General features: G+C 39.4%; 3 protein-coding genes across 13 annotated transcripts; 2 read left to right on the top strand and 1 right to left on the bottom strand.

Moving 5' to 3' along the window:
- Positions 1 to 22,378: 22,378 nt before the first annotated feature.
- Positions 22,379 to 27,487, top strand: CD8A (CD8 subunit alpha). Of its 2 annotated transcripts, none has more exons than XR_008289451.1 (6): positions 22,379 to 22,561; positions 22,650 to 23,015; positions 23,625 to 23,735; positions 23,956 to 24,196; positions 24,708 to 24,738; positions 27,373 to 27,487. XR_008289451.1 is itself a non-coding variant. In XM_027052660.2 (6 exons), exons 1-6 carry the CDS (start codon positions 22,513 to 22,515, stop codon positions 27,422 to 27,424), a joined length of 720 nt encoding a protein of 239 aa, XP_026908461.1. In that variant the 5' UTR covers positions 22,379 to 22,512; the 3' UTR covers positions 27,425 to 27,487. The 2 variants fall into 2 exon arrangements, 1 of the variants encoding a protein (XP_026908461.1); XM_027052660.2 differs by having other exon boundaries at positions 23,956 to 24,066.
- A 2,262-nt stretch (positions 27,488 to 29,749) lies between these two features.
- RMND5A (required for meiotic nuclear division 5 homolog A) lies at positions 29,750 to 97,460 on the bottom strand. Of its 6 annotated transcripts, none has more exons than XM_027052671.2 (11): positions 97,143 to 97,456; positions 77,652 to 77,794; positions 69,296 to 69,400; positions 61,693 to 61,827; positions 59,812 to 59,912; positions 47,683 to 47,849; positions 46,859 to 47,024; positions 43,707 to 43,809; positions 41,616 to 41,770; positions 40,240 to 40,327; positions 29,750 to 29,979 (listed from the first exon to the last, which is right to left on the bottom strand). In XM_027052671.2, exons 1-10 carry the CDS (start codon positions 97,282 to 97,284, stop codon positions 40,264 to 40,266), a joined length of 1,281 nt encoding a protein of 426 aa, XP_026908472.1. In that variant the 5' UTR covers positions 97,285 to 97,456; the 3' UTR covers positions 29,750 to 29,979; positions 40,240 to 40,263. The 6 variants fall into 6 exon arrangements, with proteins under 6 accessions (XP_026908472.1, XP_026908470.1, XP_026908471.1 ...); XM_027052669.2 differs by lacking the exon at positions 29,750 to 29,979 and adding an exon at positions 35,839 to 39,760; XM_027052670.2 differs by lacking the exon at positions 29,750 to 29,979 and adding an exon at positions 35,839 to 39,756.
- An 81,517-nt stretch (positions 97,461 to 178,977) lies between these two features.
- Positions 178,978 to 287,342, top strand: LOC106978136 (E3 ubiquitin-protein ligase RNF103). Of its 5 annotated transcripts, XM_015075780.3 has the most exons (7): positions 179,666 to 180,196; positions 182,386 to 182,525; positions 254,817 to 254,877; positions 271,945 to 272,124; positions 281,988 to 282,109; positions 285,251 to 285,365; positions 286,744 to 287,342. In XM_015075780.3, exons 1-7 carry the CDS (start codon positions 179,971 to 179,973, stop codon positions 286,884 to 286,886), a joined length of 987 nt encoding a protein of 328 aa, XP_014931266.1. In that variant the 5' UTR covers positions 179,666 to 179,970; the 3' UTR covers positions 286,887 to 287,342. The 5 variants fall into 5 exon arrangements, 4 of the variants coding, with proteins under 4 accessions (XP_014931265.1, XP_014931263.1, XP_014931266.1 ...); XM_015075778.3 differs by lacking the exons at positions 179,666 to 180,196; positions 182,386 to 182,525 and adding an exon at positions 231,443 to 231,622; XR_008289450.1 differs by lacking the exons at positions 254,817 to 254,877; positions 271,945 to 272,124; positions 281,988 to 282,109; positions 285,251 to 285,365; positions 286,744 to 287,342 and adding exons at positions 189,886 to 189,993; positions 192,664 to 192,779 and having other exon boundaries at positions 178,978 to 180,196.
- The last annotated feature ends 1,016 nt before the right edge of the window (positions 287,343 to 288,358 follow it).

The following is a 288,358-nucleotide window of genomic DNA, read 5'->3' as shown; positions in this document are numbered from 1 at the left end:
AGGTGTGTGGTGGTATGTCATTTTATTATTTTTTGTAATATGAAATTTATTGTCAAATTGGTTTCCATACAACATCCAGTGTTCCTCCCAACAGGTGCCCTCCTCAATGCCCATCACCCACTTTCCCTCCCTCCGACCCCCTATCAACCCTCAGTTTATTCTCAGTTTTTAAGAGTCTCTTCTGGTTTGCTTCCCTCCCTCTCTCTTTTTTTTTTCCTCTTCTCTCCCCCCCCCCCCCCCCCGCCCATGGTCTTCTGTTAAGTTTCTCAGGATCCACATAAGAGTGAAAACATATGGTATCTGTCTTTCTCTGTATGGGTGATATGTCATTTTAATATGCGTATGTCCCGGATGACATATTAGATGGAATAACGTTTCTTTTTTTTTAAGTTTGTTTGTTTGTTTGTTTGTTTGTTTGTTTGTTTTTGAGAGACAGAGAGAGCATGTGCAGGAAGGGCAAGAGAGAGAGGGAGAGATAGAGAAGCTCAAGCACAGAGCCGGACACAGGACTTGAACCCACGAACCATGGAATCATGACCTGAGCCAAAATCAAGAGGCAGACGCCTAACCAACTGAGCCACCCAGGTGCCCCTGGAGTATTGTTTTGTATGCTTATTTGCCATCTGTATATGTTTGTTGGTGAGATGTTAGCTAAGATATTTTGGACCATTTTTTAACTGAGTTCTTTGTTTTCTTATTGTTGCATTTTAGGAGTGCCTTGTATGTTTCAGAGAACAGCCTTTTATCAGATATATCTTTTGCAAATAATTTCTCCCAGACCGTGGCTTGTCTTACCACTCTCTCTTGACATTGTCTCAGCAAAGCAGAAGTGTTTACTTTTAATGAAATCCAGCTTATCAATTCTTTCTTTCATGGATCATGCCTTGGAAGAATGTAGCATTTTAAAATTCTGTGTTTCCCAAGTGGAACATCTTCCCTTGTGGTACACAGACCTGCCTGTTGGGCTGTGGAAGCTGAAGTATAGAGTGTATGCTGTTCACATGGCAGGAACTCAAAACCCTAGATAGGGTACCTGGTTCATTTCTGCCACATGCCTGGGGGCACACCACGGCGGGCTTGTTCAGAAGCAGTAATCTAAGCACAGTGTTACGCGGAGTTGTGCGGAGACACAGCACGAGACTGCACTGAGGCTGCTGGGGAGAGGATCCCCGCCAAGGCTGCGGCAGACAGACCATCCGGGACCTGCCAGCAATGCCAAGGCTCCGTCAGCCCTCCAAAGTGAGAGAGGAGCAGGGCTGGAAAAGGCAAAAGAATAAAGAAGGCAGGACAGGATGGAGCCAAGGAATTAAGCAGCGGGAAGGCAAGAGTGCAGTTAGCAGGGGGCACGAAACAAACACAGCCCCTCCAAGAGGAACCCCCCCCCCCCACCGCCCCGCTTTGGAGAGGACTGGTTACTGTGGGGGGCTTCCCCACACTGTGGCAGGGTCTTGCTAAAAGTGAAACCATAATTTTTCAAGCGTTCTAAAGGGGTTTGCCCTGGGAGGGAAGATGTTCCACTTGAGGGTCTGCACTGGCTTAAAAACAATCCCTCCCTCCACCTGCTTTCTGTATTCAAGGCTCGTCTGCAGTGGGCCCAGCACATCTGGCATCCCAGCATGGGCCGGGGCGTAAAAGAGCTCGTGTGTCTTAAGTGTGCCCGACAGCACGAGACCCCATCTGCTTCCTCAGCACAAGACAAATAAGGATAATAAGACTCCCCTCTGCTCCCAGGCTCCAGCACTGTGCCTGGAGAAGTACGTTCTTTCTCACCTCCTTTCTTGACAGGCTAACAGGGTGGGTGGTCTAGTAACCAACTCTTTTAACTTCTTAGGAAATTGAGGCCCAGAGAGGCTCTGCAGCATGATCAGAATCACACAGCGTTTACTAAATCCGAGAGCGAGGATTCAACCCCAGGCAGCTTGACTCCAATGCCTTACCTACTCCCCACACTTGCCAGGCACAGCCAAGCTATTTCTCTAGATTTTGAGGAAGTGCAAGCCTAGGAGTTTGGAGAAAAACTTGGGAGAAAACGTGTGTAACCTGATTTAAAGGTCTGAGTTTTGGGGTTATCTGAGAGAAAAAAAGTTAAGTTGGCTTTCAAATCAGGTAAACCCAGCAATACAGAATGTTTCAGGAGAAGAGGTAAGGCTGGAGGAGGGTGAATCCAGAGCTCGAGCGACAGACAGGAAGGCTCCATGTTTAAGGCAAAGGCTGGCATCCAGAAAACCTGGGCCGCTTATGTGATCCCAGCCAAGTGACCGTGGCTGTTTTCCCCCAGTTTTCTTGAGATATAATTGACATATAACATTATGTTAATTTCAGGTGTACAATGTAATGATTTGATATTTGTGTGTATTATGAAATGACCACCATAAGTCTAGTTAACACCCATCATCTCACATAATTATAAATTGTTTTCTGGTGATGAGAACTTTTAAGCTCTATTCTCTTAGCAACTTTCAAACATACACTACAGTATTGTTAACTATAGCTGCCATGGTGTACATTATGCTCCCAGAACTTATTTATCTTACAACTGGAAGTTTGTACCTGTTAATATATGGGTTCATACCTTTTGGGAATAAATATATAGAAAGAACATCTCAGGGCACATGGGTGGCTCAGTCGGTTAAGCCTCTGACTCTTGATTTCCACTCAGGTCATGATCTCACGGTTTGTAAGTTTGAGCCCTGAGGCGGGCTCTGTGCTGACAGCGGGGAGCCTGCTTGGGATTGTCTCTTTCCCTCCTTCTGCCCCTCCCCTACTCGCATCTGCGCTTTCTCTCTCAAAATAAATAAACTTTATATATACATATATATATACACATATATATACACATATATATACATATATACGTATATGTATATATATATACACGTATATATGTATGTATATACATATATATGTGTGTGTATATATATATATATATGTAGAATATCTCTAATCCATTTCACCCCTCATACAGTATTTGTCTTTCTCCACTTGACTTATTTCCCTTAGCATAATGCCTTTAAGGTTCATCCATGTCACAATGGCAGGATTTCCTTCTTTTAAGTGGCTGAATATTTCATTGTAACATATATATCCATTCATCCATTGACATTTGGGTTGTTTCCATATCTTGGCTATTGTAAGCAATGCCGCAATGAACATGGGGATGCAGATTCCATTTTGAGATAGTGATTTCATTTCCTTTGGTAAATATATATACACACAGAAGTGGGATTGCTGGATCATTTGGTAGTTCTTCTTAATATTACTGTTTAGAGAGAGAGCACAAGCAGGAGAGGGGCAGAGAGAGAGGGAGAGAGAATCCCAAGCAGGCTCCATGCCCAGCATAGAGGCGGGGGTGGGGAGGCTCAGTCTCACAACCCTGAGATCATGACTTGAGCCAAAATCGAGACTCAGGTGCTTAACCAACTGAGCCATCCAGGCGCCCCTATGGTAGTTCTATTTTTACTTTTCTGAGGAATCATTATATTGTTTACCCATAATGGCTTCACCAATTTACATTCCTACCAACAATACACAAGGGTTCCCTTTTCTCCACATCCTCATTAGCATTTTTATCTTTTGTCTTTTTGATGATAGCCATTCTAACAGGTATGAGGGGATATTTCATTGTTTTTGATTTGCATTTCCCTAATTATTAGTGATGTCGAGCACCTTTTCATGTGATTATTGGCCATCCGAATGTATTCTTTGGGAAAATGTCTATTCAGTTTCTCTGCCCATTTAAAAAAAATTTTTTTTTAACGTTTGTTTATTTTTGAGACAGAGAGAGAGACAGAGCATGAACAGGGGAGGGGCAGAGAGAGAGAGAGACACAGAACCTGAAACAGGCTCCAGGCTCTGAGCGGTCAGCACAGAGCCAGACACGGGGCTCGAACTCACAGACCGTGAGATCATGACCTGAGCCAAAGTCGGATGCTTAACCGACGGAGCCACCCAGGCGCCCCCCTCTGCCCATTTTTAAATAAGATTGTTTGGGTTTTTTTTTTTTTTTTACTATTGAGTTGTGTGAGTTCTTTATATTTTTGGATGTTAGCCCCTTCTCAGATGATTTGCCTGGCTATTTTTGAATAGCTTAAAGTTTGTCCTCTGACAAAAGCCACAAAGCCTGTTTCCTTGGAAATTCAAGTACTTTACACAGTGCCCAGAACCCAGCAGATACTCATTATATGATTAGTCTATTAACCTTCTAAAAAGGACAGAGTTTTTAAATTTTTGTTTTAAATTATTAAATATTTCACATATAAAGAAAAGCACTGGAAGTCTTATAATAGATGCCCAGACACCCACTGTCAGATTTATACAATTTAACATTTTCCCAAATTTTCTTCAGTTTTTTATTTCAAGATATAAAATGGTAACACTTACTTCATTCCCATTCCATCCTCCAGTACCACTCACCGCCAAAGTAATCCCCATCCTGAAGTTTGTGGATTCTACCTGGTTCTAGTCAGGCTTTTACATTTTTATACTTATATTTTATATGTATGTATTTATAAATAATGGTAATAAAAAATAATACAGAACATTATGGTCCATGTGTTTTTCTTTTTTATAAATGGTGTCAGGTTGAGAGTACACTTTAGAAATTTTCGTATTTCATTAAATGGCATATTTTTGAGGTTTATCTGTGTTGATGCCTGTGAATCTGGTTTGCTCACTGCGTTATTTATCAACATTTATTTATCCATTCCTTTATTATTCAATATTTAAGTTGTTTCCAATTTTTGTTATTACAGATTTCCAGTTTCTGTTCTTGTTACCTCTGTGAGCACTCATACTTCAAAGTTTCTCTGAATGACGAACCTAGAAGTGGAAGGGCGGGGGCGTGGGGGGCAGTTCGGAAAGCAGGGGGTGGGAATGGTGATGAGCACATTCCTTTTTGCTAGATATCGCCAAATTGTCTCCAAAGTGGATGCACCCATTCACATTCCGATCAACACTGCATAAAATTCATTGGCCATTTTCTCATGCTTGATATTATTAGTCTTGTTAATTTTTGCTAATCTGAGTATAAAGTAATATCAGTTGTTTTAATTTGCATTTCCCTTACTCATTTAAGGCTTACTGTCTTTTTATATGGATATTGGTTGGTTCATGAGCTGTTCATTTTCAATTGAGTTATTTGCCTTTATCTTTTTAATTTGTAATAGTCTTATACATTATGGATCATGCTGCTTCTATGCACTGAAAGTATCTTTTTTTAATCTGAGATCTGTTCTTAAACTTTGCACTTACTGGTTTTTGTACCACATTCTTTTTTAAAAATTCAATATGGTAATATTTTGTCAGACCTTTATGGTTTGTGTTTTTAAGGTCTTGATCAAGAAATCTTGCCCTTATCCTATGTCATAAATTTTTTTTTCCCAAAAGTTTTAAAGCATTTATTTTCACACTTAGTCTCCACTCCATCTGGGTCCATCTGGGATATACTTTTGTAAATGGTTGGACATATAAGTCAGATTTTACATTTTTCCCATGGAAAGCCAATGGTCACAGCCCATGACTAGATCTTTTACCCACTGATGTGTACAGCCATCTCCAATATTTTCATATGTATCTTTGCTAAGCCCTCTACTTTCTTCTTTGATTTATTACTATTAAAATTACTACATTTTATGAATCCTGATATTTGGAAAAGTAGGTTCTCCCCTTACCCTTCAGCAAACTTATCTTAGCCCTTTTTGGTTGGTCCTTTATACTTTCCCATGAATTTTTATAATCAGTTTGTGAAGAAGGTCTAGTTCACATTTAGAGTACACTGATCTGTAATATTAACTGGGGAACACAGACGTCTTGAAGTTGAGCCTTCTTGTCCAATATGGTGTACCTCTCGGAAGACACTTCTGTCAGAACAAGCTCACTGACATTTGGGACAGACTGGCTTGTCTTCCAACCTGAGATGACAATACCGACCCACTTCACAACTCTGCTGGGAGAAATTTTAAGAGCATGAGGATTGTCTCTTTCACCTACAGACCTTTCTACCCTTGACCCCAAATGTCAGGGAACTCATTTGCAAGTCACACACTACTGAAATTCACCTTGATTAACCACGGTGATAAAACCCAAGGTGATGGCCGGGAGAGAAGGGTGGGACCCTCACTTTACTTTCCCAAATGAAATGAACTTGCTTACCTTGGGGGCACAATTACCTTAAGTGGTTCTGTGTGATTTCCTCCTTCTGAGGAGAATTCAGAAGAAACAGAATCAGAGGTTTCTGGCTTCAGGTCTTAAATTAAATGGGGGGGGGGGGGTCCTCTTGTGCCCTTAGGCCTGTGGGGTGCTACAATCCTGGTTCCTTCTATTTAAGTTGACATACCATTGGACTGGTGAGCTAAATCATCCATCATCCTTAGCAAGTAACCAACAGATTGTCACCACCTTGGTGCGACCCTGCCTTTTGCAGGGCCTCAAGGGGAAGGCATCTCAATAATCCCTGTCTCATGGTGCCTGCCTAGGAAGTACAGCCGTGCTGTGACCTCACCAAAGCTGCTTGGCCGCAGGATCATGAGACTCAGAGGCAAGAAGTGCAGGGTCCACATGGGTGGATCTTTCACATTTTCACCAGATTCCCTCGCCCTCCCATAAGGGTGTTCCAGCACCCTACTCCCAGCCCAAATCCTAGGAGATTCTAGTTCTGCCCTGGTGAGCCCTGTAGACAGGGGTCACCCTGTATGATCTACAGAGTGTCCACCTTTAATAAATTTGCCCAAAGTCCTAGAGAATGGGGAAAGGGCAGCACTGGAATCAGCAAGCACTTGGGAACCTCTCTGTTCCTGCATCTCTGGCAGGGGATCACCATGGATATGATTCCCTTACTTCCGATGAGCAGCAAATCTGAGGTTAGAGAAAGTTGCTTATGTCAGGTGACCTCCTTCTGAGGAAAAGCACTTTTAATCTCCTTTCATTTTTTAAAGCTTCATACAAATCTTACGAATACAATTGTGTCAGAAAAACTAATAGTTTGCCATTAGTAACTAATAATTCTTTGTTTCCCAAATCCACCGTCACCACATTAGTTGACATAATACCACAGCACTTTCTGTGCATTTATACACATACACACACATCATAATTTTTATATAAAAGAGTCCTAATTTATACATTGTTCTGCAACTCATTTGTCACTTAATAGATGTTAGAATTTGTTTTATTCCAGGACATACAAATTTATTGGCTTACTTTTTAAAAAATATTTATTTATTTTTGAGAGATTGCAAGTAGGGGAGGGGCAGAGAGAGAGAGGGACAGAGGATCCAAAGCCGGTTCTGTGTTGACAGCAGCGAGCTCAATACGGGGCTCAACCTCATGAACTGTGAGATCATGACCTGAGCCAAAGTCGGACACTCAACCAACTGAGCCACCCAGATGCCCCTATACTGACTTGCTTTTAACTGCTAGATGGTATCCCTTGAGGTCAGTGAACCATAATTTAAGTTCCCACTGCCCCATTGATGAACACTGGGTTTTCTCCAAAAATTCACTTTATAGGCCGTGCTGCATGAACTTTTTTGGACCTGCCTCCTTATGGATGGCTGTGAGGAAGCACATTCTGCTGCACCCATAGGTAGGCATGATGTTGTTCAGGCACATGCCGGGAAAACACTGAGAAATAACTATTTATATGGATGCCACAGAGGCAAAAATAAAATAAAAACAGTTACAAATATGATAGGTATTTATCCCATCACATCAATAATCACTTCAAATGGGAATGGTCTAAATACACCAACCAAAAGACAGATTTTCAGAGTATAAAAAGCAAGTCCCAACCATACGTTGTCTATAAGCAGCCTACTTCTTTTTTAAAAAAATGTTCATTTATTTCTTTTGAGAGAAAGAGAAAGAGAGAGAGAGAGAGAGAAAGAGAGAATCCCAAGCAGGATCTACACTCAGCACGGAGCCCAGTGCAGAACTCAGTCCCACAAACTGTGAGATCATTACCTGAGCTGAAATCAAAAGTCAGACACTTAATGGACTGAGTCACCCCCGTGCCCCATACACGGAGCCTACTTTAAAGGAAAGACTCATATGGGCTGCAAAAGGATGGGGAAAGCTGCATCATGTTAATACTTATCAAAAGAAAGCACTTTATTTTGTAGTCATTTTAATTTCAGATGGGGCAGACTTCAGAACAAGGAAAATTATCAGGATTAAAAAGAGGCATTACATCATGTTGAAGAGCTCAGTTCTCCAAGAGGACTTAACAATTCCACGTGTATGCACCTAACAACAGAGCGCCAAAATATGTGAGATAAAAAATGTCCTGACTGCAAAGAGAAAGAGACAAATCCACTATAATTGTTGGATATTTCAACACCCTTCTCTAAGCAGCAGGCAGAAAATCAGTAATGAGTTAATTGACTTGAATAGCATTTTTAACCAACTTGATTTAGTTGACATTTATAGAACACTCCATCAAACAAGAGCAGAAGACACACTCTTCCCAAGCTCACACGGAATATTTACCAAAACAGACCACCTTCTGGCCCATAACACATACTTTAACAAATTTACAAAAATAGAAACCGTACAAAGTATGGTCTCAGACTACAATGAAATTAAACTAGAAATCAATAACAGAAAGATATCTGGGTAATCCCCAAATATTTGGAGATGAAACAACATACTTCTTTTTCTAGTTTTTTAAGTTTATTGATTTTGAGAGAGAGGGTGTGTATGTGCACATGTGTGCTAGCAGGGTAGCAGCAGAAAGAGAGGGAGAAAGAGAATCCCAAGCAGGCTCTTGGGCTGACAGGGCTCGAACCCATGAACCGTGGGATGATGACCTGAGCCGAAACGAAGAATCGGACGCATAACCAACTGAGCTACCCAGGAGTCCCTAAACAACATACTTCTTAATAACACATGCGTCAAAGAACAAGTCTCAAGAGAAATTTAAAAATATTTTGAACTAGGCAAAAACGAAAATACAACTTATCAAAATGGGTGGGATACAGCCAAAGCAGTGCCTGTAAGGAAATTTATAGCACTAAATGCCTATATTAAAAAGAAAGGAAGATCTAAAATCAATAACCTAAGCTTCCACCTTGAGAAATGAAAGAAAGAAAAGCAATTTAAACCTAAAGCAAAGCAGAAGGAAAGAAATAAAAATGAGAGCAGAGGTCAATGATATGGAAAACAAGGAAACAATAGAGAAAATCAATAAAGCTAAAAGCTGGTTCTTAGGAAAGATCAATTAAATTAATAAATTGCTAGCCAGGCTAACCAAGAAAGAAAGGGAGAAGACACTAATTACTAATATCAGAAATGAAAGAAGGGTCATCTCTACTGATCACTTGGACAGGATAAATGGATGGGGCCACTTGCGTATGACAGGCTGGGCTATTCCTCATCTTCTTAGTCCTGGAAAAAAAGCATAAGACTCAGCTTCCCACACTTTTTTTTTTTTAATTTTTTTTCTTAATGTTTATTTTGTTTTTGAAAGAGAGAGCGTGAGCAGGGGAGGGGCAGAGAGAGAGAAGGAGACACAGAATCTGAAGCAGGCTCCAGGCTCCAAGCTGTCAGCAAGCACAGAGTACGAAACGACACGGGGCTCAAACTCACACACCATGAGATCATGACCTGAGCTGAAGCTGACGCTTCAACTGACTGAGCCACCCAGGTGGCTTCCCACATCTTACTTTCTCCTCCCTCTCCACCAAACTCCCTTTACCTTAGGGACAATGAAACAGGAATGTATCAATACCAGGAAAATCATGTAATCTCAGTGGGCATCACTTTCCTCCATATTTCAGCCCAGTTACCCTAAAATCTCACCACTTTAAAAAAAAATCTTAAAAAGCACCCTCCCCCTTAATTGTATAAACTTTAGGCTCCACAGTACCCCTACCTGCTTTGTGTGCTACACTGAAAGGTCTGCTCAGGTCCAGGGGTAGCAGGGTGGGAGGCAGTCAGGGAGAATTTGTGGTATCTGACTTGATCACTGGATTTTTTTCTTTTTCAATAAGGTGTTTGGCAGTCAAATAAATACAAACATAACTCTTAGAATGTACGACTTGAAAGAGATTAACCTTCTCAAGTTACAAGTTAGAAAACAGAAACACAAAAGGACACGAACAAACAATCCACACACAGCAAAGAAAATTCAACTGATTATCAGACTTGCAGGGGGAAAAAAGTCAACTTCAATAAATATCAAAGCAAATCTTTTAAAATATCCCATATCCTACCTCAAAAATAATAATGTCCTGCTTTTGTTTTTGTTCTTTGTTCTTTTTTTCTTTTGTTTTTGTTGTTCTTTTTGTTTTCTGGGTTTTTGTTTTTTTTTACCTGCTGCCGACCGGAGTTAGTAAAGCAAGCCAACTGTGGCAGCCTACAGTGTGCATTTGTCAAATCCTCAGGATTTGTCAAATCCCAGTTCGGCTTTCAACACCCTTTCCTTCCAAAAATCCAGACTGAGAAAATAATTCAAAATCCATAAAAAAGATATATAAGCCAATTTGTTTATTTGTTCTTTTTTTAAGTTTACTTATTCTGAGAGGGAGGAGGGGCAGCGGGGGGCGGGGGTGGGGTGGGGAAAGAGAGCATTCCAAGTGTCCCTGAAGTAATTCATGAACCAGTAAGATAACGACCCCAACCAAAACCCACTAAGGCACTCAGATGGTCCCAATTTGTTTATCATCGTAACATGGAAATAAAATGGCCAAAGGGTACAAAGTCCAGTTATAAGATGAATACATTTTCGGGATGTAATGTACAGCATGATGACTACAATTAACAATACTGTATCGTATCTTTGAAAGTTGCTAAGAGTAAATCTTAAATGTTCTCAACTCACACACACATGGGAAAAAATGTAATTATGTGAGGTGATGGATGTGTTAACTGACCTTATTGTGATAATCATTTTCACAATATATACATATATTAAATCATTATATTGTACACCTTGAACTTACACAATGTTACATGTCAACTGCACCTCAATGAAGCTGGAAAACATCTTAATAAATAAAATATGTAAGGCACAAACTGTTAGAAAGAACTATAAAAAGGAAATGGTAAATCCACAAACATAGTTTGAAAACTTACAGTTCTTTCAGAAATTAGCAGATCAAGTAGATAAAAATAAAGGACAGAGTAGGAATGGATAATGTATTTTACTAAGCTTGATCTAATATACAGAATTTCGTGCTCAATCATTCATTCAACATTATGCCTAAAGTTATTGACAAAATCAACCATCAATCAAAAGCTGAAAAAATTTCAGAAAGCTTCAACATGGACCACATTCTCAGACTAGAGGGCAATAAAATGCAAAACAAATGGGGAAAATCTACCCACTTAGAAAATTGTTAACACCTTTTAAGAACTCTTGAGGTAATTAAGTAAAAATTGAAATTGTATACTATTTAGAAAAAAAAGAAAAAATATTAAAAATTACATACTATTTAGAAATCACTATGTCATAATGAAAAAGTAGGCACGACCTACATGTCCAGCTAACTGGGGACTGACTGGGCAAAATATGAGCAGAATATTATGCTGATATCAGGTGAGATTCATGACGCACCTGTTATCAAAGAAATGTGTATGATATAGGAATTTTAAAAAGCAGGCTGGAAACCTGAAGAGGAAATATGATGACAATGATGGAAAAAAAAATAAAAAATACATCAGTATAGGATCAGAACAAAAAAGGACAAAAAATGATACCAAAACAACTGTTGACACCATGAGTGATTATGTTTCTCTTTCTTTTCCATTTTATATTTTCCAAAATATTTTTAGTCTAAGAAAGAAGGCAAAACTTTTTTAGGGTAAATACCGATTGTGTACATCTGAGGCAGGGAGGGATTTAGAGGTCTGAGCGAAGCACTGTCCACCCCTTACCCCTGCTCCCCCCCCCCCCCCATTGCTGGGTCTAATCAGCTCAGAATCCACGTGAATAACCAAAACCGAGGATTCACGCCAGCAGAAGAAACTGACGGGGCCTAAAGACTTGTCAGTGGCTGACAGCATGACGCATTTTGACCGAAGGGCCCTGGCTCCAAGCACCGCCAGGGCCAGCTCAGGGCCGGGCCCTCCAGTAGACTGAAACCAAACGCGGAATGAAATCGGTGAACAGGTCGCGGGAGCCTCAGAGAGGCACGGCTCCTGTCACCACCCACCTTAGCGCTCCAAGACTTCCCCACTCTCGCAGACCCAACCCGAGTCCGGGGCGCGCGAGCCTGCACCCGCCGCCCGGACCCATCCCAGAACAGCTACCTCCAAGCCCCGACTGGGTGGGAGGCCGGAGACCGGATGCTCCGCCTGCCCCAAGGACAACCCCGAGCCCCTTCTCCCCCCCCCCCCTCCCGCCGCCGACAGACCCCAACCACTTCCTGCCCGACGCTCCCCTTCTCCTACGGCCCCGCCCCCGCCCCTGGCCTAGGGCCCCCTCTCGGGGCTCCGGGTCCGGAGGACCAAGCCTGGGGACCTCTGCCCGCGTTCCCTCCGTACCTCGGCCGAGCCGTCCCCACCTGGGGAGCCCCAGACAGCGACCAGGTCACGCCCCAGTCGGGCCTCCCGGCTCCCGGGACGGCGCGGGATCTCCGATCTCCAGTCGGTCCCTTTTCGGGATGTTGAATTGGGAGAAATCGCAGCCTGGCCCAAACAAGAGGGGTTCTCAAAGTGGGGATTCCTACCTACCATTAAAGCGTTCACATTCTAGCTATTTCTAGGGACAAGGCATTGCGCAGATGGCTTAAGACTAATGGTAGCTATTCAGACATTGGGGGCAATTAAGAGTCTACCTGAAATCTCTCCCCCACCCCCAATACTGGGCCAGAAATTCCATCTTTAACTCGTCATTTGATCCCCTGTTAAAACGCAAACCCACCCTCCACCCACCCCACCCCCCTCCCAATACTAATCCCCGTTGCCAAAGAAAAATAGGGCTCTAAGGAGCCTGGAAAAGGATTAGGGAGTCAGAGTGGGGATCTTGAGAAAGGCAGAGGGGGGAGCTACAGCCGGGGAAGACTGAGGCAATGTGGGGAGGTTGAACGAGGCTGGGCACCCGGTGGGAACTCGCACCTGCTTCCGTTTTGCTTGTGGTCAAGCGCGGACTGAATCGGATTACCCACCCCCCGCCACCCCTCACCCCTCATCCCCACTCCCCACCAGAGGGGGGTAAAAACCAGAGCAACATCGCCCCCTGCTGGACGGAGCGGCGCGTTAGCTTTCATCCACGGTGGGCACCGGGCGCGCGTGGTGGGGAGCGTCCTGGGCTGCTAGACCCAGTTTAGGGAGGCCCTCCTGAGTTACTTGTAGTAAAATGCTCACCCTCCTGGGACTCCGTTTTTCTTCCTCTATAATGTAATGTTTGTAATGTAATGTAATGTAATGTAATGTAATGTAATGTAATGTTTTCTTCCTCTGGGGGGGGGGGGGGGCAGGGGCAGAAGGCCAAGCCCCGACTTTCTTTAGGGGCCACTGTCTCCTGGGGTAAGAGTGGGAAATGTGCTGGCTGCTTCTGTTCGGGAGCTTGCTACGCACAGAAAAATAAATTCTGTGCGAAATGGTGGGAGGGATCCCGGCCCTGGATCAAGCAGGGTGGATACCTTAGACATCTGCCCAGGCTGGCCCAGAGAATGGTGCAGCATGAGCAACTGAGAAGGGAAGGGGGTGCAAACCCCTTACAATGGCCCCACCTCCTGTCCATCAACTCTGCCTCAAGCGACCTGGCTGGTGCGGATTCCCCAAACCCTCCGCTTCGCCTAGGCCGCCGTGCCTATGCAGCGGCGTGCGCCTTCAGCCTGGCTCCCCAGCGCTGCACGTCTCCGCCTCGGTGAAGACTGGGTTCAGGTGCAGCTGCGCTGGTCGCCCTGGTGGCCTTCCCCCAGCTTCCCTCCGCCCCCCTGCTAAGGGTGGCGACTTTGGCTGGGCTCCTGTCCTCGCTGCACCCACCACATCCTGGCACCCCCCATCTGGTATCACGTGTTTCCTTGCCTGTCCCCTTTGGCTTGGGGACCTGCAGCACTGGAAGCGGTGCGGTGAAGCAGGACACCAGCTGCAGGCCCCACCCGCACGCCGGCTCCACGTAGCTCCCCTCCACTGCACAGCCGCCTGGGGGGGGTGGGGGGGGGCATGGGAACACATTCTCCACAGTCCAAGTTAGAAGCTGACTGTGGGGCCTAGGGAGTCCTCTTGCACCGCTCTGCGCTAGGAATGTTCCTGATGGACAGTTCGCCTCAATGTCAGGTGCGGAGAGGAGGCTCATTTCTCCCATTCCTGCTAACCTGAGAAATTGCAAACCTTCCTGGGAAACCCTCTCACCCCTTTCACCCCGCTCCCAGAAAAACGGAAAGAGGAGGGAGGAGCTGGAGGACTACAGGAGGAGGGAGGGAGGATGGGGAGAGCCCTCGGGTTTCCAGGTCTTTTCTCTCCTTCTCAAGCTTCGCCTTCTACCTTCCTCTTCACTCTCCTGTCTTCCTGTTCGCAGAGGAGGAAACTGTAATTAATGGGTCAGTGGGCTGTAGGACGAGTTGGAACCTTTTCCGCCTGCCCCAGGCGAGGGTGGTTAGCTGTGGAAACAATCGCCTCCCACCCCCGCCCTTGCAATTTTCCATTGCTGCGCCCTCCAGCTTCCACAGCTCACCCAGCAGGTATCTGAAGAGAACCGCGAAGATGCCCTCAGAAAGTAGCACGGGGGCTTCCCACGGGCAAGGTCACAGTTTGTAAAACATGAGAGTGAAAGCTTCATGGTTGCGTTGAGCTTACTTCATGGATCCTCCACCAGCGCCCAAGTAAAGAAGTAACCATCTTATGTACAAAGAAACATTTCCACTGACTTTTCAAGTTTCTATCTTGGATACACTGGGTCAAGACAACAAATTGTCTCAAGAAAGAGAAAGAGAAAGAGAAAGAGAAAGGAAAGGAAAGGAAAGGAAAGGAAAGGAAAGGAAAGGAAAGGAAAGGAAAGGAAAGGAAAGGAGAAAGAAAAAACAAAGGAAGAAAGGAAGAAAAAGGAAGGAAAGAAGGAGGAAAGGAAGGAGAGAAGAAAGGAAGTGAGCCTTTTTTGTAAGTTTATTTTGCACCTGGGTGTTTGTTTGTTTGTTTGTTTGTTTTTGCCAGAGCCTTAACCATGAGTGCAGCAGGACTCAGCACAGCCAGAAAGAAAAAGGAGAGCTGAAGCCTCCTTTATTATGGAATCAATACTGCACAACTGGTTAGAAAGAAATCGGGTTCTCTAAGCACCAACAAAATTTGTCTTTTAAATGTTCAACAGACCTGTAGGCAAAGAATGCAGACAGGCATTTGGCGGAAGAGGTCAGCTGAATGGCTGCATGGGAAGGACACACTGTCTCTCAACCTTAGTCAGGGAGATGCAAGTTTAAACAACAAGATACCAACTCATCTATCAGAGTGACAGAATTGAAAAGACTGACCAAACTAAGAATTATAAAGCGCGTGGGTAAATGGAAACTCATCCACAGCTGGTGTGAGGATAAACTGGTATCATCACTTTGGAGAGAAACTTGCCAATGGCTAGGGAGGTTGAAGAGAAGCCCATGTTCCAGGTCAGTTGGCATCCTCTTGAAGCCCTTCCTCTCCCAAGCTGACACCCTAGAGAAAATCTTGTACATAGACTGTAGGAAATATTCACAAGGATACTCACCGTAGCATTGTTTATAACGGCAAAAACTAGAAACAGCCTAAAGATCCATTAAGAAAGGAACAGAGAGGGGTGCCTGGGTGGCTCAGTTGGTTGAGCATCTGACTGTGGCTCAGGTCTTGATCTTGCGTTCGTGAGTTCACGCCCCACGTTGGGCTCTGTGCTGACATCCTGGAGCCTGCTTCGGATTCTGTGTCCCCCTCTCTCTCCACCCCACACCTGCTTGTGCTATGTTTCTCTCTGTTTTTCAAAAATGAATAAACATAAAATTTTTTTAAATAAAAAAACACAAAGGAATGGATAAATAAAGAGTGGCGGTTGTTATCAGATTTTACTGCTCTTGTATCCCACCCCAAAGACGAAAGACTCTGTGCTCCTTTACTTGGTTTTTTTTTTTTTTTTAAGTTTTTATTGTGGTAAAATACGTATAATATTTACCATCTTAACCATTTCTCAGTGTCAAGTTCAGTGGTATTAAGCACATTCACATTATGGTACAGACATCACTACCATCCATCTCCACCCATCTCCAGAACTCCTATTTTGTACTCATCAAATAATAACTCCCCAACCTTCTGCCCCCCAGCTCATGGCAACTGCCAATCTACTTTCTGTCTCTATGGTTCTGAGCACAGTGTTTGTCCCTTTGTGACTGGCTTATTTCACTCATCATAAGGTTCTCAGGGTTTAGCCACGTTGTAGTATATGTCAAAATTTCCTTCCTTTTTAAAAGTTGAATAATATTCCATTGTGGGGACATCCCACATTTGCTTATCTTTCATCTATCGGGGGACACCTGGGTTGCCTCCACATCGTAGCTCTTGTGAATGATGCTGCTATGAATGTAGGTATATTCCTTCACTCCATTTTAACTTGACATCAAGCATTTTTCATCATAGATGTAAAATATATAATTCCAATGTGTTGTAAATATTAATGTTTTAAGATAAAACCTTTACATCACTTTTTAACTTTTTCTGATAGAATATGAATAAATAATGTATCAATTTTATTTCCACCCTCACTGTTTGTTTTTTTTTTTAATGTTTATTTATTTTTGAGAGAGTCAGAGAGAGACACAGCATGAGCAGGGGAAGGAGCAGAAAGAGAGGGAGACACAGAATCCGAAGCAGACTCCAGGCTCTGAGCTGTCAGCATAGAGCTCGATGAGGGGCTCGAACTCACTAACCGTGAGATCATGACCTGAGACGGAGGCTTAACCAACTGAGCCACCCAGGCGCCCCAACCCTCACCTGTTTTTAAAAGCAAGAACATGTTCTTTAACTTTTGAAAATTTTTCATCATTCCTTTTTTCCCTCTAATTTATGAATTCTACCCATCTTCCTGCATAGAAGTTTATCCTAATGTAGTATGTTTTTATGCTTGAAGAGCTTTTATTGATCAGACTTCTCTGCCAGAAAAGCATATAAAATGAAATTTTAATTTCCTATAACCATGAATTTCCAAGTATTAAAAATGTATTTAGATTATGCCATCATTACAGCTATTGGCAGTGCAGACTGCTCAAAAACAACAGAAGTTATATTGAAAATGAAATGTTAAACATAAAAAGTAGCCTTTGGTAATACTGTACTATAGTTACAAAATGTTACCATTGGGAGACACTGGGTAAAGAGTATATGAGAGCTCTGTATTGTTTCTTATAATGCAGTGTCAAAATAAGAATTTTTATAAAAAAATAACTTTTAGTGGAAATTCAGCTCTTAAAGAGATGGATAGGCCCAATTAGTTAATGAACCCATAAGAAATTATTACCTATTGCTAAAATGAGACAGGGTTCAACATCAATAATTTTCCTACCTTCTTTTCATCCAGTGTAAGCACTGAGAAATCTTGTTCTTATAAATGGTTTGGTTGTAGCAGAGACGCTAAGTCTTTTAACTTTTTCAAAAAAAAAAGAACATCACAGGGCGCCTAGGTGGCTCAGTCAGTTAAGCATCCACCTTCAGCTCAGGTCATGATCTTGCAGTTCATGGGTGGGTTCGAGTTCCACATTGGGCTCCGTGCTGACAGTTCAGAGCCTGGAGCCTGCTTCAGATTCTGTGTCTCCCTCTCTCTCTCTCTCTGCCCCTCCCCTGTTCACACTGTCTCTCTCTCAAAAAATAAAGCATTAAAAAAAATTAAAAAAAAAAAAAACACAATAGTGAGCTACCAACAAAAAGCCATTTTAATGATCTAGTTGTTACTCTGTTACTTTGCAAGGGCTGCTGTAAACAAAGTACCACAAACCAGGCGGCTCCACAACAGCAATGTATAGTCTCACAGTTTCTGGAAGCTACAAGTCCAAGATCAGGGGTGAGTTTGTTCCCTTTCAGGGCTGTAAGAAAGATCTGCTTTCCCTCTCCCCTACTTTCTGGTGCATTTCCCACCATCTTTGGGTTTCTTGGCTTGTAGAATCATCACCGTGATCTCTGCCTTTATTTTCACATGCCATTCTCCCAGGGTATGTGTCTGTATCCAAATGTACCCTCTTTAGAAGGACACCAATTATATTGGATTAGGACCCACCCTAATGACCTCATTTTAATTTGACTTTACCTTTAATAAAACCCTATCTCCAATAAGGTTATATTCTGAGGTACTGGGGGTTAGGATTTCAAAATAGGATTTTCAGGGGACATATACACTTCAGCCCCTAACAGTTGGCAAATCTAGTAGGTCTTCTTTCAATTGTGTTGAAAGCAAAGACTTGGGAACCACTGAACTGCAAGTGGCTTGATTACTATCTTTAGAGTTACTCACTTCTCAGTTTCTGGAAGCCGACTAAGACAGGCTTTACCAATACCTATTTACTCATACCTATGAACTGTACCATTCTTTTTTTTTTTTTTAATTTTTTTTTTAACGTTTATTTATTTTTGGGACAGAGAGAGACAGAGCATGAACGGGGGAGGGGCAGAGAGAGAGGGAGACACAGAATCGGAAGCAGGCTCCAGGCTCTGAGCCATCAGCCCAGAGCCCGACGCGGGGCTCGAACTCACGGAGTGCAAGATCGTGATCTGAGCCGAAGTCGGACCCTTAACCAACTGCGCCACCCAGGCGCCCCTGAACTGTACCATTCTTATCTCACCTAGAAGCAACTGCCTTCACTGATGGACTTAGAAGGGGTTGGGGAAATATAAATATTTTTAATTTCAATACAGATTTGACAAAACTATATTTTAATTAAATGTTTTTATTTTATCATAGACTTTAAACTTTGTTTTCATCAAAACTTTGGAGCTGAGGATTTTTACCTCATTTGATTCGTTGCAAATAAAAATGCTGCCAACTAATGTCATTGGCAAAGCCAGTCTTCAATGTCAAACCAAGTAGCAAATCAGACTGTGTGTTGAAAAGGAAGTCTGGGGGCACCTGGGTGGCTCTGTCGGTCAAGTATACAACTTTGGCTCAGGTCATGATCTCACGGTTTGGGAGTTCGAGCCCCACATTGGGTTTCGCGCTGACAGAGCGGGCCTGCTTGGGATTCTCTCTCTATCCATCTCTCTCTGCTCCTCCCCTGCTCTCTCTCTCTTTCAAAAGAAATAAACTTAAAAAAAAAAAAAGAAAGAAAGAAAGAAAAGGAAGCCTGGTTCCCTTTGCAATGCAATGCTAATGAACACGTTAGGAATGAGCGCACCTCCTATAGTAACTGTGTGGCTTTGCATTGTAGCTCTCCAAAAGAGAGGTGAGTAAAGTGATGGGGCCAAGGAGTTGGCCATAAAGTGCTCCGCTTCCAGCATTTCTCCCAGACACCCTCTTTGCCAGGATCTCAGGGACTCTCCTCAGGAGAAATGCTTATTCCTAAAGGAATGGGCATGGAATGAAAAATATCTGGGTGTTTCCCCTTGTTGCCCACAGAGGGTTTCGAACCTCCTGGGCATTGCCCCACAGTAACGTACGGGATGGTAGCAGGTCTGCCTTTTTGTTTTAAAGCAAGCAAACGGCAATTATGAAAAAGAAGGCAGGGAAAGAGAATCAACAGGAAGACAAGACACAGACATCTGCTCCTGGGCAGATCCGTCTTAGGAAAGAGAACCAATGGCAGTTGAGGATCTGGAAAATGAGCCCCTTCAAATATCGTGCATCCCCGCAGACAGCCTCCTTGTCCCCCAGGGGTATGAATACTCTGGTTTGAGGACCCCCGAACTGTCGTGTATTCACAAGATAATGTTACTACACACCATTTTAAATGAATGAACTAAATCTATATGTAACAACACAATGCAAACTCAAAGACATACAATATGACAATGTGTCTGTAGATTGAAACATTCTCCAGAAAAAGTGGGAGTGACGTTGACAGGTATTTGTCACTGAGATAAAGCAAAGCCCTGTCAACTCTAGAACCCAAAGGCCTTTCTAGGCCCAAACAAGCTAACTCCTTCCAAGGAGACAGTATTGTCCCCACAGAGCTGGATTGGCAAGAGGAGGCAGCAGGGCCACTGATTTCAAGTTGTCCGTGTAGTCAGTGTCTTAGGAGCTGTGGCACGGAGCCCTGATTAATTTCGTACCCCTGCCCTGCCCGTGTATGCCTTCTGAGTGTCTTCGTGTCATGTCAGTTAAGATGATTTTATTTCCACGTTTTAAGAACGAACACCTCCAGAAAAACAAAGACTTGCTTCAATTCAGCACAGAAACTGGTGACTCTCCTACCTTGTCTCTCTCTGGATGTTTTTAAAAAGAAGGGGCTCGCCTGGCAGAGTGTAGTTGTCGTGTCTTCACGCCACCCCGCTGGAGTGCCGTGGCTTGGGGTAGGGGACGCACCTGGCAGGGGAGGGCAGGCCCCGCTCAGCCCTCTGCACACCTGGCCCTATTGCATGCAAGTATCCCCTGAATTTGCGCGCGGATTGCATCTGCTCTCCTGCTTGCTGCGGAGCGGATGTCCTCGTGGTTGCATCGAGAATCCGCCACATTCTGTAAAAAAAAATATCACAAAGCCTCCTTTGTTTCACACGTTGCCTTGGCATCCCCCTCCCCTCAACCCTCTGTAGTGCTCTGTACAAAGGGGCTGCCACCCTCGTGGCTGACACTTTTCTTAGCTGCAAGGCTGGAAGGCCTCCAAGCCAGCTGCAGCTCTCTTTCAGGAGACAGACATGGCCTGTCTGGTCTTGGCTCTTTCTCCATCACCCTCATTCATGTGAGTTAAGGCACAGCACTGTGTATACACAGCCAGGGACACACACGCACATGTATACATCTATATGCCAGGGGATGATGCCCTACTGTGAGCCACAGTCATAACCATCATTACAAAAGGTTTTCCTTCCCCAGCTTCCCTCATCTTCCATTTGAAAATGTAACAGGTAGGGGCGCCTGGGTGGCTCAGTAAGTTGAGCATCCCGATTTTGGCTCAGATCATGATCTCATGGTCCATGAGTTCGAGCCCCGCATCAGAGCCTGGAGCCTGCTTTGGATTCTGTGTCTCCCTCTCCCTCTGCCCCTCCCCTGCTCATGCTCTGTCTCTCTCTCTCTGAGATAAACATTAAAAAAAAATTTTTTTTTTATAGCCCATTCAACACTTAAAGTTTTGCAAGCACAGCTCACCCCAAGCTATGATGTGACATGGTGGGGAGGGGTGTCTGAGACACAGTCTTCGCCAGGCAAAACTCACAGGTGGGGCAGACACATGGCACAGATAATGCCACGTGGCTCGACTCTAGAATGAAGTAGCAACAGTGTGAGGTACATTCATTATGGGATTCAAAGCAGAAAGGCTCAAGCAACCGTAAGGAAAGGGAGGAGGGGCATCCACTGGAGCCGGAAGCTTTCAGGACCGCAATCTGCAAAAAGGAAGGGGACACGGTGTGCAGGAGCCTGGGAAGAAAACTGTCTCCCCCCAGGCATTCACCCAGGCTACACACATGTCCCTGCCAAGCACCTAAAGTCAGGTACACAGAGGAATGAGGTCTAAATCCCACAGCACTGGAGCCGGCCCCAGGGCTTAAACAGAATGGTATTTCCCACAAAGGGAACAACGAAGGCAAGAGGAGTTTCAACGACCTCAAGTCCCCGTGAGAATGCAGGGCCAGGGGACTGGGCAGAGGTTGGGAGCAGCCAACCCATGTTTCAGTCTCCATTCAGTCCCGGATTTCGTAGGCGCCTCCAGGAGTGACACTCTCAGATCCCCTTTATGAGAAGAATGATCATGGCAGGGTGACTGAAGGTCTAGCCAAGAGAGGCACTGGTGTAGAGGCCCCACTGTTTGCAGTGGCTACACCATACAAGAAAGAAAAAAAAAAAAAAAAAAAAAACCTGTGAGGTGAAGTTTAGCAGCAGGGAGAAATCTCCACGGGTGTGGTCAGCAGTTGACTGCCAGTACCACACAAGGCGTGAGTGGCCCCTGCCCCATGGTAGTCTCCTTCCGGCGGAACACCCAGAGTCCCCTGGCCAGAGAAGCTTGCAAATCATCAACGCCTCTCCGTCCTCAACCCTCAGTGCCCATCTTGCTAGAGACACTCTGAGTGACTACAGAGGAAGGGGACGTGTGTGCTCTGCTTTCCTGCTCACCCTCACCCTCACCTCTTGTAAACCTCTGTCTCCGTCACCCCCACAAGAGAGCCTTTCCCAAGGGTCATTTGCAAGCCTTTTTCTTCATCCACAAACCCGCAGTATTCCACTGACCCCAGCTGTCCTGTAAAGCCTACTTCGACGGCCCATCTAGATCATGGACCACCACCCCCCTCCCAGCCCCCTCACCGGGCTGGAAGGTGGCAACCGCGGAAAAACAGGGCCACTCTCCTCGTCGGGGCTTCGGGTGACATCACATCCTCCGAACGCGAAATCTGGCTCCTCGGCCGGCCGGCGAAGGGCGCAACTTCCCCCCTCGGGGTCCCACCTGCGCGTGTCCGCTCGTGTCGCTCAGCGCCGAGTGCGCCATGGCCTCTCCGGTGACTGCCCAGCTCCTGCCGCTGGCCTTGCTGTTTCGTGAGTTGGCGACCCTCGGGGAGGGCGGGGGCGGGGCAGACGCGGGGCGCCGGGCTCCCGGCTCAGTCTGGACACCTGCCACCCGCAGATGCCGTCGCAGCCGCCGGGCCGAGCCCGTTCCGCTTATCGCCCGGGAAGGTGGAGGGCAGGCTCGGCCAGCGGGTGGAGCTGCAGTGCGAGGTGCTGCTGTCCAGCGCGGCGCCGGGCTGCACCTGGCTCTTCCAGAAGAACGAACCTGCCGCCCGCCCCATCTTCCTGGTGTACCTCTCCAGAAGCCGGACCAAGTTGGCCGAGGAGCTGGACCCCAAACAGATCTCGGGCCAGAGGATTCAGGACACCGTCTACAGTCTCACCCTGCACAGATTCCGCAAGGAGGAAGAAGGCTACTATTTCTGCTCGGTCGTGAGCAACTCCGTTCTGTACTTCAGCTCCTTCGTCCCGGTCTTCCTGCCAGGTCCGAGCGCCCAGGGCGCGGCACCTCTCGGTGTGCGGTTTAGGACTCCTCTCTGAACCCGTGTTCACACGAACCCCCCGCTTTCGAGCCTCTTAGAGACCTTGTGTGTGTGGGGGGGGGGGCTCCTTAATACTGCTCCCATTTCACAGACGAGGAAGCTGAGGCTAAGGTGCGGCTGGGTCGAGGCTGAAGATGGCTTCTTAGGTCCGGCCGATTTGGGCTCGAGTTCGGGTGCTCGTCTACTCCTGGGCAGTTACTTAAATTCTGTGAGCCAGCGTTTGCTCGTCAGTGACCGGCGGATATCAACCCAAGCCCGCAAGCTTGCGGGTTGAGCCATGGAGAGAGGCTGGGTGACCGGGAGCGGGCTCCTGCGTTCCGGTCCGAGGCGCCGGGTGCGCTTGGCGGAGCCGGGGACTCGGCAGGGTACCGCGCTCGCCGCAAAGGGGTGAGCGCGAATCCTCGAAGTCCCTAATCCGTCTCCCCGCCTTGAGTGCAGAGATCCGCGAGCGCGGAGGAGGCGCCCCCTGGGGCAGAGGCGCGTGGGGCAGTGGGGAGGGTTAAGGTAGATGTCCCCGGTCCGACTCCAACTAGGCTGTGTTTTTCCCGCAGTCAAGCCCACCACTACGCCCGCGCCGCGACCGCCCACGCAGGCGCCCATCACCACGTCGCAGCGGGTGTCTCTGCGCCCGGGGACCTGCCAGCCTTCAGCGGGCGGCACAGGTGAGACAGGCACAAGGTCCCGGGGCGGGAACCGGCCAGGGGCCGTGCGGACCGCAGGGAGAGCCCCTGCTAGGGCCAGCCCTGATCCTGGAGGTAGAGGCGAAAGCTGTCCACGTGCTGGGAAAACAGACCCGGACCCAAGAGACAGGCCCAAGCTGGTGGTATGGGGTGGGAGGCTCGCCGGCCGGCTCCTAAATGTCGGCGTTTTCGGTGTCTTCAGTGGAAGCAAGTGGGCTGGACTTGTCCTGTGACATCTACATCTGGGCACCCCTGGCTGGGACCTGCGCCTTCCTTCTCCTGTCGCTGGTCATCACCGTCATCTGCAACCACAGTAAGTCCTAGGGAAGCGCGGAGTTACGGGAAGCGGTCTGCTCCACTGGCTCCGATTCCGCGGCTTGCTCCAGGCAGCCGTTGCCCGCAGACAGGATGGAGATTTCTGGGACTCCGAGCTGCACTGAAGGGTAAGGCAGAGCCCATTTTTTCCCTGGAGACAGAACTCGAGAAAGTCCCTTGTCCCTCTGCTTTCCACTCTCCGGGACATTTTCCCGACGACAGAGCCCTTATCCCAGGGGCCGTAGCTGTGGTGAGTCCATTGGCTAAGGACAAGGCAGCGCACAGATCCTGGCTTATCACAAACGGCCGCGGGGGGGGCTGCCGCTGTGGCCCTGGGACCAGTGCCCAGAAAGGCTGGTCAAAACCATGAGGAGTTGAGACTGACCCTTAGCCGCCTCTTCGCGAATCCCCTACTACTTTGGGTCCCACCGTGGGTGACTGTACTAACCCATCTTAACCCACGTCTGTATTTTCAATGCTTTTTAAAATTGATGAGAAGAGGGAAGGAAAACTCCCTTACCTGGCTCTCAAAAGTTAAAATCCTAAAGAAATAGGAAAAGGGAGGGAGAAACTCTATCTGGGGACTATTGGTGGGGGGGGGGGGGGTCAGTCACTTTACCCCTTCTTTTTCTTATCCAGGGAACCGAAGACGTGTTTGCAAATGTCCGAGGTGAGTGTTTTGTAATCCCTGGGCCTAACACTGGGCAGCCCTGGGCAGAGGCCGGGCTTCCCAAACAGCAGGAGGTGGGAACCCTTCCCAGAGAGAGGCCACAGCAGTGGAATTCTGGGAGCAGGGAATCAGCATAGTTCTTGAGCAAAGAGAGGCACAAGGCAGGCACTGTGGGGAAAATGGGGGCACAGGTTGGGCTAACGGGAAGAGCAGTGTGACTATAGTAAATCTCCCTCTTATTTGGCTTAGCACCAAAAATCCCATCTGAAGCATTCGCCCAAAGAATCCGAGCTCCTCAAAGACCTGAGTTCTCTTCATCTGGATGATTCCAGCTGGCTTTTATTGTTTTCTTAAGAAAACTTTTTCCTTCCCACTTGCTTGTTCTAGATTTTTGAGAGTCTAGTGTTTTGAGAGAGAGCCAATCTTCTATCAGGGAACCAAATAAACAATGGTCTAGGTTCCTAATTTCCCTGTGTCAGTGCAGGGCCTGGATTTATGACCAAGGACTGGACTGGAAGAAAAGGGAACCAGAGGCAGGGGCAGTTAACTATCTGGCAGCTCAAGTGACTCCCTGATCCAATTCCAGGCTGTGATCATTCTGAAATGATCAGGAAAAAAACAAAAACAAAAACCAGTGTCTGGAAGAGAGGTCTCCGTCTCCACTGTCCTTTGAACTTAGGCTGAGGCAGCCCTGCCCTAACATCTCACTGGCACCACTGGAGCCCTGCACTGTGGTGGGGCTACACTCAGGATCTCTCTTATCCACACAGCAACCCCATGTGAGAGATACCACAGTCCCATCTCACAGATTAGCAGCTCAGCTCAAGAAACCCACCAAAGACAGCAGAGACATGACACCCAGATTATTGATAATAATAAACCACTTGATAAAAGCCTGCAGAGTCCCAGCTACTAGCCATATATATACATATATATATTAATTTCAAGTTTCATAACAATTTTACAAATAGTTACCATGACCACCATTTTTCAGATGAGGAAACTAATGGGTAGGACATTTAGTGACTTGTCCAAGGCCATACAATCAGCAGGTAGCAGAGCTGCGACTTCTATCCCAAACTCAGGCTGCTTCCTACGAGTGGGGGGTTGGGGGATGGGGTTGTTTAAGGATAACATATAAGAATTATATTCACTGGTTTCTTTCAGTAGATAAAAATATTTCAAGGTTTGTTTTTTAAGTTTGAGAGAGAGATAGCATGGGCGTGCGCGCACACACACATATACACACAAGCAGGGGAGGGGCAGAGAGAAGGGAGAGACAGAATCCCAAGCAGGCTTTGCACCATCAGTGCAGAGCCCGATGTGGGGCTTGAACTCACCAACTGTGAGATTATGACCTAAGCTGAAATCAAGACTCTGACACTTAACTGAGTCATTAATTTTTGAGGCGCCCCCAAATTATTTCAAGTTTCATTCCTAGGGTTTGCATTTCCCACTTCTTGATATTTCCCTGCAGGAAGCCAACTTCACTATCTCATATATCTTTATATATATATACAAATATGTAACAATGGAAATGTAATGAATTTCCAATGCCTGTTTTAAATGCTATAACAAGGGGATAAAGACCCTTTCAAAACAGAGAAAGATTTTTAGCATTTTCAAGTACTTGGGGTGCAGTTGGGAGCTTTTGGAGGAGGATCATCCCTTATCTGTATCTTTTCTGAAAATTCTCATTTTGAAATGAACTGAGAGGGGCACCTGGATGGCTCAGTTGTTTCAATGTCTGACTCTTGATCTTGGCTCAGGTCATGATCTCACGGTTTGTGAGTCTGAGCCCCACATCAGGCTGTGCACTGACAGTGCAGACCCTACTTGGGATCCTCTCTCTCTCTCTCTCTCTCTCTGCCCCTCCCATGCACTCTTTCTCTCAAAATAAATAAACTTAAAAAAAAAAAAAGGAACTGAGAACACAACTCTGCCCTAGAATGCAAAGCTATACTGAGTAAGCATATCTCAGGGATCCACATGCATGAGTTAACATATCTAGTGATGACTGAGGGCAGCTCAGCTTCCACAGAGACGTTTGGGAGGATGGTGTGCGTAGACATGACACTCATGATGCATTAGCCCATTTAGGAGGCACTAGCCCAGTACTGAATTAACACACATTTTTAGTGTGACATCAAATGTGGGTTGTTTGTGTGAGATAAAGTAGCTCTTCGTGGCTGATGGTGGTGGTTTGCTCACATCCTCCCCTATCCCTGTGATCCTCCCAGGGGCTGAGAATCAGGTCAACTGATGATGTTGGTTATCAGCCTCTTTTTGTCACCTCCATGGGTACCCTGACAAAGGCTCCAAGAAGCTAGACAAACTGGGTTCAGACCCTGGCTCCACCACCTCCTAGATATGTGACCTTGGGCAAGTTCTCCAGTCTCTCATTCCCAGTGCCCCTCACTCTTCAGGTAGCTGTGACCACGAGACGACAGACACGTGATGCTTGACAGGGTTGCTGACATCACTCACCCAGCCCCATGCTGGTGTTCCAGGGACAAGTCCTCAGGCCCTGTAGGGGCCGGGAGGCTGGAGAGGGTGGGGAGACATGCATGGATGTTGCATCACACCGTGGGGGCTCTTGCTGCAGTAACAGTTGGTCGCCTGTCTCTCTTTCAGGCCCGTGGTCAGAGCAGGAGGCAAGCCTAGCCCGTCAGAGAGATACGTCTAACATGGAGATGGGCCCCATGCACCAGCCACTACAAGACCAAATAAAACTCTCTTTATGAGGACAGTAACAGTCCTTCCCTTTCAGTTTTTCCAGCTTCCTTCTTAATGTATCTGTTCTCATTATTTTCATGGGGGTGGGGTGGGGAAGCGACTTTTTCTTTACGTGTTTTCCTCAGTTGACACAAAACAAGACTGTATATCTACAGTACACCACAAGGGTTACGAGACCATTGTGTGCACGCACTGGGGTAAAGGGTGGGCAGGCCAGAGCTACTGTGAGCCATGTTCTCGGAATCTGGCAGTTAGAGCTGGTGGGGGAGGAGGGAGCCTTGACATAGCTTAGCCCAAACCTCTTCAGTGGACATCCAGGGATGGGGGGCAGCTTGATCAGAGTCACAGCAAGGTTCAGGGCTCTTCCTCCAGCCATTCAGATCTTTCTTCTGGAGACCTCTGTTTCAGCGTGGGGTGTTGTGTCTCAAACCTCAAGGGCACAAATTATTTCTTGAGCACCAGTGATAGAGCCATAGCCCCAAAGAGGTAAGGGAATAAGAGAACTTCTGCCTTTCAGAGTTCGATAATGTAGTTGAATAGTATCAGACTTTTTAAATTATGAAGTGTGAAACTGTATGGAATAGGAATGCCTCCAAATGGAAAGGGTTAACTGAATCCTGGCACATGAAGAAAATCTCTGTGAAATCTGCAGGGGAAGGGGACAAAACTGCTCGCCCAGCCCTTGCATTGCAGAGGGGCCCCTGAAGGAGGGGAGACCACTCCTTTCCGAGTGTGATTTGCGTGTCAGTCTGGTAAGAAAGCTGAGAGCCAAGCATGCTGCCCTACATGCACACTTCCTCTCTTATGGACTTGTGGAAGCAGTGAGTGCTGCTTGGAAGAAAAAAACGTAGACAAGGAAATAAGAATCACCTGTAATTCTTTGTCTCGGGTATAGTCCATTGTTAATATTACGGCGTACATTCTCTATTTTCTATGCATGTATGTGAAGTACATACTTCCGTTTTTTAAAAGTGGGATTGCACTGTGTGTTTATAAATGGCTTTAAAAAACAAACATTTATGGCATGCTTTTTAAGGACAAGATAGCACTCCGTTTTTGATTGTGGCATCTTTTATCTATTTAACTATTACTCAGGATTGAAGTTTCCAGTTTTTCACTACTGTAATAACGCTGACAAAACTTTGCACACAGCTTTGTTTCTTTAGGCTAAAAACCTAAAAGTAAAATGACTGGGTTGGTCCCTAGTTTCACTGTGCACTCCCCTATTTTCACATCAGTTAAAACTGGTTAGCCTTGGGGCCCCTGAGTGGCTCAGTCGGTTGAGCATCTGGCTTTGGCTCGGGTCATAATCTCAGGGTTTGTGGGTTTGGGCCCCGAACTGGGTTCTGTGCTGACAGCTCGGGCAGAGCCTGGATCCTGTTTTGGATTCTGTGTCTCCCTCCCTCCCTCTCCCCTGCTTGTGCTTTTTCTCTCAAAAATCGATAAATAAACCTAAAAAGAAAAACTGATCAGCGTCTTCTCGCAACATCTTGTCTTTTGTTCTTTCGTGGTAACAGATGAGCTGATACCTCTAATAAGGAAGCATAAAATCTTCAGGCTGTGGTTGAGGTCAAATATACATACTGAAAAGTGCCCATATCCTAAGTATACGGCAGCTCCAAGACATCATTACGTGAAAACACTCAATATAGCCAGCACCAGGTCCACAGAGAACTTTCCCTGCCTTCCTAAAACTGCCTTCTGCAACCTTAATTTTCAAAAACCAAAACAGTTTTAAGCAACAGAAATCAAGAGGAAAAAGTGTCGCAGATGTGAAAAGGCAGTTGTGAAAGCTAAGAAACTTCCCGTAAGACAAAGTCTTGCCCCTGCCCCCCTCCTCCCCGAACATAATCAGCTGACCAGAACCAGACGCCAGTCCAGGGACTGAGACTCAGCTCAGAGCTGGCTCCAGGCTCAGAGCTGCCTGTGGAAGCTGTCCCTGGGTCCCTGAAAAGGGTGACAAGGAGCATCCGGCCTCCTCATGGCGCTGGCTGTGGAGGGCCAATGTCAAAGAACCAGGGCCAGGGTGAAGGCAGGAAAAGGGCCTTCCTTTCCTCCGCTTTCAGCTCAGGTGATGAGCAGCGGGGAAGCCACACTGGGGAGGCTCTGGAGAGGGTTCAAGACTTACTGATTTTTTCATACTCCCTAACTTACCACACCATACTTACCACAACTAAGATGGTAAACACTACTTTGGGGATTCAAAGTATCAACATAGGAAAAGGTATGCATTAGAGTTGGCGCTCAGGACCAGGGAGAAAATAGAAAAACAATGTGCAGGCTGAGGCCTAAAGCATGTTCAAGGTGGGCTGTGAATTTAGGCTCAGGGCTTGCTGGCGACCACAAGCACCTCGCCATTCATCCTGCACAGGCACAAGGAGCACCTCATGGTTCAAAGTTGGCAGCCTCAGGTCCAGGTCATGGTTCACTTGCAAGTTCTAGCCTGAAGCATTGGTTCTACAAACTCCCCCTGGGGGATGATGCCGACAACACATTCTTTGGACCCTGAAAAACAGGAAGTAGAGAAATGAGTTCTCCATTATGCAGTTAACTTGGTCACAGTTGGCTGGAAACAGCTCCAAGGCAGTTCACTTAACATTCATTCATTCAACAAAACATACCCCATTGGCGGAAGAAAAAAAGTCAGAGAACTTTGTCGTTTCTTTCTCCAGTTGTGACACTGCTCTTCAGAGATCCCCACCCTACACTTGAACATCCCGCATGACTCCACAACCACTGAGACGGGGAGAAGTCTCTCTTTTTCACCAGCAAGAAGCCACCCCTTCCTCCAGCCCCGGGGGCAGATTCTTCCCTGCACACAGTTTTGTGACCACCAGGGTTAGGTACCACCTAACCTGCCCCTAAAAGCGGCTTGAGTTATGTTTCTCCACCAAAGGGAACTGAAGGAGGCCACGATTGCCTTAGATTAAGTTAAATGCAGAGGCTGTGAACGTAGCTTCCTGGCTCTGCTACTTTGTGTGTTTTCTAGCAAGCGCTTAAGGCCTCAAAACTTGTCTCCCCACTTGTAAAATGGGGGTAATGATAGTCCCTACCTCAAAGGTTGTTGGGAAGGATATGAATTCAAATGTATTTTTAAGCTCCTGGAACAGCTCCTGGAACATAGTAACAAGATGTATACGAAAAAAGTACTAAATTTTTCAAAACTGGTGTAGTACCTATTACACTCTGAATGCAGTCACCTGATTCTCCCAATTCCTATTCTCAGAAATGGGCACACAGTAACCATTTCCAACAGATACACATTTATGTATGTACCCAGGGATCTCAGCATCCCAGTGCTAGGGAGGACAGCCCTTCCTGTGCAGCTCACCTCAGGAGAGCTCACTCCCAGATGCACACAGCCTTCACACTGTCATTGAAGCTCCCCTCAGCCTCACCTTCTGAGTGCCACCCCTTACGCCCCCCACCGCCCTGCTGCAAGAGAGCTCCACCATGCTTACAGCCGTCGAATAAAGTTGGCAGAGCAGAAAAAGCCTGTGTGTTCTACCATTTTGTCACCTCACCACCTACTGAAGCCCCCACCACTTTGGGAAACCTCACTTTTGCAGGCCAGTTACTAATTCCCCTTTTCTGCTCTCCTTTAGGTGGTTGTGATCTGCAGATGTCATTTGTTCTTATGTTTTAGCGACTGAAATAAAATAATAGCTACCAGTTATTTAGCACTCGGCATGGGCCCGCTCTCTCATTTGGGCCTCATCAGAACGATGAAGTAGGAACTAGTACCATTCTTCTTACAGATGAGAAAACTAAGGCATAGGAAGTTTTGGTCATTTGCCCAAGATCACACTAGAACCTGGTGGGATCAAGGTTTGAACTCAGGTCCAATCCTGTAGCCCAAACTCTCAGCTGCTACGCTATTACTGAGTATCTTATCTGCCCTTTTTTTTTTTTTTTTAATATTTATTTTTGAGAGACAGAGCAAGCGAGTGCATGAGCTGGGGAGGGAGAGAAAGGGAGACACAGAATCCAAAGCAGGCTCCAGGCTCTGAGCAGTCTGCACAGAGTCCAACGCGGGGCTCGAACTCATGAGCTGTGAGATCATGACCTGAGCCGAAGTCAGATGCTTAACCGACTGAGCCACCCAGGCGCCCCCCGCCCCCCCGCCACCTTTTTTTAATTGAAGTATAGTTAAGACACGATGTTAGTTTCAGGTGTACAACATAGTGATTCAACAACTCTATACACTATGCTATGCCACCACAAGTGTAGCTACCATCTGTCACCATATAATGTTTTAATAATACCATTGACTATATTCCCTACATTGTTTTTAATTTTAAAATTTAGAAGTTCTCTAAACTCTCTGTAAGCACCTCAAACCAAAAGTATTTTTTTTTCACCTATGCTGCCCAAGGTAGAAAACGAAGGTTACCACCTGCTCTGAAATCAAACAAATGGGAAAGAGTATGTTCTAGAACAAGAGTAGAGTAGGGATCCTGTCTGAAGTTAGGGTGAGGGCTCTGCTTCTAAAACAAATACCAAGAGGGGCCAAGAAATGCAGCTCATGGAGATGGTTCAGGGATAACTAACTCATTTGTCTAATATCTCAGGGCAGGTGGAAGGCTGCACTGACCGCTGGTGCTGATGGTTTATTCCTTTATGTGAATGAAATGTCACCTGTTTCCTGGCTGAGATGCACAGTGCAGGGGGGTAGAATTCGCAGGTTGCTTGCCTACCAACCATTCTCCCCTTTTCCCTTACCAGCAGAACCCTTGTTGTATTACAGGGGGTGACGTGCCCAGACATTTCCCAGACTTGCCCCCAGCCAAGTGTGGCTAATAAGTCATTGGCTGGAGCTTCCAGGAGACTCTTCAAAGGGGCTAATTCAACTGCAAGCTCCTTTTCCCACCCCTTTCCTCCTCTTTTTGCCTAACACAGTTATATGTCTGACAAAGAGGTGAAACTGAAGCCACACCTTAAGGTTGTGGAGAACAGGAGCCTGGGCCCCTGACGGCAAAAACCCTAGACTGCCTACTCCTCACATGCCACTGGTACACACTAGTCAAGTCAAAGGCTATTTGCCCAAATTTCCTGTACTACTTCTCAAAGCTTTCATGACAATTTAATAATGTCCTGTACAATTCCTCTTTAGGACTAATTGATGAGCTCACTAATCTAAAATCACTAGAAGCAACAGGGTCTTAAGAATGAAAGGAAACCTAAAATGCATGTTCAGAAACTCCCAAAATGATTAGTCTTGAACACTGACAAATAACAGGTTTCCTTTTAAAGAACACTTTTCTTCTAGAGGGGAAACAACATCAAAGTCCTTACCTTAAACGGCGGCCCTTGCACAGTGGCTGAATGCAGCCTTCAAACGGAGTTAAAAAGATCCCTCCTGACTAGAAATTGGCAGAAAATCATACAACCCATGTAGTGTAGAGACCAACATATAGAGTCTGAAGTGAGAAATTCACCCTTCTAGAAAATGTAGATGACAGAAAGAATGGAGACTGTATTTTAGAACACCAGGGCAAGGAAGCCCATCATTTAAGAGACCTCACCATAAATTGGTTCTCTGAAATTATAAAAACGTTCAGAGCACTGACATTTTATGATAAAACATCTTGCTGGGTTTTCTTCATTGGATTTCTCACTCTCACAGTATCTGGGTCTCCACTGAGTAGACACCAAGTTTGTCTTGTTCACCATTCCATTCTCAGGACATACAATGCTCAATACTCACTTTAACTGCTTACTGTACTGGCCTCCCATGCTCTAACCTCATCCCCTCCGCAACCATCTTTCATCCTACTGTAGCCAGAGTGGGCCTTAAAAATACACAACTTATGGGGTGCACGGATGGCTGTCGATTAAGCATCCAACCCTTGAATCCAGCTCAGGTCATGATCTCATGGTCTGAGATCGAGCCCCTCATAAGGCTCCATGCTGAACGCAGAGCCTGCTTGGGATTCTCTCCCTCTCTGCCCCTCCCCCACGTGTGCACACTCTTTCAAAATAAGTAAACATTAAAAAAATACACAACTTATTACATCTCTCCCTTCTCATCCCTCCCATTGTCCTCCAGTAGTTAGGTCACTGGTGGGAATTAACCTCACCAGAAGGGTCTCGGTGCTCTACTTTTCTCTACCTCCCAGCAGTCCTAAGCTGCAGGAGGCCCAGGGCCCTGTTCTCTCTCAATGCCTTAAAAAAAACCCATGTCAAATGACTGAAGGTGCCATATCATTGTATGTAAGATGTTTTCTGCATTTAACATACACACATCTGGGGCGCTTGGGTGGCTCAGTCAGTTAAGCATCCGCCTTTGGCTCAGGTCATGATCTCATGGTTTGTGGGCTCAAGCCCTGCATTGGGCTCTGTGCTGACAGCTCGGAGCCTGGAGCCTGCTTCGGATTCTGTGTCTCCCTCACTCTCTGCCCCTCCCCCACTTGTGCTCTGTCTCTCAAAAATAAATAAAAATGTTAAAAAAATTTTTTAATGACTTTTAAAAAAAGCAAAAAAAACCATACACACATCTGTCTGTTATTAAACGAAAGGATTCTAATGCACAAGCCAGTATTTAGAATGAAACACTTGCTTTTCCAAGGAAACTCAAAATTCTCTGTCACATAGCGCTTTCCTAGGCACTACTTACAATGTTGAGGTATGTTACGTTAGCATAGAAGATTCATAGGAGTGTTAAGAACACCCCACTACAAGGAAAAGTTTTGGGAAAAAAATTAAAAAAAAATGAGTATAATACTTTCTGTCATACATATACTGACAGATTTCAAAGTAGCTTTGTGAATGGATCATTCTCTTGTCCTTTAATGCAAAGTTTTTAAAACTGGATCTCGACCCATTAGCAGGTCATAAAATCAACTTAGAGACTTGGTGAACATTAACAAATAAATCTAAAGTATCAGTGTTATCACACTTTAGAAGCATTCATTTTGTAAAACTTGTCTCAGAACTACAAACTTTATGTGTACACAGGGTTATGAGATTTTCTTACTGGCTGCCACAAAACAGTGTGTCCTCTGTGAGAGGGTGAGGGGCACCAAGCTACTGTTTAGTTTGGTCTAAGGGTGCGTTTCCAGGCTTTCTCTTGCCATTACAAAAAATCCAGTTTTCCATCTTTGGTGATCATCATTGCCCATTTTAGTGGGTAGGGGATGGGAAATGCATTTTGCCATGCTGTAAATACAACACTCCTTCAACTGCCTGGGTGCTTAAAGAAATACACTCATTTTTAAAGTGTACTCAAACTGAATTCAAAGCACACTAAATTTAACTTTTCTTGAGGACTCAAGTCTTAATCATCAAGAAAAGGGTAAATTTTGCCCAGTGAGCGTGATCCTTACCTCAGAAAATAGGGAGCATCCGAGAGGCTCCTCGTAAGGGAAGCCAGTTCTCTCACAAGCGTGCAGATTCTGATTCAGATCTGGGTTGAGGCCTGAGATTCTGCCTTTCTCACAAGCTCTCGGGTGATGCCGACGCTGCTGGAAACTCCACTTTTGAGTCCTAGAGAGCCCCACACGTTGCAGGGATAGGTGGCGAGCTCTTTGGCCGGGCTGGCCAGACCTCACCTATATACCACCTGAGCCACTAGCTCCAAATGCAACGGGGTGGGACCCAAGCGAGGACCCACTTGTTCCCAAGTAGGAAACATTCTGAAATCTCCCGTAAGAATGAGTCTTAAAAAATACACAAAAGCAGCACACAAGGATCCTTGGTCTCTACCACCTTAGCTCATCACTGAACAGGATAGACAACTGAGCCTGCTTCTTCTCCCTGGCAATGCCGACCGTGCGTGCCCCACTCTACCGACAGCCCGAGTACAGCTGTCTCAGGGCTCCTCTTCCAGGTGACACGCAATCGATCACTCCCGTCAAAGGGTCCCGGCTATGCACAGGGTGTAGGAGCCTGCAAACACTGATGTGAGCCTGCCCTAGGAATTGGGATGGTGACCGGCCACCTCCTCTTCTTACACTGCTATGGCACAGAACAGGATGGGATGGAGACAAAGAGATTCTCTTAAATTCTTGGCATGCAGGCCCTTCACAAACACAGGCAGCAGTGTCCTCTTCTTACAACTGACGCCTCCATGCTCCCCTGCCCTCGTACCTCTGTCAGCTGTCACATTTATACAGACGGGTTCCACAAAACACTTTTTAAATGTGCATTTCTTTAATTTTTAAAAATATACACAGGAGAAGCCATGTGTTTTACATAGGAATACACACATTAACAAAGCATTTGTTATAGTTTTCCAAAATTCTATTATATCAGTCTGAAATTTATAAATTAAGTATAGCAGAACTTTTAAAGTCAAAATGAAATCCCTGAAACTACTGGATGCAGTGGACTTTTTTCCAAAATCAAATGAACAGAGAATATGAATATGGTTTGTGTTAAATAAGGTTTATTGTTAGCTTTATTGCCTATAGTCTATAAGATGCAACTTTATTGTGCCTTTGCAAACAGGATACATTTCTTAAAAAACTGATCAAAATTTTCCATACATATAGCTCTATATGATAGATTACAGTGCAACACTATTTTTGTTACATAATTATAGAAATACTATAGAACCCAAGAGCACAGCGTAAGCAAAAGAAATACAATCCTGAGCCATCTGAACAAGATGATTTAATGAATCCTTTTAGTGTAAGTTTAGAAAACACGGAGGAGAAAAAAAAAGATACATGCACACTGCAGTCATGAGCAAAATACATTAAATACCTGTTCCTTGCTAGACACAGGTGGGGGACTATGGTGAATTTCAGACACATGCACACGCACTCACACTCCCATCTACTCCTGCTTCCCTCCCATCCCCAATACATTCACTCCCACCCCTTCCCCAAAGAAAAGATCAGGCACTAAATCCTAGTGAACCCCACATCTGCCTTGCTGGAGAACGTGAAGGGACTGCTAAAATAAGAGTAGAAATCCTCACCCACAACATGAAACAAAGCATGTGCCGTAAGCCAATTCCAGCTGCTTTTGCCTCTTTGGAAGTAAACGAAGCATATGCTCACTACAGTTTACAACTGTAGAGGGAAAGGTCTTGAAAACAAAACTGTTTTCCCTCCCTATCCCCTGAAGTAAAATCAACAGCGGAAAACTCACCCTAAAACTAATTGCCTCATCTGCTATTAAAATACATGTGTCATTCTATTTTTGGTATCTATTCAATCATAGTTCAGTAAGAACAGTTCATGAAGTCTGTACCTGCTTATAGTAAACACTACTGTACCACATAAAACCCACCCCGGCTGGACAGGCTTATGAAGCACCAAACCTTCTACGTGTGTGTTCCTTGCTAACATTCGCTCAAGACCACAGCATCCTAGTGTTACCAAGGATAATGTACGTAGAGTTAAGTAACGAAAGGTATTTGGTTTGTGTCTTCACCTTACACATCCTGGTGATGAAATTAACCAAACCATGCCTTCCCTGAAAATAACCTGAGTCTGCTGACTATGCAAACTGACCAGCTCGACTGTCAGTCCACTAATCAGAGGTTGAGCTGGAAAACCAGAGGGCTAATGTCTACCAGCAGCTTGTCTTGTGCGGATAACCAAGAGTTCTTGGTTTTTGCAGTATCTATTGTCCCAAAGGCTGAACCACTGAGGTGGAAAGAACTCACAGCATCAAGAATACTGAACGAACTACACAGCCTGTGGGACTGCCTGGAGAGAAAAGAGGATCCTCATTCCCCACAGGACGTGCTGTGGGTTTTAGTGTCTCTGTGTACATCAGCTGCTACAGAAAGAAAAAAAAAAGATTAACTCCATAACTTTCTTATTTTCAATTAAATGCTCATACACTCACAAAATAGTCACACACCCTATGAATATGAGGTGGCTCTTCTCTTCAACATTTTTAAAATCAAGAGGCACCAATACCCGTTCATTTATGTATTAGAAGTCTCACAGAATCACCACCAAAACGACAGAAATGGCATTTGTGATGATCACACAAAGGAGAAAAAGATCGAAAGATAAACTTAGCCGCCGTATTTCAGACTGTACTTGAAAGCACAGACGCTCTGGCTAAATTAGAATCTAAGGTTCTAATAAGGTTTTCTTGGTTTCGCATAGTCCCATGGCCTTTGTCCGTGACTGATAAATGGAATGGTTCCTAAGGTAATTGAGGAAACCACTCTGCAATTCTGTTTTCGATGTATATTATTATAATTAGTCTGCCTAGAAAAAAAACCCTTGGCTCTGTCATGGCCTTCTGCAAACAGAGGAAGAGCATGGCGAAGAGCATCCTCCTGCACTGTTGACTACACGGCCTCGACGATAAGGTCCTGACGCCACTGGTGAAGGGGGTTCCAGAGCAGAAAGGACCACATGTTGTATTTCAGCATCTTTGGTTAAGGTCTGGCCTTGTCAAATCCACCTCTCCTTCCCATTTGTCACCAATGTTTTAAGCCCATGCCTTTAGTTAAAGGTCACAAGACATAGTTTTCATGTCAAATCAAGAGTTTCAAATTTCTGGCCCTACCCTGCCCAGTAGGACTGTAAGGACCTTACACAGGAAACTGTAAAATCCAATGCTTCAGTGAAAAGCATGCTCTTTTTAAAGTTTCATGAGCTGCATAGAAAACTGTCAATAGGATTCCCAACACTGGGAGAGGGACAGAGCACTTTGTCCTTAAAAGTGGCCTGAGCCAATTATATGAAGTGTGTGGCCCCCCAAAATATTTACCACCAGCCTCTAGAGCAACATCTATATTGTACAAATCTTATGTGAAGCCTAAATGTTTTATACGTTTTTCAGGTGGAAAGGTGAGAATAAGAGTTGTGAGTAAAGCTAAATCTGGCCTAGTGAGAAAAAAGAAGTAAACAAACAAACAAACAAACAACCTCTGGATTTTAATTCAAAGGAAAATATAGGTCATAAACCTGTTTTACATCCTCAGCCAGAGTTGCCTGGAATTCTCTACCTTCTGTTATGGAGTCCAACGAGCTTCTCTCTGCTCTCTTCCTTCACTGCTTAACCGGATAGAGGGGAAACTTTAGGGAGGGTTCCAACAGGAAAGCAGAAACATGGCTAAAGTCCCGGTGGGGCCAAGACTGAGGTCGGACAGAGCAAGCGTCGTGCCTGGATAGCCTAACGCTGCCCAAAGCGGTCACCCGGAAGCCTGACCACACACAGCAGTCAAGCAGCGTTCTGCTGCAGGTACTCCTTTCCTTTAGACGTACCCCCGCTCTCCCAGACAAACATTTCAGGACAAACCACCTGGTCTGGTATGGGCTGGTACGCTACTGCAAATGCTGACACTTTCCAGTGAACTCAGCACCAAACCTGTTTTCTCCCTCCCTGCGGAAGAAACCAATCTGCAGTTTAAAACACAAAGTGTCCCAGTCCTCTTTACTTCTGTGTTTTCTTCTTTCTCCATTTTCTCATCAAAGTTTTCCTATATTGACGTTCAGTTCCACGTCAGATGAAATAAAGTTGCAAAATATTTGGTGATTTCCACAGAACATTCTTCTCGTAATGAACTGACTTAACGCGCTTAAGTCAAACTGACTTAACGTGCTTAAGTCAGAAGTATGTCCAAAGAAGTCCTTTCCATGTAGTTCGTTCATCATATAGAGAAAGACTCTTACACATGGCTATTTCTGGACAGTGCATTAAACGAAGATACCTCACAAGAGAAAAGATCATTATCTGTATCCATTAGAATAATATACAGATTCACAGTCAATGAGATGATACACTTTGCAGAAGAGAGGCATTGAACGGTATACTATTCAAATACAAAAACAGCAATAAACATATTCTGCACTACAGAAAATATGCTAACTTCTAACTTTAAGGATTTAAAGTAATGAGTCTGGTAACTGCATTTTAGGACTGGAACATGCTTCTTCCCTTCCAGGGACACAATGTTTGATGCCGGTGCACATATATATATACATACACACACAACACTGTGTCTGCAATGATATACAAAGAGACAGACAGCCGAGTCCTGAAGGCAGATTTCAGAGAATAGGGCTACCAAGACCAAGAGAGCAAATATTAACTTAAGAACACCTCTAACTTCAGAATTTCATTTTATTGAACACACCTTTTAAAACAAGCACCTCTTGGCAATAAAAGCAAAGAAACACGAGTACTCCTTCCACTCTGTTCTAGTGGAAGACTTCTCACACCGACCTGCTAAATTCATGATGGAATCAGAAACAGGCAGCCCACTAGGGCTACAAGCAGAGCTCAAATGCAGGTCTGCTAACTTCTCGGGGAGAGCTGGAGCAGAGGAAAACACCAAAAAGCAAACTGGGCATCTATCACAGCTTTCTTCCTTAAGCAAAACAAATGCAAATTAGTTTTATAACCACAATTCAGTTTTTCAAACTTTTTCTGAAGAATTTTCATTTAATTTTGTATACATAACAGGAAGTAAAACTTTTTCACAAACATTCTCAAACCTTACAATTATCAAGAAATGACTAAAGTAAAAGCAGGAGAAATATTAAACACATGGCAGGGAGGTTGATTTCTGTTTCTGCTCTTAAAAAGTAAAAAAATCACCATATAATTAAGTACAAAAACCTGCATTGAATGACAACTGCTGGTGTATTTACTTGATCAAAAATGAAGACCAAGAATATAATAAAGCCCTATGATAATATTCGTCTGGAGCACTCCCCTCAGTGTGTGTACACTAAAATGTTGGCAAAGTTTCTGGAGCATTAGCTTATATAAACACGGGAGTCCTCAGTTAGCTGCATTAAATGGAACGTTCTCTTCTGAAATGCGCCACAATTCAGTTTCACTTACAAATCGCAAATTAAAGTTATCTCTTCAGAAAAATATCTGTTTGGCATCTCCTGGACTTTGTTCCATTGGACAATATGGACATTTTAATCTAAAGACAAGAAAGAAAACATTGAATCAAGGAACAGGATCAGTACTGAGCATTCAATTTCCTCTACGGAATGTCAATGTCTTTAACAGTCACACACTCTCCACACACTCACGTCTGTATTTTGTTTTGAGGGTTAACTGTGCTTTCCCTTATTATACCAGCCAAGCTCTGAAGGGTCACAAATAAATACCAATCAAGCCAGATGCTAAACTGAAGGCTTTCCTTCAGTGGAAATGAGTGAAAACTGTTTTGTAAACAAAACAAAGACAACGGTTTTGAAAATTGCTCTTGCAGTTTCAAAAGTAAGCCCAATTTTCCTCCTCCAAAGTTTAGGCTGTGCCTGTCTTTGAACAAGCTTCGAATGGACTGGTCACACAATCCATTCAAGTGCAGCAAATCTGATGCCAGCGGCTGAGCCTAGAAGGCTTGCTGCCTACCAAGAACGACGCCCAGAACCAGCACGGTCTAGTCACCACCCACCGGCACCACCAGGGTTGCTGCATGGTCTGGGAAGGGCACAGATAGCTTCATTACATGCGAAGACTTTCTTTTAAAAGAAAGACTTTACCATAACAGGTCTCAAGTGAACTCCAATGAAAAATGTTCTAACTGCCTAAGCTAGAAATAGGCTTTTGTGCCTTTTTTCCTTTTATTATAAGTTGGGCCCAGTATGAGTATAAAAATTATAAATGTATATACCCTGAGAATTAGCAATTCCAAGTCTACAATTTATATATCACATGTAGATAAAGTAATTCTCTTTACAACAACAAAACGTTTAAATGTTCATTGATAGGGAATTGGTTAAATAAATTATCACATTTCCATATGGTAGAATACTCTGCAGCTCTAAAAAAAGAATGAGGGCTCTTTCTGTAGCATATAAAAGACCTTCAAAATACATCATTAAGTAAAAAAAGCAAACTTGAGTACCATATAGGGTATGTTACCATTTGTGTAAAGGCAGGGGGGAAATGACAATATACTGCCTACCCAAAAGTTAAGAGTTAAAGATCATGCTCATAAATCTAATCATCAAATTCATGAACAAATAAAAAGACTGACAAGAAAAGAAAAGAAAAGAAAAGGAAAGGAAAGGAAAGGAAAGGAAAGGAAAGGAAAGGAAAGGAAAGGAAAGGAAAGGAAAGGAAAGGAAAGAAAAGAAAAGAAAAGAAAAGAAAAGAAAAGAAAAGAAAAGAAAAGAAAAGAAAAGAAAAAACATCAGATACCACCTTCCCACTAAGTTTCAAAAGAAAATTTTTTTACCAACATTTAAAAAATCACTTACTTGCTACCATTAAACATTTTATTCAGGGCATCTCTTGATATAATATGACCACAGACCAATTTCATGGGTGGATTGTTATCTGTTGTTTGCTGACGAAGAATGGGACAGGCAAATATAGAGTGATACCAGCACTTTTTACCAAGGTCCACTTCAATCTTCAAAAAACAGTAAAAAGGCTCAAGTTACGTCTCGGAAAACCATCTACATGTCAATATGCACTGGGAAGCAAAAACATTTATCAGTCTACTCATCCAAATGTATCTTTTTACAGCACTCTTACCTCAAAGACAGGCAGTCTTAGGGATTCAAGCCTTACTTCATAATTCTAATTAACCTTCAAGATTATTTATAACACTACTTTTCAAACTAAATTCTGATGTCTGAGGAGTCAAAGGAAGGCAACGCTCTAGATGTCGAACACTCCTGAAAATCTGTCAGAATAGATATACGCTAAGAGCAAAGCCCACCAGAAACCCTGTTTTGCAGCACACTCAGGTAGGTGGTAAAATTCAGTGTAATAATTCCTTTAAAGACAGAATAAATAAGGCTTACTTTTATGCAAGGTTCAGATCTGAGTTTCCCATGTTCTGTGAATAATGGTCCAGAGAAACTACCTGAAACAAGGACTTTAAGCTCAAGTTCAGCAAGACCTCTCACAATCTGTACATCAGAGCCATGGTAGGTGTACCAGTCATTTCTCTTCACAGGGAACGAAACAAACAGAAGCTATGAAATCACCTAGCACAATGGTTGGCACACGACAGTGGGCTCCACAAACGTCAGTTCTTTCTGTTTTCTTTCCTTCCAAAATGGTTATCAATATAAAGTCTATTACCCAGACTCTTTCAAGAATGTTGACCAAGTGTAACAGAACAATCCTGAGAAATAATGGTCCGATCATCACCTCCCATTGCTTTACTACCCCAACACACAGATGTCAGGTGAATTCAGACTTCAGCGTGCTCTGTGCTCATGCACAAATGTCAGAGATGCACATAGCACAGCTGGGAAGCTGCCAGATTCTTGCAGGCACCTTCCTCAGCAAAGCAAGTGAAGGCTCAAGTTCTTTTCACTTGTTCAAATAAGCAGCAGTCAAGGAGGGGTGCTGCCTGTGTCCTGACCACACTCAGACTGGGAATGCACCTGTGTCTTTAATCAAAACAGATCTCTGAGGAGGAGCTGGGGCAGCCAACCGACAGTTACCAGCTGGAAGGTGACTGTGGATAAACCTGTGCACAGGCGTGGCAGACAAAAAGCAAAAGCCAAATGCGTATTTAGCCTTTTAGGGTCCGTGACACAACCGTGACAGGCATGATAACTGCAGTACAAGTTTTAGTGCTTACTGTCAAAGGTCACATACAATGACCTTTGCCACTCCATGTCATAACTCCTATGGCAGCAAAGCTGGAGTCCCTACTATGTGTCCCATGTTATTCTAAGCATACCAATGTTATCTCTAGTCTTTAACAGCCCCAGAAAGGGAAGGAAGGTACCACAAACTACTGCTTAGAGAAGTAATAGGGTTGGCAAGTGACTAGAGGTGATGTTTAAAATCATGGCCTGGAGAGCAGTGGACATGCAGCACTGAAGGGCCGCTGAGGACTGCACATGTACCAGGGACAACCTTTATTTTAGCAGCTCTGTGCTTATTTTGATTCAGCACAAACCCATGATTTCATAAATATCGATGCTTAACACAAAACTAAATTCAGCCAGTTGACTCACCGCTCTTCTATTTTAAAAAACCGTAGTCCGAGTGGTTTCTCCAGGGCCCTGCAGAACACACTGCATGCCACAGTACAGACACCACACACACCTGTGATGTCTTCCTTCACTAGCTCTCTACGTCAAAATTGTATTCGTTTTTTTCTACGTCAAAATTAAAAACGAGAAACTCCAGCGCCTCCAAAATGTACTAGCTCCCCATTTCTATTGTTTTTAATCATGTCTACACACGACATACAAGAATCCTGGCTGAACGGCTACAACGGTGTTCTCTCGTTAAAAGGCAAAACAGGGATTTTAAACTCTTAGCATCCATGTTCTTCTCATGGCAGGAAAAAACAGAGAACGGTAGAAAGTGGAACTCACAGGCAATTCATCTTTCTGGTTCCAAACTCCTGTGCACTGCCTCTGTTCTATCACGGCTTTGATATTAATTAACGCTGGCAGTGCCACACAACCTGCTGAGAAACTGGGAGAGAAGAGGAAATGTCAGTGCCAGGCCAGGTGTCAGACAGCTTGGTCCCAGGAAACATCAATCCCTCCAGACTCCATGTGCACAGGGTCCTGGCCATTGGACAGGGCACAGTGCCCTCTGCTTTGTTAAATCAGTGCCAAGAAAAAAAAAAAAAAACACCTTCACATTTTACAAAACCACCAAATTCAATGGGCTCTGCTTATCAGTCATTAACGATATCCTGAAACAGTTTCTTGCTCAGCCTCCTTCTAGACCCTAGACCAGGATGCCCCTGTCCAGGGCAGAAGTGCTCATTTCTCAGACCCAGAAATGCTCACAGTCGTCTCTCAGCCGAGTCCCTCTTCAGGACTGCCCTCAGTTGAAGCAAGTCACCTGACCAGGGTCACATCTGATGACTGCTCTGGGTGAAGATACAGAAGCCCAGCTTGTCGCCCTAATTTGGAACAGCTTCACAGGCCCACCATGGCGCCAGAGCTCCTCAGGGATGTGCTGAGGCCTCTGATAAGACTACTCTGCAGTCCAACTTACCCTAATCCTGCTGCTTTCATTCTGCCACGGGGGCTCATCCTAACAAACCTCCCTCGTGTCATCTCCACCATTTCACACTCTGTTCCCCCAGAGAACCTGACCTGCAGCCTGCTCATGCATTATAACAAACTGCCTCATTGTCTCCTATGCTCAGCTGGAACACCCCACGGAAGGCAGAAGGTACCTTGTTCACCTTTGTAGCTCATACAATGCCTGGCACATAGCAGGGATCTAAAACACTTGAGGCATTAAATAAATAGGAGAGCTAAAGAAGTTATTTTCTTAAACAGGTTCATTGACTTCTTGTTTTCAAGACCCACTTACATGCTTAGATATTAAGAATCTCAAAGGCATTTGTTTCTGTGGGTTATATTATTGTACTAGAAATTAAAACTGACACATTTAAAAAATATCAATTTGTTTAAAATAATAAATATATCACGTTATAAATAACATTCTTACCAAAAAACAAAACAAAACTCCGTATTTTCCAATCCAAAAATTGTGACAAGACTGGCACTGTTTTACATTTTTACAAATCTCTTTATGCCTAGCTTTATAGAAGACAGATTCTTATATCTTCTGCTGCATTCAATTTGTTGCAATGTGTTCTTTTGATTTAAATAAATGGGGAAAAAATCTGGCTTTAAACAGATAGGCAGTAATTTAATTGCCTTTTCAGATAATTGTGATATTCCTTTAATGTCACACCAAAACTCAACAAGTAGTAGATTCTTAAAGGTTAGTTGCAGAGTGGAGTGAATCCTTGCCACTGAATTTTTTTGTTTCCTGCTACATTAAAATCCAATTGTCTGTCTCACACTGTGAATGAATCTTTTACTCATGCACGATTTTATAAGATCACAGTGAGTTAAGATCTTCTAAGTGTTAACACATTTCATTACACAATCTCAAAAAAATCAAATTCATTAATATCACCAATCTCATCAGAAAAGTATTGGGAAGGGACCCCTGGGCAGTTCAGTCAGTTAAGCATCTGACTTTGGCTCAACTCAGGTCATGATCTCACAGTTCATGAGTTCCAAATCTACACTGGGTGAGCTCAAGCCCCACTGTAGGAGCACTGTCAGCACAAAGCCTGCATGGGATTCTCTCTCTCTGCCCCTCACTCACCTGTGCACTCGCTTGCATGCTCTCTCTCAGATAAATAAGGGAAGGAAGGAAAAGAAGGAGGCAAGGAGAAAGAACAGTATTGGGAAGCTGGATGCCCACAGTGGCAGATACAAGTTTTCCAAAATTGCTATCTTAGCTTAAACTCATGAATTTAAAAGATACAAAAAGATATAGTCAGTTGCTTTCCTTGACAGGCTCACTTCATACATGTGAAAAAACAGCTGCCAAAAATCTAAGTGTAATTAACTGTAGTGATTCTAATTTTTTTTTTTTAATGTTTATTTATTTTTGAGAGTGAGAGAGACAGCACAAGCAGGGGAGGGGCAGAAAGAGAGGGAGACACAGAATCCTAAGCAGGTTCCAGGCTCTGAACCATCAGCACAGAGCCCGATGCAGGGCTTGAATCCACGAGCTGTGAGATTAGGAACTGAGCCAAAGTCAGACACTTAACCAACTGAGCCACCCAGGGGCCCCAGCTGTAGTGATTTTTTTCAAGTAAGAACTATTTCGTGAAAAAAACAACTAGTGGGGGCACTTGGATGGCTCAGTTGGTTGAGCGTCCCGACTCTGGCTCAGCTCATGATCTCATGGTCCCGTGAGTTCAAGCCCCACATCAGGCTCTGTGCTGACAGCTCAGAGCCTGGAGCCTGCTTCAGATTCTGTGTGTCCCTCTCTCTGACCCTCCCCCACTTGCACGCACGCGCGCACTTGCACGCACGTGCGCACGTGCGCGCACACACACACACACACTCTCTCAAAAATAAACAGTTAAAAAAATTAAAAAACAACAACTAGTGTATTGGCTCATAAAAATCAAGCAACATACACAGGTGTTTTCTGAGACAAGAGGATACTTTGGCTTGAAGTTGAAGTGCTTTACGAAAACTTCCCACTTTGTCACACAGAATATTAAAAAGGTGTGTACTCAAAGGTGAAGATGTAATAAAACTAATAATTTTAAATGTTTTGTCATGAGCAATCTTTTTTTTTTTTTTTTTTTTAAGAACAGTCTTAAGTAAAACTAGTGTGTCTTAAACTGCAAGTGTGTGGTGAAATATTATGTGTGGGGAATATGCCAAGTCCTTTAGGAGTCTGGGACCGCTCTGCTGATCTGCGAGCTAAGGCTCAAGCAGTTTAATACACCACTGTTGCTGCACCATCTGTGGAAATATCGGCACAGTGAAAAAGGCTCTGGGGGACCCCCAGAGGTTCACAGATGACACTGCTCTAAGACTGTTTCATCACCAATTGTGATGATCTCCTGAAATACCAACCGTACTCTTCTTCAGAAAGACAAACGTTCTCTTCAAAAGCGAGACAGGAAATTAAGAAAAACTAAAGCAAGCAGTGCATATTTCAATAGCAGGACCCATTTCCATACCTGACGCTGAGAGGGGACTCCACTGAGAGCCCCAGGAGGGCACAGGCGTCCCGAGTAAAGATGTCACAGATGTCAGCCCACTGGTTTGCATCAAGTAGGTGAACGTATGGTGAGTTCTCAATCCCTTGTCTCAGGTACACAAGGCTTCCCATCAAAACCTGAATGTCTAAACAAAACCAGTGACAATTTGGAGGTATGAATGAGCACTCCTGAAACAGGGGCTGACGTGGGGGTGGGAAGCTGAGAAAGGCAAAAATTCCCCCAACTGACATAGCCTAAGTTATTAACAATGTCTTTTAAAATTCTGGTCCTTAAGCTTGGTTTATCCCTTCACTGTAAATCAAAGAAACAGCATTGAGAGAAAGGGGAAGAAAAGGAAAACACTGAATACGAACTTCAAGTTACTTTACTCTTATACACAGCATAGTGTAACTACCATTATCTAGATGAGTAATGATAACGTCGTAAATGGGGCCACCAAACATTTCTGGCTGTAGAACTGGCCAGGACTCCCACACTGACATTTGGTGTCACTGCTGCCACCTTGGACACTTTGTGGTGGCATGCCTGCCTGCTCTTTCTCCTATCTGTTACATACAGAATCCCCAAAATGCAATGTCTCTTTCTGACTTTGAATCCAAGAGGCTTCAATGTTTTACTTTTGTTCTAGGTCCACTCAGCGATCTAATAATAATCTAAGCGATTAGCATCTACAATTATTTTAGTTCCTTAGCAAATTGGTATTAGATCTCCTTAAGATAAACCTAAATCCCAGTGGTGGCTATAGGTCTGTTCCAATTAAAAACATGTGACTCTAAACTCACCTTTTTGATGATTTAGGGCAAATGGCTGAAAATTTTTAGCATATTGTAATGCTTCTCGCTGATTCGTAGTTCCGCCCATTAACAAGCTAATAAAATACAGTCTGTGTAGTTTAAATTCCAAGGAACTGTTTTGGGCTATGAGCATTTCTCGGTTTGATACTGCCCATCTAAAGGAAAAGCAGAAAAGATTTTAACAGTAATTAAGAGCCGGCAAAGAGTGTCAAAAATTCTTTGAAACCTAACAACACACAAAAAAGGGTCTGGTCTGCCATCTTGTGGAAATCAGTGGTAACATCAATCCCTTGGCCCAGAGACTTTTGTAAAGAAAATAAACATAACTACACCCAAAGAGTGTAGTTTCAGCTAGTGAAAGTAAGATAAAAATAGTAAGTCAGATGACAATTAAATATTTAGTAAGGTTTTATACAAGACAAGATGGACTCTGATGAGTCACAGGATATATTTGGAACTTGTACAAGGCCCACTTTGAAGCAGGTGTCAGCCATGAGATTCACTACTCAATTGCCCGTATCCACTACTCTTTTCCTGTTAAACTGACATGGCATATTTATAAATGAATCATAAGATTCTGAATGGGAACCATCTATTTTTAGACTTTTTGGGGGCACAAGATTTTGTGCTGCACACTTTGAGATTAAAAACAGCAAACAAGGTTATTTGTGCCTCAAGGTGTTTTCAGTCTAATCCGGCAGATAAAACTACATACATATCACATTTATATCACACTGTGCCATAATGATTTGTACAAACATACTGCTAATGAAGGAAAGAATATCCAATTCTGAAAGATCCAAAGTACAGGGACTCAGGACTCTCCGGTACACACAGTTGGGATAACCAATGTTGAGCTGGGTCTACCACTCCAGGTGGGCACTAGGCAGAAAAGTGTACCAACCAGCTGTTAAAATCAATTTTGCAATCAAATGGTAAGGAAGCATTACTTTATCTCTTTAAACAGATTAAGATGTAGGAGCCATATCGTATTTTTCATCTGACTTTCAGTTGGACAAATATTCTAACCCATTTCACCAAGAACCAATGGAACGTGAACTGGGTATGATTATAAACCCGGAGCAGCTCTGCAAACTACAAAAGTAAAATGTTTCAGGTTCCTCATAATGATCAGTTGAATGGGATTAGACTTCACAGAACTCTACTGTTACAGGATCCTACCCTAAGGGTTCCACATGCACATGGGTATTCTAATCAACCTGTTGATGCATCCACATCTTAGAGTCCAAACATGAAGCTTCTGTGACTTCAAAATCAGGGTTCTTGCTAAAAATATTTTAAAACTATATTCATCACTTAGACTTTGGCAATATTTACTTAAATTTAAGTAAGCTTTGAAACCTTGCCTGGTCGCAACACCAAGTCTGAGATAAATCCTGCTGACACCAGCAACGTACTTTTGGCAGCGATCTTTCATGAATGCCCAACGCCAACCACCAGTACCAAAAGTATTGAGCGTCTGGCAATATCTAGCTTGTCAGGGACCTTCATGATTTCCAGTTCCAAGGAGTACATTTATTTTTATTTTTATTCCAGTATAGTTAATATACAGTGTTGTATCAGTTTCAGGTATACAATCTAATGATTCCACACTTCCATACATGACCCAGTGATCAACATAACAACTACCCTCCTTAACCCCCTCACCTATTTCACATATCCCCCTACCCACCTCCCCTCTGGAAACCATCAGTTTGTCCTCTACAGTTGAAAGTCTGTTTCTGGGTTTGCTTCTCTTTTTTCCTTTGCTTGTCTGTTTTCTTAAATTCCACATGAGTGAAATCGCATGGTATTTGTCTATTTGGCTTTGCAGCTCCATCCACATGGTTGCTAATGGCAAGATTTCATTCTTTTTTATGGCTGAGTAATATCTCATTATGTGTATACACCACATCTTCTTTATCCATCTATCTACAGACACTTGGCCAAGCAGTACATTTAAATCATGTTGCTTACCAAAAGTTTATCCTACACCCCTCACTCATAAAATCATGAGTGTGTTTTCCTACTAACAAGGAAGGAGAGGCAGCAAGCTACTTGTTTTCTGTTTCTGATATGAGGTACATGTGTAAGAGTCTACAGAGTCCAAGAAGGGAACTAATAGAGAGTAACTACAAATTTTAATAAACAATGAAAGTCAACAGAGAGGGCAAAGTCCTTACGTAGGCAATTCACAAAGGAAAAAATCTATTTCATTTTCACAGGCAGATTTTCAGGATATAATATTAAAGGTGGGGAAAATTGTCCTGTCTAGGAAAAAATAACTCCCAGTTATAAGAATCTTTAATGGTAATGATTCCAGGGAAGCTGGACTGCATGCATTGTTCACCAACTGTTATGGTGCATGGGCTACAACAACCCAGACCAGGGCATCAACTCTCAGAGCAGCACCAGGAGGCCAGAAATAATGGGAGGACATAACGGTGGTCCAGAGGACAGTGACTAACACAGTCTATGCTGTCCTACGTTTTACAAAATTACTTTCAGTTAAGAAGGCAGTAACTTTTTAAGCAAATGCAAAAGTAAACGAAATTCTTAACTTCTTTTTTAATCAAAAAAGCTAACAGTAATTGCAAATTACATTTCCTAAAAGTAATCCAAGCCATGAATTATGATTTTAAGCTCTGCAAACTATATATATATGTAACCCATTTAACTTGGAGAGGTATTTAAATACTGGACAATGTAGTTCCTAATTTATCACTTATTTTTACTCACTTTCAAATTTAGCTATAAACAAGGCTACAAAATAATCAGAAAAAAAGCTAACATTGCTAGTTCCTAACCCCCAGGCCCACCAAGAAATTTTCAGGAAAAGTAAATAGCTATTTCATTACAAAAAGGAGCTGGAGAAATGTGGGGGAAATGCAAACTCCAAATTCACAGAATACAAGTTGTCATGTATTTCTTAAATTACATTTCTTGACCTTCTGTCTTGAAACAATGTATTATCTTCACTTAACTTTTGAATATTATATTAAGCCTAAATCTCACAAAGCAAAGCATTAGATTAACCATTTCTAAGCTTCTCCCTTCCTGGCAAAATGTCATTTTCTACACTAAGGATCTCTGCTCTCAAACGTGTAAACATATGTAAGTAAGCATTAAGGTGAAAACCTTGCCTTATAGCACCTCTCCCTCATACCTCCAGCACCCACATTTGTATTGTCCTGACCCCAATTCCTTGGCCACAGTTGACTGGCCAGGTAAACATGGGTTTTAAAGTCACACTCTTGTGGTGTCTCATATAAATGAATTCATCTATCCCTTATCTCCTTCATGATCACTTCATGATCCTGTATCTTTTGTGCTTGAAGTTCTTAATGATTGCCTTCCTTGACAATCAGAACATCTGCCTTAACTAATCTCTGGAATCTGGGTACAAATTTCACAGCAGCATTTTTATCTACACTAGCAGCCTCCCCAGAGAGCTAAACGTTAGCCAGTTCATGATGACTTCTGAATTGATGAAACCATCTTTGGCAGTAAAGTTCTTCTTCAATCTCCTTATAATTACTGTTTTCTTTCAATATGGCCAACTGCCACATGGCCAAACTAACCTTTTTAAAAAAAAAAAAAAAAATTGCAATCCAAAGTAGAAGTAAACATTCCTTTTAAACCATAAGCAGCTTTCCGTTCCTAGTGCAATTTAAATGAAAGAATGTCAAAGTGGCTCTACCTTGATTTTTCACATTCATAGTGCTTTTTTCAGTACGGCTTCTATCATGACTTTGTTCAGGCCTGCATCTCATCCTGGCTCCGCTCTGTCGATGGCATTTTCAACTTTTTTTTTGTTTTTTAATGTTTATTTATTTTTGAGAGAAAGAGAGAGTGTGTGTGAGTGGGGGGCAGGGGGCAGTGGGGAGAGAGAGAGGGAGACACAGAATCCGAAGCAGGCTCCAGGCTCTGAACCATCAGCACAGAGCCTGATGTGGGGCTCAAACTCACGAATTGTGAGATCATGACTTGAACCGAAGTTGAACTCTTAACCGACTGAGACACCCAGGTGCCCCTCAACTCTTTCTAATCACGTGCAATTTCACTTCTAGCAATTCACCTTTGTTGACCAAGCTCCTCTTTCAAAAATCCATTTCTGTAATATGTTGCACGTGTTTATCTCTGGGGGATGAGGAGGCAAGACAACTACACGCTTGCTGAGGGGTAACGAATGTGTGGTGACCAATCACTGACAGACTTGGAAGAAGTGATGTGGTTGGCTGTGATCAAGATGCACATCTGTTATTTATGTGGTGATTTGTTATTTATGTGGTGATTTGGGAGTAAGGTTTGTAGCTTATGCAATTACTTACAGTTTACACAGAACTCGAAGCAGGATCCAGGCTCTGAGCGGTCAGCACAGAGCCTGATGCAGGGCTCGAACTCACAATGGCAAGTCATGACCTGAACTGCAGTCAGAAGGTTAACCAACTGAGCCACTGAGGCACCCCAACTTTATAAAAGCCAAGAAGGTCCAGAGTGGCACAAAGGAGAAAGATGCAATGTTTGAAGAACTAATAAGCAAGTCCACGTGTCTATGGCACAACTCTTTTTAAAGTAGGCTTCATGCCCAATGTGGGGCTTGAACTCACGACCCTGAGATCAAGAGCCGCATGCTCCACCAACTGAGCCAGCCAGGCGCCCTCACTACGGCACAACTCTTAAAGAAAGAAAATTAGGTTAGTTTTCTTTTTCTCACCAAGATCCCTGCCCCTCCACTTTTCTTAAGCAGCACAGGGGTGGGTGTCGGCAGGAGCAAGAAGTGGTTGGCCAATAGGAGAAATTAGCGGTGTTTGTCATGTGGTGTGACAAATTAAAGGAGGAAAATAATGAGACTAGAATGGAGACAGAGGTTCAGGCCAAGAACCTGACATCTGAACCTAACACATTCAGATAACCTGATCTAGCAAACTTCATTACCATCAAGAGTGATGTGTCCAAGTGAATGAAAGCTGGTCTAGGTGGAAGACCTGTTTGCTTTGTGCAGTGAGAAGCCATGATCCTACCTCCCAGTGGAGGTGCTGGTTAATTTTTTGCAAACAAACAATCAAACACAAAGTGAGTAGCTGAGAATAGAGCAGAAAAACTCAAGGGCCAGGCTCAATTGCCACATTTTCTACAACTTTCCTAAATAATCTCTGCAGCCACAGAACTCTTGATGTCCCTTGTATCTGAACCTCTCACATGGCTCATCTCACATTTGTAGGATAGTTTCTGGTCTTTTATAAGGCAGGGACTCTGTCTTGCTCATCTTGGCACACCCTGCCTACTCTGAATGGGTTATACTGATAAAGAATACAGGTTAGTAGAGTCAACTATGCGTGGACTTTAATCTTAGCTCTGCAGTGTGAATTTGGGCAACTGTTACTCAATTCTCTAAAATCTGTTTCCTTACTGTAAAATGGGGGTACCTCAAAGGGTTGTGGGCATCGAACAAGGGGGCTAGTTAAAGCGCTGAGCACAGAGATGGGCACAAATAGATACTCAATAATAAGCAACTTAATTTGTATTTACTGAATGAATGAACTCTAATGGTTCTTCAAAGTCATTACTTTTAATAAGAAAATTATACTTAAAAGACAAGAATTATTTGGGCGCTTCCATGTAATACTCAGTGCTGCTTTGGTTTTTATAGTCTCAACTGTGTGGGAATATGATGATATCCATGTATCAGTTAATCCTCTTCAAAACATTCAAGTTTTTGTAGCTAGAAGTTCACATTGAATATTCACTTGGGTATTTGCTTCTCTGAGCAGGAATAAGAGGTAGAAGACCGTCAGAGCCTTAATTAACCTGGTAATAACCAAATCCAAAGCACGGGAAACTACAAAAGCACGAAATATAATTGGCCCCCAAAACTTAATCCACTGCCTATAAAGCAATACAAGACACATACAAAAAAATAGTTGAGATGTTAAGAAATAGAATGCTATTTTCTAGATAATGGCATTTCCAGCAGAAAACTTTTTTTAATTTTTAAAAGAAAACAACTAGTACGATACACAACCAAAAAGCCAACTAAACATTCAATTGTAACTTCACTGTGATTTGTTAAAAAAAAATTCTGATCCCAAATCTCCTATGTGGATTATTGAGAGCACCATGAGCTTTAGAACTATTCCTAATTTAAAGAGACACTGTAGGGGCACCTGGGTGGCTCAGTGGGTTAAGTGTCTAACTTTGGCTCAGGTCATGATCTCACGGCTTGTGGGTTCGACCCCCACGTCAGGCTCTGTGCTGACAGCTCAGAGCCTGGAGCCTACTTTGGATTCTGTGTCTCCTGTTCTGTCCTCCCCCGCCCCCCAAAAATAAACATTTTAAAAAATTTAAAAAAAAGACACTGTAGACAACCCCCCCAAAAGGGCTAAAAGGCACCCAGTAAGGTCACTGATATCACAATTATCTCTGTTCACTGCCACTCCGTTCCCTAATAAAGAGACCCTTTGTGCCTCTTCCATAAAAAGACCCCAAAACAATACTACTGACTTAGGTGACTAAGTTAGAAGCAACCCACTCCACACAATTATCCCACAAAGCATTAAGCATTAATTATCCTAACTGTCAGGCCTCTGAAAAGACTTGGCACATTGTTAGCTCCATATTTAGAATTTCCATGTTATTCCAAAAATAATTAAAACAAGATCCCACCTTCACAGTTAGCTGCTGTCCCCCAGGAACCTAACTGACAGCCTCATCTATTTACCTCACTCCTCTTATAATTTTGCCAATCTGGGTTGGTGTCTATTTCTGGTAATAATGAAAAATATCTCTTGCCAATTCCCACAGACACTCCACTACAACCTTTCAGAACATTTTTAAAAGGCTTACAAATATATTCTTTTTCTGTTCTCCTCTAGGGCTATATTCTTGGGCGGGAGGGGTGGGGATGGTGTACAAGCTTAAGTTCAGTGAAATGAATGACGTTTATTTACTCCACAGATGTGGACTTGGCTCAATGTTATTGGTGACCAAATCAAGTGCTTAAAAAATTCAGAGAATGGCAAAAATGACAAAAATCAAAGTTCAGCCAAAAAAAGGTTAAGAATCCTATAACTTTGCTTTAGAGACCAAAAAGAATAGCTTAACATTTCTTTTCTGAAATATTTGCAAATGGCAGTTTCTCAGATATGGACTGAGTTCATCACTGGAACTACTAACATTTTACTCATCTCAGACTGGTGTGAATCTTTGTCCTTCTTACATGCTATTTTAAAAAATAATACAGGGGCGCCTGGGTGGCTTGGTTAAGCATCTGACTTCAGCTCAGGTCATTATCTCCTGGTTTGTGAGTTCGAGCCCTGGGTCGGGTTCTGTGCTGACAGCTCAGAGCCTGGACCCTGCTTTGGATTCTGTGTCTCCCCCTTCTCTGCCCTTCCCATGCTCATGTTCTGTCTCTGTCTCGCAATAATAAATAAACGTTAAAAACAAAATTTGTTTTTAAATACAAACTATAGTGTTACGCATTTAATTTACTTCAAACAAAACAAAACAAAACAAAACAAACAACACGCACACTTTTAATTTGAGCCTCTCCATAATGCAGTGCCTGGTAAGAGTCCCAAAAGCAATGTGAGGCAAGTGGCCACCATGCTGGATGACACAGTTCTACCAATTAGCGATTTTTTTTAAATAAAGTTCTTAAATATGACATGCTTTTTATTTACTGCTAATAAATAAACCCACAAACCATGAAATCATGACCTGAGCCGAAGCCAGACACTCAGCCCACTGAGCCACCCAGGCGCACCTCAATTGGTTTCTTTTTAATAGAATAGCTCCGTCTCCACCAGACTTAGCGCATGGGCACAGTGAGTTAAAAATGTATCCCTTAACTCACCTTTTCTGCCTTTTCAGAATTAAGAACCATCCTGAACAACAACAACAACAAAAAACCCAAAAAGAACAAAAATAAAAACAAAAAACTCAAGCTCTGGAAAAAAAAAAAATCCAACTTGAATTCCTTTTCTCCAATGGTATATCTATCAGAGCCTTCTTTCTTCTGTGGTTCTATGTGGCTATTAAAAAATGTCTGAGTCAGCAAGACTGCCCACCTACAGGAAGCCAAAACTAAAAACAAGAAAACAAATACCAGAAACTGCCTAATCATTGTCACCCTCATTGCCAGTGGTAGTCAAGGCTCTGTGATCAGGTACTTCAGCTTGCTGCCTTCATTTTCATTTTCTAAAAACTTTCTCCGCTTATAACTGGTGTTTTATTCACAGATACTATAATTTCTCTAAGTCTGGCAAACACTTCCTTCTCCTTAGATCCACTGTTCATAGCACAAAGAAACTACAATGGTTAAGCTCATCATAATCCCTCTGTGGTTTTTATTTCTAGCCCCACCTAATCACTAGGCTTAGAGATGGAGTCCTTTCATTTTTCAACAGGCTGCCTCATACTGTTCATGGCCTGTCCAATCTAAAATTCTTCTGTGGTCTAAACTAACAGAATATTTTTCTCTCTTCTGTGAAAAATTCTTTTAATTTCTCTCTCTCTGTCTCCTTCTCATAACCATTCAGTTATTGTCTGTTCCCTCACAGTGTTCTACTGAGGCTTTGCAAACTCTTTTAAACTGCAAATTCTTCTAAACAAGTGCTGGGGGCCCCTGGGCCTACTCCTCGGTGTTGAAAAACCAGGTTTCCAAGTCTGCAAGGTTGTAAGCCAGACCATAGACTGTGGCAAATCCACGAAGGTGGTATTACTCTTTGAAACACCTTTAAGGCAGGCAACCAACTGACTTCCCCTGAAGACAGCACTTAAAATGTCAGTAACTGGCTCATACCTATAACAACAGTTTCTGTTTCTCTAGTATTTCTCCATCCCTTTGTGTTAAGTTGCTATTACTCTCTTGTTGACATGAGTTACTTTTGGCTTGACCTCTATCTCCCCCATGAAGGAAGAGGTCTCACGTTTGCTCAAAGTTCTCCTTCTAACTATTCCATCATTTACTGAAGTATGCCATACGCTTATGAAGTAAAGCACCATGCCAGGTGCCAAGAAGAACTTAAAAAATAGATAAGGCAATCTGGAGGAGAAGAAAAATCCATATACAAAGTCAGAAATATAAGGGGGCAGGAACAAAAGAGTAGGCAGTGTCCTAACCAGCTCTGTGTGTATAATTAGCTGTTGTTCTGCCACTTCTGCCATATCAACATTCTTTTCTTCCTTCTTTCCATTGTCTCTTATCATTTGCAACTGATAGCTAATGCTCTCCAAAGTTCCTTTCATGGCCTCTATCCATAGTAATCTGTTTGGTTGGCTTCTGCCTCCCCAAATGTCTAGACTGCCTGGAGGAAGTGCTGCAGCCCCTCGTGGATGGTTCCATGCTGCTGCCTCTCCCAGCGTGGACAAATAGAAAGTGCCACAATGACTGAAAGATACTGTCTTGTACCTGAACCAGAATTCTTCAAACTGATGTCCCATATTCGTCAACTTTTGCCATGAGCTGAATAAAGTGAATTCTCTGTACCTTGGACGTTAAAGATGCTGAGGAAATAAGGGCTTTGTAGCCACCAGTAACAGGCAAGAATTGGAAAAGTCGGAGTTGTTGTAACAGACATTTCTATTAAACTATCATTTTCAAAGCTTCTGTTCGGTAGGTCTCCAATTTTGTGGGTTTTAGCGTTTTTGGGGGGGGTTGGGGACAAGAACAAGGATTCTGTGGTCAGATATGCATGGGGAACATGGAATTTGGCAACATTAAATGTTTCTTTAGGACTGCTGATGGCCCCTGTAATGTGCTAAAGTAATAAGTCTCTTAGAGAAGAGTATTCACAGGACATCATGTGAAGTGCTTTTCATGTGACCTTTTGATTCCATATCCTGTTCTTCCACAAAGCACCTGCCAGGCCTCGATTCGTCCTCTATAAAATGAGTATTTATTTCATAGGGTTATGATGAGAATTTAATAAGTTAATACACGTAAAATGCTTAGAACAATGCTCGGTATATAAGCACTCAAGAAAAGTTAACTATAATTGCCACCACATCCCCCTATACTGATAATATTTAATATGGCAACCTTCCCAGAAAAGTGAAGTAACAGAATTTTTACTGTGTAGTAATTTCCACTATTACAACCAAGGGGATAGAATGAACCCTGCCTTTGCCTGAGAGGCACTGCTTGAGGCTACCAGTTAACAGAAAACATTGATAGAAATAATTGATACATATGATATAGTTATCAGTAAGAATCTTAGATCTTACAGAAAAAGCACAAAGTTAAAAGGGTGTTATCAATTTTCTTCACTCCAAAAGGGAAACGCCTTGAGTACTTTGAGAGCTGAGGTGGTCTAAATACTCAGCACAGTCTGTGGCACATGGTAAGCACTCAACAAAAATTTGATGAAAAAAATCCTGAGAAATTAACGGATAAATGACTATCAGTTGAATAACCCAAATATTATTTCCAAATCGTTATGAAACAACTGGAAAACCCATACATTTCTATATTTAGGCTCCCTCACTCTTCTCTATAGATGTTTAATCATATGGGTAAAACATGAAAGTAGATGGGAGAGTGGCTATTTAAGAGTTATGACTGGTACTTGACAGAATTTAATCTCCCAGGTGTGTCAAAATCTAATATCTGCTAAAAAACAAAACCCAAAAAAACTGTAAAGGTAATGTATGCCATACACAGTGGTACAATTTGATGTCTATCTTTAAAGATACAGGACCTAGGGGTGCCTGGGTGGCTCAGTCGGTTGAGCATCTGACTTCAGCTCAGGTCATGATCTCGCGGTCCGTGGGTTTGAGCCCTGTGTCGGGCTCTGTGCTGACAGCTCAGAGACTGGAGCCTGTTTCAGATTTTGTGTCTCCCTCTTTCTCTGACCCTCCCCTGTTCATGCTCTCTCTCTGTCTCAAAAATAAATAAATGTTAAAAAAAAAAATTAAAAAAAAAAATAAAATAAAGATACAGGACCTACCTACCTCATATTTACAATGTATACAGGAATTTATCATTTATAAATGTACACAGGAATCTATCTCTATCTACATGTTCATCTGAGCTGGTTTCAAAACTTTGCAAATCTTTTAAGAATTGATAAATGATCAGAAACAGAAAACTAAATATGCAGAATTAAATAGGTTAGTGGAATTTTACAAAAAAAAAAAAAAAAATCAAGAATCTCCCCACCTACTTTTTTTTCTGAAAACAATAATCTCAAATACTTCCAATTTTAAAATACCAGAATTCTATGCCTAGAACTCCATAACAGTATCACTGTTTCTATCATCCAGTTTCTTCCTTTTATTTTATGAGTTTTTGTTTTTTTTTAAACCACCTGGTAATCCTCACATTAAAAAATTCTAGGACAGGGGTCAGCAAATTATGGCTAAGGTTCAAATATGGCTTGCTGCCCATTTTATATACCAGATGGCCAAGATGGTTTTGTGGGTTTTTTTGTTTTGTTTTTTTACATTTTTAAAGGGTTGTAAAATAAAGCAAAGAAGAATATGTGACAGAGACCTTATGTGGCTTGCAAAACTTAAAATATTTACTGTCTTGCCTTTGACAAAAAACCTTTCTTGATCCTGCTCTAGGGTATTACTTATCATAGCTTACTCAGTAATTTAAGATAATTCATATCAATGACAAGTTCACAGTGAATCATTACATTTTATAATGTAGTAATGAGCACAGAACTCCTTCAAAACAATATCTGCAGTCTTCCTGCATACCACTTAGTTCCAATAGCCAATTAAGTTGTTTTTTTAGAATGCTAGCACAGAACCCCGCACATTATGGAGGTTCAAATATCAAACTGAGACCACTTGAACAATAGTACTTCAGTTATAATGCTAGTCTAAAGCAGTAGAATAGCCTGGATATAGGAAACCCTTTTTCTCTTCTGGGAATTCAGATCAACTGATAAGAAGGCTCTAACCATTTTCTCATATTTGTCCATCCCCCATTCTCACTTTGCTAAAAGAAAGAAAATAATTCTTCCTCACTTTCTCTGAAGTCTACCCCAGGTGAGATATATAGAGGGGTACAGATATATGTCAAAATCTCTAATGTGTTTTCTAATTAAGTTTCCTTACAGAGAGTTCTCCCCAAGTATTCAAAAGAAAACAAACATAGGAACTCACTCCAGAGCAGGTCTCAGAACTCTGACTTTTAATGCTTCTAAAATTCTATTTAACTCCACAAACGGTTCTTTCTGACTTGGGTCTACAGAAAGACCAGATTCCTGAAAAAACAGAAAGAACTTTTGTTAGCAGTAATCAGACAAAGAAATATATTAAAAGCATATTCTAAATTATAAAATATGAGGCAAGACATTAAAAATAATTTTTAACATGTGTTTCTATGGTACAGACTGATGACTGAGTCCTACTAACATTCCTTCTTCTTTCCCAAAGTAGCAGAGCCCCCAGATTTTAGCCGAGTACATAACTGTATGGAATAAAGCTGTACTCCATAACTGTATGGAGTAAGACTTTGCGAGATGGAAGTTCTGGCCAGTGAAATACAAACATGTACTCTTTTCCCTTTCTTGGAATACCAAAAGGTGTACCTAGAGTTCTGGTTGCTATCCTGGACCATAAGGACAGGGGACACCTTAGTAACAGCAGAGCTACACGGAGGCTAGGTCCCCAAAAGCCTCATGGAGCATAGCTACTATAGATGCTGTGGATGGCTTACTACTTCCTATTTCTGTGCAAGAGAAATATAACCCATTATTTTTAAGCCAGTGGTATTTTGGGTCTTTGTTACTTATAAATAAGCTTAACGCTAAAAGACACAATTCACTTTAGGAAATTTACATGGACACACACAAAATTCCCATAAAGGTACAGAGAAAGACTTGAATTATTGGCTTTCCGAATTATTTAAAATAGAAGGGGTGCCTGGCTGGCTAAGTCAGTAGAGCATGCAACTCTTGATCCTGGCGTAAGTTCAAGCCATATGCTGGGTGTAGAGATTACTTAACAATAAAATCTTAAAAAAAAAAAAGAAAAAAGAAAAGGCTTAGATTAGAGGTCTAGCTTACATACTGACATTAAACTATTTAATTTTCATAGTCCTTCACTTTTCTAAACAGAAAATACAGTAACATATGGTGGACTAAAAGGGAGTTTGAAGACACATGAATTTGGAACTGAATCCTAGTTTCTTCACGAAGAACCCATATGGCCTTGGGCAAGCTACTTCTCCAGACCTCGGGTTCCTTATCTGTAGAATGGAAGCAATTTCTACCTCACAGGATTGCAGTAAGGAATAAAGGCAGGGCTTGGCCTGTGGCTCTAAATACATGGCAGCTGCCATTATTAAACTAGGTAGAATGGATGAACTATTCTGAGATCCTTAAGCTCATATTCTACTAGCAATAAAAGGCAAAGCTGCTCACTGAAGTAAATTTTAGCTTGAAACTTATTTGATAAACAAAATGCTGCAAGTTGGGCCAGATCAGCAGAACATACGTAAACTTCTTTATTCTCTTCTTCTCTGCTATACTACCTTCCCTAACAAAAGAGGAAATGGAGAAAGTAGTATCACTTTTGACCCCTTGGTTGATTACCTGGGACCGCTGTGATGAGGCAGGAATAAGGAAAAAAAACTCCTCAAATAAGAAGTTCTAGAACTGTGGGGCATGTGGGTGGCTCAGTCAGTTAAGCATCTGCCTTCAGCTCAGGTCATGATCTCACAGTTCATGAGTTCCAGTCCCACACTGAACTCTACACTGACAGTGCAGAGCCTGCTTCGGATCCTCTGTATCCCTCTCTTTCAGCCCCTCCCCTGCTCGCGCTCTCACACACTCTCTCTCAAAAATAAACACAAAAAAAATTCTTCAAAAAAAAAAAAACAAGAAAAGAAAAAAGGACTTTCTAGTAAAATGAGGTCAGCCCTGGTACTTAAAATATTAAAAATCTGTCTGTGGCCAAAAGAAAACTCAAAACTCCCCTGAGTTCCCTCATTTTGTATCATGTTCTCACCCACCGGCACACTGTTAGCAGGCACACCGTTACCTGGCAGAGCTCCTCAGCTACATCCAGCATCCCTTGTCGAAAGAAGTGCTCCACCATCACCTCATTGAGAAGCCTCTGACTGTCTGCCTGCCAGCAGCCATCTATTCCCACACTGCTAATGTCAGAATCAAAATTCTGAAAAAAAAGAAAACAAATCATGAGTTGACTAGGATATACCATTTTATATGATCTTCACCCTACCTAACAGAAAGAGTACCCTTCGTTTCACTCAGATATCCACAGTAAGTACCCAATTCAAATTATCTGCAGCCTACCACAAGAAGTAGTTTTTCCACTGCTTTCCAAAACTTGTCACCCTCACTGATTATTGCTGGAAGAGTAAATGGGTACATTTTCAGAGGGGATTTGGGAAAATACATACATTTAGTCATTTCTGTGGATAAACTGATTTCTAGTGAATTCAGCAATATTTTCAGGTATACAGTGCTAACTATACAAACATGTTCAATACAGCACTGTCTAACTGGAAAAGAGAGAAAACCCATACGTCCAACACAGGATTAAATAATCATGGCAAGGCCCAACAACTGCCGTGCCAAGGTAGGGGTTGGGGGGAGGGAAAATGGCCAAGTAATTAAGACAGCAGACTCTGAGGCTAATCTACCTGGGTTTGAATCCTCATTCTCTCTCTTACTAGCTGTGTGATCTTCGCCAAATTAGTCAAAGTCTTTGAGCCTCAGCTTCCTTAAGTGGAGAAAATAAAAGTACCTTTCTATTATGGGCTGAACTTCATCTTCTCAAAATTCCCATGTTGAAGTCCCAATTCTCAGTACCTCACTAAATTAAAATGAGGTTATTACAGTGAGCCCTAATCCAACAGGACTGGTATCCTTATAAAAAGAGGAAATTAGGACACAGACAGGTACAGAGGAAAAGCCATGTGTTATTAACTGAATATCTAGATGTCCCCATCTCCACCCCTCCCGAATTCCTACATTGAAGCCCCAACCACCAACGTAACTGTATTTAGAGACATCTGTGAGGAAGTGATAATAGTTAAATGATGCCACAAGGGTGGGGCCTTAATCTGATAGGGCTAGGGCTCTTATCAGACAACAGGAGAAACACCAGAGTGTTCTCTGTCTCTCTACACTGTGAGGACAGTGTGAGAAGGCAATCATCTATAAGCCAGGAAGGAGGCTGTCTGCCCTCAATAGGAAATGAATTGGCCAGCACCTTGATCTTAGACTTCCTAGTCCTCAGAACTGTGAGAAAAATAAATTTCTGTTGTTTAAATAACCTAGTCTATGGTATTTTGTTTTGGCAGTTCAAATGGACTAAGACACCATGTGAAGACACCGGGAGAAGATGGCTATCTACCAGCCATGAAGACCGGTCTCAGAAGAAACCAACCCTGCCAGCATCTTGATCTTGAACTTCCAATCTCCAGAGCTGTGGAAAAATAGAGGTCTGTTTAAGCCACCCAGTCTGTGTCATTTTGTTACAGCAGCCCTGGCAAATTAATACACTCCCTTATTGGTTAAATGAAATGGTAGTTGCTATTATTCCAGTATTACCATTCACAATGAAAAAGTGAGGTTCATTACTCTACATCTACTAACACAGAAAAATGCCCAGGACACCTTAAGGGGGAAAAAAAGCAAGCTTTACAAAATTATGACCCCATTTTTGTTTAAAAAAAAAAGAAAGAAACAAATTCTTGTAAAAGCTTAGGAAAAAGCCTGAAAGAATATACATTAAAGTTTTAGCAGAGATTATCACTGGAGATTACCACTCTCCACACAAAGAACAAACGTTCCTTTTATAAGAAAATAAAGGATTTTTTCAAAACACATGTTAAGAGTTCCAGTTCTGGGTAAGATCATGTAAACACATTCCACTCTATCCCACTGAATACAGTTATAAAATCAGGACAGAATGAATGCAGCAGCCATTTAAGGACATTAAAAAGTAACTACAAGGGCACTTGGGTGGCTCAGTCAGTTAAGCTTCCGACTTCAGCTCAGGTCATGATCTCACAGTTTGTGAGTTCAAGCCCCAGATCAGGCTCGCTGCTGTCAGCACAGAGCCTGCTTTGGATCATCTGTCCCCCACTCTCTCTGCCCCTCTCCTGCTTGTTCTCTCAATTAATTAATTAATTTTTTAAAAAGTAATTACATATGTTCCTCCACTTATGATTACATCCTGATAAACTCATAAGTTGAAAATAAGGTAAATTGAAAATGCATTTAATACACCTAAGTTACTAAACATCATAACTTGGCCTAGCCTATCTTAAACATGCTTAGAATGCTTACGTTAGCCTATAGTTGGGCAAAATCATGTAACACAAAGCCTATTTTATAATAAAGTATAGAATATCTCATGTAATTTATTGAATACTGTAATGCAGATCATACTGCAAAGTATCACTAGCCCAGGAAAAGATCAAAATTCAAAATTCCAAGTACAGTTTCTACTGAATGCCTATCACTTTCACACCATCATAAAGTCAAAAAATTTTAAGTCAAATCATCGCAAGTCAGGGACCATTAACAGTAGTAAGTGGATTGAGAAGAGGGTCACAGAACTAGTAGTGAGTTTACTATTTTTCTCCCACCACTACCTCTCAGCCTGGATGCAATACAGCCAAAACACAGAACGAGGCACCCAGAATATGGACACAGAACTCCAGGAGAAGCCCTCTAGTTCTGGCATGAGAAACAGGAATGGGTTTCTCCTACCGTTCAGAAAGACGGGAAGGGAAATCACATGTTTTTCCCCTCCATTTTCTTGCAACTCTAGCTCAAGGCAGTCTGTAGGTACACTAGTTTTGGACTGTTAATTTAAATCAATTTTATTATCTCACAGCTTGATAGATCAGAAGTCCAACATGCTCCAGCAGTTTCTCTGTTCCAGGCCCCACGAAGCTGAAATCAAGGTGTCAGTGACTTAGGCTCTTGTTTTGAGAATATGGAACGAATCTGCTTCCAGATTCATTCAGGTTCTTGCAGAATGCAGTTCCATGCAGTTTTAAGACCAGGGTCCTTGTTTCCTAACTGGCATAGGGAGTGTTTTCAGCTTATAGAAGCCACTCACATTCCCTAGCTCATGGCCCCCTCTATCTTCAAAGCCAACAACAAAGGTGACATCCCTCACACTTTGAATTTCTTTCTACCAACCTCTACTGCCTTTAAGAACTCATGTGAATTATACCAGGCTCACCTAGATAATCTCCCTATTTTAAGGTCGACTGCTTAGTAACCTTAATTATACCTGTAAAGTCCCTTCACAGCGGTAACTAGATTAATGTCTGAATAACCAGGGGACAAGAATCTTGGGAGGATATCTTTAGAAATCTACCTCCACAGCGAGAAACCTAAAACTCTGAGAGGGGGGATCCTTTCTCTCTAATCAGAGGAGCTGTGGTCCCAAGAAGGAGGGGCAAAAACCTCTACTGCATCTGCTCTCTGTCCTTCTACCACCCACCCCCAGGTACAGGCATAATCTCCGTAAATGCACAGAGCAGGGTAAAAAAAGCCCCAGCTTTCAGGCTGAATGACCAAAACAGCAGCCCCAGAGAACTATAAAGTCATAGGGAGATCCCAGAGAGGGAAGAATTAAACAACATGACCCTTTAAAGTTGTTTCTGAACCCTTAGGTTCACTCTCAAGTTTCACGTGCATGGGTCTGACCCTAAGGAATATGCCAGACTTTGAAAACTAAACTAGGGGACAGAACTAGATTCCAGGTCCCAGAATGGCTGTTGGTTGGCATACAAAAAGGACACATTAAAATAGCTCAGACACTGAAATTACAACTCAGAGAAGACTGATCAGAACTTACAGCCTGAACCCAACCAGGTTGACTGTCTGCTAAAACAAAAACATTAACATTCGCCATAGAATTTACACAAGACCCAGAATCTCGTAACATAATATGGGTGACCCTTGAACAACATGGGTTTGAACTACAAAGATCCACTTATATGTGAATTCTTTTTCTGATAAATACAGTAAGATAAATGTATGTTCTCTTCCTTACGATTTTCTCAGTAACATTTTCTTTTCTCTAGCTTACTTTACTGTAAGAATATAGTATATAACACATGCAACATACAAAATGTGTGTTAGGGCACCTGGGTGGCTCCGTCGGTTAAGCGTCCTACTTCGGCTCAGGACATGATCTCACAGTTTGTGGGTTCGAGCCCCGTGTCAGGCAGGCTCTGTGCTGACAGCTTGGAGCCTGGAGCCCACTTCAGATTCTGTGTCTCTCTCTCTCTCTCTGCCCCTCCCCTGCTTGCTCTCTCTCTCAAAAATAAAATAAAAACATTTTAAAAAATGTGTGTTAACTGTTTATGTTATCAGTATGGCTTCTGGTCACAGTAAGTTATCAGTTTCGGGGGAGTCAAAAGTTATATGCAGAATTTCAATTGTGCAGGATATTGTTCAAGGGTCAACTGTATTTAATTTTTTTTTTTTAACGTTTATTTATTTTTGAGACAGAGAGAGACAAAGCATGAACGGGGGAGGGTCAGAGAGAGGGAGACACAGGATCTGAAACAGGCTCCAGGCTCTGAGCTGTCAGCATAGAGCCCGACGCGGGGCTCGAACTCACGGACCGCGAGATCATGACCTGGGCCGAAGTCGGCCGCTTAACCGACTGAGCCACCCAGGCGCCCCTAGGGTCAACTGTATTTAAAAATGCCCAGGATACAATCCAGAATTACTTGGCATACAAAGAACTAAGAAAATCTAAACTCACATGGGAATAAATGTTCAGCAGACATCAATGCCAAGAGAACAAAGACACTGAAATCATCAAAGACTTTAGATATCAAGTTATAAAACTGCTCTAATAAGGAAGAACAAACACTTTCAAACAAAAGACAGAAGGTCTTAGCAAAGAAACAGAAGATACGGTAATCAAAATAAACTCATTGGATGGACTCAATAATAGAATGAAGGTGATAACACAAAAAGTCAGTGAAAATCAATACAAACGATCTAAACAACAATAAAAAGGGGTGCCTGGGTGGTTTAGTCAGTTAGTGTCTGACTTCGGCTCAGGTCATGATCTTGCAGCCTGGAGCCTGCTTCAGATTCTGTGTCTCCCTCTCTCTTTGCTCCTCCTCTGCTCGTGCTCTCTCTCTCAAAAATAAATAAACATTAAGAAAATAATGAAAATAAACAAAAAAAACCTGGAAAACATGAAGAGAGCGTCAGAGACCTGTGGGACAAAAAACACCTGACATGCACTTCATCAGAGTATCAGAAGGAGAGAAGAGTGTAATGTAGAAAAAAATATTCCCCAGTCTTAGCAAAAGACATAAACCTACAGACTCAAGAAGCTCAGCAAACTTGTAAAAGGATACACTCAAAGAAATTCAAACCCAGACACCTCACAATCAAACTGCTGAAAACTGAAGACAAAGAAAAAATCTTGAAAGTTGCTAGAGAAAAGTGATGCACTGCTTATAGAATTCTCCACAGAAACCATGGAGACTAGAAAGAAGTGGCATGTTTTTCAAGTACTGAAAGAAAAGAACAGTCATCCCAGAATTTTATGTCAAGTAAAAATATCCTCTACAAATGAAGATGAAATAAAAACATTCCCAGATAAAGGAAAGCTGAATTTGTTGCCAGAAGACCTGCTCTGAAACAATTGTTATAATAAGTTCTCTAGATAGAAAATGATACCGTAAGAAAACTCTGAACATCAAGAGTAAAGGAAGAAAAGTCTACTTTGTGGTCTAAAAGCTTTCCCTGACCAATTTTATTTCCATTCCCTAAATCTTTCATAGGCATTACCCCCTAATAACCTTCTTGCATTTTTTAAGTACATAAACTTAATTAGATAAGATCATTTAGATTTAACTGAAATTATAATCCTAGGAAATCACTGCTTAAATCAGACCAAGAAACACAGGATTATTTTATAGCACATACAACAACAGGCAGAACTACTAATCACCTACCATTTACAATTACCACAATGAAGGAGTTGTCCTCTCCCAAACTGAGCATCTCTTTCTTTAAAGAGCTGTCTACCCTATTTTTAGATGTCAACACATACATTAAGACTAAGACTTATTCAGACAAAAACCAAAATGAACAATCCAAAATTACTGTCAGAGTCTAAATTTTTATTTACTTGTTTTTTATAAACATCTTTCTTGGTCTAGTACTTAACGTAAAGAATACTAATAATACAAAGCACCGAGATGCTAAAGCAATAGCTTCCACACGCATACTAAATCTAGGTTGCCCCTAGCACTGAAGAAAAGGCCACAAATGCTTGGATAAGGCTCTCTAATTTCAAATCAGCTTATGAGATTCTGTCTGTTGAGAGATGCCTTCATAACAGTTTACCAATGCTTTTGAGTAGATTATTGTAGCTTTATGCCGTCTATGACCACTAGAATGCTAGAAGTAGAGATGGTGCTAATTCTGTTCCTCTTCTAATACTGTCCAGTATCTGTGGGTACACAAAGCCCCAGGCAAATGGTCATTCAAATGAATAAAGGAATGGGTATCTGAAGATGATTTCATTTATATATTTGATTTATATATATTTACATATTCATTTATACATATTTCATTTATTTATATATTTCATATATATTTATATTATATATTTATATATTTCATTTATAACAAACTCAGGAATCTGCCACTATTTCTCTAAATGTCTAAGTGTAACCTATAAGCAAGAATTATTGAGACTAAATAAGAAAGATTCCTCACTGATCTGTCGACCTCATTCAATCCAAACATAGTCTTCAGACTTCCAAATATTCATTTAATAATTATTCTCCAATCCCATCAATCTCCAACAAATTTATAAGGTATCTGTTCTGTAGGAAAGAAATGGAACAACTTTGGAAGACATACTCATCAGCTCAAAGGACAGGACATGTTAAAAGAAACTATTTCATTTGGTAGTATATATTAAGTCCAAATTTTAATAGCTACCATCAGATAGTAACTGCTCAAGAATTCCTTTGTGGCACCTGGGTGGCTGAGTCAAGCCTCTAACTCTTGATTTCAGCTCAGGTCATGATCTCATAGTTCATGGTATCAAGACCCGAGTCGGGATCCACAATGAGTCTGGTGGGATTCTCTCCCTCCCTCCCCAACTCTCTCTCAAAATAAACATTAAAAAAAAAAAAATCCTTCAAATCTTCTAATATACATAAAAAAGTAAAATTCGACCATTTGGAAATGTTAAAATTTAATATTTAAACAAATTTGAACAATTTTACTATGCCCCTCACATACCTTTATTTCCGTAAGGTATGCCATGGTCCCTGTTATACGGGTAAGAAAAAAATCAAACACTCATGCTCAGGATGTCTTTTTACTACATTCAAGTTCTTGAATATCTTGAATATTCAAATATCTTGAATATTGATAGGTTCGGAAAATATAACTAAGCATGAATAAGCAATGCACTAGATGAAATGTTCTGAGCTTCCTTCTGCCATTCTGACTTTCCAGTATAGACTACTAAGAAAATAAAATACTTTCATAGCTTATTTTCTGTTCACCTATAGTAAAAATTACAGCTAAAATTATAAAAAGAGGTTGAGGAAATGCAACACAGTGTTAGAACTCCTTTTGTTATAACTGCACGTTCTTACTGTTGCATCAGTGCTAGGATCAGTTCCAGCTTCTGTTGCTAGGTGACCAAATTCGTTTGCATGGCTGCAGGAAATCAGTAGCATTGCACAGAAGCCAAGAAGTGGCTAATAAAAAGAAATATCTATTATTAGTACTTCTGTTTTACTGTACTTTTCCCTCTCATATTTTTAAAGAAAAAAGGATGTGAGAAGAGGTTCTTAAAAGGTGAAAGCAGGATTCAAACATGAATCAAAAGCAAAAGAGCACACATTCAAGGGTGTGTCTGTCTGAAGAGGATGTTATGGCTTAGAAAGAAACTCAAGGATACACGAATTCATATACTACCTCATATATGTACTTCATGTCATTCATATTTTTGATGAATTTAAGTTTTAAAATCTGGAAGCTGAGACAGAGAAGGAATAAATAGCTTTAATAAAACATTATGAAGGGTGCCTGGGTGGCTCAGTCAGTTAGGCAGCCGACTCTTGATTCCAGGTCAGGTCATGATCTCAGGTTCTTAAGTTTGAGCCCCTCATCGGGCTCTGAACTGACAGTGAGGAGCCTGCTTGGGATTCTCTCTTTTTCTCTCTCCACTCTTCCCCAACTTGTGCTCCCTCTCTCTACTTCAAAATAGGTGAATAAACTTAAAAGAAAAATTACAAAACTATGAAATCTAAACAGATCATCCTCTTTGGCCACATCACAAACATGCTTACACACTGGTTAAACTTTAAGGACTGTTTTTGACTGTTCACCATCCAAAACCAATACACTTCCGAAATACAGTTCATGAGATTATAATTATTGAGAAAGTGGTAACAATACATGATAAAACTCAGTACGTGTTTCAATTCTTAAGTACAAATTCTTTAATACTATTAATATTTTTAAAAACTACCTACTTTTGAAGAAAAATTGGTGTTATAAACCTAACAATGTGCTATTGTTGCACATACCAGGAATCAATTTCCCTTCTAAGCATCCAGTCAATCTGGTTTAGCAGTGAGAGACAGAGATAAACTGCAAAAAATGCTTAATAGGGAATAAAAAGACCTGAATTCTGGTTACACACAGTCTAGAGAAAGAAATCTTAACATATGTACATATTTTACATACATCCAAAAGAGGTGTTTTTTTAAAATTCCTCCCAAAATGAGAACAATCAAAATCCCCCCATCGATAATAAAGACAAACAACCTAACTGAAAAAAATGGACAAACAATGAATAAGAAATTCACAAAAGAGAGACATTCTGACAGTCAAACACATGAATCGATGTTCAACCCCGAAGATGATGATGGAAATGCAAATTGATACAACTAGATAATATTTCACATCTGATTAATTTAAGAAATCTTAAATCCGATAATACCAAGTATAGGTGAGAAGTGAGAAAACAGGGCTGCTACCGTACATGTTTGGTAGGACTGGAATTTGGTATAAGCTTTTCAGGGAAAAATGCAGCAAACCTAGTAAAGCTGATGATGAGGCACAACGCCTCAGATGAAAATAACCCATATTTGGGCATATACCAGCCAGCAGTGCCTTGCAAACTATGGCTGGAAAATAAACTCAGTAGTGTGTCATAATCAGCATTTGTAGATGAATTTTTAGATGTAGATACTACCTTCTTAGACATTCCATTCTGTCCTCTGTAGGATATTCATACCTCTATTTTTATTTTTAAAATAGAGAAGTAGGTTGTGCCAAATCAAGGAAGGAGGAGGGGAAAGTCACACTAGTAACTTCTTACCTTGTAAACGAAGGGGAGAGTAATGTGGTGTGGTCAGAGATATGCCAGACTTCTGTGCTGGGCTTTTTAAAATCCTTAAAATGCTCCACAATCTAACCATCTGTCACATTTGCATCCTTATCCCTCACAATTATTTTACATACCTTCCTGCTCTGGTCTGACTGCCTCCTTATCTGAACAGATTACAGAAATCTGAGGGACTATTTTACTAATTCTCCCAAAGATGTCACATACCTCTTTCCACTCTAGATGCACACGAGAGAAATTCATACATACAGTGGCTACCCAAGGACACCAGGAGTTAATTCTCTCAAGGAACTCCAACTGAGGAAGTTTCTTCAAAGTCATAAAATCTGAGTATTTACCCAGTTCCTCCATTTGTTTTCTAGTTCTTTGATCAAAGTTTTCCCATCTGTATCTGTGGACAATCATCCCTATCTTACAAAGTGTTGATAAAAACTTATCCTAAAATATCTATCGGGACCTATCCCACAATAAGCCTTCAATACACAGTAGCTGAATCAAAAACCAGGCCTTGCCACCAAATCCTGATTCTACATTTAAGAGAGTCTTCATTTTAGGAAACATAAATAAAAACAAAAAACACATTAACAGAAGCATTAATAACAAATTCATTAATTTAAAAATCACTTGAATACAATTACACACTGGATTAGTTGGCACAACTTACTGGGTGTAAGATCCCTTTTCCCTCTCAACCCAACCTGACCAGGACTCTAGAACAAGCTAGCTATTTCATCTTCTGGCCTCAGGCCAAAGTGGGTCTGTACCACCTCCAGGTTCAGTGGGATTATCTGATCCTGTATCCTAATAGGAGAAGTGATTGCAAAGGTGTAGGCTTTCCTCTGTGGACTATACTTTAATGCAAATAATTATCATTACCAACTAAAGAATATAGTTTCATTCCGCTTGAAACAGGGTAAGAACAATACAGGCCCAGAGCTTACAGCTAATGACGTAATGTAACAGATGGCAAAGAAAACAGAACTTAACTCATCTTCGCTTTTGAGAATGATCTTCAGACTGAAAAAGGCAAAACCAGTATTGTTTCAGAGAAAATGGAGCCCAACACAAGTGAAGAGACCCAGAGAGCATCTAGCTGTTTATATGAGTCAGGACTCTTCATTCTTATAAACAGAAGTCTCTTTTGCCCACACAAGTTAGATTTGAAGGACGCCCAGGTAACCAGGGGTAGGTAAGAGGGTAACTGAACCTCAAAAAATGTTCGTTCCCTCCCCACCTTTTGCCTCTATTTCTCTCTGCGAAAGCATTTTGTTTTCCACTACAGACCAGACTCTTTCAAGGACTACTAATCACTTCTAGGCTCACATATTCCCAGCCCTTCCTTCCATTAAGAGCTCTAATGAAAAAGGTCCTACAAGAGGACTTTGAGGTACTCACCCTGGAGCAAACAATTGTGGCCAAGCCTGCGGGGTCAGATCCATCCTCAGACCATGCACTGTGGCCAAACCCAACGAGGTATTGAGAATGCAGCTGCTCACAGTCAAATCACATAATTTAAAAACAAACATCTTCCATCTTGACCACAAAGGTATGAGATTTTTATTTAAACACATAGTCTACTCCATTTCCTTGCATTACTAAGTAGTAATTTGGGGAGAGGAGTTAGTTTGACATGTTTTATTTTATTTCTAGGGGACTATATTCCTGGCTTTTTATTATTGTTGCCTTTTTCATAATTTTGTTAACCATTCCTTTTCAGTAATTCTAGAAATTCCACTCAAAATATATTATCAAATTATCTGTCTATATTTCAGAATTCAACTTAGGTCCTTTTCTTCTCAGAGTGAAATTTCCATTTCTAGTCATTTTAATTTCCTTTTTCCTTCATTACCAGTAACATCTCTCTACTACACAAGGATTTATCCATTACATAACAAAACTTTAGAGCTAGTACATATCTGACTTCACCCACTCTGTATCTATATGGCTAAATCCAACACCTTTTCTCCCATTGGTATCTTTTTCTCCTCTCATGCCACAGTCAAACCTACATAAAAGGCAGTTCCAGATGGTTCACACAGAACTATCTTAAATATTCTACATTTCACTTTTTATAGCTTTATGCCATTTTTTAACATAGTCAGCATTTTGCCTCACCCATGCAGATGCTCCATCTACTGGCAGAATATCAGCTTCGGCTTATGGTTTTTATTTTATCATTATTTTTTTAATGTTTATTCATTTTTGAGAGACAGAGAAAGAGAGAGCATGAGCAGGGGAGAGGGAGAAAGAGACGGAAATACAGAATCTGAACAGGTTCCAAGCTGTCAGTACAGAGCCCCCAACGCAGGGCTTGAACCCACGGACCGTGAGATCATAAGCTGAGCTGAAGTTGGACATTTAACTGAGCAAGCCAGCCAGGCGCACCTAGGCCAATAGTTTTTAAAACTACTTTTTAACCCTTATTTTCCGCCCTTAAAACACTACTGCCCTGGCAAAGGCCTAACTGATTTCCTAGCACAGTGTTTAAGCATAGACTCATGAGTGAGATCTTTTTCCAAAACCTGATTCAGCACTTCCAAGCTGCACACCTGGGGTATGTTACTTAATATCTGAGTCTTAAAATGGGAAAAAAGTACCAGCATCATAGAATATAGATATATGTACAGCACTCAGCCCAGTAGCTGGAACATTGTCAAAATTCAGTAAGTGACAGCTATTATCTTCCTACTCCTGACTTCTCCTTAGTCTAATTTCACCCTATTTAAATGAGGGCAAGCAAATCCTCAACTGCTTAAATCATTCACTCCCTTTTCCCCTAATCTCAAATCATTAGGCTTTCCATCAACCTGATCCTGCTTTTTCCTGATAAGGCAGCCACTCCAATTGAGTCAGTCCCTGAGAGTCTTTCAGTCCAGCATCTATTTCACTGTTGTTCAGCCTCCTTCTCAGCCTTGCAGAAAACCACACCTCACTCTGATGTTTTGAAATCTTACCTGTTCTTCCAAGTCAAATTTAAGATACCAACTCCACAAAACTTAAACAAGGGCACGATGATCTTCCATTTACAGTAAGCAAAGCCCATCCCATGCAAATTTATTTTACACTGCCTCAGAAGTTTTCCAGTTCTTTCACGTGTACAAGCAGCACTTTTATGTGACCAACTAGACCATAATCTTCTAAAGAACATGGACTATGTATTTTGTTTTCAATTACCCCACAGCAAATTTCAGACAATTTCAAATCTTAACACTATTTATTTTAATACACACACACACACACACACACACACACACCCCTAAAGCAGTAATCACATATCTAAAGCAGTAATGGTTTTATTGACTTTTCTTACTTAGGAAGTAAACTAAAAAAAAAAAAAAAAAAAAGCCAAAAGACTAAGTAAAACACTAAAGTAAATGCCCTAAGCAGGAGAGAACTCTAGATGTTCTTAAAATGGGAAATGAAATAAGAAATAGCCCAACACATTGTTTTTACTAAAAATAATTTGCCACAGAACCCAATGGCTGATACTATTTATTTTAAATAGTAATCATACTGTGGGCATCTGAAAAGAGTCAACACATTAAGGCAGAAATCTTCAATAATTTTTTATGTTCACAATAATTAAAAGCCAGAAAGTGCCTTAGCTAATGCCACAAACTTCTTTTCTGCTTACTTTAAGTGATGACTAAAGAACTTTAAAACAAGCATTAAAACATTAAAGGAAGAAAAACCATCAAGCATGTCAAAAATTTACTCATGTTCCTCACTCAAAACCAGCCTGCTCATAAAGGAGTCACCAGCTTCTCTGTCCTCCTCTTGGCAGGGTGGAAAAATGTGTCCATAACATGGTGCTCACAGGCTGCTTCACAGCATTCCAGTTCATTACTCAAGTCTGTTTGTGGTACTTAAAGGCTTGTGCCGCAATGGCTTCAGCTTCATCCTGTTTGCTCACCGCCAGCCCAAAGGAGTCCACCCTGCCCTGTTACAACAGGTGGCCCTGGAAGCTTGTACAGATTTATTTACCAGATCTAAGCTAAAAGAAAAGGAAGACTTTACAAGTCAGTGGAATCTTCTACAACAGCCTACACAGAATTCCTTATGTATGCGGGAAGCACAATGTCTGGTTCGTTCTAGTGGGGTAACAGCTTCCTACAGCTGAGGCCAAGCAGATACTCCCACCCCGAAAAAGGGGGAGGGAAGGAGAAAATGCAGTGAAACATGTTAGAGAAGTGGGCTAAAAGATCCAGGCTTTCTTCTGTGCCCCAGGACTATAATTCAACAAACAGTTATCAATATCAACCTAACAATGTAGTTTCATAGGACGGATCAGAAGAATCTGGAATCCAGGTCACCTAGAACCTGAACTACTTTCACAGCAACATAAAGCTACAACAAAAAAAAAATTTTTTTTTTACTTGAAAAAGCCCTTACAACTTCCACATACATGAAAAAAAAAGTCCTCAAAAGAGAAATGAGTAAATTAAAATACATAACTAGGAATATCCACCTCAAACACATCCCCACCAAAAAAGCCAGAACGTAGATTACTCCTCATGCATTCCCTGGGTATCCATGTTTGTTTGTCCCAAACAAAAAGGGACACTTTTGTTTCTAGTACCAAATACACTTAACTGTTTTGTCTCAAAGATTAGCCAAAATATCTGACAAGCATTATGAATATTTGTAAAGACCTGGTGGATCAGAAGGAAGACACACTTCCCAATTCACTGATAGCTGAGGAACAAGAATTAAGAAGAGGATTCTGATAATCATGACAGGACAACAGGCACAATCTAGGAAATGAGGACAGGTGGTCACCCTGTCAGTGGTAGAATACAGAGCTAGTGAATTACTGGCCCAAATACTCCAGATCCTAGTGGCCAGCAGTCCAAGTACTTGAGCTATGGCTGCTGAGGCCATCCTCACCTCTCCCGATTCTCAGATCTCTTCTCAGATTCTTTCTCTGATTGGCTGTGAAAACTTCAGCTCTTGTCACTGTCATGGCCATCTTCTGGTCTTACTCTCCCCCCACTCTGTCATAACTACAGGCAGCCTGATGGTCAAGCAGATGCCTCCTGGAACGTCTAGGAACCTCCAACCTCTAGGTTTGAACCATCAGAACCATTAGATTGCCTTGACCACTGTCAGCCACCAAAACCTGAAGCTTCCTAAATACCACCAGTAGTTACTCTACCTAGAGAAACTGAAGGTTCCTCACCCACAGTGATTTAAGATGCTCTCTAAAGGCCCCATCACCATTCCAGTAAGTACTTAAGCCAGTACAGGCCAACTGAAGACTTCCAATCCCATAGCCCCCAAAAAGTCTAATGCCAAAGCCACTTCCAATGCTGTGTTCACTCACTTGGAGTCACCAAATAGGCATCACAACCTCAAAGCTATTTCAGAGAATACTCACTGCCTTCCCAGCCTTTGCTAGCAAATGCCATCACTAACCCAAAATGGGGCTGCTGCTGCCAACACTACTTCTCTGGCCTCGTTTGCTGAGTTGAAGCCCTCAGCACTACGATAGTGGCAAAAGCTCTCTGAAAGGGCGCTAACACTTCTGTGAACCACAGCTACCCAAACAATCCCGAGAGCCTCTGCCACACACAGTCCTGCCACACTGTACCTACCAGTTAAAGAGATCTAGCTCCTTAGAAGCATATAGTTCTGCCTTAGGCTGCCTTGTCTAGCCCTTCAATACTACTGCTTTATAGGGTAATTTCTAACAGCTAGGTTTACCCATGAGTTAGACAAAGCCACTCTCCGGATTCCATGAGTTTCCATCTACATCATAGCTATTAGCTCTCTTATATACAAACTAAGCAACTCATAGGACTGCTTTTGCTACAAAAAGCTCTTCCCAAAAGTTCTTCCTACCTTCCCAGAAGTTTACAATGGGTCAACAAAAACTGGACCAAAAAAACTGGACCAAAAAAATGGACCAAAAACTGGTCCATAGCCAGTTACAAACTCCCCAATGGCTGATGTAGTCAGGGGTATCACATAGTAACCTTATACCTCTTCTCTTAGGCCCCACTAGGACTATGAACTCCAAAGGCAAAAGTGGTCCAGTGCTAAAAATAACTGCTTATAAGGAAGATTCAAGAGATGTCACTGGAACAATCACCCAACAGAAATGACTGGCCCTGCCGGCTAGCAACCAACCCACTCACTCACACAGAACACAACACTGGAGAAAAGCAGCTAGCATGTCCACAGGAAGACAACAGTTAGGATGATGCAGGGGAGACAGATGCAAGGGTGTTATTCTAACTGCCCCATAAGAGAGACACAGCCAAGGAACTACTCAGGAAGTAGGAAAAGTTACCCCTGTAAACACACTCCCTCATAGTAGCTAAAATTTCTTTGTAAATTTACTCATCATGATACTAGGAACTGCAATCATACAAGCAAATGGATAAACAACAAGGCTGTAACAAGGTTTGCTGTATTTTTTTTCTTTTTTTAAATATCAACAGAAAACTTTAAGAATAACATAATAAAACCAGATCTGCAGAAGTTGTTAAAAGCAAGCATAAAATAATTGGAGAAAGCAAATGTTATCAAAGCAGTGACAGGAGATAAAGGATGCTTTTTAAAAATCTCAAACACTTCCTTCAACACCATACCTTATCAATGGCTTTTCCAACCCGAGAAACACTGCTGTGGATGTCTTTGTGGTCTGAGGCCAATTTTTGAACAGTATCCTTTATTCTTTTACAGCACTGTGTCAAAACAAGTGAAAGTGTCCCTGATAATTCAGCATCTTGGCCTATAAAAATGAAAGAAAGAAAGAAAAGAAAGAAGGAAGATTGGTTACTCATGAAAGCAAACCCAAAAGACAGCAAATTTCAAATGGGCCCTTTAGAACATGAGAGTTGGAAGAAAAGTGAAGAAAAACAAATATCTGCTTTGAAGCAGATGGTCACACTCACAGATAACATTTTTCAAGTGAATGCTAAGAAAGCTATCTTAATTTATTTTTTGGAATAAATAAGAAAACTTTACTAGGAAATAAACCACTTTTGTAATTACCAAAATAGCACAGACTGTGAATAATACTGCCAAGGCATTTTTCAAAAAATATGTCTAAGTGAATAAACTCAGTTATTCAATCCACTTAAAGTAAACTGTTCAAATTATTCTCAAAACAGTTTCATCGTTACTAAATTTCCTGAAGAGATTATTTAGTCCAAATGCTTTATATTCTATATGAAAGATAGAAAAAAACCCAACAAACTTTTTTGGATACCATGTTGAAAAGCATGAACATAGCAGAAAAAGTTATCATATCCCCATGTATAAGGCACAGTGAGCCATTCTTATAAGGGTTCCCACCACCCTACCTGATAACAGAGGCTTACTGTGCCCTAAAGTGTATACAATGTGGTTTATGATGAATTCCTGCTTTCCTTATGGGAGTCTAGAATTACGCTATATGCTAAGGCAGAGAGTGCCTATATGACCAGTCCCCAATAAACACCCTGAGCACTACCTCTCTAGAGAGCTTCCCTGGTAGACAACACTTCAAACTTGCTACAATCTGATGTCAGAGGAATTAAATGTGCCCTGCCTGTGTGACACTACACTGAGAGAGGACTCTTGGAAATTTTCTCCTGGTTTCCTCTGGACTTTGCCCCATGAGCCTTTTCCCTTGGTTGATTTTGCTTTGTACCCTCTTGCTATATAATAAACCTTAGCCATGAGTGTGACTACATGCTGAGTCCTATGTGTCTTCCTAGTGATCACTGGAATCTAAAGGTGGTCTTGGGGACCTTGATACACATGACAAATCAACGGAAAGTTACTAGAATTTAAATCCTCTTTCCCAGTGCTACCTCCTCAGGAAAAAGGGAGGAAAAGAAGATGGGAGGAAGAGAGAGAACAAATTGAGTCATGTTGTCAATTACCTCATCTATCTACATATCCCCACCTGTGAGTAACAGGCCTGGCTTCTAAACCCCTACTCACTATAACAGTGATTCTTAAACTGTAATTTACATCAGAATCACCTGAAGGTCTAGTTAAAACAAAAGAGTTGACCCCCCCACCCCCAGTTTCTAATTCAAGAGCTCTGGGATGGGGCCCAAGAATCCGAACAAGAACAACCCCAAAACTACAGTAGTCCTAGGATGTTCATTTATTCAACAAATATTTATAGAGAACTCATTATGTGACAGGTATAGCAGTGACGCAAAACCATCAAGTACCACCATCAAGTACCTAGGCTGCCTTAAAACGTACCTTCTGGTGAGCAAGATAAACAACACAAAGTATCAATTATATACAGTATGACAAAAGATGATATATGCTACTGGGGGAGAAAAAGTTGTGTAGAAGAGATGGGGAGTGCATTTGAGCTGAACAATCACGATCTTAAACAGAGTGGACATTATAGGCCTCACTGAGAAAGTGGTATCTGAGTAAATACTTGAAAGAAATGAGGAAACCAGCCTTGGGGCTACTGTGGGGGTTGAAGGGCAGCATATCTGCCACCCTAAAATTAGCTTCTTTGGCATAAGAATTATTTTGAGCGTATTATTGTGAGAAACAGCAGATGCAGGAAAAACTCTGAAAACAGTAAAAGTTACCCTTTTGTAAGGGAAATTTACATTTAGAAATCTCCATCAGTAAGAATGTCTCCCTCTCTATACCTCGAAAAGAAGAATGGCACTAAATCATAAGAAACCTATCAATGAAGAAGGCTCAGATTTATATCTGAATAACAAACTTTACTCTTACTGTGCTTTTCCTGATAAACTGGTCTCCCCACACCTTTCCTGAACTCTAAGCCACCTTTTTGACTTGCTCATTTTTCTCTGGGAACCTCCCACGTATACATGAAGTATATATGTTAATAAACTGTTTTTCTCTTCTTAATCTGCCTTTTATTACAGGGGTCTCAGCCAAGCACTCACAAGGTTAGAGGAACAATTCTTTTTCCTCTCCTTCAGGGGAAAGCATTCCAGGCAAAGGGAGCAAAAGCCCTTACAGAAATATCCTAGATTATTCAAGGAACAGCAAAGAAGCCAGTGTGGCTAAAGTAGATGTCTGGCAAAGAAAAAGAGGAGAAAATGTTTAAAAGATTACGGGGTCCTGATCGTGCAGGGCCTTTTTGGCATTATAAAAGGCTTCTTAGACTTTATTTTGAGTGAAAGGGATATCCACTGCAAGGTTTTGAACAGAGCAGGTACAAAAACTGACACATTTTAGTATGGCCATTCTGGCTCAGGACAGGAGTAGAAGAACAGAAGCAGGAAGAGTAGTTAGGAGGCTGTGGCAGCAATCTACATGAGAGGACAGTGGCTCAGCCCAGGGTGTTAGACATGGAGGTGGTGAGAAGTGGCTGGATTCTGGATATATTTTGATGATAAAGCCAACAGGATTTCCTGACTTAAGTATGAGGAAAGAAAAGGACTTACAGATGACTCTAAACTTTTTAGCTTAAGTCAACTGGAAAGATGGAGTTGTCTTCAATTAGAATAATATAGATGAAAAGCTGAACAGGTATGAAAGGAAGAAGAGATAGAGTTCAGTTTCAGCTTGTTAAATTTCATATGTGAGTAGTCACCTCAGTGCACATGAGGAGGAGTTAGACATACAAACTTGGAGTTCAAGAGCAAAAACAGGGCTGGATATATAAACTTGTGAGTCACTGGCATGTAGATGATACTTAAAGCCATGAGGCTAAATCAATGAAATCATCAAAAGAATTAGTACAGACACAAAGAAGTAGTAAAAGACGAGAGTCCTGGAAACTCCAAGTTTATAAGACCATGATAAAGTCGAACTGGAAAAGGAGACTAACTGAAACACTGTGATGTAGGAGAAAAATCAAGTATGGTGCTGGGGAAGCCAAGTAAAGAAAATGTGTCAAGGAGGAAGAAGTAACCAAGTGTATTAAATGCTCTGCTATGTTAAGTAAGATGTGGACTAAGAGCTGACCACTGGATTTATAATGTGGAGGTTAAGAGTGACCATGACAAGAACAGTTTCTCTCAAGTTTCAAGAAAAGAAACCTAGAAGGGGCATCTGCATGGCTTAGTTGGTTGAGTGTCTGACTCTTGATTTTGGCTCAGGTCATGATCCTATGCTGACGGTTCAGAGCCTGGTTGGGATTCTCTCTGTCCCTGTCTCTCTCAAAATTAAAGGAAAGGGATAAGGGGGAAGGGGGAAAGGATAAGGGGGAAGGGGGAAGAAGGAAGGGGGCAAGGGAAGGGAAGGGAAGGGAAGGGAAGAGAAGGGAAGGGAAGGGGAAAGAGGGAGGGAGGGAAGAAACCAAACCTAGGGACTTCTAGGCACTATGAAGAAGGGAATATGTTTGGTTCAGTGACAACCACCGAGAGAAGTAAAAACGATAAGCAGACAGAAAATAGTGTCCATTAGGTAAGCAACCCAGTATGATGTGGCCAAAATAAATTGCCCTGATCTCTATTTACAATTATACGAAGTAGGTATCGGGTGCTTCCAACATCTAATAACATAATTTAAGCTAAGAGAAGACCTGGAAATTCAGGAAAATTTCAAAATCTGTCTAAAAGGTATTCCATACATACCTTGAGCCAAAAGAATCTAACTGCTTCAGTAGCTCTACTGTGGCCATTTCTGTATCTAAACCTTACCTAACGTCAATAGCTTCATCTCCTCTATAAATCTCTCTGTTCACCGATTCACTCAGTCTTCTCAATTCCTAATGAATTCTGTTCTCTCCACCATTCCTCTGGCACTGAATCACATCCCACTCAACAATTTTATGTATAATCCCATCATCCATCTCAATTAGATACAAGTCCTGAAGGGAAGACAGATTCTTATTGTTAACTGTGCATTCCAGTCTTATCCTATTGTCTTGCAGTTTCATGCGCTATTAATGTAAGTATTTGGATTGGTGCAGAGAGAAAAAAACAGTTAAAAAGAATGCCATATTCAACAAATGGTGTTGGAATAACCAGACATGCAAAAGAATCATACCATATACAAAAATTAACTCAAAATGGAATGAAGATCTAAATATAAAAGCCAAAACTATCAAATACCTAGAAGAGAATAAGAGCATTCTCGACCTTGGATTGAGCAATGGCTTCCTAGACATTATACCAAAAGCACAAGCAACAACAACAACAAAAAAAACCAGACAGATAAATTAATTACTTAATTCCTTCATTTGTTCAGTTGGCCTTTACCAAAACTAAAAACTCTTGTGCTCCAAATACTACCAAGAAAGTGAAAAGATAATCCACAGAATGGGAAAAAACATTTACAAGTCATATGTCAGATACAGGCCTAGTATCCAGAATATATAAAGAACTGTTAGAACCTTACAAGACAAATAACCCAATTTAAAAGTGGGCAAAGAATTTTAATAGACATTTTCTTCCCAGAGAGAATAAGACAAAATACCATAAAAACAGGAAAAGATGCTCAATATCATTAGTCAAAAGAAAAATGCAAATCAAAACTACAATGAGAAACTACTTCACTCCCACTGAGATAGCTATGATGAAAAAGGTGGACAACAAGAAGCGTTGGGGAGGATGCGGAAAATTTAGAACCCTCATATACTGCTGGTGGCTGTAAAATGGTGTAGCACTGAAAAAAACAGTTTGACAGTTCCTCAGAAAGTTAAAGAGTTACTGTATGATCCAGGAATTCCATTCTGAGGTACATACCCAAGAGAAATGAACACAGAGGTCCACACATAAGTTTGTACACGAATGTTCACAGCAGCATTATTCTTACTAACCAAGAAGTGGAATCAATCCAAATGTCCAAATGATGAATAGATAAGTGGGGCATATCCATAAAATGGAATATTATTTAGCCATAAGGAATGGAGAACTAATACATACTACAACACGGATGAACTTCAAAAACACTGTGTTAACTGAAATAAGCCAGACACAAAAGGCCATACATTGTGTGGTTCTATTTATATGAAATCTCCAAATCCATGGACAGAAGTAGATTCATGGAGGCCAGAGGCTGGGGAAGAGTAGAATGAGGAATGACTGTTAATAAGTATGAGGTTTCTTTTCGGAGTGATGAAAATGTTCTGGGATTAGATAATGGTAATGGGTGCACATCTCTGAACATACTGAAAGGCAGTGAGTGAATCATACCCTTTAAAAGGGTGACTTTTATGGTATGTGAACTATTTTTCAATTTTAAAAATCTTAAAAATGCAAGCTGTAAGTCCTATCCATTCTATCATATTTTTTTTTCCTACACTCAGTAGACAGCAAAGTAAACAAAAGGTTAAAGAACAAAACGGCAAAGACCAAAGCAGAGGATAGAGGTCATCTGGAATTTACCAATTGAACTTCCAAGCCCCAATCTTGAAATCCATCATTTTCCAATCTCAGCAACTTAAATGTCTGAAGTTTGGTGCCTTTGTCATCTCTTTTTTTCCTTTACCATCTACAAGACCCTCCACTTTTTGTTTTTCAAGTTTATAAATGACAGACACTAGTAGCATAAGGTCAATTAATAAACACAGAGTTTTCAGTATGCCCCAAGGAAAAATAATTTCTACAATGTATTTGGAAGTGTAGGAAAAGTACAATGGAATAATCTGAAAGAGAACCCTGGGAAAGCCCTGTTCAAAGAGCAAGATTCCACTAATGCATTTTCAAATGGATTTAGTGGAAAGCAGCCAAAGGTAAAAACAGGTTTAGAAATCACTATAATAATCAAATTGACTGAGACCAAACCTCTAAGTCCTAAAGGGAGAGTTCTAATGTTCTTCTGATTTCTCTGTCTTAAAACGAAACCTGCTTCTAGGAGAACCTTTCTGTGAAAGAAATCTAACTGGATTTAGTTCCTAGAAATAAAGTGGGAGGATTACTGTGACAACCATCTTTACCATAACTAAACTGGATGTGAAAGTATATGTTAGAACCCCAACTGGCCACTGCAAGGGTCACTTTTTACCCAGAATGACGTCCTGTGCCAACTGTCTTTCCATGCAGTAAACCTCTTTGGACTCAAGCCCCATGCACAAGCATAAAAGAAATAGTTCTGAGGCAGTGCTCATTACTTACAGTGACCAAAAGTATTTTTTAAGACAGTTTTTTTAGAGCAGTTTTAGGTTTACAACAAAATTGAGGAGATACAGAGATTCCCCATTTTCACCTTGCCCCTATGCATGCACTGCCTCTTCCATTATCAACATCCCCCACCTGAAACGTACTTTATTTTTATTTTTTTTTAATTTTTTTTAACGTTTTATTTACTTTTGAGACAGAGAGAGACAGAGCATGAACAGGGGAGGGTCAGCAAGAGGGAGACACAGAATCTGAAACAGGCTCCAGGCTCTGAGCTGTCAGCACAGAGCCCGACGCGGGGCTTGAACTCATGGACCACGAGATCATGACCTGAGCCGAAGTCGGCTGCTTAACCGACTGAGCCACCCAGGCGCCCGGAAACGTACTTTATTTTTAAACCAAGGATGAACCTACACCGACACATCATTATCACCCAAAGTCCACAGTTACTGTAGAGTTCACCCTTGGTGTTGCACCTATGGGTTTTGACAAATGTGTAAGAGCATATATCCCTCACTATTGTATCATGCAGAGTATTTTTACTGCCCTAAAAATCCTCTGTGCTCTGCCTCTTCATCTCTCTCCTCCACCCCACCCCTGGCAAGCGCTAATTCTTTTGTCTCCTTCCATAGGTTTCCCTTCCTCAGGTTAGATAGTTGGAATCACATAGCATGTAGCATTTTCAGATTGGCTTTTCATCTGGTAATACGCATTTTTAAGGTTCCTCCATGTCTTTTCATGGCTTGATCCTTTCTTTTCAGCAATGAATAATATTACATTATCTGCATGTACTGCACTTTAGCCATTCACCTAACTAAAGAACATCTTGGTTGCTTCCAAGTTTTGGCAGTTATGAATTAAAAGCTACTATAAACAGTCTGTGAAGGTTTTTGTATGGACATGTTTTCAACTCCTTTGGGTAAATACCAAGGTGCACGATTGCTGCATTTCATAGTAAGAGTAGTGTTTACTTTTGTAAGAAATTGCCAAGCTGTCTTCCAAAGTGGCTGTACCACAAAAGTACTTTTTACAATTTTTTTTTTTTTTTTTAATTTTAGAGCAAGAGAAAGCAGGGGAGAGAAAGAATCTTAAGCAGGTTCCATGCTCAGTGTGGAGTCCAACTCAGGGCTCAATACCACAATCCTAGAATCAGGACCTGAGCCAAAATCAAGAGTCAAATGCTCAACTGACTGAGCCACCAAAGCACCCCTAAAATTACTTTTATCATTATTTAATTCAACAGATAAAATAATTGGTACATCCATAAGAGATTTTAAATCCAAGCAAAGAACCAACACACATGGTTGGTCTTTCAATACAAAGAATGATATTCTCAGAAACTAGAATAATCATAGTCTCTTCCAAAATCAGACAAACTAAATTAAACATATCTGAGTGAACTCCTAAACCATTTTTTTTAATAGAGCACAGCTATGACTTCAAGCTCTGCCTTGGGCTTCATTTACTGCCTAGCGATTTCAAGATTTATGTCCATTAGTTTCACAGAAATAAACTAGAAAAATGTTTGTTTCCATAGCATCCTGTACTTCCCTATCAGAGTTTCAGACTTAATTGTAAATATTTGTCTATCACCCCCATGAAATTACTTGAAGACCGGAAACTCGGTTGCTTAATCTCCAGTGTTTAGCATGGTAACTGACATATATTAGGCATCCAATAACCATTTACCAAAGGAATAGAAAAATAATATTTTTTTTTATTTAAGAAGGCTCCATGCCCAACGTGGGGCTCTATCTTACGACCCCAAGATCGAAAGTCACATGCTCTACTGACCGAGCCAGCCAAGGGCCCCTAAAAATTATGTATTACATATTCTAATTTTCAAGCCCAGCACTGGAGACTCCTGGCACTATGACATACTCTGAACTAACTCCCTCTGAAACTGCAGGCAGTGTCACACTCAGCAGCTCACTCACCTTCCACTTCCTTCCAGGATGTTTAGTGCATACTACACAACAGCATTACGGCTTAAATTTTCCAAATACCGAATAAATAAACACACACACACACACACACACACACACACACACACCCCACAAATTTCCAAATAAAACACATTCATAGAATAAAGTCCCCACAGTTGTAAGCACCTTTCCCTTTCCAGATAATGACCAATCCCTCCCCTCAAAAACCTTAAATAAGTACGTAAAGACTTGGAAAAAAATTAACAGGCTTGTGTCTGAGCCAGTTTGTGTTTGTAAAACAAAATCATGCCACGGTGTGTCGAAAAAATGAAACATATTTCAACTTTAGTAGATACATGTTCCTATAAAAGTACACCCCAAGTCAAAATGTAGGAAGGCAGGACAAACTTACACAATTAAGAGTGCCCTGTTCCCACAAAGGGAAAAATTATAAAATTCCTATTTATACCTTGGTTTTTATAAATAACTTTTCAATGCAGTCTATCATTTTTTACATTTATTTGTTCAATTATTTCCCTTCAGTGCTAATCACATGGCTTAAGACAACCATAGGTCCAACTATGTGACAAGATTTACTCATCACTTTGGCTAATCTAATACAATCAAGACAAAGATGATTGAAAGCTATGTTCTCATCCCTACTCAGTGTTTACATTTTCAATTTGTTTGCCATTTATTTTTATGGTATCAGGAGGAAAAAAAAACCCTCAAATAATTGCACATACTGTTAAAGAAAGATAAACAGCTTGTTGGTAGGCAGCACTATAATGGTGTGGCTTGATATGTGTGCTCATGGACAGATAATTAAAAGTTCTAATTTGGTCTGTAAAAGGCAGCTTAAAGGTGTCAATTACACTATGCAGTGCATGCTGCCTAAGAGTCCAACACATGAGACTATAATTAAGAGCATTCTATAAAAAAGTGGTGAGGCACAACACAGGAAGGTGACTACTATGATGATGATTACTCAGATGTCCAAAACGGCTGAAAACCTTACCACCTAGGACTACAATATTTTGATAGAAGCAAATAGTAGCATTCCCCAGAAATCACGAAGACTTGACTTTACAATCTTATGAATATCATGGAGGCAGAAAAAAATTTAAATATCCAAGTTTATAAATATTATATATATTGCATTTGAGCTCCTTTGCATTATTAAAAGTTAATTTCACTTCATAAAATGGACAGAGATCTTAAATTTGGAATTAACTGGAAAGCAAAATGGCACACAAGTTTTTATATAAATACAAAGAAATCCACTTAGTAACCATAATTCATTTAGTCAACATAACTGTGTCTAAATGAAAACCCAGACCTCATAGAGCTATACCCCAGAATTCATTCTAGTTTAGTTCCTTAAAAAATATTAAAATAAAAAAAGTCAAAAGAAGGCTGTAAGGGGGCAAAAAATGCTACATTATCCCACTCTTATTTTTAAAAGTCTTAATACCTTAAAATAAACAAAATGAGACTAGACAAAGACAAAACAGAAAACAACAGCAACAACAACAACAACAAAACACTAAAGTCAAAAGGGAGAACCATGACATTCAGAGTCAATTTACTGAGTGCAGAATACCCATGTCAGTAGTGTTCAAGGTACAGATCAAGTATTTTAGACAGATTAAGAAATTTAGGATGGGAATAAAAAGAGAAAGAATAAAATGGTCTAAGATTGATTCTAAAGAAGTCACTGAAAAGGGCCATCTGGGTGGCTCAGTTGGTTAAAGGCCTCTTTGATTTCAGCTCAAGTCATGATCTCACGGTTTGTGGGATGGAGCCCAGCGCCGGGCTCTGTGTTGACAGTACAGAGCCTGCTTGGGATTCTCTCTCTCCCTCTCTCTCTCTCAAAATAAGTAAATAAAGCATTTAAAAACAAACAAAAAAAAAAGTCACTGGCAAGGTGAACATGAATCTACTTGTAAAATATTAAAATAGAAAAACTGGAATCCTGAAAAGGTAAGGTTTCTATTTAAAAAACAATAAAAGGACTGTTTCATACTGTGACTAGCAAACTAAATTGTGGCCTATGGGAGTTTGGGGCTTCTTAAGAGCTACCTCAGCACCTAAGGCCCAGCAGCTGCTCACAGAGATTCACTCAAAGGAGGAAGGGGAAGGCACAAATAGAACACACCCTTTATTCTTTCTAGGGGCAGTATACACTGAAAACAATTTTCAGTATATTAATTGGTGGTAAATCTACAAAGTACAGTATTTTGGGGGTCAACCCTGACCTTTCAGAACAAAATAAAGGTTCAGACAGGTGTGTTCTGATCCAGTGCAGCAAATCGCGGCCTAGTGTGCTGCAAAACCAACCATGGGGGGGGGGGGGGGAGTTTATATTTAAAAATGAAATTACATGGTACAGACTAATAGTGCTCCTAGAGCAGAGAGCTAGATCAAAATGAGTGGCATAGGGAAGAAAGGGAAGACTTCAAAAATACACAATGAGGCAAGACTGAGAGAGATGACCGAAAAAAAAAGAGGACACAAAGCACCAGGTTTGAAATGTCTGTGAGACAGTCCCACTTTATAGAGCCTGTTCACTACCTTCTAATTCAAAATAGAATTAATCTCTAACCATCTCCTTATTTATCTCTGAAATGAATGACTGAACCAGATCAAGTTTCTTTTAGTCTTTAAATGTGAAACTTCATACTTAAAAATCAAACTCAAATTTCCACCTTTCTCTCTCATAAACTTTCTATTTTCTTCTTAGTTCCATAACTGTCTACCTCTCACTCATGCTCAAACCTTAGATTAACCTTTGATTTTTCCAACCCTTCTCTCCCATTCTGCCAGACTGCATCCATGCACCGAGTCCTGGCAATTCTTTCCCTCAGGAGATCCCATGCATGGGTCCCTTTACAATCTCTACCACCACTACCCAAAGACAGGTCCCTCTTTCCTCAGATCTAAGTTGGCACTTAACTAGTCATCTTGCCTGTAGCCAAACTGCACTCCCAACTCCAGTCAACCTAAATGCTGCTAATTGGTCTCCGATCAAGTCCCTGCCCAGTCCCTGTTCGAAATGTACCACCCATCCAAGTCATTCAAGGTCTTCTCAGTCTACTACACTACTTTCCCTGGTATCTAAGAGTCTGTAAACCCTGATTCAAATTTTAATTCTTTATTCTATTTCTCCCCACCCTGGTCCTTCCTTGTTCCCAGAATGCCTCTTGTATTCTCACTCTTCTGCATCTTTTTTCTTGCCAACCTCCACTCCTGGCACTTTGTCCTACCTTCTTACTATCCACATTCAATCTCTGTTACTGAAACTTGACAGGTTAGAAGACTTGGTTTCAAATCCCACCCCTTCTTGCCAGTACCACTCAATCAACACTGGCCAATATACATGGCCTTGCATTATAGGGCACTGTTTGTTAAAAACACACCAATGTCATCTCCCTAACTAGACAGAAAGTTCTTAGAGCACGAGAACGATTCCTTGTCCTTTGTTAACCCCCACAAGAGTTAGCCTAGTCCCATATATATATATATATATATATATATATATATATATATATATATATATATAATTGGCGATTAGTAACTATTGACAGGTGCTCTGAAACTCAAGTGAAATAACAACCCCCCACCCCCAGCCATTCTTTCTAAAGGTTTCTTCTCCTCCCATTTCTCTGAACTGCTAGTATTTATACCAACCAGAAACACTGTTATACTGTGCCAAGACCATGACTTTCTTTACCCCTCTCAAATGTACATGTCTGGTCTCATTAGCCAACCAAAGTTCCTTGAAGATTGTTTCTTATACCTTTTGAATATTCCTTATGGTGTTACAGGCAGACCACTGGGCACAGAATGGTAGCTAACATACACCAGTTAAAAAAGATACCTAATAGTCAAAATGTCTTAATTAAGACAGTGCTTAACACTACTTAAAGGCACAGACCTAAAAAAAAAAGGGGGGGGGCACTGATCTTAAAAATAACAAATACACCTTGTTTCACAGATTTTAAAGCCAGTTTATACCTATTGACTATTTAATTCCCGTAACTCTTGCAATGTAACTTACCAGTTTACTGAAGAGGAAATAGGTTAAGTAAGATTATAAAACCACTCAGCAAAGTGGCAAAGACTCAAACCCAGATCTCCCTAGCTCAAGGACAATATTTCATGGTCTACTCAAGTGGCAGACTCATCTTCTCATCTTCTATCTCCCTAACTAGCCTCCAAGTTCCTAGAGGGCTAAAGCCATGTATAATCCTTCTTTTAAATCACTCCTTATCTCCTCTTGAATACCTTCATATAATCACTAATAAGTTCATTACTATACCATGTGTTAGCTAACCTGGATTTAAATGAAATTTAAAAGTTAAAAAAAAAACAAGAAGAAGATACTGAATCTATATAAATCCCACAGATAGAGCAAACTCTTCAAAGATAACACACAGCCAGACACTGTGCCCCAAAATGAGAAGAAATTACCATTCAGGCTCAATGTTAGGTGTTAAAAGACTTTGCAATACAGTCTTATGGACTCCCAGGACAAGGCTACCTAAGAACCACTCTGAGCTCAGCCATACTATCACCAAACCCAAATAAGGCGAAACTATTATTTCTAAAAGCTTCAGGTCTTGCTGGAGATTCTAGTCTCTGTTCTTTGTGGCATTAGACGAGCATCTAATCCAAGAGAAAGGACAGATGTTTATGCCACTCTTCTACAAACTCTTGGAGCTTTCCAAAAAATGCCAGTCTAGAGAGCATCATGTCCCTGGTATCTATCAACTTCTGGGGGTTACACAGAGTACCATGGGGCTCCAATACACAGTGCAGGGCCGGGACCCTCTAGAATTCTCCCCTATACTGCATTTTAGGGTCATTTTCAAAGATTTTACAGATGAAGAAGCAGGGCCCCAAATAAAAACAAGTCAGTTTCAATGTCCTAAGTGAGTAGTTTACTAAAACAGCATTTTCACTTTCCTAACAACTAAGAGACTAAGACATGGAAACAATGGAGATTTCTCTATATACTCTAGTATGATAGTATCACAAAAGTATTAGCAAGCTTCTCCTTCACAAATATTATTATCCAGGGTTAGAAACTACTTAAGATATAAAATAACCTTAGGAAAATGATTTTATTATGCCAAGCATACAAGCAATTTCATGTAAGTTCCCAAAGGTAACATGAACCAAATTATATTTTTTAATCTATAGATTAAGTTGTCCTAACAACTCAGTATTTGAACTGTTTGAACATTACAGTTAGGAGGCAAGACAAAAGCTGAGAAATAAAGGTTTGGCTAGTCAAGAAAACATTGCAAAGAACATTGCTATTAGTCTAACTTGCAGCTGCTCAACTATAATAGCCACCTACCACTTTTGTCTGGATACAAGTTTTCCTTCTTAGAACTCTCTCCTCTGTATGATCACAGGGCCGTACATCTCCGTACACAAGGTAAGCAAAGACAGCCCAAGGTGGCCAATGGACTCCATGCCCTGGCCCCTTTACTGATTCAAGAAAAGGTTTATGACCCTTACCAAGGCAATATGGATACTCCCTGGTAATTTTGTTTTTGAAAATACAAGGGGAAAAAAGGCATGTTCCTGTCTTTAGGATCACTAGCAGGATAAGGATGACATGAACTCCATTGGCCACCTTTAACTTCCGTGTAGAGAAAGCTCCTCTGAGAATGAAGCCAACCATGGAAAGCACAGGTGAGTGAGGAAGAGAAAAAGACCAGTCCTTATGGTACCTTCTCTAGTCCTGGAGCCAGCTGGCCTTACCTCAGCCTATTTAGTCATGAGTCAACAAAGCCCACTTTAATTAAAACTATTTGATTGCCACTTGCAATCAAAAGAATCCTGAGTAATATACTAGTCTCCTGGTGTACTGAATGAATGAATAATGAGCCAAATAACAAAGAATTATCTCCTAAAAGAGCCTGGAAAGGAATGGCTGACAAAGTTAAATCTGCTTCTAAACCTAACTGGAAATGCCCACATGAACCTATTCTTCTCACCATCTAAAACAGCCCAAGTAGTGCCTTAACTGCTCTGTTCTTCTCTTAGAGTATTTGAATAATGACTACTGTTATCCACCCTAACTTTTCTGACCTACTTATCTGCTACTTTCCACACTACATGTTAAATGTAGATATCAAATTTTATTCAATTCAAAATTTAAAGTCCTTATTCTCTCAATCTCAATACAAATACATGTATTGATCACTCCTACAAATTAAGTTGTCTTTACCAGCTTGCAAACTGCAATAATACTAAGCTTAAATCACAATAAGTAGAACTACATGTTCCGTACCTCAAAGTAAAAAGGAATGGTGACAAATTACCATTTCCCTGAATTTTCTTTAAAATTTTCCTGGAAGCAAGCTAGCATCTTTGTATGAGGTAGAAGACTAGGTGGTCCAGAAATAAGAAAGAGTAGGAAGGAGATTTCTTAGTGAGTATCCTTTTTTATTATTTGAATTTATACCATTTGAACGTACTACCTACTCAAATAAAATTAAAATTTAGAAAATTCACTGAGACTCATTTTCAGAAACTACATTATAACTCTCTGTAATAGCCTAGAAATAATTTTTTAAAATACTACACACTTTTGACTCTTACAAAGATAGTAATTTCCCAAAATATACTTCAGACACATCATAAATGCTACTCTATTGTTTCAGTCCATTCTCTACTCACCAAATGTGAAATCAGAATACCAGCAAAACATGATATATAGTTCTTTTTTGCTCTCCCTTCCAGAACAGAAGTGCTAGTGGGAAACAAAATGTATTTGCCAAAAGAAAAAAATTGCTAAAAAGCATACAAATAATCACAAGTCAAATCACCAACATTTATCCATACTGTTAATTAAGGGTTGTCCAAAGTATGGTTTCCATACCATTGATGCAAATGGTGACTTTAACTGTATGTGAAACAATATTTTAATAGTTATGAATTTGCTTTTAATAGTTTATTATACCTAGTACACCAAATCAATGACTTCACAAATACTAGTGCTTACAATGAGACTAAATCTATTTAAGTGAAATCATGAATCTATCTGGGAAAAAAAAAGAGTGCGTATGTGTGAGTAAAGTTTGAAAACCACTTGTGCATTACCCAAAGATCAAAGGCTCACCAGGAATGATCACCAAACAGAATCAACCATACTGAATCCTAAACTAGCTCAAACTTCATGCATACGGGGGAACTCACTGAAAAGCTGGTACAACTAAATGACACCAGTGCTCTCCTCTTTCTTAAGAGTTACGGAAATTAAGCAAACCTGAAGTTTAAATAAAGTAAGGGTAAGACTCAGTGCTTGGTACAATCCTTGAACTTCTGGCTAATGACGCTAAAAAATGGTATTCCTTTCCACAGACCTTTCATGTGCTGTCAACAGTCATCTCTAATCCCTTTTACCTCAGATACCTCACTCTGCAGGCTCTGGCTCACTCTCCCATCCTGCAATCTACCACCCTAAGGTTTCCAAGGCAGTTCTAGGGCCTGAAGAAAGCCTTTACAGTCGATCAGTCTCCAGGAAGAGGAATGAATCAGGCTCCGGCAGAACTTCTGTTTAGTATTCTCTGTGATTCTTTACTGCCTCTTCGCACTTCTGTTACTGCTATGTTGCCCCTCAACCACCAAAACACTGGCCACGACCCAGTCGAAGCCTGCGTCTGTCAGAGCCTTATACTCTGAAATTACTCCTCGGTCTCAGGCCTCACGTTCCCATTAAAAAATTAATTAAAAAAATTTTTTTTTTCCTTCTCCCAGGCCGGACTTGGTGAGGGGTGGATTAAATGGCAGAGCACAAACTAATCCTCCAGGTGTGAGTGACCATCCACCTCACCTTATTCTCCCAAAGGTATCTGAATTAAGAAAAGTGCATTTTAAAAGAAACAGTTAATTAAAGAAAGTTTATATGAAAGAGTTCTAGGCTATATAGAGGCAATTTAGAGCAGATGAAAAGAGATTGTAGGGCTCACTGCAGGACTACTGCCAGGCCATCTGCCAGGCAAGCCCCCTCTGGGCAGTCTCACAATCTGGAATAAGAGTGATGAGGGTGGACAAGAGTTGTCAATGGGCTTCCTAAGTAAACTTCATTTATGCATGATCAGTTCCCACCGCAAACTATCCTAACTGTCCTCATTTAGTATGGTTTGCTCACTTTAGAAAAAAGACATCTAAACCCAAGAAAATGTAAATCACCCTCAAAAACTATACTGATCCCCTGACTGTAGCCAAAAAGATACTTCCAAATCAGACAGTTACTCTCCATCAGTATGATGCCATCTTGGGGAATCCATATGGTTCCCAAGATTCTACTTTATGCACATTACATTCTTACAAGAATATTATCACAATAACCCCAGAGAGTGAGATCCAAAGCCCTGACAGATGGTCCCAATTGGAGACCCTCTCTCATGTCACAGGAGCCCACAAGATCAATTGCCTAGACAAGCACATTCACTTGAAAATGCAGTTCTAAATTCAGATTTCAGTAGACCTAACTTTAGAAAGGGTATATTTAAGATACAAATGTAATACCCACATCCTGAGCAAAGAACATTAGAAATTATCTGCTTTGAAAATTACCATAACCCAGATACCAAAGCATGATGTTTGCCTTCACACCTAAGAACACCATAAGAAAAACCATTCTGTTTTGGAAACTAGACCTGGCACTTGCAGTATTTATTTTTTCTTTTATGTTTCATAACTGCCTTTAGTCACTTGTTCCTATTAATAAAGAATTCAAGAAAATTAAAGAATTGCAATATCAAACTGCAATTTGGTAGACAAGACAGTAAAAAATAGGTTGAAAGTGGAACACAGGCAATTCACCAAGTCAGACTGTTTGAATAGCATGGCACAATCTGTGGCTAATACCCTCAGACTACATATATTCCTTGCAAAGTTAGCTGATACCAAGCAAAAACAATTTGTCTAAAACAAACTCCTGCTCCAGCAATTTCTGGCAATTATCTTATCCGTCCAGGATGGGTCCCAAATTCCCTAAAATGAGGCTTGCGACCACATCCCCTTCAATTAATATACCCCCTCTCTTACAGGAAAGTATTTCACTTTTCATCTTCTCTCTCAAATTCTGCCTATCCATCCCCTCAATCCTGACCTGGTCCCTAAAAAGGAAATGCTCCTTCCACCTCTTCAAGTCTAGACCCTTGACTCATTCTCTTCCTTTCAGCCTTTAACAAGACATAGATTCCCTGGAACGGATGGACAAGCAGGTGGACACACAAGGGCACGCGGGGCGCGCGCGCATGCGCGCGCGCGCGCGCGCGCGCACACACACACACACACACACACACACACACACACACACACACCCCTCCCACCACTTTACTTAAACAGCTTTAGGCTTCCCTACACTTCAGTTTACACAGTTTTCTTAACTCCCACTAATCTAGTTTATTTGAACTCTATGAAGCTCCAAGCACAGAGGGTCACTGACTCCCAACAGCCCAATACCAGCTGACCAACTTCTCTTTTTCTAAGCTCCTACCCTTTTCTGTTTCTGCTGGCTCCTCCATGGCCCTCCACTCTCCAAGAGTTCAAGGTGTGGTTAGACCCTGGAGTCTTTCCTCCCTCCAGTCTACATGACTTCCTTCACTCTCCTCTGTAGCAGTGATACACCAGGGATCTATATTGGACCTCACTTTCCCCTCAGATTCTAACTATGCATCTTTAGCCACCAGTAAACATTAAGCCCTTGCCTCCATCCTCCTTAGCCCTTCCGCTTTGTCCCACAACCAAATTCACCAGAGCCTTCCCAGGATTCGCACTCAACTCCCACCTCCACTTCCCCCTTTACAGGCAGCCATCTAGGTCTGCTTATGTTTCCGTATTAATATTTTAACTCCTATTCCCACTATGGTTGCAGGCTTGCTCCTTCCCCAGAGTTCCAAAGTGACTGCCATGTCCAGAATGGGATGTTATGGACTCCCTTACCATGGGCTAGCACTTGCTCTCAACTGAAAGGAGTCATGAAAGAAGGGCACAGAAGGAAGAAGAAGCTCAGGTGGCGCCCCTGCCTTCACGTCACCTGCCAAAGTCCTGCATTTCACCCCAAATACCAAACTTTCCTTTCCATAAATTTCTGTTCAACCTAGCTGAGAACACTGCCCCAAACTCTTGAATAAGTCCATTAAATAAAATCCTTTTTTGATCAGAAGAAATCACCTCTATGAATACTGCAATTAAAGGTACCAGACCTTCAATGTTATTAAAAAAAACAAAACCAAAAACCCTTCCCAATCAGCTTCCAAAGCTAACTTCGGCCAAGTATCTGCCCCCAGGTCCTAGAGCAGTAACAAAATAATCTAGGTAAAACACCTTCTATAGAAAATCTGTTTTCTAAAGGGAAAACAAGTAAAAATCTGACCAGGTAAGGCAAGTAACTAACAACGCGTGCCACAATTTTCTTCAGGAAAGTTGCCTGTTCTTCCTCATGCTACACTAGGAGAGCTGAACAGCTCGATTCAGCTAGCTTCCTAGGAATCAGGTCTGTGCTGCTGCGGAGTTGAAGAGCTGCTTCCTTCCACACAGCAGTCAAATCATGAAGTTGCAGCAACGGCTGTTCTGTTAACCCGCAGCTAAGAATAACACTCGACTTTCTAATTTTAAAAGAAAGAAAGAAAAGAAAGACAAAAAAAAAAAAAAAAAAAGACTTGGAAAGTAAGTCCCTGGGTCAAGGATCTGGGGCATGAGAAGAGGAAAAAGGGGCTTCCTGCACTGACCCTCTTATCACCCAGACCCTTGGGTCCAACGCAATTAGCGCACCTTCAGCCCATGGGGACAACCCGAGAGCGCCGGGCGGGGTGAGGGGCGCCCACCTCCGGAGGGCAGCAGTTTGCAGGTGCCACGGACTGGCCACCCACGCGTTTAACCCGGCTGGAACTCGCGGTTCGGGGATGGGTTTCCGGGTGGATCGCGCTCACTCTCAATTGACAACGAGGTCGGGGCAGGTTCGAGGGAAACAGGAGGAAAAGTCACAAGAGGGCTGAGGAGGAGGGGGATCTCCGCGCTTCGGGGGGAGGCGGGGACCCGGCCCTCCAGAGGGCACCCCTGCTGGCCCGCCGGGGCCCGAGGGGCCGGGCCCTGCCCCGCGCGCCCACCCGGGCCGCCGTACCGTGGCTCTGCAGGATCTCGTGCTTGAGGCCGCCGGTGTAGTCGATGAGCTCCTCCAGGCCGCGCTCGCACAGCTGCCCATAGCCCGAGAACTTGTGCAGCACCTTCTCTAGCTCGCGCTCCACCGTCACGCACTGATCCATCCCGGAGGCGGCGGCGGCGCCAGGCTCCCCGGCGCCCGGGTATCCGCAGCCGTTCGGCCCGGGCCCGGCCGAGGCCGCGTCCTGCTCCTCGTCCCCCAGGCGGGCGGCGCGGGCGGCTGAAGCGGCCGAGGCAGCGGGCGCGCTAGCCGCGGCGCCGGGGGAGCCCCGCGCAGCCAGTGCCCGCCTGCCCCATGCCCCCCCCACGGCCCCCGGGAGCGTCGCCGCCGCTCCCGCTTGCTCTCCCCACCCGGCCCCGCGACCCTGGTCCTCACTCGCCGCGTTCGGCTGCCCGCAGCGGCGCCGCCGATTGTTTTTGTTTTCACGGAAACCGACCGATGACCTGGTTCTCCCGGGCGGCTCCAAGCGCCGCCGACCCGAGGGGGGGGGGGGGGCAGCCACCCCAGCAAGGGAGAGAGGCGGCGCGGGCCGTACCAAGCGCACACTAGAGGGGGGAGCAGCCTGGAGAGCGCGGGCGGAGGAACGCGACGGGCGTCCGCTCGCGCCGCCGCTCTAAAGGTGTGGGCAGTACCACGCGGGTAAGCGTGCAAGGGAGAGGGCGAGGGTGGAGCAAGAACCCAATTGGTCCAAGGAGCTAAATAAGGAACTTTGGAGACAGCCCCGGAGCTTGCAGAGCGCTACAACTACGCTCTCCGTAAACAAGAGGGTGGAAACCGTCCCTAACCACTCCGCCCAGAAACGGGGAAAAAGAACCAATGGGCGCGGAGTATACCTAAGGAACAAACGTCCTCCAATCCCTGACCGAGGCGTAAACCTTCAGCCAATCCGGGTCTAGGGGCCAAACCAATAGTCTCGCTGTTGGAGGGGGTGACTTTGGAGTACATACTGGAACCAAGTTGTTTCTGGAAAGCCATGAGGGAAAATAAGACAGAGATGAAAAGGTCTGTTTCCTGTAGGAGTTCGCCCAGGTCATAATTTATGTCATCTCCCCATTACTCCTGGGAGCACTGTCATTCCGAAGTTTTGAAGGCTGGACTCGCCGCCCCGGACGAAAAACCGAGCCGGGCGGGGCGGGTGGTGCTGCGGGCGGGAGTCACTGACGACAATTCCAGGCGGAGGTGATGCTGGAGGGCGGGGGAGGAGAGCTGCTTGCTAGCCGCGCGGGCCGGCGCCGGGAAGGGCCCGGCGCGACCAACGGTGAAGCCCGGACGCTGGCGCCGCGGGGAGGTCACATTCCCCACCCCCCGCGGGCCTCAACCCCATGGCCCCAAGGCCTAGGACCTCTCCGGACCGGTAACCTCCCCACCGCGCGGACAGGCAGCTTCCCGCGGTGGAAACTCTCGTGGGAGAGTGGCTCCACAGCCTGGCTCCCGCTGTCGGGCGCCTTGTTCAATCGATACAAATTGAGTTACCTCCTCTGCGTACATTCTTCCCCGGACTTGCCGTGGTGCCTCCAACCTTGGCCTGTATCCCCTTGTTCACTAAGCTTCAGTGGCGCAAACGTTACCTTTCCTCCAAAAGCCATGTTAGTAAATTGCTTCAGAGCCTCTGCATTTATCCTTTCCTTTGACCGTACACCTTTCTCATCCTGAAGTTCTCAGCTCACTTGTCCCCTGAGGAGGGCCCTCTCCCTGACCGCTAATAAAGCCTCTACCTTCCCACACTCCTCCGTGGCTGTATCATCTTAATCATATTTATTATGCTATCAAGTGTATCCCCAGTTTTCGTATTTTCACCCCATTTATTAAAAGTTTAAATGATCTGGTTCATTTATCCGTTTACTTTTCTCCTGCACCTCTCCAGTAAATCTCTATAAAGGCAAGGCTTGCCTTTCTTTTTCCTGGCCCAGGAACAGTGTCTGGCAACGTAGTAGGGATTTTTTTTTTTTTTTAAATTAAGGTGAAATATTTTTGTGTTTCAATTTCCTTTTTTTATAACTTGCAAATAATTGGAATTAATACTTAATTGGATTCTTGGGAAATTGAGATAATAGATCAAAACACTTGTAGTAAGCAGGCAATAGCCACATGATAAATGGTGGTGGTGGTTGTTACTATTGTCAGTTCCCAGATGTAAATCTGGGATGGCAACCTAAAATGCAATCAAGTTGGTGTAGTCCCCAATCCTTCCATTCATTTCTTGGTGATTCTCAAGGGCAGCCCCAGACTGTTACTACATATCTCCTTTCTCCTCCCCACCTAACCCATTTAACTTTCTCTTTCTTGACAGATGGCCCTGATTGCAGTATCACTGAGAAGATAAAAAAACTCAGCTCCAGCATCCTCTGCCACTCTTCTCAAAGTATTTCTGTCTGCACCATCAATTTTGTGAACTGTTGTCAAGTACCTGGAGGAACAGGAGCCTCTTTTCCCTTCTAAGTTGCCAACCCTTGGCCTGCTGGCTTCATCTCACCTCCGTTCAGATATTCTTCCCCTGCTTTGCACTGGGTTCCTCCTTTCTGCTTTCAGACTGAATGGAACTCGCCTATCTGGGGAGTTGGGGTGGGGGGGTGCGGTGAGGGTGGAGGTAATCTTTATTTATCCCTTTCCAAGCTGTTTCCCTTTTTCTCTCATTCCTTTCACAGCCAAAATGCCCAGACAAATCCTTCACACTTGTTCCTCCCTTTTCTCCAAGGATCTCCTTGATAAGCTCAGTCACCTTTTTCACAGTGTTTTTTTTTTTCCCCTTGACCTCACTGCAATGCAAGAAAATTATGACTCACTTCCACTTGTAAAATTCTCCCTTGACATTGCCCTAGTATGGTTCAGTCACCCTTTCTTCCTTGCTGGCTCTTCTTTCTCATTTAGCCCTCTGGGTGGGTGGGCATTTGCCCCAGGTTCTATTCTCAACCTTCTTGTTTCTCTTTACGTGCTGTCCTGGGACCACATATTACAATTGCCCATCTCCAGCCTTGATCTGCTTCATAAACTCTAACTTCACATTCCCTCCAACCAGTAAGACATCATCGTCCAGAGGACTCATTACCTCTAGTCAGCATGTCAAAAAATATTGATACTTCCCTTCAAAATCAACTTGTCTCCCTTTTACTCAGTTTTTGTCCGCATTACCTTGCCTCACAGGTACGACTGCCACTTTTCCATCCTCATCTTTAATTCACCTATAGGACTCTCAAAAATCTTTTCTTTATCAGATTCCTCAACTCCACTAATGTGTTTCCATTGCCACTTATCTTGCCAAGATCGCTTTGCTAAGTCAACTGCCGTCATTCACCCCAGAATCCTTGGTGTTCCCCAGGATTTTGTCCTCATCAGTATCTCTAGGGATACAGATTGTCTCCTCCCTTTTTCAATTCACCCTCTACATGTAGTCAGATGTCATGTTCTATTGAATCTAACTTCCTAATGTCCTAATGAGGCTTTTTAACTTCCACATTCTCATCATCAGTACCTCAGAGATATTTCCAAGATTATAATTGCTTTTTTTACCCCTACGGTGACATCAAATAAATCTTCATTCCCCTAAAAAGGTTGTTATAATAATTAAGTGAGACATAATCCATCTATCGCACTCAACATAATGCCTGACCCACAGTAAGAGCTATTATTATACACTGATCAGATATAATCATACAAATACCAAATCATGTTGTACACCTGAAACTAATATAATGTTACATATCAATTATACCTCAATTTAAAAAGAAATAACCAATTGCTCCCCATTTCCTGCAGCTCCAAGTCCTAACTCTAAGCTGCATCTGCACTGGTCTGCCCGGTGTAGTAACCCATCACAATCCCCCCATCCAAACACTGGATGTTTTCACATTTTCAATGTGAAGTAAGCACAGTTCATGTTTTTTCTTCTCCCGGAATGCCTTTCTTTGTCCTCAGCCATTCAAATCTTCCCCCTTTCTTCAAGTAACAAGACAAGTCCTACTTTATTGGTACCTTCTAGATCTTGGCTTGCACTCTTCAATATGGTAAGTCACCAACTCTATGTAGCTTTTTAAATTAAATAAAATTAAAAATTCAGTTCCTCGGTTGTACAGGCAGCATTTCAAGTACTCAGTAACTACATGTGGCTAAGGGCTTCTGTTCTAATCAGTATAGAGTGAACACTATCATCACTGTAGAACGTTATATTGAACAGTGCTGATCTAGACCATGACCACAGTGGAGTTACCAGCCTGCTTCAGGACTGCTATAGGACTTCTCTGTGTTAAGTCATTTAATTCCTAAGTGCATAGTGCTCTTTTCTTGGTTAACTTTTCCAATATGTTCCTTGTTTACTCAATTAGATTGTTAGCTCCTAGGTCGGGGCTGATGTTTCTTTTTTATTTAATCAGAATAGAAAAGGTGTTTTAGGTGTTAAAGGAAAGAGCGTAAATAAGAGAAGAGGCTTCAAATTTAACCAAGGAGAGAAAAATAGTACTTGTAAGGGCAGAGATCTTTATGTTCCCTCTTTAGTTTGTATTGGCCCTTCCTACCCAGTGCATAATTGCTTTAAGCCTATACCTTGATTTCTCAGAGTAGGATCTGTAGAAGCAAGAGGGGAAAAAAATCAGTTTTCAGAACAACTGCAAATTATTTATCTATGGTTGCATTTTTACCACACAACAAAAAAGAATTCACACACAAGGCACCTGGGTGGCTTAGTCCATTGAGCATCCGACTTCAGCTCAGGTCATGATCTCACGGTTGGTGAGTTTGAGCCCCATGTCAGGCTTTGCACTGACAGCACAGAGCCTGCTTTGGATTCTCTGCCTCCCTCTCTTTCTGTCCCTCCCCAACTTGTGCACGCTCTCTCTCAAAGATAAAGAAACATTAAAAAAAAAATTCACATACAAACACAAACAAAAACCCCACTCTAGTATCAAATGGACTCCTGCCCCACTTATTCTGTTCAGTCTGGAGAACCTCTCATTTACAATCATTCTGGACTTTGGTCTTTCCCTTCACTTTAAATTGGATTCTCTGTAACATGTAAGTATACATGAATGAAAAGAAAGGGAAAATGTATACCCTTTGTCTTCTGACCAAAACACATATTCATTGTAAAGAAATAAGAAAAAGAATACATAAATATTTTGTGATCTCATGAAATCACAGAAGCCAGAAAAAAATGTTTTAACATTTGGGGTGAATTTCCAGAATTTTTCCTGTGTGTGTACATATACCCATATGTGCATTCTCATAAAAGATAACTCTTTTTATATATATATTTTGTAAACTGCTTTTGTTGTACACTTAACATTTCTCTAAGAAAAAAAAGTTCTTAGAACTGCTTTTGTTTTTTTGAGTAATCTCTACACCCCACATAGGGCTTGAACTCATGACCCCAAGATCAAGAGTCATACACTCTTCTGACTGACCCAGCCAGGTGCCCCAGAACTGCTTTTGACATCCTTTGAAATGTTTAATAGCTGTTGCACATAACTAGAGCTTAGCACTCACCCTTATTCAACATATCTCATATATATTTTATTTCATTCTCATTTATACTTAAAAACCTGAAATTACACAAAGGCAAGATAGAGAAAGTCAAGGGGCACATGGGTGGCTCAGTTAGTTAAGCATCTGACTCTTGATTTTGGCTCAAGGCATGATCTCACAGTCATGGGATCAAGCCACACATTGGGCTCTGCGCTGACAGCGCGGAACCTGCTAGGGATTCTCTCTCTCCTCTCTCTGCCCCTCCCCTGCTCAGGCTCTGTCTCTCAAAATAAATAAATAAACTTAAAACAATATGAGAAAAAGTCAAAATTTCATCTTTCAGATTTGAGACTATTTTTAAAAACTGCTTTAAAAATGTACTTTCATGAAAAATACACTTAAGAAAGATTGTTTCTAATCATAATCATTAAAAAAGACCTTGTAGAAAAGATCTTGCTAATTTACTGACTGTTGTAGCTCATGGTTAATATAAAAGTAAGAGTAAACTGACAAAATGGATAATGAAATACTGAATTACAAAAAATATTCCTTCTCATCACTTAAAAAAAGTCAATGTTCATCATTTTCAAGCTAAAAAAAATCTCCACACATTGCTGGAAATTGTTACTAAGACCACTTTAATAAGTAGGTAAAAGTACCACGACAAGCAAAAAATATCCTTGTGAATGTTTTCCACTTCTTTTACGTCTCCTGTGTGGTTTGGGGCACATTGCCACTTAAATGCCTGTCTGCTGGCTGGTTAGATGATACTCGCCTGCCATTATGACCTACTGTTAGGAATTGGATGGGCAGTGTTGACAATGACTTGTCTTCTGTATCCACCGCCCTCTTATTTCAACCCCACTAATGTTTGTAACAGACTGCCTCTCTCACCAGCAAAACTTCCCCAGTGTAGCCTTCATTGCTTCCGGGAGCCAGAACACTTGTAATTTGTTGTCCACCAATTAAGCTATCCCCCTTATGGATCTCTGTGAGGATGGTGGGCAGGCATTGCCCTCATTCATGGGGACCAACCTTTAGGGAAGTATTTATACCTTTTGTACCTGTCCCCACCTCCCCAGATGTTATTGGCCCAAATCTTTTTCTTTCTGGAATCTGGGGTGTCTTTCTGTACTTTATTTCCTGCTCGCTCTTTTGTATGCTTTACCAGGTGTAGCAGGAAGGGTGCTAACACTGTAACTCTGAAGTAATTCATTCAACCCCTCCCAACCTAAGTTTCCTTATCTATAAAATGAGAAGCTTGAAATAGATGACCTTTTAGGTCCTTCCAGTTTTAAAATTACAGAGATGCCGATGTTTATTAAGCAACATGTGAGGTGTGTGACACAACCAAACAGGAATGAACAGATGCACCCTCTCTGCTTTTGAAAGCTTTGAGTCTGTATCATTATTTCCTCATTATGGAAATGCAGTGGGGTTTTTTATTTTTTGCTTTATTTAGCCCTAATTATAATAATAGCTACCATTTATTGAGTGCTTACCATATGCCAGGCACTTTGCTTTAAATATGTGATTATCCAAAGCAACCTTTTGAAGTAACTATTATTACAGTTATCCCCATTTTACAGATGAAGAAACTGAGGTATAGAGGGGTTAAGTAATTTCTCCGAGATTACACAAATAAGACATGGTGGAACTGGAATTTGAATTCAAATCTGACTCCATAGCCCACAAGCCACTATGCCCCCAAAAAGCAAAGTTATGCTTTGTGATTATTTGTTAAGCACAGGATTTCTACTACAACAAAGGGTCATTTACCCTAGGTAGTGTGGTTTGGTATCAGGAGCTTAGGACTAAGAGTCACAAAAATTGTAACACTTCTACTTACCAACCTTAGGCAAGAACCTTAACCAAACAGCCTTTATTTTTTTTAATACCAATATCTGCTCTACCTACCTTGTAATATTGTTGAGAGTAATATTTATATTTATGAAGTGATATGAATATATAGTAAATATACACTTAACCAGTAAATATGAGTGTGTGTATACATATATATGTATATACACGTATATATGTATACACACACTCATATTTACTGGTTAAGTATATATGTATATATGTATACAATATATACATATGTATACATATTGCATACATATGTATATATTGTATACATATTGCATACATATGTATATATGTATACATATTGTATACATATGTATATATGTATACAATATATATATGTATACAAAGCATTCTGTAAACTATTAAGCCCCATAAAAACTTAAGGTATTGTTATTTCTTCGTTTTATGTATGCATTTGATTCATCTATTTAGGTATCTTCCTGTGCATCTGTTCAGTGCAGAGTCTAGGCTGTAAATTGCTACAATACAAGATTCATGACTTTTGACAACCTGGGGAGATTCTAGGTAGTAAACTAAGCAAATATTTAAAAATGGCCTTTGGGGCACCTGGGTGGCTCAGTTGGTTAAGCGTCCAACTTCGGCTCAGGTCATGATCTTGCAGTTCACAAGTTCAAGCCCCACGTCGGGCCCTGTGCTGACAGCTCAGAGCCTGGAGCCTGCTTTGGATTCTGTCTCTCTCTCTCTCTCTCTCTCCCCCCCCCCCCCCACTCATGCTCTGTCTCTCTCTCTCAGAAATAAGTATTAAAAAAAAATAAAAATAAAAATGTCCTTTTAAGGAGACTTCCAGTTCAACTGACATGAAGTAATCCCATTCCTCTGGGTTTCCCTAAAAAACCCTAGACATGGCACAAAAACTAAGTACAGTAATATTTAGGAAGGTAAGAAGGTAAGGAGAAGTTGGGCTGCATAGGAATCTGGAGACTTGAGGAATGACACAATGGTAAGTTTCCCAGTTTCCTTATTTCCTCTCATATCTCAGAGCACTATAAAATCCTCCAACCCAACACTATGAATGAGCACAGGCAATAAAAGCTCAGCCTGTTTTCCCTAGCCAAAGGATGGAAAAAAGAGTGGCCTAACAAAGGAAAGCCTTATTGGCAATTTAGTCCTACTTAAGCCAAAGACAGAAAAGCTACGTGGTTTTCAGCAGAGCTGAGCAAATAAGGAGTTAATTTTCCATTCGACCTTTCATAATACATGGACATGAGAGGCAGCATGCCAGTTCCCCTGCAGGATGGTTTTGGCATAGGTGGAGTGGGGAGCTGACCTCCCACCTCCTGCCTGGCAAATGCAGGTGGTGCTCCATTTTCCCCGGCAGGTGGTATCAGCAGATTGATAGGGGAGCTGAGTTTATGCCCCCACTCAGATGCAACAAGACAGTGGGGGTTGGTGCCCCACTTTCACTGGGAAGTTGTCAATGGAGTAAGGGGAGAGCTGAACTCCTTCCCCACCCATTTGCAACAAGGCAGTGTGAGTCAGTGCTCCACTTTTGCCAAAGTGGTGTTGGCAGGGCTCAGAGAGAAGCTAAACATACACACCCAGCAGCCCATGTGCTAAATCTCAACAGGGGACTTCCTGCTTTAAAAATAAACTCATAAATAATTGATTAAAAAGGATCTAGAGCTTTATAATATAATACATTAAAACCTTGGATTGAAAGTAACTTGTTCCGCAAGTGTTCCGCAAGATAAACAAATATTTCTAATAAATTTTAACTTGATAAACGAGCAATGTCTTGCAATACGAGTAGTACGTGATGCCAAACATCACATGATCACAACTGAGCAGTTTTCCTCTCTCTCTCTCTCTCTCTCTCTCTCTCTCTCACTGCGGGATTGTGGGTGATTGCTAATGAAATGTCACATTTCTGCGAAATCCTCAAGAGGAGGCAAAAATCCTCATTGGATACATTCGTTGTTAAATTTACACAAAAAGAAAAAATTCTATTCAGCCAATAGATAGCAGTAATTCCGTTAGTGATAGTGAAAGTTGTTCTACACAATAACCCTCCTCTCTCTTGTCTCCCTCACACCAGCCACAAAGGTTTTCAAAGGTAAGTGCAGATTAATTTGTTTATTTTTCTTTATATTTTATATTTTTGCTATTATTTTATATTAAATCATATAATTTTTATATGAATATTTTTGGGTTGTAGAATGAATCATCTGAGTTTCCATTTCTTATGGGGAAATTAGCTTTGATATACAAGTGCTTTGGATTACAAGCATGTTTCTAGAACAAATTATGCTTGCAAACCAAGGTTTTACTGTATCCAAAATGTCCAAGATTAAAAAAAAAGAAAAAAAAATCACTCATCCAAGAATGAAGAAAATCACAACGTGAATGAATGAGAAAAGACAATCAATAGATGCTAATAGTGAGATAAATCAAATGTTGGAATTGTCTGATAATTATGTTAAAGCAGCTATCATAAAAATGCTTCATCAATCATTTACAAATACTCTTGAAACAAATTGAAAATAAATATTACAGCAAAGAAATAGAAAGTATAAAAAAACTAAATGAGGGACGCCTGGGTGGCTCAGTCAGTTGAGTATCTGATTCTTTTGTTTGTTTATTTATTTTTGAGAGAAATAGAGCACAAATGGGAGAGGGGCAGGGAGAGGGGGAGACACAGAATCCAAAGCAGGCTCCAGGCGCTGAGCTGTCAGCACTGAGCCAGGCGCGGGTTCAAACTCACAAACTGTGAGATCATGACCTGAGCTGGAGTTGGACACTTAACTGACTGAGCCACCCAGGCATCCCTTGACTCTTGATCTCAGCTCAGGTCTTGATCTCAGGGTTGTGAATTCAAGGCCCACGTTGGGCTACACGGCATGAAGCCTACTTAAAAACAAAAAACAAAACAAAACAAACCAGCAACAACTAATTAGAAATTATAGAACTGAAAGATACATGAGTAAAATTAAAAAAAAACCAAAACCAAGAACTCAGTAATAAAGTGAGGATAAGAGAGTTTAGAATCAGTGAACTTGAGGAACAGACCAATGGAACTTACTCAAGCTGAACTATTGGAGAAAATAGTCTGGAATAAAATTAATGGAATCTTAGGGACTTTGAGATATATAATTTAAAAAAAAAGTAGCAATCATATCATTATCACCAGAGGAGAAAGAGAACTAAAAAACTATTCAAAGAAATAATAGTTGAAAACTTTCCTAACTTGGCAAAATACATAAACCTACAAATTTAAGAAGTTATTTCACAAAAAAAGACAAACCCAAAGAAATCCACTCCAAAACATACAATTAAACTTCTGAAAACTAAACACAGAGAAAATATTTTGAAAGCAGCCAGCAAGAAATTACTTATAGAGGAACACCAATATGAAACACAGCAGATTTCTTACCTGAGGTTCTGTGGAGGCCAGAAGGAAGTGGCACAATATTTTTCAAATATTAAAAGGACTGTCAACCCAGAATCCTATACCCAGTGAAATATTCTTCAATAATGAAAGGGAAATCAATTTTATTAATTTTTAGTTTATTTTTATTTTTAAAGTTTATTTATTTTGAGAGACAGCACAAGCTGGGGAGGGGCAGAGACAGAGAGGGACAGAGGATCCCAAGCAGGCTGTGCACTGACAGCAGTGAGCCCAATAACCATGAAATCATGACCTGAGCAGAAGTCAGAGGCTTAACCAACTGAGCCACCCAGGCACCCCAAAAAGAATATTTTCTAAACAGAAAGACAATGATAAAAGAAGGAAACTTAGAACACCAGGAAGAAAGAACACAATAAGCAAAAATATTGCTGTATACACTAGACTCTGCTTGAGTTTTATAAATTTCTAAGTTGACAGTTGCAAAAATTATAACACTATTTTATGTGGTTCTAAATGTGTGTAAAGTAGGGGCACTTGGGTGGCTCAGTCAGTTAAGCGTCCGACTTCACCTCAGGTCATGATCTCATGGTCGGTGGCTTCAAGCCCCACGTCAGGCTCTGTGCTGTTAGTTCAGAGCCTGGAGCTTGCTTCAGATTCTGTCTCCCTCTCTCTCTGTCCCTCCCCCACTCACTCTCTGTCTCTATCAAAAAATGAATAAACAGCAAACTATATATATATATATATATATATATATATACATATATATATGTACACATATACATATATATATTTAAATGTATATAAAGTAAATGTTTAACACAATTATAAACAGGGAGGGTATTTTTTACCTGTTGTATAGTTTTTTTGGTGATTGCTCTAGGTATTACAGTATATATACATATCACAGTCTACTGGTGTCATCATTTTACCAGCTCAAGTATAGAAGCCTTAACTCCCTTTATGTCTCTGCCCTCCCTGTTTATAATTGTCTTAAGTATTTACTCTACATACATTTAGGGGCACTTGGGTGGCTTGGTTGATTAAACATTTGGTTCTTGGTTTCAGCTCAGGTCATGATCTCACAGTTTGTGATTTAGAGCCCTGCATCAGGATCTGCACTGACAGCATGGAGCCTGCTTGGAATTCTCTGGCCCTCCCCTGCTCTCTCTGTATCTCTGTCTCTCTAAATAAATAAATAAATAAATAAATAAATAAATAAATAAATATTTTTTTAAATACTAAAAGAAATAAAATAAAAAATACTATAGACAAAGGGGAAGTGGGGAGTTACTGTTTAAGTGGTACAGAGTTTCTGTATGAGATGAAAGATTCTATAAATGGGTAGTGGTGATGGTTGCACAACATTGTGAATGTACTTAATTCTCCTGAATTACACACTTAGAAATGTTTAAAAATGGTAATTTTTATGTTATGCATATTTTACCAACAAGGAAAAAAATAGGTAAATTTAAAAAACACTATAGAAGTGCCAATCAATTTTGCAATATATCAGTGTATCAAATCAACACATTGTACACCTTAAACTCACACAATGTTGTATGTCAATTATATCTCAATAAAGTTGGGGAAAAACACTATAGATAAATTAGAATTTTCAAAAATGTTCAAGTAACTAACATGATGGCAGGAAAAAAGAAACTACAGAAATGGAAAACAGTACACACAGAAAACAAATAAAATGGCACAATTAAGTTGTATCATATCAATAATTACATTAAATATTAATAGTCTAGTATACCAATTAAAGGATAAAATTGGAAGAATGATTTAAGAACATGGCCTAACTGTATGATGTCTACAATAAGGTCATTTCAAGTACAATGATAGAGGCAAGTTAAATGAAAAGGATTTAAAAAGATACATCATACAAATGTTAAAGGAAAACATGAGTGACTATATTAATATCACATATAGAAAACTCAAGAACAAAGAAAATTATCAGAGATAGAAATGGCCATATTGTGATAAAAGGGTCAGTTCACCAAGAAGACATGGCAATTCAAAATATGCATGTACCAGACAACAGAGCCGCAAATAAAATGTGAAACAAAACCTGATAGAACTAAAATAGGTAAATTCACAATAATAGTTGGAGACTTCAACACCCTTCTCTCAACAGCTGGTAGAACAACTAGACAAAATCAGCAGGGATGTAACAGAACTCAACACCAACAACCAGTAGGATCTGGTCAACATAGAATACTTCACCCGATAATAGCTACATACATATTCTTATCAAGTGCTCATGGAACACATACCATAATAGATCATTTCCTGGGCCATGAAACAATTCTCACTCAACTTAAAAGAAATGAAATTAAAAACAAAAAGATGAAATCATACCAACTATGTGTCCAACCACAATGGAATCAAACTAGAAATAAGTAACAGGAAGATAACAGGAAAATCTCCAAACACTTGGAACTAAGCACACTTCTAAATAATGATGGGTCAAAGAAAAAGTCTCACCTCAAAGAACTAGGAAAAGAAGTGCAAAACAAACTCAAAGCAAGCAGAGGAAGGAAATAATAGATATAAAAGCCGGCAGCAATAAAAGTGAAAATAGGAAAACAATAGAGAAAATCTATAAAAGAAAATTAACCTCTAGCAAGATTGACAAAGAATAAAAGAGGCATGACACTAATTATAAATACCAGGAATGAAACAGGGAATATCACTACAGACCCTGTAGACATTAAAAAGATAACAAGGAAATACTACTACAACTGTATACATATAAATAGTTTCTCAAAAAAACAACTACTGCAAATCACTCTATATGAAATATATTATTTGAGTAGTCCTAAGGCTATTAAGGAAATTGAATTCATAATTTTGAAACTCTCAAAAAAGAAATCTCTAGACTCACATGGTTTCACGGAGAATTCTGCCAAATCTTTAAAGAGTAATTAATGCCAATTCTATACAATCCCTTCCAGTTTAAAATATGAGATGATGAATACTTCACAATTCATTCTGTGAAGCTAGTATTACCCAGACACCAAAACCAGATAAAGATAGTAAGCCAAAAGAAAACTATAGATCAATATCTCTCATGAGCTTAGTTGCAAAAATGCTCACAGAATAGTAAATTGATTCCTGCAATACATAAAAAGATTTACATATTATAATGTAGAGGGGTTTATTTTAGGAATACAAGGTGGGTTGAATGTTCAAAAATCAACTAATGTAATCAACCATATCAACAGGTTAAAGAAGAAAAATCATATGATCATATCAATTGATGCAGAAAAGGCATTTGGTAACATCCAACATCCATTCATGATTAAAAGCCTTAGTAAGCTAAGCATAAGGGGGGAATTCCTCATCTTGTTAAAGAAAGACTATAAAAACCTACAGCTAATGTCATAACTACTGGTGAAAGGTTAAAAAGACTGAATACTTCTCCCTAAGATGTCCTAGAATGTCCACTCTCACCACCTAGTGAAGCGACAGGAAGTGCTAGCCAGTTCAGTAAAGCAAGAAAGAGAAATTGGAAAGGAGGAAATAATACTGTCCCTATTTGCCAATAACATTAGTGTCTATGTAGAAAATTCCAAGGAATCTACACACACACATACACAGTCCCAAAACTTAATAACTAAGTTCAGCAAGGTCACAAGATGCAAGATTAACACACAAAACCCAATTATATTTCAATATACTAACAACATTAGTTGAGGAAACAAATTAAAAACAATGACATTTGTAATTGCTTCCAAAGAAAAATGCTTAGGTGTAAATCTTATGAAACGTATACAGGGTCTATATTCTGAAAATTATAAAATACTGATGAAAGAAAAATACCTAAATAAATGGATAAATATACTGTATTCATAAATTGAAAGAGTAAAGATGTCAACTCCCAAATTGATTACTATAGATTTAATGCAATTCTGATTAAAATCTCAGCAAGGTATTTTGTAACATAGGCAATTTTGCTGTAAAATTTATATGTAAAGTTGTAGGAACTATAATAGCTAAAACAACTTTCAAAAAGAATAAAATGGGAGGAATCACTCTATGCAATGTTAAATCTCAGTGTACAGTGACAGCAATCAAGACTGTATGGTATTGGCACAGAGATAGACACAAAGATCAATGGAATAGAATAAAGAACCCAGAAATAGGCTGACACGAATATGCCCAAGTGATTTTTAACAAAGGTGCAAAAGAAATCAATAGAGGAAGAATAGCCTTTCAGCAAATAGAGTCGTAAAGTATTTCGAGCATTCATAGCCGCCCCTTCCCCCCCTCCCCATAACCTTGATATAAGTCTCACAGTTTTTACAAAGATGTTATCAGGGCACCTGGGTGGTTCAGTCAGTTGAGCATCTGACTCCTGGTTTTGGCTCAGGTCATGATCTCATGATCCAACCCTGTGTTGGGTTCTGCGCTGACAGTGTAGACCCTACTTGGGATTCTCTCTCCCTTTCTCTTTGCCCCTCCTCTCTCTCTCTCTCTCTCTCTCAAAATAAATAAACATTAAAAAAAATCCCAAAACAGATCACTGACTTAAATGTCAGACAATACAAAATTTAAAACTTAAAAAAAATAGGCAAAAATCATCGGGACTTAGGGCTAAGCAAAGAATTTTTAGATTTGACACCAAAAGCACAAAACATAAAATGAAAAATTGATTAAGTTGAATCTCATCAAAATTAATAACTTTTGCTCTGTGAAACATCCTGTAAAGAGAATGAAAAAGACAACTATAGACTGAGAGAATATATTTGCAGACCACTTATCTGCCAAAGAACTTGTATCTGAGTATATAAAGAACTCTCAAAACTCAACAGTAAAAAACCAAACAATCTAATCAGAAAAAAGCAAAGGACATGAACATAATTATCACTGAAGAGGGTATACAGACAACAAATAAGCACATAAAAAGCTGTCCAACAATCATTAACAATTAGCAAAATAAGAATTTGAACAATAATACCACTACACACCTGTTAGGATGGCTAAAATAAAGTATAGTGATATACCAAATGCAAGTAGAGATGCAGAGAAACTGGATCACTCATACATTGCTGATGGGAATGTAAAAAGATACAGCCATTCTTCTGAAGCAGAGTTTGGCAGTTTCATACAAAACTAAACCTGCACTTGCCATGTAACCCAGAAATTGCACTTTTGGGGCATTTATCCCAGAGAAATGAGAACTTATGTTCACACAAAAACCTGTACACAAATGCTCACAGAAGTTTTATTTGTGTTAGCCCCAAACAGGAAACAACACCAATGTCCTTCAACAGGTGGCTGGTTAAAAACAAAAACAAAAACAAAAAATGTGGTACAGTCATACCATAGCATACTACTCAGCAATAAAAAGGAATGAACTATTATACATGCAACATCCTGAATGAATCTCAAGGGAATTATGCTGGAGTGTGGGGAAGCCAGTCTCATAGTTTCCTTTTATATCACATTCTTGAATAATGAAATTCTAGAGATGGAGAACAGATTTTGAATGTTGCCAGGGATTAGGGATAGTAGGAGGGACAGGCTGGCTGTGGCTACAAAAGAGTAATCTGAGGGATCTTTGGGATGGAACTCTTCTGTCTCTTGATTGTGGTAGCCACACAATTCTATATATGTAATAAAATTGCATAGAAGCTTGCCTGTGCACACACAAGTGCATATAAAACTGGTGAAAACTAGAGGAGAAAGCAGGAAAAAACCTCTCTGGCCTTAGCCACAGCAATTTCTTACTTGACACATCTCCAAAGGCAAGGGAATTAAAAGCAAAAATGAACTATTGGGACCTCATCAAGATAAAAAGCTTCTGCACTGCAAAGGAAACAATCAACAAAACTAAAAGGCAACAAACAGAATGGGAAAAGATATTTGCAAATGACATATCAGACAAAGGGCTAGTATCAAAATCTATAAAGAACTCACCAAACTCCACACTCAAAAAACAAATAATCCAGTGAAGAAATGGGCAGGAGACATGAATAGACACTTTTCTAAAGAAGACATCCAGATGGCCAATAGGCACATGAAAAGATGCTCAACATCACTCCCCATCAGGGAAATACAAATCAAGACCACACTGAAATATCACCTTACCCCGGTCAGAGTGGCTAAAATGAACAAATCAGGAGACTATAGATGCTGGAGAGGATGTGGAGAAACAGGAACCCTCTTGTTCTGTTTGTGGGAATGCAAACTGGTGCGGCCACTCTGGAAAACAGTGTGGAGGTTCCTCAAAAAATTAAAAATAGATCTACCCTATGACCCAGCAATAGCACTGCTAGGAATTTACCCAAGGGATACAGGAGTGCTGATGCATAGGGGCACTTGTACCCCAATATTTATAGCAGCACTTTCAACAATAGCTAAATTATGGAGAGAACCTAAATGTCCATCAACTGACAAATGGATAAAGAAGTTGTGGTTTATATATACAATGGAACGCTACTTAGCAATGAGAAAGAATGAAATATGGCCTTTTGTAGCAACGTGGATGGAACTGAAGAGTGTTATGCTAAGTGAAATAAGTCAGGCAGAGAAAGACAGATGCCATATATTTTCACTCTTATGTGGATCCTGAGAAACTTGACAGAAGACCATGGAGGAGGGGAAGGGGGAAAAAAAGTTACAGAGAGGGAAGGAGGCAAACCATAAGAGACTCTTAAATACTGAGAATAAACTGAGGGTTGATGGGGGCGGCAGGGAGGGGAAAGTGGGTGATGGGCCTTGAGGAGGGCACCTGTTGGGATGAGCACTGGGTATTGTATGGAAAGCAATTTGACAATAAATTTCATATTTAAAAAAAAACTGGTGAAAACTGAATAATTCTATGGATTGTACCAGTGTTAATTTTTGGTTGCGATATTGCACTATGCAGTATCTTTCTGCATTATTTCTTATAACTGCATGTGAATCTACAGTATCTCAAAAATTTTTTTAATTGGCCTTTTGAGGTAATTATGATGATGAAGGCGGAAAGGCACCACTCCTTTTATGTCCATAATTTTTTTATGTTTATTATTTATTTTTGAGACAGAGAGAGACAGAGTGAACAAGGGAGGGTTAGAGAGAGAGAGGAAGACACAGATTCTGAAGTAGGCTCCAGGCTCTGAGCTGTCATCACAGAGCCCGAGTCGGGGCCCAAACCCAAGAACCACGAAATCATGACCTGAGCCGAAGTCAGACGCTCAACCGACTGAGCCACCCAGGCATCCCCTATGTCCGTAATTATTATATCTATAGCCACTTCTCTTTGTTTTTACTTTTACTTTGGTTTACTTTTTCCAATGATTAATTCTGAGTTACATTTTTTAAAATTTTTAAATTATTTTTTATTTTTTATTTTTTTTAATGAGTTATGTTTAAATCCCCCTTTTTCTCTCCTGTCCATTATCCTGTCAAATAATTAATACATCATTTGGATCTGATGCAACATTATTTAGAGTTACATTTCAATATAAAGACTTGTGGTTCTCAAACCTATGACTGATCTTCCTCATCATCCCAAAGGCAGGGAGAGCATTATGGTTGTTGGGTACTCTTCAATAGCACATGGGAGGTGTGTAAAAAGCGTGCTTTTGTTGCTACAAAAGACAAATGCCTCATTACTAATTCTCTAAATCACTTTGAGTGTTGAACCAATGGGGATATTTTTCTGCTCAACTCATTCTGAGCTCCTGCCTTTGCCCTTGGTTGAGAATCAGGCATTATTCTTTCTAAAAAGAGTAAAGGCTTACTAGAATTCAGAGTGTAGTGTTTACCAATAGAAATAAAGGTCAGAATATGAAGAAGACCACATAACTGATTACAAACATTTGAAAGGAATAGTAACATATATCCTTGGCAAGTACAGTGTTGTTTTTGCCCCCCTACCTTAGCCTATGCCATTCCAATCTGTCTGGAATGCCTTCTTTCCAGAAGGCATTTTGCTTAAGTGTCTGTGAATCCTTCTGACCCCTTTATCCTATAGATACAATCATTCCTTATGCTGTACTTCTTCTATAAAGAGTACCTACTTCTATATAAGTATGTATATAAGATGGAAAGAGGTACAGTACAGTGATTAAGAACTTGAACTCTGAAGCAAAAACAAAACACTCAAACCAAACCAGGTTTGAATCCCAGCTCCACTAGCTGTGTTACAGTGAGCAAGGTATTTAACCTCTTGTTGCTTTAATTTCCTCATCTATAAAGCGGCATGGGAGTTTACCTCATAGAGTTATTGTAAGGATTAAATTAATGTATGTAAAATGCTTACTAAAGTACCTGGCATATAATAAGCACTACATAAATGTTAACTGTTATCTTCATTTTCATGTTTATTTTACTTAATTAGACCATAATCTACTTGAGGGCAGTGTAAGTTATCAATTGCTATATTCAAATTATTCCAAAACTTAATGGCTAAAACAACAAACATGATCTCATGGTTTTTGTGGGTCAGGAATTCAGCAGCAGCTAGTTGAGTCCTCTGGTTCAAGGTTTCTTATAAGGCTGTAATCAAGATGTTAGCTGTGCTGGTAGTGTAGTTATCTGAAGGCTCAGCTATGCTGGTGATGTAGTTATTGGAAGGCTCACATGGTTGCTAGCATGATTAAATTCCTCATAGATTGTTGGACTGAGGCCTCAGTTCCTCAGAGGCCACCCTTGGTTTCTTGCCACTGGGCCTCTCCATAGGGGCTGCTCACAACATGGCAGTGGCTTCCATCAAATGAACAAGTTGGAGAAGGTGAGCAAGACAGAAGTCACCCTATTTTTATAACCTGACCTCAGAAGTGACATCCCTCACCTTTCCTGCATTGTTTTTAGAAATGAGTCACTAGGTCTAGCCCACATTCAAGGTGAGGGGATTACACAAGAGCAAGGCTAAGAGGAGGCAGGAATCATTAGGATCCAACTTAGAGGCTGCCTCCCAATTATTCCCATTCCTCCCACGTGCAAAATATACTCATTGCCTCCCAATGTTCCCAAAAGTCTCATCCCAATATAGGCAGGGACTATATTTTATTCATATTTGTAACTACAGCCACCTTTTTTTACTGATTGGAGCAAAAGAAAAAGGGTATTCTTTTGGGGAATGAAAGAAAAGTGGAGAACCTCATGTCACTAAAACTTAAGCTATATGAATAAAATTCTATAAATAGGGGTGCATGGGTGGCTCAGTCAGTTAAGCGTTCAACTCTTGGTTTTGGCTTAGGTCACAGATCTCAAGAACTGTGAGACTGAGCCCCACATCAGGCTCTTTGCTTACAGTGCAGAGACTGCTCAGGATTGTCTCTCCCTCTTTCTGCCAAAATAAAATAAATTAATAAGCAAACATTTTTTAAAATAATAAATAAAATTCTATTAAAAATGTAATAAAGAACAAGATTTTTCTTAGCTGATATTTTGAATGCCCGGAAATTTTTGGAGAATTTAATAACTACAGATATTTTAAGGATTCATCATTTTATTTCATTTCCATGTTTGGTTTGAATGTGAAGATATTTCAAGAGATCAGAAGGCAAAACCTAATTTTGCATCTTAAATTTATGTAAGCTCATTCATATATTCCTTATCTTTTCTGTTTACAGTTGGATTCATGATAGCAAGGGATGTAGGTATTTTAAACTCTTTTTTCCGAATAAACTCCTGATCATGGATGTCCAATAAGGTACAACTAACTAAAACGCATCATTGCACTGAGATAGAACTTTTCTCATCCAGCCATATCTAGGGCATTCCTCCAATCTCTAACTATAGGTGCATTCATCTGTGAAGTGGAAGGAACATAGTAGGTATATGCCATACCAGGTGACTCTGTCTCTATCTCTCTTCTCATCATGCACATGTTTCTGAGGCATAAGCAAAACCACAAAACCAACTGCTTTGCCCTGGAGCCTCTCCTTAGATCTTCAACAGCCTGTTGAAGCAGGACATTTGGAGAAGGGACAGGGGGAGGGTATTTTTCCTTTTAAAGAGCTGAGTTCAATGCCCGTGAGGAAAACCAGAGGAATTGAACCTGGTGGATGAGGTGTATATTTAAATGGCAAAATAATTAAAATCTATTTTTCTTGTTGTTGTTTTTTTTATTTTACCAGTCCAGTGGGCCAAAAAACATATTTTTCTCTTTAAAAACTCTGGGATTTTAAGGGTGCCTGGTTGGCTCAGTCAGTTAAGTGTCCAACATCAGCTCAAGTCATGATCTCATGGTTCATGAGTTCGAGCCCTGCCTCGGGCTCTGTGCTGACAGCTCAGAGCCTAGATCCTGCTTCAGATTCTGTGTCTCCCTCTCTCTCTGCCCCTCCCCTGCTCACACTCTGTCTCTCTCTCTCTCAAAAATAAATAAACATTAAAAAAATGTTTTTAAACTACTTCCTAGCATGAACTTTCAGTTCTGGTCTAAATCAGTCTCATTTTCTCTTCTCACACCGTTCTTGCTCTTGTCCCCACCCGTCTGCCAATCTAATACAATTCTCCCAATCCCCTGAAGTCTGATCCTATGCTTCAGACCCCAGCTGATTTTTCCTCAAAGCCTCCCTACATCACGAGAGCTGTCCTGGATCTCCCTTCTGTGGATTTCTCTTATAGATAGAATTTTCAGTGCTTAATTTTTTTCCCTAACCTAATACTCTCTTTTTAGTTATCATATAACATTTTCATGAGTGAGTTCTATCATAAAGCTATAGCCTCAGGATATTTGTTTTGTAATTTTAGAGATTAATGGATTATGAAGTGCCAGATATTCCTACAGATGCTGTACAATGCTACCAAGTGGTGGTAAATAGTGCTGCATATTCTTGAGATTGAAGGGTACAGGAGCAGAAGAATGTGTTTTTCATGAATTAAATGGTGGGTTTCTGCATGACTTTATATTAAACTTAGAATTTCAAATCATAGTACCTAAGTAAACTAAAACAACTTGCAATTACAGTAAAAGGTGTATATACTTTTAGCACATCCTACTAAAAAATATGTGTGTGTGCATTTGCCTGTACACCTGTGTGTTTGTATTCTATGATATATGTGGATTTCTTTCCTCATGGTTTTCTTTTTAACGTTTATTCATCTTTGAGAGAGAGAGAGAGACAGAAAGACAGAGTGCCAGCGGGGAAGGGGGCAGAGAGAGAAGGAGACACAGAATCTGAAGCAGGTCCAGGCTCTGAGCTGTCAGCACAGAGCCCAATGTGGGGCTCAAACTCACGAACTGCAAGATCATGACCTGAGTTGAAGTCAGAAACTTAACCAACTGAGTCACCTAGGCTCCCCCCTCATGATTTCTTAATTATTTCTAAATCCCTTTAATTTTCAAATTTCCCTGAATATTTACTTAAACTAAGTCATTTTGCAGGCAGTTTGTCAAGTTTGCTACTTATTCTGGCAAGAGTTTTGTGCAGCTACTCCTGAGGCTCAGAAGTAAAACATCTATGTGCTTTTAAACTAAATTGCACTAAGAGTCACAGGTTTTTTCACCCCTCCCTGGGCAGCTACTCACATAATTTTCTATTCTCTCTCTTACTTTGCTCTCTGGCCATTTCTCCACACAAAATACACGAAACACTATTTTATAGTCAGCAGCCAAAACTGCTTGTATATTTTCCTCCAAACAGAAGATAATACTAAGCCACTTAAGAAAATCTATCTTGATTTTACCCACTCTCATGACCATCTCAGGGAGGGAGCCAGTTTGGCAATTTTTATTTGCTGACCTAAGTTACCAATTTAACAACTCTTACCAGTTTCCCCTGGCAAATTATAGTGTGTGTGTGTGTGTGTGTGTGTGTGTGTGTGTGTGTGTGTCTTGTTTCAGTACTTCACTTCTTATTAAATTTAAAGTGACAGTACTCGTTGGTGGGGGGAAGGGAGGGGTGAGAGGAGAAAAATAGCTGGTTTCATCATACTCCATGTCTAAATTGTAGGTTTCTCTTTAATTTTGTCTTTCCTGCACCTCTCCCAACTTAGCATAAGTGTTTAAATAGTATAGTACTACTGAATTAAAATTCTGTTTATAATACAAAAATTATAATATTTAAGGTATTGACTATTACAAAAAGTTCTAGGAGTGCCTGACTACCTCAGTCAGTGGAGCATGTGACTCTCGATCTCAGGGTTGTAAGTTCGAGCCCCACATTGGGTGTAGAGATTACTTAAAGAATAAAATCCCAAAAAAGTTATAGGTGTTTCCTTTATATTAATTACCATTAATATTAACCATAATCTTATAAATTTCATTTGTTGGAAATGAAATTTTTAATTTTGTGTCTAATGCATAATCAGCAATTTGACAAATTACATTTTAAATATCTAATGAGAGTTTAAGACAGTGCAACTGCTTAATTTCTTAACACATTGCCCTTTACTCACACAAGAGAAAAGGGCTCTCTCTCAGACACCCCATGTTCTTACTGTGATCTGAGTCCTAGTTTTCCCTTTAGAATTAATGAAGTGCCTAAAAATAAAATAGTCATAATAATAAATTAAAAATAAAGAATTAATGGAGTGCCTAATCCATGACTCAACATACTATAGGAGAAGTGATAAAGCATTGATTCAACAACTCCCAAGAACGAAAACTCTTCCTGGGCTGGTCTTCCTGTCTCAATATCCAGCTCTCTGGACCCAGAATGAGTTGAGAGGAAATGTCATGATAGCGTTGCTGTATTAGTTTTCTATCGCTACATAGCAAATTATCCCAAAATTTAGCAGCTTAAAACAGCAAACATTAATTATCTCACATAGTTTCTGAGGTTCAGAAATCCAAGAGTGGCTTACCTGGGTGGTTCTGGCTCAGCATCTGAAAAACAGAGGATTCTTTTAAATATATACATACAAATGTGCAAACAAGTGAGCACATTTTATTTTACATGAATGTTAATTATACTTAATCAGAATGTATCCTGTGTTTCATTATCATGTCAATTGATTTCTCATCTTTTTTTAAATTGAGGTATAATTAGCATACAATGTTATATTAGTTTCAGGTATGTAACATTGATTCACCAATTCTATACATTACTCAGTCACCATGACAAGTGTAGTTACCATCTGTCACTATACATTATTACAATATTATTAACTATACTCCCTATACAGTACTTTTCATCTCTGTGACTTATTTATTTTATAAATTATAAATTGTACCTCTTAATCCCCTTTATCTCTCACCCACCCCTCTCCCTACTTTCCTTCTGGCAACCATCAGTTTGTTCTCTGCATTTAAATGAGTGTTTCTGTTTGTTTGTTCATCTGTTTTGTTTTTTAGATCCACATATAAGTGAAATCATATGGAATTTGACTTTCTCTGACTTATTTCACTTAGTATAATACACTCTAGATCTATCCATGTTGTCACAAGTGGCAAAATCTCATTTTTTTTATGGCTGAGTAATATTCCATTGTATATATATTCCACATCTTCTTTATCTGTTCATCTCTCAATGGACACTTGGGCTGCTTCCATACCTTGGCTGTTGTAAATAATGCTGCAATAATCATATGGGTGCATACATTCTTTTGAATTAGTAGGTTTAAAAAAATTTTTTTAAGTTTTACTTATTTAAGTAATCTCTACACCTAATGTGGGGCTTGAACTCATTACCCTGAGATCAAGAGTTGTATGCTCTTCCAATTGAGCCAGTGGGCACCCCTTGAATTATTGTTTTCATTTTAGGGGGTAGATACCCAAATGGTAGAATTACTGGATCATATAGTATTTGTATTTTTAATTTTTTGAGGATCCTTCCTACTGTTTTCCACAATGGTCACACCAATTTACATTCCCACCAATGGTGCACAAGAGTTCCTTACTCTCCACATCCTCATCAACACTTGTTATTTCTTGTCTTTTTGATACTAGTCATTCTGACAGATGTCAAGTGGTATCTCATTGTGGTTTTGATTTGCATTTCCATAATGATTAGTGATGTTGAGCATCTTTTATTGTGTCATGTGTATGTTGTTTTGTATATAATCATCTGTATGTCTTCTTTGAAGTAATGTCTATTCAGGTCCTTTGTCCATTTTTTAATCAGATTGTTTGGGGGGTTTTGGTGTTGGTGTTGAGTTATATAACTTCCTTTTTTTTAATGTTTATTTATTTTTGAGGCAGAGAGAGAGACAGGGCATGAATGGGGGAGGGTCAGAGAGAGAGACACACACACAATCTGAAACAGGCTCCAGGCTCTGAGCTGTCAGCACAGAACCCGACGCGGGGCTTGAACTCACAAACCGCAGGATCATGACCTGAGCCGAAGTTGGACGCTTAACCAACTGAGTCACCCAGGCGCCCCATAACTTCTTTATATATTTTTGATATTAACCCCTTGTTGGATATATCATTTACAAATATCTTAACTAGGTTAATCCATTAACTAGATTGTCTTTTTGTTTTGTGTAAGGAAACTTCATTTATAATGGAGTCAGGAAGCCCTGAAGGGGGAACTTTCACCCATGTATACCTAAATGAGGTTTCCTTAATTTTATACTGCAGCAACATAGCAAATAATAAAGGGAAAAAAATTAAAACATCAGTCACAAATCATGGAAAGATTAAGCAGAGAGCCATTAAAAAGAAACGGACAATCCATTGTAGAAAAATGAAGAAGATGATGATTTCAAAGGGCAAAGAACGGAATCAAAAGTTTGGGGTTCCAGCCCAGTTCTCTCAATTGTTTGGCTTTAGGTAAGACATTTACTTCTCTGTGACTTTGTTCCCTCATCTATAAATTAAGGAGGTTGGAAAATCATGGTATCTGAGATCTCTTTCTGATATGATGTGGTTCTGAATTAAAAAAAAAATTTTAATGATGTGGTTCTATGCATCTAAGCTCTAGTTGGCAAGACATAGTGGTATACAATAAAGTAATGGAAAGTCAGCAAAATTCACAATTTAAGGAAATTGAAGAAAATTTTCTGAAGCAAAAACAAAATTTAGAGGTAAAATTTAAGTTGTCTCCAAGAATAATCCTCAAAGAGAGATTCCCACACTCTCCATCACTAGTCAAGCAAATATGAGAGAATAATCCATCATAAATGAAACAATAAACACAAATATAATTGTAATTAAATATATGAAATCTGCATTTTCAAAGATTATGATAATGAAGTTAATAAAGATAGAGTAGATTTGAACAATATAATGAATAACATGTAACTGATATAAAATCTGTAAATTTTTTCAAATGAAAAGATGCAAATGAATCTTTTATAAAAACTACACATGAGCATAAAGAGCCTCAATGTATAAATGACTTCATATAATTTCAAATAAATTTCTTAAGTACCCAACCATAAAGAAACTGGTAAAACATTATTTTTAAAAAGATTCTCTTCAGAGAGGAAATACAGAATATAAAAATGAAATTTTTAATTAGCTTTGACGTATAGTTAAAATATAATAAACTACACATATGTAAAGTGTACACCTTGATAAGTTTTGACATAGGTATATACCCATGAAACCATTGCCACAATCCACAATGAGCACAGTCATCACCCCCAGGTTCCTTGTGCCCCTTGATAATCTCTTTCCTGTACTGCCCTGTCTTCTACCCATCTACATGATCTACTTTTTGTAATTCTAAATTTCTTTGCATATTCTAGAGTTTTATGTAGACAAAATTACATAGCATGTACTCTTTTGTGCCTGGCCTCTTACTCAGCATAATTATTTTAAGGTTCATCTATGTTATAGCATATATGAATAGTCATCCTTTTTTTTTTCTCAGTAGTATTGCATTACATGGATATACCACAATTTGTTTATTCACTCACCCACTGGTGCATATTTGGGTCATTTCTAGTTTGACACTTTTATGAATAAAGCCAATATGAATATTTGGGCACAAGTTACTGTATGGACATATACTTTAATTTCTCTTAGGTAAATATCTAGAAATAAAACGGATGGTAAGTTTATGGTGAATATGGTAAGGTTATGCTTAAATTTTAAGAAAGTGTCAAACTGTTTTTCAAAATGGTTGTACCACTTTTTATTCCTATCTCCACATCCTTCTATTCATATCCTTGCCAATGCTTGATATGGACAGTCTTCTAAATTTAAGACATTCCAATTGGGGTATAGCAGTGTCTCACTTTGGTTTTTAATTTGCATTTCCCTAATAGCTAATGATTTTAAACATCTCTTCATATGCTTATTTGCCATCTGTGGATCTTTAGTGACGAACCATCTTGTTTTGCCCATTTCTATGACAGATTGTCAGATTTTTAAAATTTTTAATAGTTTTGAGAATATTTATGTATCCTAGATCCAAGTCACTAGCAATTATAGTGCCTATCTCATTTGTTTCTTACCTCCCAGGGATCACCTTCCTTCACTGCCCTAGGTGCAGTGTTGAAAACTATTGTTTCAAATATTTTGTCTGATTCTGTTGTTGTTTCAGATGGGAGGATAAATCCACTTTGCATTGCTCCATGTTGGCCAAAAACTCAAGTCCATTAATCTTTTATAAAAACTACCCAATTATCTTAAAGAAGCTAAATTTTACCAAAAATTCTATGTAATTTTAAAATTACATTATTTTAGAGTACCAATTTACGTGAGAAAACAGTAAAAATAGGAAATAGTAAATAGTAAAAATTATCTTGAAAAGAATTCTTTTCAGGAGAAAGTCCAGAAATGATAATGGAATATATATTTTTAAAATTCATTTATTTAATTTCAAGTTAGTTAACATACAGTGCACTCCTAATTGCTCATCATCCATGTAGCCCATTCCCTACCCATCTCCCCTTGAACAACCCTCAGTTTGTTCTCTGTCTTTAAGGATCTTTTATGGTTTGCCTCCCTCTCTCCATTTTTATCTTATTTTTGCTTCCCTTCCCTTGTATTCATCAGTTTTGTTTCTTAAATTCCACATATGAGTGAAATCATACGATATTTGTCTTTCTCTGACTGACTTATTTCACTTAGCAGAATACCTCTCGTTCCATACATGTTGCAAATGTCAAGATTTCATTCTTTTTGATCACCAAGTAGTACTCCATTGTGTGTATGTGTGTGGTGTGTGTGTATATGTGTGTTTGTGTGTGTGTGTATACCACATCTTCTTTATTTTTTTATATATTTTTAATCATTTATTTTTGAGACAGAGAGAGCAAGTGGGGGGGGGGGAGGTGCGCAGAGAGATGGAGATAGAGGATCTGAAATAGATCATAGATCTCATAGATCTCATAGTCCTGAGTTGGGCTCTGTGCTGACAGCTCGGAGCCTGGAGCCTGCTTTGGATTCTGTGTCTCCCTCTCTCTCTGCCCCTCCCCTGCTCACACTCTGTCTCTCTCTCTCTCTCAAAAATAAATAAACATTCAAAAAAATTTTGTTAATTATTTTACCTACAGGTCATAGTACATTAGCGTGGCTAGTAAATTATAGATATAACAATAATAATATCCAATGTTCTGAGCAAATATATGTATTTTTGTGGATCTGTTTATTTTGGCTAACTAATTAGCCTTCCATTTTTGTGTGACTCTTCCTCCTGATAAAAGGTATTAACTCATAATACCTACTTGATTTCTTTTTTACCTTGTCTTTGTAGATCTGAAATTCTTAACGCAAATTCTAACTAAATGAGATTCTAATGAGGTTGGAATGTGGTATATGATATATGTAAGAGTAGTTATTTTCTTTATTTAAAATTAACATATCTTTTTAATCATCTGTTCTTGAAAAAGAATCAGATAGTTAAGATTAGCTTATCTTTCTTGACATTCATCTTATTGCTGTGTCATAAGTATTTGAAACTCACAAAACAAATATAATACATTTTTGTTAAATAACGGGCTTAAGACAAAATGAAATTTAATTTTTTTTAAAGGTAAGGGGAGTAGATTTAATTTACACAAAGGCTGTAAATTGATTTTAATTAACGTTATTTACAATGTGAAATTTACTGACAAGGTTGAAAAGAAACGCTACAGAAAAGTTACAGATAAAACTATAAACCAAGCAATATGAATAAAAGTATGGCCTAAGACAGTTTTATTCAAAACAGTATAAAAAAGCATTTCCTTACTCACTGATATGATCAGGCTCCCATTGCAAAATTGCAAAATTATAGACATGTATTACTTCTTTATCTCTTTTATCAGACTACATAAACGCATTGAAAGTATTCTTTTTGAAACTAACACTGAAGAATGAAATTTACCTTTCTGTTGAAACCTGTGTTTGTTCTTTCGTTGGTTCAACACAAAGATTTCATTTTTAACTGAAATAGACAATTTCTGATGCTTGTTAAATAAGAAAAAAAGCTTATTTACATATTTCAAAAAGTTTAATGCTTCAACAAAATGCCCGTTGTTTTCTCCTGAATAGCAGGATCCCACTTTTGCACAGAAATCCAGAACTTGTCTAGAGGTAGATCAGTAAATCTCATCTTGAGTATACTTATCAGCCTGCAGCTCACAAAGTCCTTTTCTCAAAGTCACATTTTCAGGCAGAAGATTCAGTGAGTGTAATTTAAGTCGCTCCCTTGTGTTGACAAGGGAGGGAACATACCCAGGCTGTGGTTCTGTGGTTCTCCCAGGTGGTGTTCAAGAAGATGTGAAAGATGCAGAGGCCCTTCTCACTTCCAAATCCAATCAACAGGGGAAACATGTCAAGATTTCCTTTTGCAGCATAATTTGACAAAAGATTCCATTTCTTTTAAATCCAAGAATCTGGTCAGTTGTAGTCAAAATATTTCCTCTGAGCCTTGGTGATTCATTTTTTTCGCCCAAAACTCCTGTTGAGAATTCTTCCTCCACTAAGCCAGCAGATTTCTGCCTGTAGCAGATTTATGTGCCCTTTATCTAGGTGTTCACACAGTATAAAAATTTTTTCTCAGGTGAATTGTTCTTACTTTAATAAAGTTGACCATTTTTGTCACATCATGCAGACTTTCAAAATTTCTTCAGTAACAGGCTTCAATACCAGCACCTCTCCGTGAAGAAAACTGTGTGTTGTGATCAAAATCAGATTTTCGCCTCTCCTGGAACCAACCACTGGTGAGCCCTGTCAGTCCAGATGCCTACACAGCTCCTCCAGGTCAGATCTTTTGATTCCAAATATGAAGACTAAGCACTAAATGTTATCTTGGTCTTAACTTGTTTGGATTGCTCTTTCTGCAGCAGAAAAGAAAAAAAAAGTTGTCAGTATTCACTATTTTTACAAATCTTAACAAATGTTGTGATAAGACGTCTAATGGTAAAATCTGCTGACTCATTAACCTCGATACAAAAGCAATATTCAACTTATTGCACAAAACTTCTTTGACATAATGTTACATGTCATGTATATATATATGTATGTATGTATGTAATCAGTATGTTGACTCACTAGGCTGCTGAAGAGGAACCAGCAGCTTATCCTAATATTTTACTCACTCTACTTTTACACACTGATGTTATTAGGTTCTCACCAACTGGGTGCCTTTTCCTTTCTGGACACTAAATAAATGCTACTAAATAATTTGCTTCCTGAACCTTTTCACTGATTATGACTGTTTGTTTTTGTTTTTTTTTAAACAAGAGCTTTACTCTGTTTTGAGATTTCAGTACCATTTAAAACACTTGTCAAATGACTGTAATTTGGAGTTAAGTGTCTTTGTAGTTTGGGGGGAGACATTGCTTAATGTGTAAGTTGTTTAGCACAGACAATGCACAAAAGAATAGAGCAGCTTGGAAGACCAGACCCCCTTGTCTCTGAGTGCAATGAGGTGTCTCAAAAGATTGAAACACTTCATCATTAACTTTATCAGAAGGGTCCACAGATCCAGGCGCAGAACTGTTCTCTTCTATCTCATCTCTTGTCTTTAAAAAAAAGTCACCATGTTGGACAAAACACATATGTTTAAAAACACAAACCCTAATAAAACATAAAATGATAGAATAATTCATATGTGAAAACAAGGGGCTCTGCATTTTCATTTTGCACTGGGTCTTGCAAATTATGTAACTGATCCTGTTCCAGGGAAGGAAGAAACAGCAAAATTCAAGTACAGGCTGACAGATTTCTCTTTAGGATATCCACAAGCTCCCAGAACTAACATGATGAGAGTTGGTGGGGAAGAGTTCTCCATCTCCAATGAAACTGGGTTTTTGCCAATTCTGGCAAATAGGGGATGAAGCAAATTTGATTTGATTTTGGAGCCCAACAACATTTCTTGCCCTTCAGGTGTGACAGAGCAAATTCTTACCCCTTTTGTGAAGATTTTATCTTATCAGTCTTATGTTTAAAATTCTGTAGCGGTTCCCCATTATCTGGAAGCTAAAATACAAATACAAACCCTGTCATAAAGAATTTAAGCTTTGTGTGATCTAAAATTACCCTAGTCCTGTTGTCTACCAAATTCTCTCTCCAGTCCCCAGTACCAAGTCTTCCCCCCACTCCTGTTCCCCCTCCACTCAGATTCCATACCCGACTCCAAATGGTCAACCACTGATACTAGTTTCTTGTGAGTATGCAGAAACCTTAAATATATATACAAGTAAATAATATGTACTTTGTTTCCTTTCTTACACAAAAGTTGCAAGCATAGTGGACTCAAAGTTCTATCCATTCTTTTACTTATGCTACTGTCTTTGGTCTGGGATATATTTCTATACCATCTCCATCACCAAGTCAGGCAGTCTTTGACACCCATTGTAAACACCTCTCCCCGAAGCTTTCTGAAATCTCACTAATTGCAATGAAAGATAATGTTCCTGGGAAATTAAACAGGCACTTTAAAATTAAACTGTAATTAGCTGTTTAACGTGTCAGGAAGTACTTTGTTCTTATTTGACATAGCAAAAGACAGAGTCTATATATTAGGGAAAAATCATTTGGAATGGCTGTTATGTGACATTTTTGACTTAAAAATGGCATTTCATATGGGTAATCTGATAGATTTGAATTTAAATAAAACTTTTCCCTACCTCTTCAGTTTCCTATAGGATTCTTTCTTTTTCTACTGACAAACATAGCATTTAGTGACCTATATTCTTTTATTCCAATACTTTCCATCAACAATATTAATCCTGTATGAATCTAAGGCTTTCTAGGTTTATAATTATCTTTTATTTCCATATTATACATGGCTCTTTTACTCAACAGAAGTGACCTTTATTTTATTTTACTACCTCCACCGTTGTTATCATTAGCACAATCTGTACACATTCTTATCAACTTTACATCCTACTGCTTTGATAAGCCAAATATGAAATCACTCAGACATTGCAGCTGGTATTGTTTCCAACAATGTTTTTCCTGCTCTGCTTGCTAGTTCTAAAAGAGGTTATAACAACAGTAGTCAAAGATCATGTTCTCTGATTAATCAATCACCTCATAACTAATTCATGTTAAAAAAACTTGTGCTGAAGGTCTGTTCTTGCAGATAGACTCTCCATCCCCAGAAGGGAGTATGCCCTCAAACATCTCTGGGCCCACAGCCAAAGAATTCAGTGACCAAACGAGAAGAAAAGAAAACCAGTCCAGTTAGAATATGTTTGGACAAGGATTCTGATTGTTCTGGCTGGGGTCATATGCCTATCCCTGAACCAGTCATTGTGTCCACAGGGATGGAATAATATTATTGCCCACTGCTATAACCAAGCACCAGGTTATTAACAGAAGAAAGTGAGAAGGCAAAGACATCCTGAATAGATAAGAACACTAAATACTGCTCCATGTTGAATTAGAAGATTTCCCCACCTACCCCTTTACCCACTGGATTTTGTCTTACCTCTTGTGTTATATAAATACTTGTTACATAAAGTAAGTTTAAGCTCTTTTTCATAAAACCTTCAAATATGTTAACAGTACGTGTGTTCTCCTTGTTTCTTCCCTCCTCAGGCCAGTGACCACACTGCTGGTTTCCCCCTGGGTATCTAGCCATTCCTTCCTTTTCTCCTCCTCTGGCCTTTCTTCCGTGGCCCTTACCCCCTTCAAGATGTTGGCCCTTTTCTTCACTATGCACATTCTCCCTGGGTTAATTAGCATTGCCCACTGCTCTATCATTAGCACACCAAACCAGCATTTCCTGTGCTTTCGGATTCTTTCTGACTCTATCTAACAGGGTTTGCCTAAGTTTCGTTTAAAATCTTGCAACACCACCCTTAGGAATTTTATATTTCATCATTTATATAAGTTAGGATTGTATTTGCCTCCATGTAAAAGATAGCTGGTCCATTCAGGCTGCTTAGTCCAGTCCAAAAATACCATAGACTGGGTATCTTAAATAACAAGCATTTATTTCTCACAGTTTTGGAAGCTGAGAAGTCCAAGATTAAGGTGGAGGCAGACCTCCCTGAAGCCTCTTTGTTCTTTTGTAAAAAATATATTGATAAAAGCAGTTTTCTAAGATCAACAGCAAAAATACGTATTGATTGCTTTGCCTCTCCTTGAGTAGGATTTTCCTTTTTCCTATTTCTTCTATTTTTATCCATCGTTTAATGTTTCAAGATCCCCAACCCTGAAGAAATCCATCTGCCTGCCTGGCCCTGATTACTGTGAGCTGCCTACTCTAATCCCAATGAAAGCAACTCAATTTGCATTGTATTTGGTTGTTCACAGATTAAAAAAAAAAAAAGGACATACTAAAAATGAATATTTAAGACTTTTCTCAGCTTGAATTGTTTTCCTTTTCTACCCCAAAGAAAATACATGAGTTTATCACAATCTTCTCTTATGGAGCCTGTCTTAAAGTGATAGTATGTGCACTAAGAGTGAGATTTGTAAATTGGTACAATTTTGTTAAAAGGCAATTTAGAAAATATATCAAAGCATCTTTTAAATGTTCATGTCCTTTGAAAAGGCAATTCTTCTTTTAGGGAATTTCTGCTGATTTGTAGCATCATGTGTTAGAATCAAAGTCTTACTTGGAATCTCAAATAGTTAGAAATGTCTAAGAGTGCTTGGGTGGCTCAGTCAGTTAAGTGACCAAGTCTTGATTTTGTCTCAGGTCATGGTCTTATGGTTCATGAGTTTGAGCCCTACATCCCACTCTGTGCTGACAGCACAGAGCCTGCTTGGAGTTCTCTGTCTCCCTCTCTCTCTACCCCTCCCCTGCTCGCTCGCTCTCTCTCAAAAATAAATAAATAAAACATTAAAAAATGTCTAAAATTAGGGGATTGATTATATAGGTAATTGTATATCCATACAAAGATGAACGATGTAGAAATGCATGAAATGAAATGAAAAAAATTTCAGAATATATTGCTAAGGGAAGAAAACAACTTATAAAAAATTATGTATAGTTCTATTGTCCCTTTTTTGTTTTTTTTAAGAATGTATAGAAAAAGTTCTGGGAAGATTTCCACTAAGGTATTAATAAATAGGTGAAATTATGAGACTATGGTAATGATATTCTCTGCTTACTTGCTCATGTTTTTCTATTTTTTTCTCTGAAGATCAGGAATTACTTGTGTAATCAATGATAACAATAAATAATGTTTTGATTGCTAGAAAAGTTATGTGAAAAGTTAATGACCCTACCTCTTCTAATAAGTTGTCACCTGCTCTGGAAGATGTCTTCAAAACAAAGTCATCTAATTTCACATCCTGATCATCTCTGTTCAAGCAATTGCAGAACTATCAGGAATTACAGGTTTCACATATCGAGGCTCTGATGCAGACAATTTGGCCCAAATTTCAACAGATTTGCCTACTTGCTAAATGAGTGAAGTCTTCAAACCTCACTCACTATGTCCAGAATTAAGTATTTTATCAAAATCTGATACTGTTTCCTTAAAAAAAGAGCTTTTTATATTTAACTTCTCTAAGATACATAGCAAAATATGGCAAATCATTCTATACATTCTAGATTCTCTCAATTATAGCCTCTGCTTACATGCCCTGCTATACATAACATTGCCCTGCTATACAATTATCATTGTCATCAATCACATTATTGAGTACATACAACATGCTAGGCACCACACTATGTACATTATATGTACTATTTAATTTGAACTTCCCAACTCACTTTAAAGCATATGCTTTTATTACCGTATGTAATATATATAACAGTATATATGTGTGTAATTTGAGTCAGGTTATTGTTAGCCCTTGTGGTAGACAAGTATAAATGGACAACCAGGCATTTCTCTTCCCCATTTCCTAACAATACCCTGGAAAATGGGGATGATAAGAGTATCTATTCATAGGATGGTTGTGAGCTTTAGATAAGTTAATACACGACTATTACAAATAAAGCTGCTATACATGTTCATTTTCAAGGCTTTGTATGGATACAGGTTTTCTCTTGGGAAAATAAATGAGGACAATAGCTGATTCATATAACATATGTTTAACTTTAAAAAAAAATCTGATCACCAAAAAAAGTGATTTTTCCAAAGTTGGCATACCATTTTACATTCTCATCAACAATGCGTGAGTTCTAGTTCCTTTATATCATTGTCAACACTTGGAATAGTGAGTTTTAAATTTTAGCCATTCTAGTAAGTGTGTAGTAATATCTCATTGTGGTTTTAATTTATATTTTCCTGGTAGCTAATGATGTTGTGCACCATTTTATATGTTTTATTTGCCAGGTATATATCTTTTTTAATTAAATTTGTATTCAAATATTTTGCCAACTTTTCATGAATCATGGGCTTGCTTATAATTGAATTTTTAAAATTTTTGTATATTTTGGATCTAAGATTTCTATCAGATATATGATTTGAGAATATTTTCTCTGTCTGTGGGTTCTCCTTTTATTCTCTTAGCAGTGTCTTTTGAAGAATCAAAATGCTTAATTTTGATTAAGAGAAATATATTAATTTTTAATGAATTTTTTAATCTGAGCATAAGAGGCCTTAATTTTTTTTTAAGTATTTTTTTTTAACATTTATTTATTTTTGAGACAGAGAGAGACAGAGCACGAACGGGGGAGGGTCAGAGAGAGAGGGAGAAACAGAATCCGAAACAAGCTCCAGACTCTGAGCTGTCAGCACAGAGCCCGATGCGGGGCTTGAACTCACAGACCGCGAGATCATGACCTGAGCTGAAGTCGGACGCTTAACCGACTGAGCCACCCAGGCGCCCCGAGGCCTTAATTTTTTTTTAAGTTAATTTATTTTGAGAAAGAGAAAGTGCATACACACGCAGGGGAGGGGCAGAGAGAGGGACACAGAAATACCAAGCAGGCTCTGTGCTGTCAGTGTGAAACCCAATGCAGAGCTTGAACTCAGGAACTGTGAGATCATGACCTGAGCTGAAATCAAGACTCGGAGGCTTAACTGACTGAGCTACTCAGGCACCCCAAATCTATTCATTTCTTTTAATGAATTGTACTTTTGGTAGCATATCTAAGAAATCTTTAACCCAAGAACACAAAGATTATATCATATTTTCTCTTAAAATTTTTATAATTTTAGATCTAAGATCTATTTTGAGTAAATTTTTGTACATGGCACAGGAATGGATAGAAGTATAGTTTATTTGGGTTTTTTTGCAGATGGATATCCAATTTTTCCAGCACCATTTAATGACAAACCTATCCTTTCTCCACTAAATTGTTTTGCACCTTTGTGAAAAATCAGTTGTCTATATATGTATAGGTTTTATTGCTAAACTTTTTTCTGTTTCATGGATATATTTCTAATTTTGTACCAATACTGCATTGTCTTGATTACTGTAGTTTTATAATAATTTATTTTATTTATTTTTTTTTTACTTATTTGAGAGAGAGAGAGAGAACATGAGTGGAGAAGGGGGCAGAGGGAGAGAATCCCAAGCAGACTCCACACTCAGTGCAGAGCCTAATGCAGGTCTCAATCCCATGACTCTAGGATTGTGACCTGAGCTGAAATCAAGATTGGACCCTCAACTGACTGAGCCACTCAGGCACCCCTTATAATTTTTGAAATCGGATAGTGTTAGTTTTGAATCTTCTACTTTTTCAATGATGTTTTCACTTTTTTCAGGTCCTTTGCATTTTCATATGAATTTTAGAATCAGTTTGTCAATTTCTACCATAAAAAAGTCTGATAAGATTTTGATTAATATTTCATTAAATCCATAGACCAATTTGGGAAGAAATGACATCATAATATTAAGTCTTCTGACCTATGAACACAGTATATCTATTTTATTGATTTCTTTAGTTTTTCTCTGCAGTATACTGTCATTTTCAGTGTACAAGTCTTTCATATCATTGTCAGAGCTATCTCTATTCAATATTTTTTATGTTATTATAAATGGTAATTTTTATTTCATTTTTATTTGTTTATTGCTAGTATATAGAAAACAATTGATTTTGTCTATTGATCTTGTGTTCTACAACCTTGAAAAACTCATTTATTCTAAACCCACAATGGAATTGGGAGATTCTATTGAATTTCCTACATAGCCTCTCATGCTATTTCAAATAAAAACAATTTTACTTCTTCCTATCCAATCTGAATGCCTTTTTCTTTTTCTTGCCTTATTGCACTGGCTAGAATCTCCAGCATGATGTTAAATAGAGTGGAAAAGCATTTGTCTTTTACCATTAAGTGTGATGCTATTATAGGGTTTTTTTGTAGATGCTCTTCATCATGGTGAGGAAGCTCACTTCTACTTCTCATTTTCTGAGAGTTTTTATCAGGAATTAACATTAGATTTTGTCAAATGCTTCTCCTGCATCTATTTAGGTAATTATATGACTTTCTTTTTTAGTTTATTAAGGAAAATTATATTGACTGATTTTCAAATATTAAGCAACCTGGCATTCCTGGGGTAAACTACACTTGCTCATGATGTATTATCTTTTTTATTCTCTGTTGGTTTGAATCACTAAGATTTTGTTTAGAATTTTGCATGCATGTTTATAAGGGCTATTATTATATAGTTTTCTGCTGTAAAGATTTTGCTTGGTTTTGATATTAGAGAAGAGTTTATATAATACAATTTCTTTCTTAAGTATTTGGTAGAATTCACCAGTGAAGTAATTTGGACCTAGAATTTTCTTTGTGGGAAAGTATTTAACTATAGATTCAATTTCTTTGACAGATACGGGGCTACTCAGTCCATCTATTTCTTCCTGAATAAATTTTAGCAGTTTGTATCATTCAAGGAATTTGGCCATTTCCTCTAAGTTGTTGAATTTACACGCATAAAGATGTTTATAATAATCCCTTCTTATCCTTTTATTATCTGCAAAATATGTTGTGATGTCACCTTCTCCTCTTTATGCTATTATTATCTCTATTTTAGTTTATTTATTTCTGAGAGAGAGAAAGTGCACATGCATGATCAGATGGGAGCAGAGAAAGAATGAGATGAGATGAGAGAGAATGAGATGGCTCTGCACTGACAGCAGAGAACCTGACGCAGGGCCCAAACTCATGAACTGTGAGATCACAACCTGAGCTGAGGCCAGCCACTCAACCAACTGAGCCACCCAGGCGCCCCTATGCTATTGTTGTTTTACATTTACTAATACATGTAGTATAAACCTTATAATGCATCTTTATTATTTCATCATTATTTGCATTTAAAAAGTAAGTTCTTTTTTAAAGAGATCTAAGTTAAAAAAAGTCATATATTTATCATATAGTTGACATTTCCAGTGCTTTTCATTCCTTTGTGTAGATCTGTATTTCCATCTGGTATCATTTTCCTTCTGCTTTTAGGATTTTCTTTAACTTTCTTTTTTTTTTTTTCAGTTTATCCACAATGTACTTTATTTTTTCTTCTTTTTCTTTCTTTTTTTTTTTTGTAGTTTCAAGTTTTTCTTTAAATTCCAGTTAGTTAACATATAGTGTAATAAAATTGGTTTTAGGAGTAGAATTCAGGGACTCATCACTCACATAGAACACCCAGTGCTCATCACAAGTGTGTTCCTTAATACCCATCATCCATTTAACCCATCTCCCTGCCCACCTCCCTTCCAGCAACCCTCAGTTTGTTCTCTCTTGTTAAAAGTCTGTTTTATGGTTTACCTCTCTCTTCTTTTTTCCCCTATGTTCATCGGATTAACTTCTTAAGTTCTACATATGAATGAAATCATATGGTATTTGTCTTTCTCTGACTTTTTTCACTTAGCATAATACACTCTTGCTCCACCCACCACATTGCAAATGGCAAGATTTCATTCTTTTTGATGGCTGAGTAATATGCCATTATATATATGCACTTCTTTATCCATTCATCAGTCAGTGAACATTTAGGCTTTTTCCATAGTTTGACTATTGTTGATTAGGCTGCTATAAACACTGGGCTACATATATCCCTTTGGATCAATATTTTTGTATCCTTTGGGTAAATACTTAGTGGTGCCATTGCTGGATTGTAGGGCAGTTCTATTTTTAACTTTTTGAGGAACCTCCATACTGTTAGCCAGGTTTCCTGCTCCAGTTTGCTTTCCAACCAATAGTGGAGGAGTGTTCCCCTTTCTCTGCATCCTCGCCAAAATCTGTTGTTTCCTGTGTTGTTAATTTTAGCCAATCTGACAGGTATGAAGTGATATCGCATTGTAGTTTTTATTTGTATTTCCCCGATGAGTGATGTTGAGCATCTTTTCATGTGTTTGTTAGCTATCTGAATGTCTTCTTGGGGAAAATGTCTATTCATGTGTTTGGCCTATTTTTTAACTAAACTCTTTGTTTTTTGGGGGTGCTGAGTTTAATAAGTTCTTTTTACATTTTGGATACTAACCCTTTATCAGATATGTCATTTGCAAATATCTTCTCCCATTCTGAAGGTTGACTTCTAGTTTTGTTGATTGATTCCTTTGCTGTGCAGAAGACTTATCTTGATGAAATCCCAATAGTTCATGTTTGCTTTTGTTTCCCTTGCCTCAGGAGACATGTCTAATAAGAAGGTGGTATGGTCAATGTCAAAGAAGTTACTGCCTGTGTTCTCCTCCAGGATTTTAATGGTATCCTGTCTCACATTCAGGTCTTTCATTCAGTTTGAATTTATTTTTGTGTACAGTATAAGAATGTGATCCAGTTTCATTCTTTTGCATGTTGCTTTCCAGTTTTCCCAGCCCCATTTGTTGAAGAGACTGTCTTTTTTCCATTGGATATTCTTTCCTGCTTTGTTGAAGATGAGTTGTTGGTCCATTGCTGAGTTTTATATTCTGTTCCATTTATCTATATGTCTGTTTTTGTGCCAGTACCACACTGTCTTGATCACTACAGCTTTGCAATAGAACTTGTAGTCTGGAATTGTGATGCCTCCAGCTTTGCTTTTCTTCTTCCAGATTGCTTTGGCTATTTGGGATCTTTTGTGGTTCCATACAAATTTTAGGATTATTTGTTCTAGCTTGGTGAAAAGTGCTGGATTGCATTAACTCTGTAGATTTCTTTTGGTAGTATAGTTATTTTAACAATATTTTTCTTCCAATCCATGGGCATGGAATGTTTTTCTATCTCTTTGTGTCTTCTTCAATTTCTTTCCTAAGTGTTCTAAAGTTTTCAGAGTATAGATCTATTACATCTTTGGTTAGGTTTATTCCTAGGTATCTATGGGTTTTGGTGCAATTATAAATCAGATCAATTCCTTGATTTCTTTCTGCTGCTTCATTATTGATGTATAGAAATGCCACAGATTTCTCTGTACATTGATTTTGTATCCTGCCATTTTACTGAAATTGTGCATCAATTCTAGCAATTTTTTAAATATTTATTTTTGAGAGAGAGAGCAAGTGGGGAGGGGCAGAGAGAGGGGGCAGAGGATCCGAAGCAGGCTCTGCACTGAAAGCAGAGAGCCTGATGCAGGGCTCGAATTCACAAATTGTGAGATCATGACCTGAGCCAAAGTTGGACACTCAACTGACTGAGCCACCCAGCTGCCCCTGGCAATGTTTTAATTTGGGTCTTTTCTCTTTCTGATGTCTGGCTAAGGGTTTATCAATTTTTTAAGTTTTTCAAAGAACTAGCTCCTGGTTTCATTGATCAGTTCTACTGGTTTTTTGTTGTTATTGCTGTTTGTTTGTTTGTTTGTTTGTTTTCGTTTCTGTATCATTTATTTCTGCCCTAATCTTTATTATTTCCCTTCTTCTGCTGGCTTAGGTTTCATTTGTTGTTCTTTTTCTAGCTCCGTTAGGTGTAAGGTTAGCTTGGATATTTGAGATTTTTCTTACTTTTTGAGGTAGGCCTGTATTACTATATACTTCCCTCTTGTGACTGCTTTTGCTACATCCCAAAAGTTTTGGATGGTAGTGTGTCATTTTCTTTTGTTTCCATGTGTTTTTTAAATTTCTTCTTTAATATCCTGGTTGACCCATTCTTTAGTAGGATGTTCTTTGACCTCCATGTATTTGTGGTCTTTCCAAATCTTTTCATGTGGTTGACTCCAAGTTTCATAGTGTTATGGTTGGAAAATATGCATGGTATGATCTCAGTCTTTTTGTACTTGCTGAGGCCTGATTTGTGACCTAGTATATAATCTATTCTGGAGAATGTCCTACATGCACTCGAAAAGAATGTATATTCTCCTACTTTAGGATGGAATGTTCTGAATATATCTGTTAAATTCATCTGGTCCAGTTTGTCATTCAAAGCCATTGTTTTCTTATTTATTTTCTGCTTAGATGACCTGTCCATTCATGTAAGTGGGATGTTAAAGTCCCCTACTTTTACTGTATTATTATCAGTGGGTTTCTTTTTTAAAATTTTCTTCTTAGTGTTTATTTATTTTTTACAGAGAGGGAGACAGACAGAGTTAGAGCAGGGGAGGGGCAGAGAAAGAGGGAGACACAGAATCTGAAGTAGGCTCCAGGCTCTGAGCTGTCAGCACAGAGCCCGACGTGGGGCTCGAACTCATGAGCCATGAGATCATGACCTGAGCTGAAGTCGGATGCTTAACCAACTGAGCCACCCAAGCACCCCTCAATGGGTTTCTTTGTTTGTTATTGTTTTATATATTTGGGTTCTTTCAAGTTGGGGACATAAATATTTACAATTGTTAGATCTTCTTGTCGGATAGACCCCTTTATTATGATATAATGCCCTTCTTCATCTCTTGTTACAGTCTTTGATTTAAAATCTAGTTTGTTTGATCTAAGTATTGGCAGTCTGTCTTTATTTTGACATCAGTTTGCATGATAAGTGGTTCTCCATCCCATCACTTGCAATCTGCCGGTGCCTTTAGATCTAAAATGAATCTCTTATAGCATATAGATGGGTATTGGTTTTTTATCCATTGACACCCTATGTGTTTTGATTGGAGCATTTGGTGCATTTACATTCAGAGTAATTATTGATAGATACGAATTTAGTGCCATTTAATCACGTGTTTTGTCATTATTTCTGAGAAATTTCTCTGTTCCTTTCTAGTCTTTGTTGCTTTTGGTTTTTCTTTCTCCCTCAAACAGTCCCCATTAATAATTCTTGCAGGACTGGTTTAGTAGTCATGAACTCCTTTAGTTTTTGTTTGTTCAGGAAAATCTATTTCTCCTTCTATTCTGAACTATAGCCTTGCTGGATAAAGTATTCTTGGCTGCATATTTTCCCATTCAGCACATTGAATATATCATGCTGCTCCCTTCATGCCTGCCAAGTTTCTGTGGAGAAATCTGTGGCTAATTTTATTTGTCTTCCCTTATAAGTTAGGGACTATTTTTGTCTTGGTGCTTTTAGGATTTTTTTCTTTATCTCTACAGTTTGCTAATTTAACTACTATATATCTTGGTGTTGGCTTTTGTTGATTTTGATGGGAGTTCTTTGTGCCTCCTGGATGTGGATGTCTGTTTCTTTCCCCAGATTAGGGATGTTTTCAGCTATAATTTCCTCAAAAAAACCTTCTGCTCCCTTTTCCCACTTTCCTTCTGGGACTCCTATGATGTGAATGGTATTATGCTTTATGGAATCACTAAGTTCCTATGTCTACATTCATGATCTAATATCTTTCTTTCCCTCTTCTTTTCAGCTTCATTATTTTCCATAATTTTATCTTCTATATCACTTATTCATTCCTCTGCTTCTTCCATCCTTGTGGTCATTTCATACAGTCAGTTTCAAGTCTTAGTTATATTTTCATTTCAGCCCAACTAGTTTTTAGGTTTTTCATCTCTGTAGTCCCTAACTTCAGAGATGAAAGACCTAAAAACTAGTGTCTTCTATGCTATTCTCAAACCCAGCTAGTATTCTTATTATTGTTGCTTTAAATTTTGGATCAGGCATATTGCTAATATCTTTTTTGATTAGATTACTGGCTATGACATTTTCTTATTCTTTCCTTTGGGATGAATTCCTCCATCTTGGCATTTTGTCTAGGTCTCTATCTTCTCCGTGTTAGGAAAGCCTGTTATCTTTCCTGCTCCTGGGAGTAATGGCTTTATGAAGAAGGGGTCACACACTGTCCAGGGCCTGGCACTTCCGAATTATTTGATATATATTTAGCTGTGTTTGAGGAAGGAAGCAAGCCTAGGGTCCTCCTCCTACTCCTCCATGTTAGCTCCTCCCTCTCTTTAATATTTCTTAAAATTCATGGTGGCTTATGATAAATTCTTTCATCTCTTGTATATCAGTGGCTTTTAGTATATTCACAAAGTTATATATTAACAAAGTTCACAAAATTATTACCACTTTTTAAAAATTATTACCTCTATCTAACTCCAGAACATTTAATCACTAACACCCCTGCCCCCAACCACACCCATACCCATTAGTAGTCGCTCTTCATTCTTCCTTCCTCCCAGACCCTGGTAAACACAAACCTACTAATCTACTTTCTGTCTCCATGTCCTTCATTTTTGAAAGATAGTTTTTACTACATAAACGATACTAAGTTGAGAGCTTTGTGTGTGTGTGTGTGTGTGTGTGTGTGTGTGTGTATGTGTGTGTGTGTGTTTATAGTTCTTTAAAGATATTTTTCTGTTGTTGTCTCATATTACTTTTGACAAGAAAACTATTATTTTCCTCTTATGTTTTCCTCTGAGATGTAGCTTTCCACTCTGACTGCTTTTCAGATTTCCTCTTTATCACTGTTTGTTGTTGTTGTTGTTGTTGTTGTTGTTGTTGTTGTTTTTATCAATTTGATTATGTCTCCTGGTATCATTTTCTTCATATTTCTTGTTTTGGAGGTCCATTGAGTACCTTGGATCTGTGGGCTTATGGTTTTCATCAAGTTTGAAAAAAATTTGGTCATTATTTCTTCAGATATTTTTCAATACACCTAGTTCCCCTTCCACCTTGCCTGAGGACTCCAATGATATATGTATTGAAGTTCAGATATGTATATCTGAAGTTGTCCCACAGCTTACTGATGCTCTTTACTCTTTCTTTTCTTTTTTAAATTTCAATTCTAGTATAGTTAGCCTACATTGTTATATTAGTTTCAGGTGTACAATATAGTGATTCAGCAATTCTATATGTTACTCAGTGCTTATCATGATAAGTGTACTCTTAATACCCTTTACCTATTTCCCCAACCCCCCCCCCATCCTCCCCTTTGGTAACCATAAGTTTGTTCTCTATAATTAAGAGTCTGTTTTTTGGTTTGTCTTTTTTTGTCTTTGTTTTGTTTCTGAAATTCCACATATGAATGAAATCACATGGTATTTGTCTTCTTCTCCCTTATTTCACTTAGCATTATACCTTCTAGATCCATTCATGCTGTTGCAAATGGCAAAATTTCATTCGTTTTTTATTACTGATTAATATTCCACTACATATATATAATCCATTCATCTATTGATGGATACTTGGGCTGCTTCCATATCTTGACTATTATAAATAATGCTGCAATGTATATAGGGCTGCATATGTCTTTTTGAATTAGTGTTTTCACTCTTTGGGTAAATACCCAGTAGTGGAATTACTGGATTATGTAGTATCTCTATTTTTAATTTTTTGAGAAACCTCCATACCATTTTCCATGCTGGCTGCACCAGTTTGCATTCTCACTAACATTTCATGAGGGTTCCTTTTTCTCATCATCCTTGCCAACATTTGTTTCTTGTGTTTTTTATTTTAGCCATTCTGACAGGTATGAGGTACTATCTCATTGTGCTTTTGATTAACATTTCTATGACATATTAGTGATATTGAGCATCTTTTCATGTGTTTGTTGGCCATCTGTATGTCTTATTTCAAAAATTTCTGTTCATTTCTTCTGCCCATTTTTAATTTTGGCTTATTTGGGGGGTTTTTTGGTATTGAGTGTTAGAAGTTCTTTATGTATTTGGATACTAACCCTTTATTAAATACATCATTTGCAAATACCATCTCCCACTCAGTACATCATCTTTTAGTTTTGTTGATTGTTTCCTTTGCTGTGCAGAAGTTTTTATTTGGATGTAATCCCAGCAGTGTATTTTTGGTTTTGTTTCCCTTGCCTCAAAACATATCTAGAAAAAAGTTACTATGGTCAATGTCAAAGAAAGAACACTGCCTGTGCTCTCTTCTAGAATTTTTATAATTTCAGACCTCACATTTAGGTCTTTAATCCATTTTGAGTTTATTTTTGTGTATACTGTAAGAAAGTTGTCCCATTTCATTCTCTTGCATATAGCTGTCCTGTTTTCCCAACACCATTTGTTGAAGAGACTGACTTTTCCCTATTGCTTTTTCTTGCCTACTTTGTTGAAGATTAATTGACCATATAATCATGGGTTTATTTTTGGGCTTTCTATTCTGTTCTGTTGACGTATGTGTCTATTTTTGTGCCAGTACCAAACTGTTATGATTACTATAGCTCTGTAGTATATCTTGAAATTTGGGATTGTAACACCTCCAGTTGGTTTTTTTGTTTGTTTTTTGTTTTTTCAGTACTGCTTTGGCTATTCAGGGTCTTTTGTAATTCCCTACAAATTTTAGTAGTATTTGGTCTAGATCTGTGAAAAATGCTATGTATGTATTTTGATAGGGATTGCATTAAATTTGTAAGTTGTTTTGGGTAGTATTGGCATTTTAACAATATTTTTTCTTCCAATCCATGAGCATGGAATGTCTTTCCATTTGTTTTCATCATCTTCAATTTCTTTCATCAGTGTTTTATAGCTCTCAGAGTACAGGCCTTTCATCTCCTTGGTTAAGTTTGTCTTCTAGGTATTTTATTATTTTTGGTACCAGTTGGAAATGGGATAGTTCTCTCTCTCTTTCTAAATGTTTATTTATTTATTTTGAGAAGGAGAGAGAGAGTATAATTGGGGCAGGGACAGAGAGAGAGAGGGAGAGAGAAAATCCCAAGCAGGCTCCACACTGTCAGCACAGAGCCCAATGTGGGGCTCAATCCCATGATTCATGAGATCATGCCTGACCCGAGCAGAAATCAGTAGTCAGACACTTAACCAATTGAGCCACCCAAGCGTCCCTGGAAATGGGGAAATTTTCTTAATTTCTCTTTATGCTACTTTATTATTTGTGTATAGAAACGCAACAGATTCTGTATTTTGATTTTGTACCCTGGGACCTTACTGAATTCATTTATCAGTTCTAGCATTTTTTTAGTGGAGTCTTTAGAATTTCCTGAATATAGTATCATGTCATCTGCAAATAGTGAAAGTTTGACTTCTTCCTTACCAATTTGGATGCCTTCTATTTCTTTTTGTTGTCTCGTTGTGGCTAGGACCTCCAGTACTATGTTGAATAAAAGTTGTGAGAGTGAACATCTTTGTCTTGTTCCTGATCTTAGTGGGAAAACTCTCAGTTTTTCCCCAATGAGTGTGAGGTTACCTGTGGGTTTTTCAATCTTTTTGAATTTGTTGAGACGTGTTTTGTGGCCTAATATGTGATGTATTCTGGAGAAAGTTCCATGTGCACTTGAAAAGAACGTGTATTCTGTTGTTTTAGGATGGAATTTTCAGAATATATCTGTTAGATTCATCTGATCCAATGTGTGATTCAAAGCCACTGTTTTCTTGTTTATTTTCTGTTTGGATGATCTATCCATTGATGTAAGTGGACTCGTAAAGTCCCCTACTATTATTGTATTACTATCAATTTGTCCTTTTATGTTTGTTATTAGCTGTTTATGTATTTGGGTGCCCCAATGTTGGATGCATAAATACTTTCAATTGTTATATCTGTTTGTTAGATTGTTCTCTTTATAATTATATGGAGTTCTTCGCTGTCTCTTGTTACAGTCTTTGGCGGTTTTTGGTTTTATTTTATTATTATTTTTTTAAATATGAAATTTATTGTCAAATTGGTTTCCATACAACACCCAGTGCTCATCCCAACACGTGCCCTCCTCAATACCCATCACTCACCCACCCCTCCCTCCCACCCCCCATAAACCCTCAGTTTGTTCTCAGTTTTTAGGAGTCTCTTATGTTTTGTTTCCCTCCCTCTCTAACCATTTTTTTTCCTTCCCCTCCCCCATGGTCTTCTGTTAAGTTTCTCAGGATCCACATAGGAGTGAAAACACATGGAATCTGTCCTTCTCTGTATGACTTATTTCACTTAGCATAATAGTCTCCAGTTCCATCCACGTTGCTACAAAGGGCCATATTTCATTCTTTCTCATTACCACGTAGTATTCCATTGTGTATATAAACCACAGTTTCTTTATCCATTCATCAGTTGATGGACATTTAGGCTCTTTCCATAATTTAGCTATTGTTGAGAGTGCTGCTATAAACATTGGGGTACAAGTGCCCCTATGCATCAGTACTCCTGTATCCCTTGGGTAAATTCCTAGCATTGCTACTGCTGGGTCATAGGGTAGGTCTATTTTTAATTTTTTGAGGAACCTCCACACTGTTTTCCAGAGTGGCTGCACCAGTTTGCATTCCCACCAACAGTGCAAGAGGGTTGCCATTTCTCCACATCCTCTCCAGCATCTATAGTCTCCTGTTTTGTTCATTTTAGCCACTTTGACTGGCGTGAGGTGATATCTGAGTGTAGTTTTGATTTGTATTTCCCTGATGAGGAGCGACGTTGAGCATCTTTTCATGTCCCTGCTGGCCATCTGGATGTCTTCTTTAGAGAAGTGTCTATTCATTTTTTCTGCCCATTTCTTCACTGGATTATTTGTTTTTCAGGTGTGGAGTTTGGTGAGCTCTTTATAGATTTTAGATACTAGCCTTTTGTCTGATATGTCATTTGCAAATATCTTTTCCCATTCTGTCGGTTGCCTTTTAGTTTTGTTGATTCTTTCCTTTGCAGTGCAGAAGCTTTTTATCTTCATGAGGTCACAATAGTTCATTTTTGCTTTTAATTCCCTTGCCTTTCGGGATGTGTTATGTAAGAAATTGCTGCGGCTGAGGTCAGAGAGCTTTTTCCCTGCTTTCTCCTCTAGGGTTTTGATGGTTTCCTGTCTCAAATTCAGGTCCTTTATCCATTTTGAGTTTGTTTTTGTGAATGGTGTAAGAAAGTGGTCCAGTTTCATCCTTCTGCATGTTGCTGTCCAGTTGTCCCAGCACCATTTGTTAAAGAGACTGTCTTTTTTCCGTTGGATATTCTTTCCTGCTTTGTCAAAGATGAGTTGGCCATACTTTTGTGGGTCTAGTTCTGGGGTTTCTATTCTATTCCATTGGTCTATGTGTCTGTTTTTGTGCCAATACCATGCTGTCTTGATTATTACGGCTTTGTAGTAGAGGCTAAAGTCTGGGATCATGATGCCTCATGCTTTGGTCTTCTTCAAAATTACTTTGGCTATTCAGGGCCTTTTGGGGTTCCATACAAATTTTAGGATTGCTTGTTCTAGCTTTGAGAAGAATGCTGGTGCAATTTTGATTGGGATTGCATTGAATGTGTAGATAGCTTTGGGCAGTATTGACATTTTAACAATATTTATTCTTCCAATCCATGAGCATGGAATGTTTTTCCATTTCTTTATATCTTCTTCAATTTCCTTCATAAGCTTTCTATAGTTTTCAGCATACAGATCTTTTACATCTTTGGTTAGGTTTATTCCTAGGTATTTTATGCTTCTTGGTGCAATTGTGAATGAGATCACTTTCTTTATTTGTCTTTCTGTTGCTTCATTATTAGTGTATAAGAATGCAACTGATTTCTGTACATTGATTTTGTATCCTGCCACTTTGCTGAATTCACATATCAGTTCTAGCAGACTTTTGGTGGAGTCTATCAGGTTTTCCATGTATAATATCATGTCATCTGCAGAAAGTGAAAGCTTGACTTCATCTTTGCCAATTTTGATGCCTTTGATTTCCTTTTGTTGTCTGATTGCTGATGCTAGAACTTCCAACACTATGTTAAACAACAGCGGTGAGAGTGGACATCTCTGTCGTGTTCCTGATCTCAGGGGGAAAGCTCTCAGTTTTTCCCCATTGAGGATGATATTAGCTGTGGACTTTTCATAAATGGCTTTTATGATGTTTAAGTATGTTCCTTCTATCCCGACATTCTTGAGGGTTTTTATTAAGAAAGGATGCTGAATTTTGTCAAATGGTTTTTCTGCATCGATTGACAGGATCATATGGTTCTTATCTTTTCTTTTATTAATGTGATGTATCACATTGATTGCTTTGTGAATATTGAACCAGCCCTGCAGCCCAGGAGTGAATCCCACTTGATCATGGTGAATAACTCTTTTTATATGCTGTTGAATTCGATTTACTAGTATCTTATTGAGAATTTTTGCATCCATATTCATCAGGGATATTGGCCTGTAGTTCTCTTTATTTACTGGGTCTCTGTCTGGTTTAGGAATCAAAGTAATGCTGGCTTCATAGAATGAGTCTGGAAGTTTTCCTTCCCTTTCTATTTTTTGGAATAGCTTGATAAGGATAGGTATTATCTCCGCTTTAAATGTCTGGTAGAATTCCCCTGGGAAGCCATCTGGTCCTGGATTCTTATTTGTTGGGGGGTTTTTGATAACTGCTTCAATTTCTTTGCTGGTTATGGGTCTGTTCAAGCTTTCTATTTCTTCCTGTTTGAGTTTTGGAAGTGTGTGGGTGTTTAGGAATTTGTCAATTTCTTCCAGGTTGTCCAGTTTGTTGGCATATAATTTTTCATAGTATTCCCTGATAATTGCTTGTATTTCTGAGGGATTGGTTGTAATAATTCCATTTTCATTCATGATTTTATCTTTTTGGATCATCTCCCTTTTCTTTTTGAGAAGCCTGGCTAAAAGTTTATCAATTTTGTTTATTTTTTCAAAAAACCAACTCTTGGTTTTGTTGATCTGCTCTACAGTTTTTTTAGATTCTATATTGTTAATTTCTGCTCTGATCTTTGTTATTTCTCTTCTTCTGCTTGGTTTAGGGTGCTTTGCTGTTCTGCTTCTATTTCCTTTAGGTGTGCTGTTAGATTTTGTATTGGGGATTTTTCTTGTTTCTTGAGATAGGCCTGGATTGCAATGTATTTTCCTCTCAGGACTGCCTTTGCTGCAGCCCAAAGCATTTGGATTGTTGTATTTTCATTTTCATTTGTTTCCATATATTTTTTAAAATTTCTTCTCTAATTGCCTGATTGACCCATTCCTTCTTTAGTAGGGTGTTCTTTAGTAATAGTGTTCTTTAACCTCCATGCTTTTGGAGGTTTTCCAGACCTTTTCTTGTGGTTGATTCCAAGCTTCATAGCATTGTGGTCTGAAAGTATGCATGGTATGATCTCAATTCTTGTATACTTATGAAAGGCTGTTTTGTGACCCAGTATGTGATCTATCTTGGAGAAGGTTCCATGTGCACTCGAGAAGAAAGTATATTCTGTTGCTTTGGGATGCAGAATTCTAAATATATCTGTCAAGTCCATCTGATCCAGTGTATCATTCAGGGCCCTTGTTTCTTTATTGATCCTGTGTCTAGATGATTTATCCAATGTTGTGAGTATTAAAGTCCCCTGCAATTACCACATTCTTATCAATAAGGTTGCTTATGTTTGTGATTGTTTTATATATTTGGGGGCTTCCATATTTGGCACATAGACATTTATAATTGTTAGCTCTTCCTGATGGATAGACCCTGTAATTATTATATAATGCCCTACTTCATCTCTTGTTACAGGCTTTAATTTGAGGTCTAGTTTGTCTGATATAAGTATGGCTACTCCAGCTTTCTTTTGACTTCCAGTAGCATGACAGATAATTCTCCATCCCCTCACTTTCAATCTGAAGGTATCCTCAGGTCTAAGATGAGTCTCTTGTAGACAGCAAATAGATGGGTCTTGTTTTTTTATCCATTCTGATACCCTATGTCTTTTGGTTGGAGCATTTAGTGCATTTACGTTCAGTGTTATTATAGAAAGATATGAGTTTAGAGTCATTGTGATGTCTGTAGGTTTCATGCTTGTAGTGATGTCTCTGGTACTTTGTCTCACAGGATCCCCCTTAGGAACACTTGTAGGGCTGGTTGAGTGGTGATGAATTCCTTCAGTTTTTGTTTGTTTGGGAAGACCTTTATCTCTCCTTCTATTCTAAATGACATACTTGCTGGATAAAGGATTCTCAGCTGCATATTTTTTCTGTTCATCACATTGAAGATTTCCTGCCATTCCTTTCTGGCCTGCCAAGTTTCAGTAGACAGATCCATCACGAGTCTTATCAGTCTCCCTTTATATGTTAGGACATGTTTATGCCTAGCTGCTTTCAGAATTCTCTCTTTATCCTGGTATTTTTCCAGTTTCACTATGATATGTCATGCAGAAGATCGATTCAAGTTACATCTGAAAGGAGTTCTCTGTGCCTCTTGGATTTCAATACCTTTTTCCTTCCCCAGTTCAGGGAGGTTCTCAGCTATTATTTCTTCAAGTACCCCTTCAGCACCTTTCCCTCTCTCTTCCTCCTCTGGAATCCCAATTATGCGTATATTATTTCATTTAATTATGTCACTTAGTTCTCTAAGTCTCCCCTCATTCTCCTGGATTTTTTTATCTCTCTTTTTCTCAGCTTCTTCTTTTTCCATAATTTTATCTTCTAATTCACCTATTCTCTCCTCTGTCTCTTCAATCCGAGCTGTGGTCGCCTCCATTTTATTTTGCAGCTCATTTATAGCATTTTTTAGCTCCTCCTGACTGTTTCTTAGCCCCTTGATCTGTGTAGTAATAGATTCTCTGCTGTCCTGTATACTTTTTTCAAGCCCAGTGATTAATTTTATGACTATTATTTAAATTCATTTTCTGTTATATTGTTTAAATCGTTTTTGATCAGTTTGCTAGCTGTCGCTACTTCCTGGAGTTTCTTTTGAGGAGAATTCTTCCATTTCGTCATTTTGGATAGTCCCTGGAGTGGCGCAGAACTGCAGGGCTCTTCCTCTGTGCTGTCTGGAGTAACTTGCGTTGGTGGGCGGGGCGCAGTCAGACCTGATGTCTGCCCCCAGCCCACTGCTGGGGCCACAGTCTGACTGGTGTGTACCTTATCTTCCCCTCTCCCAGGAGCAGAACTCACTGTGGAGTGGTGTGGCCTCTGTCTGGCCTACTTGCACACTGACAGGCTTGTGGTGTTGCTTTGATAGGATCTGGTGTATTAGCCGGGGTGGATCCGCAAGGTGCACAGGGGCTGGAGGGGCAGGCTCAGCTCGCTTTGCCTCCAGTGGGCCGCTTCAGGAGGGGCCCTATGGCACCAGGAGGGATGGATCTGCAGAAGCACCGCATTGGGTGTTTGTGTGGTGCAAGCAAGTTCATGATGGGAACTGGTTCCCTTTGGGATTTGGGCTGGGGGATGGGTGAGGGAGATGGCTCTTCCCAGTGCCTTTGTTCCCTGCCAAGCTGAGCTCTGTCCTCCGGGGCTCAACAGCTCTCCCTCCCATTGTCCTTTAGCCCTCCCGCTCTCCGAGCAGAGCTGTTGACTTATAACATTCCAGGTGTTAAGTCCCGCTAGCTGTCAGAACACACTCCGTTCTACCCCTCTGCTTTTGCAAGCCAGACTTGGGGGCTCTGCCTTGCTGGGTGGGCCAGCTGCCCCTCCATCGCCCTGGGTCCCTCCTGCCAGTCTATGTAGCATGTACCACTTCTCCACCCTTCCTACCCTCTTCTGTGGGCCTCTCACCTATGCTTGGCTCCGGAGATTCCGTTCTTCTAGTCTTCTGGCAGTTTTCTGGGTAAATTCACAGTCTTTGTTTTAAAGTCTGTTTTGTCCAATATAAGTATTGCTGCCCTGGTTTACTTTTCACTTCCATTTGTATGATAAATTCTCTTCCATCCATTCACTTTCAATCTGCATATGTCTTTAAGCCTGAAATGAGTCTCTTATAGGCAGCATATAGATGGGTCTTAGTTTTCTTTTCTCTTCTTTCTTTTTATCCATTCTGCCTGTTCATGTCTTTTGATTGTAGTATTTAGTCCATTTACATTTAAAGTAATTGTTGATAGGTATGTACTTATTGCCATTTTTTTTGTTTGTTTTGTGGTTATTTCTCTAGTCTTTCTCTTGTTCTTGTCCTTTTGTTTGCTTGCTAATTTCTTTCTTTCTTTCTTTCTTTCTTTCTTTCTTTTCTTGCTATCCTTTCTCACAGTTTTATGGCTTTCTTTAGTGACATACTTGGATTCCTTTCTCTTCATTTTTTGCATATCTATTGCTGGTTTTGATTTGTGGTTACCATTAAGTTTGTATATAACATCTTCTGCATATAGCAGTCTATATTGAGTTCATGGTCGCTTAAGTTTGAACCCATTCCTTACTTATGCTCCCTCCTCCACCACCACATTTTATGTATATGGTGTCACACTTTACATCCTTTTATTTTGTGAATCCCTTGACCAATTTTTATAGATATACTTGTTTTTACTGCTTTTGTGCTTTCTATTTTTCTTACTCCTACTTATGGTCTTTCCTTTCCACCCTTTCCTTGTGGGGTTTCCCTTGTATGTAACTGTTTTCTTTTCTCTTGCTCTTAAATTTTTTTTCAATGTTTATTTATTTTTGAAATACAGAGCATAAGCGGGGGAGGGGCAGAGAGAGAGGGAGACACAGAATCCGAAGCAGGCTTCAGGCTCCAAGCTGTCGGCACAGTGCCTGATGTAGAGCTCGAAACCACGAGCCGTGAGATCATGACCTGAGCTGAAGTCAGATGCCCTTCTCTTGCTCTTTTAAAATTCTCTCCTTATCACTATTTTTTGCCATTTTAATTACTATGTTTCTTGGCATGGATCTCCTTGGGTTGATTTTGTTGGGGGGGGGGTCTCTGTGCCTCTGGGATCTGCATTTCCGTTTTCTTTCCTATACTCAGGAAGTTTTCAGCTATTATTCCTTCAAATAAGCTTTCTGCCCCCCTTTTCTCTCTCTGGGGTCCCTATAATGCAAATGTTGTTATGTATGCTTAATGGTGTTGTTGAATTCCCTAAGTCTGTTTTCATTTTTATTATTATTTTTTCTCTCTCCTGTTCAGCTTGATTGCTTTCTGTTACTCAATCCTCCAGGTCGCTGATCCATTCTTCTACTTCCTCTAGTCTACTGTTTATTCCATCTAGTGTGTTTTTAATTTCAGTTATTGAGTTCTCCATCTCTGGTTCTTTCTTCATGCTCTATCTCTTTGTTAAGGGTCTCACTGAAAACCTCCATTCTCTTTTCAAGTCCATTTAGTATCTTTATAATAATTACTTTAAGTTCTCTATCAAGCATATTACATATATCCATTTCATTTAGGTTTCTTGCCGTGGTTTTGTCCTGTGCTTTAATCTGGGACATATTCCTGTCTCCTCATTTTGTCTAACTCCCTGTGTCTGTTTCTTTGTGTTGGGAAAGTCAGCTATGTCTCCTATTCTTCAAAGTAGTGGCTTTATGAAGAAGAGGTCCTGTAGTGCCCTGCAGTGGCCCCTGTTCATCAGAATCTGGTGCTTCAGGGATGTCTCCTATGTGTGTTGTGTGCACTCTACTATTGTGGCTGAGCTGCTTTTGCCTTCAGTCCAGTCATTTACAATGATTCTCTTGCCTGTTGTGAGCAGGGATTAGTCCCTTTGTTGTTAGTGGGCTAGTTTGGACAGCCTTGGGTTTGAGTTGAGTCAGATCAAATGTTTGCCAAAGATAACAGTAGCATCAAACTGCAGGGCACTTTCCCTTGATAAGCTTTCATTGATAGGTGGGGCCTGCAATCAGACAAGATGTCTGCCCAAGCCCACTGCTGGAGCCTCATTCCTGTGGTTATCTTTCCTTCTTCCCAGGATAGAAGTCACTTTGGAGTGGTGCTAGCCCCAGTTGGGGCAGCTTGCACACAGCCAGGCTTGTGGCACCTCTGGATAGTCTCAGTCCATATAGGAGGGTGCAGGTCTACAGGAGAATGTGGGGGGCATGGAAGGCAGTGCCAGCAGGGTCTCCATTGGCCTGGTCAAAACTCCTGTCAAGGCCACCGTGTTGATAGGGGCAGGTCGGCAGAAGCGCATGGGCCGAGCAAGTGGCGTTAGCAAGTTAGGTGGAGAGTGCTGTCCCTGGGCTGGTTGCTGTAAGTGTCCACTTGTCTAGATTGGCGGGGGGGGGGGGGGGCCGGGAGGAGGAGGACAGGGGAGGGAAATGGTGCCTTCAGTTTCTTTGTTCCTGGAGAAGTCTCCCAATGATCCCTGACCCTCTAGCACACCTCTGAGATTAGTAAATAAATCTCCTCGAGTTTTTTAAACTGCTGCTTCTATGCTGTATCTCCCCAGGGCTGTTTGTTGTGCTATCTCTTTAAGGGTGGGGACTCAGTTTCCTGTCACCCTCTAGCTCTTCCAGAGCCCAATTGTGTTGATTTTTAAAGTTCTAGGTGTTAAGCCCTGCTGATAGTAAGAACTTGCCAAATTTGGCCCCTCTGGGTTTCAAAGCCAAATGCTATGGAGGTTCATCTTCCCCATGCCTGGGGTGCCTGAGGTGTCTGTTTCTTCTCCCTCATCTTCCCAACTGTGTCTCCATCCTTCCTACATGCTTCAATATGGACTTTTCTCTACATTTTCTCTATGTATGTCTGTTCTGCCAGTATTCAGGTCAGTTTTGGGGTTATTTAGACTGATGTAAGTATTATCTAGTTATATTCAATGGACAAGGTGAGCTTCGGGCCCTCCTATCCTGCCATCTTCCCCAGAACCCTCATTTTTCTTTTTTAAACTCAACCTCTCTCCCTCTCTCTCTCTCTTTTTCTCTCTCTGTCTCTTTGTATTTCATTTGCATAGTTTCTAGTGCTAGATCTTCACATTTACTAATCCTTTTTCAGTCATGTATAATCTGCCATTAATCACATCCAATGTATTTTTCATCCTAGGCATTGTAGTTTTCATCTCTACAATTTCAGTTTGGATAGTTTTCTATCTTCATGTTTCTACTTAACTTTTTGAACATCTAGAATACAGTTATAATAACTTCTAATTTAGTTGATTTCTTATTCTAACAGCTATGTCAGTTCAAGTTCATTTTTGATTGATTGATTTTTCTCATTATGGGACATATTTTTGTGCTTCTTCAAATGTCTGGCAATCTTTGATTGGATTACGGACATTGCAAATTTCACCTTGTTGGGAGATAGATTTTTTTTTTTAAGGATTTACCTTTTTAGGCGCACCTGGGTAGCTCAGTCATTTAAGCGTCCAACTCTGGATTTTGGCTCAGGTCATGATCTCACAGTTCATGAGTTCAAGCCCCACATCAGACTCTGTGCTGAAAGTATAGAGCCTCTTGGGATTCTCTCTCTTCCTCTCTCTCCCTCCCTTACTCACGTTCTCACTCTCTCTCTCTCTCAAAATAAACAAATAAACTAAAAAAAAAAAGACTTTATCTTTTTAGAACAGTTTTCAATTTACAACAAAAATGGAAGTTACAAAGAACTCATATATTCCCTGTTCCCACACATGCATAGATTCCCTCATTTTCAACATCACTTACCAAAATGGCACATTTACCAAGGATGAATCTACACTGACATGTCATAATTACCCAAAGTCCATAGTTTACCTTAAGATTCATTCTTGATGTACATTTTAAGGGTTTGGATAAAAGTATAATGACACATATCCATCATCATAATTCATACAGAATATTTTCACTGCCCTAAAAATCCTCTGTGCTCTGCTCCCTCACTTGCCTTCCTCAATCCCTTTCCCAAGTGAATATTTTTGATCCCTACAAATATTCTTTTTTATTAATTAATTTATTTTGAGAGATATAGAAAGCATCAGTGGGGAGAGGGGCAGAGAGAGAGAGGGAGAATCTCAACCAGGCTCTGCGTAATCAATGGAAACTGGGAAATCATGACCTGAGCTAAAATCAAGAGTTGGATGCTTAACTGACTGAGCCACCCAGGTGCCCCAATCCCTACAAATATTCTTAAGCTTTGTTGTAGAATGCAGTTACATGAAAACAGTTCAATACTTTTGGGTCTTGCTTTTATGATTTGTCAGGTGGGACCAGACCAATCTTTGGTTTGAAGATAAGTATTCTTCTATTGAAGTAACATCCGTTGTATGCTACCCAATGCCATGTAAATCGTGAAGCTGTTCAGTGTAGCTGGTGGAAAGAGGCAGAATTCCCAGCCTATGTGAATGCCAGTCACAGTTGTCAGTAATCTTTATGGGTAGTTCTTCACCTAGCTTTGGCTAGTTCCCACATACACATGTGCTGATCAATAATCAAGGGGTATATTCTAAAAATCTTCAGAGTAGTCTCTCTGTGAAACTTTTTCCTCTCTGATACTCTGTCCTGCAAACAGTAGCCCCTTTGGTCTTCATGAACTCTGAATTTCATCTCCTTCATTCATGCAGAGCCTCTACCTGGGCTCCTCCTCCCTGTCATCGCCTTAAAACTCTTCCCACACAGAAACTTGAAACAAAGAGCATCTCATATATACACAATTGTATAACTAACTGTTTAATGATATATTAGTAGTTTAGGCATATACTTAGCCTAGGATGGGTGTTGAGAAAAGGGTTGTCAGCATAGGCTGAAGCAGCTGCTTGTGGCTTAATGGATGACACTGGGCTTCAGCTAGTCTCAGTAGAGGAAGAAGAGTATATTCCAGGACTGGGAGCAGCTTCAGGAGAGGTTATCTCCTAGTGAGTATAACCATTAGCTGAGATTCTAGAGGAAGAAGAAGCAGCAAGATAGGGACCTGAGGTTGCTTCATGGAGAAGAAAAGAGCTGAAAATTTAAGAATGATTCTAAACTGGACAGATGGAGAACAGAGAAAGATATTCCAAGGAAATGGTTTGAAGAAATGCTAAGATGTGGGAAAGTAAAGTCGAGTGTAAAGAGGAGCTCAGGTATGGGAGACATCCAAAGAAGACTCTGTGGAACTGGGTGTTGCATTTGACATGGTCTATGAAGGAGAATTAAAAGCCAATGCTGATTCAGATATTCAGAATTCTGACCACACCTGGGAAGTCTTTGGGGGTAGACTTTGGCTATTTAGTTCAAGACACTGCTAGGGGCGCCTGGGTGGCTCAGTCAGTTAAGCATCCGACTTCGGCTCAGGTCATGATCTCGCAGTTTGTGAGTTCGAGCCCCGCATCAGGGCCCCGTGCAGACAGCTCAGAACGTGGAGCCTGCTTCAGATTCTGTGTCTCCCACTCCCTCTGCCCCTCCCCGCTCACGTTCTGACTCTCTCTGTCTTTCAATAATAAATAAACGTTAAAAATTAAAAAAAAAAAAAAAAGACACTGCCGACCACCTGTGACAGCTAAGCAAAGACTAGACATATTATGGAGGTGACACACTCAACTCACACAGGGCTGATCTGCAAACCTTTATCTTAAGATAACTGTAAACATTAGTCATGCACCCCCATTTGAGAATTTCCCCCACAGAAGACACGTGAGCGTAGCATGTATATGCAACCTTCAAATAAATTCTGTTTTCTGTTGGTAATCCCCAGGTTATTAAATTTGGGGAGAAAATTTTTCTAACATTTTTGTCTTTGACTTCATGAGTGCCAACTTCCTATGTGGAGCACCTCTATATTCTTCTCTCTTTTGTTTGCTCCCAACAGAGTAGTTGATAACTTATAAGCCTCCAAGCAGAAAAATTGAGGAAGAAAATAAGAAATGAGAAAGAAGGATGTTTATATTGTGGTTAAATTCTTCTCAGACCTAGGGACAAATTGGGTTCTCCATATACATTGAGGGTTCCCTTTTATTCAATAACAACAATAGCTGGAGTTCATAGAATGATTGCTGTGTACCAGTTTCTTACATGCTTTTCATGCATTATTACTTTGGACTCATACAAACCTTGTGAAATAGACACACATATTCCTTATTTTATAGATGAGTTGAGACACAGAGATTAAATAATCTATGTTTCACATAAAGCAAAGCCCAAGACAAATGATTCTGGGTGAGTAGCTTAAATGGGGAAATAGGATTCTAGGGACAGGAGTGAGGGAGAAAGGGAGTGAAATGAGAAGGGAAGGAAACCAACACAATATTGCATACTGAGTTGACAAGCATGGTGGAAAACTGGTTGCCTCATCTCATGGGATTTTCTGAGAATTTTCCATCCAAGGAAGACAGAAGACAAACTATCCATTAGCTAACCCAGCCCACACTCCATTGGTCAAAGTTTGCCCTATAGTACATCAAGTGCCATACTTCCAAGCTGCATATGAGTGAGAGCTGAGAGGAGTATTGTAGAATCACCACAAGGCATGTCAGAAAAACCCTGGGACTAAAATCAAGAGTCATGTGGCTTAGACACTATCAGATTACACCATCTAGGCTTGCATAGTACTGGTCACCTCATCAATGGCCAAATTAATAAGTGAGGCCAAGGGCTTTTGAAGTGCACAATAGATATTCTGCTCAAGGCCCAAACACTAGTATGTGTTGGAACATGACAGAGCTGGGATGTGAACACAAAGCCCTATGAGAGCCCTTGCCAGCAAGATGGCATTCTTGTTTCATTCTTACTATTGCTGTGGAGACTGAGGGCAGGTGAGGGGAGGTAAATGAGGCATGGGCAATGGTTTTGTGGCTCTATTCATTTTATAATGTACTACAAGTGTACTACATCTTGTAGTCCCTGCTAGGCATTGCATCTTGAGTTGTCAGAGTGGTAAGATCTGCAAGGCTCACACAAATCTACTGCAGGACCAAAGTCCTCTGGAAGAGGGTCAGATACCTACCTGTACCTACAAAGCCACCTGAGGTGGGAGGGTGGACAGCAAGCAGTGTGGTAGTGTGGGTACTTTTATCCTGACAAATGATTTTTGCCCATACATTCCTCATGGTTAGTCTGTTTCCCTATTTGATCCTTTCAATACACAGGAGGTTTCTAAGTAAGCCCAGGTTCCTATGATGTCTTTCGCTTTAACTGTTCATGGACTAGTACATGGTTTCCAATAAAGTATTCCACTTCCTCTCCTACCCCCTTCATTATTGCCTCTTGTCTTCTATTTTGTATTAAATAATTTTAATTTTTTGCAGAAGCATTGGCTTTGAACTTAGATAGATCATTATTTGAATCCCAGTTCTACGTCTTACTACATCTGTGACTCTGGCAAGTTTCTTTCCTGATCTGTGAAATAAAAGCAGATCTTGTTCTAAAAACTGAAAACAGGGGCGCCTGGGTGGCTCAGTCGGTTAAGCGGCCAACTTTGGCTCAGGTCATGGTCTCATGGTCCGTGAGTTCAAGCCCCACGTCGGGCTCTGTGCTGACAGCTCAGAGTCTGGAGCCTGTTTCAGATTCTGTCTCCCTCTCCCTGACCCTCCCCTGTTCATGCTCTGTCTCTCCCTGTCCCAAAAATAAATAAAATGAAAAAATAAATAAATAAAAATAAAAACTGAAAACAGCCCCAGCCCTTATTGGCTATCAAAGTTCTTATCAAAGCACAGATTATGCTCAGTTCATAGTATTTGGCTCTGTTAAGCACCAGGAAATTTCTGGAGCAAATAATAGAGAGCTATTAACCCCTTACATTTATTCAACAAGTATTTGATTTTTTTTTAACGTTTTATTTTTGAGACAGAGAGAGACAGAGCATGAATGGGGGAGGAGCAGAGAGAGAGGGAGACACAGAATCGGAAGCAGGCTCCAGGCTCTGAGCCATCAGCCCAGAGCCTGACGCGGGGCTCGAACTCACAGACCGTGAGATCGTGACCTGAGCTGAAGTCGGCTGCTTAACCGACTGAGCCACCCAGGCGCCCCTATTCAACAAGTATTTGAACCAGGTATCATTCCAGCTGTTGAAGATAGAGAAGTGAACAGATTAGGCAATAACTCTACCTTTAAGAGTTTACATTCTAGTTGTGAGATGTCAGGTAATACATTAGTAAATGAATAAATTAAAGATGATAGTAAGTGCTGTGGTAGAAAGAAAATAGGGCACTATATTAAAAAGTGACTTGGGGAAGAAGCAGAACAGGGAGTTACTTTAGCCAGGCTGGTTAGGAAAGGCCTCTCTGAGGAGGTAACACTTGAGCTGAGCCATGAAGGATGAGACTGAGCCAACTATATGTATTAGTTACCCATTGCTGCATAACAAACTACCTCATAGGTTAGCAACTTAAAACAACAAATGTTTATTATCTCATTATTTCTTTGGGTTGATGATTGAGGTGTGGCTTGGCTAGGTGTCTCTGGCTTGACCTCTCACAAGACTAAAATCCAGAAAATAGCTGGGCAGTGTAGTCAATTTAAGGCTCCACTGGGGGAAGATCAGCTTACAACCTCACCCACACAGCTGTTGGCAGGCCTTAGGTCTTTGCTGGCTATTGGCCTGAAACATCAGTGCCTTGCCACACATGGGCCTGTCGGTAGAGTAGCTCACAGTAGTCATCTGGCTTCCCTCAGAGCAAGCCAATGACAGAATAAGAAAGAAAGAGGGCACCCCAATGGGAACCACCTTCTTTTTGTAACTCATCACTTCTACTGCATTCTACTTGCCAAAAGCAAGTCACTAAATCCAACCTGTATTCTAGAAGAGGGACTTACACAAAGGTATGAATACTAGGAGGCAGGAATGGTCAGTACCATCTTAGAGGCTGCCTACCACACCATGCAAAGAGCTGGGAAAAGAGTGTTCAGGCAGAAAAAAGAGAAAATGCAAAGGTCCTGACTGGGGAGAATCCTAGTTGTGTTTGAGGAAGCTGATGGAGATAGAATGTACTAAATCAAGCTAAAAAAAAAAAAAGTAGTGGTAGATTAGGTAGTCAAAAGCAGACCATGCAGGGCTGAAAAGAAATTTTGGGATTTTATCTAACTGCTGTGGGAGCAAGGGAGTCAGTGATGTATTCCAACCACTCAACATTTTCTAGAGCTCTATGGTGGATGTAGCCCCAACCAGATTTGATGGAGAAAATGTGGTGGGTGAAGGAAAGGGTCTCTTCTGCCAAAAAAAAAAAAAAAAAAAAAAAAAAAAAAAATCTCAGTGCCACCTAAATGCCTAGTCAGCTAAGTATAGAGGTCCTAATAAAATATTCTCAAGCTACCCTTCCAGCCTTATCTCCCACCATTCCCCAAACCTCCAGTCCAAGTGAAGTTTCCTGAGCATGCACTATGTTTTCCTGTCTTGAGCTTATTCTGTTTCCTCTTCCTGGAGGGCTGTCTCTACCATTTCTACCTGTCAAACTGAAGCCCTCTTTGTCAAGACCCTTCTTAAGGGCCACCCCCTTTGTGAAACCTTTCCTGATTCTTTTCTTTTTTGAACCCCCTCTGTTCTTTGTTTAATCTGTTTTGGGATTTTACCATGGCTTTCCTAGTATCAGTAGTTAATGTCTAAATTGTAAGTTCCTTGAGATGAAGCACTCTGCTTTCTTTATTTCTGTAACCTGTGCACTACCCAGAGTTTTAGCATATATAATCTGTGTTCAACAAATATTTGTCAACTTGAATTAAACTGGTACCTAGATGGTTATAGCACCTTTAGTTGGTTGGGAGGGCTTCCTGAGAAATAAGAATTCCTCTTTGGTTGATATTAAGTTATAATTTTCCTACTACAACTCACAAGTCCTACATGATATGTTCTTTGACCATAATGAAATTAGATACTAATAACAGAAATTTGCCTTAGAGTTAAGATGGCAGAGCAGTATGGGGACCCAGAGCTTGTCTCATCCCTGAAATGCAGCTAAATCAACATCAAGCCATTTTGAACACCTAGGAAATTGATCTAAGGATTAACACAACAATCTGCATAATTTGAGCCACAGAACTTTGCAGGTACATGGTGTGGACAGGTGAAATGGGGGAGAGAAAAGCCACAGAGCTGCAGAAAGTAGAGAGCCATTTTCGTGGAGAGAGGACAGAGGGAGAAAGAAAAAGGGGGAGAGTGCGGCCCATTGGGATCACACAAGAAAAGCACTCCCCTCAAAAGTAGCTGGAGAGAAAGAGAGAGAGAGAAGGTGAAAACGTTCACAGGGGACTGGACAAGAAATCTGTTGCCCAAAACCATGGACAGGGAGAAAAGAGAAGGTTTCAATACCACCAGTATACAAATTAGTATATAAATAATACTAATATATAAACAACAGAGTACAGAGTCTGAAGGTCTGGAGCTCAGTGCCTGGTGATGCTCTATAAGCTTCATCTGGCAATGAAGAAGTAAGGTGAATCCCCAGAAGGCAGGCCATGTGGTTTAAGGGGCCCATGTACCACATGGTGTAGAAGCAGTTTCCCTGCTTGGAGTGCATTTGGTAGAGGACATACATAGAGTTTCCCTGTGGGCAAAGGTCCTGGAAGACCTTAAAAAGCATCCACGTTTGCTGGTATTAAGACAAAGACCAGAGTATGGTGAAACCTAGCATGTACTGTGTGTTGTGATTTACCATAAACTCTGAACCTCTACCACTGCAAACATTTTCTGGGACAAGCCAGCACCTGGCCATTGCTTGATGAAACCCTTCTCCAGGGAATCAGTGTGGGTCCAAGCTGTGGGGGTCTTTGAAGCATGGGGTTTTGAAACACAGTCCCATCTGAGCTAAAACTCTGGAGGGAGGTGTCACCTGGCAGGCAGACAGCTTGCACACGGATAGGGTAGAGGTGGGGAGTAGACGGCGGCTTGAGACAAAGGAGGGATGCTTGATAGCCAGTCCATGAGAGCAGGCAGTTCCTCTACTAAAGACTAGGGAGCTGGGTGAGGCCATTTTCACCTCTACTGTGCATGTACTCTGCATAGGCACATGCATGCATATGCACACGCCCACAGATCCACCCCAGTAAGCTAAGCAGCACCACCAAGTGGAGAACGGAGCCATTACACAAAGCCCCACCCAACTGTACCATCCAGGCACATCCCCCAGAAGATGAGCACAAATCCCACCACCTGTTTAGTCTACAGACTATAGTGTGCCTCAAAGTTTCACTTCTAGGGGATGGATGTAACTTCATTTGGGTTTCATTGTGTTTGCTGGTTTGTTTATTTGTTCATTTCCTTTGCTTCTGTATTGCTTAAATCGTTTTCTTTTCTCTCTCTTTCTTTTTTTTTTTTTTCCTTTTTCTTGGATACAGAAAGACCAAATTATTCTTTATTGTCTTATTTAAAATTTTTTATTCTATTTTATTTTATTTATTTTATTCTATTTTACTATTTTATTTTTTAGGTTTTAAACTGTTTATTTGTTTTCTTTCTTTTCTCTCTTTTCTCTATTCTATCAAGCTTTTTTTAACAATCAGACTAAAACACACCTAGGATATAGCTTCCTTTGTTTGATTTTTTTGTTTGGTTTTTAATTTTAATTTTTAATTTCATTGTTTTTTCTTCCTCCAAAATGACAAGACAGAAGAATTCACCCAAGAGAAAGAACAAGAAGAAATGATGTTCAGGGACTCAATCATCACAGATTTTATTAAGATGTCTGTACCAGAATTTAAAACCACTATTAAAAGAATACTAGCTGGGGTTTTCCAGAAAACATCAGAAACATCAGAGAATCCTTTTATGTGGAGATAAAAGAGCTAAAATCTAGTCAGGCCACAATTAAAAATGCTATAACCAAGACGCAATCTCAAATAGATGCCATAATGGTAAGGATGGGTGAAGCAGAGCAGCGAATCAATGAGATAAAGATAAAATTATGGAAAATAATGAAGCAGAAAAAAGAGGAAAACAAAGGCAAAAATCATGATACAAGACGTAGAGAACTAAGTGACTTATGAAAAAGGAGTTAGGGTTAGGGTTCATATCATTCAAATCATAGGAGTCACAGAAGATGAAGAGAGAGAAAAGGGGGCAGAAGTTTTATGTGAGCAAATTATAGCTCAAAACCTTCCTAATCTGGGGAAGGACACAGACATCAAAATCCAAGAAGCACAGAGAACTCCCATTAGATTCAACAAAAACTGACTAACACCAAGACATATCATAGTCAAATTCACAAAATACACGGACAAGGAAAGAATCCTGAAAGCAGCAAGGAAAAAAAGTCCTTAACCTACAAGGGAAAACAGATCAAGTTCACAGCAGATATGTCCACAGAAACATGGCAGCCCAGGAGGGAGTGGCAGAATATATTCAATGTGCTGAATCATAAAATATGCAGCCAAGAATTTTTTTTTTTAATATTTATGTATTTTTGAAAGGGAGGAGGGGCAAGGAGAGAGGGGACAGAGGATCTGAAGTAGGCTCCACACTGTTGACAACAGAGTTGAATGCAGGGCTCAAACTCACAAACTGTGGGATCATGACCTGAGCCAAATTCAGATGCTTAACTGACTGAGCCACCCAGGTGCCCCACAGGCATGAATTCTTTATCTAGCAACACTGTCTGTCACTCAAAATAGAATGAAAGATAAAGTTTTCCAGACAAACAAAAACTAAAGGAGTTCATGACCACTAAACCAGCCCTGCAAGAAATTTTAAGGGGGACTCTTTGCATGGAGAAGAAAACAAAACAAAAGTAACAAAGACTAGAAAGGACCAGAGAACATCACCAGAAATACCAATGCTACACATGGCACAAAAGCACTAAATCCATATCTTTCAATAATCACTCTAAATTTAAATGGACTAAATGCTCCAAACAAAAGACATAGGATATCAGGATGGATAAAAAACAATATCCATCTATATGCTGCCTACAAGGGACTCATTTTAGACCCAAAGATACCTGCAGATTGAAAGTAAGGGGATGGAGAACCATCTATCATGTTAGCGGACATCAAAAGAAAGATAGAGTGGCCATACTTATATTAGATAAACTAGATTTTAAACCACACTGTAACAAGAGATGAAGAAGGGCATTATATAATAATTAAGGGGTCTATCCAATAAGATCTAACAACAGTAAATATTTATGCCCCCAACTTGAAAGTTCCCAAATATATAAATCAATTAACCACAAACATAAAGAAACTCATTGATAATAGTACCATAATAGTAGGAGACTTCAACAGCCCAATAATGGGCAGATCACCTAAGCATAAAATCAACATGGAAACAATGGCTTTGAATGACACACTGTACCAGATGGACTTAACAGACATATTCAGAACATTTCATCCTAAAGCAGCAGAATACACCTTCTTCTCGAGTGCACATGGAACATTCTCCAGAATAGATCACATACTGGGTCATAAATCAGCCCTCAACAAGTACAAAAAGATTGAGATCATACCATGCATATTTCCAGAGCACAACACTGTGAAACTTGAAATCAACCACAAGAAAAAATTGGAAAGACCATGAATACTTGGAGATTAAAGAACATCCTCCTAAAGAATGAATGGGTTAACCAAGAAATTAAAGAAGAAATTAAAAAGTACATGGAAGCCAATAAAAATGAAAACGCAACAGTCCAAAACCTCTGGGATGCAGCAAAGGCAGTCATAAGAGGGAAGTATATAACAACCCAGGCCTTCTTAAAGAAGGAACAAATGTCTCAAATACACCACCTAACTTTACACCTCAAAGAGCTCAAAAAAGAACAGCAAATAAAGCCCAAAACGAGCAAAAGGGAAATAATGCAGATTAGAACAGAAATCAATGATATCAAAATCAGAAAAACAGTAGAACAGATCAACAAAACCAGGAGCTGGTTCTTTGAAAGAATTAACAAAATTGATAAACCCTTAGCCAGATTTACCAAAAAGTAAAAGGAAAGGACCCAAATAATTAAAAGAACAAATGAGAGAGGAGATAATACAACCAACACCACAGAAATACAAAAAATAATAACAGAATATTATGAGCAATTATACACCAACAAATTGGGCAATCTGGAAGAAATGGACAAATTCCTAGAAACATATAAACTACCAAAACCAAAACAGGAAAAAATAGAAAATTTGAACAGGGCCGTAACCATTAAAGAAATTGAATCAGTAATCAAAAATCTCCCAACAACTTAGAGTCCAGGGCTGGATGGCTTTCCGGGGGAATTCTACCAAACATTTAAAGAAGAGTTAACACCTACTCTTTTGAACCTGTTCTGAAAAATAGAAATGGAAGGAAAATTTCCAAACTCATTCTCCAAGGCCAGCATTACCTTGATTCCAAAACCAGACAAAGACCCCACTAAAAAGGTGAACTACAGACCAATTTCCCTAATGAACATGGATGCAAAAGTTCTTAACAAGATACTAGCTAACCAAATACAACAATACATTAAAAGAATTATTCACCACAATCAAGCAGGATTTATTCCTGGGCTGTAGGACCGGTTCAATATCCAAAAAGCCCGGATCAATATCCACAAATCAATCAACATGATACATCACATTAATAAAAGAAAGGATGAGAACCACATGATCCTCTCAATAGATGCAGGAAAAGCATTTGACAAAATACAGCATCCTTTCTTGATAAAAACCCTCAAGAAAGTCGGGATTGAAGGAACATAACTTGACGTCATGAAAGTCATATATGAAAAGCCCACAACTAACATCACCCTCAATGGGGAAAAACTGAGAGCTTTCCCCTCAGATCAGGAACACAACAGGAATGTACACTCTCACCACTGTTATTTAACATAGTGTTGGAAGTCCTAGCCTCAGCAATCAGACAACAAAAAGAAATAAAAGGCATTCAAACTGGCCAGGTAGAAGCCAAACTTTCACTCACCACAGACGACATGATACTCTATATGGAAAACCCAGAAGACTCCACCAAAAAACCTGCTAGAACTGATACATGAATTCAGGAAATTTGTAGGATATAAAATCAACATTCAGAAATCTGTGACATTTCTATACACCAATAATGAAGCAGCAGAAAGAGAAATCAAAGAATTGATCCCATTTACAACTGCACTGAAAACCATAAAATACCTAGGAATAAACCAAAGAGGTAAAAGATCTATATGCTGAAAACTATAGAAAGCTTCTGAAAGAAATTGAAGAAGACACAAAGACATGGAAAAACATTTCATGATCATGAATCGGAAGAACAAATATTGTTAAAATGTTGATACCACCCAAAGCAGTCTACATATCCACTGCAATCCCTATCAAAATAACACCAACATTCTTCACAGAGCTAGAACAAACAATTCTAAAATTTGTATGGAACCACAAAAGATCCTGAATAGCCAAAGTAATGTTGAAAAAACAAAACCAAAACCAAAACGAAACAAAGCTAGAGGCATCACAATTCCAGATTTCAAGGTGTATTACAAAGTTGTAATCATCAAGACAGTGTGGTACTGGCACAAAAACAGACAGATCAGTGGAACAGAATAGAGAACCCAAAAATGGACGCATGAATGTATGGCCAACTAATCTTTGACAAAGCAGGAAAGAATATGCAGTGGAAAAAAGACAGTCTCTTCAGCAAATGGTCTTGGGAAAACTGGACAGCAATATGCAGAAGAATGAAAATGGACCACTTTCTTACACCATACATGAAAATAAACTCAAATGGTGAAAGACCTAAATGTAAGACAGGAAACGGTCAAAACCCCAGAGGAGAAAACTGGCAACCACCACTTTGACCTTGGCAGCTGCTTCTTACTAGACATATCTCCAAAGGCAAGGGGAAAAAAGCAAACATGAACTATTGGGACTTCATCAAGATAATTGAGTCATATGGTAGTTGTAGATTTAGTTTATTGAAAGAAATTGCCAAACTGTTTTTCAGAGTGGCTGAGCCATCTTACATTGCCACCAGCAGTGAATGAGTAATCCAGTTTGCTTTGCATCTTCATTAGCATTTGGCATTGCCACCATTTTTATGTTAGCCCTTCTTATAGGTGTCTAGTGATACCTCATTGTAGATTTAATTTGTATTTCCCTGATGGCTAATGTTGAACATTGTTTCATGTGCTTATTGGCCATCTGTATGTCTTTTTTGGTGAAACATCTCTTCATGTCTTTTGCCTGTTTCCCAATTGGATTGTTTATTATTTTACTGGTAAGTTTTGAGAGGTTTTTTTGTTTTTGTGTGTGTGTGTGTGTGTGTGTGGTTAGATTTACCAAGGTAAAATTTACATATAATAAAAGTTCTCTTTTTAGGTGTACAGTTTTATGAATTTTGACAAATGCATACAATCATGTGACCACCACCACCAGGGACTACATCAAGATAAAAAGCTTTAGCACAACAAAGGAAACAATCAATAAAACTAAAAGGCCACCTTCAGAATGGGAGAAGATATTTGCAAATGACATGTCAGATAAAGGGTTAGTATACAAAGTCTATAAAGAACTTACCAAACTCAACACCCAAAAAAATAAATAATCCAGTGAAGAAATGGGCAAAAGACATGAACAGACACTTTTCCAAGGAAGACATTCAGATGGCCAACAGACACATGAAAAGATGTTCAATATCAGGAAAATACAAATCAAAACCACAATGAGATATCACCTCACAGGTGTCAGAATGGCTAAAATTAACAACTCAGGAAACAACAGATGTTGTTGAGGATGCAGAGAAAGGGGAACACTTTTGCACTGCTGGTGGGAATGTAAATTAAAGTAGCCATTCTGGAAAACAGTATGGAAGTTTCTCAAAAAATTAAAAATAGAACTACCCTATGACCCAGCAGTTGCACTACTAGGTGTTTATCCAAAGGATACATAAATGCTGATTCGAAGGGGCACATGCACCCCAATGTTTATAGCAGCGCTATCAACAATGTGGAAAGAGCCCAAATGTCCACTGACTGATGAATGGATTAAGAAGATGTATATACACACAGTGGAAGATTACTCAGCAATCAAAAAGAATGAAATCTTTCCATTTGCAACAATGTGGATGGAACTAGAATGTATTATGCTAAGCGAAATAAGTCAGCTGGAGAAAGATAAATATATGATCTCACTCACATGTGGAATTTAAGAAAGAAAAAAAAAGATAAACATAAGGGAAGGGAAGGAAAATTAAGATAAAAACAGATGGGGAGGCAAACCATAAGACTCTTATTTTTTTTTTAATTTTTTTTTAATGTTTATTTATTTTGGGGACAGAGAGACAGAGCATGAATGGGGGAGGGGCAGAGAGAGAGGGAGACACAGAACCAGAAGCAGGCTCCAGGCTCTGAGCCATCAGCCCAGAGCCTGACGCGGGGCTCGAACTCACGGACTGCGAGATCGTGACCTGAGCTGAAGTCGGACGCTTAACCGACTGAGCCACCCAGGCGCCCCACCATAAGATTCTTAAATACAGAGAACAAACTGAAGGCTGCTGGAGGGGTGTTGGGTGGGGGGGATGGGCTAAAGGGGTGATGGGCATTAAAAGGGCACTTATTGGGATGAGCACTGAGTGTTATATGTAAGTGATGAATCACTAAATTCTACTCCTGAAATCATTATTACACTATATGTTAACTAACTTGTATTTAAACAAAATTTTTAAAAAAGAGCATGAAGAAATGGACTACTTGCATAAGCAGCTGGTGAGAATGCAAAGTGATCCATCATTTAAATTTAGATATAAAGACATAGATATAGATGATACAGCTCAACCACTTACCAGTAGGTAAACAAGTAATCCAACTGTGACATACCATGAAATGGAACACTATTCAGCAATAAAAAGGAATGAACTACTGCTACATATTACACCATGGATGATTCTTAAAATTATCATGCAGAATGAAAGAAGCCAGACCAAAAAAAAATGTACTTATTATATGGATTAAACTATAGAAAATTTAAAATTAATCAGCAAAGAGATTGCTGGCTGCTTAGAGATAGGGGACAAAGTGGTATGGGAGGGAGGAATTACAAAAGTACAAGCAAAAACTTTTGGAGCTGATAGATATCTTCACTATATTTTTTTTTGAGAGAGAGAAGGGCAGAGGAGAGAGAAAGAGACACACAGAGAGAGAGAGAGAGAGAGAGAGAGAGAGAGAGAATCCTAAGCAGGATCCTCGCTGAGCATGGAGCCGCACATGGGACTCGATCCCATGACCCTGGGATCGTGACCTGAGCTGAACTGACTGAGCTATCCAGGCGCCTCAATATCTTCACTATCTTGGTTGTAGTAATGATTTTATAGGTTTACATACATATAAAAATTATATACTTTAAACATGTAGTTTATTATAAACTTTATATATAAACTTTAGTAAAAAAATACATATGTATAAACTTTGTGTATAAAATTATACCTCTTTATTGAGTATACCTGACATAAATTATATATCAAACCTTTTTCAAACTTAGGCCCCAAAATGAAAATGTCACTGGCATGAAGTGTTTCACTGGCCAGTGAAAGTCATACGTCCCCTCCCAACTCCAAGGGACCAGGAAACTGCATCTTACCATGTGCCTAGGAGAGAGTTGACTATTTGTGTATAGTCCTAATGACTACCATACTCAGTAGTAAGCATGCTGTGTTTTTTTATAAATAGTATATGTGCTGCCTAAGCAAGCAGTTTTTTGTTTTTGTTTTTTTTATAAATAGAACACTTGTCCCAGTTGTTACATAATAGAATTCACATTCATTTGCAGAACCACCAAACAATAGTAGACTTAGAGGCCTTACTCAAAAGTCCTGCAGAGATTCAGCTGGTTTGTTTATAATGGTGAGGAACACAACTTGAATCAAATAACTCAGAACTTTCACTACTAGTTCTGAAATTAGTTCTTCTTATAATCTAAGAAAATAAATAGAAGTAGGAGAAAACATGAAAAACCATTTAGTCTACCTTCTGTTGCCTAGCCAATTAAGTGTAATATAAAACCTAGAAGAGAGGTGAAGGGTCGGAGAGCCCATAATGACAAATTCCTTTTCTTGAATTTATTCTCTTCATAGTTAAGAAATTGTTTCTTATGTCCACCTAAAAAGTTTTTTTTAATTTAAACTAATTTCCTTTTGTTCTGCTCTTATCAGTCACTTTCGTGTATTAGTCAGACATATTAAAGTAAAAGTTCTATGGCATAGAAAAAGGTTAACATCCTTAATGTACTAAAAACTCTTGTAAATCAGCATGCAAAAAAGACAATCATTTTTCTTATTTTTCTAGCGACATGGCAGATTGTGTTAATATAGCCCCTACCTTACCCCAGTACACCTTCTTTCTGAAAAACACACTGAAATGCTGTGTCTGCTCTAATATCTTCTGTACTTTTTATGTGTACTTATAAATATTTCTAATTTTTTAAATGAAAAACAAACGTCCTGATTAAAAACAAACAGCCTAATTAAAAATGGCCTAAGGATACAAGGTAATTCACAAAATTAAAAAAATGTATACAGACAATAATCATAAGAAGAAAAGTAATTTATTATTCAAAAGAAGTAATTAAGTCAAAATAGAAATTAGACGCTGCTTCAGATGTAAAACTGGCAAAATGTTTTTTAAAATGAAAACATCCAGTTTCATGGAGGGTATCCAACCTATTTTCATAGTAGGAAAATCAATCAGCACACACTTGTTCTTTGTGTGAGAGCGGTGGGATTGGGCCTATTTTCAATTTTCTTCTTTTTGCTAATATGCATCTTGTAGGTTTTCTATAAAGCTGCATACCACTTTAGTAACAAAATAAACACTTTTAATTGAAAGCAAGATTGCAATTTCAAAGTTCTTTCTTATCCTTCACCATGCTAACCAATTCCATTTCTATCATCTTTTTGTACAAGCTCTATTTTCCTTCTGAAATTGTATTTCTCAAGATTTTCACAACTTTCTTCATTTTTTCTGTCTTTAATTCAGTTGAGCTTACTCTCTAAATTATTCTACTACAATTGGTTTGAATTTTTGAAAATGCTTTCTGGTTTCTCATTTTTTTATTTACTTAATGTTTATTTATTTATTTTGAGAGAGAGAGGAAAGGGCAGAGAGAGAGGGAGAGAGAGAATCCCAAGGAGACCCTGTGCTGTCAGTGTAGGACCCAATGTAGGGCTGGATCCCAGGAACTATAAAATCATGATCTGAGCTGAAATAAAAAGTTGTATGCTTAATAGACTGAGCCACCCATGCACCCTGGCTTCTCTTTTAAATAGAGTTATATTTGCATTGCATTTCACATAAAGCATCCATTAGCCAGGTTGACATTTGAAAACGTGTTATAACGTGTTCTTTTATCCAAAAAATAGACTTACTGTGTACCTTTTAGGTACTCTGTTACTGTTATAGCAGATGTACAGGTATCATCGTATGTAGGTAAATACATGTGTATATGTGTATGTCCATTTGTATAAAACATGCGTCAGTCACTGGACTTAGTGCTTTATAAGCTTTGCTTCACTAAGTACTCATAATAATCTTATGAGATTACTGTTATTTCTATTTAACAGATAAGGCTTAGAGAGGGGCTATAATATGTTAGAGAATAGCTGGTAAGCTAAGCCTTGAAGACGACATCCAGGAAGGGAAGCAGTTTATGTACAGAAATAAAACTATGTACAAGCAGCCTATGAGAAATGCCACAAATGTGACAAAAAAATATATAGAATTTTCTGGACCTTCATTGAGTTCAATAAGTCTGTCCCACACAATCGGCTTCATGGGTGTGTGAACAGAGCAGTTGCATAGGACCCCAAGTTCAGAAGGACTCTGAACACTTGGAGTTCAATGCTCCTTAGTTGCCGTCTTGAAATTCTAAGTAAATTTTTCTTTGAATTTGTGTTTTGTAAGTGAAATCTGATGAACATCGGAGCATGTGCCATGACCTTGGAGACTTCAGCTCACATTCGGTCTGCCTGCTGTCAGCTCCCCATCTCCTTGGCAGCCTGCTTTCTATCACCTGGTACCTGGGGCCCTGCCCACTCTTACCCTCCCCACGTTGGCCCTTCGCGGCAAGGCTGGGCAGCAGCTGTCCTCACCCAGGGCTGGTAGCACCACAAATGTTTGGAGGGTGAACCTCTGGGGACAGGCCTCTTGCCTACCTCTAGCCCAGGTACTGAGCATGTCTTGGCACAGATGTTGCAATCCTTTCCGGGCCCACCGCTGCCTGAGTGGGTGGGGTGGGAGGAGGTGGAGGACCTGCGGCTGGAGAGAGAGTTTCGGGGCGTGTGTGAGGACCTGCACTTACCCTGGGAGTATCCCCTGACCGAGGGAGAGTTATATTAAATGGCAAATTACAAACACCATGACGGCTCAAGAAAGCCACTGGAAAAGAAAGGAAAAACTTTAGATAGTGCCTTTTAGCGGCACCTTTTCCTGCATTTTAAACAAGGGGCGTGCATTTTCATTTTGTCTGGGGCACAGAAAATTATGTAGACAGCCCTGCTGTCCTAGGGTCAGACCATGTGTCATGTAGCTTCAGGTGATCAGAGGAGGGAACAGTTTACTCCAGGAGGAAAGGTGACTTTTTATTTGCTTACTCCACCCTTGTTTAACTTGGTCTTCAGAGTGTTTATACACAGAGTAACCTAGGCTTGCTTTTCCTGGGCTGGAAGAGGAGAGCACTGGTGAGACTCGCTGGCCGGCTTGCTGGCTGGGCTGTTTATCAAATGGATGGCAGTGTACAGAGCAGAGCTTCTCCAGGGTGCTTTCATTTCAGCTTTATTGAAAGCCACTTTCTGCAGGTATCTGTCTGGTGAAAAGAGGTTCCTCTTTTTGAAGATTCCAGCTTGAATGCCAAATAGGTCTCTGAATATTGCTTTGGGACACCTTTTACTCCAGCAAATAATGGCCTTAATGCACTGGAAAAAGCAACTTGGTACCAATGCTGTGGTGATAGTCAATAGGGTCATCACACAGAAAGGGTAGGATGTACAGGTCTTACAATCACAGCAGGGGATGTTCCTGGAGAAGACACTTGGGCACTCTGCTTTTCCCGTGGAAACACTGTACTAGCTACATGCCTAAGGCCTTCTTACTCTCAACTCTTCTCTTTTAATGAACGTAAATGTCGTATTCAAGTCAGCTATAAAGTACGTAATTGTATGCTGTCCGTTAGTAAGCTTTCAGAATGTGAATCGATTAGTCTGGTAATAAAGAAATTGATCATTTCAGTTATCTTTGTTTAGTTGTTTAACAGTTGTTTGCTATGGTCAGAGAGGGGGAAAGCCCGGGGATGGTAGCTTCAGGGGATGATACGTACACACTGCCTGGCATCATCTCATAACAGTGTGTCTGTAGCAAAGAGCTCCCTTTTTGGGTACGTGGATGGCTCAGTCAGTTAAACGTTCAACTCTTGGTTTCAGCTCAGGTCATGATCTCACAGTTCGTGGGTTCGAGCCACACATTGGGCTCCATACTGAGAGTGCAGAGCCTGCTTAGGATTCTCTATCTCCCTCTCTCTGTGCCCCTCTCCCACTCGCCCTGTCTCTCTCTCAAAAATAAATAAAACTAAAATAAAGTTTAAAAAAAAAGAGCTCCCAGAAGACATAGCTGAAGGGTGAGCTGCCCTAAGTCAAGGGCTACCCATATCATTAATTTATTACCAGTTATGAATGAAATTAACATTTATGTGCCAAAATTGGAAATATCAAATATGTTTTATATGCTGGAGACAGACTTAAAATGGTTCCCTTACCTGCCTCAAATCTGTGCTCAGTGGGATATAGCAATTAGATACAATGCTAAACACCTAACCTACCTACAAAGAACTTAGATTTCTAGACTTTTTCTTTAAACCATTGCTAGCCATTTTTACCCCCCCCCCTTTTTTTTAACCAAAATGTGTTCTTCATAATGGGGTTAAAAATCAAAGTGAAGAAAAATAGGGTTATTTCCTTTTCATCAGCCACACTTCCTGTCCTCACTAGAAAAGCAAGGCAGTAAATGCTGACATCCCTTTTCCTATGCTCCCTGTCTACCATTCTGAGATTTCTGCAAGCCCCACTCTTGCTGCTCTGGCTCAGTGGAACTGATCGCATCTTGGACTTAGAGATGTATTGACAAAAAAAAAAAAAAAAAAAGAGAGAGAGAGAGAGAGAGAGAGATAGAGAGAGAGACAGAGAGACAAAAAATACAGACAAGAACAAATCTGAGGGTGCCCAGGGCCTGCTATGGTGCAAAGGTGTCCGGGCTGTTCTCTGGGTCCACCTTTCTCCCTAACTACCTAATCTGGAGAGGGCTGGAAGCTGTTTATGAGGGCCAGGCTTGAAAGGGGTGCACATCACTACTTGCCTCCCACTGGTCACAAGTCCGTCATTTACCCAACCTAATTTCAAGAAAGGCCAAAAGCTGTGCTCTGTCTAGACTGCTGGTCAGAGCGGGGGACCTGTGGCACTATTTCTACTACGTGAAACAATTGGTGCCACAGAATCCAGGAAAGGTTCAGAAATTGGAAGCCTGACACTTTGGAAGCCCAAGGTGGTGGGTGGGACTAAAAACTGGAGGATTTGCTAAAAGTTTCATGAGGTACAGTTTGACCCTGTGCAGCCAGGCACTTGCCCCTTTCTGATCCCAGAGGAAGATGGGGGGTTTGTCCTCTGAAATTAAGAGATTGGTTCTGGACTTAGAAATTCCTGGCATGGTTATGTAAGGCAGATGAGGAGCTCTAATGATTGAGACTTGATATTCCCAGCCTCCTTCTCCTACTCAGTCTCAGGATGCTGATAACTGTACTTGAACTTTCCAGGCAGGATTCCTTTCTGAAGAAAGCAAACAGCCGAGGAGAAAAACTTCTAGATCTTTCTAGTAAAATGTCTGGGTCCTGACCATCTACCCTGCAGTGAGCCCCACTAACTCTCAGAGAACTTTTCAGTACCTCACATTTATGAAACTATGAACAAGGAGAGAGCCAGGAATCATCAAGTAATTAAAGACAGCCTCTAACATGAAAGACCAAGTCCAAAATAAACAAATTGAAAGTGAACTCAGGTCTAAGGCCTCTTAGAGCAAAAGAAAACTTAGGGGGAAAACTACTATTAAATAATATTTTCAGAGAGCTATGTGAATCTATTGCATGCATAAAACAAAAAGAACAGAGTGTTACAGAAAAGGCATATCCCTGTGACAATAAAGAGCTTTTGAAAATTAAAAATAAGATAGACAAAATTAAGAATTCAGCAGAAGGGATGACAAACGAAATTGAAAAAAAAGTAGAACGAAAGGCAAAAAGACGAAAACTGAAGAAAGAAGAGAATAAATTACAGGATCAATTTAGGAGATTCAACATCTCATTAACAGGAGTTCCAGAAAAGTGAGAAATGGACTGGGAAATTATCAAAGAATCTTCTAGAACCAAAGGTCATGAGCTGCCATATTAAAAAGGCCCACTGGGCACTCAACACAATGAAGGAAAGGAATCTTGCACTCAGGCACATCATCATAAAAGTTCAGAATACCAAGGAGGAAAAGAAGAATTGAGAACTTACAGAGAGAACAAATAAGTCACAACAGAAGCCAGAAGGTAATGGATCGATGCCTTCAAAATTCTGAGGGGAAGGGATTTCCAATTTAGAATTCTATATTTGACCAAACTATCATTTAAACAGGGTAACTACAACTAATTCTTAAATGGTTCAAGAAAAAAAAATGCATTACAGTATAGAGAAAAGACATGTAAAGCAAATATGGTAAAAACATGAATCAGTGAATTGGTGAAGGGTACAAAGGGGGTTTTGGTAATGTTCTTGCAAGTCTTCTTTAAGTTTGAAAAAAAGAAAAGAATGAGGAGAGAATAAAGGAATTTTAGATGTGTAAGGTCTCCAAAGTTTACCTCGGTGTCCACTTTTTTAATCCTGTCACTGCAGGATGAGATGTGTTCCATGCAAACAAGGAAGTGAAAGAACAAACATGCACCATGGGATCAAGAAACTAGAATCCAACATAGGAGCAAAGGGTAGCCCTGGGATGACAGCTGCATAGTGATCTGGAGGAGAGCCAATCAAGCCTGGAGCAGGAGAGCCAGGATAGAGTTCCAACAAAATACGGAATTGATACATTAACCATTTGAGTAGTTTTACAGTTCACATAGAGAATTTGGAGATGAATAAGTGGACAGGGCTATAGAAGACAGAACAACCCCAAATCTGAGTTAATTATTAACTCCAGGGAAAATGAACAATTGCACAAGGAAATATAAATGATGTGGTTCAGCCATCAACAAGATTTATATGGTCACATTAATATAGAAATGAATATATAATATAATCACTTTGGGAATGAGGGAGGGAAATGGTGAGTGAGTAGAGGGTATAAAAGAGATCACTCTTCATTTTCTGTGGCAAGAAATCAATAGATAATGTATAAAATGAAAAGATCAAGAAAAGCAGTAGAAAACTCTAATTTGGAAATACAAAGACAAACATGAGAAAAATGCTTCAAAGAATTTGAAGATAGTTTTTCTCTGAGAAATGATGGTTTTCTTGGAGTGGGTAGGGATGGGCAGAGGATCTGTTTTTCATAGTTTGTCTGACATAGTCCCAGTTTATCCTTGTTAGTCAGGCATAATTTTATTAGCTTTTCCCCTTTCACTCTCAAAATTGTTCCAATTTGGATGAAACCTTAAAGTGTTATTTGACTTTTTGTTGTTGGTACTTGACTTTTTAAACTATATTTAGGTAATGCTTTGATAAAAAATAAAATAAAATAAAAAGAGAACTCTTTGGATCCTAAATAAAATAACCATAGTTCATCCAGCTGAGCCAAAGACTTTCATTTTCTTTTCTCTAAAATTAATTATTCATTTTAAATTAAATACAAGCAGGCTTTCAGTTATCAAATGAAGTCACGAGAATAAAAGGCACAGTATGGGGAATATAGTCAGTGATATTATAATAGTGTTGTATGGTGACCGATGATAGCTACACTTGTGGTGAGCATAACATAACATATAGAGACGTTGAATTACTATGTTGACTACCGCAAACTAATGTAACATTGTGTGTCACCTATGCTCAAATAAAATTTTTTTTAAAAATAAATGAAAGTTATAAAAGAAAAAATGATTAAATATACCGAATTGAAACCCTTAAAGGCAGGAACTAGCTTCTATTTCTTTCGTATCTTTTCATTTGTACTTCTGAATAGTCTGTACTTTATATTGCTTTAGAGAACTCCTATCTTTATTTTTCTTGTATTTGTACTATTAAGTCTACAAGAGGCCTACATTTTTTTTTAACTTTTAAAAAATATTCAATTTTGGAAAGTATCCCTACTAGATTTCAAATAACCTGACAGCAAGGTCTTGTTTGACTTCATCCATGTACATTTCTCAGTAGTAAACTCAGTGACTTGCTCATAAATATTGCTTAAATAAAGGAATGAATACAAAATACATACATACAAAATACATGCATGCATACATACATACAAGCAATATGTCTCTTTCAAAGCACTTTTTACATTCACTGCCTCATTTAATCCTTACAACTGCTTCATGGGGTAAACATACTCTCCCATTTTATAGATGACAAAAATGAGATTTAGACAGATCGTGTGACTTTCTAACAAGGTGATACGACCAGAGAATACGAGGCCACACTGGACCAGGCCCACGAATGATGGTTCCTATGCTCTTGCCACAATATCAAGTAATAAGGATTTAAGTCATCCCACCAATAAACAGAATCTGATATGTAAAATCAAGAACTCAGGTTAACAGCCTGGCTGTTAGAGAAACAGATGATGAAAACCAATGAATAATTCAAACATCCTTTTGTCAGACTGGTCTCTGAACAGAAATTGTAATTAGTCCACCCAGTTAGGCATAGTGGAAGCTGAAATCACCCTCAGGGAAGGACCTCCCACACCTCCCTTGGAGTGGATAAATCCCTGCTGCAAACCTTCAGACCAAGGAAGCAGGTGGAGTTTTTAGAACATATCTTAAAATGACAAAAACAGTGCATGATTATTTCAGAAAAATAATCAAATAGAGATAAAACACAAAAGAAAAACATTTCAATTATCTAAATCCCATTTCCTAAAAATGAACATGGTTTACATTTTAGTTTATATATCTCTGCCTTTTTCTAACACTAATACAAAAAATAGGATCATATGATGCAAACTTCTCAGTAACCTGCTTTTCTCCCCCAAACGCTCTCTTTCAGACACAGTTTCATGTCTGTAACCAGTTGTCTAATATGGTTTTTAGTAGCTACCTCCTAGTTCACCACTTAGATTACTATATGCTCATTCTTTCTCTTTTTTTTCTATTATTAATGATTAATAATAATTGTTTTTTCTATTATTTCTATTTTTTATTCTATTATTTTTCTACAGCAACAACAAAACTCTGCACACACATCTCTGTGCACATGTCCAATTGTTTCCTCAGGATAACTTCCCTGAAGTGAGATTACTAGGTAAGAGAGCATGTATTTCAGGGAGATTGTAAATGCCCTCCTGAAAGGTTGTACCTCCTATCAGTAACAGATGCAAATGCCTGTACCACTGTATCCCAACTCTGTGGGTTCTTTCATCAGTGCTGTCATCTTTTCTAAGAGTTTAACCAGGAGGGAACAGGCAAGGGAGTTGAGATGAGAAGCAGTTGAAACAAACAAGAAATGCCAAAAGAGGTCTTTAGTTCCTTCTTCGGAGTCCCTCCCACACACTAGTATTTTTCCAGTTTGAAACTCTGGCCTGGCTGGTTTCATCCTCAGCTAACAGCCCAACTTTCCCCACTTGTCCCTCTTTTATGTTATTTGACTCGGAGTCTCTCTTTACTAGCAAGTACAGTCCTTTGAGATGAAGGTTCACCTTATATGTCAAGTTTTGGACAGCATTATCACCCCGTAAAAGGTCACCTTGACATGCCTAAGGATCCCCAAATTCCCAAAACAAGCTTGTTAGAATGAACTGTTTAATACAGTCTCCCGCATTGATCTGCCAGCCATGGAAACAAAGCCACATTGAAGCTCGCTAAGACAAGGAGCAGAAGCCAAGAGCTGGTTGTACATTCCTACACCTCCTCCTCTGATTCTTTCTCCCTACTCCCTGGGCCCACTCCCTCATAAGTCCTCCTCCACTAGTTGGCCACTGAAATTCATTTGTGTGCTTTGTTTTATTTTATTTTATTTTATTTTATTTTATTTTATTTTATTTACCTTTTGTATTTTTAAAATTTAAATCCAAGTTAGTTAACATACAGTGTAATAATAATTTCAGGAATAGAATTTAGTGTGTGCGCTTTATTCTAAAGGGGTGCCATTCTGGCTATATTCTCACCATCCATTCTTTTCTTTGCTTTCCATTCCTCCTTTGCTTCATGATTGAGGATCACACCTCTATTCTTTCTAAAACATACCCTTCCCTCCCCCCCACCCCCCCACCCCACCCCCAGTTCAGGACATTTGACAGCTTTGCACAATGGCTAAGGGTTCTCTTGTAATTCCTGGGTCTTGCCCTTCCTAATCAAGGGAGTTGGTAGAAGCCAGCCTTGTTGGTTTAACCATGCAACCCTTTTCTCCCTCAAGACTGGCACAGAGTTTGACATAAAGAGTATGCTCCACGGAGGTTAAATACAGAAACTGATAACGCATAGTCACCCACATTACTCACTTTATATACATTCATCTTGCTAGCAGTGGCCACATTCAGGGAGGGTAACAAAAGAAAAGACATGTAAACTTTGCACAGGGACATATTAACACTCAGCAACCTTTGTGCTGGGAACCCAATACCCGCCTCAATACCTGGCTTTTAACACCCCTAACATTGAAGAGGGAGAGGGAAAATTGCAACAGACGGGACAAGTGGGCCTCGTTCTAACTCCCTGTTTCTGCCAAACCTCCTCTAGTACACGTGGTGCGCAAACTACATTCTCTCCTTAGAAATGGAAAATCATTGTTTTCTGGGTTTCACCTTCTACCACCTCAAATCAACAGTGCCCAAAGTTTCCCAATTCACCAGGACCTTGCATAAACGTAGTCATCTGGTTTTACTGATTTTAAGAGGATCATTAACTGTCCTGTTTGTACAAAAAATACACAAAGTGACAGTCCAAAGTCCAACCCTTAGCCAAAATCATTTACTAAACATCTGCAGGGCAAAATGAAAGAGAGCGGAGAAGACACCAGAGAGGTAAGTTATGGGGGGTAAAGCTGCGGCCCCGAAATGCTTTCCAGCCCCCGGGTGTGACCGCCCCCTCCCCCCCCACACCCACTTTGCCCCAACGCTGGCCTGGCCAGCGCTTCATCGTGGCCCCGCCCCGCCGCCCGAGGCCCCGCCCCGCCGCCGACGTCAGTTGTTATGTCTCGGCTCGGGCCGCTGCCCCAGCTGATCCTCTGCTCCCGAGGAGAGTGCCGCGGCCTCGCGAGGTGGCGGGGGCGTCAGGGACGGCGGCCGAGACCCGCGCCGCCCATCTGAGCGGGGCGGGCGCTGCGTGGCCAGGAAGCCGCCCCAGAGCTGCTCAGGGAGCCGTCGGGGCCTATTTTTGCCTTTCTCCTCCAGGACCGTCGGCCCGCGCGCCCCATTTATCTCTGCAGAGACCGCGACGCCCCCTCCCGGGCCGGGCCGCGGTGCCCGCCCGCCTGAAAGGCGCCGCCCGCCGGCCCGAGCGAATCTGGAGCCGCCGCCGCCGTGCCCGCCGCGCCTCTCGCGGAGCCTGGGCGGCCGGCGGGGCCTGGGGCCTGGCGGCGGGCCGCTCCTCCCCGAGCTGGGCCCGGGGCCTGGCGGAGCCGAGCGCCGCGCCCTCCTGACCAGCCGCCGCGGGAGCCGGGCCGCCGCCCGCCGGCCCCAACCGCCTCCCCGGCCCGCCGCCCCTCCGGCCCCGGCCTCCCGCCCAGCCTTCCTTTGTGGATCTGAATGATTTGGGGGGCCTCCTCCTTCCCCCTTGAGATTACGGTGCTGGAAGACCGACCCCGCCGCCTCGGTCAGAGCCCCCCGCCGGGGGAGACGTCCCTCGTTTTGTTCCCCGAGGGCCCACCCGCGCCCCGCTCCTTTCGGTGTTTGACTGATGGGGGTTTTTTAGTGTTCCCCCCCCCTCCTTTATGTCTCTCGCCTCTCGACGGGAAGGCCCCGCGCGAGGCTCTGCGCCTCTGCCCCTCCCCGTCTCTTCCTCAACCCCGCACAAATAGCCGAACCCCCTGCCCCCGGGCCGGCGATGGCGCGACAGTGAGGGCGGCGAGGCCGGACCACGCTGGGATAGTGCCCGCGCCCCGGAGGGCGTGAGCACACACTCCCCCGCTCCGCGCCCCTCTTTTTCGTCTCCTGAGCTCTCTGAGAAGAGAGAAGACGCAGGGGAAGATGTGGCTGAAGCTGTTTTTCCTACTCCTCTATTTTCTGGTCCTGTTCGTCCTGGCCAGGTTTTTTGAGGCCATTGTGTGGTATGAAACTGGCATCTTTGCCACCCAGCTGGTGGATCCGGTGGCGCTGAGCTTCAAGAAGCTGAAGACCATTCTGGAGTGCCGGGGGCTGGGGTACTCGGGGCTGCCCGAGAAGAAGGATGTCCGGGAGCTGGTGGAAAAGTCAGGCGAGTATCGGGCTCCTGTGGGGTCCCCCTCCACCCGGTGTGGGGGGCGACTTGTACTTCCTCGTGCCTAGTGGTTCCCTCAGAATGGGGCATTACCTTGGTGGGTTACGCAGACAACTTCGATAGCTGTCCAGGCTTTCTGCGGGAAAAAAAAAAGGAAACCCCAGTTTTGAGAAGGGGGCTGGAATTATTTGTGGGGGTGTTGCTGTGTCTTTTTAAGCTGTTTTTTTTTTTTTTAAATAACAGATTTAAGTGCAGCTTCTTAGCAATGTTTAGTAAGAAACCATTTTCTTAAAATTAGGGAATGTCAGCCGGTTGCAGACAAACTGGAAAGCATTATTTGTCAGTCGAAATTCCTAAGGATATAAGAGAAGGAAAACCCCAAAACGTTGTCTGTAGATAGCAGTGTTTGTCACGATAATAATAAATAACAATAATAGCATAATAACAGGAGGGAAAAATATCATTGGAATACTTACTATCAAAGAGGCATTTAGGGCTAAGATTTAATTTTTAAATCATGAGGATAAATATCGAGAAAGGGTGAACTGTACAGTATTGGCTTTTCATACTTTAAGTTTGGTGAAAATGAAGTGAGTTTATTTTTTGTGAATTCCTACCTTGTTTGTATTACTGTCAGCGTTTTTAAAAAAAATCCTTATGTCTTGGATGTAAACTTTTCCCTTGTAGAAGTCACAGACGCTGCTGCATCACTGTAAATGCTCTGAGACATAGAATTGAAGTAGTACTAAGTGAACATTTGTTTAACATTTTAAAGAAAAATGCGTTGGCCGTAACTGTTGGTTTGGGGAAGGATTAAGTAAGATCTATAGTTAATTTTTTTTCACCCCTGAAGAAAATATATCTTTGTTTAGGTAAACGTCCTGGAAGGGGAATATACTGTAACTAGAGAAAGGCATTCTGGGTTGCTGTAGGAAGCAGTTGAAACTGATGGTTATCTTTTTTGTTGTTTCAAGTAGATCTGTGTCTTTAACAAGGCATTTTGTCCCCTTATTTAGTACTGTATAGCCGTGTAGTGTGATAGACAAGAATACTAACTCCAGAGGAGTTGAGCACTCACATATTTCCAGGTTAAGGGTTATCAAATTTGTATTTCAGTACTGGGGTAGTGATATAAATGTGTAATATTTGCATGTAAACGTGATACTTTTTTATAGAGAAAACATAAAATCGGGTTTTTTTTCTTGCCTCTCGTTTACTGACTGTTTTATGGTAACTTACTTCTACCGTGGGGGCGGGGAATGGGAAATGGAGTAAAGTAGATCCCTAATAAATGAATTTTCTAGGTTCAGAAATGAGAAGTATCTTCACTGCCACAGCCAAATCACTTCTCATGCTAAAAAATTTAATAACACGTTTTTCTTTTGACTTTCATTTGTGTTGCTTCCTTTGGACCTAAAAATACTTGTCACTTTGAGTGTACAAAGAATGCACATATCATTTAAAGAATGCACACAGCCTACAAAAATATGACTCAGATCACACCTTTTATAGCAGAGAAGTCTTGGTATAGCAGTTTAACTTTATAATTTAAGTATTCGTTGTAAATGATTTTGCTATCATGATACAGTGCTTGTTTTCGCATTTAAGACAAAATTAGAATAATTTGACATTAGTGTTTTCCTTTTTACTTGATCATATAAGCTCTCAACTTACACTGAAAGTTTGAGTATGGAGTTTTTTCTTACAGGTAATCTTTTGTATTTAACCTTCAAGTCTTACAGGCCCTATTGCTATTTTAAGCAGGTGGTGATGGCAAATTCTGTAAACCCATTTCTAAATCTTACAAGTCTGAAGTATGTACATCATACTGTTTAAAAATTGTTTGAAGCCTGGGCATGTCACACACAAAACTAAATAATACTGTGATGGCTTTTTGGGCTTACCAGGAAATTAAGTAATTTCCTAATAAATTATGTGATGACCTCACTAGCATGTAAGTTCCATGAGAAGATGGATTTTTGTCTGTTCACTTTTGTCTGACACGTACTAGGTTCTTAGGACATACTGACTGAATCTTAAATGGGTGTATTCAGGTTCTACTCTTCTATAGAGGGAAATGGAAGTCCTGTGACATGATTTTTAACAGTGTGTAATGGAATTAATCATTGAAGTTGGGAAGGTAGGATTTTTGAAATCTTACTGCTGTTACTTTTTTCTTTCTTCAGGTGACTTGATGGAAGGTGAGCTCTATTCTGCACTCAAGGAAGAAGAAGCATCTGAATCTGTTTCTAGTACCAATTTCAGTGGTGAAATGCACTTCTATGAGCTTGTAGAAGACACAAAAGATGGCATCTGGCTGGTTCAGGTATCAGAAGTAAAGTGATAGAAGTAAAATTATTTTTACCAAAATAGTATTCACCAGCTGGTGACAGTTCTATATATTTATGTCGTGTTTCTTCAACATAACTCAATTCTCATAGGTAGTCTCCAGTATCCTCTTAAAGAGGTCTGCAGACCATGGAAAATGAGGATTGAAGAGTGGGGAGGGGAAGTGTTGGGGAAAGAGGGTTGACTGGTTAGAATCAGCAGAAACAAATCCATTTTGGTCGTTGGATCCTCATGAAAGTAAGAAACACACATCTATTCCTTTTGTTGAGTGATTTGCGCTGTTACAGTTTTGATTAACTCCAGTTTGTAATGCAGTAATCCAAAGGATTTTTGTATCTAGAGGAAAAACCCTGAAGTAAAAGTAAGAAAATCCTGCTATTAGGGAAATAGCCAACTTTGTGACAATAGAGGAAAAGATATTGTGGGGACTGGTGGGGAGTGCTCATTACTTTGCTTATGGAATTGATGAGATGATAATTTTAAACCCTAGCTCTTGTGATATCAAAACTGTGAAATTGAGTTAGCATGTTAGAGTTGTAGAGCTATGAAGGGTCTAAAAATTCATCTTTTATGCTTCGCAAAGTGCAGTTTATGTATCACTTGATGGTAAGTGAATGGGCACACATCATCATTTATGGATTTTTATACAAATTAGAAAAATCAATATTGCATTGAACATCTAATTTCACAGATATTTAGGGCAAGGATAAAGTTATTTAATTTTTTTAAAAATGTAAGTTCATTTAAAATAAAATATCAACCAAATTAACAGCATGATTTTGGCTAAAATTATGATTATTGAATCAGGATCAAATCTCAGGACTCCTGATTTTTTGTCAGCTACTTTTGTCATTTTACACTGGGGTTGGCCAAGTTTGATTCAGGGTATAAAAATCAAAATTGCTTCTTCATATTTCTGAGAACAATGACGTCAAAATATGGTAGAAAAAGCTATGAGCTCAGATGCAGTTAGATGCAGATCTGGTCTTGTCATAGATTTGCAATATGATTATAGATAGATTTTCTGTTGTACATGACCTCAAATAAAACATATACACCTAAGGAAAATGTAACAGTACTGTGGTCCATGGGGCTAAAGAGTTGCGGTTTGGGAATTCTTCAGGTGATTACATTGACTATTCATGACTTTCCTTTACATGCAGTCTTCCCGTTGTGTCTGACCTTTTACCTGCCAGATTATCTAATTCAGTAATTTTTAAATTTAGCAAAGGGAGACCCTGGGAGATTATGGATATAGTCTATACATTATCCATCAAATTCTAGTTTATTTCTCTGAATTAATTCGTATTGAAAAATAAACTAGCATCATTAAAGCTTTAATTTATAAGTGAATAGTTAATTCCATTTCCTTTCCTAGATATTCATATCTGATAGTCTGATCAAGAAAGGCTTGTTGGGGGGTGCCTGAGTGGTTCAGTCGGTTGAGTATCCAACTTTGGCTCAGGTCATGATCTCACAGTTTGAGGGTTTGAGCCTCGCGTCAGGCTCTGTGCTGACAGATCAGAGCCTGGAGCCTTCTTCATACTCTGTGTCTCCCTCTCTCTCTGCCCCTCCCCTACTCACGCTCTGTCTCTCTCTGTCTCTCAAATATGAATAAACATTTAAAAAATTAAAAAAAAAAAAGACTTGTTGGTTTTGATAATTTTAGTTTTATTACTGAGATTGAGTTGAATAGCCTGTCCCATTTCCCTATGTTCTCTAAGTGTCCATACACTGAATGATCCCATAGAGATGAATAATAAAGATGCAGAACACCTTCCAAACTTGGAAAAGCCATGTCAAAAGTCTAGAAATTCTTTTGGTATATAGGATTCTGCCTATAAAAAATGAACACATTCTGTTTCACTAACGTGTATTCCTGGCTTACAAACGATCTGCTATTTTCTTTTTTAAGTTTGTTTATTTTTGAGAGAGAAAGAGAGAGAGAATCCCAAGCAGGTTCTGCACTGTCAGTGTGAAGCACGGTGTGGAGCCCCATCTCATGACCCTGAGATCATACCTGAGTCAGAATCAAGAGTCAGATGCTTAACCGACTGAGCCACCCAGTGCCCTATTTTTTAATGTTCCATTAAATATAACCATGGATTGGGGCGCCTAGGTGGCTCAGTCAGTTAAGTGTCCACCTCTTGATTTTCGCTCATTTCATGGTGTTTGAGTTCGAGCCCCACATTGGGCTTTATGCCTCAGGTTCTTAGCTGGGTGTGGAGCCTGCTTAAGATTTTCACTCTCCTTCTGTCTCTGCCCTTCCCCCACCTCAAAAAAACCCCCACAAATATAAAAAAGAAAAAAAGATATAAACTCCCTTAAAATATGAAATAGTTTATTTAGCAGTTAGTTGTATGCCAGGCCCTGGAGATATACCAGGAACATACAGCAGGCTAAGTCTTTGCTCTCTCAGGCAGTTCACATTCCAGTTGGGAGAGGTAGGCAATAAGTGAGTAAATATTTAATACAACATCAAGTTAGTGGAAAATGCTAAGGAGAAAAATAAACAAGGCAAGGAGTCAGAATGGCAAAGAATTCTCTGATAAAGTGACACTTGAATGAAATGAAGAACAAATAATGAATGATAGTGAATGTTAGCATTTAAATTGTAATCACTAAATTCTTTTCCTCTGAAAATATTTTTTAAGCCTCACAGGTATTAGTGATTGAAAAATGGCTTCTAAGAAAAGTGGAATGTGTTTATATGGTTTTCTGTGTGTTAATGGTAGTAGGACACACATTTAATTTTTCCCGTGACCTTCAGGATTTGCACTGATCACCAATGTCTGGCTTATATCCCTTGGAGCCAGTGGCTTACATCTGTCAAACTGGCTGGGCTTAGAAGAACAATCTCTGGCAGGACAACTGAGAAGATTGAGATTGAAACCCTGTCCTCATTCTCAAGTCACCAAGCTAAGCTCATCAGCACAGATATTGGTTTAAACTCTTAAAAGAGGGCTTTTAGTTTTGTTGCTGTTGTTTTGTTTTGTTTTTTAAATTGAAAATGTCTGTTAGAAACAAGTATTCTCTTGGTTGCTTGTCATTCAGCTCAAATCATATTTATCTAATCTCTTGTGAAGGATAACTTAAAGATTCTGTTTTTAATAATTTGAATTATTCTTTCCTATTTATTTTCAAAGAAGCTGACCAATTTTAGTTGGCTCTGTCTTTTTTTTTTTTTAATTTGTGAGAGTGCATAGATCCCAGCCAGTTCAGTCCTCTTCATATTGCCTTTATTGTAGGTATCCTGTATAAGAAATACTTAAACACATCAGAGTTATTTCTTTTCCTCCCATTTTTCTAATATCCTTCCTTACTGCGATGAATTATGGTTTCCTTTTGTATTTATTGAGAAAAAAATGTAGTTAGGCATCATAAAACTGATAATTAGGACATTAGGCTTCGTATGTCATTGAAAGGATGTCTGGATTTATTTAGGGAAAGTATGACTTTTTAAAGTTTATTTTGAGAGAGAGAGAGTGCACACGAGTGGGGGAGGGGCAGAGAGAGAGGGAGAGCCCTAAGTGGACTGCACGCTCTCAGTGCAGAGCCTAACATAGGGTTTGATCTCACAGATTGTGAGATCATGACCTGAGCTGAAATCAAGAGTTGGTTGCTTAACCAACTAAGCTACCCAGGCACCCCGAAAATGTGACTTTAATAAATGGGTATATTACTTATCTGTTTCGTCACTTGGTCAGTTCATTATTTTTCTGTAGTGGATTGGTAATCTAGGTTGGTTATCTTTTTTGGTGACATGACACGTGGAATGACACTACACGAGAATAAATTTCTGTAAATTACTTAATTTGTATTCCTTTTGAATCTGTCTTCTGTGCAGCTCATGCTTTTATTTGCTGCATGATACATGTTAGTGGTCTTTATATCTTTCTCTTCTTAATTGTTCTAAAATGTGTTAGTGCTCATGAATTATCCTTACATTAAACCAGAATAGTAGGATGCTCCTTTTCATGTGAAGCTTTTCCACATCTATCCTGTAGTCTCTGTAATATGAAGTGAACAGAACTAATTTCAGTTTTCCAGGCAGCAACACATATGGGACATGTAAGACACTATATAACCCATGGAACAACTAAGTCTTCTTTTTTCTAGCAGTTCTAACAATCTAAGTTTCCCTGCTTTGTTCCTAACCTCTGCTCATATCTTTCATTAGTTATTTATCTTCTAGTATTGTGATTCTTTGATTTTACCACCACCCAGTCATCTGAGTATCACAAATTGAAGATAGTTAACTTCCCCTGCTCCCACCCCAGAAAACTCTTAGGCAGATGGGACAGTGGCTAGCCTGAAATGGAAAAGTTAGCATGCGTTGTGGGGTTTATGGGTTTATCCTTATCTTAACGTTTCTATTTCTCTTTTTGACCTTTGTTCAAGGAAGGACTGTGTTATTTGTTCCCTACTGGCTTTATCCCCATCATAAGGAATTTAACGTCACTAGAATTGAGGTAGCAGTGAAAAGCATCACCTGATTTAAAGTAAAACTTTGGGTCAATATTTACCAGAGTATCACGTTACTCTATTTCCTGTTTGGCTAAAAAGAGTTAATAGCTGTTACAAAACTTGTTTATCTTTGTTTCTAGACAAAGCTTTGTTCGGGGAGATTCTAACCCCTTTATTCCTTTCTTGACTCTATTCTAAAGGTAAAATACATGGCAAACCACTGTGCCATTTATTTTGTTCTGGTGAAAAACTTTTATTTCTGTCTGGTAAAAAACTTTTATTTCTGTTTACTCATAAAGAAAGCTAGTGAAGATACCAAAGAAATAATTAAATGCTATTGAGTTTTGTTTTTGTCAATCACTTGTCCCAATTTTTTTATGCTTTTGAATTCATCCATTATTTCTTTTTTTTTAATTTCTTTTTAAATTTACATCCAAATTAGTTAGCATATAGTGCAACAATGATTTCAGGAGTAGATTCCTTAGTGCCCCTCCCCATGTATCCCATCCCCCCTCCCACAACCCTCCAGTAACTCTGTTTGTTCTCCATATTTAAGAGTCTCTTATGTTTTGTCCCCCTCCCTGTTTTTATATTATTTTTGTTTCCCTTCCCTTATGTTCATCTGTTTTGTCTCTTAAAGTCCTCATATGAGTGAAGTCATATGATATTTGTCTTTCTCTGACTAATTACGCTTAGCATAACACCCTCCAGTTCCATCCCTCCCTCCAGTAGTTGCAAATGGCAAGATTTCATTCTTTTTGATTGCCGAGTGATACTCCATTGTATATTTACACCACATCTTCTTTATCCATTCATCCATCGATGGACATTTGGGCTCTTTCCATACTTTGGCTGTTGTTGATAGTGCTGCTATAAACAGTGGGGTGCATGTGTCCCTTCAAAACAGCACACCTGTATCCCTTGAATAAATACCTAGTAGTGTAATTGCTGGGTCATAGGGTAGTTCTATTTTTAGTTTTTTGAGGAAGCTCCATACTGTTTTCCAGAGTGGCTGCACCAGCTTGCATTCCCAACTTGTCTCCATTTTTAATGGTTTTATACAAGTTGCATGTATTTACTTAAGTTGGTCCGTGATTGAGGAGCCTGGGTGGCTTGGTCAATTTAGTGGCTGACTTTGTCTCAGGTCATGATCTCACAGTTTGTGGGTTCAAGCCCTGTGTCAGGATCTGTGCTGACAGCTTAGAGCCTGGACCCTGCTTTAGATTCTGTGTCTCCCTCTCTCTGACCCTCCCCAGCTCATGCTCTTTCTGTCTCTCAAAAATAAATAAACATTAAAAAAAAAAAAGTTGGTCTATGATTTTGAAAGTAGAAACTCCTTATTAAAATGAAATATTGAGGGGCGCCTGGGTGGCTCAGTCGGTTGGGCGTGCGACTTCGGCTCAGGTCATGATCTCGCGGTCCGTGAGTTTGAGCCCCGCGTCGGGCTCTGTGCTGACAGCTCAGAGCCTGGAGCCTGTTTCAGATTCTGTGTCTCCCTCTCTCTCTGACCTTCCCCCATTCATGCTCTGTCTCCGTCTCAAAAATGAATAAACGTTAAAAAAAATAAATAAATAAAATGAAATATTGAGAGATGCAGAAAATATCACAGCACAGCTCTCCTGTTCTGGGGAGTTGTGTTATTTAATTTAGTCTAGATGCTGTATGGCATCTATGGCAGGTACTCTGATTACTAATAAAACCCACCTGTAAACATTAGGCAAAAATATATGGCTTTTTTTTTCCTTATACCAGTGTAATACCTATAATACATGTGGAAGGAAATAGACAGTAAACTGAGCCCCAGGTGGGTTTTTTTTTTGTAATTTTAAACTGGACTACACAAGGTGGACATCAGAAAATATGTGCACTTAGCATCACACGCTGTCCAGCATAGTTCCATGCATGGTATGCTGGAGCCAGCTCATACTGCTTCATGAAGAGTGACTGTTAAGATCTCTTCCCAATTCCATGTTTAGAGATAGCACATTGGTAACTTGAAATTGGCCATATGGGAGTATTTATACCAAGGAAATCAGCAAGTAATAGAAATCAGAGCTTCCTTTTTCTTCTGGAGGGCTGGTTGTTAAACATGTACCAGCAAACCCACTGGTTTCATCCATTCATCCAACCATCTAACAAATATTTATTGAAATCTAATGTGTGCCAGCTGAACCTTGTGATTAGCACTGAGGGCACAAAGACGAATAACCTATAGCCTGTGTCATAAAACAGCTTACAGTTTGGTTTACTAAAATGTGTAGATCAGTAAAAATCTCAGTATATGATTAACTTTCCCAGCTGAGTTAGATCATCTATATTGATGCTAGCATCTTGAGAGATAAAGAACTCTTTAGACAGTGAAGTGGAACCTGGGAAAATTACGGTAGTTTTTTTCTGGAAAAAGTATATTTCTAAATTCATTGAATTAGAAGTCCTTATGTCTCACTGGGGTCAAGAACATTGATATGTAATTGGATAGCAAAGTACTATTTACGCTAGCATTTGTCCAGAAAATATTCCAAATGACAGGTTGCTGGGGAAGGGACTTACAGTAGATGTCAAAAACTTGGTGGCTTTAGAGAATCTGTATAGGCAAAAGTTGAAGAATGAAGTTACTAAGCTGTAAAAAGCGGAAACAGTTTAGTTCAGCATGAATATTTAATGAGTACCCAAATGAGTTAGGCACTATACTAGCTGCAGGAGATACAATGGTGAGACAGTGTGGGGATGCCAGTTAGGCAGATACCCTGGGAAGGGGGAGGGAAAGATTCTTTCACTTCCAGCCTATCCTGCCAAGTCTGTCCCAGACTTGGAACTCAGGCTGTACTTTCATCTAGTTTTTTTCTAGTCTCTGAAAATATTCCCCACAGAGAACACAACATCCTTCCTGAACTGCCGAGGAGTATGTCTCTGCTTTTAATAAGACCAGCAGTGTGAGTGCCACTCAGAATCATCGTGCATACTTTTGGATATGAGCTGTAAGTTGGGAACTCCTACTGGTGTGACCCAGTAGTAATAGGCTTAGAATGTTTGATTGTGCCATGTGACTCAGCCAGATGAGTTATTGTGTGAAGATATTAAAATGTTTAGTGGTGGTTTCATTCAGCCTCTACAAAGTTTAATTTATGCTAGACCTTTAGTTGAGTAATATAACTATATAGAGCATTGGACAGAGCAATTTCTAACTACATAAATATAACTGCAGAGTCAAACAAAATGCTTTCATGCAATGAATGCCTGGGGGAGTTTTCATTTTTGTGTGGCTTTCTCTGTTAGGGATCATTAAACTCTTCAAAAGCAGGTATTAGAACAGCTTGCTGAATAAATAAGGCCCTGGGGGTAAACATTGTCACATACCTGCTTAGATGTTCCCACCTCTGATCACAGACTTGTGTTGTCTGTGCTATAACCAGGAGTGCCTGCTAACAACTGCCTCTCATTCTTACTTCCTCTTCTAGAATTGGAGCTCTTGTAAATCTAAAAGATATGTGTGTGGTGGATAAGATCTTCACTGAAGGATGCCCCCAGACTCAGGGCCATACCTTACATTGACTAAAGCAACCTCTTAACCCCTTGATGCAATGTCATTATAAACACAGACCTGAAATTTTGGGGTTATTTACAGCCTTGATTGGGAAATGGGAATGAAAAGGAAGCTCTTTAGGAAAGAGTTCTTTTAAAAAGTAGGGAGTATGGTGATATGATTGCACAGAGACTTCTCAATCCTTCTCAGTAATCTGGAAAATAAGCTCAAGATTTCTTTGATTACTTGATGAAAAGATGAACTACCATTATTGACCCCTTTTTTTTTTAATGCTTATTTATTTATTTTGAAAGAGGGCGTGCATGCACAAGCGTGGGAGGGGGCAGAAAGGGGGAGAGAGAGAATCCCAAGCAGTTTCTGCGCTGTCAGTACAGAGCCCATTGTGGGGCTCGAACTCACGAATCTGTGAGATCATGACCTGAGCTGAGATCAAGAGTTGGATGCCCAACCGACTGAGCCACCCACACGCACCTACCATATTGACTCTTGAGTAGTAGGGAAAAAAAAAGAAAAGAAATATCTGCCTTGCTTTATCTTCCTTGTTATTCATGTAAAATATATCCAGCCATTTTGGACCATGAAAAAAACGTGAAAGTAGAGACTTAGTGGGTAACATATAAACCTCGGAAAAAGCTTTCATGTCCTCAGATTGCCCTTTCCCTGGTTACCTCCACCATCTGAACATTTAAATAATAACTGGTGTCTCTCTCCCTCAATAAGACCACCTATTTTCACTGAAAAGCACTATCAAAACCATTTGTTTAGTGCCCTAAATTGTGTATGTGTTTGTGTATTTATTAAGCATCAGAATTGTTACAAAATGTTAGGTGTGTATGTACGTCTCGTAGATGTGGGGATGATAGTAGCAGTGGTATATGGCAGGGGTTAGTGGACAGTGTTCTGTCTGCACATAAAGTGAATTTCAAGTCACTTGTCACCACCATGTACTCTCTTTCTGCTGCCCTTGAAATTTGTTAGGCTTCCCAGCAGAAAGGCTACCATGAGGTAGCTGGACCGCTCTTGCATCTCCTAGGGAGTAGACTATTGGCACTTATTTCACACACATAACCTGGGATTTCACTTCCTGAAGGCTTTGTGACCATGAAACTGGCCCTTCCTCCCAGGAAGGACCCCAGAGTATTGTGTTGTAATTTTCAATTAGATAACATCAGCTGCATAGCATTTGTGAAAATAAACTTGGCCTATATACCCTGGGCTTAAAATAAATCAAACAGATGGTTCATGAAGACTTTAGACATTTTTGGCTTCCCTTTAAGTTCCCGTTTAGTTGTTTTTGTGGTTTTGTTTTTAATAGATAATTCGTTTTTTATTGGTATCTGTGTTGAAGTCCTGCCTTCATTCAAAGCAGGAAGATTAGGGAAGAAAAGGAAAAGGTGTTAACGATTAGAAAAGCCAAGAAAGATGTCATTACACATTTTGAAGGTTAATTTACAGTTTTTTCCTTTTTCTTTCTTTCTTTTTTTTTTAATCTTGTACTTCTCCCAATCTTAATTGTGTTTGAAAGCTATATGCAGATTTGAAGTAGACGTTCAAGAGTGTAGAATTCATTGCGGTAATTCTTTTTATATATTAGAACATTTTCGTGATTGTTAAGAAAAAGCTGTAGAAGTAGTAGTATTGATTTAGTCAAAGCATAGTTTAATAGAAAACAAATGTTTGACTCTTGGCTCCATAATTATACTTTTAAAAAGTGAAATTTGAACTCCTTGAACTCACATGTGATCATTTCTAGTAAGCTTTATTTGTACTGTTTAAAATTTTCATAGTGGAGAAATGACTCCAAAGGCCATTTTCTTCCTCTGTAACTTATTTCTAAAGAATCAGGGTGGTGGATGTGGCTAGCTTTTTAATATGATTTTGATTCCCCTCAATGTAACTGCCATAAAGTGTGGAAGTTTAATGCACTGTATTCAATGTTTTAAGCCTTTTCAGTTGGACAGTTATTCCTTCTGCAAGAATTGCAATGATGATAGAACAGAACAGAATCTTTTTGCAAAGGGTGAAGATACATTATAGATATAAGTGGTTGGTTTGACTTCATTTTAGGTAATTAAAGTTTCTGTTTTTGTTTCTGGGAGAATAGGTCATAGCAAATGACAGAAGTCCCTTGGTCGGTAAAATCCACTGGGAGAAAATGGTGAAAAAGGTGTCAAGATTTGGAATACGTACAGGCACTTTTAATTGTTCCAGTGACCCCAGGTGAGTTGGTTAGGCAATTCTTAGAATTTGAGTTCTGACCAGAATTGTCTCACTCAATGAAGACCATGATATTAGAAGCCTATTTGAACTGAAAGCTAATCATAATGTTTAGCACGCTTGGGTTACACAGGCACTTGATAAATAGTTTTTGATAAACTGGCAGTTACTTACTTCCTTTCTGAGATGTCTTTCTCTCTCTATCCCATTCTTCCATATTCTTCCTAGTGGGGGTGACTCTTAAGAGTATGTCTTCAGTCCTTTTGTTTCAGTTTTCTTCCCAAAGAGACTTCAGCACATTTATAGCTTTGTGCTGATCAAAATCTTTTGTCATAATTCTGACTTCTGGTTTACATGTGGACACTCATTTCCATCTGCTGTACAGCTGCCCCTAGATGTGCCCTTTTCCCTAATCCCAGTGTCCAAATTCAGATTCAGTTTCATTTTTGTATTTTTGTATTTTTTTTTTAACATATGAAATTTATTGTCAAATTGGTTTCCACAGAACACCCAGTGCTCATCCCAAAAGATGCCCTCTTCAATACCCATCACCTACCCTCCCCTCCCTCCCACCCCCATCAACCCTCAGTTTGTTCTGTTTCAATTTCATTTTTTTAAATCAGGCATGTACCCTTTCTACCTGTCCTTTTTCTGTTCTTTACTGTTTTGTCTTTTGTTTTTCCCATTTTCTCAGATAAGAATCCTTGCAGGCATTTTTGTGTTCTTTTGTCATCATCTCCACTATTTCATCTGTCATGTTATTTCTTGTTTCATTATTACATTATTTCTTAGAAATGCTTTTTTAATTTTTATTTCTATTTATTTTTATTTTTGAGAGCGGGAGAGGGATGGGGGGTGCAGACAGAGGATCTGAAGGGGGCTCTGCACTGACAGCAGCAAGCCCGATGCAGAGCTTGAACTCACGAACCATGAGACCGTGACCTGAGCCCATGTTGGATGCTCAACCGACTGAGCCACCCAGGCGCCCCTCAAGTGCTTTTTATTTCAACTTCTAGTGCCATCAAATTTTCACTTACAAGTATTCATTATTTAATTATCCATTCAGTAAATATTTAATAAAAGATTAGCATATATAGCATGTTGTGTTTAGTGCTGAGGAGGGGGTGTATGATGTATATGTAGAAAACCCCACAACATTAGGTAGTTTCTAATGTAAGTAATATAACTGTCTGTATTACTTAATTACATGTGGCCCCAGTGGGAAGCCCATTAACTGTATGTAGAAAACCCTCCTGTGCTACTGTTGTACCGCATATTTTCCTGCCTTTTCTCCTTTAGGCTCATGTTTGCTTCATTTTGCCTCAAGATTGTTTTGCTTACTGGTATTATAGGATGTGATCCACACCATAGGGTGTAGGATCCCCTAAGAGTTGGAGAGAAGAAGGAAAGTTCTTGTATCTTCTAACTCACAGTCTCCCCGTCTTCCCACAAAGCTTGCATTCTCATCTTTGCCACAGAGTCTTGATCATATTCTAACAACGCCTTTTGTCGAAATGTCCAAAACAGCCTTAGTGTTAATTTTTTAATGAAAAGCAGATCGTTGTAATTTTGTCCTTTGTTTATCAAAGACAGTTGCATTTGGTCTGATTCCATCATTCCCAAATAGAGTCTGAGTGAGAGATCTTTCTTACCCTCACTAGTGATTGTAATACCAGAACAAACGATAGTGCCAATATTTTCATTTTTTTTTTTCAGGTAATGCCAAAAGTCCGTATCGACATCACTATTTTATTGAAAAATATTCGGAATTGATTTTTTAAAAAATCAATGAACTAATTAATGTATTTTGACACTGTAACTTACAAATATACTAAAAAATATCAAGTGAAAATAAATTTACAAAAATATAAAGGTTAAACACATGCTATATATAAATTGTTACATAACATTAATAAAGAATTCAAAAATAAGCTAAGCACAACAGAAAACATATAATCTATTAATATGAAAAACTGAAGGAAATAGCAGTGTTTGACTTCTTTTGGTGTAATCTTATGAAACAAAATGCATGAAAAGTGCATTTTATCATTTCAAATGATAATTGAGTCTAGCGGATTTTAATACAAATTTTTCTAGCTTTTCTTTTGAAAAACTCTTTGATTCTATACTAGGTGAGGAATGGTGAAGAGATACATATAAACTACCTTTGTATATTTTCCTCTAAATCTTTCATCTTTAAATAATCTCACCTCTTTGGGCCCCTGGTTGGCTCAGTCAGTTGAGTGTCTGACTCTTGATTTCAGCTCAGGTCATGGTATCATAGTTTGTGGGTTTGAGCCCTGCATCGGGCTCTGCACTGAAAGCACAGAGCCTGCTTGGGATTCTCTGTGTCTTTCTCTCTTTGCCCCTGCCCCACTCCTTTTCTCTTTCTCTCTCAAAATAAGTAAACTTTAAAAAAATTTAAAAAAGAAATCTCACCTCTTATTTGTGGTGGAACAGATCATTTTTGAGCAAATTTTGCTTTCTTTATTGATTGCAGCTATTACTTTTTGTTATTAAAAAAGCACTTTTACTTCATCTTCAGTTTCATCACAAAATGAAGGTCTTGATGCATAGTTACTTACATTAGTTTTGATATTATCATATTCATGTTAACTTTTATTGGGAAAATCTTACAACTGGAGTAAGAACTATTGCCATAAAAGCTGTGCTTAGGGTTGTCTTTTTCTTTTTTTGAGGATTTTGGAGATCTAGAAGAACAAAATGGGGAAATACAGAAATGTGTGTTCAGAGTGTCAATGTCGGGTGGGGCACTGGGGTGGCTCAGTCGGTTAAGCGTCCAGCTCTTGGTTTTGGCTCAGCTCATGATCTCACGGTTTGTGAATTCGAGCCCTGCACTGGGCTCTCTGCTGTCAGTGCAGAGCCCACTTCCGATCCTCTGTCCCCCTCTCTCTTGGCCCCTCCCCTGCTCATTCTGTCTCCCTCTCTTTCAAAATAAATAAATAACCAACAACAACATAAAGGATGTCAATGCAGGGTATAACTGGGCAGGAAATAGTGTTATTTAGCAAGTGTTTTAATCATATGTTGGACAATTGAGTCATCTTAATTTCAGATTTTTATAAACACTAAACTCTCTACTCCATGTTTATTTTGCTTTGTTTACTGGAGTTTTTTCTCCCGTGTGGCTTCTAGGGCAGCCTCCTCCGATGTGCTGGTCCCATTGCACAGCAGTACTTTCCTGACCTGGTTAGCTCCTCTTAAGAACGTTCAGGACCACCACCTCTGGGAAGCACCTGACTCTGCCCGTGGCAGCAATTTTAATTTCTTGCCCTGCTTGCCTGGCCCTAATACCTCTCATTCCTCAATCAAGCAATATAGGATAGAGGGCTAAAAAGCCTTCTGTTAGGTCTGTTCTCTTTTCCTTTTTTTTTTTTTTAATGTTTAAATGGTTTTTTAATGTTTAATATTTTAGATGTTTTTTAAATGTTTATTTACTTATTTTGAGAGAGAGACAGAGAGGGAGGGGCACTGTTAGTGCAGAGCCCAGCGCAGGGCTGGATCTCACAAACTGTGAGATCATGACCTGAGCCAAAATCAGGAGTCAGATGCTCAACCCACTGAGTCACCCAGGTGCCCCTTTTCTTTTCCTTTCTTTTCCTTTTCTTTCCTTTCCCTTTCCCTTCTAAAGTAGAAAACAAGGTGGGGTGTGTCTTTGGGCAGCTGGAAAGATGGGGGATAGTAAAGAGCAGATGGAGAACATTGGAATTGCAAGAGCTGAGTGGCAAATGGATCAGGAGGACCTATGGTGAGAGTAGAAGGGCAGGGGGCCTGTGGAATAAGCAGAGAAGGGAAAATAAAGGGGAGATTGGACAGTGAACCTGGAAGGCCAGGGAGGGCAATGACTTTGTCTGAAGAAACCACATTATGTAAACAAATAATAATGTTCCTTTAAAAAAAATATTTGTTTAATGTTTGAGACAGAGACAGAGCGCGAGTGGGAGAGGGGCAGAGAGAGAGGGAGACACAGAATCTGAAACAGGCTCCAGGCTCTGAGCTGTTAGCACAGAACCTGATGCGGGGTTTGAACCCACGAACCATGAGATCATGACCTGAGCTGGAGTTGAACACTTAACTGACTGAGCTACCCAGGCACCCCACTAACATTCCTTTTTAAGTACACATCCCACGCAAGAAACTGGAGTAGCAAACTCACTGTTTTCTATCATTTTTAATCTTCAGATTCTCTAAGAGATCTCAAAAGGTTTACTTTAAGAACTAGAAGTTATTTCATGGTATTGTCATTGAATTTATTTGAATTTTTAAAAAAGTGTTTTTTTGAATTGGCAGTAAAAGTTTTTATATCAGTATAAGGTAATGTAAAATTATTTTTTAAAATATGTACATTAGTCTTTATTTCTGTTTAGCAGTAGAATTTTAAAATTGATATGATATACTTTTGTTTGTTAGACTTCTTCAGAGCAGTGTTTAGGTAAATATAAGTAGCCTGGTGTTTATAAGTATTAGAGTTTTAGGGCACCTAGGTGGCTCAGTCAGTTAAGCCACCGACTTCAGTTCAGGTCATAATTAACGGTTTGTGTACTGACAGCTCAGAGCCTGGAGCCTGCTTCACATTCTGTGTCTCACTTCTCTGCCCCTTTCCCATTCATGCTCTCCCTTCTCTGCCCCTTCCCCACTCATGCTCTGTCTCTCTCTGTCTCTCAGAAATGAATAAGCATTTAAAAAATTTAAAAAAATAAGTATTAGAATTTTTTTTTTTAAGTCAGGAAAACCTGATTGAATTCAAAAGATATATGATGACCATATGACATTTTCTTTTCCTTGGTACTCTTAAATTCTATCTGGAAAGATAAACCTTAAAGCTGTCACTTAATTCTGAACTGAAAGCGCAGAATACATTTGTTTTGTAACATGAAGAAATGTGTACACTAAGACTTTCTTTGACTGTTTTGCACAATGAGGTTTTCTGTCACAAAAATTGTCATTTAATTTATGGCACTAAGAAGCCAGTATTCCCTGAGGTAGTTATAGAAAGATAGAAAGGATGACCAAGAGCAGAAATGTGTCATCACAAGTACCGTATGAAATTTAAGAATTAAAGCTACTTAAAGCTTTTTAAGATGTAAATAAGGCAATTACCTATTTGACTTGTTGCTTTTGGGAGTAGAGGGAAAAAATAGAATTCATGTCAATGAATTACTTGCATTATACAAATACAGTGTTAAGGGATAGAAGATATTTTCTTTGTAGGAATTCATAATTCTCAATCCATTTCACTGAAAGCAATGTTGATATTGGGGCACCTGGGTAGCTCAGTTGGTTAATCGGCTGACGTGAGTTTGAGCCCTGCATCGGACTCTGCATTGACAGTGCAGAGGCTGCTTGGAATTCTCTCTTTTCCTCTCTCTCTGCCCTCCTCTCTTTTCTCTCAAAATAAACTTTAAAAAAAAAAGAAAAAAAAGAAAAAACCAATATTGACATTAATGGAATCTATCTTGTTAAGGAAGTATATCAACTCAACAAGAAGCTGAATTGGGGTCTGTGATTCTGAGTCACCCAGATAGTTTCTCAGAGTCATTACTTAACCTTGTCTTTATGACATAACATGCTGTCTTCACTTACCTTAGGTTATATCACAAAATTCCTGAGATACAATTAATTGTATTGTCATCATGAAACTTTATGACATGTCGAGACTTTCAGTCTGATCATGTAAATGTGTAGTGTGCTTGTTTAAATAAAATGTAATCCATGCTTACTAAGTAAAGCATAACACTTATGATTTTTATATCAGTATTTAGAATAGCAAAATAAGAAATTGAGTATTTATAACCATCCAATTACAAATCTATAATGAACAAATTATCTGCATGGTAGATTGTTTTTTTCCAACCTTATTGAGGTAAATTTACATATCATAAAATTCCACATGGTAGGTTTTTAGAAAATACTATTTTTAAAAAAGGAAAATGTTTCACTTATAATCTCTACACTGTCCTACAACAGCTGTTTTTATTTTCCAGCATTTCCTTTCATTCCTCATCTAGTTTTTTAGGGAGAGAGTGATGTCACAAGTAGTATAGCAAGAACTTGTCCATTTCCAAAGGATTGGAGTCATGACCACACTGGATAAATCTAAACAAGTGATTTAATTTTAGTTAAATTCTTCTGTGTGTACTCATCCTTGGACCGAATCTCTTCTTAATCTGAAAACGTAACTTTGTTTCATCTGTATTAAATGCTCATCCTCATGATTTTCATTAAAGAGATGAGAGAATACAAAAAAGTATGGGACTTGGTCTTTCCTAGGTGAGTTTTCGTATGGATTACTTTGTAGCAGTGCCTGTGTGGGGCAGGTATTGGTGAGGGCTTGGGTTAATACATGGGCACAGCATGGCTCCTCCCCTCAAGCATCTTGCATTCAAGTCAGGGACTTGGCATGTAGGGTAACCTAGTCTTTCTCTGCCCATGTGAATCTAACCACCTTCAAGACCTCGTTCAATTCCCAAACCTTTCATGAAATCTTCACCAACTCAAACTCTCCTTATTCCTTTTTTTTGAACTTTTACATTATTTAGTAATTGAATATATATAGTTTTATACTTCTATTTTGTTTCCTTAATAGTATTTTCAATTTTCTGTGAGCAGGAATTATTGTCCTATTATCTTTGGATACTATAAGCACATAATACAGTAGTAGGTACATAATAGATGCTGAAGTATTTTCTGATTTCCCTGACTAAAGGCTATTCTTCAAAAGACTAGAAATACAGAGATATGAAGCAAAAACAAACAAGCACAATAACAAGAAAAAGAGAGCTTGCTTTTGTTCTTGTACAACTGCCAGGTATTGGCACTACTTTTGATTATTTGGAGGTTATTTGGTTTGGGGGAAAGAGTATCTTTCAGGTGCTAAAGAAATTTGTTAGGGGGAAACAAGGTGCACAACAGTGAAGATGAGCAAGCTAGCTGATCTACCAGCCTAGTTGTTACTTCTGGTTTGCTCTCTTACAGATACTGCAGGAGAAGAGGCTGGTTGCGATCTACACTCATTATGTCTGTCCCACAAACGAGCACTTCTAAAGGGAAAGTCATGCTTAAAGAATATAGCGGACGCAAGATTGAAGTGGAGCACATTTTTAAGTGGATAACTGCTCATGCAGCTTCTCGGATCAAAACCATTTATAATGCTGAACATTTGAAAGAAGAATGGAATAAAAGCGATCAATATTGGGTAAAAATATACCTATTTGCAAACCTTGACCAACCCCCAGCTTTTTTCTCTGCACTAAGTATAAAGTTTACCGGAAGAGTGGAGTTTATTTTTGTTAATGTGGAAAATTGGGACAACAAGAGTTTTATGACAGATATTGGTGTATATAACATGCCATCATACATTCTTAGAACTCCTGAAGGAATTTACAGATATGGAAATCACACAGGTGAATTTATATCCCTTCAGGCTATGGATTCATTTTTGCGCTCATTACAACCTGAAGTAAATGATCTGTTTGTTTTGAGCTTGGTTCTAGTTAATCTTATGGCTTGGATGGACTTATTTATCACACAAGGAGCAACCATAAAGCGATTTGTGGTTCTCATAAGCACTTTAGGGACATACAACTCTCTGTTAATTATTTCCTGGCTACCTGTGTTGGGCTTTTTACAGCTCCCTTACTTAGATAGCTTTTATGAATATAGCTTAAAATTGTTGCGATATTCTAATACAACCACACTGGCTTCATGGGTAAGGGCAGACTGGATGTTCTATTCTTCCCACCCGGCCCTATTTCTCAGTACGTACCTTGGACATGGTTTACTAATTGATTACTTTGAGAAGAAGAGACGGCGCAACAGCAACAATGATGAAGTCAATGCCAATAACTTAGAATGGTTATCAAGTCTGTGGGACTGGTACACCAGCTACCTCTTCCACCCGATTGCTTCTTTTCAGAACTTTCCTATAGAATCTGATTGGGACGAAGACCCTGACTTATTCTTGGAGCGGTTAGCTTTCCCTGACCTTTGGCTTCACCCTCTGATACCAACTGATTACATTAAAAATTTGCCAATGTGGCGATTTAAATGTCTTGGAGTCCAGTCTGAAGAGGAAATGTCGGAGGGTTCTCAAGATATTGAAAATGACTCAGACAGCGAGAGCACAGACACTTTTAGCAGTGAAAAGGAAGTATTTGAAGATAAAGAAAGCATAGTTCACAATTCTCCAGGAAGAGCAAGTCACTGTGATGCTGAGGCTTGTTCATGTGCCAATAAATATTGTCAGACCAGCCCATACGAAAAGAAGGGGAGGTCATATGGATTATATAATGCTAATGAAGATATGGAGCCTGATTGGTTAACTTGGCCTGCTGATATGCTGCACTGTACTGAATGTGTTGTTTGCCTAGAGAATTTTGAAAACGGATGTTTGCTAATGGGGTTGCCTTGTGGTCATGTGTTCCATCAGAATTGCATTGTGATGTGGTTGGCTGGGGGCCGACACTGTTGCCCTGTTTGCCGGTGGCCTTCTTATAAAAAAAAGCAGCCGTATGCACAACACCAGCCCTTGTCAAATGATGTCCCATCTTAACCATGTGCAATTTGTCCTTTATAAGCTTTGAGTATCTTACAGCTTGCCTTTTTAATGTTAGTCACAATGTTTTTGTGGTTTGAAGTTTAGTTTAATGTTAGTGCAGTGACAGGAAATATACATTATGCTAATGTTGATGACAATTATTTGGTTGCCTTGTGTGTCAATTGAATGCATACTTAATTGTAAAAATTTTTATTTACAACATTGGAAATTCAGAAGTTAATGTTTTTTGTAAGCACAAAAGAAGTATGATAGAAATTTATCCTAGCAAGACTTTACAAGGTAGGATCAAATCCTAATGGAATTGAGGCAGTTTCTTATCCTAAATGTTTCCTCCCTTTTTACAATCTCTGTCCAGCACCTCTTGATTAAATAATGTATGCTCTGAGACATGAAATTAAAACGGACCTATGAAATAAATTATTTTAAAACCAGAAGATTACAGCTTTTCCAATGTTAAATTGTTTTTAGTGAGGTGGTTGAATGTTATAGGTGTTTTGCTGGTTTGTTCATTTCACAGGTGAGTGATCCTAGATTCATGAGGAAAAACACAAAAATAAATTATGTTGCTGACACTAGCCAGAGGTCCTGTTAGTCAGCCTCTTAGCTTGGTTAGCTTTGATGGGAAGGGATTTCATGGTGGGCTTTTTTTTAAGTATTAAGTCATTTATGAGAAGTATATTCGTCTAAGTAAAATCAACTATAACATATTAGTCACACATTGATTACTTTGTTTTTCCTGACTTTTATTTTGAAAAATGTCAAAACTGCAGAAAAACTGGTAGCAGTACAATGAACATCTGTTTCTCTAATTCACCAACTGTATGTATTTTGTTACCTTTGCTTTATCTTCTCTATATGTATTTATCTTTTTTTCTTTCTTTTTTTCTGGTTTGTTTTTGTTTTTTACTGATCCCTTTGGAAATAAATTTTAGTCATCCTGATGCCTCTTTACCACTGGATGTATCACCATGTATCTTCTAAGAACAAGGACTTTTTTTTTTTTTTTTTTTTGCATAACCAGAATACTATGATTACACCGAATAAATTTATTCACGTTGATTCAGTAATATTTAACATACAATCCCTACTTCTCACTTGCTCCCCAAATATCCTTTATATCTTTAGATGTTTTTGTTTTGTTTTTATTGTGAACTTAGGCACAGTTCATGCGCTGGGTTTGGAGTCCTTCCTTTCATTCTTTTCTAGCAGTTCCCTGCCCTTTTTTTTTTTTTTTTTTTCCCTTGTAAATCTTTTCTGATACATTTTGGAAGAGTACAGGCTAGTTAACTTATAGAATGTCCTACATTCTGAAATTCTCTGTTTCCTCACGATAAGATTTAAATTAAACAATATTGCCTGGGTGATATGTACCTCTCATTTGTATAACATTGGGAGTCACATGATACCAGTTTGTCCCATCATTGGTGAAGATAAATTTGGTTAAAGTCATAGCTGTCTTCTGTTTCCATCATAAAATACTTTTTCATTTAAGATGGAACCTGTGAGGCTATGTGAATATCCCAACGGTTTGGTGTCTTTTTTGTTTTTAATTTTAATTCCAGTATAGTTAGCATACAGCGTTATATTAGTAAGCCAACGGTTTTAACATTCACTGATGGTTATTAATCTGAGTCAGTTATTGAATAGGAGTTGTAACATGGGGATTTTCTAATTGCACCCTTCATTCTACATTTTTTAGCTCACATTTTTTGTGAAGAACAGCTTTCCATTTTTCTTTCTGTCATACTTTGAATATTACTGGACTCACAGTTTCTTTTTATATTCGGTGTGTTAAAGTTCATTATTCTTTGTGGCGTCCAAATCATCCCAAATTTGATAAGGGAGAGCCCCCTTCTAGGCTAATTCCATTCTGTGCTATTGATATGTCCCTTTCAATCTCGAAATGGTTGCTTTTTGACACAAGGCATTCCAGGTTCACTTTGTATTTTTTCTGGCCCAGCACTGTGATCATGTCTGAGTTTCATAGTGCACTTTTAAAATCTTTCTTGACTGTCCCACCCCACATGGTAACAAAATGCAATTTTTTCATTCTGAATTATTGCTTGGTTACTAGCAGAAGCCTTCCTCCCCACCCCCCCCCCCCCCGCCTTCCCCCACTGCCTTCATGGTAGACTTGAGCCTTATTTTCATACATCAATGAAAATAGTAAGGACCGGCTATTACTGGGGTGCCTGGGTGGCTCAGCTGGCTGAGCATCTGGTTCTTGGTTTCAGCTCAGGTCATGATCTCATGGTTCATGAGTTTGAGCCCCACTCGGACTCTGTGCTGACAGTGCAGAGCTTGCTTGGAATTCTCTCTCTTCTCTTTCCCCCCACCCCCACCTTCTCTCTCTCTCAAATAAAAACTGTAAGGACCAGCTGTTAGTATTTGAGAGCTCTTTTAAGTTTTTAAATAAAAAATGCAAAAACTGCTCCTTGTGCTATTTTCCTTTTGAAAAAAAGTAATCACATTGTTGTAAATGTTAGTGTTTCCCAGAGTTCTGCGACTGGTCCACTGCTCTTTTCTTTCATGTTTTCAGTGGTTGTCCCCAGTCTACGTGTCCAGGCAAAGTCCCCTCCCCAGATCTGCAGTTTTTTGTACAGCCATCTGCTGAACAGGTTCTCCTGGGTGCTTCTCAGTGCTTAGTAAGTAAAACAGCTTTTCATTCTGTCCCCTACCCCCCGCACCCCAGTCATTCTCTTAGGGTCCTGATTTCAGTTAATGGGTCATAGACATATAATATTGTCACCTTATGAAATGTACACAAAAGTGTAGACATTTTAAAAGACAATTAAAATTTCTCCAGCATCCCAGGGCACACCATACTTTGGAGAATACTACCCTAGATGATAAAATAATCTCCTTAAAACCAGTTTTCAAGGCCCTTCATAATCTTCCTGGCTGACTTCTTAGACACATCAGACTCTGGCCTGCTTGTCTCTCCAGGTCCATGCTCTAGTTTTTCTCAGCTTGGTGCTTTGCTCTCCCTTCTGCCTAGTGTTCTCACCCCTTCTTCTCTGCTTTGTCTGGCTAGATCCCATTTTTTCCAGAAATTCTACGCCCTCCTACCCATCTTTTCCTTCTCCACCAGGTTTATAAAGAGGCAAAGATATCTTTACAGTGAAAACTCAGGCAGCTGTCCTCTTACTCAAATGATCAAACTTATCATCACCAACAATGGAGAAAACTGATATGTGCCCTTCTAATCTTAGTGATAGCTTGCCATTCCTGATACGTACGTGTTCTTATATCCTACTGATACCTCACACATTTCTGTCGTATTTCGCTGTATTAAAACTATGCGTGGTTTTTTTTTTTTTTGTGAATTTGTAGTAGGAATTGTGCATTATTCACCTAAATATCCACAGTGCAGGGCATAATATAGACATTTTGCGTATTAGACATGCCATAAAAATAATACAATAAAGTTGGGGAGGAAATCATTGCCAGAAGTTCAGATCTCCAGGGAAAGCTTGACTCATCCCTTAAATGTTAAGCACAGCAAATAATGTTTTTGTCAGTTTCCTGGAGGTGGAGAATTGAAAGACATATTCAAGGTTGACAGACTCTAGACTTGAACTGTGTTTAAAAAGAAAGTATGGATTCACAGAACAACCTATTGAATTTAATGAACTAAAGATTCCAAGTATGTGGGCTTTGTAGTTACTGAACTCTGGAGTTAACTGCAATAGTAGGACATATGATTGTGTTCTGCTCAAATGTTTTTCTACTGTCTCTCATTTTTTTGTGTCTTTCTTTAAGGATAATATCCCTGAGGACAGGTGTAATGCTATAATCTACTGTTATAGCCTTACAGTATTAGACCCAGAGTTGATATACAGTAAGTAATTATTGGCTTGAATTTTAAAAATCTATGTTAATTTTATCCTTTACCAAACTTTTTACCACCCATCTAGTATTGGTAGAAAAGATAAAAGAAATTATATTTTTAGTACCCATTAGTAGGGACAAAGATAATCGATACTTATGGTCTGCTCCAAGACAAAGATCTTAATTTTTTTTTTTTTTTTGTAGTCACAACCTCTTTTCAGCTCTTCTTTAGATTATTTGGGAATCTTTCTCCTTGCTCCCATGTTTTCCCCCTGGGCCATTTTATTGTTACTTAAAACTCTACCCAAGGGATAAAAAATGGCAGAAGTAAAGTAAGTGTTGGGTCCTTTTTGCTATTGGATTTGATTAAAATTTAGAGAAGAAAAAACAGAAATTCAATTGTGAAATGACATTTTGAATCATCTGTGTTTTAATCATTTTACTCTTGTTCTCATTGCTTCTCTGCCTTTTGGCTAAGATCAAGTGTATTCTTGTTCTTGGTGCCAAATTTTAAGTATACTGATTAATGATTAATTTAGGCAATCTCTTTACTTGATCTTTTGTACCATCTTCTCACCCAAAGTTTTTATTGTTTCATAATGTAATAGATCATTTTACTGCCTAATATCCCTGTGCAATAGGTAGAACAGAAGGAATCCCCACTTAATAGTCAATTGAGTTAAAGATGTGGCTCAGCAAAGGACACAGCTTTCAAATTTGAATTGTCTTTAGGGCCCAGTGAAACAGTTTGAGTAGGAGTGGTGAGGGCAACAGTGTCCTTGCTCCATCTAAAGGTATTTAAATATTGTTTTTAAAGATTGCATCAGCCAGTCGAAGCTGGTGGTGGCTTCTTTATAACCTCTGTATGAGATTCTATCTTGTTCAGGGCTCTTTCTACCACATTTTTACTTAGAAATAAGTGCATTTGTGGAAAAGACAATAGGAAACTGTCTTTTGTCAAAATTATATTCTCCTTCATGCCAATGCTAAATTGCATACTTGTTACTGTCAAATTCACTTAGTTTATGGGCATGATGGGATAATAAGCTCTTTATGTTCTATGTTAAATGGTGCTTGAATATTCTTATATACAGTCTGTTTTAAAATACACTCTTAGTATTGACACTGCCTAACTGACTTGATAACATATTTATCAAATAAGAACAAATATAAGCTTAAAAGTAGACAGGTACCTGGGGTACCTGGGTGGCTCAGACGGTTATGCGTCCAACTTTGGCTCAGGTCATGATCTCACAGTTCCATAAATTCAAGCCCTGCCTCAGGCTCTCTGCTGTCAGTGCAGAGCCCACTTAGAATCCTCTGTCTCCCTCCTTCCCTGCCACTCCCCTGCTTGCACGCATGTGTACGCTCCCTATCAAAAATAAATAAACATTTAAAAAAAAAGAGGGGTGCCTGGGTGGCTCAGTCGGTTAAGCGTCTGACTTCGGCTCAGGTCATGATCTCATGGTTCCTGGGTTCGTGCCCCATATTGGGCCCTGTGCTGACAGCTCAGAGCCTGGACCCTGCTTCCATTTCTGCGTCTCCCTGCCTCTCTGCCCTCCCCTCGCTCGCTCTCTCTCTCTCAAAAATAAATAAACCTTAAAAAAAAAAAAAGTAGCCACCCAAACATGTCAAAGTTCAGGTACTACCTGTTTTCTTTTTTTTTGTTTGTTCATTTTAAAATTTATATTTCCCAACTTTATTGAGATAAAATTGACATATATCATGGTGTAAGTTTAAAGTGTATGATGTACACTTGACTTGATAAATTTATACATTGCAGTATGATTACCAGGGTAGCATTAGCTAACACCTCCAACACATCCCATAATTACTTATTTGTAATAACATTTAAGATCTACTCTCTTCGCAACTTTCAAGTATATAAATACAATATTTTAAACTATAATCACAATGCTATGCATTAGATCCCAAAAACTTACTCATCTTCTAACTGGAAGTTTTCTGTTTCTATGAGTTTGGCTTTTTGCTGTTGAGTTTGTTGTAGATTCCACATGTAAGTGATATCATACAGTTTTTGTCTTTGACTTATTTCACTTAGCATAATACCCTTAAGATGCATCCATGTTGTCACTAATGTCAAGATTTCCTCGTTTCTCGTGGCTGAATAATATTCCGTTGTATAGATGTGGTATGTACATATGGTAGTATATATACCACATCTTTATCCATATATCTGTCGATGGACAGTGTTCTCTTAGAAGCATCTACTGAATGAATGAGGAGTCATACACAGATTCTTACTCAGAATTTATTCTTGCTTTACATAGAACTCAAATGAGCTTAGTAATTTAGCCTCCCAGTCTATAGGGTAGAAGCTACGCATGTAGAGACTTTGAAGTAGGGAGTGGAATCTGATAGAGGCAGGGCAGGCAAGGAAGTCATAGTTACAGTAGTTTTGATAGTAAGAGTTAAATGTAAAAGACCCAAACAAAAAACAGTAGTTTGTGCCAGAAGTATAGTGTCAAATAATTTCCCGAGAGAATATCAGTATCTTGCCAAGAATGATTCTGTGTTATCCAAAAAAACATTTTATCAGTACCATTTGCACAAGAAGTCAGGAAAATTCATTTTATTATATTCAAAATCGTTTTAAAACTATTAAACTTTAAAATATTTTGAAACTTTAAAACGTTTCAATAAAGTGAAAGTTTCTGTTTCCTGGAAAACCCATTCAGTGGGCTAGGGTGGGAAAACAGAAATCTTGTTCCTTGCATCCCTATAAAAGGTTAATTCCTCACACCCTCACCAGTTATCCATAGCACGCTGCCAGTTGTATACTAGAAAAAGGATGTTCATATACAATGTATATTTAGTCACCGTCACTACTGTTGGTGAAATTCTGTGAGCTCTTTTCATTTGGGAATGTACTTTGAGATCTTCATCTGTTGATAAAGCAGGGTCTGGTGACATATTTCCACATGGAAACTTATTTGGGGCTTTATGAAGGAAGTCCTTTTACAAAAACAAAGTAGTAGGGTTTCAGACCAGCAAAAGGGAAGTTAGAAGAATTCTGGTATTTTCAGGGCTGCTTTTGTTGTTATTGTTTAAATGCTTCCCATTTAGCTTTACTCAATTCCTGAGTTAAGTGGCTAAAACAGTAGGTTTTTGGAACCAAATGCCTCAAGCTGACTCTGAGTTGCAGGAGGCTTGGGTAAGAGACTCCTCTTGCCAAACACAGCAAATTTTGGGCCTTTAAAACAATATTGTTCAAAGTGTTTGTTAGTATTGAGCATGGCGGACTGTGACAAATCTTGATGTATATTGCTTTACTTTAAAAACACTTGTCTGATGAGAAGGAAAAAAGAAAAGGGACGTGATTCTTACAGTTTTCCTGTTTCAAATAATAGAATCTGAGTGTCAGAAGCAAATAAAAAGGCCATTTTGTCCAGTCTTCTGCCTTAATTTAGGTTGTTGATATCCCAGTCATAAATAAACTGGCACACTCATCATTTGCATGCTACATTTGCAAAAATCTATAAACAACCCACCTGCCAGGATCCACAGAAAAGCATGCCATTAACTGGCAATATAGCAATAGCAGGTGATGAATGCCCAGATTTGGATACTTCCCATGTCACCATGGGAAGGAGAATGAAATCAGGAGTTCATCTGTTAAAAAAGCCAGTCCTAGGAAAACCTCCTTGCTCTGAAACATATTCTGCTATCTACATTTATTCATCAAAATGGCACGTATTTAACCAGGATCTTTATTTAGAGGGAAACCTGTGAACTGTAAATTATTAAACCCCAACCTCATGAGTTCAGTGACCAGCTCATCCTGTTACCCTGAATTATCTCTGAAACAGGGAACAAGAGATACGAGATCAGCTTTCTTCTGCTTCCACTGAGCATATTCTCCACTCTCTGCTGTTACTGAATCAAGGCATATCTACACAGACTCTGCTGTATTTTCATGGCTGTGGAAAGGTTGAGAGGTAAAAGATGGTTTATGGCATGATACGCACCAGACTGGGTTATATAGAAACTGGAGAAGGGACTTTTTATTTGAAAGTTTTCTGAGAGCTGGGATGCCTGGGTGGCTCAGTAGGTTAAGCTTCTGACTCTTGATTTCAGCTCAGTCATGATTTTAGGGTCGTGAGAGCAACCCTGCCTCAGGCTCCATGCTAAATGTGGAGCCTACTTGGGATTCTGTCTCCCTCTCTCTGCCCCTACCCTGAATATGCGTGCTCTCTCTCTCTCAAATAAACTTCAAAGTTTTCTGAGAGCTAAAAAAAGACTATAATAATTCATTCACTTACATTCCTTTAAGGGGGAATATATCTAATTAACCCATTCTGGGCAAATGTATGCATTTTATTTAGAATCTGGTAATCAGAGACCTAGCGTTTGTTGAAACAGCTTGGAGTTCTTAGTCCGGCGAATGTGTTTGTTGCTTGTTTATCGGAGAATTAGTACATAGTCTGAGTGCAGGACTAATGTTTTCCTATAGGGCAAACCATAGGTAGGAATCAGAAAAGGCTTTTGATGCTTCATAATAACATTATTGATCAGCTAAAAGGGAGGGGAGTAGGACAAGAGAAGGATGGAACAAAATGAAGATACCTTCACCATCTATTTCTTCTTTAATCACTTCCAGTTATCCAAGGAAAATACATCCTTTTTTCCATTTGAAGTTTTTACTGAAAGGCAATACATCTCCATAAAAGTATATAAATATTAAATGTGCAGGTTATCAGTTTCTCACAAACTCAACACCCATCACCCAGATCAAGAAACAGAACAATTGTCACATCCCTGAAACCTCCCCTGGTTACCTCCTGGTCACTACTTCCACCATTCTGCCCAAATTTAATCTCTATTGATAACTTCTAAAATCCTAGGGTAATTTTGCCTCTCTTTGAATGCTATATAAATGGAATCGTATAGTGTGTTGTATTTTGTGTATAGTTCCTTTCATTTAAAATTACATATGAGGTTCATCTCTATTATGTGTAGCAGTACTTTGTTCATTTTCATTACTGCATAGTGTTATATCATCTGAACATACCACAATTTATCCATTCTACCATAATAGTCTTCTTATTTCCAGTTTCTGACAATTGTAAATTATAATACCAAATTTTAGCAAGAATGTAGAACAACTGGGACTCATATACTGCTGGGGAGGATGTAAATTGATATAACTACTTTAGAAAACTGTGTCTACCAAAACTAAACATAGGCAACTGTCCTGTGATGTCAGTGCGTGTTGTGTTTGCCACTTTATTACACAGCTGAGCAGAACACGTGCTTCATCTTTGGGATGCTGAAGGAGATAAATGGGCTTTGGACTGAATGTGGCAGTTTAAAAAATACCTTCATTTTTTGGACCGCTAACTCTCTCCCTCTCTCTCTGCCCCTCCCCACTCACACTGTCTCTGTCTCTCTCAAAATAAGTAAATAAACTTTAAAAATAAAAGTAATTTCCTTTCTGGGATCTTCCTCCCTTGCTTCTTCAGAGTTATTGTTCCTCTACAGTTTTGTTCCAGTTCTCAATTCATTTGGGGGATTTCATCAATACTCATGTTCGGGACGTCCGGGTGACTCAGTCAATTAAGCGTCTGACTCTTGATTTCAGCTCAGGTCATGATCTCACCATTCCGGGTTGGGCTGACCGTGCGCAGTCTGCTTGAGCTGACAGTGCGCAGTCTGCCTGAGATTCTCTCCTCCCTCTCTCTCTCTGCCCCTCCCGCTTGCATGCACACACACTCTCTCTCTCTCAAAATAAAAAACTTAAAAAAAAAAATACTCATGTTCTAGACTCCAACTAAATATGCTGATTGCTTCTGAATCTGCATCTCCAGAACACTGTATTTGATACTAGATCTCTGTATGGAGCTATCCGCTGGGCATTTTGCTTGGATGACTCACAAGCATCCGTGGTGGTCAAGCTGATCGTTCTCCCCCAACCCTGCCACTAATCTATTCTCCCATTCTTCCATTTTACTAGAATTTTAGCTGAACTGTCTTAGACTGCAGCCCACGTTGTAGTTACGTGTGACCAATGTGACTAATTCTTGACAAGTACAAGGTAAACAAAAATGATGCATCCCACTTCTGGATCTTGACTTAAAACATTAGGTATATGTATGAACACTTTCTCTTCTCTACTTTTACCCTGCAAGATATGGTGATAATCGATGCAGTCTTGAAAGTCAGGTGAAACCAGTGCACAGAGCTGCTTCACCAGCCTTGGTCCCTGAATGACCTCAAACAGAGCTACCTGACCATGGAGATCACTAGACTCTTCCACGAAACAAACTTCTATTTAATTTAAAGTCATTGCATTTTGAGGTCTCTCTGTTATACCAGATTAACCTTTAACTATGACCACATCTCAGTCCCATCATATCCAAAATTTACTAATCATCCTTTCATCTAAATATCCTATGTCTATAGTTCCAGTATGAGTAAAGGCTCCTGTAGCTACCTAGTCAGTGTTTCTCTCTCAACCAATTTTCCTAAGTGCGGTTCATACCATTTTTTTAAAATAACTCTGGATTTCTATGAGGCACCTGGGTGGCTCAGTTGGTTAAGCATCTTGACTCTTGGTTTCTGCTCAGGTCATGATCTCACAGTTTGTGGGTTCGAGCCCCGTGTCGGGCTCTGTGCTAACAGGCGAAGCCTGCTTGGGATTCTCTCTCCCCCTCTCTCTCTGCCCCTCCCCTGCTCTCTCTCTCTCAAAATAAATAAATAAACATTAAAAAAAATAAAACATAACAAAAATAATAAAATAACTCTGGTTTTCTACCTCTGATCATGATGGAGTAACTGGTACTGGACTAGTCTTCTTGCCATAACTATAAACCCAGACAAAAATATACGAGCGGTTGTTTTCAGAAAGTGGACAATAGGCAATATAGACTGAGATTGCTGGGGCACCTTGATGGCTCAGCCAGTTAATGTGTCTGACTTCGGCTCAGGTCATGGTTTCACAGTTTGTGAGTTCAAGCCCCACATCGGGCTCTCTGCTGTCATGTCAACAGCACAGAGCCCACTTTGGATCCTCTGACCCCCCCTCTCTCTGCCCCTTCCCCACTCACACTTGCGTGTGCTCTCTCTCGCTCTCTCTCAAAAATAAATAAATATTTAAAAAAACCAGAGATTGCTGAGAAGCAGGAAACTAACAGGGTAAACCCCATGATTACTCAAGTCTCTGCAAAGGGCAATTTCTTGACTGCAATGCAGAGAGCTCAAGTCCAAGCAAAGCACAGTGAGCAGTTCCACTGAAATTCCATTGATATTGTATGTATCTATAGTTCATTTTTTGTATTGCTGTATTGATTAGTATATTATTATATGAATATATAATTTGTGATATATATAATATATGTTAATTGTGATAAATATATAACAATTTATATATTCATTTGCTGATGGTTCATTTATTTCCAGATTTTGCCATTATCAATACAGTTGCCTTGAATATTATTATACATGTCTTTAAATGGACAGTAACACTTATGTTGAGTATATAACAAGGGATGGAATTGCTATATCATAAAGTTTATATATATGTTTAGCTTTAGTATACACTGCTAAAGTTTCCAAACTAGTTGTACCAATGTATACTCTAACCGGCAGTATATATGGGTTCCCATATTTTTTCCCAACACTTGATATTGTCGATGATTTTAATATTAACCATTCTTGTGGGAATATATTAGAATTTAATTACGTTTTTAATTTTTATGTCTCTGAATGATGATATGGATCATCTTTTCATACTCTCAATAGCAAATTAAATAATACTTCACATTGCTAATTTAAAAATTGGGGTGAATCTACTGTTATTAATATGTAAGAGTCCTTTATATATGCTGGATATGAGTTTTTATTTTGGAAATATGGAGCAGTTTTGGGCCTCCCTTTTCACCCTCATCTTTTGATGAATATAAGTTCTTAATGTTAAAGAAGTCCAATTTAATGATTTTTTATAGCTCTTAATTTGTGTTCTGTTTCATTTTTGCCTACCCAAAGTGTTGAAAATATTTTCCTATGTTTTGTTCTAGAAGCTTTGCTTTTTTACCTTTCATATTTCAGTCTGTGCTCCATCTCAAATGAAGTTTTGTGTGTGGTGTGAGGTAGGGATCAAAGTTCTTTTTTTTTCTTTTTTTATGGGTATCTAAATTGTCTTTGTGGAATTTTTTTTAACATTTATTTATTTTTGAGACAGAGAGAGACAGAGCATGAACGGGGGAGCATCAGAGAGAGGGAGACACAGAATCTGAAGCAGGCTCTAGGCCCTGAGCTGTCAGCACAGAGCCTGATGCGGGGCTCGAACCCATGGACCGCGAGATCATGATCTCAGCCAAAGTCGGACACCCAACCGACTGAGCCACCCAGGCGCCCCTGTCTTTGTGGAATTTAATGGAAAGAATATCATTTTCCCCCACTGAATTGTGGTGGTATTTGTTATAAACCAGGTGACAGTGTTTATATATGGTTCTACTACTGGGTTCTCTATTCTTTTCCATTAGTCTGTATAATAATTTCATACCAACACCACACTATTTTAGTCATTAGAATTTTATAATACTGTTGATATCAGGTAGCATAAATCCACCAACTTTAGTATTTTGCATTTCCATAGAAAATTTTCAAATTAGCTTATCAAATTCACCACACACACACACACACAAAACCCTTCTAGGTTTTAATTGGGATTTTTGAGTGATTGTAAATGGCATTGCATTAAATCTATAGATACCTTTGGGGGTGAACTGATGTCTTTACAATATTCAGTTCCATTTCATGAATATATCTCTCCATTTATTTAGATATTCTTTAATTTCTATCAGCAGTGTTTTGTAGTTGTCTGTAAAAGGGCCTTGTATTCAATTTATTCAATTCAATTTATTCTTAATTGGTTGATTTTTTTATGATTTTATGATTTTCATGGCATAAAAAATAGTGTTTTACAAATTTTACATTTTTGAGGTTTTTATTTAAATTCCAGTTAATGTACAGTGTAATATTAGTTTCAGGTGTACAATTTAGTGATTCAACACTTACATACAACACTCAATGCTAATCACAACAAGTGCACTCTTTAATCCCCATCACCTCTTTAACCTATCCCCCCACTAACATCCCTCTGGTAACCATCAGTATGCTCTCTATTGTTAAGAGTCTATTTCTTGGTTTGCCTGTCTCTCTCTTTTTTCCCTATGCTCATTTGTTTTTTTAAATTCTACATATGAGTGAAATTACATGGTATTTGTCTTTCTCTGACTTATTTTGCTTAGCATAATACTCTCTAGCTCCATCCACAGCATTGCAAATGCCATGCAAATGGCAAGATTTCATTCTTTTGATGGTTGAGTAGTATTCCATTCTTCTTCATCCATCCATCAGTTGATGGACATTTGGGCTCTTTCCATAATTTGGCTATTGTTGATAATGCTGCTATAAACATTGGGTTGCATGTATCCCTTTGAATCAGTATTTTTGTATTTTGGGGGTAAATACCTAGTAGTGTAATTGCTGGATCATAGGGTAGTTCCATTCTTAACTTTTGGGGGAAACTCCACACTGTTTTCCAGAGTGACTGCATGAGTTTGCATTCCCACCAACAGTACAGGGAATGCACTACATCCTCACTAATATCTGTTGTTTCTTGTGTTGTTGATTTTAGCCATTTTAATAGGTATGAGGTAATATCTCATTGTAGCTTTGATTTGCACGTCCCTGATGATGAGTGATGTTGAACATCTTTTTATGTGTCTGCTAGCCATCTGGATGTCTTCTTTGGAAAAAATGTCTATTCATATTTTCTTCCCAGTTTAATTGGATTATTCATATTTTAAGTGTTGAGTATTATAACTTTATATATTTTAAGTACTAAGCCTTTATTAGATCTTCTCCTATTCTGTAGGTTGCCTTTTAGTTTTGTTGATTGTTTCCTTTGCTATGCAGAAGCTTTTTATCTTGATGTAATCCCAATAGTTTATTTTTGCTTTTGTTTCCCTTGCTTCAGGAGACCTATATAATATAAAGTTGCTACAGGCAACAGATTTTCTTTTTTAATTGTTTATTATATATAGAAAGAATGTGTTTTTGTATTTAGCCTTTTTTAAAAGCAAGAATTGTACCAAACTTGTATATTTTTTGTGGAGAGCACTGATATCTTTACTCTGTTGTGCTTTCAATCCATGAACATTGTATATGTCTCCATTTTATTTGGATCTTTGATCTTTCATGATTCTGTCAGTGTTGTGTAATTTTCAGCATGCAAGTACTATACATGTTTTGTCAGATTTATAGCTAAGTATTTAATTTTTTGAGTGATTGTAAGTGGCACTGTATTTTTAATTTTGGTGTCAACATGTTAATAGCTAGAAATAGTAGATTTCTACCATTTTTGGTAGGTTTCTTGAAATTTCTACATAGACAATCATGTCATCTGTAAATAACAGTTAATTTTTTTCCTTTCTGGTTTGTATGTCTCTTATTTCCTTTTCTTGTTGCAGTGGCTAAAACTTTCTGCACTAAATTGAATTAAGAGTGGTGAAAGTGGATATCACAATCTTAGGGGAAAGTATTCAGTTTTTCACCTTTAAATTCAATGTTAGCTGCAGGGTTTTTGTTGATGACTTTTAGCAAGTTGAGGAACTTTCCCTGTTACTATTTTTTGAGTTACTTATTTAATCACAAATGGTATTGAATTTTGTCAAAATTTTTTTCTGTGTTGTGTAATGTGGTCTGTGATTTTCTTCTCTAGCCTGTTATGGTGGATTACACTGACTAATTTTCATATATTGAACAGCCCTAAATCCTTGTAATAAACCCCACTTGGTCATGGTGTTTAATTCTTTTTACATATTACTGAATTCTCTTTGCTTTATTTTGTTAAGAATTTTTGTGTTTATATTCATGAGGGATATTGGTCTGGAGTTTTCTTATTTTATACTGTTTGGGGGGGTCTGGTTTTGGTATTAGGGTAATACTACCTGCATAAAATGAATTGGGACATATTTGCTCCTCTTCTATTTTCTGGGAGAGATTTATTTATTATTTTTAAAATTTATTCTCAAGTTAGTTAACATACACGGTAGTCTTGGTTTCAGCAGTAGATTGAAGTGATTCATCACTTACATATAACACCCAGCACTCCTCCCAGCAAGTGCCCTCCTTAATGCCCAACAACAATTTTCCCCACCCTGAACAACCCTCAGTTTGTTCTCTGTATTTAAGAGTCTCTTATGGTTTGCCTCCCTCTGTTTTTATCTTATTTTTCCTACCCTCCCCCCATGATCTGTTAAGTTTCTCAGATTCCACATATGAATGAAATCATGGGATGTCTATCTTTCCCTGACTGACTTATTTTGCTTAGCATAATACCCTCCAGTTCCATCCACATTGTTGCAAATGGATAAGATTTCATTCTTTTTCATCACCAAGTAGTGTTCCACTGTAACAATATACCACATCTTCTTAATTGTAGGAGAAGTTTTGTATAGCTGGTGTTAATTGTTCTTTTTTTGTTTCCATTTTCATTGAAGTATAGTTGACACACAATGTTACATTTCTTTCAGACATACTACATAGTGGTTCTATAACTCTATTCATTATCTTATGCATACAAGTGTAACTACCATCTGTCACCTTACATCGCTATTACAGTACCACTGACTATATTCCCTATGCTTTACCTTTCATCCTTGTGACTTGTTCATTCTATAATTTGAGGCCTGTATCTCCCACTCCCCTTCACCCATTTTGCCACCTCTCTGGCGACCATCAGTTTATTCTCTGTATTTGTGTGTCTGTCTCTGCATTAATTATTCTTTAAACATTTGATAGAATTCTACAGTTTAACCATCTGATTCTAGAGACTTTTGGGGGGGGGATCTTTTTACATAGATATTTTTGTATTTATTTGTTAATTGTTTTTAAATTATGACTCAAGGGGCACCTGGGTGACATAGTCAGTTAAATGTCCAACTCTTGATCTCGGCTCAGGTCACAATCTTGCAGTTTGTGATTTTGAGCCCCACATCCGACTGTGTGCAGATGGCACAGAGCTTTCTCGGGATTCTGCCTCTCCTTTTCTCTGCCCCTCCTATGCTTGTGCATGTGTTCTCTCTTTCTCTCTCTTTCTCAAAGTAAATGAATAAACTTTTAAAAATTAAAAAAATAAATTATGACTCAATATCCTTAATTGAATATTGTCTATCATACTATATATATATATAGTATATGTATATATAGTATATATAGTATATATATATAGTATATAGTATATAGTATACAGTATATATAGTATATAGTATAGTATATAGTATATATAGTATATATATAGTATATATAGTATATATATGATATATAATAATATCATAATATTATTATCAATAATATCTATCTTATTATCCATTTCATATCGGGTAAGTTGTGGTAGTTTTTGTTTTTCAGGAAATTGGTCCATTTTATCCCTTATTATCTCTTTGGTGTCTGCAAAGTCTATAGTGATACTCTGCTTCATTCCTGATATTGGTCATTTGTGTTCTCTCAATCTTTTATTCTTATGTCTGTTTTTCTAGGGCTCTGTCAATTTTATTTGAATTTCTGGAAACTGGCTCTTTGTTTCATTAATTTTCTCAATTGCTTTTATGTTTTCAATTTCATTGATTTGTCTTCTCTCTCCTGCTTTAGGTTTATTTCATTCTATTTTTTACGTTCTCAAGGTGGAAACTTAGATTACTGACATAAAACTTTTCTTCTTTTTCTTTTTTTTTTTTTTAATTTTTTTAACGTTTATTCACTTTTGAGAGACAGAGAGAGACAGAGCATGATCGGGGGAGGGGCAGAAAGAGAGTAAGACAGCATCTGAAGCAGGTTCCAGGCTCCAAGCTGTCAGCACAGAGCCCTACACGGGGCTTGAACCCACAGACCGCGATATCGTGACCTGAGCTAAAGTTGGGTGCTTAACCCAATGAGCCACCCAGGCGCCCCTAAAACTTTTCTTCTTTTTCTAATGGTACATTTAGTTCAATAAATTTTCCTTTCAATATTGATGTAGCTGTGTTCCACAAACATCGATATGTTATAACAATTTTCATTTTTGCTTAGTTCAGTGTATTTTTTAAATTTCTCTTGAAACTTTCTCTTTGATCCATTAATTATTTACAAGTGTGTTTTTTAGTTTCAGAGTGTTTGGAGGCTTTTTCTGTCATTGATTTCTAGTTTGATTCCGCTGTGGCTAGAGTTCTCTAGAACTCTAGTTCTCTAAATCTTGGTATGATTTAACTTATTTTAAATTTCTTGAGGTTTATTTTATGCCCCATGATATGGTTTTTCTTGATGTGTGTTCTGTAGGCACTTGAAAAGAATGTGTATTCTGTTGTGAGTAGAGTGTTCTATAAATGTCTTTTAGATCCTGATGGTTGATGATGTTCTTCTATATCCTTGCTGATTTTCTTAGTTGTTCTATCAGATGTTGAGAGAGTGGTGTTGAAATCTCAAATTGTAACTATGTATTTGTCTATTTTTTAAATTTCAGTTCTATCAGTTTTTATTTCCCATTATTTTCAGTTCTGTTGTTGATGTATGCACATTTGGACTGCTATGTCTTCTTGGTGGATTGATATTTTTATCATCATATAGTGTACATCTTTTTCCTGGTGAATTTCTTTGCTCTTAAGTGTAAATTATCTGATAATATAACCACTTCTGCTTGCCTTTGATTTTTTGCATGATGTAACTTTTCCCATCCTTTTACTTTCATCCTGCCTATATCATTATATTTGAGGTGAGTTTATTGCACATGACATATAGTGGTGTTATATTTTTAACCCTTTCTATCAATCTCTTTAAGTTGTATTTAGACCATTTACATTTTTTTAAATGTTTGTTTATTTTTGAGAGAGAGAATGTGAGTGAGGGAGAGGCAGAGAGAGAGGGGACAAAGAATCCAAAGTGGGCTTGGTGCTAACAGCAGAGAGACCAATGTGGGGCTCAAACCCATGAACTGCGAGATCATGACTTGAGCTGAAATCAGATACTTAACCCACTGAACTACCCAAGCGCCCCTAGACCATTTACATTAAATATAATTATTGATATGTTCAAATTAAGTCTGACTGTATGTTTTATTTTCTGTTTCCTTTCTCTGTCTTCTTTTCCTCTGTTCTTGTGAATTACTCAAACATTTTTTGGAATTCCATTTTGATTTATCTGTAGTGTTTTTAAAACTGCTTTATTGAAATATAATTCATATACTATAGGATTCATTCATTTAAAAATATTTTATAATTGAAGTATAGTTGAAATTTATTATATTAGTTCCAGGGGTACTACACAGTGATTTAACAATTCTATACATTACTTAATGCTCACCACAATAACTGTAGTTACCGTTTGTCACCATACATTATTACAATATTATTGACTATATTTTCATCTCCATATGTACAATTCAATGAATTTTAGTATATTCACAAAGTTGTGCAAACATCACCACTATTTAATTCCAGAACATTTTCATCACCCCAAAAAGAAAGCCCATACCTATTAGCAATCACATTCCATTCTGCATTTTTCCCATCTCCTGGAAACCACTAGTTTATGTTCTCTCACCATGGATTTGCTTATTCTATACAAAATCATGTGTCCTTTGAATTTGGCTTCTTTTACTTGGCATTGTGTTTTCAATTTTTCATCCACATTGTAGCATGAATCAATATTTTATTCATTTTTTAATTTTTTATTTTAGAGAAAGAGAAAAAGCATGCATGATGGTCAAGACAGGCAGAGGGAGAGGGAGAGGGAGAGAGACTCTTAAGCAGGCTCCACACTCAGCATGGAGCCTGACACAGGGCTTGATCCTACAACCCTGGGATCATGACCTTAGCTGAAACCAAGTGTCAGATGCTCAACTGACTGAGCCACTCAGGCTCCCCTCATTCCTTTTAATGACCAAATACTATTCGATTACATGGATAATACATTTTATGTATCCATTCATCAGTTGATGGACATTTGGGTTAATTCTACTTTTTGACTATTATGAATAGTGTTGTTATGAATATCTGTGTACAAGTTCCTATGTGGACATATATTTTCATTTTGGTTTGTATATATCTAGAGTGGAATTGCTGGATCATATGGTATTGTATTTAACTTCTTTAGGAACTGCCAAACTGCTCTCCAAAGGTACTGCATTATTTTACATTCCCACTGTCAGTGTGTGAGAGTTCCAATTTCTTTGTATTCTCAGTAACACTTACTGTCTCTTTTATTATTGCCATCCTAGCGTGTGTGAAGTGGTATCTCGTGGTTTTGATTTTCATTTCCCTGATGGTTAATATCTATGCCATTTTTTATTATACTTCTTTGTAAATTTTTAGTGGTTGCTCTAGGTGTTATATTATATATACATAACTTATCACAGTCTACTGGTTCAAGTGAAGTATAGAAACCCTACCTCTCTTTAGATCTCATTTTCTTCCTCCATTTATAATATAATTATCTTAAGTATTTCCTCTTCGTACATTTAGAACCACATTAGCTAGTGTTATAATTTTTGTTTCATCCATTGAACACAGTTTAGGAAACCCCAAAGGAGAGCAAAAGCCCATTATATTTAATCCATACTTTTGCCTCGTCTGTTCTTTTTTTGCTTCCTGGTGGTCCTAGATTCCTTCTTTTTGTGGTTTCCTTTCTGTTTAGAGAAATTTCTATTTAGAAACTATCTTTTCATTTAAGGTAGTCTTCTGAGGACACATTCCTTCAGTTTTCCTTCAACTGAAAATGTCTTTGTTTCCCTTTCATTCCTGAAGAACATTATCTTGAGATATAAGATTCTGGGTTGACAGTTCTTTTCTTCTAGCACTAAAAATATTGTGCTACTTCCTTCTATGTCCCATGGTTTTGATAAGAGATCCACTGCTGTTTGAATTGTTTTCCCCATATAGATAAGATGTCATTTTTCTCTGGCTGCTTTCAAGATTTTTTTGTATTTCTTTGGCTATTTCTTCTTTGGGTTTTCTCAGTCTGTTGAATCTGCAGGTTTATGTCTCTTGCCAATTTGGAGAAGTTTTCAGTCAGTATTTCTTTTCTTTGGCCGTTATTTATTTTTTTTTTAACATTTATTTTTTGAGACAGAGAGAGACAGGGCATGAGCTGGGGAGGGGCAGAGAGAAGAGACACAATTCAAAGCAGGCTCCAGGCTCTGAGCTGTCAGCACAGAGTCCAATGCGGGGCTCCAACTCACACACTGTGAGATTATGACCTGAGCCAAAGTCAGAGGCTTAACCAACTGAGCCACCCAGGTGCCCCTGGCCATTATTTAAATACTTTTTCAGTCCTGCCCTATTTTTCTTCTCCTTCCATGACTCTGATGACACAAATGCTACATCTTTTGTTATAGTCCCACAGGTCTCTGAGATTCTGTTCATTCTTTTTCAGTCTATTCTCTGTCATTCAGGTTGGGTACTGTCTTATTATTCTATTTTCCATTTCACTGATTCTTTCTTCTGTCTTCTCCATTGTACTGTTGAGCCTATCCAATGAGCTCTTTATTTTGGTTGTTGTGTTTTTTAACTCTAAAATTTCCCTTTTGTTCTTCTTTGTATGTTCCTTTTTTTAATGAGTTTTTTTTCATTTGTTTCAATCATGTTTTAAATTCCTTATTGAATTTTAAAAATCATGGAATTAAAAAATCTTTATTAGATGATTTTAATATTTGTCATCTCATTCTTGGCATCTATATTAAGTTTAGTGGAACTGCCACAACAAATGACCACAAACTAGGTGGCTTAAACTAACAGACATTTATTCTCTCACAGTTCTTGAGGCTAGAAATTAAGCTGAAATCAAGGTTTTGGCAGAGCCATACTTTCTCTGAAGGCTCTAGGGAATAATCCTTCCTTGCTCTTTTATCTTTTGATAGGTTAATATTTGGTGTTTCTTGGCTTTTAGATACCCACTCCAATCTCTGCCTCTGTCTCTACATGGTTCTCTCTACTATGTGTTTCTTTCAAATTTCCCTCTTCTTACATGGACGACAATTTCATTGGATTTAGGGCCCACCTTAATCCTGTATGATCTCACCTTAATTTATGTGCAATGACTCTATTTTCAAATAAGGTAACATTCACAGGTTCCAGTGGACATGAACTTTTGGGAGACACTGTTTACCCTAGTAAGACATATAATGGTTATATTTTTTCATTCAGTTTGAGATCTTCCTGGTTCTTGGTATGATGAGTGATTTTCATTTATTTGAAATCTGGACATTTCAGTTTATGTTCTGAGATTATGCATCTTATTTAAACCTGTTTCTGCTGTTTTTTTCCTGACACTGCTTTGGTAGGAAAGTGGAGGTGCCCCCTAATTAATTACAGGTGAAGGTAGAAGTCCAAGTTCCCTACTTGGCCTTCAGTGAGATATGAGGGGAGACCACCCCCCAAATTTTTGATTTTTTTTTGTTTTTATTTTTATTTTATTTATTTTTTTATTTTTGTTTTTATTTTTATTTTATTTTATTTTTATTTTTTTATTTGCTTTGATCTGCTTTGAATTGTGTCTCTTCTCTCTGCCCCTCCCCAGCTCATGCCCTGTCTCTCTCTGTCTCAAAAAATAAATGTTAAAAATATATATAATAAATATATTTATTATATTTATTTTATTTTTTTTAGTTTTTATTTATTTAGGTAATTTCTACACCACAGGTGGACTCAAACTCATGACCCCCAAGATCAAAAGTTGCATGCTTTTCCATCTGAGCCATGCAGGCACCCTGAGAGGAGTTCCCCTTTAATGCTAGGTAGAGGTGAGAGATCCAGTTCTCCACTGACCTTATGTTGGGCGTAGTCACAGTATCACTGGGTGATGTTGAAAGTCCTAAGTCTCTACTAGGTCTCCTCTGATACCACCCCAGTTGGGTGGGGGACGGTTGCCTTGTGACTCCCCTGTTCCCATTAAGATTTATTCTTTGACTTATGAGTTATTTGGAAATGTGTTTTTATATTTCAAAATTTTTTTAATTTTAATTTTTTAATTTTTTAAATTTTAATTCCCATTAAGATTTATTCTTTGACTTATGAGTTATTTGGAAATGTGTTTTTATATTTCAAAATTTTTTTAATTTTAATTTTTTTGTCATTGCTTTTTAACTCAATTGATATGTGGTCATATAATGGGATGTAAATCAAAATGATTTCTTCACTTGTTTTATATTCTAGTACATAGTCAATTTTGGTAAGCATTTGATATGTGATAACTTATTCTGTTTGTTGTGACAATTAGATTAAATGAGTCTTATTTTTGTGTCTTCTTTGTCTTTGCCAAATGTTTGTTTTCTTGATCTACCAATTACTAAAAGAAAAGTTAAAATTTCCCTCTATGATGGTGGGTTTATGGATTTCTCCTTGAAATTCTGTCAGTTTTTCCTTTTTTTTTTTTTTTGAGACTATATGATTAGCCTCCTGATAGATTGAAATTTGTACATTATAAACTTCATCATTCATAAAAAGTTATTTTGCTGTAAAATCTATTTTGTCTGATAATAATATAGCTGTAACAGCTTTGTATTGCCTGGTAAATATGTTTGTCCAGGTCTTTCTTCCAATTTTTTGGTACCCTATGTTGTAGTGTGTTCCTTTTAAATGGCCTCAAACTAAATGTTTAAAAACCTAGTTGGGAATCTCTTTTCACTGGTGAGTTTAGTCCATTTCATTATTAATACTGATATATCTTTATTTCTATCATTGTATTTTGTGCCTTCTACTTTTCCTGACTTTTCTTTCTCCTTTTCTACCTTATTTAGATTAATATTCTTAATTCCATTTTCCCTCTAATATTTTGGAAGTATCTCTTTTATTTTAGTGATTATCCTTAAAATTCTAACAAGCTTATTTAATATCTAAAATTATTCAATATCTTTACTCCTTTCCAAAGAATATTAGATAAAGTATATCTTGTTTTCAGTACCTCACTGCTGTGGGGAAATAAGGGAAGATGTTTGAATCCTCTGAGATCATTTCAAATCCAATGACTTAACCACCCCACCCATTTTATCTTTCTTTTTTTTGTTTGTTTATTTATTTACTTTGAGAGAGAGAGAAAGAGAGTGCAAGCAGGGGAGGGGCAGAGAGAAAGACAGAGAGAGAGAGAGAGAGAGAGAGAGAGAGAGAGAGAGAGAGAGAATCCCAAGCAGTTTCCACACTGTCAGCGCAGAGCCCAATGAGGGACTCATTCTCATGAACCTCCAAGATCTTAACCTGAACCAAAATCAAGAGTCAGATGCTTAACACATCTGAGCCACCTACATGCCCCACTACCCAGTTTTTCATATTACAATTATGGGATGTTTTAGTTTTACTCTTTTAATTTCCCCAAAATCAATATTATTATTGTTTATTGAGTCAACTCTTTTCAGATTAACACATGTTCACTAAATTATTTGTGATCATTTCTTCTTGTATCTAACGCCTTCTTTTTGAGATCATTGTTATTTGTAAAGCACATTCTTTAGAATTTTGTTTAGTGTTCATCTATTGGTTGGTGGATTTTTTTGATCTGTTGTTATTTTTCCTCCTGAAGATGTTTTTATTTTGCCCTAATTTTGGAAGGATAATTTAACAGGGTATATAATTACAAGTTCACAGGTTGGTTTTTTCTCCCTTCAGGTCACCATGAAGTTATCAACAGTTTAAATTAGGAACTGTTTAAATTAATATCCAGGCTTGGGATTTGCAACACTATGGAAGTAGTATAAATTTAAACCCACAGGAAGGCAGCCTTGTAATTACAGCTCCTTAAGGAAGCCTTCTACTTTTATTTTTTCACCAGGCATTTGGCCTGAAACAAACATTTCTTCTTAGCCCCCTTCACTAGCAGATAGATTTTTTCCCCCACTATCCTGTAATTTCATTGAGGGTGAAGTCTTCAAGGCTCTCATCTTCAGGAGGTCTTAATTTTGCGTCCGCATTTTCCCCAGCCTTTAAAAGCCTTGCCTCCTGGTCCTCTGCTCAATTATTAAAACCGAGCCTACAATTTGATTTCATTTATGTGATGTTCAAGAAGAGATAAAACTAATCTATGGAGATACAAGTCAGAATAATGATTCTCTTTGGTGGGTATTGACTGGAAACAGGCATGATAGAGCCTTCTAAGATATTGGAAATGTTTTAAATATTGATATACATAGTTTCATATATATACATATGTAAAAATTCATCAGATCATACACTTAAGACCTATGCACTTTGCCATCTATAAGCTATATTGTTTTTCATTTTTAAATTTTTATTTATTTATTTTTTTGAGAGAGAGGGCGCAAGTGAGTGAGGGGCAGAGATAGAGAGGGAGAGAGAGAGAATCCCACGAGGGCAGAGAAGGAGAGAGAGTGAAGCAGCGTTCACCTGAAGCAGGGCTCGTGCTCACTCGATGTGGGGCTTGAGCTCTCCTATTGTGGGGCTGGAACTCACGAACTGTGAGATCATGAGCTGAGCTGAAGTTGGATGCTTAGCCGACTGAGCCACCCAAGCACTCCTGGTTTTTTTTTTTTAATGTTTGTTTATTTTTAAAAAAGAGAGAGAGAGCGAGAGAAAGAACAAATGGGGGAGGGGCAGGGAGAGAGAGGGAGACACAGAATCTGAAGCAGGCTCCAGGCTCTGAGCAGTCAGCACAGAACCCAATGTGGGGTTCAAACCATGAACCATGAGGTCATAACCTAAGCTGAAGTCAGACACTTAACCGACTGAGCCACCAGGCACCCCTGTTTTGTTTTTTTTTTTAACACACAAACAAGGTCCTAAGTTTCTGTTATTGGAGGAAATTACTAATTTCTCTTTTTTTGAGATCAACCATGCACATAAAGTAATTCTGGTTATATTTTATCAAGACTTTCTATGTGTTTGTAGTGAGTTTTTCCAGAATATCCAGTCTAACATCATGTTGAATGTGTGAGTCACATGCTATTTTTCCAATTCTGATATTCTGATACAATTTTTGGCAATTTTAGTAAAGTATTGCTTAAATATTCCAGCTGGATTTTTCTTTAAGTTCAGGCTTTGTCTCTGCTGTGCTGTGAGGAAATAAGAAAAGGCATGTGAATCTCCCACGACAGGAGTTTTAATGGTGGAAATGGTGCTTTAGATGGCAATATGCAGTGGCTGCAGTGGTTACTGTGATTCCGCAGGGAGAGTACATCCTCCAAGTTCAAGTCAGGCCTCAGATATTTACTTACCTTTCCCAAGTGGAAACTGTCCCTACTTTGGGGCCACTCATAGAAGACAGAAGTTTGTTTATTTTGAAAGGATTCACCTAACCAGTCTCCTTCCACCCTCTATCACCTTCTTTCTTCTCAAAAGTGGGGGTGGGGGCTTGTGTATAAATGAGGATTGTTGTAGGTTAAATTGTACCCTTTCAAAAGATATATTGAAGTCCTAACCCCTAGTACCTCAGAATGTGATCTTATTTGGAAATAGGATCATTATAGATATAATTAGTTAGGACAGTGTGGTGGTGGATTAGGGTGGGCCCTTAATGTAACTGGTGTACTTACAAGAAAAGGGAACATTGCTATTGACTTAAGTGTGTCACCCCCAAAATGCATATGTTGAAGCCCTGCCCCCAATGTGTTGGTATTTGGAGAGGGAGCCTTTGGGAGATCATTAGGTTTAGGTGAGATTATGAGGGTGGGGACCTCATGATGGGATTAGTGCCCTAATAAAAGAAGAGACACTAGAGCTTGCTCTGCCTACCATGTGAGGATACAAGAAGTCCAAACCAGGGAGAGGGCTCTCTCTAGCACCTGACCATGCTGGCACTTATCTAAGATTTCCAGCCTCCAGAACTGTGAGAAAATAAATTTCTGTTGTTTAAGCCACCCAACTTATGGCATTTTGTTATAGCACCACAAGACAAGCTGACTAATAAACACCATTTAATGACAGAGGCAGAGATTGGAGTAATGCAGTTGCAAGCCTAGGAATGCCCATGATCAACAGCTCTCAGTAGAACCTAGGAAAAGGAAAGGAAGGATTCTACCCAGAGTCTCAGAGGAAGCATAGTCCTGCTGACACTTTGATTTTGGATTTCGAAACACCAGAACAGTGGGAGAATACATTTCTGTTGTTTTAAACCACCTGGTTTGTTGTACTTTGTTATAGCAGCCCTAGGGAACTGGTACAGGGTTTTCGTAAGGTTGGCAGAGGAATGCTGGAAATGGAAAGATGACTCAAGGTTTTCCTTTACCTTCTTTCAAGTCATAGGCTGTGGCTAGGAGCCCCTGAGATGAAGATTCATCAGAAATTCAGATAAATCCATCCCAAAATTATTATATAAGTCATGGGAGGGAATTCAGTTTTCCAAAAGCCAGTTTATATCTAATATTTTCAGAATCCATCTGCTGTATAAAAAAAGGTGTATCTTGGTTTTATTAGGCAAAAATTCCTGCTAGGAATTGGGTTGTGATTTTCTTGCCCAGGGCATTTCATTTAACAATCTACCCGGTGAATGGGGAACAGTTCTGAGCCACAATGCTCCCTAAGATGGGAAACATTACAGAAATGAGCAAGGACAAACTGGAGAATGAAGGAAAAACAGTCCTTTCTATTTTTCATTTCAAATTCAAGGGAAATATTTAAAGCATCAGGCATTGCAGTATCTTTCAAGTCAAGGATATGCATCTATTTATAATATTTTTCAGGGATCAGGAGAATTCACACAAAACCTTTGAAGTTGTGTGTGAATAAACGTCTTTGTGAACATATGGCAAGGGAGTGTGATCCTGTTAAACACTTGCTGTGTTTGGCAGGAGTGAAGAGCTAGAATGTCTGCTCACTTAGTTCTTCCCACCCCCTCAGATGTGATTCTTAGCAGGTGGGAGGATCTGGTGCGTAATTCCTGAGGTCCATGTATGAAGGACAACCTACAGCCACAGTTTTGTCCAGTGCCACGGCAATATCAGGACATAAATAGAGTATATGTTGCTCTGACGTTGGAGCCTGGAACATGCGTGGAAGATGCACAGTGCCCTTTTAGTTACTGAGGAACAACTGCATCAACGTGTTTATAGGGCTCTGTCTGTAGCTATGGGCTCTTTTAGTTGGATGCCACATGCCCAATCGAACCTTTCTCCATGCTCCCTTTGGCCTCTCTGCCCTTGATAACCAATTTTCCGGTAAGTGCAGCTTTAGGAACTGAAGTGTCTGTGGTCCCAAGCCTACACCCAGAAACTGGGAAGGCTCTTAGGCACATGCTGTTTCTTTTGTACTGGGTTCTCCTCATATTTCTGCTGGTTCACCCTGCAAGGCTCACTTAAGTATAACCTGTTCAGGGAAGATTCAATGATCACCATATTCTTCTTATGGCCAGAATTTTGCACATTTGTAGTAATTCACTTAATTTTATGGATCACCATTGTTTAATACCTGTCCTTCTCACCAGATTGTATGAAGTTCTTTTTTGTTCACTATAGTTTCCCTAGAGCCTACAGAATCCCTGACCCATAGTAGGTATTTGATAAATATTGTTGAATAATTGGAAGTTCAGTGTCCTCTTATGTGAAAAATTTCTGCCTTATGGTTCATTCAAAAAGAAAAAAAAAATGAAAAAAAGAGGAGGAGGGATATGGTGAAGGAAACTTTGAAAACATAGATTTCTCATTTTCAAAGGTTTCCCTCACATTGAAACAAGGAGGGAAGGAAAAGAGGAAAACAATTCAACGGAAAATGGGCAAAGGATACAAGAAGTAATTTACAGAAGAAATTCAAATATCCAATAAAAAACCAAAAAGATGATCATCTAGACTAGTAATCATACAAATGAAAATTAGGAACGATATTTTATACCATGAGATTGGCAAAATTGCAAAATATTGATAATACTCATTGTTAGCAAGGATTTAGGGAATAGGATGCTCTCATACACTGTTGGTAGTTGAAAACCGTGCAACCTGTGTAGAGAGCAATGGTAGTATTTTTACAATTTAAGCTGTATCTATGTTTATTACTTAATAAGGAAAAATTAGAAACCACTTAATCTCATACAATAGGAAAATGGTTAAATAAATTTTAGTCCATTCCCACCAAATTATCCTTCAACTATAATTTTTTTTTATCAACACAGATGAATTTTTAATAAGATTACTTTAGGGCTTAGAAATCAATTTTTCCATACTTTCAATTAACAATGTTCATTCATCAAACTATTGTGTTTGGTATTGAAGAGACAGAGATGAGTAAAAGGTATTTTCTGCCTTCGATTTTATGAGTCTGGTGGAATGGTTTTAAAACTTCCCTGTGCTTCAGGGGTGGAATAAATGTTTGATCTGAATTTCATTTTCAAAATATATTTTAACTATTAAGACATCTGTAACTTAAAATAAAATTATTATTTTAATATTTATTTATTATGAATTTATTATTAATTTAGTTAATTATCATGAAAATCAACCAATTTAATATAATACATTTTAATACATTGGGACCACCACTTGCTAATGTCTACCATCAGGTAAACCATTCTTTTTTTTTTTTTTAATGATTTAAAATTTTTTCTTTTTTTAAAATTAGTTAATTATTTAATTTACCTCTAAGTTAGTTAGCATATAATGCAATAGTGAATTAGGAGTACATACCAGTGATTCATCTCTTATGTATAACACTCAGTCCTCAGCTATAAATATTAACATCAATGACAATTTATATAAAAAATTTTAAAAAGGAGATCGGAAAACAATATGTATAATATGATCCCAACTAAGTAAAAATATGTGAAAGCATATTGTCCAAAGGAGAAGATCTCAAAGAATTCATACTATCTATAATTATAGTAATTTAATTATAAGGTTCTTTGAAACCTTTTCCCCTGAGGAAGTAAGAATGGGATTTTAGTTTCTACACTGAATTTGTACTGCTATTTTAAAAGAACTTTATTTAAGTATGATTGACATAAACTGCACATATTTAAAGTACCCATTTGTTTTCACATTATATACATCTGTGAAACCATCCCCACAATCAAGAGAATATCCATCACCTCCAAGAGCTTCCTTATGTGTCTCTAATCCCTCCTTCCTGCCTCTTTCCTAACAACCCCTGTCCCCTAGCAACCGCTGAGCCACTTTCTGTCACTACAGATTAGTTCACCTTTTTTGGAATGCTATAGAAATGTAATCATGTAGTATTTACTTTTTTTTCCTGTCTTCTTTCAGCATAATTATTTTGAGATTCACATTGTTGCATGTATCAATAGTTTGTTCATTTTTATTGCTGAGCAGCATTCCATTATATGGATCTATCGCAACTGATTTATCCATTCATCTTTTGATGGACATTTGGATTATTTCCAGTTCTTGGCTATTACAAATAAAGGTGCTATGAACACCCATTTACAAGTCTTTGTAAAGACATTTGCTTTTTCTACTCTTGGGTAACCCTCTAGCAGTGGAATTGCGTAAGATAGGCGTATGTTTAGCATTTTAAGAAATTATCAAAACGTTTTCAAAGTGGTTGTACCATTTACCACCAGAGATGGGAATATGAGGTTGTGGCACTAAATGAATGGCTCTCCACCACGACGTGAGGTAATGACAACAACCATCAGCTCACTGTGTAGGTTCAATCAGATTGCTGGGCTAAAATGCCTCTATTTTAGTCACAGATACCTTTGGGAATCTGATTAAGGTCATGGTCCATGTGGAGTATAAGACGACGGACACACAAGTGCCAGGTAGAAATCATCCACATTGGAAATAACAATGGCCCGAACAAACGCTGTGACACTTTGGGCGGAAAGGAGAGGGCTGGAGTTCAAAAACATGGAAAAGTTACCATTACTGGTACTTGGTAAAGGGGGTAGAGAAGGTGATGCCCAGGTTAGAGTGACTAGGTGATGGTGGCGACAACAGAGGGGAAGGAGGAACAAGTCTAGCGGGAGAAAGAAGGAATCGTTTCTGGCTTGCCGCAAGTTACGCGCTTAGGGGACTCATGGGTGATGCCGTGGGAAAAGTGGTTGTAAATGTACCTCGTCTGGGTGGAGACAGACTTCCGGTGCCACAACATACAGGTTTAAGAGAAGTTATCAGAAGCAGCTGTAATCACCACATGTAGTTAGTAAGTTCGTATCTTCCAAAGGAATCACTTCCACACCCCACAAAAACACGCCTAACTCGTCACTACCATCTACAAATCCCCTCCCAGAAGGGGCGCAATTGCAACAATCTCTCTGACGAAACTGCGCCTGGCCCAATTCTGCGCATGAGCCGGACGCATGCGCATCACCTTTCTCGCGGCCGCTGCCTTCTCTGGGAGTCTGGGCTCCTTTCCTCACGCCCGCCCCGCCCAGGCGGCTCTCCGTGACCTGCCTGGGCGCGGGGAACGGAAAGCCAGAAGGGGCAAGACGAGTTCAATTCGCCATGGGGCTGTTTGGGAAAACCCAGGAGAAGCCGCCCAAAGAGCTGGTAAGGGCTACGGCGGCGGCAGAAGAGTCGGGGGATTTGCGTGGGGCGTAGTGGAGTTGGTAAGCGACTAGCCCCTCTCCCTCGCAGCACTGGCCAGGTGCCACTCGGCCCCCATTTCCGGGGCCTTCCACTCGACCGAGGTGCCAGAGGAAGAGTCTCTAAGGAGGCGGCCGTGGCTAAAAAGAGCCCTGCTACCTCAACACTCCACAAGGCAGCCTGGGACTAGATAAAGAATTTCTCAGCCTCGGTACAGGGCTCGGAGGTAGCAAGGCGGTCCTGGACCCTGGAAACCCCTTCCCCTGCCCGCGTTGGTACATCCAGCCCGGAACCTTTCCCTGCCGACGCCCCGCCTCTAATGCCCGCCTCCGGCCATCGGCCGCCCTGCCGTTACCCGCAGAGTGGTCCTCCGGGAGCCCAGCCACAGCTGCGGGAAGAGGAGGGACCTGCCGCCCCTTCCACCTGTCCCGCTGCGTTGAGTGGGAGGCTCTGTTTACTCCTTCCCTGCCCTACAGCGTTATGTTGACAGCAGACATATGAATTGTAGTAGGCACCCGACTCGTGCGAATGGTACCAGGTACTCTGGACCTGGCTTAGAATTCTGGGTCTACCTGTTAACGGAGATAATGTCGGGATAATGTGTAGCGGTTAAGAGGGTCCTGCAGAGTCCGTCTTCCTAAATTTGAACCCTGGTTTTCCACAGACCAAGCATTGTGATCTAGGGAAAGTTCATTTCTCTGTGCCTTAGTCTTGTCTATTAACTGGGAATGATAATAGTTTGACTTCAGAGTCATGGAAGATGAAAGGCTGTAAAGTTTTGGCTAGTAGTGCTAGTTAGGGTTAATTCTTTTTTTTTTTTTTTTAAATATATGGGTTTTTTTTTTTTTTTTAGTTTATTTATTTTGAGAGAGAGTAAGCTCAAGTAGGGAAGAGGCAGAGAGAAAGGGAGAGAGAGAATCCCAAGCAGGCTCAGTGCTTTCAGCACAGAGCTGGACTTGGGCTTCATCCCATGAACCATGAGATCATGACCTGAACCGACATCGAGAGTTGGTCACTTACCCGACTAAGCCACCCAGACACCCCTGGGTTAGTTCCTTTTATATTCTACAACCTTGACACTTAAGTGCAGACCAGTGTCAGCATCACTTGGGAGGTTTTTAGAAATCGGGAGCCCTACCCAAGACCTATTTAATCCTAATTTGAATTCTAACAGGTTAATCAGGGATTTGTGTGAATATTCAGGTTTGAGAAGCATTGCTTTACAGTATCCAGTACAGATTTATCCATAATGGAAGCAAACAAACCCTGAAATCCTTTAATAAATGATCTCACCTGTTCAGCTTTTGTGGGCAAGTTTAAAAAAAATTTTTTTTGTTTATTTTTGAGAGAGAGAGGGACAAAGTGTGAGTGGGGGAGAGGCAGAGAGAGAGGGAGACACAGAATCTGAAGCAGACTCCAGGTTCTGAACTGTCAGCAGAGAACTCGTCTCAGAGCTTGAACTCACGAACCGTAAGTTCATGACCTGAGCCGAAACCAAGAGCCGCTCAGTGACTGAGCCACCCAGGGGCCCCTACAGTCATGTTTTTAGAACCAGTGTCCTACAACATGAAGTTGCTGGGACATAATGTCCGTGTTTATGTTGGTTGTATTTGTTAATCATACATCCTAGAACAATACTTTATAAATATTAGTTTCTTTAGGCAACTTACTCAACTCTGTAAAATAAAAATTGTGGTGCTTAAATGAGGTAAGAGTGTGTGACATTACACACTTCTGTATGTGTAAGCTGTAGAGCATTGTAAACATGCATGTTTGGTGGCATGTATGTATTCAAAGATGCTTGTCATTGTAGAAGTATATTTTTGTTGTTAGAGAAAGATTATTTCTTTCAGTGTTTGACCTCAGCTTTGCCATTCATAAGATAAGATTCTGGGAAAATAGTTTCATACTATTTAAACTGATCTCTTGTATATGTGTTACTTGTTTAACACAGTATTTTTAAATGATAAATATAATTGCTAAGAACATGATGTCAATGTACTCTTTCGAGTAGGGTAACCTACCTAGGAAAGTAAATTCACGCCAGAAAATTTTAGAGATAATGCGTGAGATTGGTTTTTAAACCAGTGGAGTATCATAAAGATGAACTAAAGAGGGGTGCCTGGGTGGCTCAGTCAGTTAAGCGTCTGACTTTGGCTCAGGTCATGATCTCACAGTTCATGAGTTCGAGCTCCACGTCGGGCTCTGTGCTGACAGCTCTGAGCCTGGAGCCTGCTTCGGATTCTGTGTCTCCCTCTCTATCTCTCCCCTGCTCATGCTCTGTCTCTGTCTCTCAAAAATAAACTTAAGACAAAATTTTTTTTAATTAAAAAGAAAGATGAAATAAACAGCCAAGGAATGTATCATCTAGCAAGTAAGATAAGCATTTCAAAAACAAGTCTGGGGGGTGCCTGGGTGGCTCGGTTGGTTGAGCGACCGACATCAGCTCAGGTCGTGATCTCGCAGTTTGTGAGTTCGGGCCCCACATCGGGCTCTGTGCTGACAGCTCAGAGCCTGGAGCCTGCTTCAGATTCTGTGTCTCCCTCTCTCTCTGCCCCTTCCCCACTCTTGCTCTGTCTCTCTGTCTCAGAAATAAACATTAAAAAAAATTTTTTTTTTTTTTTAAAAACAAAAACAAGTCTGGATTGGGTACTATACACACATTTTAGGAAGTAAGACGTTGGAGTCATCACTTTTAGGCTGGGGTGATCAGAAGTGGTTTGGCCCTTTACTATCATGTTTTCAACACATCTCCTGGTATATTGGCTATATTGTGAATTGGTTCTTGACTAGTTGGTAGGATTTTTAGTATTAGATTATTTACTTTAACTGGTGCAAGAGACACCCTGCTCAAGATTTTCTTCAAGTTTTTCTTCAAAGTACTTCAAGCTAACATTTCAGTTCTGATTGTATCTTCTAATTTGTCAGACAATGTTTCTGTTTGCTTTAGGTTCAGCTTCTACCAAGTTCTCTGTATAACTTGTGACTTATGACCAAGGAAAGTGTTTTGTCACCTGCCACAGTTCTTTTGCACTGAGTTTGTAATTCCAAAAAGTGCCAATGAAGCAGGAATGAGAACTACTTTTTTTTTTCCTCTGTGGAGCTACTGACACATAGATAAAGTATTGGGAGTTACATATGATTAAGAAAACATTTAGTATCAGGCATTTTAGTTTTAGTTTGGCATTTTTTAAGAGGGAGAAAAAGAAAAATGGTCAGCTTTATAAAAGAACTAAAGGTAATTAAAGCTAAAGATGATGTTGGCAGAGAGAGAAGAAGAGAGAAAGAAGGAGAGAATTGACAAATGCCATAGTCTCAGCTGGGCAACTCTTGAGTTAGGATAGATTTATAGTATGTCTTCCACTGGGGGCTGGAAGATGAGGGCATGTGGGTCCTGGTCCCAGCACAGGATAAGCAGGGGCCAGGTGCACCTGTGTCACACCATCATGATTGTCATTTAGGCCATGGTCACAAGTCAGGCAAGTAAGATATGTTATGGGTGGTGTTCACACAACTCTGGTATAGTATGAAGCACAGAGTGTGTGCTAAATATGTGTTGAGTACAAATGAATAATGATAAATAAATAATGGTTGGAATAAGATCAAGGTTTAAAGTCAAATAGTCCTAAGATGAACGGTGTTTCGGGGGTTACTCCCAGGAAACATTTTAGCTATTTAAGGAACCTTACAGACTAAAGTCGTCACCCTCAGGCATCTCGGAGGCTTTAATGGAGACGTTTTAGTGGGGAAACTTGTTCTATCTTAAAGTGGCCGAGTGGAGAGCAGATTGGGCCTGCTAAGGATGAAGGAGGCTTATAATTTATTTAGAAACTTGTGATTGCATTGTGATGGGAATCAAGAGGTCATGTAATTGTGCTGGAAGGAGATTCTTCTCTTGGACTTGAGGTTCTGCTGGAAAATTATGCTGCCTTTGTTAGGGATTTTGCCGATTTAGCCTCTGGGTAGAGTAGTTATAATCATGGCAGCAGAATTCCTAAATCATATGACTAACTTACATCCTAACTTAGTCTACTGAGTCATGTCTCATGGTTGTGGGCTGCTATCAGAAAAGAGAAAAAAATGAGATGGGGAGATGGAGGAAAAGAGAAAGCTTCATTTACTTTTAGTTCATACAATAAACATTTATTGAGATATTTTAGTGTTCATTGGGTTGGATATATGGTTTTCAAAAATAAGACACTGGATGACAACATCAAAGAATACCAATGTTCCTAGGGCAGACTGGCATGTGAACACTTATATTTTAGTGTAAATAAGGGCAGTGAAATAAGTATATGCAAGATTTGTGATGTCACAGTGGAGGAAGTGATTAACAGTTCAAGTGAGGAAGAAGACCCGGTCAGGGAGGATATCTGGGTCTTGTCACAAGATACAGTCATGTGGATGATTTGGTATAGAATTACGAAAGGGGGAATCCCAAGCAAAGTAAACTGCATATACAAGGTGTGGAAGTGTGGAACATAGGTTGGAGGAACCAGAAAAAACTGAAGAGTGGTCAGAAGATGAAATACTGTGAAATCTGAGTGGGATGCAGGGGGAGTGATGGCAGTGTCAGATATAAAATTGTAGGGGTAGATAGAGGGCAGATTGTGTGTCATGCCTGCTAAGGATGGGAGCTTTTAGAATAGTGGTTTGGAGCAAGAATTGAAGGGAAGGGACGTGGGTTTGGAGGCCAGTTAGTGGTCCAGGTGAGAGATGATGCTAGTCTTAACTAAGCTTGGAAATATGGAGATAGGATAAGGTGAATTTTAGAAATATTTAGGATATGTGTTCAGAATTTGCTAATCTAGTGGATGTGGAATAAGAGTGCAGAACTAATTCTTAGGTTTCTGTTTAACCTCACCTCCAGTCAAACCCATCATTCCCCTCAGTGTGGTACCATGAACTGAAATTGAGAGAATTAAGGAAAAGAACAAGTTTGATGAAGTAGTAATAGTGGAGGAGAAGGAACCACAGAGTTCAGTTTTGGACAGAAGTCCGTAAATCAGGGAAGACAGTAGAGAAAAGCTTATCCCAGGAGAATATTTTTCTACCTTGTCTCCTCAACAAAAATCTAAGCTTCTTGAGAGCAAGGATCATGTTTTTCTTTATCATTCACTGGATCAGCATAGTGTTGAACTCCCTTAGCAAGAGTAAGGTGCTTATCAAATATTTGCTTGATGAACAAAAGTAGAGATGGTGAGAGAACAGCTCCAAATATTTGCTTGATGAACAAAAGTAGAGATGGTGAGAGATCAGCTCCACATTTGAGAGAACAGCCTACTTGTCTCTTGTATATCCGTCTGACAGTGATCACAGTATGCAAAATTTGACCTAAGTTATATTTGTTCCTTTTGGTAAATTTCTACTTATATGTATATTTTAAATCTTGAAGGATACAAGTTTACAGAGATATGACTTATTTAGGGAATAAATAATTTTATAATTAGGGAAAGGTGCTAAGTAGCTGAGGGTCAAAAGTGGGAAGGGAGCTTAGTTTTCACTATATCCCTGTTTTAGTCTGCTCAGGCTGCTGTAACAAAATACTATAGACTAGGTATCTTATACATAACAGAAATTTATTTCTCACAGTTTTGGAGGCTGGGAAGTCTAAGATCAGCGCACCCACAGATTCAGTGTCCTCAGTGGTGAGGACCTTATTCCTAGGTATAGATGGCTATCTTTTCACTGTGTCCTCACATGGCAGAAGGGGGAATCAAGCTTTCTGGGGTCTCTTTTGTAAGGTCACTAAACTCATTCATGAGGGCTCTGCACTCATGACCAAGGCACCACATCCACATACTGTCCCATTGGGGATTATGTTTAAAATATAAATTTGGTGGGGTGGCACAAACATTTAGACATACAAACTGTCTATAGCAGTGTGATTAGTGTATCCCAACCTGAGTCCTGGAATCAGCCATTTCTCCAAGGAGCACATATTCTGTGCAGTTGAATTCAACATAAGTTATTGAGCATCTGTTTCGTGCCAGATGTTGTATATGGGCTAAGTGAATAAATAAAAGATCTTTAACCTTCTGGAGTGGACAGTCTATAAGTAATTATAAGTACAATGTGGTTTACAAAAGGAAGGAGGTATAGCATTGTGTGTAATTATGCTGCAAGGGGTTTAACCTGTCCTTGGGGTCAAGCAAGACCTCCTCAAAGTAACCTTAAAGCTGAGACTTGAAGAACAAGTTCAGAAAACATGTTCTTTAACTATTTTCTTGACTACTGCTAACATTTGGGGGAAAGAAATACTTTCTGGTAGTCATGAGAAAGTGTTCTATCAATTCTATCAGTTGCCACCTTCTACATAGTTATTAAATTGCTCCAATTCATGTCTCAGTGCTTCTAATTATAGAAATACTTTAACAAGTATAAACATAAGGTATAATTTGTCATTTTAAGATGTTAATAAATGGATATTGAGCTTAGTCAGAATTATCCTGAAGATTTGAAGTGAGGCCTTTTGAAAACTAGTTTGCTTCAATTAGTTATAGGAAAAATATCTATTTTCATATATAAAGTTGAGTATACTTGTGTGGGCCAAATTCTAGGTTCTGTTTTCGGTTCCATTGATTTATGTGTCTATTCTTTGGTTGATACTACTCTGTCTTGAGTACTGTAGCTTTATATTGTCTTGAAATTGGATAGTGGGGAATCTCCCAGCCCTGTTTTTCTTCACTGTTATGTTGGCTATTCTGGGGCATTTGCCTTCACACATACATTTTTATTTATTTATTTATTTATTTATTTATTTATTTATATTTTTAAGCTTATTTATTTTGAGAGAGAGAGAGAGAAAGAGCAGTCACGGGAGAGGCAGAGAGAGAGAGGGAGAGAGAAAGAAAGAATCCCAAGCAAGCTCTGTACTGTCGGATGTGGGGCTTGAATTCATGAACTGTGAGATCATGAGCCGAGCCAAAATCAAGAGTCAGACGCTCAGCTGACTGAGCCACCCAGGTGCTCCTACATACACATTTTAGATTCAGGTTGTTGATATCTACAATTATAGATTTTGGTGATTTTGATTGGGTTGCATTGAATCTACAGAAGAAGTTAAAAAGAATAGATGTCTTTTTTTGTTGTTGTTTTTGTTTTGTTTTGTTTTTTCAGTTTTAAACTATATTTTATTTTATTTTTTAACTTTTTTTTAATATATGAAATTTATTGTTAAATTGGTTTCCATACAACACCCAGTGCTCATCCCAAAAGATGCCCTCTTCAATACCCATCACCCACCCTCCCCTCCCTCCCACCCCCCATCAGCCCTCAGTTTGTTCTCAGTTTTTAAGAGTCTCTTATGCTTTGCTTATGCTTATGCTCTTATGCTTTGGCTCTCTCCCACTCTAACCTCTTTTTTTTTTTTCCTTCCTCTTCCCCATGGGTTTCTGTTAAGTTTCTCAGGATCCACATAAGAGTGAACACATATGGTATCTGTCTTTCTCTGTATGGCTTATTTCACTTAGCATCACACTCCCCAGTTCCATTCACATTGCTACAAAGGGCCATATTTCATTCTTTCTCATTGCCACGTAGTACTCCATTGTGTGTATAAACCACAATTTCTTTATCCATTCATCAGTTGATGGACATTTAGGCTCTTTCCACAATGTGGCTATTGTTAAGAGTGCTGTTATAAACATTGGGGTACAAGTGCCCCTATGCATCAGTACTGCTGTATCCCTTGGGTAAAGAATTGATGTCTTTTAATGTTATCTTCCAATCCATGAACTTGGACTATCTCTCCATTTATTTATATCTTCTTTTATTTCTTTCATCGGTGGTTTGTAGTTTTCCAGTAGATCTAATACATATTATTTGATTTATACTTGAGTGGTTTTTTTTTTTTTTTTTTTTTTTTGGTGCTACTGTAAAGTTTTTTTTTTCAAATTTCAGATTCCAGTTATTACTGGTATATGAGAAAGCAGTTAACTTTTGTATGTTAACATTCTGTCTTACAACTTTGCTATACTTGCTTGTTAGTACCAGGAGATTTTTTTAATTGATTCTTTGGGATTTTTTTGTTTTTAACATAGAAAAAAATCATGTCTTCTGTGCGCCTGTGCGTGCACACACACACAGTTTAATTGCTTTCTTCCCATTCTGTATACCTTTTTTCATGTCGTATTAGCTAGGACTTCATTACAGTATTGAGTAGGAGTAGAGAGAAATATCCTTGCTGTGTTCCCAATCTTCGCATGAAAGCTTCTAAATTCTTACCATTAATTATGATTTTAGGTATAGTGGGGGGGGGGGAGGTTGCAGATTCTTAAAAAAATGTTAAGAGTTTCCCTTTATTCAGGTTTGCTGAGAGTTTTTATGGTGAGTAGGTGTTGGATCTTGTCAAATGTGTTTTCTGTGTCGATTCACATGATTTTTCTTATTTAGCTTACTGATGTGGGTTACAGTAATCGATTGTTGAATCTTGAACCAGCCTTCCATATCTGGAATAAATTCCAGTTGGTCATGGTTTATAATTCTTTTCATATATTTTTGCATTCAATTTGCTAACATTTTATACAGGGCTTTTGCATCTGTGTTCATGACAGCTACTGCTCTGTAGTTTTCCTTCCTAGTAGTGTCTTTATCTGGGTTTGGTATTAGATTAATGCTGTCATAGAATGAGTTAAGAAGTGTTCCCTCATATGTTTTCTTGAAGATTTTATTCTTGAAATTGTTTTCATTTCTTCCTTAAATGTTTGAGTACCTATTTTCAGGGGTTTGTTTTGGGAGGGGGCTATATACCTAGGAGTAGAATTGTTGGGTCATATGGTAATTCTTTATTTACCTTTTTGAGAAACTCCAAAACTGTTTTTTTTGTTTTTGTTTTTACCATGGCTTCACCATTTTACGTTCCCATCAGCAATGTACAAGTGTACTGTTTCTCTGCATCCTTCCCAACAATTAAATTTTTTTGATAGCCAATCTGCTGGGTGCAGAGTGGTACCTCATTGTTTTGATTTGCATTGCCTTAATGACCAATGAAGTTGAATATCTTTTCATGTGCTTGTTGGCCATTTGTATATCTCCTTTGGAGAAATGCCTGTTTATGTCCTTTGCACATTTTTAATTGGGCTGACTTTTTGTTGTTGAGTTGTATGAGTTCATTATATACTTATAGTAAGCTCTTATCAGGTACAGGATTTGCAAATATTTTTTCTCATTTTATAGGTTATTTTTTTTTACTTTCTTGATAATATCCTTTGATGCACAGTTGTTTTTAATTTTGATGAGGTTCAGTTTATGTATTTTTCTCTATTTGTTCATTCTTTGAGGACATTTCTAATTATCCATTGCCAAATCTGATACTTTCAAGAGTTTTAACAGATTTATAACCTATAGCTAAGTCTTTGATTTGTGTTATATGCTGGAGGTAGGAGCAGAGCTTGCTTTTGAAAGAAGAAATCATGTTTGCATGATATATCTCTGTATGCCTTTACCTTTACTCTTAGTCTTTATATTTAAGTGGGTTTTTGGTAGGCAACATATAGTTGAGTCTTCCTTTTTTTTTTTTTTAATATTTATTTATTTTAGAGAAAGAGACAGAGTGTGAGAAGGAGAGAGGCAGGGAGAGAGGGAGATACATAATCCAAAGCAGGCTCCAGGCTCTGAGCTGTCAGCACAGAGCCTGATGTGAGGCTTGAACTCAGGAACTGTGAGACCATGACCTGAGCCAAAGTCGGCTGCTTAACCAATTGAGCCACCCAGGTGCCCCAGTTGAGTCTTGCTTTTTATCTCCCCCCACCCCACCACCACATGCTGTCTTTTAGTTGGTTTTTTAGACCATTCACATTTTTTTTTTTTTTTAAATGAAGCTCATTGCAGGGCTTGAACTCACAACCCTGAGATCAAGACTTAAGCTGAGATCAAGAGTCAGGTGTTTTTAACTGACTGAGCCACCTAGACCATTGGTGCCCCTTGACCATTCACATTTAAAGTAATGATTGATATAGCTGCATTAATGTCTACAGTGTTGTAACTGGTGTCTGTCATACTTCTTTGTTATTTTTTTCCCATCTTAAAAAAATTTTTTTTTGTCTTGTGTGATTTTAATTGGGGATTTTATATGATTCATTTTATCTCATATTTTTGCATATCAATTACAAATTTTTAAAAACATTTTAGTGGTTATCCCAGATTTGAAATATACATTTGTAGCTTAACTTTTTTTTTTTTTAATGTTTATTTATTTTTGAGAGAGAGACATACAGAGTGTGAACAGGGCACAGGCAGAGAGAGAGAGGGAAACACAGAATCTGAAGCAGGCTCTAGGCTCTGAGCTGTCAGCACAGAGCCTGACGTGGGCCTCGAACTCACAAACTGTGAGATCATGACCTGAGCTGAAGTGGGATGCTTAACTCACTGAGCCACCCAGACGCCCCAAACTAACTTAACTTCTAATAACATACTGTTTCACATGTAATGCAGGTAACTTTCTAGCAGTGTATTCCCAGTTCCTCTCTCCTGTCCAATATGACGTTGTTCTCACTCATTTCACTTATCCATATGCTATCTTCATCCAATACACATTTGCTAATATTGTTTTTAATTTTTAAATGTTTACTTATTTTTGACAGAGAAATAGAGCATGAGCAGAGGAGGGGCAGAGAGAGAGGGAGACACAGAATCTGAAGCAGGCTCCAGGCTCTGAGCTGTCAGCGCAGAGCCGATGTGGGGCCTGAAGTCACAAACTGCGAGATCATGACCTGAGCTGGAGTTGGACACTTAACCAACTGAGCCACCCAGGTGCCCCCACATTTGCTGTTATTGAACAGTTATCTTTTAAATCATTTAAGAATAAGAAAAGTAAAAATTTTGGCTTCACTTATTTTTTCTCTGATACTCTTTATATAGATGCAAGTTTCTAACTATATAATTTTTATTCTCCCTGAGGAACTTTGTTTAAACATTTCTGGTAGGCCAGATCTGCTGTGATGAATTCCCTCAATTTTGTTTGAGAGTCTTTATTTCTCCTCTTTTGATAGATAATTTTGTTGGACATAGAATTCTAGGTTGGTGATTTTTTTCCCCAACACCTTAAATATGTCCACTCTCTTAGTGCTTGCATAGTTTCTAACAAGAAGTCATTTGTAATTCATACCCTTGTTCCCCTGTAGGTAAAGTGCTTTTTTGCTCTATCTTCTTCCAAGATTTTCTCTTTGCTTTGGTGTCTCAGTTTGAATATGATATCACTAGTTGTCATTTTTTGGATTGTTATTCTACTTTGTTCCCTTTACTTCCTGGATCTTTGGTTTGGTGTCTGTCATTAATTTTGGAAAGTTCTCAATAATAATTATTTCCAGTATTTTTTCTGTTCGGTTTCCTCTTTTATCTCTTTCAGGTATTCCAGTTATGTGTATGTTAACATCTTTTGAAACCATCCCATAGTTCTTAGTCATTTTTTTTCTTTTTGTTTTCATCTTTTTCTTTTTAAATTTCAATTTGGGAAGTTTCTATTCAGTGGCTCAAATTCATTCATTCATTCCTTGGCTGTGTCCTGTCTACTGATAGACCTATCAAAGGTATTTTTCATTCTGTTAGAATATTATGTTTTATATTTCTAGCATTTCCTTTTGATTCTTAGTGTTTCCATTCCCTGTACTTGCTTACATTATTCATCTCTTCTTGGATAATGTCTACTTTTTTCTTTTTTTTTTACAAGAGCCAAAACATGTCAATCTTTTTTTTTTTAATTTTTTAAAAAATGTTTATTTATTTTTGAGACAGAGAGAGACAGAGCATGAGCAGGGAAGGGGCAGAGAGAGAGGGAGACACAGAATGTGAAGCAGGCTCCAGGCTCTGAGCTGTCAGCACAAAGCCTGACGCGGGGCTCGAACTCACGACCTGTGAGATCATGACCTGAGCCGAAGTCAGACGCTTAACTGACTGAGCCACCCAGGAGCCCCAACAAACATGTCAATCTTTATGTCATATCTAGTCCTGGTTCTGATTCTTGCTTGGTCTCTTCAGACTGCTTTTTCTTGCCGTTTAGAATGCCTTGTAATTTTATGTTGAAAACTGGACATGATACATGAAGCATTAAGAACTAGGGTGAATTGGTCTTCAGTATGAGGTTTTATGCTAATTAGGCTAGGAGTTTGGCTTTGTTAATATTTTTCTGGAGCTATAGGTGCCATAGGCTTAAAGTTATTCTAGTGTGCCTGTTTTTATCTCCTTGTTATCTTGGACATGCAAAAAAACTCCTCCTTAGATAGACGGATAAAACTTACCTTGCATCTCTTTTAGCTCTAGTTTATTGTTCTACTATTGGTGTGATGGTAAGATGTGGGGGACTGGAGCATTCTATAATCTTATTAAGTGTTTTTGTGGCCTGTGTCCCTGGACTATGACATTTGCAAGTATTTCTTAATTTTTTGCCCACCTCTGGTGACAAAAGAAGATTTAAAAAAGAGCAGTCTGGTACATGCCCTTTTCCAAAGTGGAACAAGGCTCTAGTAAGGTTTATTTTATCGAAGAATAGGCCTTTGTTATGGAAGACAGTCTGTGCGTATTTCAGAGTGGTTACTTTCCTCCTCCCTCTGTCAGAAACACAAGGGGGATCTTTCTTGCCTTTTCAAAATGAAAAGCTTCTGGAGGTAAAACCCATGCAATAGTGGTGTCCCCTAGGAGTTTCATTCTCATGATACTTTATACCCATCCTGCAGCAACTAGTCAAAATTACCATTTAAATGTTCCTTCCAGTGTTCCAGGTAAGCGTGTCTCAACTGTGATTTTCTGTATTCACCTCTCTCTTTCCACATTTGCCCTGTAGTTTGGTTAATAGTTTGCCCTGTAAATTTTTTTTTTCTTCTCTTTTCTTTTCTTTTCTTTTCACTCTTTTTTTTTTTTTTTTTTTTTTTTTTGTTATAGGACAAGATGACTTCTGAGCTCTTTATATATTCAGTCAGAGCTGAATCTGAAATTTTTCTCCACTTTTAAGTGCTACTTTTCACTCATAGAATTTGGGATTGAGATTAATTTTTTCTTTCAGCATTTTAAAGACGCTCCATTGTCTTCTGATTTGCATAGTTTCTTTTGAGAAGTCTGATGTAATTGTTATTTTTGGTCCTTTGTGATTATGATTAATGTGTATTTTTTCTCCATAGCTGGTTTTAAGATATTTATCTCTGATTTTCAGCATTTTAAATATAATGTGTGTAGGGGCACCTGGGTGGCTCAATCGGTCACGTGTCCAGCTTCGGCTCAGGTCATGATCCCGTGGTTCATGGGTTTGAGCCCTGCATCAGGCTCTGTGCTGACAGCTTAGAGCCTGGAGCCTGCTTCGAATTCTGTGTCTCCCCCTCCCTCTCCCTCTCCCCTGCTCATGCTGTGTCTATCTCTATCTCTCAAGAATAAATAAACAAAAATTTTAAATATAACGTGTTTAGGTGTGTGGTGTAGTGTTACATTCTGTTATTTTGTTTATTTTTGGTGTCTCCATGGCTTTGGATTCTCTAAGCTTCTTAGATCTGTGGTTTGATACTTTTCATTATTTTTGGAAAAATTTCAGCCATTCTGTCCTTAAATACTTTGTTTTCCATCTCACTTCCTGCTGGAATACCAATTATACATCTGTTAGACCATTTGTTATGTCTCGTAGTTCCTGAATACTTTGTCTTATTTTATTCTGTTTTTTAGTTTGGGTAACTTTTATTGACTTTAGGTTTGTTGATTCTTTCCTCAGCTGTGTTTGATGAGCCAGTTAAGACATTCTTTGTATATGTTTCAACATTTTTCTACCATATTTAATTGAGACTGAAAGTGGATGTGAGTGCCCATTGTGCCTGTGGTTCCTGAGGTTCTGTGCTCTCCACTAACCCATCCTTGGACTTCATCAATTTACTAAAAACTTTAACCAGGTTTTCCTTAATTGCTCGTAAAGTACCTGCCATCCCATGCTGTGTCACAGCTGGTTTAGTGTTCAGTGTTCCCTCTCTTCTTGGAAGTAAGTTTGTTTATATTTCATATTACTTCGTTACCTTGTAACCTATTTTTTGGCAAGTTCAGGAAAAGTTATTTTGTAGTTCATCCAGCTTTGTCTTACTGTCTTATTGAGAGTCTTCCCAGCTTTCAGTATCTCAGCAGAGATGGAAGTCTCAAATTCTTTTTGGAAAGTGCCCCCATTAAATTAGACCCATTTCTTAAGTGCCTTTGTTTACATTTTTTTCAACCAGTGTGTATTATATCCTTCTCTATTTTGCATCCATTTGCACATTTTTCTTTCGTGATATTGTCTTCCTGTTACTACCCTAAATATGCCATATATTGGTCCTTACAGTGGAATGTATGACTTATTGAAGCCTTTTTGAGAGATGAATATGTATTTTTGCTGTTAGAAAACTTGTGACTTTAATTTACTCTGGTTTGGAAATAAGTATAGGTAATTCATTAGTTACTATTTTTCCTGTAATGAAGACAGATTGACTTTAGTTTTCAGTAATCATTTGCCATACATTTTTCATTTATTTTAGAAGATGCTGATTAAATGTCAGTTATGAAACTGAAACAAAATCTGGGTTTTTGTAACTATTTTGAAGTTTTGGGTGATTGTATAACAGAGAAGGGAGTGTGGCATCTAAAACAATTAAAAAGGGGTGCCGACTGGCTCAGTCAATGGAGCATGAGACTCTTGATCTTGGGGTTGTAAGTTTGAGTCCCACGTTGGGTGTAGAGATTACTTAAAAATAAAATCTTTAAAAAAATAAAATAAAACAATTAAAAAAAATACTCAATAAGTGTTCCTAATATTATGGGATAGAATTTAAAAGTATTTCTGGGGTGCCTGTGTGGCTCAGTTACTTGAGCATCCAACTCTAGATTTCAGGTCATGATCCCAGGGTTGTGGGATTGGAGCCCCGTGTTGGGCTCTGCACTGAGTGTGGAGCCTGCTTAAAGACTCTCTCTCTCTCCCTCTGTCCCCCTCTCCCACTTGTGTGCTCTGTCTCTAAAATTAAAAAATAAAAAGGATTTAAAAATACTTCTTCCAAAGATGATTTAAAGCACTTATAAACTGGGTTTTTAAAAAAATTCATAAAATAGTCTTACATTTTAAAATTTTAGTTGAAATAAAGTTGACATAGAATATTAAATTAATTTCAGGTATACAACATAAAGATTCAGTGATCATGTACATTATGAATATCCATGATAAATGTATTACAGTACTATTGACTAAATTGTCTATGTCATACTTTTCATCTCCATGATTTATTTTATAACCAGAAGTACGTACCTCTTAATCCCCTTCACCTAATTTGCCCATCCTTCTTCCATTCCTCTCCTGTTTGGCAACCACCAGTACTCTATGAGTCTGTTTCTGTCTTTTTTTGTTTGTTTCAGTTTTTAGATTCTGCATAGAAATGAAATCTTGTGATGTTTGCTTTTCTTTGGCTTATTTTATTTAGCAGAATACGCTCTAGGTCCATCCATGTGGCCACAAATGGCAAGATTTCATTCCTATTTACAGCTGAGTAACAGTCCATTCGTGTATATGTGCCCCACCTTTATCCGTTTATCTATAGATGGACACTTAGGTTGCTTCCATGTTTTCAGTGTTGTAAAGAGAGCTGCAATAAACATGGGGTGTATATATCTTTCTGAATTAGGGTTTTTGTTTTCTTTGTGTAAATATCCGGAAGTAGAATTACTGGATCGTATGGTAGCTTAATTTTTAATTTTTTGAGGAACCTCCATACTGTTTTCCCTAGGGGTTGCACCAATTTACATTCCCAGCAGAATGCATGAGGACTTCCTTTTCTCCACATCCTCACCAACACTTATTTCTTGTCTTTTTGATGTTAGCCAGTCTGACTAGTGTGAGGTGATAGCTTACTGTGGTTTTTGATTTGCATTTCCCTAATGATTAGTCATGTTGAGCATCTTTTCATGTGTCTGTTGGATGTCTGTGTATCTTCTTTGGAAGATATTTAGGTCATCTGCCCATCTGTTAATCAGATTGATTTTCTGGTGTTGAGTTATGGGAGTTCCTTGTATATTTTGAATACTAACCCCTTATTGGATACATCTTTTGCAAATATTTTCTCCCTCTGTTTGTTGCCTTTCTGTTTTATTGATGGTTTCCTTCATCGTACAAAAGCTTTTTAGTTCCATATAGTCCTAATTGTTTATTTTTGCTTCTGTTTCACTTGCCTGAGAAAAATATTGTGATATTTGATGTTCAACAGATTACTGCCTAAAATTTTCTTTTAGGAGTTTTATGGCTTTAGGTCTCACATTTAGGTCTTGAATCCATTTTGGGTTTATTTTTGTGTAAGGTGTAAAGAAGTGGTCTGGCTTCATTCTTTGGCGTGTAGCTGTCTGTTTTCCCCAACACCATTTATTGAAGAGACTGTCTTTTCTCCATTGTCTATTCTTGTCTCCTTTGTCATAGATTAACTGATGATACATGTATGGGTTTGTTTTTGGTCTCTCACTTTTGTTCTCCTGATCTATGTGTCTGTTTTTCTACCAGTTCCCAAACTGTTTTGTTACTATAGCTTTGTGGTATGTCTTGAAATCTGGGATCATGATACCTCCAGCTTTCTTCTGTCTCAAGTTTGCTTTGGCTGTTCAGGGTCTTTTGTGGTTGCATACAAATTTTAGTATTAGTTGTTCTAGTTCTGTGAAAAATGCTGTTGGTATTTCTATAGGGATTGCACTGAATGTGCAGATTGCTTTCGGTAGTATGGACATTTTAACAGTATTCTTCCCATTCAGAACTCGATGTTTTCCACAATTCTTTTTTTTACCTTTTGTTTTTAAAAAATATTTCTTGAAATAGGTTATATTTGTACATAATAAAAAATTCAAAAGGCAGCAAATTGTTCGGTTTCCATCTTTGAAACAGCAGTTTAATTTCTTATGGATTCTCCCATTGTTATTCTGTAATGTATGGACATATAAATATTTCTATCCTCTCCTTTTCTCTCTCTCTTTTCTCCCCTTTCTCTGTTCCTTCATTCTCTCCTTTCTCCTCTCCCTCTCTTTACCCTTATTTCTCTCTCTAACGTATATAATGTCATACTATAAATGTCCTTTACTTTTCCGTTTTCATTTATATTTTGAGAATTAATTGCATGGGTAGTCCTCATTGCATTGCCTTTTTCTGTTTAGTTAGAACATAATATCCATTCGTGGAAATTCTTTAACTAATAGAACTAACTAGTGTTCTTTTGATATACATTTAGTTATTTCTAGTCTTTTGCTACTATAAACAATGTAACAATTGATTTTTACAAAAGATATTTCACCATTGCCATGTATTGTATTAGATTTGAGAACTCACCCCTTAAGGAATATGAGCAGTTAAACATTTATATAATGAGAAAGTTTGAAACAACCAGTTTTTAATGACTTTTATTTTAAGCTTCTGGATTTATTTAAGCATTGGATAAGCTTCAGTTGAAAGATAAACTGTAAATAGCTGTAGTAATAAGTTGATAGCTTCTTATCTTTTTGAATTAGAATTTTCTCTGGGACACCTGGGTGGCTCAGTGGTTTAAGTGCCCAAGTTTGGCTCAGGTCATGATCTCCTGGTTCGTGGGTTCAAGTCCCATGTTGGGCTCTGTGCTGACAGCTCAAAGCCTGGAGCCTGCGTCGGATTTTGTCTTCCTCTCTCTCTCTGCCCCTCCCCCGCTCACACTCTGTGTGTGTGTGTGTGTGTGTGTGTGTGTGTGTGTGTGTGTGTCTCAAAAATAAGTAAACATTAAAAAAATTTTTTCTCAATACTGGACATGTAAGCAAAATCTGGAAATAAATTGGATGCTAAGGTTGTTATAACACTGTAACAACTAATTTAAAGTTTTGTCTTTCATCAATACAGATAAGCTGTTCTCATTTACTTACTTCATAGTAGTACAAATTTTGAATGTGATCCTATATGATAAGTGTGTGTTGGCATACTTCTTGTATTTGTGAAGTTATATGTTAGATTTATTTGAAAGATTTTGCTCTAAAAATAAGTTTAAAAATCACTGCACTGGTTCATTCTGCCTCATTTTTTTTTTTCAACGTTTATTTTTGGGACACAGAGAGACAGAGCATGAACGGGGGAGGGGCAGAGAGAGAGGGAGACACAGAATCGGAAACAGGCTCCAGGCTCTGAGCCATCAGGCCAGAGCCTGACGCGGGGCTCGAACTCCCGGACCACGAGATCGTGACCTGGCTGAAGTCGGACGCCCAACCGACTGCGCCACCCAGGCGCCCCCATTCTGCCTCATTTTAAGGCTTAAATTTGAATTGTGAAACCTATCGTAGTTGTGGTTCCTGGAATTTTAGTAACTGCTACAAGTTGGTATTCTTCATGGGTGCATTGCTTCCACTTGATTGGCTATCCTCAGGGATTAGCAGTTGAAAGCAGAAATAATAGGAACTAATCAATATTTGACCCATGAAAATAAAAATCTAAAATTTATGTTTAGCACCAGATTAGGAATAACTTGCTGCCTTACAAAACTCATTGCTATAATATAATAGACGTAAATGTTTTTTTCTCGCAACTTGAATCAAATAGCTTTACCCATCAATGTTGCCAGTTCAAACAAACATTATTTAACCACATTTATTTTTGTACTCTGTCCCCTTAGTCTATAGAAAAGGACACTGTTTTGCCTAGGTCCTTTAGTGGTTTTTGTTTTTGCTGAGTAAAATGTTACAGCCCCTTTCTCCTCCCCTCCTCCCCAGTCCACCATAGTGGATACTCACATGGTTCCCTTACAAACTTTTGAGGTCTCTGCTCAAAAGTCACCTTAGTAGTTGAGCTTTCTTCCATCACCCTATAAAAAATAGCAAACCTCCCCCGCCACTGCTCTCATCCTATTTTCCTTGCTTCATTTTCTCTGTAGCACTCGTTTTGTGACAGAGTATTTACTTGTTTATTTGCTTACTGTCTTTTTCTTTATTAGAATGTAAGTTCATAAGGTGGAGTCGTTGTCTCCTGCTATATCGCTAGCACATTGAGCAGGTACTCAGTAAACGTTTGAATGAATGTATGAGTCTTGGGTTTCCTTTCCTGCTGGTTCTGAAGTTCTGGTTAGATTATAAGAGTGTCTTCAAATTTCTTCCTATATCTCTTAAAATAATTTTGACAACTTGTGTACCCTTTTGGACAGTTATAAATCAATATTTAATATTTGTTACAATTTTAAGTAAAGTTGCACAGGATGTAATTTTTGGCATATTGAAATACCGTAAAATTGTTATATCACTCTTTTAAAAGCATCACGGCAATTTGATCCCCATCAGTATTCATTTGAAACATACATGCACACATTCTTATTTATAGTCAGGCATTTTTTCATTATTCTCTTTCTTCTTCAAAAGAGAATTGCCATTTGTTTCCATTCTACTTTCACCACATGAATTTCTCCTAATGTGATACTTCTATGCTTGAAATAATTTAACAGTCATCCTATTATACTTGTAACAAAATACATACATACCTCTTATGAGAAAAATGCTCAGCAAACTAGGAATAGAAGAGAGCTCTCTTAACATGATAAATAAAGGGCATTTATGGAAAACTACAGCTAACTATGTAGTAATGTGAAAGACTGAAAGCTTTTTTTCTAAGATTAGGAGCAAGATAAAGATACCTGCTTTTGCCACTACTGTTCAATATTGTACTAGAAGTTTTAGCTAGAGTACTTAGGCAAGAAAAATAAATAAAAGATACCCACATTGAAAAGGAAGAAGTAAAACTATATTTGCAGATGGCATGGTTCCATACATAGAAAACTCCCAAAGAATCCTCATGTACAAGATACTTATTAAGTGAATTCAGCAAATTTTCAGGTTTCAAGGCAATTATAAAATAATTAGTTGTAGTTTTTACACCTGCAATGAAAACTCTTAAAAGGAAATACAGAAAAACATTTGTTTACAAAGGTATCTAAAAGAACAAAATATTGAGGAATAAGTTTAACCAACGAAGCAAAATATTTATACACTGAAAACTACAAAATATTGCTGGAAGAAATTTCAGAATCATGGATTGCAAGACTTAATGCTGTTAAGATGGCGGTACCACCCAAAGCAATCTGCAGATTCAATACAATGCCTATCAAAATTTCAAAAGGAAAAGTTGATTCTCAAATTTCATATGTAATATAACAGGCCCTGAATAGCCAAAACAATACTGAAAAAGAAAAACAAATTTGGAGAATTCATAGTTTCTGATTTCAGAAGTTACTATGATGCTATAGTAATGTAAACAGGATGGTATTGGTATAAGGATAGACACATAGGCCCATACATGTATGACCAGTTGATTTTCTGCGAGGGTGCTAAGACCATTTAATAGTGGGTAGTCTTTTCAACAAATGGTGCTGGGACAAATGGATATTCACAAGTAGAGAAATGAAGCTGAACTCATACATCATTCCATATACAGAAATTAAGTTAAAGCTCTTAGAAAACCATAAAATTCTTAGATAAAAACATAGGGATAAATTTTCATGACCTTATATCTGGCAATGGATTTTCAGCTATGACACCAGAAGCACAAGCACCAAAAGCAAAAATAGACAAATTGAAATTCATCAAAATTAAAAGCTTTCATGCATCAAAGGACATTATCAAGAAAGTGAAAAGGTAAGCTATAGGATGGGAGAATATATTTGTAAATGACATATCTGATAAGGTTCTACTGTCAGAATGTAAAAGAACTCATAGAACCAGCAACAACAAGACAGCTAAACTTAAAAAAATGGAAAGAAGACATGAATAGGTGTTTCTCCAAAGAAGATACGCCAATGGCCAACAAGCACATGAAAAGATAGTTAACTTCACTGGTCATTAAGGAAATGCAAATCAAAACCACAATGAGATACTGTTTCTGCAGGTCCAACAGATTGGCGGTAATAAAAAAAAAATGGAGGGTAACAAGTGTTGGTAAGGACGTGGAGAAATAACCCTTGAACATTGCTGGAGTGAATGTAAAATGGTGAAGCTTCTTTCTAAAATAGTTGGGGAGTTTCTAAAAACGATAAACATAGAATCACCATATGACGCAGCAATTCTACTCCTAGGTCTATATTCCAAAGAACTGAAATAGGAATTATAATAAATACTTGTATACGAATGTTCATGGCAGCACAGTAACTAAAAGACAGAAACAACCCAGATATCCATCAAAGGATGTATGAGTGAACAAGTTGTGGTGTATACATACGATGAATATTACTCAGCCATGAAAAGTACTGAAGTATTGATACTTCAAACCCCCAAACACTGTACTAAATGAAAGAAGCCAGGCACAAAGGACTACATATTGTGTGATCCCTTTTATATGAAATAGTAAAAATAAGCAGATCAAAAGAGAGCAAATTAGTGGTTGCCAGGGAATGGGGAAGGAGGACATAGGGAGAGATCATTTAAAGGCTATGGTGTATTCTTCTGACATGTTAAAAAAGTTTTGAAACTGGAGAGAGTTGATTGCAAAACATTGTGAAGGCACTAAGTGTCCCTGAATTGTGTATTTTGAAATGACTAATTGTAATGTGAATTTTACCTAAAAAATGCCTATAAACCTGTTAAAATTTTAAAAAGTTTATATCCGTATGGTTTTAAGTCCTTTACTGTTTACTTTCTTCTTCTTGGTTGGAGTTATTATAGTTGTTGCAAAATAAATTTTGTACAGATTTTGTTAAATAATGATTTTAATGAAATCATTAAAAAGTGAAATTTATTGGAACTACATCTTTTAATTGTATAGATTTTTTTAATGCCATTTAGTTCATGTGCCCATGGATGAATACTGCATGGTTCAGCATCATTTCTATTCCCATTTTATTTATTATTTTTAATTTAAAATCCCACAGCCATTGTTTATTATAAAGGTGAACCCTGATGCTTATCATGGGCTTATTGGTTGGATTTCTGGTAGTGATCACAGGTAAACGTTTTGGATTGGCAGAGATGGAGGTCAGCTACCAGTAGGGGCCAGTCACACCAGATGAGGATGTCTTTCCTTAGGCCACCATGGCTTGGAGGTGGACCGAATGTGTGAATCTGTGCCATGTGACCACCACCCTCTGTACAGACACAGAGGTGCATGCCAGCGAGTTGCTCCTTGCCCAGAAGCAGGGCAGGTTTCAGTAGCTTGTGTTGCAGCATGCCTAGCTGGACCATCTCCAGGGATCACCCATTCACCTAATGAGGCTGGTACCCCAATTGCAGTGTGCCACACCTGTGACCATCCTCCTGCCTCCAAAGACCTGTGCCAACTGCAGAGAGCCTTTGGACGGCACTGGCTAGGGGTATGGACAAGAGAGCCTCATCACAAGGTGCCACAACCGGAAGAAAGCCCTCTTTTATGTTTCATTAGACTCTAATGTTGAGAAACATTGTTAATATAAATTAGACTCTAATGTTGAGAAACATTGTTAATATAAATAGATGGTAATGGAAGTTTTATTATTTCATTGTTCCCGAGTTCTTTGAAATTATCGTATGCCAAAGAGCGTAAAGTGATGTAATGTAAATTTAGTTTTAATGGTTCATCAGCTGACAACTCAGATTTTCCTTCATATTTTTTTTGCAACTGAAGAATTAGAAAACACTTCAGTTGCTTAAGAATTTGATAGTCATTAGAGTAGTTTAGTGTTTCCTCAATACCTACACTAGTATTTCCAGCTGGCCCTATGTTTAGTGCTTTAGAGGTTTTTGCCTCTGAGGGAAATATATCATGGTAATAAGAGACATAAGTCAGAGGAATTTCTGTTGTTTGTAAAATGAAAAAAAAACATTGTTAAAAAGGGGAAGGAAAAGGTGACACAGGCAGAGCAAGTTTTGAAATAGTTACGTTTAGATGTTGAAAATCTTCTGATGCCCTTAAAACCTATTTATTTATGCCTGTGCACCTCTTGAAAAATGTTGATGTACCTGCAGGGTGTTGAACTCTCTCTGAGGTCTTCTGTAAAGTGCTTCTTACTGCCTGCATTCAGATAAGAATCTTTAAATAGCTTGTGACTTCTATGTACTGTGAATAAAAAAATGGAAGAAAAATAGAATTTGGCCCTAAAGCTTTTGTTTGAAAATGGATTTACTAATTTTGTGTCTGGAATAAATGTAGAGTTAACACAAAATTCTTTAAAATTTGGTGAATTAGGAGTTTTGGCTTTTGTTTTAATTCCTTTTCTAAAATTTTTCCCAGGTCAATGAATGGTCATTGAAGATAAGAAAGGAAATGAGAGTTGTTGACAGGCAAATACGAGGTAAATTATAATTTTATGTCTCCCATTCCTTACCCTTTTGGTGTATTTTGTATTAGTTCATAGAAATAAACTGCATCTACCTATTGTAAGACATAGTTTATTCTTATATGAATTGTTTATAGCTGTCCTAATCACTTTGCTTTCTAATCATTGTAAGAAAAGCATATACATTTTATAAGAGCTAAGTCTTTCCTCTGGCCTTCAATTCAGCTATTCAAGAGGCTATGTTCATTATCTCTGACTTCCTAGAGATTAGGTTAGTGTTGGAAATAAAGCTGGTGCTCACATACTGTGATGGATAGAATAATGACCTTCCAAAGATGTCCACTTTCGAATCTCAAGAATCTGTAAATATGTCACTTATGTGACAAAAGGGACTTTGCAGATGTGATCAAATTAGGGATCATCAGGTGGAGAGATTATCCTGGGTGTCTGGGTGGGTCCAGTGTAATCACAAGGAGCCTTACAAGAAGGAAATATGATGTTGAGAAAAAGTGAGAAAAAAGGAGATGTGGCCATGGAACCAGATGTTAGGGTAATGTCCTTTGAAGATGGAGAAGGAGGTCATGAGCCATGCAGTTGTCCTCTAGAAGCTAGAGAAGGCAAGGAAATTGATTATTCCTTGAAGCTTCCAGAAGAACACAGTCCTTCCAACACTTTAATTTTAGAATTTTGGCCACTAGAATTGTAAAAGAAACAGTTGTGTTTTAAGCCGTTGTAAAAAGGAAGTAAAGAAACCTCATCTTACCTATGAAGAAATGATCTTATGAAATTCATGTTAAATTTTGGGTAAGGAATGCAGTGCAATTCCATTTTCATCACTGTTTTGTTTATCTTAGCATAGCTATCAATTGAGGAAAATACATTAAAAAAAGTTTTTTTAATGTTTGTTTATTTTTGAGGGGGCGGGGTGGGAGTGGAGGGGCAGAGAGAGCAGGAGACAGTATCTGAAGCAGGCTCTGTGCTGACAGCAGAGAGCCAGATGTGGGGCTCGAACTCACAAACTGTGAGTTTGACCTGAGCCAAAATCAAGAGTCGGATGCTCAACTGACCGAACAACCCAGGCTTGGGCACCCCGAGGAAAATATATTTCTTTCTTTTTTTAAATATATTTTTAAAGTGTACTTATTTATTTTGAAAGAGAGAGAGAACCAGCAGGGGAGAGTTAGAGGGGGACAGAGGATCTGAAGCAGGCTCTGTGCTGACAGCAGAGAGCCTGATGTGGGGCTTGAATTCCTGAACCACAAGATCGTGACCTGAGCCCAAGTTAGACACTTAACCTACTAAGCCACCCAGGTGCCCCGCAAGGAAAATATATTTCTAAATGTTGTTGTAAAGTACAGCTTAAAATTAAAGTGACTTGCAAAGAGATAGTAATGTTTAAAACTTTTATGATTTTTAACACTTTCATAATTAGAGAAAATACCAGCAGTGTATTCCAGTATCACTCCCTCAAGAAAGGAATTGGAACAGGAAATTCTATTCCCAGGCATGATGGAGTAATGATTTTAGATTTGCACTTCCATCGTAAATAAAGAAAAAAACTGGACAAATTCTGTGAAACTTCGGTTTTCAGACCTTGGACAACTGACAGCAAAGGATTTTTTTTCTTTTTTTTCCAGGAAGAGGGAAACAGTCTTTTTTTTTTTTTTAAGTTTGTTTATTTATTTTGAGAGAGAGTTGGGTCGGGGGGGAGAGGCAGAGGGAGAGACAAAATCCTAAGTAGGCTCCATGCTGTCAGCATAGAGTCCAACATGGGGCTCAATCGCACGAACCATGAGATCATAACTTGAGTTGAAATCAAGAGTCAGATGCTCAACCGACTGAGCCTACCCAGGTGCCCCACAAAGAGAGTCTTAATATGGTCCTGATTTTCAGCCTGGAGAAACTTTCTGATTGTAGCATATGGGAGGAAATTCTAAGCAGAGCATGGTGGTCTTGGGGTTGAGAAGGCAGAGGTCAGGGTTCAGGGAGGCTGTAGTGACTGGAATTTGTGGGGCAAAATATCAGAGAGAGGGGCAGTACCCAGAGAAAGCTCTAAATGCCTACACAGTGTACCATGGAGTCTTTGGCTGAATTCTAAGCTCTGCATACTTAGAATGAGATTTCAAGAGGCTAGGCAAAGAACAATTACTGGGGACAAAACAAATACACTATAAGCTAAACAATTGTTAGAGCTAACAAAATTGAGAGGTGGTAGAGTTCTGATAAGACACAGGAAAGAGACTTTGTTGAACATCTTGGACATTCAGTAGAGAACCCAGAAAGATCACGTCTTAATATTAAGGCTAAGGCAGGCCTAGATTAAAGGCAACCATAAGCCCTCACCAGCAAAGCTTAAAAACAGCTCTTGGGGCCTAAACCTGAATGGCTCAGTTGGTTGAGCATCCGACTTTGGCTCAGGGCATGATCTCATGAACTCTTGGTTCATGGGTTCATCCCCTATGTCAGGTTTTGTGCTGATGGCGCAGTGCCTGTTTTGGATTCTCTGTCTCCCTCTCTCTGGGGCCCTCCCCCGCTCATGTGTGCGCTTGCTTTCTCTCTCGCTCTGTCTCTCAAAAGTAAACCAGAAAAAAAGTTCTTGAAAGCTGATCTGCAGACAGCTTAAATGCCAATAAAGGTGAATGCTCTTTAAAGAAAGACCAAAAAATTCAGACACTTAAAATGAAACATTTAGAGTGCCCAACATCCCATGAAAAATGACTAGAAAGAAGCAGTAAAGTGTGATTCAGAATCAGGAAAAAAAATCAGGTGATACAAATAGACCCAGAAAAAAAGGGGTGGTTGAAAAAGCAGACAAGCATTTAAACAGCTATTATAAATATGTTAAGGAATTTAAAGGAAAACATGGATATAATGGGATAAATAGAAGATACAGAAAAGAATAAAATGGAACTTCTAGGATTTAGAAATAAATTGAAATAAAATGAAAACTTCACTGCATGAGTTAAAGAAGCACATAAGACAGTATAAAAAATAAGATCAGTGAAAGTAGTACAAACTATCTAAACTATAATACAGAGGGAAAAAAAGTAAAGGAAAATATGTATGAACACAGCATCAGTGACCTGTGGAACAATATCAAGTGGTGTCATGTGTCAAGGATAATACAAACAAAAACATACCACAGCATGTCATATTCAAATTACTGAAAGTTAACAATCAAGAGAGAAGACAGTCCGAGAAAAAAATCACATTAAAAAACAAAATGATAAGGATGATTAAAATTTTCTTTCAGAAGCAATGCAAACCAAAACATCTTTTTTTCCTGTTTCTTAAATTATTTTAATTATTTTTAGAGACAGAGAACGAGCAGGGGAGAGGGGCAGAGAGAGGGAGAGATTCTTAAGCAGGCCCCACACTGAGTTTGGAGCCCAACTCAGGGCTCAATCCCAGGCTCTGGGATCGTGACCTGAACTGAAATGAAGTCAGGAGTTAGATGCTCAACCAACTGAGGTACCCAGGCACCTCAAACCAAAACATCTTTAATGTGCTGAAAGAAAGAAAAGAACTCAACATTATCCTAGAATTCTATATCCAGTGAAAATAGCATTCTGAAGTGGAGGTGAAACAAAGCTATTTTTATACAAAAGCCAAGAGAATTTGCTGCCAGGAAATCTACAGTACAAGCAATGTTAAAGGAAGTTGTGAGCTGAAGGAAAATTATACCAGATACAAACTGGGATCTACCCAGAGGCATGAAGCATGCTGGAAATATTAAATATGTAAGTAAATATAAGTTTTTTCTTTTTAAAATTTCTTTTAAAAATTACTGAATTTTCGTGCCTGAATGGCTCAGTCTGTTATGCTTAACTCTTGATTTTGGCTCAGGTCATGATCTCAGAGTTCATGGGATGGAGATCAAGCCCCAAGTCAGGCTCTGCATTGAGCCAGGAGCCTGCTTGGGATTCTCTCCACCCACACCCCTCAAAATAAACATTAATAAAATAAATGTTACTTGCTTATAAAAATTTATCATAGACTTGTCTTTCATTTGGTTTTATATTAGCAGTCAAGGTGAATAGATTTTGTAAAAAATACCAGTGCAAAACCTAGAATCTGCAAAATTAACCTATGATCTTGAAGTCAGAGTACTGGTTACCCTTGGGGGGCATGGTGCATTAAGGCAGATATAGAGAGACTTTTGTAATACTTTGTTTCTTGATATGGTGGTTACATGGGTGTGTTTAATTTGTGAAAATTTGTATATCTCTACAGTAATGTATGCTTTTCTGTGTGTATGATCTACTTGAAAAAAGAGTTTAAAGAGAAAAACAGTAGTAACCTCAATAAAGCAAAGTATAAGTACAAGTAATTCTCATCTTCTTATGGAGAACTCATGTAGTCCAGAGTTTTAGCTTTCAGTTAGATGTGTAATACACTTAGAGTACTCATCATAGACAATACTAGAATGAATTTAGACCATATACATTGCCCCCTTCTCAAATGAAAATAGTTTGGTTTCTATATCTCTCCCCATGAGTATAAAAGTAATAATATACATATCGATGCAGAAAAGTATAAATAGGAAAGTTAAAACCACCCTGAAATTCTACCACCCACACATAATACCACAAATATTTTGGTGATCATCCTTTCAGATATATCTGAAACTTATATCTGTACTTATATTTGTACAAAAATACTTATTTATGAATGGATCATACTTTTCCTGTTGATGTTTTATTGATTTATTTCTGATAAAGTCAAGTATACCTAGTACAAAACTAGTTTTACGTATACTGTTCAGTGACATTAAGTACTTTCACACTGCTGTGTAACCATTACCACTATCCATTTTCAAAATGTTTCCTTTATCCCATACTGAAACTCTGTACACATTAAACAATAACTTTCTTTCCCCCCACAATGGATACCAAATTCCCTAGTAACCATTGTTCTACTTTCTGTTTCTATGTGTAATTTGACTATTCTAGGTACCTCATATAAGTGGAATCAAACAATATCTGTCCCTTTGTGCCTGACTTATTTTACTTATCATAATAATGTTTTCAACATTCATCCATGTTATATAGCATGAATCAGAATTAGCTTCCTTTTTTTTTTTTTCTTTTCCTAACCCTACCAATTTAACTTCCTTTTTAAGACTGAGTAGTACTTCATTATATTCATCTTGTGATAGACATTTGGGTTGTTTCCACCTTTGGGCTATTGTGAATCATGCTGTTATGAACATGAGTGTACAAATATCTCATCAAAGCCCTGATGTCATTTTTTTTTTTTTTTTGGTATGTATATACCCTACAGTGGAATTGCTAGATCAAATGGTAATTCTATATTTAATTTTTGAGGAAACACCATAGTGCTTTCCAGAGCACTCCACTATTTTATATTCCTAATATCAACAGCTAAGACATCCAAAAACAACCATATATATGAGGGAATATAAAAGGTCATCATGCACACTGAGGGGAAAATGCAGCTCTGAAAAGATCTGAGAAGACTTTAACTTTACAGTGCAGCAGGTTGGTGCCCAGCACAGAAATACCCTACATCAATAAAAAACAGCAAACCCTGGGGAAGTGGGAGAGTCTGAATACCAGAGTTATAAGATTCAAAGATTCATTTTCAACAATAACAAAAAAATCACAAGATGTACAAACAGGAAAATATGGTCCATCCAAAAGAAAATAAATGAACAAAAAATGTCCCTGAGAAAGACCAGATGACTGATTTACTCAACAGATATTTTCAAACAGTTGTTTTAAAGGTGTTCAGAGAGCTAAGGTAAGATGTGGACAAGGTCAAGAAAATGACAGAAACATGAACAAATGTTCATGAACAAAATGGAAACATCAGTAAAGAGAAAGCATGAAAAATAAGAAATTCTGCTGAAAAGTACAAAAACTGAAATGAAAAATTTGCCAGCATTATTTGAAAGCAGATATGAGCAGGCAGAAGAATCAGTGAACTTGAAAATAGTATAGTTGGAATTATCAAGTCTGAGAAGAAGGGAAAAAAATTGAAGTAAACTGAGCCCAAGGGATCTGTAGGACACCATGAAGTAGGCCAGCTTACACCCTGTGGGAGTCCCAGAAGCAAAGTAGAGAAAAGGGGCAGGGAGATGATTTAAAGAAATATTGACAAAAACTTCCCCAATTTTATGAAAGACATGAATATAGTCCAATAAGTGCCACATACCCCAAATGATGTATATTCAAACAGACTCATGCCAAAGCACATTATAATCAAATTTTAGAAAGATAGTGTTTAAAGTAGGGAGAAATGACTCACCATATAGAAGGGATCCTCAGTGAGATTTTCAGCAGATTTCTCACCAGAAGTGTTGAGGCCCAGAAGGCAGTGGGTCGATATATTCAAATGCTGAAAGAACTATCAGCCAAGAATCCTATATCCAGCAAAATGAGGGAGAAATCAAGATATTCGTAGATAAACAAAAACTGAGGGAATTTGTTAACCACTAGACCAGCCTAGCAGTAAGTGCTATAGGGTGTCCTTTCGGTTGAAATTAAAATAGGACAGTAACTTGAAGCCATGTGAAAAAATAGATATTTTTTTTTAACGTTTATTTATTTTTGAGACAGAGAGAGACAGAGCATGAACGGGGGAGGGTCAGAGAGAGGGAGACACAGAATCCGAAACAGGCTCCAGGCTCCGAGCTGTCAGCACAGAGCCCGACGCGGGGCTCGAACTCACGGACCGCGAGATTGTGACCTGAGCCGAAGTCGGCCACTCAACCGACTGAGCCACCCAGGCGCCCCAAAAAATAGATATTTCTGTTAAAGGTAAATACATGGACAATTATAAAAGCTAGCATTTTTGTAACTTTGGTTGTATATCCGTTTTTGTTTTCTACATGATTTAGGAGACTTGAGCATTAAAAAAAAATATGTGTTTGAACTCACAGTACAGAAAAAGTACTTCAGTGACATCAGTAACTGAATGGGCGTAGGGACAGAGCTGTATACAAGTAATGTTTTTGTGTACTATTGAAGTTAAGCTCATATGAATTCAAGTTAGTGTTATAACTTTAGGATATTAAGTGTAATATCCATGGTAATCACAAAGAAAATAGCTATACATTATACCAAAAAGCCAATGAAAAGGGATTTGAAAAGTTCCATTATGAAAAAAGAAATGAGTAAACACAAAAGAAGACGTTAATGCAGGAAATGAAAGAAAAAGCTGTAAGGCCTACAGAAAAATACAACAAATGGCAAAAGTAGGCCCCTTCATATCAGTAATTAAATGTAAATGGATTAAATTCTTTAGTTGAAAGACAGAGCTTGGCAGAATGTATTTTTTTTTAATGTTTATTTTTATTTTTGAGAGAGCAAGAGGAGGGAAGGGACAGAAAGAGGGGAGACTCAGAATCCAAAGCAGGCTCCAGGTTCTGAGCTGTCAGCACAGAGCCAGACGCGGGGCTTGAACTCATGGGCTGCGAGATCATGACCTGAGCTGAAGTCGGACACTTAACTGACTGAGCCACCCAGGCACCCTGGCAGAATGGATTTTTTAAAAAATGATTCTACTCTATGCTGTCTGCAAAAGACTTATTTTATTTTCTTTTACTTTAGAGAGAGAGTGCGAATAGGGGAGAGGGGCAGAGGGAGAGACAGAATTTTAAGCAGGCTCCACACTCAATATGGAGCCCAACAGGGGACTGGAGCCCATGAACCTGGAATCATGACCTGAGCCAAAATCAAGAGATGCTCAACTGAGTGAGCCACTTAGGTGACCCTGAGACTTAATCACTTTAGATCCAAAAGTACAAATAGGTTGAAAGTGAAAGGACAAAAAAAAGATAATCCATGGAAATGGTAACCAAAAGAGAGTGGAGGTTGCTATATTTACACAAAACAAACTTTAAATCAAAAAGATTAGAAGAGTCAAAGAAGGACATTATATGTTATTAACAGTTTCAGTAGAATAAGAGGATATAACAATTAATTATACACATCTATGCCCCTGAAAAGATTGTCAAAATATATGAAGCAAAAATTGACAAAACTAAAAGGGGAAGTAATTCTACAATAATAGTTGGAGACTTTAATAACCTACTCTCAAAAGTGAATAGAACAACCAGATAAGGTAAATAAGGGGGGTGCCTGGGTGGCTCAGTCAGTTGAGCATCTGACTCTTAGTTTCTGCTCAGGTCATGATCTTGTAGTTTCGTGAGTTTGAGCCCCATGTTGGGCTCTATGCTGGCAGTGTGGAGCCTGCTTGGGATTCTCTGTCTCCCCCTCTCTCTGCTCCTCCCCTGCTTGTGCTGTCTCTCAAAATAAATAAATAAACTTAAAAAAATAATAAGGAAATAAGAATACTTGAATAACATAATAAATCAACTAGATCTAATAGGCCTATATAGAATACCCAACAACAGAATACATATTTTTCTCAAGTGCTCATGGGACATTCTTCAGAATAGACTATATGTTAGTTCAAAAATCAAGTCTCAATCAATTTAAAATATAGTTATATAATGTGTCTTCTCTGACCACAAGGTTGATTAGAAGTCAGAAGATGGAACACTGGAAAATTCACAAATATTGGGAAATTAACACACTCTTTTTTTAATGTTTATTTTTGAGAGAGAGAGTGTGTGAGCAAGGGAGGGGCAGAGAGAGAGGGAGACACACAATCTGAAGCTGGCTGCAGGCTCTGAGCTGTCAGCACAGAGCCTGATGTGGGGCTTGAACTCACAAACAGGGAGATCATGACTTGAGCCGAAGTCAGATGCTTAACTGACCAAGTCACCCAGATACCCCAACACACTCAAAACAGTATATGGGCCTATATGTATATATACGATATGTACGTCTATATCTGCATCATAGATAGATAGATAGATACATACATACATACATACATACATACATACATACATACACACCATAAGGGAAACTAGAAAGTATTTATAGATCAGTGAAAATCACAATACAGTATATCAAAACTTATGGTATGTAGCAAAAGCAGTACTCCGAGAGAAATTATAGCTGTAAAAATGCTTACATTAAAAAAGGAGAACTCAAATCAACAACCTAACTTTACATCTTACAGAATTAGAAAAAGAAGAAACTTAACCTAAAACTAGCAGAATGAAAGAAGTAATAGGATTAGAGCAGAGATAAATAAAATGGAGAATAGAAAAACAATAGAGAATAAGAAATCAAAAGTGAGTTCTTCGAAAACACCAATAAAATTGACAAATCTTTGGCTACACTGACTAAAAGGACAAAAGAGAAAGAAAGAAGACTCAAATGCCTAAAATTGGAAATGAAAGTGGGAGTGCTACTACGATTCTAAAAAAAATTGACAATATATATTATAGGGGTACTATGAACAGTTGTATACCAATGAATTGGATAATATAGATGAAATGGACAAATTCCTAGAATCACAAAACCTACCAAGACTGAAACATGAAGAGAAAATCTGAACAGGTGTAACTAGTAAGGAGATTGAATCTGTAAGCAAAAATCTCCTGAGAAAGAAAAGTCCTAGATCTGATATATTCCCTGGTGATTTCTACCAAACATTGTAAGAACTAACCCCAGCTCTTATCAAACTTTTCCAAAACATTGAGAAGAAAACACTTAAGTTCTTTTATAAGGCCATCATTTCCCTGATACCAAAGCCAGATGACACTATGGGAAAAGAAAACTACAGACCAATATCTCTTATGGACACTGATGCAGAAATAACCAAAAAAGAAAAGAAAAAAAAAATTAGCAGACAAAATTCAAGAGGATTATTCACCATGGCAAAATTGGATTCCTGGAATGCAAGGATAGTTTAATATATGTAAATCAACCAATGTAATATAGCACATCAATAAAATAAAGGAAAAAATACATGATCATCTCAGTTGATGGAAAAAACATTTGACAGAATTTGACACCGTTTTATGGTAACATTGATAGGAATAGAAGGAAATTACCTCAACATAATAAAAGCCATATGTGAAAAATCCACAGCAAACATTACACTCAGTGGTGAAAGAAAGCTTTTTCTGTACCATTAGAAACACCGCAACAATTGCCTGACTTTGCTACCTCTCCTCAACAGAGTACTGGAATCTCTAAACAGAGCAATTAAGTAAAAGAAAGAAAAGGCATCCAAATTGAAAAGGAAGAAGTAAAATTATCTCTTTTCAGATAATACAATCTTCATGTGTTTAAAACATCTTAATGTGTATAAAGATTCTACAACAAAACTGTTAGAACTAATAAGTTAATTCAGCAAATTAGGATATAAAACATACAAAAATTAACTGCATTTCTATACACTAACAGTGAATAGTCTGAAAAAGAAATTAAGAAAACAGTCCTATTGGGGCGCCTGGGTGGCTCAGTCGGTTAAGCGTCTGACTTCGTCTCAGGTCATGATCTCACGGTCTGTGAGTTCAAGCCCCGTGTCGGGCTCTGTGCTGACAGCTCAGAGCCTGGAGCCTGCTTCGGATTCTGTGTCTCCCTCTCTCTCTGACCTTCCCCCGTTCATGCTCTGTCTCTCTCTGTCTCAAAAATAAATAAACATTAAAAAAAATTGTTTTTAACCAGTCCTGTTTACAGTAGCAACAAAAAGAGTGAAATACTTAGGAATTAGCCAAGGAGGTGGAAAACTTGTACAAAGAAAACTATAAAAACATTACTGAAAGAAATTAAATATCTAAGTAAATGGAAAGATATTCTGTGTCCATGGACTGGAATACTTAGCATTGTTAAGATATCAATAGCACCCAATGTGATCTACAGATTCAATGTAAACCCTTTCAAAATCCCAAAGACTTTTTTTCGGAAATAGAAAAATCCACTTTAAAATTCATATAGAATCCCAGGGAAGAGCTAAAACAGTCTTGAAAAAGAACAAATTTGGAAGACTCACACTCTCTCATTTCAAAACTTACTACAAAACTATAAATAAACAGTGTAGTACCTGCATGAAGACAGTCATAAAGACCAATGAAATAGAATTGAGACCCCAGAAATAAATCCTCCCATATATGGCCAAATGATTTTTGACAAGGGTGCCAAGACCATTCACTGGGGAAAAGAGTCTTTTCAGCAGATGGGGCTGGGAGAACTAGACATCCACATGCAAAATAATGAAGTTGGACCCCTACTTAATACCATATACAAAAATTAACTCAAAATTAAGACCTAAATGTAAAAGCTAAGACTGAAATCCCTAGAAGAAAACAGGGCAAAAGCATCATGATACTGGATTTGGCAGTGATTTTTTGGATTTGATCCCAAAACTACAGGCAAAAAAAAATATATAACAAACTGAACTTTATGGAGATCAAAGATTTTTGTGACTCAAAATACATAGTAGAAACAGTAATAGTAGAAACAGTAACAATAAAAAGGTAACCCACCAAATGGTAGAAAATATTTATAAATCATGTATCTGATAAGGGATTAATATCCAGAATATATATATAAAGCCCTTAAAACTCAACAACTAAAAAATAGCCCTATCCAAAAATTTGTAAAGGTTTTGAATAGACTTTCAGGCTTTTAGAATATTTCTCCAAAGAAAATGTACAAGTGGTCAATAAGCACATGAAAAAATGTTCAAAATCACAGATCATTAGGGAAATGCACATCAAAACCGCAAAGAGATAACACCTCACACCCATTAGGATGGCTGCTATCAATTAAAACAAAATGGAAAACAAGTGTTGGCAACAATGTAGAGAAATTTAAGCCAGTGGTCACTTTTGGTGGGAATGTAAAATGGCACAACAGCTGTGGAAAACAGCATGACTATTCCTAAAAAAGTTAAAAATAGAATTACCATGTGATTCCACAATTCTGCTTTTGAGTATTACTATGGACTCAATGTTTGTTTTGCTCCCAAAATTCATATGTTCAAGCCCTCATCCCCAGTGTGATAGTATTTGGAGGAAGTGGGGCTTTGGGAAGTAATTAGGCCATGAAGGTGGATCCTTTATGAATGGGATTTAGTGCCTTTATCAAAAGAGATATCTTTCTATTATCTTTATCTTTCTATTATCTACATCTTTCTATTCTGTCTTTATCTTGGCTAGTGTAAATGCTGCAATAAACAGAGGGGTGCATATGTCTTTTCACATTAGTATTTTTGTTGTTTTTGGGTAAATACCCAGTAGTGGAATTACTGGATCAAATAGTATTTCTGTTTTTAATTTTTTGAGGAACGACCATACTCTTTTCCACAGTGGCTGCACCAATTTACATTCCCACCAACAGTGCATGAAGGTTCTCTTTTCTCCACATCCTCTTCAACACTTGTTATTTCTTGTTGTTTTGATTCTAGCCATTCTGACAGGTGTAAGGTGATATCTCATTGTGGTTTTGGTTGGCATTTCCCTGATGATTAGTAATGGTGAGCATCTTTTTGTGTGTTTGTTGGTGATCTTCAGAGAAATGTCTATTCAGGTCTACTGCCCATTTTTTAATTGGTTTGTTTGGGGTGGGTTTTTTGTTTTTTGGGGTGTTTTTAGTGTTGATATGTTGTTTAAGTTCTTTATATACTTTGGATATTCACCCCTATCAGATATATTATTTGCAAAGATCTTCTCCCATTTAGCAGGTTGCCTTTTTGTTGACAATTTCCTTCCTTTGCAAAAGCTCTCATTTTGATGTAGCCTTAATAATTTATTTTTGCTTTTGTTTCCCTTGCCTGAGTAGTCTTATCTAGAAAAATGTTGCTAAGGCCATGGTAAAAAAAAATTACTATCTATGTTTTCTTCTAGGAATTTTATGGTTTCAGGTCTCATGTTTAGTTCTTTAGTCCACTTTATTTTTGTGTATGATGTTAGAAAGTGGTATCGTCTCATTTTTTTGCAAGTAGCTGTCCAATTTTCCCAGCACCATTTACTAAAAACAGTGTCTTTTCCCCATTGTATATTCTTGCCTCCTTTGTCATATATTGACCATATAAGTTTGGGTTTATTTCTCGGCTCTGTATTCTGTTCCATTTGTTTATATGTCGTGTGTGTGTTTGTGTGTGCGCGTGCGCACGTGCCAGTAGCATAGGGTTTTGATTACTATAGCTTTGTAATATATCTTGAAACCTGGGATTATGATACTTCCAGCTTTATTCTTTTTTCTCAGGGTTGCTTTGGCTTTTTAGGGTCTTATGTGGTTGCATACAAATTTTAGTATTATTTGTTCTAGTTCTGTGAAAAATGCTGTTGGTACTTTAATAAGGATTGCATTGAATCTGCAGATTGCTTTGTATAGTATAGACATTTTAATATTCTTCCAGTCCACAAGCATGGAATGAATATATTTTCATTTGTTTGTATCATCTTCATTGTTTTTATCATTGATTGTTTTAATAGTTTTCAGAGTACAGGTCTTTCGCTTCCTGGGTTAAGTTCATTCCTAGGAGTTTTATTCTTTTTGGTGCAGTTGTAAATGGAATTGTTTCCCTAATTCATCTTTCTGCCACTTCGTTATCAATGTATATAAATGTAGCTGATTTCTGTGTATTTTATCAGGCAACCTTGCTGACTTCACTTATTATTTCAAAGAAGGAATCGTTAAACAAAAAGGAAACAGAACTTAAAGATTTAGAATAGTCTCAATCTGTACATATTGCAAAAAATGAGAAAGCATGTTTAGAAGAAGACACAAGGGTATGACTGACCAACTATTTGATAAAGAGATTAGAATGTGTGTTAACCATGGACTTCTTCAGTGACCCCAGCAAGATTACTGCCAATTTGGACTGAAGGAGATGGATACAGGTCAGAATGAACGAAGGCTGTCAGACTTAGATTCTGTAGGACAGGACAATAAAACAGACCATTAGGCTTCAAACTTGCACTGTTCTTCAAGGAAAGAATGTCTCAAAAGCTAATTCAGAGATCATCAGAGCTACCATCTTGGTTCTAGTAACCCACACTGCTTTTAATCAAAGCTGTAGGGAAGGACTTCTAGTAGACCCGTGGTGGTATGCCCCCCCCCCCCCGCCCCCGCGCCCAGCAGAGCCTTAGGTTGGATGGAGCCTTTACAGAAAGTCACAGCATGGTGGTACCCCACTAAAGTATGAGGGTGATATTGCCACCTCAGTGGGTCTGAAAGTCAGAGCACTCAGTCAAAGAAGATTATTCTTGACTTTTAAGGTCTTCTAGAGTTTGCCTTGCTAGGTTTTGGAATTGCTTGGGACTGTCACCCCTTCCTTCCCTATTTCTCCCTTTTGGAATGCCTGTTGCATGTTCATAACTGGAGAATAATTTTGCCTCAGGATCAATCATACCTTGAGTCTCACCCATATCTGATTTAGATTACGTATATATATGGCACTTGGGTGACATCCGGCTTTGGCTCAGGTCATGCGATCTCATGGTTCATGAATCCGAGCCCCGCATCAGGCTCTGTGCTGACAGCTCAGAGTCTGGAGCCTGCTTTGAATTTTGTGTCTCCCTCTCTGTCTGCCCCTCCCTGCTCATGCTCTGTTTGTCTCTCTCTCAAAGATGAATAAACGTTAAAAAAAATTTAGATTGTATATTTTATATATAATTTATTTTTTAATATAGTTGGCTCACATGTTACATTAGTTTCAGGCGTTAGATGACACTTTGGACTTGAGAAGTTAAAGTTGATGCTGGAACGAGTTAAGACACTTGAGGTGGTTGGGATGGAATGAGTGCATTTTGCATGTGAGAAGGACATAAATTTGGGGCGGGGGGAGGGGGCAGAGCAGAATGCTGTGGACTGAATTTTTGTGTCTCTTGGCCATGTCACGATACAGCAAAAAGCTAACTGTCTGCAAACCAGGAAGTAGGCTCTCAGCAGGAACCAAATTGGTTGTTGGCACCTTGATCTTGGACTTTCCAGCCTCCAGAATTGTGAGAAATAAATCTATGATTTTTAAGCCACTCAGTCTATGGTAATATAGGTATATACACAAAAAATTTGAAACGGGTCTTGTAGAGATATTTGCATGCTTATGTTCATAGTGTCATTATTCACAATAGCTAAGAGTTAAAAGCAACCCAGATGCCTGTTGATACATGAATGAACAAAATTGGCATATACATGCAGTGGAAAGCCTTAAAAAGAAATTCTGATACATGCTACAACACAGATGAACTTTAAGGATGTTATGCTAAGTGAAATAAGCTAGTCCACAAAAAGACAAATACTCTATGATTCCATTTATATAAGGTGCTTAGAGTAGTCAAATTCGTAAAGGCAGAAAGTTGAATGATGGTTACTGGGGGGGTGATGGGAGGAGGGAATGGGATGTCATTGATTAATGGGTTTGAGTTTAAGGTTTTTTGTTGTTTTTGCTGCAAAAAACATTATTGTTTCCATTTGGTACATGGTCAGGGTGGGGCTCCTGGGTGGTTGAAAGCTGCCTCGTGGCTGCACGGGGAGGCTTAGGCAGAAGCCCAGACACCAAGGGGGTGCCAGAGGGATCCCTTCAGAGGCTGCCGGGCTATGCAGACTCCGTCTTGCTTGAGGAGTGAGCCTTTCGAAGAGATCTTTGCCCAGCCTAGTGGCTGGCCAGCCTGCGCAGGCAAGCCAGGTGGTCACCATCCTCCTTAGTTTCCCCTCCTCATCCAGGAAATGGTTCCTCAAAAAGTCTCAGTCATGGGGGGTCTGCGTGGGCAGAACCCCTGGCTTTCAGATCCCAAGGGGCCTGCTTCAGGTTCTTGTCTAGAACCCTGTAGTTTTTGCCCCACTGATCTTGAGGCGGCTTCTGCACCTCCTGGAAGAGGGGGCTGATTTTTCATCTTCAAGAGATGCGAGGTGCCCACTTATGAAGGAAGTGACCCAGGCCCTGCTGAGTCACATTCTAACAGTTGAAATAGAAGCCCAGGAGAGGCAGGTATAGGAGGTACACAGGTAAATGTTGACCAGGAAGTTGAAGGTGGAATAATTCTTAGGAATCTCAGAACCTCAGTGAAATACTTCAGATGAATCTGGGCACTTGTGTTTAATAGCAGTAAGGAGTTAAGCTGGAAATGTGGTGTTGGCTGATCCCACAGGTGGAGGATGGCAGAGAAGATGATTCCAACAAGTGCAACTAGAAAAATGGTACAGGGCCTTTCTGTCTACATACATTGTTAAAGCAAGAGACAGATCCCCATGACCCTGGGCACACAGCCTGAGTTTCAGTTTTGAAAGTTGTAAAGAATTTTGGAGATGGATGGTGGTGATGGTTAACAACAAAATGAATGTGCTTAATACCACTTAGCTGTACACTTAAAATAATGGTTAAGATGGCAAATTTATGTTATGTGTGTTTTACCACAATAAAAGTATTTCTGCTGTTCATAAAGCATATAATACAGACGTATCTTACCTCTGGTTGATGATGTTTTGATACTTTAATATGTTTGGGTTTTCCTCAAGTTGCAGGTTTTTATAAATCATTAATAAATGTACAGAGATTATACTCCCATAATTGCAGAAACATTATTGATTATTAGAGAAAGCTCATTTATAGTATGGTTAAAGTTCCTTAGTACAGTACCAATGAATGTTAGAATGGCCTTGGAAAGGCAGTTTTGAAATTTTGCCTAATGTAATAGGATTTACTTACCTGTTTACTCCTAAGTTACTTTAATGTTGTTTCTGGAAATAATGAAAACCTATCACATTAATTATTTTAATTTTGTTTAAATCATCCTCTCTGTTTTTCTTTTTAGTTTTTTTTTTAAGATTTTATTTTTAAGGGGCACCTGGTTGACTCAGTTAAGTGTCTGACTTTGGCTTAGGTCATGATCTCATAGTAAATGTTTTCAAGCCCATGTTGGGCTCTGTGCTGACAGCTCAGAGCCTGGAGCCTGCTTCGGATTCTGTGTCTCCTTCTCTGTCTACTCCTCCCCCACTCGTGCTCTGTCTCTCTCTCTCAAAAAAAATTTTTTTTAATGTTTATTTTTAAGTAATCTCTACACCCAACATGGGGCTTGAACTCAAAACCTCAAAATTGAGAGTTGTACCCTCCACTGACTGAGCTACCCAGGTGCCTCTGTTTTCCTTTTAATAGACCCATTTAGATCACCATAAGAATGGATTTGAATGCCAATAAATCTGGTTTGCCCTTAATTTTTTGGTGTTTTGTCTTATGTTCTAAATTTAGATATCCAAAGAGAAGAAGAAAAAGTAAAACGGTCAGTGAAAGATGCTGCCAAGAAGGGCCAGAAAGACGTCTGTGTAGTTTTGGCCAAGGAGATGATCAGGTCAAGGAAGGCTGTGAGCAAGCTCTATGCTTCCAAAGCTCACATGAACTCTGTGCTCATGGGGATGAAGAACCAGCTGGGTAAGATGGCCATTATCTGCAGCCTCCTCATTAATGCTGATGGCTCTTGCTACTTTTATTAGTCCTGGCTGGATTTCTTGAATGGGAAGAACAAACTCCACTCTGGTTTTTATTCTTTATATTGTCTTGGTTGGAGTGTTACACAAATGCAAAATATAATTATTACTATCATTATTTTATGATTCATTTTCTTTCGCAGTGTTGTTGCAATAATGGCAAAATAAGCATATAAATCTGCTTTGCTTAGAATATTCTGCCTCATGTGAACAGTGTTATAAAGTGACCTGAGAGTTGAGTCAGAGGAGTAAGAAGTGAGCCTGTGCATTGGAGGAATAAGAAGAGAATTTCCTCTGTTCCAAGAGCAGAGTCATCCAAGGCAGAATGTTAAAATAGTCCAGGTCTGGGGCTCCTGAGTGGCTCAGTTAGTTAAGCATTCAATTCTTTTTTTTCAAGTTTATTTGTTTATTTTGAAACAGAGAGAGGGAAAGCATGAGTAGGGGAGGATCAGAGAGAGGGAGAAACAGAATTCCAGGGCTAGAACTCATAAACCATGAGATCATGACCTGAGCCGAGATCAAGAGTCAGATGCTTAATAACTGACTAAGCCACCCAGGCACCCCTAAGCATCTAATTCTTGATCCCAGCTCAGTTCTTGATCTCAGGGTCATGAGTTCAAGCCCTACACTGGGTATGAAGCCTACTTTAGATAGATAGATAGATAGATAGATAGATAGATAGATAGATAGATAGATAGATAATCACTCAATCCAAGTTTATTTTTGGCTTTAACCCCACCTCCTTTTCTGTCTTATCTCTGGCTCTCTACCTAATGCTTCCTTACATCTTAGGAATCTGCAAACTTGTAATGGGTATTCACACATGTGAGCTATCAGTTTAATTTCTAAAAATGTATTATAATATTTAAAATAAGAATAAACATAATTTAGTTTTCTTTTATTGTCCAGTGTAATACTGTTGTGATCTTTCACATGCATCTGTCTCTAGGCCAGTGACAGCTTGAGTCATAGGTTAAATTTACATCCAGTTGTTTTCTGTTTGTTTTTTAAATTTTTTTTATGTTTATTCATTTTTGAGGGAGACAGAGTCAGTGTGAGTGAGAGAGGGGGAGAGAGAGAGGGAGACACAGAATCTGAAGCAGCCTCCAGGCTCCAAACTGTCAAGCACAGAGCTCTATTCTGGGCTCAAACTCATGGACCGCAAGATCATGACTTGGGCCAAAGTTAGATGCTTAACCATCTGAGCCACTTAAGCACCCCTAGTTTCTGTTTTTTAACTTAATTTCTGTTAAATTAAGAAGTCCTAACTCAGAATTATAGTTCCTTGAGAATGGCACCAAATGACTGTTAGATATTTAGACTTGAGTGTGGACTCAGAAATTACAGAGAAATTTTACACTAACGAACATTTTCAGGGGCGCCTGTGTGGCTCAGTCAGTTAAGTGATCGACTTCGGCTCAGGTCATGATCTCACGGTTTGTGGGTTCGAGTCCCGCATCGGGCTCTGTGCTGTGACCCTGATGAGTTTATTTAAATTTTTTTCGGTATTTCCTTTTCTGAGTGAACATTAGAAAACATCTGGCTTATTCTCCCCACACCCCCCATAAAGCTCTGTATGCACAGCCGTTTTTGTTTCCCCAGTTGCAAAGATGAAAGTACACAGGATAATAATAGTAGATGTTTAAGTACCTGTCACCCGGAATGAATACAATTTGACATTTTGTTGTATTTGCTTCAGTTTTATATGCTAGAAGAAACAGTATTACTAAAGTTGAAACTCCTTTAATATGTCTTCCCAGTTCCCTTCTCTCTCAACCACCCCATAAGTAATCACTGTTATGAATCTTGATGTTGGTAGAAATGGTATTCTGTATATACCATTCTGCCTTGTTGTTTTTCATTTATCATTGTGTTTTTGAAGCATACCCATAATGACATATTTTTTTTAACTAGTGGATGTTGTTTCATCAGATGGATGTATCACATTTTACTTTTCCTCCACTGATGGACATTTAGGCTCTTTTCAATATTTTGCTATTACAGTGCTGCTGCGAATGTCTTTTCTCTTTTGCCCATGTGTAAAGGTTTCTCTAGAACATTTTATACTCAGAAGTAGAATTGCTGGGTTAAAAATAAGTGGGCTGAAATTTGCTACAATTGCAAAATTGTTCTCCAAAGAGGCTTTACTAATTTACATTCCCACAAGCAGTGGATGAGAGTTCCTTTTTCCATACCTTTTCACCAACCCTTGTCAGACTTTGTAATTTTTGAGAAATGTTACCTTATTACAGCAGATAACATTTCTCTGGGAACTAGTGTACTTGATCACTGTCTTCTGTTTAGCTTTTCTTTCTGGTGTACTGATTCCTAAAGACCTTTTCAAGCAGGTAGAGCTCATAGGTAATCATCCGCATGAAAAATCTCTTCTCCTGTAGCATGTACTTTCAGTAGTAAGCAGAAGCTCTTGAATGTACTGCACAGAAGTCAGAGCTTGTTATCCTTTAAATATATACCCATAACAATATATTTTATTGTTTGTTTCAGATACATATTATTTGTGGTTTTCTCACAACTGGAAAGTAAAATATTTGCTGGTTTTTTTTTTTTTTAAATTAGAGCACACGTGCACAAGTGGGGAGAGGGGCAGAGGTAGAGAGAATCCTAGCAGGCTCTGCATTCCATGCACAGCCCAACTTGGAGCTCTGTCCCACGACCCCAGGATCATGATCTGAGCTGAAATCAAGAGTTGGATACTCAACCAACCACGCTAGCCAGGCGCCCCGTTTGGTCTTTAAATGAGTCAGAGTGCCCTAAGACTCCGTTCTAGATCCTCCGCTGTTTTCCATATTCACTCTCTTCCCCCAGGTGGCCTTATCTAATGTCGTGCCTCAAAATACTGCTTTCCACATTTTTATCTTCACGCCTGACTTTGTCACCTGGGGTGTGGTGACTCCACTTATGTCTTAATGGTTATGTCAGAATTACTACACCTGCACAGAAATCTTGTCTGGTCCTACTTCATCTGTATCTGCATCTACTCCCTTGTATTTCCCCCTGGGGAACCTAAGACCCCACACAGTTTCATCTGTAAATATTTCCACATGGATTCCTAAAAGACAAGGGTGCTGTCCCTTCAGTTCCCTGGTCTTTTAGTTCTTGGATGTGTTCATGAGATCATTTCCTTTCCACTGTATTTTCTCTTTCTTTCTGGAAGCAGAAGATTTTGTTAGACTTCCCAGACTGATCCTTTAATTTTCTTACCTTTCCTGTTTTCCATTTTGAAAATAATAATAGCACCTTCCTCATAGAGTAGTTGTGAGGCTTATCAACCAACGCCTGGTGTGTGGTGATTGCTCTATATATAGCTCAAAATATGATCACTGTCACCAATTTTGTTGTTGTGTTTCACTTTCTGAGAAATTTCCTTAACTTTATTTCCCATTTCTTCTCTCAAATTCTTCATTTTGGCTATCTGACTTTTAATTTACAGAAGAGTTCTCTGATTTTTTTTGAAATCATCCTGTTCTTATTTCATGAACACTTCTTTCTGAAATGTTCTAGTGTTCCTTGAACTGTTTGTCAGAGCTCCTTCTCACCACCCTCTTCTTCTCTATCTCTCTTCTTTTTTAAGAAAGAAAAGGAGAGGGTGGGGATGGTGGGGAGGCTGGATTAAGTGTAGGCAGCATGAGAAACTTCCCCAGTCTTCTCAGGCAGACAAAGCTACCAAGAGTGAAATGATAATTCTTTAATAAATCCATTTTTTAGCCCCTATTATGTGGCAGATGTATTGCTGGGCACCAGGGATAGTCAACATTATAGGCACAGTCATTGCCCTCTAGGTATGGGATGAAAGCAGCTAATCTGTAAATTTAATAAAAATACCTAAAAAATAATAAATTTAATAGTCAAGTAAGTGGTACTTCTCTTGCAAACTGTGATAAGCACCAGGAGACTGGAAAAGGGAACCGGAGTGGAGAATGGCTCCTTTCAGGGACCAACAATACTGAAGGACGACATGGGTGCCCCAACCTGAGTGCCAGGCAGCTCGTAGGAGAGCCCTGGGGCCAAGAAGAACTGCACATTTAGGAAGTTCCGGGAGGTTGGGGTACAGGAGAACATGGAGGAGGGATGGCCGGAGAGGCTGAGCAGGGAGGTGAGGAAGACAGTTTTTACAGCCGTCAGGAGAGCAAGGGTTTTCAGAGACAAGCTCAGATTGAGATTGCTGTAGGGGTGGCACAGATAAACTGCAGGACGAGTTTGGAGGAAAAGTATTCTGAGGCGAATCAGAGGCATCTCAGTTCATGGATTAGGGTGCACAAAGGCACAGATGAAATACTTCAGGCTGTGTTCAGCAAACAGTACGTGTTTCAGTTTGACAAGAGCACATTAAGTGGGGCAGTGGGAGGTAGAGCTCCAAAGGTAATTTGGAGTCAGTTTTGTAAGTTAAGCAAGGACTTATCATTCCATTTTGTAGGCAGTAGAGTGCCGTGCACATTGTGAGCACAAACTGTAGATGCAGCAAGGGACTGGCACAGCAGGATGGCAGGCGGGGGACCTGAGTGGCCATGGGCAGGACCTGAGTAGCTTAGTCAAATGAGATGCATGGAAGAGAGGACACTGGGAAGTTTTAGTCTGGATGCAGAGTAAATGGATGTAGTCAGGGTACAAATAAACTGGAAATGCTTTAAGACCTTGAACCTGAAAAGAATGCAGGGCCATTAAAAGGCACTGGAAACTGAGAGAAGGGAAGCGGCCCTAAAGAGAGAACAGAGCTTCTATTTGGGGCTGTCCAGACTGACTCCAGGAGGATCATCACCCTGCTTCTAAGTACTTAGGCACCAGGCTGGTGGGAGGAAGCCCTGGGGAGGTTGTTGAGAGGCCTTATAGTAGGATGTTCCTGATGGCAAATTAAATACAGCAGAGAAGGGTGGCACCGAGGACAGAGCAGGAGGGAGGAGTCTATATTTTGGAATGAGAGAAGAGAAAACTAGAAATATTATAATGAGAGTTCCTAAGATTAGGGTCTTGCCCTCAATGTCTGCCCCCCTTCTATCCTAGCCTGTTGTTGCTTTGAAAAGCCACCATTTGATGAAGTCACTTTCCTCAAGATCTTCAGCTAAAATGCAGATATCCCTGTGAAGGGTAACATGTTAAGCCTTGTCAGCTATTAATACGTTATGATTAGATGCTTTCCAAGTGATAGCTTTCTGACAGCAGCTTCTTGCAGAATAAGACAGATGATGAGTATGCTTTAAAAGGGGGAGTAAGTTAAGAGAAAGTTTCAAAGGTGAGACAGGAAATAGAATTACCATATGATTCAGAAATAATGTCTCTGGGTATATACCCAAAATAATTGAAAATAGGGACTCAAACAGACATTTGTACATCCATGTTCATAGTCACATTATTGACAATAGGCAAAAGGTAAAGGTAACCCAAGTATCCATTGAAGGATGAATAGATAAGCAAAATGTGGTATATATACACACGATATTATTCAGCCTTAAAAGGAAAAAAATGATGGGGCGCCTGGGTGGCTGAGTTGGTTGAGTGTGCAACTCTTGATTTTTGATCAGGTCATGAACTCATGGTTCGTGGGATCGAGCCCTAAGTCAGGCTCTGTGCTGTTAATGCAGAGCCAGCTTGGGATTCTCTCTCCCCCTCTCTTTGCTCCTCCCCTGCTCGCACTCTCTCTCACTCTCAAACTTTAAAAAAAAAAAAAAAAAAGGAAGGAAGGAAATGCTGACACTTTGTTACAATGTGGATAAACCTTGAAGGCATTATGCTAAGTGAAACAGGCCTGTCCCAGAAGGACAGATAACTATGATTCCACTTACATGAGGTGCCTAGAATAGTCAGATCCACGGACACAGAAAGTACATTGGTGGTTGCCAGGAGTTGGAAGGAGGGGAAGTGAGAAGTTGAGAGTTTCAACAAGTTGTTCCCCAGGTGCCATCATTCTATGTAATTGAAAATTTGGGGAGAACTAATTTCTATTTGTTAAAGTCCCTCCCCTTCTTTTTGCCATATGAAATTGGTTGATTTTATTTATTTCCATAAAGAAACGCTCTGGAATTTTTATGGTCAGTACAAGAAAGGAATAACACATTTCTGATCTAAATATGTCATTATATGTAGAGGCATTTGAGTCTTTATTAACCACCTCAGTGTTGCTTGCTGTTAAGACGTGAATATGTTTAACATTTTTTAAAATCCAGTTTGAATATCATAGTTTTGCTTGTTGTCTTCTAAATGCATTCATTGGTTTATTCAACATTTGAGAGTCAGCTGTGTCAGGCACAATGGAAGGCACTGGGAATAAAATCATGAGTCCACCTCCAAATAAAAAAGATATCTTGTCTTCTCTTGGGCAGCACATATTACCAGAATGGTGACTTTAATGAGAAGGTTCAATGGTCTGTGCAGAAGGATGGTATGCAAATTCATGAAGCATACTGTTAAAAAAAGAAATCCATCCATTAGGTCTCCACTCTCTAGAGCTGTTAGTGGGGCCCTGCCCTGCATATTGAGGGAGGAGCATACAGAGACCTTGCAGCTGGAGGAGCCTGGAATGCTGGAAAAACAGCAGGAAGATCTGGCGGTGGGCTGAGGAGGGACTAGCAGAAAGAGCTATAACCAGGCAATGAGGCTCTTGTCATGATCCCTTCCCGTGTGACTTTGCTCTTTCTAATTTTAAATGTCAGGTAGTTTTTATAATGCTAACCTCTTGTTTTCTGTATCATTCTAACCTTTTTGGAGATTCTTTTTTTATTGTGAAATATGTGTAGCTAAAAAATCTTCTGTGCTCTGCCTGTTCACTCCTCCCTCCCACCCCAAGCAACCATTGATCTTTTTACTGTCTCCATAGTGTTTGCCTTTTCCAGAATGTCATATAGTTGGACTGATACAATGTGTTAAGTAAGCCTTTTAGATTTGTTTCTTTCATTTAGTAATATGCATGTAAGTAAATTTCCTTCATTTTTTTTTTAAGGTTTACTTATTTGAGAGAGAGAGAGAGAGAGAGAGAGAGAGAGAGAGAGAGGGAGGGAGCACGGTGGGGGAGAGGCAGAGAAAGAGGGAGACGCAGAATCCAAAGCAGGCTCTAGGCTTCGAGCTGTCAGCACAGAGCCCCATGCAGGGCTCAAACTCAAAAACTGTGAGATCATGACCTGAGCCAAAGTCGGATGCCCAACTGACTGAAGCACGCAGGTGCCCCAGTTACCTTCATTTTTTTAATGGCTTGAGAGTTTTTTTTAACATTGAATATTCCCTTGTATATACCACGCTTTATCTGCTCCATTATTGTTGTTCTTTTGCAAGCAACATCTTGGTTGCTTCTAAGTTTGGGCAATAATGAAGAAAGCTGTCAATCTGCAGGGTTTTGTGTAGACGTACGTTTCAGCTCATTTGGGTAAATACCAAGGAGCTCATATATAAGAGTAGGTTTAATTTTGTAAGAAACTGCCAAATTGTCTTCCAAAGTGGCTGTACCATTTTGCATTCCCACCAGCAGTTGCTGTTGCTCCACATCCTCACCAGCATTGAGTGTTGTCAGTGTTTTGGATTTTGACATTTTAATAGATGTGTAGTGGTATCTCCTTGTTTTAGTTTGCAATTCCCTAATGATATGTTGATCATCTTTTCGTGTGGGGTTTGCGGGGTTTTTGCCATCTTTTTTGGTGAGGTATCTGTTTAGGTCTTTGCCCATTTTTAATTGGATTGTCCATTTTCTTACTGAGTTTTAAGAGTTCTTTGCATACGTTGGATAAACATTCCTTTCTCATTTGTTTTTTGCAAATATTTTCTTCCAGCTTATGGCCTACTTCTCATTCTGCTGTAGGGGTGACTTATTATTATAAAACAGTTTTTATCTTCCTCACATGCTTCTTTCCTTGTGGAACATAGAAAGTACATTTTAGTTTTTAGTCTTTTATTTTTCTTTGTATATTCATCTTTCTTTGTTTTGAGTTTCCATTGTAGCATTGGCCTTTTAAAAATCTACTTCCCCCAATCCTGATTGGCAATCAAATTAAAGTCTTTTGGGATTAGTTTTATTTCTAAGTTTATTTTTGCTTCTTCTTTTCCCACTATACTCTTCCTTTTCTTCTTCTTCTTCTTCTTCTTCTTTTTTTTTTGTTTGTTTATTTTGAGAGAGAGAGAGAGAGAGAGAGAGAGCAGGAGAGGGGCAGAGAGAGAGGGAGACGCAGGGCTCGAACTCCCAAACCATTAGATAATGACCTAAGCCAAAATCAAGAGTCAAGATGCCCAACCAACTGAGCCACCCAGGCACCTCTCTTGTTTCTTTTAACAATCAGAAACTCATACCCTTTTCAAAGTACAAATGTTTTAGTATTTAATACTTATCACACCAGTTTTTTTCTTTAGCTCCCATCTTTTTATTTTTATTTTTTTACTAATTCAACTCAAAAAAGTTTATTGAACACATGTCATGTTCAAGCACTCTCTGTGGGAAACTCAGCATGTAAATTAGGATAAAACATGGGCCTGCGTAGACATCAAACTTTATAGTTCAAAAAGAACTATATGGAATAAACTTTATTTTTGCCCTTCTTTCCCTCACTTACCTTTTTATAATAACCAATAGTAACTTTAATATTTTAAAACTTTTTTGTATCATTATAATGGCATATATAATTTGTTATTTCAGCCATACAGATTCTTGATATTTCTGCTGTAATATATACTAATCTTAATCTTAATAGATCAGTATTTCACTTCCCCATTCCAATGTTAAGGAGAAATGAAGAATTCTCTGCAACTAACAAACTTCCTTACTCCTTTAGAAAAATCGCAAAATGGTGTGTATGTCACCCAGCTATTTCCCTGGTCACTCTTGTTTCCTTGCCTCTTGTTTTCCCTTACATGTGAGAGCTGCCTAGAGTCTGGATTCAGATGGGTAAATTTTTAGTAACTCGTAGCTTAGCCAGGCACTGCAGTGCTCAGGCAGTCTCTGTGCCAGTTTTGTTGGACAGCTCAGAACTTTAAGTCTCATGATATTGCAAAACAGATTTGGAAGGCTGCCATATCTTTGACATGTTAAAGATGTGTGTGTGGTGGTGGGTAGGGTGCAGGGCAGAGGGATAATCATTTGCTATTACCGTGATTTCTTATATAGAAGTGTGTATATGATCGAACTACAGAAAATGTTTCCGTAGCAAGGAACTGTAACCGCCATACAGCAACACGTAGACTCACTATATATCTCATCCTGATTTCTCTTATTTTCCTGAGGACTAGAGACAGGGCCCTCAGAGAGCAGCAGCCATCCATAGGCTGGTGTATGGGGAACACTAGTTGTGTATAGCCTAAAGTGTTGTATTTTCCAGTGTGGCCCTGGCAAGATCTAGAGCTGTTCCTCCCGTGTGACTTGTCCTAGTATCACAGTCATTCCTAGCGGGCTTCCTTCCCTAAAGCTCAGATGCACGCCTTCAGGCTGCTTTCCACATCAGCCGGATGGTGTGCATGCTCAGAGTTTGTACCTGTTGTAGCTAAAGTGTACGGTTTAGAAAAGTCCGTCTCTTGGTCAACTAGCATAGTAATGTAGGTTCACAGATAGTTTTGGGAGTCTACCTACTACTGTTCTCTTTTATTAGAATAGCTTATAATTTGACTATCACTCTTTCTTTGTTGTTGTTAATTAGGCTTCACACCTGCCACAGAGCGCAGCGCGAGGCTTGAACTCACGACCCTGATATCAAGACCTGAGCTGAGATCAAGACTCAGATGTTTAACCACCTGAGCTACCTAGGCGCACCTGATTGTCATGCTTTATTCCCAATCCTGTGTCACATTCTGTTGAACGATCCTGTTCCTTTTCCTTTTCAGCGGTTTTGCGAGTAGCCGGTTCCCTACAGAAGAGCACAGAAGTGATGAAGGCCATGCAGAGCCTTGTGAAGATCCCAGAAATCCAGGCCACCATGAGGGAGCTATCCAAAGAGATGATGAAGGTGACCTGGGGCCAATTCTGCATCCTATTCCAAACAGTTAGCAGTCACTTCCAGCAGAGCAGGGGGCTGGGGCTGGGTGGGAATGGATGGACCACTGTTGCTGGACAGAAATTATTTTGAAGACCGAGGAGCAGCTGTTAGCACTGGTTGAAACTGTCTGAACTGAGCATGGCAGAGGATGGGTCAGATTGCCAGTGTTCCTTAGAAGAAGTGAAAGTATACCCAAGGCTCAAAGGGAGGTGGAAGATTCAGGGAGCTAGAGTTTCCAGGCTCCAACATGAGCAGGGAGACAGAAAGAAACCAGGGTCTTCCTCAGGGGAGTATTAGTGATGCTGGGGAGGGAAGTCGTTCCAGACCAGGAATTGGCAAACCTTTTCTGTAAAGGGCTAGATAATAAAATGTATTTTATATTTTATGGGCCATACATTTCTGTTGTAACTACTCAACTCTGCTTTGTAGCAGAAAAGCAGCCATAGATAATATAAACAAATGAGCATGACTGTGTCAAAGTAAAACTTTACAAAAACAGGCAGTGGACTGGATTTGGCCCACACTCTGTGGAGTTTAATGTCGCCTATTTTAGGCCAGAAGAGGAGAGACAGAGAACCGAAAGCAGTAAGTACCTGCCACCCCCAGGATCAGGGCCTGGAGAGGACCTATACCGGTGGCCTTCAGACAGGGAGGGACAAGGCTCAGAAGAGCACAGTTACTGAGTTCCCTGCCAGCCAGTGGTACGTCACACGTGCTGTCCTATAGAGTCCTCCCAGTGACCCTGTGGGGGAGATATTTTTTTTACCCCATTTTACACAGGAGGAAATTGAGTCTTCAAGTTGCCAGGTAATTTACCTAAGTGGCCTTGGTCGTGACAGATCTGGGCTTGGAGCACAGATGTCTGACCTTATTGCTTGAGCTGCCTCAGAAATGGTGGTAGGAAGTATCTCAGACAGGTGTGTTTCACACTTTTGACTTGTGACCTAAGAGCCAACATTGTATACTTCAGCTTGTGCATAGAAATTGCGTTTCTTCTTCCTAGGGAATTTCATTTATGAACTTGAATTATATGCGGGACTCTGAGGCATAGGGGAGAGGAACTGGAGAAAACCAATAGCAACATATAAAGCTCAGAACCTAGGTCTTTGGGATGAGAAATCCTTGGGCAGTAGTAGGAAGGAGGGACCAGGGTCAGGAGTGTGTGTCCTTTAAAAGTGGTACGTGGATCTTTTTTCCCAAGTTGTGATGACTGTCCATGTAGAACAGGATAACAGGGTAATTCTTGGAATGACTTTAGGCCCGCTAAATTCTAAATTTGTGACCACTAGGATCTGAGGGGAAGCCCCTTTAAGAACCTGGGGTCTTTGCCACAGTGGTTTCTGAATAGTGAAAGGAGTATAGATTTGGAGGAAGGCCTGCATGTAGTAGATAATAGTTACTGAGGTCACTCCAGGATATACATCCCCAAGTACCAACTGAAGCCTGTGGTAGGGGCCCAGCTCCTCGAGGGCAGGGACATGATATTAGTCATTCCATTTGTCCCAGCCCCTGTCCTTTGTGTGGCACAGAGTAGGCATTTGATGAATGGTTGCTGATTGAATAGGTGGATAAATGAATGAATAACAGTTTCTGCCTCCAGGATGTGGAAGGCTGTTACAGTCAGGATTCCAAGAGGCTCGTGTAACTAGTTAACCAGCATGTACTGCACCTCTTGTCAGTAGCCTCCAGCACTGAGATGACATCCATTCATTCAGGCCATTGAATTGAATCTGAATTGAATCTGTTTATTCATTTTGGTTGAGAGGAAAGGATCTGAGAATGGGTAGAATATGGTTATTCTGATTCATGTTATTAGGAGTCACTTGAGTGTTCTGGCAGCACAAAGGCAGGCAGGAGAGAGGGCTTGCTTTTACATCTGATAGCATCAGTGTAGGTAGTGAGAGTCATGCTCTGCCGAGTGCAGGGAACCAGAGCTGGAGCTGTCACAGGTGATCTTCTGCTCCTTGAATCACTGGATTAGGTACAAAGCAAGGGGCTCAGCTGTTGCAAGTGGCAAAGCAGTTAGGATTTTTCTCTATTGGCAGCTTCTCAGAAGCCCGAACCCTTGCTTTCTTTCTGCCTCTCCGTCCCTTCCCACCTCTTCTCCCCAGGGGGCCTCTTTCTGACATTGGAGGATGCTGTTCTGACCTTTTACTTCAAAACCAAACAAAAAACAGTCAGTAGGGTCCTAGTTGGGAGCTGAGGACAGTGCTTGGCAAGGAAGACTGCGGGTCTGGCCTGTGTTGGCAAGTGTTCAAGAACAGTTTCCTTTTTTTTTTTTTTTTTTTTAATGTTTTATCTGTTTAAGTGTGGGGCTCGAACTCACGACCCAGACAGAGATCAAGGGTCGCACGCTCTTCCAACTAAGCCAGCCAGGCGCCCTGAGCACAGTTTTCTTGTGTGCCATACTGGAGCCCTGCTACCTCGAGGAGAAAGGAGGCTGAGTGGCTGGCTTCAGGCTTCCAGGCACAAGGCTTCCAGTAGAGTCTGGGCATTACCTTGTTGGGTCCAGAAATGCTGTCTGATCAATTCTGTCAGGAATGGAGGATGAGGCTCTGGTGAATTGATTGATCCTTGCCAGACCCCCTGGACTGGCCCTACACCAGCAGCTGTGACCTGGACATGCTGAAGTACTCTTCAGGCCTTTTTAGGGTTCTGTGGAGCCCCACTCTGCTCTTGGTACTTGTTATCATAGTGCCCACTAAGACTCCACTCAGCTTTCACACTGTGTTTCAAGTCCAGTGCTCACGGACTCTGCTTGCAACGTTAGGGCTCATGCTTCCCAAGACAGCTCAGGGCACACTCACTTTCAACAAGTTGTTCCCCAAGTGCCATCATTACTATCTGGGTTACTGTGAGAGGCTCCATTGACAGAGGCCCCCGTCCAACCTTGGTGCTGAGTCTGGGAAGTTTCCCTATGGCCATTGCCTTTCTTCAGAGAGGACAGACAGCATCCTTGTTTCTCATGACCATCTGTCTTGAGTGTTCACCGTCAAAAGGGTGGTCTGGACTTACAGACACTAGAGCTCAGGTGGAACTGGACCCACAGATGTTTCTGTGAGGAACATTTTTACCAGTTGAGGGACGTGACGTGATTTTTTCTGTGTTTAGGCTGGCATCATAGAAGAAATGTTAGAGGATACTTTTGAAAGTATGGATGATCAGGAAGAAATGGAAGAAGCAGCAGAAATGGAAATTGACAAAATTCTGTTTGAAATCACAGCAGGTATGTCCTGAGACTCTTCGACTTTCTCTCCTCCGTTTATGGTCGTTCTTCTTGCATTCACTAAATTACCTAGTACCTTTTTCTTTATGACTGTAAATGCAATGCAGTGACTCTTTATGCAAGTTAGCTATATATTGTGCTTATTTTTCAAGATCTTTTAAAAATGCAAAGAGTTTTAAAAATTCCTAAAGTTTTCAGAATGGTGAGGAGAAACTGCTCTCACAACACTGCTGTTGGGAGCTTAAGTTTCTTTCTTTTTTATTTTTTTTTATTTTTTTTAAATGTTTTATTTATTTTTGACAGAGAGAGAGAGACAGAGCATGAGCGAGGGAGGGTCAGAGAAAGAGGGGAGACACAGAATCCGAAGCAGGCTCCAGGCTCTGAGCCATCAACACAGAGCCCGATGCGGGGCTCGAACTCACAGACCGCGAGATCATGACCTGAGCCGAAGTCGGTCGCTCAACTGACTGAGCCACCCAGGCGCCCCAGGGGAGCTTAAATTTCTATAGACTTTCTTGAAAGCAATTAGGCAGTAGCTGTCAAAAGCCATCAACCTGTCAGACTGATTTCTGGGAATTTATTTTAAACTAGTAATTAAGGATGTGCTGAAAGATTTAACTCAAGGAAGTCTGTTGTAGCATTATTTATCATATTGAAAAGTTTGAAATAACCTAAATGGATACTAATAGAATACTGGTTGAATTATATCTGTTTTAATGGAATACTTTATAGCTGTGATAGTGTGGAAATACGTTCATTGACATGGAAAGACATTCACAATATAATGTGTGAGAAGAGCCTTGTTATTGAAATACATGCTCGTGTGTAAAAAACATGTCTATAAGAAAAGACTGGAAAGAGGATGAACAAAAACAGTCATCTCTGAAAAATGGTTAATGAAGTTTTAAGCTTTATTTTTACTTCTGGAGTTTGGGTTTTATGTTTAACAAAAAAATTCGTGAGATTTAATTTTTATCTGTTTTAAAATTATTTAATTATTTGTTTTTAAATTGTTGGGAAAGACTAGTTCCTCCAGGAAAACCTTTTGTGGAAGTTTAAAAACAGTTTAGTTTTACTGAGAGACATGTAACATCTTCATGAATCTTGAAACTTAAGTATTCAATAGTGTTTAGGAATTTAGAACAAGAGTGGCAGTACCAAATTTCTTAAAACCCGAATCCTCCGTTATTATGACCTTGGTATCATCACAAGTTGGCATTTGCACTTTTGTCACAGTGAGCAAATCCGCCCGCGAACAGCTTGTTTTATTGCCCCTTTTCTGTTTCTTGTTAGGCTCTTCAGGTACAAAAGGCAGAGAGGATAAGGGACCACTTCTTTAAAATGATAATTTGTTCATTTGTTTGCTGTTTTGTTTCAGGGGCCTTGGGCAAAGCACCTAGTAAAGTGACCGACGCCCTTCCGGAGCCTGAACCTTCAGGAGCCATGGCCGCATCAGAAGATGAGGAGGAAGAAGAGGCCCTGGAGGCCATGCAGTCCCGTCTGGCCACACTCCGCAGCTAGTGGCTGCCCAGCTGGGCCCTCAGGCTCTTTCACAGCCCACCTACTGGGAGTGGGCACACTCCTCTGAAGCAGTCACCATGTTATGTATCTCTTGCACTACGCCTCTGAGGCACTTTTATTCTGAGAAGGTTCTCTGCTCATATCTCTTCACTTTGCAGAGGTTTGGGGATCTCAATGGGATTGTCCTTGAGAGTTGGGGTTATAAATGCATCATTTTCAGGGGTATAAATAGAAGCATTCTTTGGGGGGGGGGGGCAAAGGAATCTGACTTCATGTGATGCATCATTTTCAGGAGCATAAACAGAAGTATCTTTTGGAGGGAAGGGCAAAGGAATCTGTCTTCTCCCGAAGCACTTCTGAGGATAGAGTTGGCCTGAATGTTGAGGACTCTCCATTTTTTTGTCTCTAAAACACTATATAAAATGGATTTTAATAAATTTTTGCTTTAACACTTGGTCTCATTGTAGATTGTCATGTGCAGTGAATTTTCAAGGTGTTTGCGGTCTCAGATTATATGTTGGCCTTGGAAAGAGAGAAGGTGCTATAGCCAGTCATATGGGACTTGGAAGCCCAGCAGAAGAGGCTTCTGCTCCATGGATGCTGTTCCCCAGCTTTCACAGATGTGGTGTGGGAGCGACGCTTCTGCTTTGTCATCTGTTTAACCAAAAGGATCCTCAAGAATTGTGACTCCTTGTCCTGTTGGCCGGATGGCTGTATTATGTCCTGACAGGTGTGCATATGTAGTTTGCTTCCCTTCCTTCCCAATGCACGTTGGACCCAGAGCAGACAGCTGTGAGATTAGGACTTTCACCGTCCAGCTGCTTTTCTCTGCTGCTGCTGCTGCTGCTGTTTGTTGTTCAACTCATTTGGGTAAATACCAAGGAACACAATTGCTGGATCACTGGTAAGACCATATCTGGTTTTGTAAGAAACTGCCAAACTGTCTTCCAAAGTTGGCTGTACCATTTTGCATTCCCACCAGCCATGACTGAGAGCTCCTAGTGCTCCACATCCTCGTGAGTAGTTGATGTTGTCAGTGTTTTGGATTTTGACCATTCTATCAGGTATGTAGTAGTATCTCACTGTTGTTTTAATTTGCAATTCCCTAGTGATTTATGATGTTAAACATTTTTCCATGTGCTTTTCTGCCATTTGTATATCTTTTTGGGTGAGGTGTTTAGGTCTTTGCTCATTTTCAATTGGGTTGTCATTGTTGAGTTTGAAGAGTTCTTTGCATAACAGTCCTATCTCAGATATGTCTTTTATAGATATTTTCTCCCAGTCTAAGGCTGGTCTTCTCACTCCTTCACATTGTCTTTCACGGAGTGGTTTTCAGTCTTAAGTCCAGCTTTCCAATGATTTCTTTCATGATCATGCCTTTGGTGTTAGATTTTAAGTCATGATCATACCCATGATCACCTAGATTTTCTCCAAAATTCTTCCAGGAATTTAATGTTTTACATTTAGGTTTT

The sequence above is a fragment of the Acinonyx jubatus genome, chromosome A3, assembly GCF_027475565.1.
Source record: "Acinonyx jubatus isolate Ajub_Pintada_27869175 chromosome A3, VMU_Ajub_asm_v1.0, whole genome shotgun sequence".
Classification (NCBI taxonomy): domain Eukaryota; kingdom Metazoa; phylum Chordata; class Mammalia; order Carnivora; family Felidae; genus Acinonyx; species Acinonyx jubatus.
This window is presented reverse-complemented; position numbering and strand designations above follow the sequence as displayed.

Excerpts from the sequence above, each read along its gene's own strand:
- CD8A (XM_027052660.2), top strand. The coding sequence starts at position 22,513 with ATGGCCTCTCCGGTGACTGCCCAGCTCCTGCCGCTGGCCTTGCTGTTT. Across the intron at positions 23,736-23,955 it reads GCCTTCAGCGGGCGGCACAG|TGGAAGCAAGTGGGCTGGAC; the intron begins GTGAGACAGGCA and ends CGGTGTCTTCAG. Across the intron at positions 24,739-27,372 it reads CGTGTTTGCAAATGTCCGAG|GCCCGTGGTCAGAGCAGGAG; the intron begins GTGAGTGTTTTG and ends TCTCTCTTTCAG.
- RMND5A (XM_027052671.2), bottom strand. The coding sequence starts at position 97,284 with ATGGATCAGTGCGTGACGGTGGAGCGCGAGCTAGAGAAGGTGCTGCAC. Across the intron at positions 69,401-77,651 it reads TTGGAAAAGCCATTGATAAG|CCACTTCTTGGCTTCTGTGC; the intron begins GTATGGTGTTGA and ends TCTTTTTATTAG. Across the intron at positions 40,328-41,615 it reads AAAATGTTTAATGGTAGCAA|ATTAAAATGTCCATATTGTC; the intron begins GTAAGTGATTTT and ends TCTTGTCTTTAG.
- LOC106978136 (XM_015075777.3), top strand. The coding sequence starts at position 179,971 with ATGTGGCTGAAGCTGTTTTTCCTACTCCTCTATTTTCTGGTCCTGTTC. Across the intron at positions 180,197-182,385 it reads GGAGCTGGTGGAAAAGTCAG|GTGACTTGATGGAAGGTGAG; the intron begins GCGAGTATCGGG and ends TTCTTTCTTCAG. Across the intron at positions 182,526-192,663 it reads ATGGCATCTGGCTGGTTCAG|GTCATAGCAAATGACAGAAG; the intron begins GTATCAGAAGTA and ends CTGGGAGAATAG.